The following is a 269,066-nucleotide window of genomic DNA, read 5'->3' as shown; positions in this document are numbered from 1 at the left end:
CTCTGTCACTCAGCAGCTGTGAGATCCAACCTCTGAGAACACCAGTTTTTTTCTGTAGCTATGAAGATGCAAATTATAATGCCCATTTCTTAGGGTTGTTTCCAGGATGTGCTAAGGTAACTCGGTTAACAGCTTCCTAGACAGAAGCCAGTACACATCAGGTCCCTTTGCCTTCACTGAAAAGCAGGATTGTCGCAGATACTATTCCTGCGACTTAGTGGATGGAACACAGGCTCCACAGTGACTGAGAAGTCACCGCCTTGGGGGTGTATTCCCCATTCACAGCCATTTCTAATCCCCTGGGGATTAGACCCACAGTGATGGAATCACAGCACAGGCCAATGACCCTCAGGCCACCACGGAGGGACAGGGTCAAATTCTTGTGCGAGGATTTGGAAATGAGGCCAGGAGAGAAGGTTAGCATCTGTATGTGGCTACAGCTGTGTCACACAGGTAGGGCCTGGATGCCACAACATTCTGGCACAGGGATGGAGAAGTGGAGAAAACTGGTTCTCAGCGGAGAAGAGGGAAGCAGATGTGCAGTGAGAAGCAGCGCAGGGAGCTGAGAGAAGACCCCGGTGGCTCTCCAGTTCCTGGTTCTGGCCCACACTTTTCTGCTTGGATTTCCTGGGACGCCCGCCTGCACGTTCCAGTGGATTCCCTCACGTTGCTTCTCAGAGTTTGGTGGACAAATTTTCAGACACTACAAACTCAAGCAGGCAAGCAATTGAATGGTATTTTCCTGTAACACAATTCAAGGTCTCTTTTGAGGCCTCATTCCACCTGCTCACAGAAAAACAATCAAATATGCTCCGAATAAACTTGGTCAGGGCAGCGTTTCGGGTGTCTCCCAATGTAGGCTATTCTCATATGTTCCTTTCTCTTTAGTGGGCATCCCTTGGCTTGCACAGGGAGATGTTGGGTGCGCCCTCGCCCCCGCAGAAAGGTGTCACCAAGATGTGAGGGGTGCCCTCTCACCCTGGGCCATCTTGTCCTCATGACCCCCTCCCCCTGTCTTAACCTGACAGACAACCTCTCAAGGTCTTTGGCCACTGTCAGAATTCTTGTGTCACATGTAAGAACTCACCAGCATCTAAATCATGTTTTTTCCTTAATAAGAAGATGTTTGAATAAAGTCTGGGCAATCTTTAATCTTCTATTTATTTATTTGATGGAGTTACAGAGAGAGTTAGAGACAGAGAGAGAGAGAGAGGTCTTCCATCTGCTGGTTCACCCCCCAGATGGTCGCAATGGCCAGAGCTGTGCCGATCCGAAACCAGGAGCCAGGAGCTTCCTCTGGGTCTCCCACGTGGGTGCAGGGGCCCAAGGATTTGGGCCATCTTATACTGCTATCGCAGGCTATAGCAGAAAGCTGTATTGGAAGAGGAGCAGCCGTGACTAGAACCGGTGCCCATTTGGGATGCCAGTGCTTCAGGCCAGGGCTTTAACCTGCTGTGCCACAGTGCCGGCCCCTAGGCAATCTTTAATCTGCAGGAAGTAGTCATCCTGCTAATTTGTGCTGACAACATAAACTTTGTGCTTTGACATATTCAGGGTATGAGACACAATGGAACCAGTCAAGCCCTTCCCCACCTGGCCATGAATCCATTGGCTGGGAGGTCAGCACAGGCCCCTCCATCCAACTCCCAGCCAATCCTAAACTCTTCTGGCAAAAGACCCTTCTCGGCTCTATTAGGGACTCCCCCAATCTGTAGGCGTGCCCAGTGCAGCCCCATACTACTGACAGACGACCTTCCCCGGCAGGCCACAGTGAGCAGCACCGCCATCCTGATTATGCTGCGTGCAAGAGGTGCCACAGCACTCGCACAGAGCACCGAGCTGGGTGCAAACCCAAGGGGGATGAGGGAGAGACCGAGGGGGCGTGGCCACATCTCCCCAACCCAACCCCAGTCAGGGGCACCTCTCTTGGCCATGTTGTCCCCATTGAGCTCAAGCTTAAGTCCCCTGTTACCCTTGTCTGGTTGAAGTTTGGCAGCTTCTCAATTTCTATTATGACTGTGTCATACAGCGTAGAATCGGTAACAGGTGCAAGCTTTTGAAACTTAAAATTCCTCTTTCTTTCATAAATCAGAGTTGAAAGTGTTGCATTTTAAAACTTTTGGTTTTGGCCGACGCCGTGGCTTAACAGGCTAATCCTCTGCCTTGCGGCGCCGGCACATCGGGTTCTAGTCCCGGTCGGGGTGCCGGATTCTGTCCCGGTTGCCCCTCTTCCAGGCCAGCTCTCTGCTGTGGCCCGGGAGTGCAGTGGAGGATGGCCCAGGTCCTTGGGCCCTGCACCCGCATGGGAGACCAGGAGAAGCACCTGGCTCCTGGCTTCGGATCAGCGAGATGCGCCAGCCGCAGTGGCCATTGGAGGGTGAACCAACGGCAAAAAGGAAGACCTTTCTCTCTGTCTCTCTCTCTCACTATCCACTCTGCCTGTCAAAAAAAAAAAAAACAAAAACAAAAACAAAAACAAAAACAAAAAAAAACAAAAAAACGATTGGTTTTACTACCAATTTTAAGCACCCAGCATGGGACTATTTTGAGTCTTAAGAGCCCAGCTCAGAACTCACAGAGCTGTAGCATGTCTGCCTTCACCGTGGAGGGCCGTGGGGTGACTTCTAGGAGATGCACATTCTTGCTTTGTTTCATCAGTGTGCATGGGTTTGGTGGATTTATTGATTACTGTGAGCTGAGAACCCCAGTCTCTCAAGAGCGCTTTTTCATTCTTCAGCCCTGCCTGCCTTCCTCTCACAGTTCCCAGTATTTTTCCCTCTCTAAAGTTCCATCTGCACTCCCCAATCATTGTGTCAGTTGGGGCGTGGATGTGGGAAGGCAGGGGGAAAGGCTGTGCTGAAGTGAGACCTACATGTGCAAGACCAAGTAAAACCATACGCTCACTCTTCTGAGGCCAGAGCACTCCCAGGAGGGAAGGGGAGTGCCACCAGCTCCGTCTGTCTGTCCGTCCATCACACTTCTCATTCCCCAGCCTTGGTATTAGAGCATCTTTATACACAGGCCTGTGGAGGGGTTTGCAGTTAAATACCACTGTCTTACAGCCCAAACTCGGCAACTGCCCTGCCTGGGGGACTATTTCTAACACCCCAAGCTTTACCAAGAGCAATTTTTAAAAACAATTTATTTGAAAGGCAAGAGTTATAGAGAGGCAGAGGCAGAGGAAGAGAGAGAGAAGTCTTCCATCCACTGGTTCACTCCCCAAATGGCTGCAATAGCCAGAGCTGGGCCGATACAAAACCAGGAGCCAGGAGCTTCTTCCAGGCCCAAACTCTTGGGCCATCTCCTTCTGCTTTCCTAGGCCATAGCAGGGAGCTGGATTGGAAGTGGAGCAGCTGGGACTTGAACCGGTGCCCATATTGGATGCCGGCACTGCAGGCGGTGGTTTTATCTGCTGTGCCTCAGCGCCGGCCCCTAGACTGGGGGAGTATCTAAGATTTAGCTGCAGAGAGTTAGAGACTGGAGTACAATCAAGTGACTCAGAATGGTCACTGGAATTCATGTCTGTGGGACAGATGAAGCATCTTAGTTTAAATGTGAGACATCTGTTAGTGGCACAAAGTTAGGATCACAGGACTTCTAGTGTAAGTAGTCCTTTTTTTTTTTTTAAGAAAAAATTTGTTTATTTGAAAGGCAGAGTGACAGAGAGAAGCAGAGAGAGAGAGGTCTTCCCTCTCTGGGTTCACTCTCCAAATGCCTGCAATGGCCAGGACTGGGCCAGGCTGAAGCCAGGAGCTCAGAACTCCACCCAGGTCTCCCATGTGGGTGGCAGGGATCCAAGTACTTGGGCCATCTTCCACTGCCTTTCCAAGCACATTAGCAGGAAGCTGGTTCAGAAGAGGAGAGGCCAGGATTCCAGCCAGCACTGCAGTGTGGGTGCTGGCAGCACAGCCAGCAGCCCGGCCTCTGAGCTACAGCGCTTGCCCCAGTGTTCTGTTTTTCATTTCTAGGCTGCAGGGTGCAGAACGTAAATGTGTAGAATGACCAGTCAAATGCACGCCTTTATTTATCCTTAAACTTCTTAAGACAGGAGTTTTTCTTTATTTGTTTTTAATGAATTTTTATGAAACATGAAAAATATAATACAATATAACAATACATCAAAAGTTTGTGGAAAATGGAATCAAAAGACAAATTGATATGGATGTGGGGCCAGCACTGTGGTGGAGCAGGTAAAGCCATTGCCTGCAGCGCTGGCATCCAATATGGCCGCCAGTTTGAGTCCTGGTTGTTCCACTTCCAATCCAGCTCTCTGCTATGGCCTGGGAAGCAGTGGAAGATGGCCCAAGTCTTTGGGCCCTTGCACTCGCATGAGAGACCCAGAAGAAATTCCTGGTTCCTGGCTTCGGACTGGCTTAATCCCAGCCATTGCAGCCAATTGGGGTCAAGCAGTGGATGGAAGACCTCTCTCTCTCTCTTTCTGCCTCTCCTCTTTCTGTGTGTAACTCTGACCTTCAAATAAATAAATAAATAAATCTTTTCTTTAAAAAAAAAGTTTATATGGATGCCAGAATTTTGCAATCCATGTATAGCACTGGTCTTCAAAAAGTTCACAGATATTCATATTATGAAAAAGCCATGCATGGATTGCAATTTTTTTGTGCTAGTACACATTTTACAATTCCATTTTCCATGAGCCTTTTGAAGTACCTTTCTATTAGGAGAAAATGATATGTATAAGCAGATAAACACACACAAATGCAGTTATATAGGACATATATACACACAGATGGTGTCAGTCTGATTGTGTCACTGTAACAGAATACTGGATGCTGGGGACTTTGTAGAGAAAGAGGTTTATATTTAGCCACAGTTCTACAGGCTCAAAAGCCTGCTGCCGGCTTTGGTGCAGCTCTGAGGGTGCTCTGGTGAGTCTTCTGGCTGCAACACGACGTGGCTTGATGGCATTGTGGTATGAGCACACACAGGAAGTAAGAGGGATTCAAAGCCAGGTTTGCTCTCAGGGGGATCAGTGGGGATCCCCAGAGGACTGTATTAACCCCTTCCAAGGGTGGTACGCACAGTCACCTAACAACTTTCCATCAGATCCCATCTCTTAAAGGTCCCACCACCCAGCAATGCCACATGGGACCAAGCGTCCAGCATGTGAACCTCTGGGGGACACACTCAAACCAGAGTGTGTGTGAGCAGGGGCCAGTGTTGTGGCTCAGCAGGGAAGCAGCCACTTGCAACCCTGGCGTTCCATGTCCCAGCATCTGTTTCAGTCATGGCTGCTCTGCTTCCGACCCAGCTTCCTGAATGCATTTTACCACCGGGGAAAGCAGTGGAAGATGGATCCAGTATTGGGCCCCACAAGGACACTCAGATGGAGTTCCAGGCTCCTGACTTTGGCCTGGTCCAGCGCTGGCCATGGAGGCCATGTGGGGAGTGGATGGAAGATTTCTCTTTCTCTCTCTTTATCAGTCACTCTGCCTTTCAAATAAATAAAACTTTATTAAAAATGTGAATAAATGGGGCTGGTGCTGTGGCACACTAGGTTAATCCTCCCCCTGCGGTGCCGGCATCCCATATGGACGCTGGGTTCTAGTCCCGGTTGCTCCTCTTCCAGTCCAGCTCTCTGCTGTGGCCTGGGAAGGCAGTGGAGGATGGCCCAAGTGCTTGGGCCCTGCACCTGCATGGGAGACTGGGAGGAGGCTCCTGGCTCCTGGCTTTGGATCGGGCAGCATGCGGTTGTGGCGGCCATTTGGGGAATGAACCAACGGAAGGAAGACCTTTCTCTCTGTCTCTCTGTCTGTAATTCTACCTGTCAAATAAATATTTTTTTTTAAATGTGAATAAATGTAGACACACATTGGATAAAAAGAAAAAAAAAGTAAACAATTTGTTTGCAGGCAGTGGCACCAGGAGAAGTTTGTAGCTTCCTCCCAATATTTTTATGCATGTTCTTAATTTAGCATTATACTTAAAATTTTTATTTTGATTTTAAAAAGTGAATGCATTTTATCTGAAAGGTGGAGACACAGAAGAAGAGACACAGAGAAACATCTTCCATCTTCAGCTTCACTTCACAAATGCCTGTGACAGCCAGGGTTGGGCTATGCAGAAGCCAGGAGCCTAGAAGTCAATCCAGGTCTCCCCCTGGGGTGGCAGGGACCTAAGTGCTTGGACCATTACCTGCTGCCTCCCCAGGTGCACCTGAGGAGGAAGCTGGAGTTGAAAGTGGAGCTGGGCCTGAAAGCAGGCACTCCACTACGGGATGGGGGGGTGACCAAGTGGCATCTTAATCACCACGCCACAACACTGTCCCAGTATCACACGCTTTTAAAGGGTGGAATGAGGTTTCTAATTCTCATAATAGGAGATGAGAGGAATGATCGTTGGAAAGTTCTCCTGCCACATTGCCTAGAAGTGTGTGACAAAATGCAGCAGAACTCATCCTGAATGCAAGGCTGAGCTGGCAGGGAGAACGGCAGCCCGCAGGTGTCAGCAGGAAGGAGAGGCAGGAGACACCGAGGCAGCTGGGGCTGCTTCCGAGCTGCGGCAGTTTGCAAAGGGCTGCGGCCACGCTCAAAGGGGAGATTCGGAAAACACCGACGCACTGGCACAGGGAGACAGACAGAACGCCTGCCTGTCTGCGCTGGGGGAAGTGCCCATCTGAGAAACACACTCTCTGGGTTTGTTTCTGCCTCAAACCCAGAGGTTCAAACTTCCAGATGGTCCGGGACCCATGAGGATAAAGGACCTCCGTGGTGATAAATAACAGAGAAAGTGGTCCAGGTGTGCTAATGGTGCTGCAGCAAGTGCAGAACAGCTCTTGAGGGACACGTCTATAATTCAGGCCACAGGGGATTCTCACAGCCAAACAGGCTTCTTCGAAGAGGAGCTCACAAACAAAAATGATGAAACACAACACCGAGTGCTGCTCAAGTATCAGCACGTGCAACAGGTGACAATGAAAGGTTCCCTGAAACTTCACATAATGAATTTAAAAGAGAAGGTAATCATGTTTCAATTAATAAAGCCCACAAATGCAATGAAAATACCAAGAAAAGAACATACCCCCACCAATGAGCATGGGAACTGGAGCCATACTGCTGGTTCAAATGCCAGCAGTGCCACCCGTGACCCTGATAGCCGAGGGGGACCTGTTCACGTTTCTGTGCCTCAGGTCCCTCGTCGTAAAGTGAGGACATTAAGGGCACCTACGGTGGTGGGTTGTGAGGATCACATGTGTTAACACATGTGGTGTTCAGAAGGCTGCCCATGTGCCTGGCCCTCAGTAGGTCTTAGCTATTACTGTACCAAAAAATAAGGGAGTAAAGATTTTAAAAAGAAACAATTCGGTATGTCTAGGGATCAGAACTAGAGTCATTGAAATGAAAAAGTTGGTGAGCTGATGACAAGTGTAAGAATCAGTTAATTAAAAGCCCCATTGGAGGAACGTATGCAAAATGCATCAAGAGAATACAGAGATGGAAAATATGAAAAGCAGCCTAAGGGACAAGTATGTATCAAATAGGAATTCCAGAAATAATTAAAATAACAGCGGAGGGCCTTCCAGACTTGAAGATAAAGAAGAATTCTCAGAATGGAGATACAGCGTAAGAAGTGAGAATAGGGGCTGGAGTTGTGGCGCAGCAGGTTAAGCCGCTGCCTGCAATGTCCGGTTTCAGAGCACCTATTCCAGTGCTGGCTGCTCTGCTTCTGATCCACCTCCTTGCTAACGAGCCTGAGAAAGCAGCGCAAGATGGCCCAACTGCCTGGGCCCCTACCACTGACTTGGGAGACCTGGATGGAGTTCCAGGCTCCTAGCTCTCACCTGGACTAGCCCTGGCCATTGTGGCCATATGGGGAGTGAACCAGTGGGTGAAAGATTTCTCTGTCTTTGTAATTCTACCTTTCAAATAAACAAATAAATCTTTTTATATATGTATATATTTTAAAAAGAAGTGAAAATAAGGAAACAACATACGGAAATCACAGAACACAAAATGAAGAGAAGACCTTAAATGTAACCAAAGATAAAAGACACACTACTTATAAAGCAACAGAAATTGAGTAGTCACAACAGAGGCCAGAAGACAACAGAAAAGTATCTTTAGGATGTAGAGGGATGGGGCTATGGAGTAGTAGGCCAAGCCTCCACCTGTGGTGCCAGCACCCCGTGTGGGCACTGGTTCGAGTCTCAGGTGCCCCACTTCTGATCCAGCTCTCTGCTATGGCCTGGGAGAGCAATAGAAGATGGCCCAAGTACTTGGGCTCCTGTACCCACGTGGGAGACCCAGAAGAAGCTCCTGGCTCCTGGTTTTGGATTGGCCCAGCTCCAGCTATTGTGGCCACTTGGAGAGTGAACCAGCAGATGGAAGACCTCTCTTTCTGTCTCCTCTTTTCTCTGTAACTCTGCCTCTCAAATAAATAATTTTTTTAAAAAAATATAGAGGGATAATAATTGACCATGTAGAATTTTATAACCAGCTAGACTGTAATTCAAAAGTGAGGTAGAAAAAAGACATTTTATGGGGCAGGCATTTTGGGTAGAGGTTGAGCCACAGCTTGGTACACCAGCATCCTCTGCCTGGTTTGAGTCACAGCTGCTCTGCTTCCGATCCAGCTTCCTGCTAATGTGCATCCCGGGAGGCAGCGATGGTGCCCCACCCACCACACGGGAGACCCAGCTGGAATTCCCGGCTCCTGGTTTTGGCCTGGCCCAGCCCTGGCTCCTGCAGCCATGTGGGGAACCAGTGGATGGAAGATTCTCTCTCTTCCCCTCCCTTCCTTTCCCCTCCCATTCTCTCTTTCAAATAAAAATAGATAACTGTTTTAAAAACAGACATTTTAAGGCAAACACTGAGAGCATTTGTCACTGTAGATTCTAACAGACAATATTACTATGAATGTACTTCAGGAAGGAGAAACTCAAAACCAGAAGAAAGAGGAGGCAAAAAATAATGATCTCTAAATAAAGGGCAAACGGGGTCAGCAAGAAGGGATGAGGCCGTGGTCACCTTCTCCCATCACTGAATCGAGAGTGGTGTCGGGGCCAGGCTGATGTGCTAGACCTGCACTGACTTTGCATTTCATGGAGAGTCACGGGCCCCTGGCCACGCTACCCTCTCTACAACAAGCACCAGGCTTAGCCTTGTCTGTGGGAGCCCAGCAGGGTGCTTGGCAAGAGCCGTCTGGATTTAAGGGCTCGCTGTTTATTGGGGCTGTTGAGAGAGCTAGATGCTGCAAGGCACAGGGAGGCTGCAGGTGCTCCTGCCAAAGCAAGGGAGGCACTGGTCCTGCCAAAGCTGAGCTTGGGTCAGCCTCTGCCGAAGGGGCAGTCCTAGCTGGTTTCTATCCAGAGTTAAGTCCTTAGGTTCACTTACGAACAGTTCAGTTAACACCATAATCCACATTGAAAATTAGATCTAGTGCACAATGACCTAGAAAGATATAATTTTTTAAAAGATTATTTATTTGACAGAGCTACAGACAGTGAGAGAGAGAGAGAGAGAGAGAGAGAGAGAGAGAGAGAGAGAGAGAGAGAGAGAAAGGTCTTCCTTCCACTGGTTCACTCCCCAAATGGCCAAAACAGCCAGAGCTACACCGATCCGAAGCCAGGAGCCAGGTGCCTCCTCCTGATCTCCCATGCAGGTGCAGGGACCCAAGCACTTGGGCCATCCTCCACTGCCCTCCCAGGCCACAGCAGAGAGCTGGACTGGAAGAGGAGCAGCTGGGACTAGAACCTGGTGCCCATATGGGATGCTGGCGCCACAGGCAGAGGATTAACCAAGTGAGCCATGGTGCCGGCCCCTTACAAGATTTACAACTTGAATTAAGAGTGTTAAAATCTGCTCCCACATCCCCTTGCCAAAAAAAAAAAAAAAAAAAAAAGAAGAAGAAGAAGAAGAAGAACAAGAAAAGAAAAGGCAACAACCACTAAGTCCACAAGGCTTTGCCAGCTGGACCCAAACTTCAAAAAAACAGATCATTGTTATTTTATAGAAACTGTTCCAGTTTGTTTATAAATGAGGAAACACTGCCTACCTCATTCTATGAAGCATAATAATTCTGATGGCAATTAGATAAGGATAGTATGAAAAAGGAAAATTGAAGGTTTCACTTCTGAATATAGATGCAAAAAAAGAAATTCCTGTTAAATACACCATTGTGGGGACCGCGCTTTGGCGTGGGAGGTTGCAGCATTGGCATTCCATATATGCACCGGTTCTAGTCCTGGCTGCTCCTCTTCCGATCTAGCTCTCTGCTGTGGCCTGGGAAAGCGGTAGAAGATGGGCCAAGTCCTTGGGCCCCTGCACTCACATTGGAGACCTGGAAGAAGATCCTGGCTCCTGGCTTCGGATCAGCTCAGCTCCAGCTGATGAGGCCATTTGGGAAGTGAACCAGTAGATGGAAGACCTTTCTGTCTCTCTCCCTCCCTGTAATCTACCTCTCAAAATAAATAAATTTATTTATTTGAAAGGAAGAGTTAGAGGGAGGGAGAGACAAAGATCTTCTATCCACTGGTTCACTCCCCAAATGGCTAGAACAGCTAGGGCTGGACCAGGCTGAAGCCAGGAGCTAGGAGCACATTCTGTGTCTCTAATGTGGGTACAGGGGCCCAAGCACTTGGGCGATGATCCACTGCTTTCCCCAGGTGCATCAGCAGGGACCTGGATTGGCAGTGGAGCATCCAGGTCTAGAACTGGTGCCCATATGGGATGCTGGTGGCACAGGCAGGTGGTTTTACCTGCTACACATGACGCAGGCCCCTAGTTCGTGTTTTTCAGTTGAGAGCATGAAACACCTGTGAACTTCTGTTTTCTGAGTTAGCTTTTCTTCCAGATTAGTTTCATCTGTATCTCCTTTGGCCCCTTTTTCTGGCCGCAGCATACTTACACAGGTGTTCTGTCATTTTATTTACATTTGCTCACGTTTGAGGTGGGGTAAAATCTGGGTATTCTCTGTCTACTTCCACCTTATTTGGCATCTACCTCTCTTCCCCCATGAGCTGTATTCCATATACTTTCTACATGGGTAACATTCAAAATACTTGGCAACCAGCATGACACAGCCATTGAACAAGTAGGCAGGGGTTGGCCAGAGCCATGGTCCTGAAGATTATTTGCTGGACCATCTGTTAACTCCTGTGGTTGCAGTGTGTGGGGTCGTCTGGAGTGGGGGTGGCCAGAACATCCTGAGACACCTACCTCCTGGTAGGGGATGTATTTTGATATCTTAACTACTAGCACAGCCACACTAGTGTGCACCACACATGTACACGAGTCCTGCCTGTCTGTGTCTGTGTCCTTATGGGAGAGAGAGGAGGAGCTGTGTAGACAGACTTCTGCTAGAGGCACTGGACCCTGTCTTTGAATATGCACAAAGTCCTGTACAAGGGTGAATTCCAAATGCAGAGGAGATAGATCTACTATATACAGCATAGGGAACGAACTAGTTTCTGTTGTTTGGTTCACTGTCTCTCCTCAGGAACTCTGATGCCCAACGACTCCCTGCAGAGGAAGGAGGAGTGAGGATTCCCATGCAGCCCCAGTTCACCAATCAACCTCTTCTAAGACCTGTGATTTTAATAAGGATTCTGATAATTTGCAAATTCCCCAGTGGGGATGCAATAAGGAATCGTACTTCTTGCCAGCAACCCTGGTCTTTTGCTTTGGTACAAGGTTGGGTGCCTCCCATTGCTTAATTACTGGTGACTTTTTAAAAAAACTGGTCTTTAGTTTTAAAATATTTCAGAGGCTGGTGCTGTGGTGTACTGGGTAAAGCTGCCCGCCTGCAGTGCCGACATCCCATATGGGCGTTGGTTTGAGTGTCGGCTGCTCCACTTCCAATCCAGCTCTCTGCTATGGCCTGGAAAAGCAGAAAAAGCAGAAGATGGCCCAAGTCCTTGGGCCCCTGCACCCACGTGGGAGACCTGGAGAAAGTTCCTGGCTCCTGGCTTCGGATCAGCACATCTCCGAGCATTGCGGCCATTGCGGCCATTTGGGGGGTGAACCATCAAATGGAAGACCTCTCTCTCTGCTTCTCCTCTCTCTGTGAAACTCTGACTTTCAAATAAATAAATAAATATTTTAAAAAAATTTTCAGTTGTTCATTTTGTCAGACTTTCAGGGGTGGAGTTTCTGTGACCTGGACATATTTGTCCTGAAAGACCTCATGGTACAATGGAAACAGCAGCTCTGGGTTGCACAGTAGAATCACTAGGGTGGTTTTTTTTTGTTTTTTTGTTTTTAAGAATTACTTTATTTATTTGAAAGAATTACAGAGAGAGGTAGAGTCAGAGAAAGAGAGAGAGAGAGAGAGAGAGGTCTTCCATCTGCTGGTTCACTCCCCAAATGACCACCATGGCCAGAGCTGAGCTGATCTGAAGCCAGGAGCCAAGAGCCTCCTCCAGGTCTCCCACACGGGTGCAGGGGCCCAAGGACTTGGGCCATCCTCCACTGCCTTCCCAGGCCACAGCAGAGAGCCGGATCAGAAGTGGAGTAGCCGGGTCTCGAACTGGCACCCATATGGGATGCCAGCACTGCAGGCCAGGGCATTAACCTGGTGTGCCACAATGCCGTCCCCCACTAGGGATTTTAAGGAGATCAGTGACACCACATTCCTGAGCTCAGCCACTAATGTTTGTTTTTCAAGTCTTGCCAGTGATTTTTTTGCCTTTTAATTCCATCTTTTTTTTTTAGAAAACTTTTATTTAATAAATTTCAAAAGTACAACTTTTGAATTGTAGCAGTTTTTACGCCCATAACCTCCCTCCCACCCGCAAACCACCCCATCTCCTACTCCCTCTCCCATTCCACTCTTCATTAAGATTCATTTTTAATTATCTTTATATATAGAAGATCAACTTAGTATATACTTAAGTAAAGATTTCAACAGATTGCACCCACACAGACACACAAAGTATAAAGTACTGTTTGAATATGAGTTTTACTGTTAATTCGCACAGTACAACACATTAAGGACAGAGATCCTACATGGGAAATAAATGCACAGTGACTCCCGTTGATTTAACAAATGACACTCTTATTTATGACATCAGCAATCACCTGAGGCTCTTGTCATGAGCTGCCAAGGCCATGGAAGCCTCTTGAGTTCACAAAGTCTGACCTTATTTAGACAAGGCCATAATCAAAGTGGAAGTTCTCTCCTCCCTTCAGAGAAAGGTACCTCCTTTTTTGATGGCCCATTCTTTCCACTGGAATCTCACTCACAGAGATCTTTCATTTATGTCATTTTTTGACACAATGTCTTGGCTTTCCTGCCTGAGAAACTCTCATGGGCTTTTTAGCCAGATCCGAATGCCTTAAGGGCTGATTCTGAGGCCACAGTACTGTTTAGGACAGCTGCCGTTCTATGAGTCTGCTGTGTATCCCACTTCCCATGTTGGATCATTCTCTCCTTTTTAATAGTTATTACTAGCAGACACTTGGTCTTATTTATGTGATCCCTTTGACACTCAATCCTATCTTTATGATCAGTTATGAACTTAAACTGATCACGTTAACTAGTAAGATGGCATTGGTACATGCCAACTTAATGGGATTTGGAGTCCCATGTCTTGCCAGTGATTGTAATGCACAAACAGGGCTGAGAAGCATGAGATTAAATTTGCCTTCTAACTTCATAATTTGACACACATAGCACCAGTGACACAAACATTTTATACAGACAGTAACAAAGGCAGAAAATAAAGACACAAACGTTATTTATACTCTGAGTGATCAGGCACTCAACATATTTCTTCCTTCCTTTTCAAAAGGCTTATTTATTTGTTTGAAAGGCAAAATGAGAGAGACAGAGAGATCTCCCATCAGCTGGTTCACTCTCCCAGTGCCTACAACTGGGACTAGGCCAGGTGGAAGCCAGGAGGAGCCCTCTAGCTCCTCGGGTCTCCCACTGGGTGGCAGGAACCCAAGTACTTGGACCATCATCCACTGCCTCCCAGGAGTGTTAGCAGGAAGCTGGATTGGAAGCCTGAAGTAGCCAGGACTTGAGCTCTGATACGGGATGTAGGCATCCCAAGCGGCAGCTTAACCTGCTAGATCACAACACCTGCCCTTCTTCCTTTTATAAAACTCTGAGATGCAGAGACACAGAGAAAGCGATCTCTTCTGCTGGTTCACTCCCCAAATGCCCACGATGGCCCCCCTCACTGAACTGAAGCTGGCAGCCAAGAACTCAATTCAGGAATCCAGTCTCTTGAACCATCAGCGCTGCCTCCCAGGAACTGCATTAGCAGGAACTGGAGTCAGGAGCCAGAGATGGGAACCCAGGCACTCTGATTATGGAGTGTGGGAATCTTAACCACCAGACCAAATACCTGCTCCTCACAGTACTTCTTAATCAGCCAAAGCAGCAGGGGGTAACAGAAAGAGATGGCAATTGATTTCTCTTCAAAAACATTTTTATCACTTTGGATAACAGAAGTAACGGAGCTGAGAGAATCAGGGAGCGTCCCTGGAGCTAACACACAACTTCTAAGACAGCTTTGGAATCCCATGAATAAGCAAAATACTGGCAGGTGCCGAAGTCCAGGATTTAATGACAGACGTGGCTCCTCCAGAACCAGGATACTGAACTTGTCCAATTACTTGGGAGTCACACTTCTTGTCTGTAAGCTCTAATCTCCATGGTATTACTTAGAAATACAGGGTGTGTTGGGGCCAGCGCCATGGCTCACTAGGTTAATCCTCTGCCTCCGGTGCTGGCATCCCATATGGGCGCTGGGTTCTAGTCCCAGTTGCTCCTCTTCCAGTCCAGCTCTCTGCTGTGGCCCGGGAAGGCAGTGGAGGATGGCCCAAGTGCTTGGGCACCTGCACCCGCGTCAGAGACCAGGAAGAAGTACCTGGCTCCTGGCTTCAGATCGGCGTAGTTTCGGCTGTGGTGGCCATTTGGGGGGTGAACCAACGGAGGGAAGACCTTTCTCTCTGTCTCTTTCACTAACTCTGTCAAAAAAAAAAAAAAAAAGAAAGAAAGAAAAGAAAGAAAAGAAAAAGAAATGCAAGGTGTGTTTAGAGGTGAAACTGATAGCCAGGATTTATCATGCCTGGAAAATCTTAGGACTCTCCAGGGATGGGCACACAGCAGTCCACATTCGGGAAGGGGCTTGAACATGGCAGAGTCCTGAGGGGGCATAGTCCTGAGGATAGAAGAAAGTCAAGTTGAAAGAGCTGAGAATTCGCAGATCGAGGCTGCGGTCTCAGCACTGGGAGAGTGGAAGCTGAGGCAGGCCTTGCTACAGAGTGGGTATGGAGAGGGAGTGAGCAGCGCTTAGGGTGTCCAAATGTCTCACCTGATGGACTAGAGTAACAACGGTGCACTGACATGAATGGGAAAGCTTGGGGGACAGCCAAGTTTGGACTTAGGGTTTCAGGTGCAGGTAAGACACTGACGGTAAGATGATCAGGAGGCAGGTGGTTCTGGACTGGATTGCCAAGGCCGCAGCCCACAAGAGTAACATAAAGCTGAAGTGTGATTTCAGGGCCGTCTGAAAGGAAGCTGCTATCTGAAGCCATGTGGCCATCCAGTCAACAAGTGTGCAGGGAGGACAGCAGGGAGCGCGCCCACCAGGAACCCAGGGGAGAACCTGCCGTCTTCCCAGTGATCCACAAACCTCGGCCAACCTGGGACAACCCATTCTCTGAGCGAGGAGAGGTGTTCACACAGCAGACTGCCCAGAATGAGACTCTCGGGGCTGATGGCAGACCGCTACTCCCATCAACTCTCCATCAACGGGAGCCACGCTGGTCCTCAGGTGGCATCTCCATCTTGTTGCCGAGGAGAGGATGAGGATGACAGAGGCTGGATGTGTGTGTATTAGCGCAACGTGTGCGCTCATTAAAAGGGTCTCTTCTACCCATGTGAATTAAGAACAAATGAAATTGCCAGTTCCTTCTTGTTCTTCTGCTTTCTCCATCGCTGCCGCTGAGCACAGGTCCTCCAGAAGTGTACAGGTTTCCACAGAACGACGACGGAGCTAACAGAAAGTGCGCCAGTACCTGCAGATTCTGCGAGGGCAGGCAGCGAATGCAGCCACACTCCCCTCAGCTGGTCCCTCGTGGGAGGTGCTGCGCCCCCTGCCTACCGAGGCGGGAGCAGATATGCAAACATGCTCTTCCTGAAGCCCACCTGTCCATCATCCAGAAAACTTGTGTTTTCATGGTTGCCAGGCATGCCCGGGGATGGGCTGACAGAGAGAAATAGATTGCTACCTGAGCACACGGTTCCACCAGGCTTTGCCAAAATAGATACCTGGTCACTACAAGGCCTGCTCTGGCAGTACTGAAGTTTAAGATTTACAGGGAAAAAGCCCCCATGGGAAGGCCCTGGGTTCAGGCGGAGAACCGCCTATAACTTAGAATACGCAAGCTCATGCCAACTGACTGCAGGTCCAGAAGGCGCTTCTAGTTTACAGAGCTGAGACAGCGGTGGTGATCTCTCATTGTTCCTCAGTTTGCTTTTTGTTTACGATCTGTCCATTCTCAGTGCAGAACGACACAAGAGCTGGTTTTTATGGCTAGAAGCCCATTAAAATCAGCGCAAGTGAAAATGTTCAGGGCAGTGTATTGTCAAGGTCTTCAAGAACCTCAAGTCCTTTAGGAATCCTTAAGTCAAGTTCCCCAAGAAAAGAAATTCACGGCAGGGAACAAGGCTGAGACCTGGAAGTAGGAAAGGGAAGCCAGCTCCCAGGGAGTCTTTGTTGTCCCTGGTGACTACACGATTCCTTATCTGTGCTCCTCCATGCCCCTGTGCCACCCTTTCTCCTCCTCTTCTTCCAACATGGCCACTCCAGCCCCAACTCCACAGGACCTTTTTGCTCAGGCACCAGCCACCCCATACTTCAGTTTCTTTTCTTTCTTAATCCCTGCTCCCCCAAGTCTACATGGCCCAGCTCCTGTGTTTAAAGAGATGGCTTAAGTGGGCATGGGCTGGAAGGTTCTCTGAGAAGGGGACAGAGTGGCACCTCAATGCCAGTCACACATATGTTTATCTGAGGTATCTTAACATCTACTAGCAAGTCACACATGAGAGAGAAAATCTGACAGTTTCAACCCAATTTTGGCATCAAGTGATTCAAGCAAAAAAGTATCTGCTACAGAATTCAAACTGATTAAGCACACAGCACTCAAATATTATGTTTAGCAAATTCATATACTCTCGTTCTATATTTATAGTTTCCCTGCAAACAGAACTGAGCCAGGAAAAGAAGAAAGCGGCCAGCTCTGAAGAGAGCTGGTCTTTCTAGAATGCTGAGAACACACTGGGCAACACCAATACAGAGGTTTTTTTGATGCTTCAAAGTTAACTTTGGTTAGATTTCAAAGACTTTGGAGCTAGACCACCTGGGTTTGTATCCTGGCTCCAGTCCTCATTAGCTGTGGGACCCTCAGCCAGGGGCCTCCCCAGTCTGTGCCTCACTTTTCTCAACTGTAACTTGAAGATGACAACAGTCCCTGCTGTAGAGTTATGGGCAGGATGAAATGCGTTGAGAACTGTCAGTCCCTGAGTGACTCCCACAAGTCACAGATGCTCCATACATGTTACCCATGATTGGCAGGTTCAACGAAGCATAGCCCCACACAGAAATCTTTAAGAGAAGCACTTGATGAAATACTTTAAAAATAGTTTATTGTAACTAATGAGTATAAAATCTGACAGATATTTTCAAACATTTTTGCAAAAGTAAAACCCTCCCCTCCCTGCCCCCACAAGATATAGAGTAAGAACTTAGACAGGAAAGAAAAAAAAAAAACACACCGACCTACACATGAAATGCTTATTCGTTGGTTGGTCCTAAAAGGCTCCAACACTAAGTTCTAAGTAAAGGTCCATTACATTAAGATGTCAACAAAGCATTTGACACTTTTGTAGTTAACTTGCTTTCTACTGTCATTACGATGCTCAAAGTGCTGAGACGAGCAGGTGACACAAGACTGCAGGGGACAGCCATTCAAAGTGCATGGATCTATGAAACCACAAACACTGATAAGAACACTGGATATGGAATTAAACATTGAATTAAAGTTAATCCAAGGATATCTTTATACAGTTTAGCCTTTGGCATACCGTCTAATTTGTTCTTTAAATAGGCATTACCTTGTTCAATCTATTAACCAGAATAAATTTATCTGAGCACATTTCTCATTTAACACAGATTGTCCACAGCCAATTTCACATGAGGTAGTTGGGCTGTTTAATGACATTCTAGTGAAAGTCTCATGGCACGTGGGAAATCATGTTAAACATGCCGTGAAACTGGCTCATGAGCCTCTCGGGAAGCAGAGTTCCTTCTAGACCACCCTTCTATCATCACGGACTCGTACCACGCAGGAGTCTGTGTCGACGAGATCAGCTTTGCGAGAGACACCACCCAGCTCAGGATGGTTTCTATGTGCGAGGTGCAGGAGGAAATACCGACTGCTCTTTAGTAAACATATGTACTATTTAAAACAGGTGTCATTCTTATGTTCTCACACACGTACCCAGAAAACATTTGCACTCTGAAAGAGAAATGATTGTAAGGATGACCAAAGGTACCTGAACATTTTTGCATTGCAGAGAAGTGGTACGTTTCTTCCTTTTAATTAAAGACTATCTAAAGACAGCAGAAGAAAAAGATCAACACATGTGTCAGCTTTATCAGGGCCGCACCATCATGAGTGTTTAGCCATGCCCAGGGTGTTCGGATACAGCAGTGCAACAAGACTTCATGCACATGGTCACTGTGTACAGGACCCCCGGCTGTCTGGGACAGGAAGGGAACTGGCAATGCTCACAGAGTCTGGGAGAAGTATGCTTACGCAATCATCCAAAGGACCCCAATGACCTTGTGATAGAGAATCAATGCTAAAATCCCATTAGACAGCGAGCGCATACTTTCTGATGTCACTACTATGAAACCCCTGCTTCGGCGACCGCAGATTATGAAGGGACACACGGAAGTCAAAGAGATGCCTGAATGAAGCCTTTCACAGGGTACACACCTGCCGTACACACTGAAGTTCATGTACAGACCGTACAGTAGCACAGGGAGCATCTGTGGTCAGGCCCTCAAAGAACAAACACATTAGCTCACCTAACAGAACAATGCTTAAAATAGATCCAACTTAATTATAAATTCTACATCTAAAAATGTTTTAATTAAAAAAAAGTTGACTATTTACCTCTAAAAAGACAGGAAACACGAAGGTGGGAGCTGAACAGTTGCAAAACTTATGACTAGAATCAGAAGAAACTGGTTTTAATGAATGATTCAGAAATGCACCATTATGTAACCAAGTTCTTGTAGGATGTGGTAGTTGAGTGGGAAAAGGCATAAAAATAGTTTTCTTCTAGAAAGTTTCCAAAATGCCTCCCATCTTCTATTGCTCAAAGCCCTCCGGTTCTATTGCCTTATCTGAGATTTCTTCATGTCACACTCAAACTATTTGCTTCATGAGAAATTTCTTACTTTAGCTTTTCCTTCACATCAAATTTAATAAAGAAAAATCTTTGTTTATTGGCCCCTACCAACTTTTTTAAATGAAAAACACTTTGCTGAAAATATGAAGTTGAAAGCATTAACTTTCTGGATACATACTTGTATAGGGAAGTAATAATCCAAGAAGAGCAGAGTGCGAACTTTCCCAGTGGTGCTCACCTACTGACAGACCCACACTCCCAGCGCCACGCAGCACGGCATTCACCTGCTCTAAGCTATGAAGGGATGCCTGACTTCTGTGGGAAGCGCCTGTCATCTGGTGAGGTTGGTGCCAGAAGCTCCATCCACGTTTGAAGCGGCTGCTCCAAGGAATGCAGCCGAGTGGCTAAAATAAATCTAGGGGCGCTGCTAGCAATTTTCAGGGGCAAATCAGGCTGAACGATGGAGTTCAGGTGTCCTTCATCATGAAACATGACACTGCGGGGACCACTGACGTCCACAATGACGTTCAGATAACGAGAAGGTGCCTCAAGCCAGTGCACAGAGCAATGGTCAGATCCCTGGGGCCCATAGGCTCAACATTCTGAGAGCACCTCTTCTGGAACTCCCTTCAGAGCTGGGTCGAGAGCTGATGAGACAACTGTCTCCTCCTCAGAGGTACAAATGGATTTAGTTCCCAAGAAATATCCCCCTCCAGTGTAGCATTTCTCACCCAGGGCTAGCCATAATTGACTTAGATTTGCTCCCAAAGGACAAAAGGCTTGCCACCACGGAAAGGACTGTTGTGTAGTTCCACAAATATACACAGGCCCTGCTAGAGTCAAGCAGAAACGCAGGCCTGAGGACTTAGGGGTGTGTGGGCGCTTCCTAAGGGCAGCCCCCGCTACTGCTTCTACTAATAACTAAAAGACACACTTCTTTTTCTTCAGGTTCTCTCTAAAGGTTGTGTTAAAAAAAGGAATCCGAAAACTTCTCAGCAAGAGGAGCACAAACATACCAGAGTTTTCTTAACTCCTCACAGCCAGCAACCTTGGAGAGCTTGGAGAGACAGTCTCTCCTCACTGTCCCTTTCTCAGAACATAGCAGAGATCTGCACAACTGACAACCTCCCAATGAAGACATACATGTCGGAAGTCCAGGAGGAAACTCCGACTGCCAAAGGCCCAGTCTAGTAGAATTTATGGTTTAGTATTAAGTTCAATTTCAAGTCATTTTATTTAAGGATCCCCAGTTTTGCCTATCCTGGCCAAGCTTCATATGCTCCAGTGAGGAAAACACCAAACTTTACCCTCTTTCTACAGGGTGGGACAAAGATGGCTGGAAAATATAACTTAGTTAGGTTACTTGAGCTGTTCTGTCTGATCTGGGTTCCCACTATGATCCCAGATCATATTAAGCCTCTTTTCTCCAGAAAACAGAGTTGTACATACCCAGGTTACGCCTGCATTAGTGTGACGCGGCCGGGCCCAGAGCTTTCCTCCTGCGTGGCCTCAGAGCCTTAGTGGCAAGCCTGATGTACGTTCAATACCCACTTCCTCTCAAGAGACCACAAGAGGTCACCTGCAGTGACAGGCAGCACCAGCAGATGCTACACATGGTCACGGCTGCATCCCCTCTGGATGGCGCTATTCACAAAGCATCTTTGTTCAAGTATAAGCAGACTAGCCGCTCTTCTTTATCTGTTTTGGGAAGCTATGTCCAGGGCACACAGTCTGAATTTTCCCATGGTCCCACCCTCATAGCCACACCAGCTAGAGGAGGAGGTTCACACCAACTGCTCACAAAAGTGGGACGAAAATAACACACCCCACAGCAGCTGCAGACAGCACATGCTAGGATGCAAAATAGCATTTGAGCACCCTTTTCTCCCCAGCCTTAAAAATCTGATGTTGTTTTTCTAAATATTCTCAGAGGTCCTCATGTGATTAAAATCCTGGCTTCATTAATTCAAAGAAAATGAATGCCATTTGTCTAAAGTCAGACCAAAGACAAAACCAGTGCCTCTCACTACATGAACCTCTGCCAGGAGAGGATTCCCTCTGCCCAAGGAGCCACAGGCTGCTCGATTCACCTGTGCTTCTCAAGGGAGCCGACTGTCTACCCAGCGGGACTGCGTTATGCTGGAGCTGCCCTTCCTGTTTCTAGAAGGAAGGAGCTGTAACAGGGAAGGCACTTGTGGGCTTCTCTCCTGCACACCCACTAAGCAGCCAACTAGGAGACCAGGATCCCAGTGTAGGCGCCGACTTTGTAGAAAGAACCCCACCCAAGGTTGTTTCATGGAGTACTTAAGTTTCATCTCTAAACTCTCGCATTGTCCCACAGTATTTCAGGCTGACAAGTAGCTGCATTTAGCTTGCTGTGCTCTCTTGGTAATTACGTTACACCGTGACTGATCAGAGTGCGGATCCAGGGCTGTGGCCCCTGCATGCAACATCAGGCCTGCTGACTGGTGCCAACTCTAGTTCAATGAGGAGTGCTGCTGAGTCAACTCACTTCACTTCTCACTCTCCACTCAACTGTTCATTTAAATCATGGCCTCTTCCTCTTTGAATAAAGGACAATCCTCATTTAGGTCTTATAGAAAACCGGGGCTTCTGTAAACTAGAATTTCATCAAGGCTGTGTATGCCTAAGAATGACTTGGGAGGTTTATCAAAACGGCTCTCCGAGCCCCACACTCAGATTTTTGTTCTTAGGTCTGGACAGGCCTGGAATCTGCCCTCTGAACAAGCATTCCCTGTGATCTGACATGCAGGCGGTTCAGGTCACAGCTGGAATCTCCTGGCTCCTCTCTGAGGGACTACCTAATGGTGAGCAGATCCCTCAACCTCTGACCGAAGTGGGGGCACTGATCTCTTTGGGTGTCATGGCTTCACTGTGATGTCCAGATTAGATCATGCACAGGAGAACATGCTGGCAAGTGTGGGCACCAGACAGGTGTCACCTCAACTGACCTGTCCCACCTCTTCCCCCTGTCCTCCAGCTGGCGGTCAGGACATGCCACTCATCTCAGGGCCGCAGTCCCACCTGTCAATAAGGATGCAGTCCTTGTCCAAGTCTTCTCCACTTGCCGCACCACGGGGTCATGCCAGTGCCCTGAAGAGCTTCATTACATAGGCTCTTCTCACCGACTGAGCCACGGAGAAGAGGGTCCACTGAAGAACGTCTAGGAACAGTAGACTCTACACTGTAATTGCTTCAGGAAAAGGGCTTACACGTCCCTCGAAGTGTTTAGTCCAGTTCTAACTGGGTTAAAACACTGGCTACAAATTATAGTCCTTGCTACAGAATTTGCTCATTTTTAGCTTGGGGCTGAGTGGTCCATTAAAACCAAAAACTAAAACAAAACATTATGATCACAACACCAACAAATTCATTTGTCAAATCTGCTCTTGGAACTTGCTGTTCATGTCTATAACAGCTATGATTTGGTTTCCAGTAGGTTCACTGAACTGAAATAGATAGCACCTTGATTTATAAACACACAAAACACATATGCCTTTTTAAAAGTTACATATAAAAACACTGGGTTTTGCTTCCTCCTCACCATCCCAAGGAAAGGGGTTGGAGAGGGCTAAAGCTGTTGCTGGAAATTAAGTAGAGCAACGCAACACGTTAGCAAACTTTATTCCCTGAAGTTAGGAGGTGCTGTCCTGCAGCTGTCATACCACCTCGTCAGACTCCAGCCCGTGGACCTCGTATAAAGTGTCCAGGATGGCCAGTTGCTTTTCCATGGCAGGGAGGTAGAGGCTGAGGTCCCTCTGCATCCCGATACTGAAAGCTTCCTTCTGGTGATCGCCCTCCTTTATGGTTAACGCAGCCACAAAATCTTCATAGGATGGAGCAGCCCTCAGAGCTAACTGCAAAAGAACCACTCGTGAGACTCTGCATCATGTATGTCTCTAGCACACTTAACCATGCACACAAGCACATGTGCATATGCACACACACACAAACCAAAGACAGCATGAGCAAAGAACTATGAATATCCTGATTTGTGGGGGTCTAAAATTATGTTTCAAGCACCAAATAACCTTTTCCTTTAATATTTACTTATTTATTTGAAAGGCAGCGTTACAGGGCGAGGGAAAGACAGAGAGACAGATCTTCCATTCATTGGCTCACTCCCCAGGTGGCTGTGACAGACAACACTGGGCCAGGCTGAAACCAGGAGCTTCTTCCAGGCCTCCCACATAAGTGGCAGGGACCCAAACTGCAGGGAGCTGGATCAAAAGTGGAGCAGCTGGGATGTGAACTGGCGCCCACATGGGATGCCAGCAATATAGATGGGGGCTTATCTGCTATACCACAACATCAGCCCCCAAATAACTTTTAAGGCTAGAAGAGGCAAGTATGCATTTGGGCCACATTAAGGATGACTAATGCCATCAAGTCAGGAACAGGCAAGAGAGGAATTTGAGAAAAGCTCCCTTCCCATGCACAGTGAGATCCAGGCCATTGCCCTCAGACCCTCAGAACTGACCTGTACACATGTTGCCATCAGTCTTTGCTCTCACACAGCCAGCCCTCCAGGGCACCCCCTCCTATTTTGTTTCTCATCTCCATATACATTTCTTTGCATAGCTCCTATTTTCTTCCACATGGATAATGCCACCTTTGTACCTCTGAATATTTTTTACAAGATTTATTTGAATATTGTCTAAAAGAAAGAGAGCTGCATTTGCTGCTTGCTTATGCACTGATGCTAATGCATTTTATCCCAGTTAATCTGTGCAGGAACCCTGCACAGTTTAGACCTCTGTTTTACAGATGAATGTCACATAGCCCATGAGAGTCAGGGTCTGGATTTGAATGTTGACTCAGGGCTGTGTTTTCAACCACACCACTTCCCTGATGGATGATTTCTGAGGCTCCTCCTCCCTCTGCAAGTCACTCTTTTCTTTCTCTTACTTTTTTTTTTTTTTTTAAGAATTATTTATTTATTTGAAAGGCAGAGGCAGAGAGAGAGAAAGAAGTCTTCCATCCGATGGTTCACTCCCCAAATGACTGCAATGGCTGGAGCTGAGCCGATCCGAAGCCAGAAGCCAGGAGCTTCTTCTGGGTCTCCTACAGGGGGCGAGGACACTCTTTTCCAAGCTTACTAAATCTGCTTTCTGACATCCACAAGGCTGACTGCTGAGATCAACAGATCAGTAGCTCTCAGAAGAAGATTTTTGGAGAATCTTAAAAATTATCATTCTACAGCTGCTCTCCTGATATTCCTATACTTTAAAAGTCTTGATAATCAGCCCTCTCCATTTTTGCAATAAGAGAGTGAGTGAGGGGCTGGTGCTGTGGCATAGCGGGTTAAGCTACCACCTGCAGTGCAAGGATCCCACATAGGCACTAGTTCTAGTCCCGGCTGGTCCACTTCTGATCCAGTTTCCTGCTAATGCACCTGGGAGAGCAATGGAAGATGGCCTGAGTGGTTGGGCTCTTGTACCCATGTGGGAGACCCAGAGGAATTCCTGGCTCCTGGCTTCAGTCTGGACCTGCCCTGGCCATTGTGGCCATCTGGGGAGTGAACCAGCAGATGGAAGAATTCTCTGTGCCTCTGCTTCTTCCTTTCTGTAACTCCACCTTTCAAATAAATAAATCTTAAAAAAAAAAAAGAGAGAGTGGTATCATGATGTAGTGGTTAAAACTCAACTTGGATGAAGCCGATGTGGACTTGACACTCAGATATTTTACATATTAGCTTGAGGAATTTAAGCCAGGTGCTTAGGGGCTGGCACTGTGGCATAGTGGGTAAAGCCTCTACCTGCCATGCCAGCATCCCGTATGGGCACCGGTTTGAGACCCGGCTGCTCCACTTCTGATTTAGCTCTCTGCTAATGCTCCTGGGAAAGCAGTGGAGGATGGCCCAAGTACTTGGGACCCTGTGCCCATCTGGGAGACCGGGAAGAAGCTCCTGGCACCTGGCTTTGGGCTGGCCCAGCTCTCCAGCCATTATAGCTATTTGAGGAGTGAGCCAGCAGATGAAAGATCTCTCTCTCTCCTTGTCACTCTCTCTCTCTCTCTGTAACCCTGCCTTCCAAATAAATAAATAAATCTTAAAAAAAAAAAAAAAGCCAAGTAGTTAACTTCCTGGAACCTCACTAAAAGGGCTGATGATGAAATTCCAGAAAGTGGGGGGAAAAGATTGTGAAAGCACCAGGAAGGGGGATGATATATCAAGCAGTAGCCATGGGAAATGGAGGACAATAGAGTATGGTGCCTTCAGCATTCTGCAGGAAAATGATTAATGTAAAATTCTATAGTCAGCCAATCCAGAAAGAACTAATGACAGGGGCCAGTGCTGTCCCACAGCAGGTAAAGCCACTGCCTGCAGTGCTGGCATCCCATATGAGTGCTGGTTCAAATCCCACTGCTCCACTTCTGATACAGCTCTCTGTTATAGAAGATGGCCCAAGTGCTTGGGCCACTGCACCTGCTTGGGAGACCCAGAACAAGCTCCTGGCTCCTGGCTTCAAACTGGTACAGCTGTGGCCATTGTGGCCATTTAGGGGGTGAACCAGCAGATGGAAGACCTTTCTCTCTCTCTCTCTCTCTCTCTCTCTCCCTCTCTCTAACTCTGCCTTTCAAATAAATAAATAAATATTAAAAAAAAAAACAATGATAGGGTCAAGTATCTAGTTTGACTGAAGAGGAAGCCAGAAAGGAAAAGGGTAGCCAGTTAGTGACCAAGCTAGAAGCAACAGTTTGGGAGATTATAACTGCTGGATGATAAAGTTCACTATTTGGCTGATAAATCAGTTGAATTCCTTGGATATAAAAAAGGATTCCTTGAGCAACTGTGATCAGTTATCATGAATCTGACTGCGGATTAGTACGTGTGGGAATACTCAACACGCCTCCAAAACACGGATGACTGGGAGTCTAACAGCAGAAAGGCTGAAAAAGCCGATCTGGGTACACATTCACCTCTTCTACTGACAAGGCTATTATCAAATGCTTGACATAATCTATTTTCTTAAAAGCCAGAAACTTAAAAACTACTGGCAATCCCTCCTTCTCTCTCCATCACTCTGACTTACACATTTGGGAAAAAAGGAAATTGGGGCTGGTGTTGTGGTGCAGCAGGTTAAGCTGCTGTTTGCGATGGCAGGATCCCATATTACCCTTGGTGCTGTTTCAAGTCCCAGCTGCTGTGTTAACCATCCAGCTCCCTGCTACTGTGCCTGGGCAAGCAGTGAATGACAGCCCAGGTGTTTGCAGCCCTCTGGGCAATGACCCCGGATGGACAATCTCACCCTGTTTCTCTGTCACTCTGCCTTTCAAATAAAAAATAAAAACAGGGGCTGGCACTGTGGCATAGTGGGCTAAGCTGCTGCCTGTGATACTAGTATCCTACATCAGCACTGGTTTGAGTCCCAGCTGCTCCACTTCAGATCCAGCTCCCTGCTAAAGTGCCTTGGGAAGCAGTGGAAGATGGCCGAAGTGCACTGGATGAAGCTCCTGGTTCCTGACTTTGGCCTGGCCCAGCCCCGGCTATTGCAGCCATTTGGGAAGTGAACCAGTGGATGGAAGATCTTTCTCTTTCCTTCTCTCTCTATAACTCTGCCTTTCAAATAAATACATAAATCTTTGAAAAATAAAATAAAAATAAAAATTATTGGCAATAAAATCTGAAGACTTCAAAATATTTATGAGCTATAATTTTGGGTATATTATCTCAGCTCCTTGCATCTTGGGTTTGTCTATAAGTGGGAAAAATCTGAGAGTTATGAGATTAACAACTGAATGTATGTTAAGTACTTGCGGGATGAGCGCTCAATGCTGTAAGCTGAGGTGCACTCTTGGAATCAGATACAATGATTCTACTTCTAGGAACTTATTTTGAGGAAACAGGAGCTTTAGTCAAAAATAAACAAACAGATGCTGTTTTATTTCTAAGAACAAACTTAGAAGCAGCTTAAATTTCCAACACAAGATTAGGCAAATAAATTATGATACTTCCTTATTATGGAAAGATAAAGTCACCAAAAATAGTGTTTTTCCCCCCCAAATAACTTCTTATTGCATTTAAAAATGGTCATGATGAAATCTATGGGGGGATGAGAATATAAAGTTATACTATAAGCTAAATGTAGAAAAATTTATATGCATAGACAAAGTATATAAAATTTTTGCACACATATAATGTATACAAGTATATAAACATCCATAGATACAGATGTATTTATATAGATAATACATCAATGACTGCTGAAGAGATTAGGAAAATAATGTAATTCTCAAATGTGGTTTTTCCTGAAGTCAACTGTAGATGTTGAGCTTTATTTCATTGGTTACGTTTTAGATGGAGAAAGCCAACATTATATCTTGATGAACTGTGCATGACTGTTCTTCCATTTTTGGAGTATCTGTTTGACTTATCATAGGGTTAACACGTTCATTACACATCATGCAAAAGGAAACAGCAGATTCCATCAGCATTGTAATGCCTATTCTTTCAAGGTAGTAACTATAGCTAGAAAAGCCTTTGTTATGAAGCTAAATACTCAAGTAAAATAAATCAGACATTTTGCTTAAGTAGCTTGACTCAGAATATAGATAGGGAGATATATAAAAAATACAGAAAAAGAAGACTGACTATTCAGATTCTTTGTTTATATCCTGAAAGTAACTAATAATAATCCCAAAGTAATGAAAACGTTGCCTTATTGGATCCTCTTGTCATTTATTTCACTGTATACTACTATATTGAAAAAGATTTCTAATTATTTTAATTTATGTAAGTTAAGCCCATGAAGCAATATTTCTACTCTTAATTTCTTGTTTACAAAACTTAATTTTTAAAAAAGATTTATTTATTTGAAAGACAGAGTTACAGAGAGAGGTAGAGACAGAGAGAGAGAGAGAGAGAGAGAGATAGAGAGAGAGATCTTCCATCTGCTGGTTCATTCTCCAAATGGCCACAATGGCTGGAGCTGGGCCAGGAGCCAGGAGCTTCTTCCAGGTCTCCCATGTGGGTGTAGGGGCCCAAGGACTTGGGCCATCCTCTGATGCTTTCCTTGGTGCATTAGCAGGGAGCTGGATCAGAAGTGGAGCAGCTGGGACTTGAACTAATACCCACATGGGATGACATACTGCAGGCTGGAGCTTTAAACCATTGTGTCATAGCGCCAGCCCCTTAAAAAAATGTTATGTTTTATAAAATCAAGCCTTAAATGACAATGATGAAATAAAGTTAAATGTGTATTTTTTTTAAAAGGAAATCTATGGAGGGGATGAGCATATAAAGTTGTACAGTAAGCTAAATGTAGAAAAAATTTATATGCATGTCCAAAATATAAAATAACTGTACATTTTAATATATACACATATATAAATATCCATATATACATTTATATAGACATAAAACTCAATAGATGAATATTTAAATATGAAAAATTATAAAATTTCTTAATAAAAATATAAGAACAGTTAAGAAGGCAAAGAAGGGTGGGCACTGTGGCACAGCAAGTTAAGCCACTGTCTGGGATGCCCACCTCCATACTGGAGTGTCTGTGCTATAGTCTCACCTCTGCTTCCAATCCAGCTTCCTGCTAATGCTCCTGGGAAGGCATCAGATGATGGTCGAACTGTTGGGCCCCTACCACCCAAGTGGGAGACCTGGATGGAGTTTCTAGCTCCTGGCTTTGGCCTGGCCCAGACCCGGCTGTTGTGGGCATTTGGGGATTTGTATATATAATAAAACATGTACTGAAAGAAGTGTGGGAATTTTGTAGCTATGGTTGGTCTGGCACCTATTCCAGTGAACAAGGGACACAGAGCTAGTCATCTCTATGCTTCCAAAATATATTTCACTTTCAGTAATACTTGACTTATTGAATAGTACATTTCCCTCACTTTTTTACCTGCCTTAAAAAATCATGATCTAAGTAGTTCTTATGTTAGGTGAATGATATATTCTTTTTTTTAAGATTCATTTTATTTATTTGAAAGACAGAGTTACAGAGAGAGGTAGAGATAAAGAGATAAAGGTCTTCCATCCGCTAGTTCACTCCCCAGATGGCCGCAATGGCCAGAGCTGCGCCAATCTGAAGCCAGGAGCCAGGAGCTTCCTCTGGGTCTCCCACGTGGGTGCAGGGGCCCAAGGACTCGAGCCATCCTCCACTGCTCTCCCAGGCCACAGCAGAGAGCTGGATCGGAAGAGGAGCAGCTGGGACTAGAACCGGCATCCATATGGGATGCCGGCGGTGCTTCAGGCCAGGGCTTTAACCCACTGCGCCATAGCACTGGCCCCCGATATATTCTTTAAATTAGAAAAAGACACTATCTGCAAGGGTATTTTAACACCCTGCCTTCCAACAAACACATCCTATGACATGTTCTAGTGTGCAGTGACATGAGATGCTGTGTTTTCATGGCTACGTCTGTGTGCTTCAGACTGGCCTTTCCCTGATGGGAAGAACTGCAGTGCTACTGCTGACCCAAAAAAGCCACTTACTCCTGCTATTTCACAAAGCAGGCTAAGTGACTGGCCCAGGGGACTATGATTCTCAGGTTGATGTTGTGCCTAGTTCAGTAGGGGAAGGTGGGGTGGTGCTAACAGGACAAAACATGTGATGCAAACACTTTCACAGTGTAAATACCTGAGAAGAGATTTCCATCCCTAGCCCTTAGCATATCCAATATAGTTAATATGAAAGATAAGATTCAACTAGAAAAGAAAAATCAAGACCTGGGATTGAATGCAATTGAATACAACGGGCAGCAGAGGGAGCCATTGGCTTGAGTGCATCATTCCCCCCAGTGTTTGCTTCCTGCCTACATCTGCATGGATATTGCAGCTCTCTACTATCTTGTCAGGAAGGCAACCACTCAGAAGTCAAACCGCACAAGCTCATTGGAACAAGACAAGGTAAGCATACTCTTCTATTCATAGTTCTTTAACAATCTTTGTTCTACCAGACACTGTTGCCAACATTTCCATACATGACAGGCCTATAAACCTACGTGAAATAAACAATTTTTTGTTCTTACTCTCAAAAATAAGGCATACAGAAATACCACACACAAAAACAACACAAAGCACCTTGCTTCTGACCAGCAGAACGTCAGGAGGCAGAAGGATTGCTTACCGCAAAAACCCCTCGGACGACCCAGCCGTGGTGCTGCCGGAGGGTTTTACCGTACGCGTTATCTGGAAAAGATGTGAAACAACTCCATGAGGAACAAGTTTGTCAAAGTTTGGTGTGCTATCTGTGCCATAAATTGTTTAATGTATGCGGCAGTACAACCCTACTTTCTAGGAGCTGATAGAAATCTAACTATAAGATCTTATACCCCAAAAGTCTAAAGTAGGAAAAAATAAAAGCTCATATGCTTTTTAACAAAAAAAACAAACAGATACTTGCACTCTTATTCCAAGTCAACATATCTGAACTTCAGCTTATTATCATGAGGGAACAAGCTCAACATATGTAAGCAAATAAAGTGGCAGAAAAGGATATTAAAAATCAAGAGTAAATACCACTACAAATACCTACTAAAAAAAGGAAAAAATTTTACGTTCTGTGCAATGCTGTGTGACTATGAGCCAGTTGCTGGGCAGCTGCTTCTCCCCATGCTGCCTCCTTCATCAAATGATCTCAAAGGTTCTTTCCAATTCTAACATTCTATTCCAGGATGCCAAATGTTGGTCCTATACCCTGGATATACAGTACGAAAGCAAGAAAACAGGGGTGGGCATCTGGCACAATGGTGAAGACATGGCTTGGAATGCCCACATCCTTTATCAGAGTGCCGGGCTCAAGTCCCAGTCCCTGTGCTTCCAGTCCAGCCTGGGAGGCACCAGATGATGGCTCAAGTACTTGGGTCCCTGCCATCCCCTTGGGAGAAGCAGATTGAGTTCTGGCTTTCTGGCTTCGGCCTGGCCCAGCCCTGGCCAATGTAGGCAGTTAGAGGATGGAAAAATCTCTGTCTCTGGCTCTCTACCTTTCAAATAAGATGAAAAAATACATTTTAAAAGGCTAGAAATATTTAAAATGTTAAGAAAAATGGCTTGAGATTATTTGTTTTAAGGATAACAATCGGTTATTTTTATCCTAAGGTGCTTTAAAACAAGATTTTTAAACTGACATATAATAATTTTAATTACAGCAACTCCCAAGAACAAGATGGCTACATTTTATGCAAGGGATGTGTTCCTAAAGACTTTGAATAATTCAATATAAGCAAAATTCAAAATTGATTTTCCCACTGGCCAGAGAGCATTCTCAGGAGGCAAAGACCTGTATCACCGCAGTATGTGTTCACTACTCTTACTTCCAAAATCAGCTCTGGTAGTTTACAGAGTGCTCCTAAACTCACAGTGCTGTGTATCACAGGGCTTGTGTGACCTTCATCACATTTCACCTGAAAACATTTAAATTCCACTTCAAATGCATTCATTTGCATGTGGTAGTTTCAGCACAAGTACTACCACATTTAATGAGGGCCCAGGTGACACCATAATAGGTTACAGAAATATTTTCAACTTAAGAGGAGCAGATATGAAAATAACAGGAGACATGAAAACCCAAATACAAGCTCCTATGCAATGAAAAGCAATGTGGCCCATGCCACTGCCAGAGAAAGTCTGGCCAAAGTGGGGCTGCCATGTGGCTGCAGCTCAAACACAGTCAACAGTTTACTCAAGCCCTCCAGCTCAGAAATTATGTAATTCTAGTCAACTTTTATTTCAAAAATTTGGATGAGGCTTCATTAATACTTTTAGTGCATCCTACTATTTCAATTTTATATAATTTGAATTTGCATAAAATATATTTTATACAAAATAATATATATCCAACCTAAACAGGAATATGTATGAACCAGAACCACAGAGCCCCTGCTATCTGAAGCACCAGGAGCAGGCAGAAATGCATTGTGGTGACGCTAAAGCAGAGAAATAACGGGTCTGTGAAAAGGCAGAGTTTGGAGAAGACTCTTGGGAACAGCCTAGGGGACTCAAGATCAAACATAACTTTCTTAGGAGAACAGTTAGCAGAGTGCTGTGTGATCAGAGACACACCTTCAACATGCACAACACTTAGAATCCAGCTGTTCTCTCTGCCAGGGGATACGTGGCGATTAGAGAAATGCCACTAGAGGTACATAAATTAAATGCCATTAAAATCTGCTAGTGGTGCACTACAGTCGACAGCTGCTCCGTTTAACAAAAAGTAAGTACATGTCTACTACACTCTGAGTACTGTGCAAGGCAGTGAGATCCTCGGCTGATTTAAACTCAGTGAATCCTTTGCCCTGCAGAAGCTGATGATCTTATAAGGAAGCTGCACATGTAAACTACAAGCTGCTATCATTGAGATTTAAGAAAAGAGAAAAAGGGGTACGTGGACACAGATTCCCTAGCAAGAGTCTTGAGGACTTGGTGGAATAGAGGAAGGGTGGTGGGCGGCACTGCAGATGGGAGGCACTGTGGAGCTGTAGGTCACAGCACACCAGGCAAGGTAAGCAATCCCCTGGGGTCAAACCGTGAGGCCCTTTATGCACTGTGGTGACAATTCTGAGCTGCTTCCATCGGAAGCACAGTGGCAGTTTTGAAAAATATCACATTCACTGTTGAAAGCTGTAATCATTTCTCCCAGAGAAAACCACAGTGGGCATTCTGGAGGAACATTCTTAGACTGTCCTAGGATCCCCTATGATTTTCTTCTGTTAACAAAGCCATGATCACTCTGACCTGGAATTGTGGTGGGAAGGCACAAGATGAGACTCTCATTGCTCTGCAGCGTGCAGCAGCTACACAGCCCGCGAGGCCAGAACTCCCTGTTTAAAAGGGCTCTGGATTTGGTGCCACACCAGCCTCAGAGACTTTTTACCTCCCTGACACTTGGGCATTCATATCAATCATCCAAAAGGGCTAAGAAACTGTTCTCTGTGCCCTCTTCTAAGAGCCACCAAGAAGACAAGGGCACTGTGAGTCCACATAGCCTGGGAAGCATGGCCTGAGGATCAGGGAGCATTATTTCACCCTGTAGCAAGGCCCGTGTCCTCCCATTTGGCCCTACAATAAGCAGCAGCTGCTCCTTGTGGGCCACACTGATGGAGAAGAGTTCCACCTGGCAAAATGTGGGCCAGATGGTGCCATGGGAGGAGACAGTCACAGAATGCAGGTCCTGACTCGGGCTCAGGAAGATCACTGCTGAAATTTAAAGCCAATAAATGAAACAAAATTCATTAAAAAAAAAAATAAGCCAGAAGACCTTAGCTGACTTCCAGGGCTGCAAACACCCCCACCACGTGAGGCTGCATTAAAATAAGATGAAGTCTAAGCCTGACCTATTTTGGTTACCTAGAGAAGATTAGGTAATGAAAGACATTAATCTTCACTGTAATGCCCATTCATTATCATAATGCATGTTCTATAATCTCAGAGTATTTGTGGCCTCTGAAAGACACAAATGATCCCTTTCTCTTCATTCTAAGATGCGTCAGTTGCTCCAAGGCTGAGCTGAAATTTCTGAGTAGGAAGAGCACGATTCTCCCTGCTTCATAAAGAAAGAAATGGAATAGGCGGGGAGGCAGTGACTTGCCCAACGTCACAAAACTAAGAGCAATGAGAACCCGGGCATTCTTGTTAGATCAAACCATTCTGTCAAAAACTAACATTTATTTTTCCTGAATCAAAATCAGGGAAATCAAAAGTATGCCTTTTCCAGCCATTTCCTGAAAGAAAGAGCACCTTATTCTGGTTATGAAAACAGCACAGATCTCACAAACATGTGCAAAAGGGAACATGCAAAATGGCAGCACTGTTTGTGGTGTAAGAATCTGGAATCGGCCAGTGCCGTGGCTTAACAGGCTAATCCTCCGCCTTGTGGCGCTGGCACACCGGGTTCTAGTCCCGGTTGGGGTGCCGGATTCTATCCCGGTTGCCCCTCTTCCAGGCCAGCTCTCTGCTATGGCCCGGGAAGGCAGTGGAGGATGGCCCAAGTGCTTGGGCCCTGCACCCCATGGGAGACCAGGAGAAGCACCTGGCTCCTGGCTTCGGATCAGCATGATGTGCCGGCCACAGCGGCCATTGGAGGGTGAACCAACGGCAAAAAGGAAGACCTTTCTCTCTGTCTCTCTCTCTCTCTCTCTCATTATCCATTCTGTCTGTCAAAAAAAGAAAAAAAAAAAAAAAGAATCTGGAATCAACCTCAGTGTCCATAAGTAGTACCTAAGTTTTTAAAAACTCTGGTCTAGTCACACGATGAAAGGCTAAACAGCAGAGAAAATTAATGAGTCAGGACTATAACACTGGATAAGTCTAAAGAACAATACCGTGTGTAAAAGGAAAAATGTGTCAATGTGACTCCATGTATATAAGCATAAAACACGCAGTCCAATACTGGACACTGCCTGTGAACACATAAATACAAGTAGGGAAATGAGCACTCTATAATAAGCAGCAATTCAGGATGAAGATCTCTGGAAATCGAGGAAAATAATAGGGTCTAGGGGCTATTAAGGGGCCCCTAATTGAATTGAACTTTTTTTTAAAAGAATTTTATTTTATTTATTTGAAAAACAGAGTTACAGAGGGAAGTAGAGACAGAGAGACAGAGAGACAGGTCTTCCATTCCACTGGTTCACTCCCCAAATGACCACAACGGCCAGAGCTGAGCTGATCCAAAGCCAGGAGCCAGGAACTTCTTCCAAGTCTCCCATGTGGGTGCAGGGGCCCAAGCACTTGGGCCATCTTCTACTGCTTTCTCAGGTGCATTAGCAGGGAGCTGGATCAGAAGTGGAGCAGCCGGGACTCAAACCAGTGCCCACATGGGATGCCGGTGCTGCAGGCTGGGGCTTTAACCGGCTGCACCACAGCACCACCCCTGAACTATTTTTATATATGTCAATTGCCAGCTATCTGTTAAATGTGTGAAATAGTTACCATTTCAAAAAAGCTAATCTACTAGAGAAGGCCCCTCTAATTTTTTCACAGGGACTAAGCTTCGAGTGTGGGGAAATGCTGACTGCAAAAGTAGAGAGAGAGGAGAGAAGTGCACAAAGATGCAGTTTTGTTATCTTCAGGCACTGTCAAAACTGAAGTGTGCACTGTGAACAGACCTGCTGGGAGGGCCCCAGGGAGTGCAGGACTTACTTCACATTCCACAGTGTTTATAAAACAACTAAGCTACAACTTGATGGCAATACCTGGTTGTGTGCTTTGTCTCACCTTGCTCTCCTTGTCTGTGAAAGCCCTTCATGTTACAAGACATGAACTGAGCACCTTTAAAAGTCCCCCAGGCCGGCGCCGCGGCTCAATAGGCTAATCCTCCGCCTTGCGGCGCTGGCACACCGGGTTCTAGTCCCGGTCGGGGAGCCGGATTCTGTCCTGGTTGCCCATCTTCCAGGCCAGCTCTCTGCTGTGGCCAGGGAAGGCAGTGGAGGATGGCCCAAGTGCTTGGGCCCTGCACCCCATGGGAGACCAGGAGAAGCACCTGGCTCCTGCCATCGGATCAGCGTGGTACGCCAGCCGCAGCGCGCCAGCCGCGGCGGCCATTGGAGGGTGAACCAATGGCAAAAGGAAGACCTTTCTCTCTGTCTCTCTCTCTCACTGTCCATTCTGCCTGTCAAAAAAAAAAAAATTAAAAAAAAAAAAGCGTCCCCCATTCTGTGCCAGAAATGGTGACTGGGTTAATTTTTACTTGACATTTCCGGAATCATTCTGCGGTGAGAGATCCGGCAATGCGCCATCCTGCAGAGTGAGCTGTGCAGAGCACCTCACAACATCTAGTACAGCGGTGCATGAAACGCCAGAGCTGCTTTTCTTTGTTCCCCTTAAAAGGATGCTGTCCAAAACTTCTTGTTGATAGGACAGCTGCAAGGGGAGAAGCTCAGTTCTGGGGCAGAGCATTGTGGACTCAAATCCTTCCTTAACATGACCTTTCGAGAATGTCACAGGACGCTGAAGTACAGCTCTCAGCATGAGGCCATCCAGAGCATTCCACTCTGAGCATCCCTGCAGGGCATTTGAGGGATGGCACAAGTGTGAGAAGGGGCAGTGCAGCGTCTAAGGGCTCCTTCCAGGTGCAGGAGGCATTCCAGGCCACAGAACTGCAGGAACACAGTGACTGCAGAAGCAGTTCCCAGTATGGAACAGGTAGCAAGGCTTCCACTGTGTCATTCAGAACTTTGACTCATAATCTCCCACCTCCAAGACATGAGACTTGTAACAGACTATACAAGTGTTATGAGGATCTACTTCAAAACCTTTCCTAGGCAGTGTTTTATTGGAAAGGTATCTAATTAGGATGAAAAAGAGGCAAGATTGACTGATGCTGTGACTTTTTCCAGTACTTGTAGTTCTCTTATTATCAATCCCTCAAAGGCAGTCAAAATCCCCAAATCAGATGTAGTGAAGTGACAGGTGAGCGTCAGTGGCCTCGGTGTAGACAAGAAGGTTCAAACTTCTGCATGGGTGAGAATCCCCTGAATGACTTGTTAAAGCACAGGCGCAGGCTCCACTCCTGGAGCTCCCGATTCAGCAGGTCTGGGTGGGGCCTGGCAGTCTGTATTTCTAGTAAGTTTCCAGGTGATGAGGATGCTACTGTCTTGAGAATACTTCCCCTCCCAAAGCAAAAGCAGCATGGGGCCTGTGGAGCCCAGCAGGCGCACAGTGCTGCCTTCCACATCTTCCACTTTTCCTACAGGTGTGACATTTCCATATTAAGAAGCTAGTCTGGAAAATGTTTCTGGCTTGGCACCTGAGCTTTATAAATAAGTCCCATTCTCTGGTGGGTGGTCAACTTCGTATGTCATAATGATGCTGATGAAGAAAAGTACCGACAACAAGAGAAGCTAACCTCTACTGAGTACTACAGTACTCAGTACAATAGCCAAATCCTTTGCTAATTTATTCACAGGCATGATCCCACTGAATCTTTCCAACACTGATATGGAAATAGCATCACTGTGCCCATTTGGTAGATGAGGAAACGGCCCGTGGAAGTTGGGTAACTTATTTAAGGAGACAACGCAGATCCACTCAACAGAAGCTGGCCAGGGGGCATGCACAGACATGCAGGATACACTTTCAGGATGGAGAATCAGGACTCATGGGGGTGAACATAACGGAGACTCCCCTGGAAACCCGGGAACATACAGGGGACTCAAACACCTGTTCTGGGAGAAATCAGGGCCTTCAAGGCAGGGCCTCCGACGCGACTCTGCTTCAGACCCTACGTGGACTTCCGCAAATGTTTTAATCTTTCAGAATTTCCATTTCTTAACATATAACAACGAATTGATGTGAAGTTTAAGTTGTCTAAATTCTTCACAAAGTGCTTCAGAAATGACAGCTCTTGTTTCACGGCACACCAGCAATCTCCAGGCAGGGTGGCCTGGGGAAATCATGCTGGGGTAGACTGACTCAGGACCCTTGGTCTCGAGGACTAAAAGGAGGCAGAACCCACCTGTGACACTGAATAAAGGCTGCAGAGAACATGGGCTCTGCCTCCCCACCAGAAGCATTTAATTAATTTCACTGTTTATAATCAAGGTTATTTATAGTTCACCTGTGTGTGCCTCTACATTACAAGGGTAGAGCGTTTCAAAATAACATGGACATTATTTCTTATTCCATATACTCAATGGAAGATTTTCCTTTAGGCCGGGGTGAGAGTTCAGCCAAGGTTAGAAGCACTGTGGGATGCTTCCAAGTCTTAATATTTTTCTAAAATAAGTCTCACAGATTCTGGCGTGATCAACTCACCCTCCTGTCCAGTGTTTATTAAGCACCTACAATGCTACAGTCCATGCATTGAGATGCTGGAATATAGCACAAACTCCTTTGGCCAAAGCCTTCATCCCAGACCCAGACGTCCACTACTACAAAGTGGGACACAGCACATTTGAGGAGTGCAGGACGATCACCAACCCTTAATCTCACTCCAGAGCAAATTCCTAGGATTCCCTACCCCCTTTTATGGTCTCCAAAGTTAGCTTCTCTTTGAACACTGATTTTTGAGAACTGCACTGTATTTGAAGATAAATTTAGAAAAGCCAACCTCACAGTAATACAAAGTCTTCCTATCAAGATTAATAGATGGTTTTCTATTCATCCTGTGTTTCTTTAAGCTAGGATTGTCACTAATTAGATCTAAGTTGTCAGGTCACTGGCTCAAAGGTCCTTTTTAAATGAAGCATATAGGAAACAATGAAACTGAAAGAAACAAAATCAAATTCTGAAGAGCAGAAATTTCCCCTATATCCTATCTTCTCCCCAAGGGGTCTCCATCCCCATCCTATTCATTTGATTGATCAAGCATACAGGAGACTTACTCAGGGCCGTCTGGATATCTTTTTCCCCATTTTTCACTTCTGTCAAAAATCCCTTCAAAAATTTGAGACCTCTACAACAAAAAAAGAAGAAAACATGATTTTCTTTAAAAATGTTTTAAATTAACTAATTTATTTGAAAGGCAGAGTGGAAGAGAGAGACCGGGAGGGATAGACAAAGAAACAATGATCTTCCATCTGCTGGTTCAGTCCCCAAATGGCCACAACAGCTGGAGGTGGGCCATGTTGAAGAAGGGCCACGGAACTCCATCAGGTCTCCCATGTGGGTGGCAGGGGCCCAAGCATCTGGGCATCCTCCATTGTTTCCCAGATACACTGGCAGAGAGCTGGATTGGAAGTGGAGCAGCCAGGACTCAAACCAGCACTCATATGGGATGCTGGTGTTGCAAGTGATGGCTTTTCCTGCTGCACCACAATGCTGGCTCCAGAAATATTATCTTCAAAGTCCATTTATGTTGAATGGGTATAAAGAAACAGCAGACATCGGCTTCCATTTTGGCCGTATTTTGGGCGTAGTGGTGAACAGATCAAATCTCAGGAGGGCCCTGCCTCAGTTTTTTCTCTGTTATTCCCCTTCAGGCTGCTCTGGACCTGCCCTTCATCCTGTGAGATTACATCCTAAAGCAGTAGTTTTCAAAATGTGGTCCCAGGACCAGTGGCTTCGGCATTCCCTGGGAAGTTGTTAGAAATACAAGCTCTGGGGTCCCATCCCGTACCCAGTGAATCAGCAACACTGGTTCAGAGTCTGGTATTCTTCACAAGCCCCCCAGGAGATTCTGCCACTGGATTAAAGAAGTAAGTTGACTCCATATTCTTCAGGTTTCCTACCTTACGTAGACCATTAACAATATTTATTAACATCAATAGGGAAGCAAAAAAAGAAAAAAAAAGTTGTTGTTCTACTCATTAGGCCTTCTAGAACAGGATACAGGATTCGGTTAGGTGCTTTACTCATCTGGGGAGCTAAACAGCAGATGGACAATCTCCGTCTGTCTCTGTCACTCTGTCTCTCTAATAAATAAACATTTTTTAAAAAGAAATAGTCTCATTTGCATAACCACATTTTGCCATAACATTTCAGTCGGGCTGGGTTTAGCTGCAGCCCCACCACTGCTGCCTCACCTCTTCAGCCACAAGAGGGCTTCAGTAGCTGAGTTCCTGACCTGAGCTACATCCGCCTCCACCTCATGCAGCACTATCTTCTGGAGGGTGGTAAACTCTTCCTTGTTGGTTATGTACTTCTGATTCACCTTCTGGAGAATAACAAAGAAGAGGTACGTTAACGCCAAAGTCAAGCAAATCAGTACAGTGTAAGTTTGGCAAGAAGGCCTCTAAGAAATAACAATAAATTAAGATTCTATCTTCTCTATGTTCTGAGGCTTAACCTGGAATTAAACAGTACCAGTTGTCTCCTCCCAGTTGTCTTTGGCAAATACTTTTTTATTTATTTATTTGAAAGGCAGAGTTACAGAGCGAAAGCAGAGGTAAGAGACAGAGAGGAAAGAGAGAGAGAGAGAGAGAGAGAGAGAGAGAAACTTTTCACCTGCTTGTTTACTCCCCAAATGGCCTCAAAGAGAAGCCAGGAGCCTGGAACTCCATCCAGGTCTCCCGTGTGTGCAGGGACCAAAGCACTTGGACCATTTTCTGCTGCTTTCCCAGGCGCATTAGCAGGGAGCTGGGTCAGAAGTGGATCAGCCAGGACTTGAATCAATCTCAAATGGGATGCTGGCATCACAGGCAATGGCTTAACCCACTGAGTCACACTTTGCATTGTGAATAGAAAATTTCACAAACATTTGTTCAAATTAGCTTTAATGCAACTATTCCATGAAGAAAGTCTTGCTTATGTAAATTCTTCACACAGCTTTCTCAAATACAGGGACAAAGAAGACATTTTCACTGGACATTGTTTTCTTAAGAAGGTAACATTCAATCTACATTTAAAAGGAGCTCCCAACTTTAAACTGTGGAAGTAATTTATCAACTCCCTCATTTTCCTGGGAAGAAACCGGCTGAGCTTGGGGAAGGTGTGGATAAGTCTACAGCTGCACAAGGAAGGTAGGTAGGCTTTTGGGGTTCCACACCAGGGACAGCTGTCTTTACCATCTAATATGCCTTTTTTTTTTTTTTTTTAAAGATTGATTTGTTTATTTAGAAGGCAGAGTTACAGAGAGGCAGAGAAAGAGAGACATGTCTTCCATCCACTAGTTCATTCCCCAAATGGACATAACGGCTGGAGCTGGGCCAGAAGCCAGGAGCTAGGAGCTTCCCCAAGGTCTCCCATTTGGGTACAGGGACCCAAGCACTTGGGCCATCTTCCACTGCTTTCCCAGGCTATAGCAGAGAGCTCTATTGGGAGTGGGATAGCCGGGTCTTGAACCGGCATACAAATGGGATGCCCGTGCTGCAGGCGGCGACTTTATCACTACGCCACATCTAATATGCTTTTTTGGGAAAATCTAACTTGTCACTGCTTAAATCTAAAAAAGCATGGAATCAGTTATGACATAGAGCGAAATTCTACTGATTTATGCTCTGTGCATGAAAAGAAAATTTCAGTTTCATTTTGAAAAGGAATATTCAACCTGAACAAAGCCTACTTCTAGCACACAACAAGGGTTTGGATAGTACTTTCCTTGCCCAGCACCCACAGGTGAGAAGGGAGACACTTGCTTTCTTACAGAGCTAAAATACATCTTTTTATGTCCAGATTTTTTCTTGCCAAACACAAAATAAACTGAAATTTTTTTAATTTTAATTTTTTTTTTTTTACAGGCAGAGTGGACAGTGAGAGAGAGAGACAGAGAGAGACAGAAAGAAAGGTCTTCCTTTGCCGTTGGTTCACCCTCCAATGGCCGCCGCGGCTGGCGCACTGCGGCTGGCGCACCGCGCTGATCCGATGGCAGGAGCCAGGTGCTTCTCCTGGTCTCCCATGGGGTGCAGGGCCCAAGGACTTGGGCCATCCTCCACTGCACTCCGGGCCATAGCAGAGAGCTGGCCTGGAAGAGGGGCAACCGGGACAGAATCAGTGCCCCGACCGGGACTAGAACCCGGTGTGCCAGTGCCGCAAGGTGGAGGATTAGCCTGTTGAGCCACGGCGCCGGCCGAAATGTCTTTCTTAATCTAAAGGTTTCCACAGAGACAAACCAGTACACTCACCTTAATATTTCCAACAAGATCCATTTTAACAGGAGCAAACACAGTAGGGCCAAGTTTGTCTAGGAGAACAAATCAAACACATTTTTGAAAAAGCAATTTTTTCAAGTGGAAAATGTTTAATATATATTTTTATTTACATTACTGTTGTTGCTTTTAAAAATTTAATTACTTATTTATTTGAGAAGTAGAAAGACGAGAGAGAGAGAGGTCTCATCTGCTGGTTCACTCCCAGTGACTACAGCTAAAGCCAGGAGCGAGGAACACTATCCAGGTCTCCCACAAGGGTGGCAGGAACTCAGTCACCTGAGCCATCCATCACCTGTGCCTCCCAGCATCTGCACTAGCAGGAAGCTGGAGTCAGAATCGAGCTGGGTATCAAATCCAGGAATTCCGATATGAGCCACTGGCATCTTAACTGCTAGGCTAAAAGCCTGCCTCTTTCTATATTTTAATTTCTAGTAGAAAATACCTTTTACAGTAATAATAAATTTAGCAGATCTTTTCTCCAACAATTTTAATGTCTCCATCAAAATTATTTTCTAAGTACAAGCTTCAAAAGCTTGATATTGTTATCTTTTTCTGTTATGCCGCTCTGATGAGTCTACACTGAGTTCCTAAGTGATGGGTGAAATGAAGATAATTTCATAAATTTTGAATACATGAGGGTGCTTCAAAAAGTTTGTGGAGGGAACAGGTGTTTAGCCTCGCAGTTAACGAAATCGCAGAATAACATTCACGTTTGGTGCAGTAGTTTAAGTTGCCCACCTTCCCTATCTGAATGCCTGGGTTCCAGTCCTAGCTCTGCTCCCCATGCCAGCTTCCTGCTAATGTACATCCTGAGAAGCAGCAGGTAATGGCGCAAGTACTTGGTTCTCTGCCACCCATACAAGGACCCAGACTGAGTTCTAGGCTCTAGTCTTCAGCCTAGCCCCTGCTCTGGTATGGAAACATACTAGGGTCATAAAATAGTCCACGTCTTAATACGCATGTGCATTACACAGGTAAAGTGTACCTGTCAAAACTCACTAAATTATACCATTTAAGTTCTATAAAGTTGCACATCAATTTAAAAGATGCATATGAGCCGGTGCCGTGGCTCAGTAGGCTAATCCTCCGCCTTGCGGCACCGGCACACCGGGTTCTAGTCCCGGTCGGGGCACCGATCCTGTCCCGGTTGCCCCTCTTCCAGGCCAGCTCTCTGCTGTGGCCAGGGAGTGCAGTGGAGGATGGCCCAAGTCCTTGGGCCCTGCACCCCATGGGAGACCAGGAGAAGCACCTGGCTCCTGCCATTGGAACAGCGCGGTGCGCCGGCCGCAGCGCGCCTACCGCGGTGGCCATTGGAGGGTGAACCAACGGCAAAGGAAGACCTTTCTCTCTGTCTCCCTCTACTGTCCACTCTGCCTGTCAAAAAAAAAAAAAAGATGCATATGTTCATTCAGCAAATTAGAAGACATTTGCAATCCCTGGTGTTTACTGATTTTATACTAAGTAAAAGTAAATTTTAATTTAAATAAGCTTATACATTCTTCAAGTATGTTGAAAAATAGAATGAAAAGATAAGTTTATTTTGGTATAAACATTTTTGAAACCTATGCATAATTTTTTACAATATGCAATTTCCATGGAAGCTTTAAGAACACCCTCTTAACATACTTTTTAATCTTTGAAAAAAACTTCAACTGTTTTTTTTTTTTTTATAGTACCAACAGATTGAAGACCCAATCCTCAACTACTTTCACTTTCACTTTATGTATGGTTTCTAGAAAGCAGAATACACTTTTCTCAGGTCACTTTTGATCATCATTAGAAATGAAATGGGAACATCTAATAACTCTTAAGATTGAACAGTTTTTTTAAAAAAAGATGTATTTATTTATTTGAAAGGCAAATGACAAAAAAGTGGAAGAGAGAGTGATCCATCTGCTATAAATGGCGACAGCCAGCACTGGGCCAGGTTAAAGCCAGGAGCCACGAAATCTACCCTGGTTTCCCACATGGACCCAAGAACTCCATCCTTGTTTCTCACATGAGTGGTAGGGATCCAAATACTTGGGCCATCATCCACTGCCTTCCCAGGCCCATTTGCAGGAAGCTAGACTGCAAGGAGAGCAGTCAGGACTTGAACCAGCACTCTATAGAATACCTGTATCACAAGTGGTGGCTTAACCGCTGCACCACAATGCCAGCCCCAAGGCTGAACAGTTCTAATAGCAGGTGGATAGAAGGAGGTTGGTAAGAAGGGTCAGTTCACTGTACACATAGTTCAGAATACTTCTCCTACCAAATACCTGCAGTGAGACAAATTCTATAGACTAATGAATGTAAGGCAACTACAGCAATCTTACCTAATACTGGAACCACAGCGTAACATGATGCCAAGAATGCTTCTGTGGGAATGCCACTATCTTCCAGAAGTTCAATGTCACTAAAGCTAAACAGTTTGGTGATACAGAGGAGGAAAGATTGAAAATACAAGGTCAGCACTCTGCAGTTCAGAGGCAGTCATAGGAAGAGCTGTCCAACTTCAGGGAAGATCATTTGCCCTTATTTCACAGATACGTCATAGTGACTTTTTCCTATTATAATACAGTCTAACGAAATAAATTCCCTAAGCAACTTAAAATTTGTTCATACAGTATACCCTTATGATCCAATTCCTTCTTATTGACTTTTCAGACAAGGTAAACAGGAAGCAGATACTTGGTATTCCATATTCTCTAATCTCATAGAAAATACCATCACCTATAAGGAACACCACAATTGAATTTTCCATAAAGCAGGCTGCTATCTGGCAGTGATTTCAGAGGGTCTAGAATACCTGGTATTCATGGTACTAAAGAAAGTTGGGATAACTTCTTGGCCTTCTTCCCAGGGGGATTCTGGAGAGCAAGCTGAGGAGTTGGATGCAGGCTGTGCCAGGTCACCGTCATGATTCCCCAGGTTCTCCTCTGCATCTTCCTTCATTATTTCACCTTGGACTGCAAAGTAGAAGATACCTATTACTAACCTTTTATATATTTACGTGTACCATAAAAACTAATACATATTCATTGTTAAGCATAATCTCTAACATGGAGAAAAACTGAGAAAGATTGTACACAAACACATATAGAAGGTGACTTCAAGATGTTCCTGGAAAATTCTGCATTATCTTTTAATTCCATTTTCCATGAACTTTTTATACACACACACACACACACACACACAAACCAGGCTCAAAGTATATGAAGGTCTGAATTCTGCTTGTTTTCATCAGAAAGAATACCACAAAAATTTCTACTATCATCCACTACTCTTCAAAAACCATGATTTTAATTACCATGCAATCAATATTACATCATACTCACGTTGTAGACATTTAGATAGTATACAGCATTTTACCACTATACATACAATCAGTCCTTATTATGAGCATATGTTGTATTTACAAATTTTGCTTCCTTTCTTTAGTTTATTTTCAACCCCAAAAACAAACACTTGCAGCCCTTTCGAAGTTATTTGTGGACATGTGCAGGGTGGTGAAAACCTACTCACCTGACATGCATATTCCCAGCTGAGGTGGAACCAGGTGACAATCTGCCTTCTTGTTTCAGTTCCCATACTATCAACAAATGCTCTGATTCAGTGTTACATGTTGTGAATGTCTATGTATTTGTTGTTGATTTTGCCATTTAAAAGGGCCACCAAGAGGGCCAGCATTGTGGCATATCAGGTTAAGCCTCTGCCGGCATCCCATATGGGCAACAGTTTGAGACCCCTCTGCTCCTGCTCCACTTCTGTCCCTGCACTCTGCTGATGCTCCTAGGAAAGCAGAAGATGGTGGCCTCTGCTCCCATATGGGAGACCAGAGGAAGTTCCTGGTCCCTACTTTGGCCTAGCCCAGCCGTTCTCTCCATTTGGTGAATGAACCAGCAGATGGAAGATCTCTCTCTGTCTCTCCCTCTCTCTAACTCTGACTTTCAAGGAAATAAAAAACTAAATCTTAAAAAAAAAAAAAAAGGAGGGGGCACAAGTGTAGGGCTGCTAGCATTCGAAAGCACAAGACTGCTGGAATATGAGTTATGCACAAAATAAGATACTTAAAAATTTGTGGAAAATGGAATTAAAAGATGCAGATGTGATCAGAAACTTTTGTATGATTTCTTCAAAACAAGTATTTTCCATGAACTTTCTGAAGACCCTTCATTATGAATGGACTTCAAGACATTTTCCACACCAAAATAAAGTTATTTTTTAACTCAATTTTCCAGAGACTTTTGGAAGTACCCTGTGTTAGATAAGCTTCCTTTAGGCATGAATTGTTGGCTGTAATCTCATGTTAATAAATCAACAGCATCTTTAGATAGAAACACACACAAAACAGCATTGTATATTGATCAGCTAACAAAACTGCTGTGACCAGAGGCTTGCAGAAACCTAACTCTGTGCTTCCCTAGGAGCAATAGCTCATTATTTGCTGATTTAGTGCTTGTGGTGACTTAAAAATAGTAACGGGGCCCGTGTTGTGGCACATAGGGTTAAGTTGCCACTTGTAACACAGGCATCCCGTACTGGAACATTGGTTCAAATCCTGGCTACTTCACTTCTAATCTGGCTCTCTGCTCACATGCCTGGAAAAGCAGTGGATAATGGCTCAAGTACTTGGGCCCCTACCACCCACATGGGAAACAAGATGGAATTCTTGGCTCCTTGCTTTAGCTTGGCCCTGCCTCAGCCATTAAGGCCATTTATGGAATAAACCAGTGGATGGAAGATCTCTCTCTCTCTCCTTTCCTCTGTCAGTCTGCCTTTCAAATAAATAAAATAAGCCTCAAAATAAAAAAGAAAAGTATTAACTACCACAAATAATGAGAATTGACAACAGAACCATAAAGAACACCCCTGTCCACGCATCTCTGTCCTTAAATCTGACCATTCACTAAAGACAAATCCCTAGAAATAAGACATCTAGGTCAAAGAAATGACAGCATGTCTAACAGAAATTCTACCATCTTTATCATTTACTCAAGAGACAACAACAAATGCATTGCTTGTCTCAGTTTACTAGCTAAGAAACTTATCTTCTTTTTCCTCATCTCATCTGGAAAAAGGGTCCTTTACTTCAGGGCAGATGAAGAGGAACTTTTTTTTTTTTTTAGGTTATTTTCAAGTTACTTATATTAAGTACTTATTACACAACTAAAAGCATTAACATGGTTGTCTCTGAAGAGTGGATTTTAGTGACTTATGGGACTTTGGCTTGCATAGAGAAGGCTGGGTCGTTTTGTGATTTCTGACATTCTCAGGTCTCACAAGCAGCCAGGGGAATAGAAAACTGAAGTGCCATAATTTGACATTAGAGTCTCAGACACAGTGTGCGAGGCCAGGGAAGAACTTACACTCTGAAATACTGCTTGCTACAGCCCAGGAACAACCCAGCAGACGAAGCTGAGCAGGAGACTTCCTCCTCCTTCTGCCTCCTTAAAGCCAGGCCCGATGGGATGACAGAATGCTATTCAGTCAAGCCATCGGTCTCACGGGTTAACAGGCTCTTAAGGAGATCACAGGTACACTGTCTGGATTTTAATTCCTATCAGTGCCAAATCACAGACACTAATCAAACTCCCACATTTTCCATTGTTCCATGGCTTGCTTCAGACTTGACTTCTGTTTTTACCTGTTATATTATCCTCTGTATTTTCTTTGCTTGACAGACTACAGTCTATCTCTGCAGATTTCAAACATAAGGAGCTCTTGTTTTTCAGTAGGATTTCTTCATCACCATTTATTTCCATATTTAAAGATCCATTTTCACAACTGTTCAACTCTGTTTGCCTGAGAAGTTGTTAAAAAGAAAAAAAAAAAAAAACAGAAAGCCCAGTTATTTGGTCACAGATTGCCCAAGTAGATATGATTCTGAGAAAGCACAATCACTAACTCCTTTTAATACCAGCTGTGAAAGAGAATTTCTACACCAGCCCGCATCTCCCACTTCCCGCACACACTTGAGAGAGTGTTTGTCTGTGAGGGGAGTATGCCGGCTTCACAGCGGCAGCTCAGGAGTCACAGAGTCAGTAATGGCTCTTCCTGCCCTCAGCTAACCCAATCTGCCTGCTCCCCACCAGCATCAGGAAGCAGTCATTGGCAGCTCTTTGGCTTGCAATCTGCTCTCTTCAGGTGCCACATTTAACACTTTTCTGACTTCCCACATCTTCTCCCTGGGAGGTTTTTCTCTGTCTACACCACTAGTCACTTCCATGTGTTTGCCTATCAGCTAACTATCAGGAAGCCACTTGCTGAGGCCAGCAGAAAATACTTTCTACAAAGTGTATCTGAGCACCCAGAGGAGCACAACGGAGGAGCACAACGTATCCTCAGGAACCTGCCAACTTCAGAATAGCTGAGAAAGCTATGTAGCATGCAAATGTTTGCTAAAGGGACAATGGTAATACTTTATTACAGGTGATCAGACTCAGACAAACTTAAACTATTTTCATCTAATAAAAATAAGGGAAAAGGGTCCAAGTACACAGTGACTTCAGGAAAAGCACTTGCTAGTTTCTAAAAAAAAAAAAAAAAAGCTATATTCAGCCTAGCAATTCAAAAGGTAGGAGTATACAGATAAAATACTACAAAAGAGAAAACTTCTACAAAGATGTCCCAACAGAAATATTTACAGGAGAGAACTGTAAACAATCAAATTAGTAATAAAGAAGCAAAGACCAGAATGCAAAGAAAGGAACTAATAAGTAATAATTTGAAAGGACAAAAATCTGGTCTATGTCAAACATGGGAATGCCTCAAGTTAATAAAGACCTCAGTGACTATGTAAATATATCTTTTGTTTTAATTGAAGGGACATTTAGAGAAATAGAAACAGTTCAGATTTTGATATGAAGTTATTTTTTTTTCAACATTTTCTTTTGTTCAAAACAAAATGGCCCTACTGTCTTTTCTGGATAAACGTACACGTAAGCCAACATTCAGCTCCTCTACAAGGCAAGTTCCAACACCAGTAACTGCAGAGAGATTAAGTTACTGGATGTGATGGCTGGAATCTCTGTCCCAGTACAAATGCAAATACCTTCCCCAAGCACAATGAACAAAAGGTCTGTGCAGCTTTAGGCTCACCCAAAAAAGGAAAGTTAGATGCTGTTTCTTTCTGGTATCAACTCAAATCATGAGAATCACCATGTAATCAAAAAAATTTAAGCAAAGAGTAACAGTATTTAAGTTTTATTTTTAGAGAGAAGAAAAAACAAAAAAGTACTCTACCTTTCCAATGAATTATGAATCGGTATAATAGGATGTTTCATCTTTAAAAAAAGCAAAGAAATGAAAGTTTACATGTTAAACCTCCGAGAGCACATTTAGAATTTTATCACATATGAAAATAGTAAATATGATCACGACATACACTGCCCCACTCCATAGGAACAATTTTCCTCTCAAAAGGAAGGCACTGATTCCAAGTGGCCCTTCTTATTTATTGAAATAAGGGTACCCAAGTTTGCAAGGAAAACAAAGGGTCTCTTGAAAGAGCTAATTAACACAGCCAAACTCTTGGTGTTTGGCAGTTGTAGTTTGTTACAATCACCAAACATTAATAAATAGCAAATGATGGTGTAACAATGTATAAACTTTAGAGGCATCAAGGTAAAACTTGATTATTTCAACACAGAATAGGGCTAAAATGGGGTTATATTTAGGAGCCAGAGCTCTTAGTCCAACTTAGGGAGCCTGAGAGAAGAGACAGTCTTGGAGGAGGAATGAGAGCTAAGTAGGGAAAGAGTACTTAGAAGGGCATTCCTGGAACTGGGAAATGACTAAGGTGTGGGAGGAGCCATAAGCAATTAATAAGTGTAGGTCAGAGAATGACAGGGAAGGAGCTAGGAGTTTGTGGCTTTAATTTATAGGCAATGAAGGAGTTACCAAAAGGTTTAGGGGAAGTGGTACACTTTTTTTTTTATACTGTGTTAGCTTCCTGAAGGGTCAGGGCGAAGGCTGCTGCAATTCGAGACAAGACTCACTGTACCAGGCTGAAAAGAAAAGGATACACTGGAGACAACATTAGGCAGTAAAACTGCCAAAAAGAACTGCCTGGATATGAGGGCAGATATAAAAGTGGACATAAAGCCATGTCCTCTTTAAAGTGTCTTTATCAGTCACCAAAAGGAGCTTCTCTTCCACTTGATCACATCCTGTGGAGGGAGACCGAGCAGGGCTTTACCTTGCTGGACTTGAGCACGGCCAGCTGAGGTGATCCTGGGGGAGTGCGACAGAGCAGCTCAGAGGTGAAGGCTGCATTTGCAATCTGCATGCACTCTTCCAAGGTCTTCAGAAAAGTATTGCAGGTTGACTTCAGCAGAGTTCCCACATCGACTCCCTCCTACAAAACACCCAGAGTAGAAGTCTCTCAAACCTTGCTAAAAAAAAAAAAAAAAAAAAAAAAAAAAAAAAAAAAAAAAAAAAAAAGCTCCTAACTGTGGAAAGTCCTTAGAGGTGTTTATCCACAAAATAATAACAAAGTGCCTACATATTTTGCTGGACAAGTACATATGATATTATACAAGAAAAACACAAGTCAGTCCAATTAATCCATTAACCATGGGACAGCATTGTGGTGTACTGGTTTAAGCTGCCACCTGAGATGCCGGCATCTCATATGGGCACTAGGTCAAGTCCTGGCTGTTCCACTTCTGATCCAGCTCCCTGCTAATGGCCTGGGAAAGCAGAAGGCTCCTGCTGCTTGGCCCCTGACACCCACATGGGAGACTCAGAAGTTGTTCCTGGCTCCTGGTTTCAGCTTGGCCCAGCCCTGGACGTCGCAGACATCTGGGGAGTCAACCAGCAGATAGATGATCTCTCTGTCTCCCTTTGAAATCAATCAATCAATCTTAACCACGCACAAGGCTTGCCCTCACTCCAACCATTCAGACTCAGCCACTGCCTCAGCTCAACTTCTTTCAGCTCAACAATACTGTGTAACTAGCACTGGCCAAATGTTGGGCACAGAGCTCTCATACAGCTTTCAGTCAATCACGCATCATTTGCTTTCAGTACAGATAAGCTTACAAGGTTTCGACAACAGGAATTGTTTTTGCTTTGTCCAAGTTACTTGTTCAGGGTGCTCTCTTTGGCTATTGGTATTGCTAAGTTGCACAGGAAACAGAGGTCACACCCTGACTACACAGTGAGGAGACCACATCTTAGTGGCTTCTCTCCTTCCTCAACATTCTTTTTCTAACAAACTCTCAAGCGACACCACTGGTCCTTGAACACACCTCTCATTAGGAGCATTTCTCTTTCTTGAATTAAAATTGTTGGTTTTAAGGCCAGTGTTGTGGCACAGTAAGTTAAGCTGCTGTTTGGGATGCTGGCATCCCTTATCAAAGTGCTGGTTGGAGTCCTGGTTTCTGCGCTTCCAATCAAGGCCCCTGCTAATGCACCTGGGAAAGCAGAAGATGGCCCAAGTGCTTGGGCCCCTGCACCAGTGTGGGAGACCCAGACAGAGCTCCAGGCTCCTGGCTTAAGCCTGGCCCAGCCCTGACTGTTGTGGCCATTTCGGGAGTAAACCAGTGGATAGAAGATCTTTCTCTTTCTCTGTTGCTCTTTCAAATCAAGCAATCGATACATTTTTTTAAAAGCTTTTCTTTTCAAAATAACCAGTGCTGTATTCACATTTTCCCTTTTTTCTAGACCATGGCTTCTCTAACTTGGCACTACTGACATTTTGGGCTGGTTGGTTTTTCAGGAGTGTGTGTGCATGGTAGGGGGCAGGGCTAGCTCTCCAGTCCATTCTAAGATGTCCTTATCCTCTATCCACTAAATGCAAGTGGCATTTCTTCAATGACAACCAAGAGTGTCTTCAGACGTTTTCAAATGTTTCCTGGGGCACACATTTATGCTGAGTTGAGAACTGCTGCTGTATACCATAAACTTTTGCAAGAGCAGGGCTGAAATACACTTCTGGCTCTCCGTGCCTTTGCTCCCCCTCTACACAGTACCTTATACACAATAGGCAGCTGTTGAATGGATAAGAGAGACCAAAAGGAAGTGACTAAAGTGAGTTAAACCACCTTTATCTAAAAAAAACAAAAAAACTCAAAGAACTATGCTATTGGCAGCATAGCTATGAAAATGAATTAATACTACTCACTATACCTGCAGATTTTCCAAGTTGCAGGCACTGTCTGTCGAACTTCTTTGGGAGCAGAGACCCTCTCTCATTAATGTGAGTCATGCAATACATAGCCTAACATCAGAGAGACCCTCTAACGTTTTATTTTTTAGAATAAATTAATAACAACTTTATTAATGTTAAAAACTAATCCTTGCCAATAATGAAGAGAACAAAAGTTGTATCTCCTTCTTTGCAAGCACAACAATTACTGTAGTGAAATAAGCCCAGGCTTATCAGAGGAGGCAGATATAGGACATCTTCAAGACTCAAGGTTGGCATTTTAGCAGCCACACCCATGGAAACCTGTAACACAAGCTCCATAACACAAGTGGGATTTTATTTTTAAAAAGTAATGCAAGGGGTCTGGCACTGTGGCTCAGCGGGTTAACACCCTGGCCTGAAGCACTGGCATCCCATATGGGCGCCGGTTCTAGTCCCGGCTGGTCCACTTCCAATCCAGCTCTCTACTGTGGCCTGGGAAGGCAATGGAGGATGGCCCAATTCCTTGGGCCCCTGCACCCATGTGGGAGACCTGGAGGAAGCTCCTGGCTCCCGGCTTTGAATTGGCGCAGCTCTGGCCATTGCGGACAATTGGGGAGTGAACCAGTGGATGGAAGACCTCTCTCTCTCTCGCTCTCCTTTCTCTGTGTAACTCTGACTTTCAAGTAAATAAATAAATCTTAAAAAAAAAAAAAAAAGTAATGCAGGGGCCAGCATTGTGGCATAGTGAGTAAAGTCACTGCCCACAATGCCAACATCTCATATAGGCATCGATTCATGTCCTGGCTGCTCCACTTTTAACAATCCAGCTCCCTGCTTATGATCTGGGAGAAGCAGCAGAAGACAGCCCAAGTACTTGGGCCCCTGCTACCCATGTGGGAGACCTGAAAGAAGCTCCTGGCTCCTGGCTTTGGCTTGGCCCAGCCCTGGCTACTGCAGCCATCTGGGGAGTGAACCAGCAGATGGAAGATGTCTTTCTCTGTCTCTACCTCTGTAACTATTTCAAATAACAAAGTAAATAAATAAATAGTGATGCAAACTGGAGAGAAACACACCTTAGCATGTCTGTTATCATTTAATTCCGAATCCATACAAAAAGGAAAACTACAGAATTTCATATGCTGAAATGCACCCATTTCTTTGTTGAGGTTTGTTACTTTTTTTCTCAACAAAAAATTCCAAGATAGGGATTATGTGACAATAGGCAACACCTGTTAGCAATCAGGTGTTACTTTTCATGGGTAATATTAATAATTTTTATTACTAAAATAGGATTTTACCTCAGAATTGGATACACCAGTTGTGGTCACTTCTTTTGTTTTATCTACTTGCTGAACAAGGAGGTCACAGTAGAGTCTTAGTTCTGACATTTTGGTTTTCAAGTTTTCAGTGTTTTCAGCAAATTCTAAATAATAAAAATGATGTTAATGTAGTTATAAGAATGAATAACCAATTTCCTAGTTAGTATTTGAGGCAGAAGTAGAATATAAGGAGGCTTCAAAAAGCTTATGAAAGCTGTGTATTATCTTTTAATTCCTCCTTCTATGAACATTTTGAAGTTGTCTCGTATATAATCTATGGCCAAAGTCAGATATTGATAGTATGGGCTACACATGTGATATAGGTGAAGCTATGAGAACAAGAAAAACAGAAAAAGGATATTTTCAGTCTTTTGAAGTCTTTTTAATTTTAAAAAATTTTTTGACATAAAAATTGTATACTTTTATGAGGTACAATTTATGTGATGTCTTGATGCATGTATACATTGTGTAATGTCCAATCAAGTAAATATATCGAACTCTTCAAACACTTAACCTTGCTTTATCACAAAAACACCCAAAATCCTATCTTATGGTTTTTTTTTTAAATAGAGAAGTACACAGTACATTTATGTTATCTATAGTCACCCCACTGGGCCACAGAACCCAGAACTTCCTACTCCTATCTAGCTACATCTTAATACTCATTAATCAACCATTCCCCAACTTGTCCCTCCCCTTCCCAACCTCTAATAACCACCATTCCATTTTTAATGCAGTAATATGTTTCCTGTAATCACCAGTAGGGAAGAAGCAAGTAACATTCCCTCTGACCCACTCCTGTCCACGCTGGGGGCAGAGTCAAAGGCTGTGTTTTGCTCTCTGGGGTCAGAACTATCTACCATTGCAGCACTCTGCTCAGACCCAGGAAATGGTATTCTGCAGTCGTCCAGGTACCTCCATGAGCACCCTTGTTATTTTGCTGAGAACTGAGTCAGCTGCTGTCAGTCCAGGAGAATGGAACCAGTCATCATCAGCAGGGCACTCCAGGCACCTTGGGACAGGGAGCTGTCACAATTATTACCACTTGTCTCCTTCCCCATGAGAATGCTGCACATTACCACCTGCTCTGAGTCAAAGCTGACAGCTTCCAGAACTTGTTTCTGATTTAACGTTAAAAACAGCCAATGAAGAGACCCTTTTCCCAGGTCTCCTTGAACAGTTAGGCACAACTGTTGTGAGAACACTCCCATCCACCACTACCCTCCAGCCCAGCCAATCTCTTCAGGTACAGGCAGGGCTGTGGGGCTGGGTCAGCAGCCACTAGGGCCAGCCCAGAGAGCAGTGGTGCAGTGGTTCTCAGGAGTCCTGATGGTTTTTTGAGCACTAAGTAGCAGCAAACCGATAATTACATATCCATCCCACCTTAGGGAAGGGAGGGGAGAGGAAGGCGGCACTGCAGAAAACACTGCCACTCAAGGCTTCTCTGCTCAGCTATTTACAACCAAGCTCAGGTCAATGTCGTGCCACACTGGGTACTAGACCGTTTCACATATCTAATCCTCACGGTGATCTCTCTAAGGGGTTTAAGATGAAGTAACTGAAGCTCAGAGAGGCAAAGTGACCTACGCCAGAGCTGCACAGCCAGTAAACAAAAAAGACATCATCTGAACCCAGTTGTGTCTGGCACCAGAGCCTGTACTCTTTCTACTGTGATAGGCTAAGAAAGCAGAGTTAGATATGGACTGTGTTTTAAATTCTGCTAAGATACACAGCACTGGCATGATATAAACAGCTGGCTAGGTGGTCACAAGCAAAATAACAAATAAGGGAACCTAGAGGTGCCAACTGGTGATTCCCAGGGTTCCAGATCAGAGGACATCAGTACTTGCCTTTCTCCTTCTGGGTCCTACTGTCTGTAAGGCAAGCCTTGGCTGACCCCAGGGCCACCAGCCACCGCTGTCTCTCAGCCACGCTTCTGGCCTTCAGGTAGAAATACTGTTCCCCAGGAATTATCAGGTCCATGCGCGTGTTATCTACAGAATGAACTGAGACAACACAAGAGGGAGGTCAGAGACCAGGAGAGGCCCTAGCTGAGTAGCTTCCAACCCACTCACAGTCTTGAGCTCAACTGAGCCAGCCACTGTGAGTTTCCACCCAGAGAAGAGAGAATACCAGCCCTAACCACCTCTCCTAGTTCACACAGATCTACGTGTGTTTATCTCTTCTTGGACACCTTTACTAACTGACAGGAGAAAAATTCTGCCATTGGCTCTAAGGCATCACCAAGACTGGCTCAAAGAATAACTACCACCAATTGAACTTTTGTGTGAAACTGATCTTTAATCAGAATAAAGAGGGACTCTTGGCCGGTGCCGCGGCTCACTAGGCTAATCCTCCGCCTGCGGCGCCGGCACACTGGGTTCTAGTCCCAGTTGGGGCGCCAGTTCTGTCCCGGTTGCTCCTCCTCCAGTCCAGCTCTCTGCTGTGGCCCAGGAAGCCAGTGGAGGATGGCTAAAGTGCTTAGGCCCTGCATCCGCATGGGAGACCAGGAGGAAGCACCTAGCTCCTGGCTTTGGATCAGCGCAGCGCGCCAGCTGTGGCGGCCATTTGGGGGATGAACCAATGGAAGGAAGACCTTTCTCTCTGTCTCTCTCACTGTCTAACTCTGCATGTCAAAAAAAAAAAAAAAAAAGAGGGACTCTTGTTTGGCTTTTGTGTGCAGGCAGTATGCTGCTCTGAGGCCATTAGGGTTTGCATGCTTCTAGAGCCTGGATGCAGTTTGTCCCTAAGGGTTCGTGTGTTGCAAACTTGTTCCTTGGTGTAGCGATGTGAAGAGGTAAGGGGGACTCAGCCATCTGTAAGAATTCATATAGTTTTTGTGGGATCCTGGTTAGTGCTTAGGAGAGGGCTATTTTAAAAGAGCGAGACTGGCCCCTCCCCAGTCTCTCTGGCTTCCTTTTCACCAGGCTCTCCGGACTCTCAGCGTCCAAAACTGTGAGCCAAATAAACCTCATTTCTTTCTAAGTACCCACACTCAGGCATTTTTTATGGTAAAAAACAAAAACAAAAACAAAAAAAAAACAGACAAATGTAACTCATGCCAATAAGCAAGGATATGTTCTTTATCTTGTTGGATTTATTAGGAAACAACCAAGAATACAGTATTTTCCTTCTTCTACTTCCCGTGACAAATCAGACCCAAAATGAAAGAATTCCCTCAGAGCCCTTTAGGGGAAGAAGCAAGCCAATCACACTCTGCCTCACTAACTGCCCACCGCAAAATTTAAATTCTCAGTGAATCTGTTTTGCTTTTGAGCCACATTGTTGCTTCATGTCTCTAGATTCCAAATAGGTTAAAGAACCAAGAAGTACTTCTATTTATAGCTCTGGTGGGTTTTGGCTTGTTGGTGGAAGCATACTGGGGTGTGTGTGTGTGTGTGTGTGTGTGATCTTAATTTTAAAAGCTGTGTTTGGTGTTGTAGTAAAAAGAATTAAGTAAGCTTTGCAAATAGCCACCGGCCCAATGAGCAGGTGACTAAGCCAAGCACTAGCAGAGTAGTGAAGCATACTGCTGTCATTTATTCTGTCCACCTCTTAAATAATCTCCTTGGAAAAGTTGGCTACAGTTTTAGGTTCTGTTTGCAAGGCTTTCTTTGTGAATATAATAGTAGTATCCTGATTTCTACTAGGGCAGCAGCAAAGAAAGGCTGCAGAGGCCAATGCTTTCTTATCTTTTAGGGAAACAGAAAAAAACATCTATAATCACTTGACTTCTCACCTTGAATTTCACAGACTGCCATTTGGATGCTCCCTTTGCAACCTTTCCAGGCATCTTCAGGAGAATCGTAGTAGGATAGGATCCCCCCACAGAGAAGGAACCAGCGAGGCTGCCAGCCTGGAAACAGAAGCAAGAGCACTGTCACCACAACTGCTGGCATGGCAGGTGCCGCCCAGGCCCAGCTCCACAGAGCTTTACATTGCAAGGGAGATTCTAAGAAAAAGCAGGTTAGAAAAGACTTGTGTATCGGTTCTCATTTCTGTGAAAGTAAAAACAAACACTGTTGAGGTGTTTTTTTGGTCACGTGAGGCATAGAGTAAGTCTGGATCAGCCGCAAGTATAGTGATGTTCTCTGGGCAACCAGATTGACAGGTGATTTTCATTCTCCTTTTCCCCTAATACAGTACTAGCCTTATGTGATTTCTAATTTTTCCAATCATTTGATTATTGCATCCTGAATGTTATTATTATGACACACTCACCTTTCTCTCTTCTGGTTAAGAAAAATCATCCAAGACTTATAAGTGCGGAAACAAAGATTACAAATAATGCTCACATGACCATTAGGGAACGGTCACTTTGTTGAACTTAGTAGTCAGTACTGATCCACTGAAATAGTCATCTTGATGCACCAAGGCTTCACGACATTCACTTCAGTGTTGGAGAACTTCAGGGGAAAAACCACAGACAGCAGAAACACACATTTTATCCAGTCCTCACATACCTGACCTCAGACCAAGCTCATTTTATGTATTTCTGCCTCTGGGCTTGTCCACACTGGCTCCTCTTCACGAGACTGACTGTTCCCTGCCCTGTCAGTTCTCCCCAGTGTCTCTGAAATGCCACAGCCTGCTGGATACATTTCCCTCAGGGGATTATGCTAGGCTGAAGCAGCCACAAAGAAGGTCACTGGGGGCCCTGGGCAGAGGCTGCTCAGGCACAGACATCTGATGGGCCCTTGGAAAATGAGTCACACAAACCAACTGGGTAAGATGTAGACTGATGTCAAATGGTATATATTTCTATTTACTACGTTATATATAGGAAACTACTGCATTTCCCAGAGCACCCCCCGCCCAAGGAAACTACATTTGGGATCAGAAGGCTGAATGGTCAGCACTAAAGCTAAGCAAAGGCGTTAGGTGGGCAGGTAAAGTTTCACTCATTTATTAAGATTCATTTATTTATTTGAAAGGCAGAGTTACAGAGAGAGGGAGGTAGAGGCAGAGAGAGATAGATCTTCCATCTGCTTGTTCACTCCCCAGATGACCACAACGGTTGGAGCTGTGCCAATCTGAAGCCAGGGACCAGGAGGCAGGAACCAGGAGCTTCTTTCAGGTCTCCCACATGGGTGCAGGGGCCCAAGGACTTGGGCCATCTTCTACTGCTTTCCCAGGCCATAGCAGAGGGCTGGATCAGAAGTAGAGCAGCTGGACTCAAACCGGCACCCATATGGGATGCCAGTACTGCAGGTGGCGGCTTTACCTGCTATACCACAGTGCTGGGCTCCTCATTTATTTTCTTCACTGGATTCAGTTCAGGCCTGCCAGGTACTGCCTTTCATTTCTTTAATCAAAACTGGATAAACACTATTTTCAACATTCACATTCCAATAATATCTGAACTAGAATGTCCTGCCAAACACCTCTTCTTCATCAAAGATAACTAGTCTTTTTCAAAACTACGGTTTATGTTCCTCGTATTACATTTTATATTGGTGACTTCCTTCCCAAGGTCCTACGCCCTTTATTGGATGTCAGGAGCCTTATGGCCCTAACTTCACCCCAGCACGAATCAATTCTTGGCTGGCAAACCCCTTGGAATGAAGATACAAAATTCTATTTCAGAAAGTGATGCTTCCCATGTAGGCTTCAAATTCTACAGAAACTCACAGTGAAGGCCACTTTTTTTTGCACACATCTTATAACCTGGGAAGCTCAACTGATCATCAGACTTTGTTGAGTTAGCACTCCTGGAATCAAACATTATTGAGGATGTTTTAGCCATCTGCATCTGATTATACCTATTACTGAACTTGAAGAAATCAGTTTCTGAGAAGTTGAGAAATAGAAGAGGTCTCTGACATCACTGAAGACCGACCAGCTCATTTTACAGAGAAGGAAGCCAACTCCAGACTCACAGACAGAAAACAGCAGAGCTGGGAAGAAAACCATGTCTTTTGATGCTGCTTCTTCTGGCACAAAATCTCCAAAAATTTTGGCTCCTGTTCTCAGAAAGACACCTTGGTCTAGAACAATAGCATCTTTTCACTTATAGCTCAAATCTCATGACTATGGCTGGTGTAAATACTCCCCAAATCCATCATGATTTTTATGCAGAAGGCATTTAAGTTATCTTTAGTTACTGCATTCCATCAAATTTAGGACACATCTCTTTAAGTCAGCATTCTCAAGAGAAAAACTAACAGTATGTGTGTGTGCGTGTGTGTGTGCGTGTGTGTGTGTGTATGTATCTTAGAGGTTCATTATAAAGAACTGGCTTATGTGATGAAGGAGGCTAAGTCCCAAGAACTGCGATCCTATCCATCTTCCTACTTGCCTATCTTAGATATTTGTTTTAAAGAATTAGATTATGCGATGATGGCCCATGTCCTGTGGTCAGCAAGCTAAAGACCGAGATGAGCCAATGGGATAAATTCCAAGGAAGGCCAATGGCCCAGGTCAAGGCAGTTGGGCAGGAAGTTCTCTCAGTTAACCTTTCTGTTTCAGGCAAGCCTTCCACAGACTGACTCAGGCTCCCCCAGCACCACCCCCATTCGGAAGGGCAATCCACTTGACTTGTTCTCCTAGGTCAAATGTATAGCTCATCTAGAAACTCTCCCATGAATCCACACAGAGTAACTAACATTTAACTAAATGTCTGGGTGCACTGTGGCTCAAATTAACCCATAAAATTAACCACCACATCACTGGGGCGGCACTGTGGTATAGTAGGCTAAGCCTCTGCCTGTGGTTCAGCATCCCAAATGGACGCCCCAGCTTCTCCTCTTCCAGTCCAGCTCTCTGCTATGGCCTGGGAAAGCAGAAGATGATCCAAGTGCTTGAGCCCCTGCACCCACATGGGAGACCACGAAGAAGCTTCTGGTTCCTGACTTCAGATCAGCCCAGCTCTGGCCATTGCATTCATTTGGGGAGTGAACCAGCAGATGGAAGAACTTTCTCTTTGTCTCTCCCTCTCTCTGTCTGTAACTCTGCCTTTCAATTAAAAAATAAAATCTTGAAAAAAAAAAAAAAAGACATGCTGCATTATGTAACACAAAAAAGAAAACAACAACAACAAAAACTCTGATGATTAATCAATGACATGGCACAGATTCTAAGATGCTTCCTGATTTCAAAGTTGTTACAGGCCGACGCCGCGGCTCAATAGGCTAATCCTCCACCTTGCGGCGCCGGCACACCGGGTTCTAGTCCCGGTCGGGGCACCGGATTCTGTCCCAGTTGCCCCTCTTCCAGGCCAGCTCTCTGCTGTGGCCAGGGAGTGCAGTGGAGGATGGCCCAAGTGCTTGGGCCCTGCACCCCATGGGAGACCAGGAGAAGCACCTGGCTCCTGCCTTCGGATCAGCGCAGTGCGCCGGCCATTGGAGGGTGAACCAACGGCAAAGGAAGACCTTTCTCTCTGTCTCTCTCTCACTGTCCACTCTGCCTGTCAAAAAATAGAAAAGAAAAAAAAAAAAAGCACTCAATTTAACACCCTTCCCTTAAAAAAAAAAAAAAAAAAAACCCTAACAACAGGAATAGAAAGGTAGTTCTGGCTGGCACCGTGGCTTACTAGGCTAATCTTCCACCTGTGGCACCGGCACACCAGGATCTAGTCCCGGTTGGGGCACCGGATTCTGTTCCAGTTGCTCCTCTTACAGTCCAGCTCTCTGCTGTGGCCCAGGAGTGCAGGGCCGGGGAGGATGGCCCAGGTCCTTGGGCCCTGCACCCGCATGGGAGACCAGGAGGAAGCACCTGGCTCCTGGCTTTGGATCGGCGCAACACACCGGCTGTAGCAGCCATTTGAGGGGTGAACCAACGGAAAAAGGAAGACCTTTCTCTCTCTCTCTCTCTCTCTCTCTCTCTCTGCAGTGCCGGCATCCCATATGGGTGCTGGTTCAAGTCCCGGCTGCTCCACTTCCAATCCAGCTCTCTGCTATGGCCTGGGAAAGCAGTGGAAGATGGCCCAAGCCCTTAGGGCCCTGAACCCACATGGTAGACCTGGAAGAAGTTCCTGGCTCCTGGCTTTAGATTGGCACAGCTCTGGCTGGTTGTTGTGGCCAGCTGGGGAGTGAACCAGCAGATGGAAGACCTCTCTCTCTCTGCCTCTGCCTCTCCTTCTCTCTCTGTGTAACTCCGACTTTCAAATAAATAAAAATAAATAAATCTTAAAAGAAAAAGAAAGAAAGAAAGGTACTTCTGGGGGTTTGTGCTGTGGTATAGCAGGTTAAGGCCCTGGTCTGCAGTGGCAGCATCCTATGTGGCCACCGGTTCTAGTCCTGGCTGCCCCTCTTCCAATCCAGCTCTCTGCTATGCCTGGAAAAGCAGGAGAAGATGGCCCAAATCCTTGAGCCTCTGCCCTCATGTGAGAGACCTGGAAGAAGCTCCTGGCTTCTGACTATGGATCAATGCAGCTGGATCCGGCCATTATGACCATCTGGGGAGTGAACCAGAGGACAGAAGACTTCTCTCTCTGCCTCTCTGTAACTCTGCATTTCAAATAAATAAAAATCTTTAAAAATTAAAAAAAATGTACTTCTCTACAAAAACCCACAACTAACCCAGAAGACAGTGATAGTGACAGCTACAACGCTTTCCCCCTAAAATCAGGAAAAGGCAAGGATGTCTGCTCTCACCACTTCTATTTCACAAGGGACTGGAGGTTTTGGCCAGGGCAATTAGACAAGAAAGTGAAATAAAAGACATCCAAATAGGAAAGGAAGAAGCAAATCTAGCTCTGTGCGCAAACATGCTCTTATATGTTAAAAACAAACAAAAAACAACCCAAGGAATCTACTTAAAAAGATAACATTAGAATAAATGAAGTCTGAGGGACAGTGGAGCATATAAGGTCGCCCGGACTGAGAAGGGATCCTGAGACCTAAGAAAGAAAGCAGATGCTCCATGTGAGAATAAAGAGTTTATTCGGGCAACCCAAGACACAGGATTCTAGAGCAGGACTGAGAGGCATCTGGTCAGAAGGTGCAGCAGGACTTTCTCTAGGCAGAATGGGAAAGATTTTATACATCTGCCAACTTATGGGATAGGTGCTTGTTTTGCAACATTTCTCTATGTATCCTTTATCCCCTCAGGGGTCCTGCTTGTCTTCCCTACCTTATCAGCAAGCCTGTGATAACACTTAAGCTTTTTATTATTATTATTATTATTTTTTAAACCTAGAAACCTTTTATTTAAGGTATGCAAACTGCATGCATTTCATATACACAAATTTAGGAACACAGCGATTCTTTCCACCCCTGTACTCCCATACTTCTTCCTCCTCCCTCTCCTATTCCCATTCTTATTTTTTACAAAGATCTATTTCCAATTAACTTTATACACATAAAATTAACCCTATACTAAGTAAAGAGTTCAACAAATAGTATGAAAAAAAAAAAAAAAATCTGTCCCCAACAGTCAAGACAAGAACTGATCAAAAGTCATTGTGTCTCAAAACACTTCAGCTTGTACAACAGGAGCGGCCATCCTCTGGAGCAGCAGCGCTAGTGTCCGGAGGTGGAGGGAAGGGTCAAGTGGGGGTCTAGGGTGGGGCTCGTGATGCTGTTACTACAGTATGCTGTCACACAAACGAGTTCAGCAAGCTGACAGGACATAAGACAAATATAATTCTTTTTCTTTTTTTTTTTTTTTTGACAGGCATAGTGGACAGTGAGAGAGAGAGAGACAGAGAGAAAAGTCTTCCTTTGCCATTGGTTCACCCTCCAACGACTGCTGCAGCCCGCATGCTGCATCCGGCGCACCGCGCTGACCTGAAGCCAGGAGCCAAGGTGCTTCTCCTGGTCTCCCATGGGGTGCAGGGCCCAAGCACTTGGGCCATCCTCCACTGCCTTCCCAGGCCACAGCAGAGAGCTGGCCTGGAAGAGGGGCAACCGGGACAGAATCCGGCGCCCCAATCGGGACTAGAACCTGGTGTGCCGGCGCCACAAGGTAGAGGATTAGCCTGTTGAGCCACGGCACCGGCCAAGACAAATATATTTCTGTATAGCTGCCATGAATAATCTAAAAATGAAATTGAAGAAAACAAATCCACTTAGTAACATAAAAAATACTTAGAAACAAATTCAAGAAAGTGTAAAACTTATACTCTGAAAATTACAAAACACTGTTAAAGAAATTAAAGATTTGGGGGCCGGCGCCATGGTGCAGTGGGTTAACACCCATATGGGTGCCAGTTCGAGACCTGGCTGCTCCACTTCCGATCCAGCTCTCTGCTGTGGCCTGGGAAAGCAGTAGAGGATGGTCCAAGTCCTTGGGCCCCTGCGCTTGCATGGGAGACCGGGAGGAAGCTCCTGGCTTCAGATCGGCACAGCTCTAGCTGTTGCGGCCAATTGGGGAGTGAACCAACAGATGGAAGAGCTCTCTCTCCCTGCCTCTCCTCTCTCTGTGTAACTCTGACTTGCAAATAAATAACTCTTTAAAAAAAAAAAAGAAATTAAAGATCTGAGGATTATTGTTCTAAAACTGTTAACAGCTTGCTTGTTTCTCACATTTTGCAAATGCCTTTCTGTACTCAACAAGCAACATTTGCAAAATTCACTTTCTCTTCTTTTTCCAAAAGACTTTTTTAGTTCAACTACTGTTTAACGATAAATATTTTTTCAGTGAGTGTAATTTTCTTCAAAATACATACTTTTGGAATGGGCACTTGGTGTAGTGGTTAAGATGCTACTTGGAGACTCTACATGCCACATCAGAGGGCATGGGTTTGAGTCCTGACTCTACCTCTAATTCCAGCTTCCTGTGAATGTGCACCCTGGGAGACAGCAGGTGATGGATCAAGGGTTTGGGTCCTTGCCATCCACATGGGAGACCTGGATAGAGTTCATGGTTTCTGGTTTTGACCTGACCTAGCCCTGGCTGTTGTGGGCATTTGGAGAGTGAACCAGTAGATGGAAGATACCTGCTGTCAGTCTGTCTACATCTCTGTCATTTAAATACATAAAAATAAATATTAAAATGCACTTACAGTTGGATCTAAACTGGCACAGTTTATGTATTTTTTACTAAAATTTATTCCTCTTTTTTATTATTATTTGAGAGATAGAGAAACAGCAAGAGAGCTCCCATCTGCTGGTTCACTCCCTGAATGCCAGCAACGGCTGGGCCAAAGCCAGTAGGAGCCAGAAACTCAACCTAGGTCTCCCACATGGGTGGCAGGAACTCAATTACCTGAGCCATCACCTGCTCACTCCCAGAGTCTGCATTACCAGAAAGCTGGAGTCAGGAGCTAAAGCCAGGTATTGAGCGCGGGCACTACCATGTGGAATACAGATGCGTTAACTATTAGGGCAAATACTTACCCCAAATTTCTTAAAAAAAAAAAAAAAGATTTATTTATTTATTTGAAAGTCAGAGTTAGAAGGAGAGAGAGAGAGGGAGGCAGGGAGGAAGGGAGAGAGAGAGGTCTTCCATCTAATGGTTCACTCCCCAATTGCCCGCAATGGCCCGAGCTGTGCCAATCTGAAGCCAGGAGCTTCTTCCAGGTCTCTCATGCAGGTGCGGGGACCCAAGGACTTGAGCCATCTTCTACTACTTTCCCAGGTCATAGCAGAGAGCTGGATCAAAAGTGGAGCAGCTGGGTTTCAAACCGCTGCACATATGGGATGCCGGCGCTTCAGGCCAGGGCGTTAACTCACTGTGCCACAGTGCTGGCCCCCAAATTTCTTCTTTTTATTCCCCAACAGTAACCACCATTTTAAAATAAAATCTCTAAATGGGAATTTTCTTATTCCTATAAAAATCCCAACCAAAAAAAGTGACTTGTGTGAGTCATACGCACTTAGAACTAAAAGATACTGTAGCTTCTCTTGTTTATCAGCAGCCTGGAGACAAGTAGTTCATTCAAACACCACAATACTATCAAAAAAAACCGGAAAACCAAAGTACTGCACTCCATTAAACACTTAAACAGATACTTTTTAAAAAATGATTTTTAAATTTACATAACATAAGGCCGGGACCGTGGCTTAACAGGCTAATCCTCCGCCTTGCGGCACCGGCACACCAGGTTCTAGTCCCAGTTGGGGCGCCGGATTCTATCCCGGTTGCCCCTCTTCCAGGCCAGCTCTCTGCTATGGCCCGGGAAGGCAGTGGAGGATGGCCCAGGTGCTTGGGCCCTGCACCCGCATGGGAGACCAGGAGAAGCACCTGCCTCCTGGCTTCGGATCAGCACAATGCGCTGGCCGCAGCGGCCATTGGAGGGTGAACCAACGGCAAAAAGGAAGACCTTTCTCTCTGTCTCTCTCTCTCACTATCCGCTCTGCCTGTCCAAAAACAAAAAAAATTACATAACATAAAATTCAACCTTTGGCAACATTTCTGAGATCTGGTAGGTGGACAGACCTTTACCATGCACCATAATAATTAAATACAGAAAAATTCCATTATCTTTCCCTCCAATTCCCTCATGCTGCTTTTGGCCAACCATTGTTATATTGTCAGTTTAAAATATTTTCTAATTTTTAGGAGACTTCTCCTTTGAGAAGATTATTCTAAGTGTATTCTTTAATTTCCTAATATTTGGAGACTTTCCACATTTTTCTGTTACTGATTTCTAGTTTACTTCTGTTAAAGACACAGAACATTTTTTAGATAAAGTTTTGCAACGTTTCTATTATGGCCCAGAGCACAGTCTTTCTTGGTGAATATTCCATATGCATTTGAAAAAAATGCAACACTTTGCTGCTAGGCTTTGTTGAGCTTTTTGTGTAATCAGTAAGAGAGATGGGCAATAGCAGGCTTACTCCATCTTGGCTCAGTAACAACACTCCTATGCAAGGGCCCAATAGAATGTCCACTAAGTGAAATTTCAACCCAATGGCTATAAACCCATCATAGTTTCTTTAGGACTTTGCCAATTAAGGTGTTATGGGAAACATATTAAAAAAAAAAAAAAAACATTCACATATTAAGAATTTTTTAAATTCTTAAGAAATGTTATTTATAGAGATGCAGAAAAAATGAAAAAGGGCTTTTAAAATGCTTTATTAAAAATTAAGCCAGAATTGGCCGGTGCCATGGCTTAACAGGCTAATCCTCCGCCTTGCAGCACCGGCACACCGGGTTCTAGTCCCGGTTGGGGCGCCGGATTCTATCCCGGTGGCCCCTCTTCCAGGCCAGCTCTCTGCTATGGCCCGGGAAGGCAGTGGAGGATGGCCCAAGTGCTTGGGCCCTGCACCCGCATGGGAGACCAGGAGAAGCACCTGCCTCCTGGCTTCGGATCAGCGAGATGCGCCGGCCGCAGCGGCCATTGGAGGGTGAACCAGCGGCAAAAAGGAAGACCTTTCTCTGTCTCTCTCTCTATCCACTCTGCCTGTCAAAAAAAAAAAAAAAAAAAAAAAAAAAATTAAGCCAGAAGCAAAGGAAAAAAGTGAAGGAAAAGTTTTTTCATCAGTCATAGGAGGAAAATCTTGTGATATAAGGAGGAGCAGAATGGGAAAGCAAAGGTTTGTCCCTTAACTTCCTTTCAGTTTACTTTTATACAGTGGTTCCTATGTGGTTTCCTATGCTTTCAACCCTGCAAATTTCTATCCTAATAAATTATTTTCCAAAATCCTTCTAAGAGAAAGTAAATAACATCAAGAAAATAAAATGAGATTAAGATTCTTGATGGGGCCCTGGTGTTGTAGCCCAGCAGATTAAGTTTTGTGATGCCATGTTAGAGCACAAGTTCCAGTCCTGGCTGCTCCACTTGGGATCCAGCCAAAGCTCCTAGAAGGCAGCAAATGATTTCTAGGTACTTAGACCCCTGTCACTCATGGTCTGAGAGATCAGGTTGGAGTTCCAGGCTCCTGGCTTTGACCTGGGCCAGGCCTAGCTGTTGAGGCCAAGTGGAGAATGAAACTGAGAATAGATTCTCTCTTTCTCTCTCTCTCTCTCTCTCCCTCCCTCCCTCCCTCCCTGTGTGCATGTCTTTCTCTGCCATTCTGCCTTTCAAATAAATAAATCTTGAGAAGATTCTTGATAGGATTGAAAATGTTTCTGAAGGAGTAAATTAAGGCTTAATTTATTCACTATTATTTCTTTGTTCATAACAAATATATAATGGTTGTAATAGGTTACATATTATGTATGTCATGTAGATATGTTAATAGTGACAAAACCTGCCATTTTACACGGAAAAAAACACAGTTATTGATCTAATATGACCCCTGACCTCCCCAGCTGTGCGCTTTCCAGTGTCCAACGTGGGTACTTGGCCACATCTCATGCCACCTGAGCCCTCCTCCATATGCAGCCTTCCTAGAGGAGCTCCAGGCAAAACTTTGGGTTCCTTTACCAAGTCAGTGATTAAGATTTTTGTTGTAGGGAGCCAACACTGTGGCATAGCAGGTAAAGCCACTGCCTGCAAGTGCTGGTATCCCATATGGGTGCCAGTTAGAGACCCAGCTGCTACACTTCCGATCCAGCTCTCTGCTATGATCTGGGAAAGCAGTAGAAGATGGCCCAAGTCCTTGGGCCCGGGCACCCACGTGGGAGATCTGAAGAAAGCTCCTGGCTCCTGGCTTTGGATCGGCCCAGCTCTGGCTGGCTGTTGTGACCATTTGGGGAGTGAACCAGTGGATGGAAGACCTCTCTCTCCCTCTCCCTCTCCCTCTCCCTCTCCCTCTTTCTGCCTCTCTCTCCCTCTCCCTCTTCTATCTTTCTGCCTCTTTGTTTAACTCTGCCTTTCAAATAAATAAATCTAAAAAATAAAAAAATTTTGTTGTAACTGGGGTATATGGAAAAGAGAGAAAAAACACCCCTCACCAGATAGACAATAACTGAGCTTAGATAAATTACAGGCTTCTTAATTAATCAGCAATTAATTCACAAAACATTTTCTGAGCAGCTGTATCTACCTTGGAGATTCACAGATACAAAGACCCCAGGCATGCTCATGGTGAGACCAACATCGGATTCTTCCTAGAACTTTCCATTAGAGGCTGCTGCTGTAAGTCACCTCTCCTGAATGCTCTGGGCTATCAAACTGGAAATTTGTTCTGAACAGTGCATCGTGAATGTCCTACCAGCATGTGACTTAAGAGAGAGGTCAGGAAAGTTTAGTTTCATAATATCCACGTGTGTCATCCTGAGCATGTCACTTAATTCCCCTGCACATTATTTTCCAATTTATAAATGGAAAGAGAAATTAAGCTGACTGTGGAAGGCTCCTTCTGGTCATAATACAGCAACTTCTCTCTAGCTACACTGTCTCTTGCAACACACCCTGCATTGTATCACCTGCTGACCTGCAAAACCTGAATGGTCACTTCCACCTCTATTCCTTCAAGTCAGCCATGACCTTCTTCCCAACACCCTATTTCCACTCCTGGCTTCAACATTCCACTGGGCAAGGAGTGTGAAGTCACAGAAAAGATGGTCAGCCAGGCTTGGCTCCAGACTTGTTAACTGTGTGACTCTGTTATTTAGCTTGTGTGCCTTGGTTTACCCATCTGTGACATGGAGGACAATGCCTCCCTCTCCCCCTTCCCTCCTCGTGCCCCTGCTGTGTTACAGCGTTCCCAACTCCCTGGTCCTATGTCAGTCATGTTACTCTTCATGAAACAGTTTTTACCTGTTCTTTCCTCTTATTCAGAAACCTGAAGTGACTCCTACTATGCCAATTCTAACCCCACCCTAACGCCACCCCCGTATTTCCTCCTGCTCCCAGAAAAGAACTGTTTAGTCCTATAACTTCTTCACTGAGGGTCACTTCTGCTTGCTAGTAGTTGCCTCATCTTGACCCTTCTGTCCATGCCAATTCGACCCACCCTTCGGCCCCACCTCTTCCATGAGTTTACAACTCCTAAGAAAGGGCTTCATATTTTGACACAGGTATGCCTATCTGATTTGGCTGTTTTGCATCTTTCTCTCTTTTTTGCTTCCCTCTTAGCTTCTGCCTGCTTGCTCTGGCCTCAGATGTTGAAGGGGCTAGTCCCCATCAGAATCACATATGTTAGCCAGCAATAGAGGAAGAAAGGCAACAAGATATCTGTATATCAGCCTGGGTGACCAAAGACTTTACATTCCAGCCTGTCAGTGGTGCCCAATTTGCTTTTAAAATCCTAGTGAAGACCTAGAAGAAGAAAAGGTAACACACACTAGCCTTAAAGACCAGCTAGATGCAAACAGGCCCTCTAGCTCTGTCAAGTCACAGCCTCAGGGCAACCATGCAAACATGCTGGGGGTCACTTCTAGCAGAAGGGCATTTTCATGGTTGAGAAGGATTACCACTAGAATACAATCTCCTTGAGAATAAAAATCCTGTCTCACTCAAAATGGAATCCCCAATACTCACATAGCGTCCGATAACAAGTTGGTGCTTCTAAGTGTTTCATGAGCAAATGAACAGGTGATTGAATGAATAAGGGCTACAGTGCTGAAAGTATTGAAACCATTCCCCTGGTCTTTGAAAACCAAGACAGAGGGCATGGTGTTGTGGCACAGCAGGTAAAGCTGTAGCCTGCAATACTGGCATTCCCATATGGCCACTAGTTCAAGTCCCAGCTGCTCCACTTCTGAGCCAGCTTCCTACTAATGGCTTGGGAGAAGCAGTGGAAGATGAACCAGTGTTTGGGCCTATGTGGGAGACCCAGAAGCTCATGGATCCCAGCTTTGGCCTGGTCCAGCCCTGGCTGTTGCAGTCAACTGGAGAGGGAACCAGAGGATGGAAGTTCATTCTGTCCATCTCTCCCTATCACTCTGTAACTCTGCCTTTCAAATAAATAAATAAATCTTTTTTTTTTTTTTTTTTTTTTTGACAGGCAGAGTGGATAGTGAGAGAGACAGAGAGAAAGGTCTTCCTTTTTGCCGTTGATTCACCCTCCAATGGCCGCTGCGGCCAGCGCATCGTGCTGCCAGGAGCCAGGTGCTTCTCCTGGTCTCCCATGTGGGAGACCCCTTCTTAGGCGCATGATAAATGAAGGGCTCTTTCACTGTTCCACGTCTGCTGGTGAAGCGTATGGACAATTAAGTGGCTTTGCATGTTTTTTTTTTTTAAAGAAATAAAAGTATGATGCAATATCCTATCTCTCTCTTTCTTAGCTAAACTTGTACTGTTGATATCTGAATAGTAATTCCAAAGCAATCACGAAAATATACTTTAATTAATTTAATATCATTTTTATTAGTTTTCCCTACAACATATTTAATTAGTTATAGTAGGGCCCAAAGATTTGGGCCATCCTCCACTGCCTTCCCGGGCCACAGCAGAGAGCTGGCCTGGAAGAGGGGCAACCAGGATAGAATCCGGCACCCCGACCGGGACTAGAACCCAGTGTGCCGGCGCCGCAAGGCGGAGGATTAACCTGTTAAGCCAAGGCGCCGGCCTAAATAAATCTTTTTTAAAAATAATAAAAATGAAGACAGAGCCATACTTATCTTCTACTACATAGGAACAATTCTATGTGAAGGAAATGGAGTGAACTCTCAAAGATAATTTGCTTCCTTTAATGGGATCAGAATATTAAGAGAGGTCAGCCGTCTATCTCGTGAGTACTCTGTAAAAATTACCCATTTTTCCATCTCTCCCATGGTACTGTCACATTCCACAGCCAACTAGAAAACAGATCCAGAGAGAACAGGCCTGAGCATTATGTATTTTGGACACGCCCTTTCTCGTCACGTTCATGTGTCTTTTGTGCAACTGTGCTGTAGCCTGTTTTACTGTCTGTCTCAAATCTATTTCAGTGCTCACTCCGAACAAGATGAGAGTAATAGAAACAGGAAGTGGTAAGGATGACACTGAATGTATAGTCTGAGCACAATGGTCCCCAGGCTTCTCCAGTTCACAGACCATTTCAGTGACATGAAAGATTCCATGATCACTCCCAACATCTCAATCACATCACACATCAGAACCCGTGGGAAGACTGTTGCCACTTTTGATGGGGTGCCAATGGCATGACATCTAAGTTCCTTAACAAATCGTTAATTTTTGCTGGAAGCAAAAGCACAGACCAGCGATATATGATCTGTAATTATCACTCATCTGAAAGTAGGTTCTATGACTATGAAGATTATGGAGGGGTTGGTGCTGTGGCATATTAGGCTAAGCCTCTGCCTTAGGCACCAGCATCCCATATGGGTGCCAGTCCGTGTCCCAGCTGCTCCTCTTCCAATCCAGCTCTCTGCTATGGCCTGGGAAGGCAGTGGAAGATGGCCTAAATGCTTGCGCCCCTGCACCCAAGTGGGAGATCTGAAGGAAGCCCCAGTTCCTGGCTTTGGATTAGCCCAGCTCCAGCCACTGTGACCATTTGGGGAGTGAACCAGCAGATGGACGACTTTTCTGTCTCTCCCTCTCTCTGTCTGTAACTCTGCTTTTCCAATAAATAAATGAAATCTTAAAAAAATTAAAAAGACTATGGAGTGAAATCCAAAATTCTGATGGTTTATTTGGGTCTTTCCCCTTATAATTTATACCTAACTTCCAAACGGAGGATTTAAGGGATTCACAATACACATTCTCAGAAGCCACAAAGAGCTACAGTTTGCACACAGAAAGCTGAATTTTCCAGGCATTATTAGCCAAAACAGCCAACCAATTAACCTACTTTTTGGGGAACTATGTACTGGCAGCTCATATACATTATCCATTTCATCTTCCGAACAAACCTTGGTATGCCTATTATTATTGCTGTCATTGTAAAACTGGGGCTCAGGGAGATTAACTTGTTCAAGGCATCAGCAGAATGTAGTGGAGTGGGGTTTGTACTCCGGCTTTCTAACTCCAGTATTTTACATAGAAGCATTCAAATTGAACAGACTGTGGTTGCCATTAAAACCCGGAATTCAGGGGACAAAGAATTAATCATTATAGATCCATGTGCAAAAGAATGAGGCTGTACCTCTACCAAATATCATATACAAATATTAATTCAAAATGCATCAGAAACCTAAATGTAAGAGTTAAAACTATGAGGTTTTGTTTTGTTTTGTTTTGTTTTAAGAAAAAGTGAGAGAATAAATCTTTATGATCTCAAGCTAGGCAACGGACTTTTTAAGATATGACACCACGGGCTGGCTTTGTGGCACAGCAGGTTAAACCACAGCCTGAGGTACCAGCATCCATATGAACAGTTTCCAGTCCTGGCTGCCCCACTTCCCATCCAGCTCCCTACTAATGAGCCTGGGAAAGCAACAGAAGATGACCCAAGTACATGGACCCCTGCCACCCACATTGGAGACTAGGCTGGAGGCTGGAGTTCCTGGCTCCTGGCTCCTGCAGTGCTGGCATCCCATATAGGCAATGGTTCAAGTCCCGGTTGGTCTACTTCCAATCACTGCTGTTGCCTGGGAAAGCAGCAGAAGAAGGCCCAAGTCCTTGGGCCCCTGTACTCATGTGAGAGACCCAGAAGAAGCTCCTGGCTTCAGATTGGCCCAGCTCTGGCCATTGTGACCATTTGGGGAGTGAACCAGCGGACGGAAAACCTTTTTCTTTCTCTGCCTCTGCCTCTCTGTAACTCTGCCTTTCAAATAAATAAATTAATAAAAAGAAAGAAAGGCTAAATAAAATGTGCTCTTTAAATGTAATGGGATACTATTTGGCCATAAAACAATGAAGTACTAAAACATACATTCTAAACCAAAAAACCAAAAAAATCCCCCTCTATACTAAGGGAAAGCCGCCAATCATAAAAGACTGCAGACTGTTTGATTCCATTTATGTGAAATTTCTAGAGCAGGAAAATCTATACATATTAGTGCCTGCCAACAGTGAGGGGCAGGTTTAGGAGTAACTATTAATTGGCACAAAGTTTCCTTTTGGGATAATGAAAATGATCCAAAATGGACTGTGTAATGGTTATACTCTGTATATATACTAAAACCAGTGACTTGTACAGTTAAGTGGACAAGTTTTATAGTACATGAAGTATTATCTCAACGAAGATGTTAAAACAACAACAAAGGTTGACCAATGGTTGTATGATCATGGATCTTGCTCTGGATCACTCACATTCCAGATGTCTTTCTAGCACTGGTCATACAGCACAAACACACAGGGGCAAGAGTCACCTTCTTCCATCTGAGAAGAAGCAACATTATTGCGCCTGCTCAATGACAACCATCTGGTCAGCATGAGTAACCTTTTGTTATTTTTGGAATGCAGTGCTGCAATGTGCTTGTATCCTGACTTGGAGATCCCAAAACCCCGTATCTGGCTTGGAGTTCATAGCAGCAGCCCTCCTGTCTGCTGACTGGGCAGAAATGGACCCAAAACTGCCAGATGGAGAGCACAGCTCCAAAAATTCCCTTGTGGCAAAACACAGGCACCATCCTGGGCATGCAAAGGCTTCCTTACTCCTGAACTCCTCTGCCTCCCCATCCCAGAGTCTGCAATTCTGGGTCAGACATACTTTAAATACAGGTCTGATATGAATCAGCTAGAATAACATAATGATCAAGCAGGGAGGCTCTTTCAAACTATTATGTAAGGAGCACTCGCTCTGGAGCCACTTATTATCTGTGTGACCTCGGTCCCACTCCACTTTTTCTGTTTCTCAATGTTTTCATGTGGAAAATGGAGATACTAAAGGTAAATGGTTCTGAAAACTGCGGCAAAGATTCCATGAGGGGCCAGCGTTGTGGTACAATGGGTTAAGCAGTTGCCTGCAATACCAGCATCCCACATGAGCACTGATTCAAGTCCCAGCTTTTTTAAATGGATTCTTTTTTTCTTTCTTTCTTTCTTTTTTTTTTTTTTAAGATTTATTTATTTACTTGAAAGAGAGATCTTCTATCTACTGGTTCACTCCCCAAATGGCTGCAATGGCCACAGCTGGGCCAGGCCAAAGCCAGGAGCTTCTTCCAGGTCTCCCACATGAGTGCAGGGGCCCAAGCACTTGGGTCAGTTTAGCTGCTTTCCCCAGGCAAACAGCAGGGAGTTGGATCAGAATTGGAGCAGCCAGGACTTGAACCAGAGTCCATGTGGGATGTTAGCACTACAGATGGAACCTTAATCTTCTACACCACAGCGCTGGCCCTGACTCCATTTCTAATCCAGCTCTCTGCTAATGTGCCTGGGAAAGCAGCAGAAGATGGACCAAGTGCTTGGGGCCCTGCCACCCAGGTGGGAAACCTGGTTGATCCTCCTAGCTTTGGCATGGCCCAACCCTGGCTGTTGTGGCCATTTGGGGAGTGAACCAGGGGATGGAAGATCTCTCTCTCTCTCTCCCTCTGCCTTTCGAATCAATAAATAAATCTTTAGAAACTAAGAAAAAAGGTTAAATGAATTAATCCATGTAAAATGTGTAGAATGGTGCCTGGCACAATATATAAGCACTGGTAAGTCTTACTTTTAAAGTGTTCTTAAAATTATCAACCGGCAAATGCTACTATTTCTATGGAGGTGATCTCGGGGTGGTCAATCTCCGAATGGTACTCAGACTTCAGGTCTCTGACTCCTGAACCAGTGTTCTAGGCAGGTACAGATGGCCTGCATGTAACATTCCTTGACTAAACCTCAGGTAATAAAAGATACACATGACACACACACAGTGCCTAGCATGTGTCACACAACATGGGTGTTTGTAAAATGTTTAATCTATGCCCCTTGCGTCCTAAATGTAACCTTCCAGTATCTGGAGAGAAGTTGTGACAGTAAATCCCAGAATGGCCAATCCTGCCCCTAATAGGAGATTCAGGATTGTTCAGGGAAAACACACAGAAGTTTTGGTTTTTTTTCTTTCATGTTTCACATGATATTTTATGCCTAGCAGTGGAGAGAAAAGAAACTTTCCTTCCTTTCACCTTTTGCATTCTACAGGTGGGCTCTGGCAAGCAATTTAGATACTATTCTCAAGGCTTCATGAAATTTCCAACTTTCAGTAACTGATTGCCACAAATTTAATTCAAGAGGCAAGAGAAGCTCACAGAATAACCAGAATATTTGGCAAAATACAATACATGCAGCAGGAGAGATACAAACATGTAAGAAGAAAACTTTTCTACACTGCAACCAGAGTAGGCTTGTTTAAATCTCATCATTTCTCTCCTCTCTTTCACTTCCACACACACACACTCACACAGTAAACTAGCCCATCAGCGCTGCACCACCAGGCCTCCCAGCCGTGCCTGTGTCTTTGCTGCAGCCTCCCCTTCTCAGCTCTCTAGTCAGACAGGTCCTTTCTCCTTTCCTCAAACTCACTGGTCTCTGCTCTGCCTTGGGCCTTCCCGTTGGCACTGTGCCTGAAAAGTTCTTCCTTATAGCTTCTGCCCATCTGCCCATCTGCCTCCCCACCTGCCTCATCTATTTAGCCTTCAGGCTCTGCTAATGCTTCCTCAAAACAGCCTTGCCTGACAATCCAGACCAGCCTCCCTGCCCCCACAATCACACATTTGGAACATGCTTCCAACCACTTATCAATAAATAACTTCCTTCTACAGCACACTATAGGCTCGGGGAAGGCAGGTGCTGTCTGCCTCGTTGAAAGTCGCTTTCCCGCGCCTGGCACAGTGCCCAGGACATACTAGGTGGTGAACAAAACTAGCAACATCCTGGAAGGAGTCAAAGGGTCAACTGATAAATTCACTTCCTAACTTCTTCACTCAAATTTGGCCCAAGGCATTCCACGTCAAGCTGTCAGAAATCCACAAACTACACAAAGGCATGGGTTCCACATGCCTTTTGGAGAAAAATTCAGAATGAACAAAAACTTGGATTGGGATATGTATGTTAAAATTATTATGTGGAAAACCACACACACAAAGTTACTTCTTAAAACACGCTTCAGAAAAAGGAAAAGCAGTGATGTCTCCACCAAAGCTTGTCATTAACCTCACAACTGCTCTTTTTAGGAGGCTGACTCAAACAGGAGACAGGAGGAAAAAAGAATGCATGGGATCCTCCTAGGTTACTGCTGCTCCTTCCAAAGGCGGACATCCCCCCATGAAAGAGGACGCGCTGGACCATAATTCTCAGTGCACCCAGAAAAGCACCCTGGGGGGTGATGGACAGCTGCCTCTGTTGATGGCTCCAGCACCCCTCTTCTTCAGGGCTTCCACCCTGGCACCACTCACAGCACTAACTTTTCTCACTTGGGGAGGAAAAAAAGGGAATTATTTCTACTAGAACAGGTGGAACAGGTATCGCATGACAGATTCCCAAAGCTCCTTCTAATTTGCTCTATGGAAGGATACACAAGCAGAGTCAGAGGAGAAAAAATATTTCACTAAATTACCAGGAAACAGGCACAAAACGCTCTGTATGGAAAGGAGACGGAAGAGAGAAGTGGGTGATAAAAAGAAGAGAGACATGGGGGTGGAGGTGGGGTGGGGGTGTTGAGCACCGAAGAAAAACACACACACACTAGAAAGAAAAAGAAGTGTGCAATGGAAAGAGGTGAACCAGCAACTAACTCTTCATCAGGAATGTAAGACCCACACCTCAGGGCTCAGAGACCTCCTGGCCAAGTCTCCAGGCTCTAGCTGGGCAGTGCGAACAGCCTCAGGCATTGACCACAGGAGGCCCAGCTTCCAGTTATCAGTCTGAACTAATTGTTGATTTCACTGAAAGTCGCCAAAACAAAGGCCAGGCCTTCTAAAGTAACCCCCTCCCCACACTCAGAACTCAGAGCCAACTGAGGGGGGAGAGACTCAGTAGCCCAACAGGTGCGCTGGGGGCCAGGCTGTGTGACATCCTCAAAGTCATTACGCAAACTGACCCTTCTAGATAAAACCATCTTTCACCCAAAGCATCACCACCCCACAACCTGGGAAAGACTGTCCCATGAAAGAAAGGATGGAACAACCCATTGCCGTTACTCATTTAAATGCTTCTATTTCCCATGGCCAAAAAAAAAAAAAAAAAAAATTAATTCCAAAAAACTTCCCAGCAGTTTTCTTGCATGTTGCAAGCTTTGATTAGATACTGATTGCCCCAAAGAAAATACTGTTGGTTTTGAATGATCTCAAGATGGGAAGAAGGTGCTCCCACGAAGTGCAAGGGCAGCGGGGTACCGTTTTTTAAGCCATTCTCCACGGCAGGTCAAGGAATGCGCTCTTAATGTTTGCACTCACTTTACGGTCATTTCTAAGTCTACAGAAACACAAAGGAAAACCTCGTGCCTGTGTGGGAGCTTGCGGAACTGCTGGGCCGCAACTCTGACAGCCAGGTCGGCCCGCAGATGTCTCCGCAGGTGACAGAGGGAGTGCTGGCGCCGCGCACGCCCACAGGGACCTCTCCCCCTCCGGGATTCCAGGTTGCCACCGGCATTCATTCGCGGGCGTCCAACCCAGCTGCGGGCCGGGCCCGGCCGGGCCAGTCTCCGAGAGGCTCCCGGGGGACCCCAGAACGGACACCGAGGGCATCATGTCTTTCAAGTCACCCCAAATCTCAGTCTCTCGTAACCGCCCGCCAAGAGAAAGGGCAGCGACTGCTCTCACCCAGCGCCGAATGGCAGGCGAGGGACACGGTCCTGGGAGAAAATCACTCTGGGATCTGCCCCCGCCCCGGGCCACCGCCCGCCGACGCAGGAGGGACCGCGACCCCGACCACCCCGGCGAGGGCCGGCCGGGACAAAGGGCCACTCACCGCTCAGATAGTTGGTCCACTTGTACAGCACCCCCTCCATGGCGCCCACGCCCGCCGGCGCCCTCACTGCCCCAGGGCCCGGGAGGCGACCAGCGGCGGCAGCAGGGCCATCGCCCGGCGCGGCCCACACGCCCACTGCCGGCGCCCGGGCCCGGTGCGGGGACGCCCGGGCCGCCTCACATCCTCGGCCCGGGGGCGGGGTCAGCGCGGCGGCCGGTCGCTGGGCCCGCGCGGCGGGGCCGGGCGCTCTCTCGGCAGGCAGGCCAGGCGCAGGGCTGGGCCCGAGCGGCGGCCGAAGCCTGCTGAGCTAGGCGAGTGAGGCGACCGCTCGCGGGCGGCGCCACGGCGCGCTACCTGAGCCCTAGAGCCGCCGGGCCGGGAGCGCGCTCGCGCATGCCCAGTGCGCCGCCCGCGCGCGCCTTCCCAAAATCCACCCCAGGCTTTCCCGGCGGCGGCGGGGCTGACGTAGCCTGAGCTGCCAGCCGGGAGGTTCAATCTCCGAAAGCGGGCTCGGGAGGAGGCGATGGGTGAGAAAGGATGGGAGGCCGCGGGACACAGCTCTGCTGTAAATGATGCCATGGGTCCTACCTCCCGAGGTTGGGGATCCAGGTACCGCTTTGGGGTGGCGCCTTGGTGTTAGGCCTCCAGGATCCCATGCTTAATTTCCAGGCTGATGGATCCCACAGTCTGGGGCGCCCCCTAAGCGGGATGGAATACCGCGAGGCCCGTGTCCATAGGTGTTGGCCAACTCAAAGCTCGCTACTGGCCGGCCGGCCCCTGGACAGGCAGAATTGACATCTCCTGGGAGCTTGTTAGAAACGGAGAATTTCGCCCTGAACACAGACCTCCAGAATCAATATTTGCATTTCAACAAGATCCTCAGGGGATTTCAAGGCACGTTAAAATGTGGGAATGCACCGTGCTAAGGATTTGTTTTGTTTTGTTTTGTTTTTACAGGCAGAGTGGATAGTGAGAGAGAGAGAGAGAGAAAGGTCTTCCTTTTTGCCGCTGGTTCACCCTCCAATGGCCGCTGCGGCCAGTGCATCGCGCTGATCCAAAGCCAGGAGCCAGGTGCTTCTCCTGGTCTCCCATGCGGGTGCAGGGCCCAAGGACTTGGGCCATCCTCCACTGCCTTCCCGGGCCATAGCAGAGAGCTGGCCTGGAAGAGGGGCAACCGGGATAGAATCCGGCGCCCCAACCAGGACTAGAACCCCGTGTGCCGGCGCCGCAAGGAGGATTAGCCTGTTGAGCCACGGCGCCGGCAGGATTTGTTTTTTTGTGGTAATTATTGGAAAGGCAGAGAGAGAGAGAGAGAGAGAGAGAGAGGGAGGAGATATCTTCCATCCACTGGTTCACTCCCTGCATAGCTACGAGGAAACCAGGAGCCTAGAACTTCATCCGGGTCTCCCAGGTGGGTGGCAGGGGCCCAAGAACTTGGGCCATCCAGGGGCATTGTCAGGGAGCAGGAGGAAGTGGAACAGCAGGGACTCCAACTGGCGCCCTGACTGGGAAGAGGGCCGGGCAGGCAGTGGCTTCACCTGCTACACCACAGCACTGGCCCCTGTACTAAGGCTGTTTGGCCAGGAAATATGTTAATTGTCGATTAAGTGGAGAGAAGGTGGAGAACTCTGTTGAGATTGAATTACCCCTGAAAAGCCTGCAAGGCCGTTCCAGACAAACACTTGTACGTCTCTGAGTCGTACCCTGCTTGGCCGTGGGACAGTGCGGCCTGTGACACCTGCATCCCATATCAGGGTGTGTGGTTCAAGTCTTGCCTCCACTCCCAGTCCAGCTTCCTGCTAGCAGGCACTGCTGATGGCTCACGTACTTGGGTCCCTGCCACTCAGGTAGGAGATGGAGATGAATTCCAGCCTCTGGTTCCCTGCTTCTGCCTGGCCCAGCCCTGGCTGTTGCAAGCATTTGGGGAATAAACCAGTGCATAAAAGAAATTTCTCTCTTTCTCTGTCTCTGCCTTTCAATTGGAAGTAAACATGAACGTAAAATTTAAGGCAGAGCTACCAGTCTTTCCCACCAGGTGAATTTGCCTTGGCTTCACCATCAGGAGCAACCTAGAGCAATCCTTTATTCTTTGCCCATACATTTCCAGCAAAGCCCCCTTACAATTAATCAGTAGCCTTTTTTTTTTTTTTCTGAGACAATACCCCCCCCCCCCGACTCTGAAAATGTTTTTAGCCTGTCATATTCTAACCTTCAATTAGTAAGAAATGTGGGCTGCTCCCTCCAGACTGTGGCCTCTCTGGGCTTAGGCTATGTGTATGCTCACTGTGCACACACATTTTCCCTGCTGGAATCTGACCACTTCAGAACACTGTTTGGAACTTGCCGGACTTGTGTCCCCCTGGCCTATGAGGTCACTCATATTCTGTCCTGACTTAACCTCACATTAGCCTTTTCACAGCTCTCACTTATTTCCATGGACAGTGCTCAGTGGGATCCAATTGCTTTTGATGTTAGGGAAATTGACATGCAGACATTAAGAGGATTCTGTGTGGATGGTGCCATTATAGACAACCCCTTTTTCCACTTCAGTGTAAAGATACCAGACTTAGTAGATAAAAACACGAAGCAATTATGTATCTAAAATTCAAATTCAATTCCACTCCTGCATTTTATCTGGAAGTCTTCAGTGCTTTCCACTTTGTTCCATACTTATTACAACGACCAAGGACTGACTTTAAAAACGAGATTTAAAATGAGATGAGGCCGTGTGCCTGTAGCCGTGGCTACCAGCTCTGAAGCAGGGGCCTGCACGGGCGCATCCGTTGTTTGCATTGAGTAAGGTGTTGTGGAAGGAACCAGACCTGGTGTGAAGGGGGAACTCACACGCTCTGGGGCCTAAAGACCCCGAACAGGAAGCTGAGCGTCTTTTAAATGGAGAACAAGATCACGCCTTACTGCTTTGCGAGCCGCTCATCCTTACCTAAGTCTACACCGCAGGTTAACCCGGCGGCAGCTCTCCAGCGGCGAGTGTAAACGAGGCTTTCCGGAAGCCTGCGCACTTTCACGGGGCCCCTACTCTCCCTGCCTCCCTCAGCCGGGGTTCTTTACAAGAGGGAGATCCGCCCCGGGAGTTTCCTGGCGGCTCCGCGCCCCACCTTGCTCCCCAAATCCCGGCCGGCCGCCTGCTCTAATCCGTCCGGCTCTAGGACCACCCGGGGTGGCTCGCCTCCCGCTGGCTGCTCGACTTAATCCCGTGGCCCTGTCACTGGCTGGAGAGGCATTTGATGGACAGCCCTGTAGCCAATGGGAGGCCGGCCTCCCCGGGAGGCAGCATCCAAGAGCCAGTCGGGCCCGGGTGTGGACTTAACCCCTTGGAGGCGAGCGCGCAGTGCGTGGGAAAGTTGTCGGCAGTGAAAGTGCCACGTCTTCCAAGCCCCGGGAGAGGCCCTTGTGCCCGAGTCTTGGACGCCCTTCTCAACACCCTGTGAGCTCCGGCCGCGGTCTCGGCTCCGCGGGGCACCTCTGCGCCAGCGACATGAGGTTTGTCTTGTGGAACGCGGTCTTGACGTTGTTAGCCACGGCCCTGAGCGGGGCTCTGATCCCCGAGCCAGAAGTGAAAATCGAAGTCCTGCAGAAACCGTTCATCTGCCATCGCAAGACCAAAGGGGGGGACTTGATGTTGCTGCACTACGAAGGCTACTTGGAGAAGGACGGCTCCTTGTTTCACTCCACGTGAGTAGTAAAGCGACACGGAACGCACCCACCTGTGCCAGCTTTGCAGCCGGGAAGTTAGCGTGGTGTTGCCTGACTTTAGCTCGCTCTTACAGAACTGGGCTAGCTGACTGCCTTCTCCGGGGAAAGCGACGTGTGGTCTGCAGGGCGCTGCTCATTTTTTAAAATTATGCAGTCAGACCTGGAGTCTTTGAAATGTTGCAGAAATATCTAGGTATATTAATTAGGCAATAAGTACAAAAAGCTTCAAAGAGTTCTCAGATCTCAAACTCCACTTCTTAGTGAGAAGGACTCGGTTCCATTTTTAAATTGGTGATGCACGCTCATTTATTTCCCTACTACTCAGGGTGCTGCACTGACCTACTTTGTTCTGACGGCTGAGATTTTGGGGCCAGGCCAGGACCATGATTGCAGTACTCTTTCTAGAAAGTCAGACCTCACGTGGCGGTGGGTGTGGTCATGGAAGTGTTCATGAAGGACTTCCAGGTGCTCCCACCACCACTGCTGTGCTCCAAACAAAGAAATCAGAGCGTGGAAGAGGATCGCAAGCATAATGACTTCCACTCAGCCTGCGGTTCCACTCATTCTATTCCAAAAGTACTTTGCGAGCTTGTCCTTTATGTTGGGCCCTGTGCTGGGTGCCAGGAAGATTCTCAAAGCTTGGCTTGTGATCATCTCCATCCATTCATTGTTCTGTCCATCTACCAAACTCTCACTGAACGGGAGCAGTACCGGGAGGAGCAAGGAAAGTCAATAGCACAGTGAGACAGAGCACAGAGAATTCCAAGCGCTAGCAAGGCATAACAGAGGCTGCCATTAGTGCTGCTCTGGGAGCTGGGAAAGAGGAGACTTCCCAGAGGCTGTGTATGAGCTGGGCCCTGTGATAGAGTACAGATTCCCAAGGGGAGAAGAGAGGGTGGGGGAGAGGGTATTGCAGGTACCAGAGACGGTGTGGACGGAGACAGTGCAGCATCATGGCCCCCTCTAGACCTTGTTTTCGGATAAACTGCCTTTCCTGGGCATTCAGGGCCTGCCTGTCATGGGATCTGGGGAGAGTGAATAGCACTCTTCTTTAAACCATTAGTCCTGGTAAAAAGTTCCAAAGAGGGAGCCTGCGCTGTGGCATAGCGGGTAAAGCTGCCACCTGCAGTGCTGGCATCCCGTGTGGGCACTGGTTCTAGTCCTGGTTGCTCCACTTCTGATCCAGCTCTCTGCTATGGCCTGGGGTAGCAGTAGAAGATGGCCCAAGTCCTTGGGCCCCTGCACCCATGTGGGAGACCTGGAAGAAGCTCCTGGATCCTGGCTTCAGATTGACGCAGCTCTGGCTGTTGCAGCCAATTGGGTAGTGAACCAGCAGATGGAAGACATCTCTCTCTCTCTCCCTCTCCCTCTCCCTACCCCCGCCTCTGCCTCTCTGTAACTCTTTCAAATAAATAAATGAATCTTAAAAAAAAAAAGTTCCAAAGAGAACTTGCCACAGAATTCTCAACAGCCCTTCTCTCTTGTCAACAAGGCTGGTACCAAAGGTGGACACTGAACAATACCATGGTTGGCACTTAAATCTTTTAATTACATTCTCAGTTTTAGTCTGATCTCTCACAGACCCAACCTTGATTTCTTTCAGGACTCAGAACCGGAAATCTGTGCCAGATTGGGTGGTAGCCGCCGGATCTTGTTGACCGGTTTGCCACTGACTTTCTAGTCCCTGAGGAGGGGCCTGTTGTCATTCAGCCTCCAAAGTGATGGTCAGGAGCTGCCAGCTCTGAGCATTATGGGGAAGCGGCATCAAAGGTTCATTTCTGGAACCATGGTCTATGCGGTCAATAGCTTAGTCATAACAAGAAACTGGCCAGACCTGTGGCCAGTGCTGGGTGGGTCATTATTTTTTACTATGTCCTTTTTAATTATTTTCTAGCCTTCTCAAAGGTGCTACAGTTAACCTTTTGCTACTTTGATCATGCAGGTAATGAAAGAAGAGAGGAAGAGCTGACATTTGCCTAGAGTGTCTAACCCTGGTACTCACAAAGCCTGATAGAGGGACTTTGTGTTGTCACCTTGGTAGGACACTGCCCCGATTGCAGTAAAGGGAGCTGACTGGAGCTGGGAAAGGGAGCTGACCCAGCCCTCAAGTGCCCCAGTGTCAGTAGGTTGGGTTTCTTAGGTTGGCCTCTCTAGCTCATGTATCAGGACATCTTTATTTTTTTTATTTGAGAGGTAGAGACAGACAGAGCTCCTATCCTTTGCTTTACTCTTTAAATATCTGCAACACCCAGGGTTGAACCAGGCCAAAGCTGAGAGCTGAGAACTCAATCCAAGTCTCCCATGTGAGTGTCAGGGACCCAGCTACTTGAACCATCTTCTGCTGCCTCCCAGGATGTGCGTTGGCAGGAAACTAAATTGGAAGTGGATCGGGGGCTTGAACCCAGGTGCTCTGCTATGGGATGCCAAATGTCTGCTTCATACCAGGGCACCTTAACTATTCCTTCTCCCCAGTCCATAAGGGACCATTTCTCCAGGCCCGTTATGTAGACCCCTGGGGAGAAAACTGGGCCTGACCTGAGTAGAGATTCAGGAGTGAAAAGTAGGTTTTTATGCCCACCAGAACCGTCATCAGCTGTCCTGGAAAACTTTGAGCAGTATGTTAGAAACCGTGCTCCTGACTTCATGTCCACCAGCATGCAGACTCATGGGTTGGCAGTGATCCTTGGCCTTCATCCTCCCTCCCAAAATCAGCTGTTGCCCATTGTTTTCTCTTTGCTGTGCAACTTCATGGCCCTCCTGGGACAGCATAACTTTGTGATTAAGGCTTGAACTTTGGAGTTAGGGACCAAATTTGAGGTCAAATACTGGTACATTTTAACCTCTGTTTCTTCATCTATACAATGGGTTGGTAATGATGGTCCTTATAGCATAGGACCAATGTTAGAGTTAAAAGAGGCAAAAAATTTAGGGTAGTACAATAAATGCTCAAATAATTGTTAATTGTCTTTGTAATTATTCCCTTTGCCCTTCTCAAGGTGAGTCAACTATGTAGAATTTGTATCAAAAATGATGGGCAGGGGCTGGCTTTGTGGTGTAGCAGGTTGAGCCACTGCCTGCAATGCTGCTGGTTCGAGTCTCAGCTGCTGTACTTCACATCCAGCTCCCTTCTGATGCACCTGGGAAAGCAGTGAGAAATGGCCCAACTGCTTGGGCCCCTGCTCCCCTGTGGGAGATCCAGATGAAGCTCCGGCTTCAGTGTGGCCCAGCTGTAGCTGTTGCAGTCATTTGGGGAGTAAACCAACTAATGGAAGACTCTCTCTCTCTCTCTCTCTCTCTCTCTCTCTCTCTCTCTCTCTATCTCTGTAACTCTGCCTTTCAAATGAATAATATTTTTGAAAAAAAAAATGATGGCAGTGAATCAAATTACTATAAAGTTGAATTGGTTGTGTGTGTGTGTTAAAGAAGAGCTATTTTCATTAATGTCCAAGTCTGTAAGTTCATCCACTTAATGAGATGAAAAAATGCCCTACAACAATTAAAGCAAAAAAAAAAAAAAAAGATGTCACTGAAGAGTTCTAACTTGTGTTCTTTCTGTTATAGTCACAAGCATAACAATGGGCAGCCCATTTGGTTTACTCTGGGCATCCTGGAGGCTCTCAAGGGCTGGGACCTGGGCCTAAAGGGGATGTGTGTCGGAGAGAAGAGAAAGCTCATCATCCCTCCTGCCCTGGGCTATGGAAAAGAAGGGAAAGGTAGGAACACATCAGCATTTCTCACAGTAGCACTAGAGAAGTTGGAGTACCTGCTATGTATCTGGATATACTCCTAGAATAAGGTAGAGGCTTGCATTCCTTTAGAAAATGTATGCTTCTGTCTTGATTATCAATGGAAATGTCCAGTTAAGCCCATAATATCTAAATGAGCAACTGGATCAAAAATGGAATAAGGTTCTGGAACCTTGAAGTCTATTAATTATGTTCACCCATATAGTTGTTTTAAAAAGTATGGTAAAATGTATATGATATAGTATTTACTATCTGAACCATTCTTTGGCAGACTGAGGAACCTCAGAAAGCTTATGGAAAATGGAATGAAAAGAAACTTATTGGCCGGCGCCGCAGCTCAATAGGCTAATCCTCCGCCTTGTGGCGCCGGCACACCGGGTTCTAGTCCCGGTCGGGGTGCCGGATTCTGTCCCGGTTGCCCCTCTTCCAGGCTCTCTGCTGTGGCCAGGGAGTGCAGTGGAGGATGGCCCAAGTGCTTGGGCCCTGCACCCCATGGGAGACCAGGAGAAGCACCTGGCTCCTGCCTTCAGATCAGCGTGGTGCGCTGGCTGCAGCGCGCCAGCCATGGCGGCCATTGGAGGGTGAACCAACAGCAAAAGGAAGACCTTTCTCTCTGTCTCTCTCTCTCACTGTCCACTCTGCCTGTCAAAAAAAAAAAAAAAAAGAAAGAAACTTATTTTGGTACCAAACACCTCTGAAATCCATGTGTGGGTTTTTCATGACACGTGTTTTCCATGAACTTTTTGAAGACCTCAGTACAGTTCGGTGGTGTTGGGTCCGTTCATGCTGCTGTGTGCCAGTCACTGCTATCTGCCTCTACAACTTTTTCCTCTTCCCAAACGGAAACTCACCAATTTTTGTGTTAACAATGCGGAAAGAAATATCATTCAACACAGGCGTTTTGATGAGCCGAACGTTTGGAGTATAGATTTTGAATGAGGTTATAGATGTGGGCTGTATGAGGTTTGTAATGATGGAGTCTCCCACAGGAAAGCTCTTATAGGGGTTCTTTCCATGAGTGTTTTAAAATGTGTTTATAAGGTTTTTAGCAATTTATTTAAGAAAAAATGGCATGTCATGAAATGAGTTTTATTCTTTCTCTTTTACAAAGTGGAAGCACACTGGCCACTGGTCCAGAGCGCTTTTCTTCCGGTCTGTTCCAGGGGAAGACACAGGCCCCTGGCTCAAGTGGGAACCTGTGCAGTTTCGCAGAGGCTATTTGGTGATTTATGTCAAGAGGACTGGAGATGTTTATATGTAATTACCCTGTAATCCCTTTATTGGAGTCTAGCCTAGGGGAATATGCAGGCATCTGGAAAAAGATTTGTGAAGAAGGACATATATATATAATGTTCTATATCAGGAGCGTTTCATAACTTTTTAAAATTAAAAATATTATTTTCATTTACTTTTCAAGACAAAAGGAGAGATAGAGATCTCCCACAACTGGGGCTGGGCCAGGCCAAAGCCAGGAGCCTGGAACTCTATCCAGGTCTCCCTTGTGAGTGGCATTTTGATTTTAATAGCAAAAAATTGGAACCAACCCATGTATATAATGATAAGGTTAATTATATAAAATATAGCCAGTTATTCAATATGGTACTTTCAAAGATTTTAAAAAATTATATCTAAAATGTATGTGATATAGTATATGAAGTAGAAGATAAAATAGGTAAGTATGATAGTAATTACAGGGAAAAAAAGTATGTGCACATAGAAAATGTATCACAAGGAAACAAATATAAATGTTGACAGTGAACCATGAAATTGTGAATTTTATTTGTATCTTGTTCTATCTTCCAACTTCTCTACAATGAGCATGTGTTACTTATATAGCACAGAAAACAGATTTTAAATTGCTCATCAGAATCATACGGAGTAGTGCTCTGATGTATTGTAAACATACACCTCCCAGCATCCTTAGTTCTCAGCTAAACCATTGACAAATTGGGGTTCAGCTTTCCAGGCCCCTGTTTGCTTAACAGGAAGAATACATCCCTGTGTGAAGCATTCCATCCTCTAACCTGGGACTCCCTATGTCAACCTCATTCATAGGATAGGATTAACCAACCAAATTCAATTCTTATTTTAATCATCACTCTCTTTAGAAAGGAAAATCAAATATCTAACACGTGCTTAAATGTGATCTCTAACTTTCTTGGATCTTTCTTATCTATAACATTTCTATATCTAGTAGTCCATTATTTTCGTTCACCCTTTATTAACTCCATTTTGCTTCGTAACCCATAGCGGTCTAAACTTGAGTGCCATGAAGCTGATCCTCCTCACATGTACTGACCACTTGTTTTGTAGTCTTTTAGTGCATGCTCGCATGCTTCCTTTGGAAGGGCTCCAGTTGACTCCACGCCCTAGTGCTGTCTAGATCTAGAAGCGTAAGATCCGCATACATGTAAGTGTTGTTCTCATTGGAACTCGCAGATGCTCTTTCTTGGAAATGCATGGGATGGGGGGATGACTAAGAAATCCTGAGCGTGTTGACCCAGACCTGAGTGTTAAACAGAGTTATAAGGAAACGAACTTGAAATAAAAGAGTTCCAGGCTCCCAGGAGGATAATTTTTAGGTCCTTGGGATTTTAACAAAGTCCTTTTCACTTGCATGGATTTTTAAAATCTCCCTTTTTGAAATTCATTTTAATTTCTCCTCTCTTATAAAATGTCTTCAACATATATATGTGTGTGTGTGTGTGTGTGTATATATATATATATATATATATATAATGTTCTATATCAGGAGTGTTTCGTAACTTTTTAAAATTAAAAAATATTTTCATTTACTTTTCAAGACAAAAGGAGAGATTGTGATCTCCCTACATTCCTGTAACAGCTGGGGCTGGGCCAGGCCAAAGCCAGGAGCCTGGAACTCTATCCAGGTCTCCCTTGTGAGTGGCAGAGACCTAAGTACTTGAGCCATCATCTACTGCGTCCCACAGTGTGCATTAGCAGGAAGCTGAGTTCAAGCATATGCTAAACTTTAACCCAGGCATTGTGATATGGGATGCAGGCGGCCCAAGCAGTGTCCTAACTGCGGTGCCAGAAACCTACCCCACTCTGAAAAGTTTGAAACTTTCTGCATTATCTTTAAAGCCTGTAAGAAAATTATATCTCAGTGACATGTATTGAGAACTTAACTATTTAGCCAAAATAATGCCAAGTTTTTATTTTGTGTGGATTTTCTACTTCATCTAAGAGACTCTTGAGGTAGGAAATACTATTGTGTACACTGTACATGTGAGGAAACTCAGGCTTGGAAATGAGCAGACATAAACATCAAAGTGGGACAGTGGGACACCAGACTCACTCCGTTATCTACAGCCTCCAGTGGTAGAGAGCTGTGACCTGGGTATGACTCCTAGGTCAGGACTGTGACCCTAAAGTTAATACATCATGTTTAATATAATTAACTGAATTATCTAAAGTCATTCTTTTTTTAAAAAAATATTTTATTTAGTTGAAAGTCAGAGTTGGCAGAGGAGAATGGGGAGAGAAAGAGAGAGAGGTCTTCCATCTGCTGGTTTATTCCCCAGATGGTCATAGTGGCCAGGGTTGGGCCAGGCTGAAGCCAGGAGCCAGAAGCTTTCTCTGGGTCACCCACATGTGTGGGAGGGACCCAAACACTTGGGCCATCCTCTGCTACTCCTTCCAGACCATTAGCAGGGAACTGGATCATAAGTGGAGCATCTGGGATTCAAACCCCGGCCCATAAGTGATACTGGCATCACAGATGGTGGCTTTACCTGTTACACAACATCATTAGCCCCTTTAGTCATGCTTGACATATCATATGTCTTATCTCAGTTATGTTTGAAATGTAATACTTAGGACTTTAGGTACATCTGCATGTGTGTATATATGTTTTGTTTTTAAACTGCTAAGCCAAAAAACAAAAAGCTTTTGCTAAAGTGGTTTGCATTTTTTCTTTTTTTACTCTATTTTCATAAGTAAATTATAATTATACTATAGGTAATGTCCATTGTGTGTGCAGTCTTAAGGAGGGTTTCATTTAATGTACTTAAAAGCATATTTTGTCCAGGACCATAGTTTTCTGTTTTAAAACTTTCAGGTCTTTTAAATAAAACTTTTCCTCTCTCCTCTTGTATCAGGTAAAATTCCTCCAGAGAGTACGCTGATATTCAACATCGATCTCCTAGAGATTCGAAATGGACCAAGATCTCATGAGTCATTCCAAGAAATGGATCTTAACGATGACTGGAAGCTCTCTAAAAATGAGGTGGCCTTTTTTCCCCTTCTTCCTGCTCCTTTTTCTTCTGTTTCTTTTTTACCTCCCCCCCCCCACCCCTTCCTCCTCTCAGTAGCTCACTTTTTTAGAAATATATATATATATATATATATATTTTTTTTTTTGACAGGCAGAGTGGACAGTGAGAGAGAGAGAGAGAGAGAAAGGTCTTCCTTTTGCCGTTGGTTCACCCTCCAATGGCCGCCGCGGTAGCACGCTGCGGCCGGCGCACCGCGCTGATCCGATGGCAGGAGCCAGGTGCTTCTCCTGGTCTCCCATGGGGTCCAGGGCCCAAGAACTTGGGCCATCCCCCACTGCACTCCCTGGCCACAGCAGAGAGCTGGCCTGGAAGAGGGGCAACCGGGACAGGATCGGTGCCCTGACCGGGACTAGAACCCGGTGTGCCGGCGCCACAAGGCGGAGGATTAGCCTGTTAAGCCACGGCGCCAGCCTAGAAATATATTTTTTTAAAGAAAATGCATATTTAGTTAGGTAAAATGTTCCTGATCTGTGAGTTTCCTTAAAATATTGGTGCTTTGGAAATTGGCTTTCTCATAGGGAATCATTGTTTTGGAGACAGACTTAGTTGAAACTTACAAAGTAGTCTTTTGCTTTTTTTTCTTTTTCTTCAATACTTAGGGTTCATTGTATCTTGCTCTTACCCTGGGGTCTTGGAAAGCTCCATTTTGCCAAGACAATTCCCATTTGGAGTTACTGTATAAGCAACGTAGATGTCCTGAGAACCAGCTCATGTGGATGGTTTCTGTTTAAGACTGTAGACTGGCGGTTAAGTGTACTTGGAAAGGATTGCCTAGCAGTTAGCAAACAACTAACACACTTAATTTCCTTAAGGTCAGCACTTGAAGAAAGAGACTCCAAGTTGGGTTTTCTTTCTTTTTAATAAGTTCTACTTATTTTTAAAAATTTTATTTGAAAGACAGATACAGAGCAAGCAAGCTAGCAAGATCTACAATCTGCTGGTTCTCTCCCCCAGATGTCTGCAACAACCAGGAGTGGGTGAGCAAAGCCAGGAGACTGGAACTTTACCTGGTCTCCCACATGGGTGGTAGAAACCCAAGTTCTTAAGCCATCATCTGCTGTCTCCTAGACAGATGGGATGGAAAGCACAGCTGGGACTCGAACCCAGGCACTGCATTATGGATGCAGGTGTCCCAAGCAGCTTCTTAGCCACTGTGCCAAACACCCATCCCACCAACTTGGGTTTTCCAGGACAGCAATTTCCCCAGTCCCCTCCAAGTCCTGGCTATGGGATAAGCAGAAAGGAAGGGGAGGCTTTTTCCTTTCGTCTAGGCTTTCACAGCTGTTGCTACCCACCCCTGTCTCAGCCTGGCTGCTCTAGGCAGATAGTTAACTCTATGGTTTCTATCTACCCACTCTCTCCTGTCTAGCTTGTGCTCAGATAGCAAGTCTCTTTGTATGCTTTGATCAATTTCATTCTAATGGCAAGGAAATGATTAAGTCTTTAATAACTGCAGGATTGTGATCTATGGCCTGTAAATGTATACCTCTTTATTGTGTTACAGATCATATGCCTTTTGTTCTATCCAAGATAAATATTAGTTCCTTTCATAAAAATTGGAATATACAACACATTCATACGGTTCAGAAATTAACCTAGGCTGAGTGTTGGGTGCAGTGGTTAACCTGCTGCTTGGGTTGCCCACATCCCCTACCAGAATGCCTGGTTCGAGTCTTAGTACTCCACTTCCAATCCAGCTTCCTACTTGTGCACCTGGGAGGCAGCAGATGATGGCTCAGGTACTTGGTTCCCTGCTACCCATGTGGGAGATCAGGATGGAGTTCTGGTTTCCTGGCTTCAGCCTGATCTAGTCCTAGTTGTTGTGGTCATTTGAGGGGTAACCAAGTGGATGGAGAATTCTCTCTGTTTCTCTTGTCTCTGTTTCTCTGCCTTTAAAATAAAATGTAAATAAATTTTAAAAAGAATCAACTCAATATAAAAAGATGTTTATTGAAAGGTCTTTCTCCTAAGCATGTCCCCTCCCACCCTGTGGTTCCCCCATCCAGTTTTATTAATTTAACATATCCTTCCAGTGTTGCTATGTGCAAACCCAAGCAAACATGAAACACTCGTATGGTTTATTTCCCCCTTTCCTACACAAAGTGCTGCACCCTGTACATACTTGTATCGATTAGTTTTATCGTGAGTAGAATGAAGTACCTGAAGCAGTTAACTCAGTGGAAAAAGGCTTCTGATTGAGCTCACAATTTTGGAGGTTCCAAGCCCAAGGCTTGGTGCAGGCTTTGGTGAAGGCAAGGGCAAGTGGAGGAGGATCACATGGTGAAAAGAAGCAGAGAGAGAGAGACTGGGCCCCAATCCAGCTTCTGTCAACCCTCTCTAGAGAAGTACTCTCCAAGGGGAGTGCCCCTAATGACCTAAGGCCCTCCCTCGAGGCCATCCCTCTCCCCCTAAAGGTTCTGTAACCTCTCAATAATACCACCTGGGGACTAAACCTTTAACTTATGGACCTTCAGGGAGTGCCCAAAGGAATTTGTCAACCAGAGCAGTATCGTTTGGCATCTTGCTTTATTCATACAGTATATCCTAGAGATAGAGTGTACATTTATCTGTAGTGTTTCATTGTCCTCTTTTTCTCTTTTTTTTACCAGCTACATTAAATTACTTTATCTTAAAAATAAACACATGCCATGTGTTTGCATGTTGGAAGTAAGGGGGAAGAGAGAATTTGAAATTGCTGCTGCTCTAAACAGAAAGAGGAGTTAGAGAAATGGTTGAAAATGAAAATACAGGCGAATGGACATTTGGCACAGAGGTTGAGCTGCTCTTGGGACACCTGCATCCCATGTTAGAGTACCTGGGGTTGAGTCCTGACTCTGTTCTCCATTCCAGCCTTCTGCTGAGATGCAGCCTGGGAAGCAGCAGATGGTGGCTCGATTAGTTGAGTCCTTGCCATCCACGTGAGAGATCTGGATTGAGTTATGCATTCTGGCTTTGGCCCGGCCTAGCCCCAGCTGCCATGGACACACGGGGGAGTGATCAATTAGCAGTTAGGAAAATGTATATTGAATTGTCTTAGGGCAAATCTAGTAGGAAATTGGGAACAGTATTTAAATTTTTTAAAAATTTTAATTTATTTAATTTATTTGAGATGGAGAGAGTGAGAAGACAGATAGAGCTAGCTCTCATACCCTCCCCCCACGGGGAGGGCTGCAGTAGCTGGGGAAGCGGAGAGCCAGGAACTCAGTCCAGGTCTCCCACGTGGATGGCAGGGACCCATCCACCTGAACCATCACTGCTGCTCCACCAGGGCCCACATCAGGAAGCTGGAGTTAGGCGCTACAGGCGGGCATTGAACCCAGGCACTCCTGTCCAAACACAGGTGTCCCAACATCAAACATCTTCCGTGATTTATATTTTTAAACATCTAATTAAAATGGAAACTTAGAGTCTAGGCACTCAAGCCAGGTTTGCTTTAATATTTGAGGTCAGGATGTCATGATTAGGCTCAATCAGTGTGGCATGACCGTAGCCAGGTCCACAGTACCACTACTCCCACACACCTATTCAAGTCAAAAATGGCCCTGTTTAGTCTGGTTTTAAGAGGAGTCTCTGGCCTTCAAAGATCTAATTCAACAGATTTAAAAATAGTAGTCTTTCAAATGCTTGGCTTTGTTTAGATGCAGATTTTTTTTAATTTTAGTTTTTATATGGATGCAGATTAAGAACAGCTTTTACTGGATATTTTTCAGATATTATAAGCCTTGTATTTGATGTGAGGATCATATGTGTTATAAAAGCTTTATTTATGCCTCTGAGCAATATTTTGTCTCTACCATAGCAGCACAGCAATGGTTTAAAAAAAAATCCTTATAATTATTTTACTGTCATCAGCAATATATCACTAAGTAATTGTTTAGTAGTTATTGTATTTGGTTAAAATGAACCACCAGTACATATTTGTGTTATTGGTTGGCTCAGTGTGGCTGTTTTATGAATCAGAGTCATTAACGGAATCTGTTATTTTGTAGGTTAAAGTGTATTTAAAGAAGGAGTTTGAAAAGCACGGTGCAGTGGTGAATGAAAGCCATCATGATGTTTTGGTGGAGGATATTTTTGATAAAGAAGATGAAGACAGAGATGGATTTATATCTGCTAGAGAATTTACATATGAACACGATGAGTTATAGAGACATCTGCCCAGAGAATTTACATACAAACACATGACTTAGAGAGCTCTCTGCCCATTCTCTACAGCAACCATCTTTAAACAGAGGGTAATTGCCCTTACAGTTTTATTTTTAAGTGTTCTGTTCTTGTTTTTTTTTTTTATATTTTTATATTTTTCTGACTATTATTTAAAAAAAACCCTGAAGTTTTCTAAGTATGTATTTCTTTCTGTTAAGTTATTGGGAAAAAACAATTTATCTTTGAATAGAAGACTTCTGGACCATTCTCTGCTTTTCACACGTGAAGCCTTGTTTTACTTGCTTACTTATTAATTTAAAAACACTGTAATGGAGGAGGGGGCTGGTGCTGTAGGGCAGAGGGTTAAGCCTCTGCTTGGAATGCCTACATCCCACATATGTGTTCTTGCTTTGCTACTCCATATGTGATCCAGCATCCTATAAATACAACTAGGATGCAGCAGATGATGGCCCAAGTGCTTGGGTTCCTGCCACCCATGTGGGAGATCAGGACAGAGTTCCTGACTCCTGGCTTTAGCCTGGTCCAGCCCTGGCTGTTGTGGGCATTTGGGTAGTAAACCAGCAGGTGACAAATCTCTCTCTCCTGCACACTTTGTCTCCATCACTCTGCTCTTCAAATACAATAAATCTTTTTATTTAAAACAAATAAACTTGAAACTGGGAGCATACTGCAATGTGAGACCAGGTTATAGTACAAATCAGCACCTTATGTTTCTGCTTTCCTCTATTTTTATCCAAGTTAAATACCGAGATACTTTAAAAGCCTTTTTGCAAGAGGCCAAGACTTGTGGTTTTCATGTTTTAATGAAGTGATTTTTAACTGCCTTTGAGAAAAGTGGTTGTTGGGCTTTACTTTTTAGCAGTTACTGCTTTACTAAGGAGTTGCACAATGCTGAAGCAAGGAGCAAAGTTAATATGTTATAAATAGTTATAAATACGTGTGCGTTGAAACAGTCAGCCTGAGACTGAAGCTACATGAAGTTTGACTCATAGAAACCAATGGATTCTTAAATAGGACAGGTTATTTACATACCTGTTTCTTTGTAATAAAATCTATCAAAATATTGTAGCAGACTTAATTCTATTTATACTCATTGTTTACTTTTTTTAATGCTAACAGACTAACCTAACATTGTTCTTTAATGAATTAAGTCTACAACTAGCTGATTGTATTACAATAACCTTGTATCATATGTGAAATCAGTGAGCCAACCCAACATTTCCCATTACTGCCTCATCCAAAAATGAGGCAGACCTACAGCAGCTACTGTTGAAGAGACACCTATCCCAAGTCAAAAAGTTTATTTGAGTGCTGGTTTGAGTCCAAGTTGCTCCACTTCTGATCCAGTTCCCTGCTATTGTGCCTGGGAAAGCAGCAGAAGATGGCCTGAGTAACTGGGTCCCTGCCACCCATGTGGAGACCAGGATGGAGTTCCTAGCTCCTAACTTTGGCCTGGAGCTACCCCAGTCATTGCGGTCATTTGGGGAGTAAACCAGCAGAATGAAGATGTTATTTCTGTCACTCCCCCTCTCTGTCATTACCCATTTCAAATAAATAAAACCTTTAAATATGTATATAATTTTACCTTAAATTGGCCTTTATCCTTAATACTTAAAAAATCTCTAAATCTCCACTTACTAAGAATAGTATAGTTTACAAAATGAGATGAAGTGCATCTTTGTCTTTGATTCTTATTGCTCTGAAACCCATGACAAAAGCTGGTAGATCTCGCTCTCTCTACTTTTCAGGTGAGAAAAATGTCAGTGAGATTGGTTATTAAGCCCAAGGTCAACAGCTAACCTGTGGAACCAATTTTTAGTCCCCAAGTTCATTATCTTCCTACTATCTTCTATTAATGAAAAATGAAAATTTGCTTTGAATCCCATGGGCCTAATTCCATCTTCTGTTTGCTCTTCTGTTGTCTTTGGGTCCTTATCCTATAAAGATGGTTTACTGGTTATCCCTGGCATGTGAGAATTCTCCCAGTGAGGGGTCGGTGTGGTGGCGTAGTGGTCAAGCTGCTGCCTTCCATGCTGGTATCCCGTATGAGCACCAGTTTGGGTCCCAGCTGCTCTGCTTCCAATCCAGCTCCCTGGTAATGTACTTGGGAAAGCAGCAGAAGATGGCCCAAGTCCTTGGGCCCCTGCACCCATGTGGGAGACTTGGAAGACGTTCCTGGCTCCTGGTTTCAGCCTGGCTCAGCCCTGGTCATTGCAGCCATCTGGGGATAGATCTTTCTGTCTCTCCCTCTCTCTCTCTGTCTCGCTCTGTAACTCTGCCTTTCAAATAAATCTTAATAAATTTAAAAAAATACAAAATCCCCTGTGATCCAGGAATGGCTTTGTTTTCACAGAATAATCTTAGGGTTAACCCTCAGCTGTCTCAGGAACAGCAAATAGTGAGATTCCAGGGATGTAGCATGGTTCTTTCATTCCTAAGAATTAGGAATGATTATTTCACTGTATTTATTATAGAACCCCAAACCTGGCTCCACTTACTCAGCATCCATTTAACCAATTGCTGGAACTTGGGTAATGGAAGAAAGTAGATATTTATTCTCAAAGTGCGCAGCAAGGAGTACAGGCTCTTATCACTTAATTCCTGGACCCCTTGGGGTGTTGAGGGTCAGGAGTCCTAGAGGTTGAAGCTGGGGTTGAGGGGTGCCCATGGCCCTTTGATTGGTCAGAGATAGGATGGCCATTGTGTTCTCTTTGAGCGTTTTGATGACGGCCAACTTGGCTCCAATCAGTGTGGGAGCTGTGTGCAGGTGGTAGTTACTTTTGCCCAGGGCCTGGGCTTCCTGAATAAGCCTTCAAGACAAGACCTGCTGTTAGGGTGTCATCTACAGAGGAGACTGAATGACCTCAGGAATCTTATGGTCTGGAACTCTGTGGGGACAGCCAGACCTAAGGCACCATGCTCTCAATTTAGAGAATTAATTCTATTAAAAGGTTGATCTGTAATCAATGAAGCCAAGGAGGGGAGCCCGAGAGACTGTGGGAGACCAGGGCCTGCTGGTATCCAGTACCTAGTGCCTACATCATGGGCACCCCACAGGCGTGGGCAGCCCTTGTTTCTGCCAAGGGCCTTTTGGGTATTTATAACGTAATTTGCAGGCCATACAAAATGATCAACTTAAAAATCAGCTTGCTATAGATTTATTGAATTTTTAGTCCCCTCTACAGCTGCCTTGGCAGGACCAGACCAAATGATTTCGAGAGCCTGATGCAGCCCACAGGCTGTACATTCTCCTGATAGGTCTGGTTTCACATACACTGATTTTGTACTGAATCATTCCTTACTTAAACATCCAGTTCTTGGGAAGGAGATGCGATGAAACCTTTCTTAGAGAAACCAGCTATCTCGTGAAAACTAAGAAGTTGCCATGGCTGCTTTCCTGATCGAAAGGGTTACAAGCCTGATAGAGAAGGCCTGATGCTCTGTGATGGGGAAGGCATGGTGCTCGTCCTCAGGTACGACTCTGCATGAACACAACCGGTGCTATCTATGGTACAGCAAGAAAAGTGAAAAGAATGTTGATTATTCAGCCACCATATTTCTTTATCTTGTGTGAATTTGTATTACTTTTCACCTAAATGTTTAGACCCAAGTATGTAATGAAAACAGTACAAAGATTATAGTTGCTTTTTAACATTTTCTGCACATTTTTGATTTAGCTATACCTTTTCAGCCTTCCATTAGTGGAAATAATCAGATATGAACTGTGACTTTATATGTCTACAATTTGATTTGATACTTCTTGATGTGTCATATTTATATAACTATGTTGTGATCCCTTTTTTTAAAAAAAAAGATTTATTTATTTATTTGAAAGACAGTTACAGAGAGGCAGAGAGAGAGACAGAGAGATGTCTTCCATCTGCTGGTTCACTCACCAGATGGCTGCAATGGCGATGGCTGGGCCAGGCCAAAACAAGGAGCCAAGAACTTACTCCAGGTCTCCCATGCAGGTGCAGGGGCCCAAGGACTTGGGCCATCTTCTGCTGCTTTCCCAGGCCATAGCAGAGAGCTGGTTTGGAAAAGAAGCCGCTGGGACTCGAACTGTTGCATTTTATGTTAGTATAACACAACCAGTTTTTCCTCTGGTTGGGACATTGTGACATCTGCCACCTATTGGTGTTGCTTTCCCATGATGATCACATCTCTTGGAATGGGATAGCTCTTCTGTGTAGAATACATTCTGTTGAAGACATTCCGGGCTTTTTAAGTGGTTTGTTTAGCAGCTAAATTGAATTAAGTGAGTAGTTAAATTTGTGGAAAGTAGCCAAGGAGTAGCAACATAAACACAAGGAGTTTTGCCTTTAAATAAGAGGCAGCCGGCCGGCTCTGTGGCTTAACAGGCTAATCCTCCGCCTTGCGGCGCCGGCACACCGGGTTCTAGTCCCGGTCGGGGCACCAGATTCTGTCCCAGTTGCCCCTCTTCCAGGCCAGCTCTCTGCTATGGCCAGGGAGTGCAGTGGAGGATGGCCAAAGTCCTTGGGCCCTGCACCCCATGGGAGACCAGGAGAAGCTCCTGGCTTCAGATCAGCGTGATGTGCTGGCCATGGCGGCCATTGGAGGGTAAACCAATGGCAAAAGGAAGACCTTTCTCTCTCTCTCACTGTCCACTCTGCCTGTTAAAAAAAAAAAAAAAAAAAAGAGGCAGCCTTTGACTTGTAGGAAAACAGGGACGAACATAAGAAGGTCCATGGCTCCTTGGGAATGGGCATTTAATTTTTCCTTATATTATTGTGGCTACATTTCATGAAGTATATACTCTTACAAGATTTCATGCATGCTTTTTTTTTCTTGCCACAGACAAGGCTTTCTGTTTTGTATCATAATCTTTTACGCAAATCAAGCAACCTACTAGAGTAAATTGATTCTTACATTAAGACTAAACAGCAAGTGTTCCCTGGGACTTTTTTCCTCACTTTATTACCATGGCAATCACGTCTAGCAAACTTTTAACTCTTTGCTGCTCACCTATTTCTTTTGACTTGAACAATGCTCAATGGTTTTCTAATATTTTGGGGGGACGGATATTTTATTTTTTATACGGATGAAGCACATTGGTTTTTCTTATAGTTCAGTACATTTTCATACATTCACAGAGTTGTGCAGCCATCAACACAATTAGTTTGAGAACAGTTCCCGTCATCTCACAAAGAACCGTTGTACCCATTAGTGGTTACTACCCAGTTCCCCCAACTCTCCTTGCTCTAAGCAACCACCAATCTGTTTCCTCTATGGTTTTGCCTGTTCTTGGTATTTTCTGATAATTCTTTAAAGTTGTTTATTTATTTGAAAGCCAGAGAGACAGATCTTCCATCCATTAGTTCATTCCCCAAATGCTCATAGTAGCCTGGGGTATGTTAGGCTGAAACCAGGAGCCTGGAACTCAATCCGGGTCTTTCATATGGATGACAAGGATCCAAGTATCTGAGCCATCATCTGCTGCCTCGTTAGATGTGCATTAGCAGGAAGTTGGAATCAGAAGTGGAGCTGAGGCTTGAACCCAGATACTCTGATATGAGATGCAGGTATCCCAAGTGGAGTGTTAAAAGCTGGGCCAAATGCCTGCCCCCCTCTGCTAACTTTAAAGCTTGATCCTTTCTTTGTATTCAGGGTAAACTAAAAGCTTGTCTGATACATTCATTGGATGGTAAAACAGTTCTCACTTTTAATTTTTATTTTAATATGATAGGTGCTGTTGGACATTGACCAATGAGCCAGAGGTGGGTCCTAGCCATAGGGTACAAGTCACCTCATTGTGCAGTCTGTCTCTTTGCACAGTAAGAGCCAGAACCAGGGTTGTCAGGGATATGGCAGTAATAAAAGCCCAGGCCTAGCTTTATGATTAAGGGTAGCAAGTCAATGAAAAGGAAAGTATAGAAAACTCAGGAAGTTAACTAAAACATTTCCATAGATTCCAAATTAGTTTCAGGTCTCTGAAGGGTAATTCATCTAACATGAAATAAAATGTTATCAGCTTATTTATTTTTTATACTTCCTGAAAATAAGACTGGGTTAAAAAAAGTGCTTTTTGTCTGGAGGCTGGGAAATCCACTGTCTCTCAAAAGGTGGTATCATGACTCCAGCACCCACAGCATGAGAGAAGTCTTCCCTTAACTGAACCCAAAATCCCTACAGCAATTTAGACAGTCTTCGGAACATGACGAACAGTAACCTCTATTTAAAGTCGTATGTAAAGGAAATAGTGGTGTTAAGATTGCAGATACCTGGGTGAGACTTCATCTATTAAAAAATGGTTTCAAGGGATGATGTGGTGGTGCAGCAGGTTAAGCCGCTGTTTGGGATGCCAGCATAACATATTTGAGTGCTTGTTTAAATCCTGGCTGCTCCACTTCTGAAATAGTTTCCTGCTAATGTGCCTGGGAAGGCAGCAGAAGATGGTGCAAGTACATGGATTCCTGCCACCCACTTGGGAGATGCGGATGGAGTTCTGGGCTCCTGGCTTCAGCCTGTCCTAGCCCTGGCTGTGGGGGCCATTTAGGGAAAGAACCACCAGATGGAAGCGCGCGCGCGCTCGCTCTCTCTCTCTCTCCCTCTCCCTGTATCACTCTGCCTTTCAAATAAATAAATAAATGAAGCTTTAAAGAAAGTGGCTTCAGATATCACTGGAGCCCTGTTTTAAAACTGCATAGGGGCAGGCGCCGTGGCTCACTTGGCTAATCCTCCGCCTGCCGCGCTGGCATCCCATATGGGCACTGGGTTCTAGTCCCGGCTGCTCCTCTTCCAGTCTAGCTCTCTGCTGTGGCCCGGGGGGGGGGGGGCAGTGGAGGATGGCCCGAGTGCTTGGGCTCTGTACCCGCATGGGAGACCAGGAGGAAGCACTTGGCTCCTGGCTTCAGATCAGCGCAGTGCTGGCCGTGGCGGCCATTTGAGGGGTGAACCAACGGAAGGAAGACCTTTCTCTCTGTCTCTCTCTCTCTCATTGTCTATAACTCTACCTGTCAAAAACAAACAAACAGACAAACAGAAAAAAAAACCAAACAAACAAACCCTGCATAGCGTGGGGTGTAAGATAGAAAAAATAGCAGCAAGGAAGGCTGAGGCTGGAACTCCCAAGTCTGGCCGTAGGGCCCTCCAGTCTGCTCCTTGATGATCACAAACCGTTATCAGCAGCTCCCCTTTCCATTTCAGTCCAATTAGCTAAACACACAAATGACTCACAGAGGTTTAGCTGCAAGTGTGAAGCATATGTAATGATTTGTTTTTATATCTATGTCCAGAACATTCACGAGCTTTATCTCATTTAAAAGTAATTAGGAACCATTCATTGAAATGACATATTTGAATAATTAAACTTATAAGCCCATCATCCAATGAAAAGGATTTTACAACTTCCTTTTGCTCAAAAACAATTGATGATTGTCTAAATTATACATCCAAAGGACTTGACAGATCATTTAAATTCTGAAAGTAACTTGAAACGAGGTTCCTACAACTTAAATTCTTTCTGTCTTGCCTACACTCAATATGGGCAGTAATTCTGTAAATGGATTTAAGGGTATTCTAAAGGTCTGTTACTATGGTAACAAATTCAGAAAACTAACCTCTTAAACATGGTTGTCGTACGATTAAGGCACGGAGATGACTCATGTTCAGTAGGGCTTTTCTTTCTCATCCATCCATGGCGTTCTTCTGGTGCCTTTCTTTGGTTCTTATAAGATTGTGACAAGCCTATTGTGCAGTGTTTCTTTCCCAAACGTAAGCGTCTCCGGTTCACCCTCGTGAGATTTGCCCAGTGACAGATCTTTTTTCCTCCTTCTACTATGGCACAGTAAAAGAAGCTTTAAATGGAACACACCTCTATGTGCTAAAAGCATTTCTCAATTACATACATGTACTCCAAGCTCCTCAAATCTAAGCATAGACTTTTTTAGACAACACCATTGATTAGAAAAGAAGGCAAAAATTGTCACCCATAATTGTTTTAAATATCTGAGTTCAGGTAACTTTCATTTATGGCCATTGTTTAAACTTGTTTACATTTCCTAATAACTAGATCAATGCATTTTATCTATGCATAACGCATACGGTACCCTGGCAGCAACATATGGTAAATGCATGTGTATACAGTCAGCCTGCTTATCAGAGGATTCTGCAACCTCAGATCCCACTAACCACAGATCGAAAGTAGTGGGAAAAAGTCACTGTGCCGAACATTTACAGATTTTTTCTTATTATCCCTTAACAACACTAAAAGCAAAGTAAAAACCATTTATATAACAATTACACTGTGTTATGTGTTATAAATAGTCTGGAGATGATTTAAGTATATGGGAGGATATTTACTGGTTATGTGCAAATGCCATACCATTTATATAAGGAATGTGAGCACGTGGGACTTTGGTATGGGAGGGGAAGCTCCCGGAAGCAGTCCCCAGTGGATATCTATGGATGACTGTCTTCTATACTTCATTTCCTTGCTTGCCTGTGAGTTCTGGAGCAGTGTGGCTTTGAGGTTTCTTTTTCATCCTATAGCAGTAGTGCCATTCCCAGCGCAGTGTTGGAGATACGTTTCTTGTTAAGATGGTATGAAGTTTTATAAGTATACTATGCATTTACAGTTCTTAAAATACTAGTTCATAAAAAAAAATAGTAGTTCTAGTTGAGTGTGTGTCAGGACACTGAGTTCCTTAGAGGCATTAAAGTTACTGTTCCATGGGGTGGGCCTTGTGGTGCAGCAGGTGAAGCCTCAGCTTGTGAGGCAGGCAAACAAGTTTGTCCCTGCTGCTCTGCTGTTCCTATCTAGCTCCCTGGGGAAGCAGTGGAGGATGGCCCAAAGTACCTGGGGAGCAGGACTGTGCTTCGGAATAGAAGGGAACAAGTAAGACAACCCAATAGTCACTCTGGGTTTTTGTTTCCAGGGAAGCAAAACAGCTTGAGAATTCACAGGAGGGCAAGGTAGCTAGAGTTTGCAGAGAGGAGAAACCTCTACAGAGACAGGATTCCACACAGATGGATGAGGGGCCCTTCACTCATGGACTGAACACCAACCTGTGCATTCCTGTGTGGGGGCTCCACCGGCCGGCATGGACAGCTCCTGAGGAGAGAACAGTTCGAGACAGTTCCCAGAGCTCAGGCAACCAACCAGAACCACCTTGGTGATTATAAGGAACATTTGTTAGAAACCCTAGGTCATAGCGCTAACGTAGTCACGTACTTAATGCCACTCTAGAGCTGTCCTAACAGTTTACAGTCAAAACTCAGATGGGTCAAGCTGATTCTTAAGTAACTGACTGCTAAAACAAAGCCCTACACCCTTTAAAGGAAAAAAAAAATTCATCACTCAACCACATAATATGCACTGTCTGGCAATCCAAATTACAAGATGGGAAAAGAAACAGGAAATGATCAGTAAAAATAGAAATTACAGAATTAGTCTGTAAAGAATTTTAAATGGCTATTAAATATAACTATGATCAGGGATTTAAAGAAAAATGCACATCTATGACAGGGATGGGTGCTATAAGAAAAATAAAGAGGTGAAAAGAGAGGGAAACAGAATACTGCTATAAATATTTTACTGATGATATTAATTGCGCATTAGAAACTGTGGACAAAAAGATAATTTGGACAAGGGGCCAGCACTGTGGCATAGCGGGTAAGACCACTGCCTGCAGTGCTAGCATCCCACACGGGCACCGGTTCGAGTCCTGGCTGCTCCACTTCCGATCCAGCTCTCTACTATGGCCTGGGAAAGCAGCAGAAGATGGCCCAAGTCCTTTGGCCCCTCCACCCACTTGGGAGACCTGGAGGAAGCTCCTGGTTCCTGGCTTTGTATAGGCATAGCTCCAGCCATTGCAGCCATCTGGGGAGTGAACCAGTGGATTGAAGCTCTCTCTCTCTCTCTCTCTCTCTCTCTCTCTCTCAGCCTCTGTATCTCTGTAACTCTGCCTTTCAAATAAATAAATAAATCTTTAAAAAAAACTTGGACAAATACCAAGAGAAAATATTCACAATGAAACATAGAAAGACTGAAAAAGAAAGAAGGGAGAAGAACAGCAACAGGACCCCCGGTGCCTGAGGAACAATATCACGTGGTCCAATATATGCGGAATTGGATCCCTGAACTTGGGAGGGTGACATTGCAATGGATAAAGTATTTAAAGAGATAATAGCCAGAAATATAAAAATTGTAAGCCTACAAATACAAGAAGCTCCATGAACCCAAAGTGGGATAAAAGGAGAGGAAAACATACAAAGATGCCTCACAATCTATTCCTCCAAACCTGAGACAAATAGACAAATCCTAAAAGCAGCCATAGAAAGAGAAGAGAGAAGAAAGATAATCAAACACAAACTTTTCTTCAGAAACTGTGCAAGTCGTCTCACAATGTATTATGAAAATGGAGGGGCCAGTGCTGTGGCATAGCGGGTGAAGCCACCGCCTGCAGGCTGGCATCCCATATGGGCGCTGGCTCAAGTCCCAGCTGCTCCACTTCTGATCCAGCTCTCTGCTGTGGTCTGGGAAAGCAATGGAAGATGGGCCAAGTCCTTGGGTTCCTACACCTGAGTAGGAGATCCGGAGGAAGCTCCTGGCTCCTGGCTCCTGGCTCCTGGCTTTGGATCAGTGCAGTTCTGGCTGTTGCGGCCATCTGAGGAATGAACCAGTGGATGGAAGACCTCCTCCCCCGCCCAGCCTCTGCCTCTGCCTCTCTGTAGCTCTGCCTTTCAAATACATAAATCTTTTTTAAAAAGAAAATGGAAAGTTACCTTTAAAATTTGGAAAGAATAAAGCTCTCAACCAAAAATTATGTGATCAGAAAAAATATCAAAAATAAAAATAATGACTTTGTAAAGATGAAAACAGAGTTCATCACCATTAAACTTGTACCTATAACAAATGATAGCAATATCAGTAAAGATGAGAGGGCAAAAAATGTGTACTATTGAAAATGTTTTGCATCATACTTTGAATTATTTAAAGACAGTGATTATATTTAAGATGTATAGTGTAGAGGCTAGTGTTCTGGCCCAGTGAATTAAGCTTCCATTGTCACACCAGCATCCCATATCACAGCACCAATTCAAGTCCCAGCTACTGTTTTCTATCCAGCTTCACGCTAACATGCCTGGGAAGGCAGTGGAAGATGGCCCAAGCACTTGAGGTCCTGCCACCCATGTGGGAGACCAGGATAAAGTTCCTGGCTCCTGGATTCAGCCTGGCCCAGACTTGGCTGTTGAGGCCATTTGGAGGAGTGAATCAGTAGATGGAAGATCTCTCTTCATCTCTTTTTCTTCCTCTCTCTCACTCTGCTTCTCAAAAAATAAAATATTTAAAAAATATTATACTGTAAATCCTAGGATAATTAATGAAATATATACTTGATCTTAGCCAGGACTGAAAACAATGATAAAAAATAAGAGGTATAGTTAATAAGCCAATAATGAATATAAAATAGAATATCAAAAAAAAGACTCCCTTCATTCTAAAGAAGGCAAGTAAAAAGAAAAAAAAAGTCACAAAGAACAGATTAGAAAGATTTTATATTTAAAATCCACTATACATGGGGCCGGTGCTGTGGTGTAGCAGGTAAAGCTGCCACCCACAGTGCTGGCATCCCATATGGTGCCAGTTCAAGTCCCGGCTGCTCCACTTCTGATCCAGCTCTCTGCTATTGCTTGGGAAAGCAGTAGAAAATGGCCTAAGTCCTTGGGCCCCTGCACCACATGGGAGACCCAGAAGAAGCTCCTGGCTCCTGGCTTCGGGTCAGCGCAGCTCCGGCCATTGTGGCCATCTAGGAAGTGAATCATCAGATGGAAGACTCTCTCTCTCTCTCTCTCTGCCTCTCCTCTCTTTGTAACCTCTGACTTTTAAATAAATAAATAAATCTTTAAAAAAAAGTCAAAGGCTGGGTGCAGGCATTGGTGTGGTGAAAAGATGCCACTTGGGATGCCTGCATTCCCACATGCAGAGTGCCTTTGTGTGAGTTCTGGCTCCCCTTACAACTCCAGCTTCCCCCTGATGAACGTTCTGGGCAGCCACAAATGGCGGCTCCAGTAGTTAGGTCCTTGTTACCCATATGGGAGCCCTGACTTCTGGATTTGGTTAGTCTCTGCCTTGGCCATTGCAGGCATTTGGAGGAGTAAACCTGCAGATGAAAGATCTCTGTTAGATGGTCTTTCTCTCTCAAATAAAAATAAATAAATAAAAATTAAAAAAAGAATTAAAAGGATTTTAAAAATATACCATGAAATCACTAATCAGTCTGCATAGGTATTAAACTAATAATCAGTACAATGATTATTACCAGAGATTAAAAATGGAGACATTTAAAAATACTTCATAATAACTCTAACTATGTATATACCCTCAAAATACAGCTTCAGAATATAAGAAGCAAAAACTGTCTGAACTGGAAGAAACAGGTCTGCAAAGATAATTCAAGATTGCAGGAATCCTCTCTTGGTAGCAGTAGAACAAATTGGAGAATAATCAGTGAAGACATGCAAAGCTTGAAAAATATTATCCACCGACTTAAAGTCATTGATTTTTATGAAACACTATACTCAGCATCAGCAGAACACATGGAACATTCACCAGGGTGGTCCAGAGCTGGGCCACAAGTCACTTGTCCATAAAATTTATTTATTTTTCATAAAATTTAAAGGACTGAAATAATACAGGGCATCTTCTGTGACTAAAGTAGGATTAAATGAGGAACTGTTAAGGAAGATATACCTAAAGGCTAAGACATTTGGAAATTAGATAAAATGTATATATTCACAGGGAATAAAAAACTCATATTCTATAAATAGTCATTCTATTTGAATAAAATATTCATGATGTCTTATAAGTTTCAATTTTAAATATAAATTGTATCATAATAGAATTATAAATTAATCACATTCTGTAAATTAAAAGTCATTCAATATACCCACTGGGAAAAGAAATATGAGAAATCAGAAAATATGAAAAGAAAATCATAATATGTGATAGGATGAAAATAGCTCCCTAGCAGAGATTTACTTCCTAATCCATGAAAGGGATGGATGTTGTTTTATATGACAATACAAAAGAGTTTATATATAATATGGCTAAATTAAACATCTTGGGGTTGTCCCATATTATCACAGGTATGCTTATGAGGGACATGTGACCACACAGACAGGGGAAAGCTATGAGAAGACAGAAGAGAGGGAGACTGGAGATGTGCACCCAGAAGGTTGAGTGTTGTAGCCAAGGAAGCTGGTAGCCAGCAGCTAAGACAAAATCAGATTCTGCTTTGCAGACCCTGGGGAAATGTGGTGATGGCTCTGACACCCATGTGGGACACCTTGAATGAGTTCCCAGATCCCAGCTTTGACCTGGTCCAGTACTAGCTATTGTGGGCATTTGGGGAGTGACCCACTAGATGGGAGGGCTTTCTCTTTCTCCCTCTCTCTCTTTCTCTCTCTCTCTTACCCCACTACCCCTCAAATAAATTAAAAAACTAAAACAAAGTCCTTGAATCTTATCTCCTCATACACAAGAATTAACTTGCTATGGATCATAGTCCTAAATACAAACACTAAAACTAAAGATTTCTGGATGCAAACGTAGGAGAAAACCATTGCCACCTTGAGGTAGGCCAAGATTTCTTAGGACACAAAAAGCAGTAATCATAAAAGAAACAAGTTGATAAATAGATATCATGCAATTGAAATCTCCTGTTCAAAAGACATTAATGAGATGAAAAGGAGAGATATGAACTGTAAAAATATATCCACAATGTATAAATATGACAAAGAACTTACATCCAGATACAAAGAATTATTATAATCTAAAAATAATACAAAATAAAAACACGAAATTTTAAAATTTTTTCCAAGACTTTCCAAAAGAAGATACAAAAGTCTAAGAAGTAAAGGAAAAGCAGAGGCTCACCATCAGTAGTCATCAGAAGAAAACAAATTAAAACCACCATGAGATACCACCACATTCACCAGAATGGGCAAAATTGAAAAAATTGACAGCAGCAAGGTTGCCAGAGATATAGAGCACCAGGAACTCTCACAGTGGTTGCCAGAATATAAAATGGTAAAAATCATTTGAGATAAGGTTTGCAGCTTCTTATAAATTTAATTATACATTTACTAAGTATTTACCCAAGAGAAGTAAACCTACACACACACAAAAACTCGTAGATGAATACTGGCAGCAATCTTATCCATAACTACTCCCGGTTGAAAACACTGCCATTGGTTTCTGGGGGAGTCGTCAAGCAGACTCCCCCACTGTGTTTGCAGCTGGCCTCCAGCATCAGCTCCTCCTGCCGCACCTAGAGAGTCACCCAGGTGGAAGCCGTGGCCAGGGCAGCTCACCTGCTGACCGCATGGATGGATAGGATGAGGGCCTGCCATATTGGCTCTGTGCAGGACATCCTGATGGACAATACTTGCTCTAGAATTCTCTGCCAGGTTGGCTGACTCCTTCCTCTGCTCAGTCCTGGTTCCACTACTTTTACAAGTGTTGATTCCTGTAAGTCCCTTATACTCAAAAACACCAGCTCACCGCCTGCCTCTACAAAGCCAGCTGGCACCACTTGGGATCTGCACATCCATCCTGGAGTGCCGGTGTTGGAGTCCTGGCCCTGCTTTTGCTTCCAGCTTCCTGCTAATTCACACCCTGGGAGTCAGCAGATGATGGCTCCAGCACTTGGGGCCCTGCTGCCCATATGGGAGGAGACCCTGATGGAGTCCTGGGGTCCTGGCTGTTGCAGGTGTTTAGGGAGTAAACCAATGGATAGAAGAGCTCTCTTTCTCTCTCTCTGCCTTCCAAATAATTTTTAAAAATTTTAAAATTCATCCAAAAGAATAAAAAATAGAAAACCCAGCTTATGATGAAGACCCAGACTGGCCCTCTGTTGGCTCGGTGACTGCTCACTGGAGTGGCATGTTCTTCTTCCAAAAACTCAGGCCAACCAATGACTCACGCTCAGAGTAAACTAAACACCTGTGAAATCACTTAGCAGTGATCCAGACTGGGGGAGCAGAGGTGATACATGAAGGAACACAATTCTGGCACTCCTCAGATCTGTCAGGATTGAATATTTTATAATCGAAGTAAAATTATTTTCATATTATAATTTGTAAACCAAGCCAGAACTGCTCTTCTTGGGCTGGGTCCCTAGGGGGATATTATGAGTATCTCCATGACACGGCACAAAAGCTGCAATCACCACCCTTCCACAGGCCTCCTCCCCCTTTTCCCAGCCTGGAAAAAAGAGGAATCTTTGCCCACTTCTATGGACTAAGAGGACATCTAGTGTATTGTTATTCATTAGCTCCTAAGTGTCTGCATGCGGCTGGCTGGAATATAAATGACCATGTAACAATTACGGGTTATTTAAGACCTTTTATTTTCCTTGCACGCCTGCTCATTCCTTGTGATTTATCTGCAGCTAAATCTCACTTGAGTGACAGCTACAACTCATGTGTTTGGTAGGGACCAGTGATTAAGGGCCCTTATGATATTTCTTGGTGTTCTCCATTTTTGTTGGAATGTTCTGTTCCCTTATCTCTATTTGCGTGGGTTGAATAGCAGCAGGGTCTGTCTCTGAGACAAAACGTATTGCTGCTGCTTAATAAATGTTAACAGTACCACGTGATAAGCTTCTCCATGGAGGCCCCGGGGAAAGCAGGTGCCTCTCCGTCCCCACCTGCTCCTGGGCTCCTTGCCTTGCAGCACCTGTGGCTAGGTACGGATGGCTCATCAGCAGGCTCTGAAGATTTCAAGCCGAGCAGGTAGGGAGACAGGCTCCCATATCCCCTGTGGAGGTCAAGGCTGCCACCACAGGGCGGCTTGGTGTGCAGTGCTGTCCTTATCACAAGCACTGACTCATGCTGGCTCCAGGAGGACACCGTGGCGCTTGCTTTCCTGGAGTGGTCACTTACTAGACATTCAAAACGCTGGCTCTGAGACGTCACTGTGCGAGAGGAACAACGAGAGGGCATGACACAGGGCGCCTGGCCTCAGCCCTGGAGACTGGATTTAGATGGTCCAGGCCGGGACGCAGCAGCAAGCCTGTTAGGGGTTTCTCACATTGATTATTTACACTCCCAGAGGGGAGATTCCTTGGCTGTTGTATCCTACACCAGTTCTCTCACCTGGCTATCCCGTGGCAGATGGCATCAGCATGGGCACACCATTCCAAAGAGAGCACAGCGACCCACATCCGGTCACCCACCTCTCCTCCCTGGAGGCATCTACTGTCCAGTTAGGGGGGCATTCTACACATCTCCAAGTGCGGGTACAAGCACACGCCTCGTGTTCTGCACCTAGGGTTTCTCCTTCTCTTTGACGGAGCATAGGTTGGCGGTCTTCTCTCAGTGCCTGGAGATTATCCCAGCATTTTCAGCAAGTGGAGTAGCATTCCATGACATCCATGTGCTGAAACTTATTTAAATGGTCCTCTGCTGGTGGGCATTGGCTTCCAATCTGCGCTGACACAAATAAGCTAGCAGTGGACGCCTCCCGCTCTTGTCATTACACATCCGAGTCAGGGTGCCTGTAGGATAAGTCCCAGAAGTGGCATTATTGGGCCAAAGCCTGTATCTATGCAATTGCTATTTTCACAGATATTACCAAATTGTCCTCCATGGAGGTTATAAAACTTTGGATGTTTGCTAGGGCTGACAGGTGGAAAATGCTGCCTCAATACCTGAGCTGCAGTTATGTGGGCTTGGGCATCTCTTCCTACGCCTGGGTAGCCTGGTATTGATTTATCAGGCGGGCTCTTATCTTTTCAGATGGTCTTTCCTTATTCATTTATAGAATGGAGAGTCTGTGTTCCAGCGACAGATGGACGGTCGCGGTCACGTCCGGGAGCAGTGACCTTGACATCCCCCCGCCACGCCCCTGGACGTAGATTTACTAACCTCGCTGTGGGTTTTGCTTTTGCTATTTGCTGTGGATGCTGGGCGGGCTGCTCTATTTGGGCCACAGACCGGGTACCCGGCCTGGAGTCCGCGCATCGGGCGACACGGCCCTTTAAACCCGGGGCGCGGACTCGGGCATCGCGGCCACCAAACAGCAGGCGAGGAAGCCGGGCCTGGCTCCTGAAAGCCAGGTTCTTTCTCCCTCTGGAGAGAGCCGCAGCCCGAGCGCAGAGGGAGCCCCGCGCGGCCCCGCGTTCCGCGCTCTCGGCAGCCGCGCCCGCCCGGGCCTCCCTCCCACCCCCCGAGCCCCCGCTGCTGGGCGGGGCGCGGCGCCCCCGGGGCGGTCACGTGGCCTGGGCCAGCTGTGGGCGGGGGGCGGCGGGCTGGAGCGCCCGGCGTCTGGGGAGGAGGCAGCGCCCGGCGGCCGCCTCCGCCACTGCAGCTGCAGCCGCTGATGTCGCCGCAGTAGCCCCGGGCGCCGCAGCACCCGCTCCGTCGGCGACCGCAGCGTCCTCACCGTAGCGCCCAGCCCGGACCCGCCGCCCGGCAGGTGAGCACCGCGGGTCCTTCCTGCCGCGTCGCTTCTCGCCGGGGATGCCCGCTCCACCGTCGCCGTCCCTCCCGAAGCCGAGTCTGGGCCCGGGGTGGCTTGGGCTCGGGGCTGCGGGTGCACCGCCGGGGTGGCGCCTGCCCCACTGCCCACACCCCGACCCCAGCCTCCCCCGAACTCTTAGAGCCCCGCACCCCCAGCCCTGCCCTGGGCCGCCTCTTCTGCGTCTCCTTTCCTTAGGCGCTGAGTTGCTGCCGGCTGCGGGGTGTGCCCGTGCGCCCGCACCCCGCGGCTTCTGGCTTTTGGGGTCCTCCCGCGCGCGCGCATACCTTCCCGGAGGCGCTCGCCTGACGCGCCGAGGGCTCGCGGCGGGCGCGGGGCTGCGTTCCCCGTGAGGCCGGCATCCGGGACTTGGCGCAACTTCCCCCTGGCCGCACGCGGGCGCTCTTCGGGGGTCTGCCCAGCCGCGCCTCGGGGCGCCCGCGTCTTCCCTGCCGCCGCCCACCGCGTGGCGACCTGGCCCGTGTGAGCTCCGCGAGGCGGGGGTCGGGGTCGGGGGGGGGGGTTGGGGAGAAACCCTGGAAGTTGAGACCTGTGGTCAGAACTCGGGTGGGTGTGGGGATGAACGAGGCCACGAGGCCCTCTGCGTCATTTGCCGACTCGACCTGGCACTGTCTTGGAATTTCTGTTGAATTCCAGCTTGCTAGTGCACGCCGGCTGCTAAGAGCTGTGTCCAGCTTTTTGGGGCGCGCGCGCGCGCGCGTGCCCGTGTTCACGGTGCTCTTGGCCGGCCGGGTAGAGCATCTGTGACAGAGAAAACCTGTGCTAATTCAAAATGGCAGCGTGGAAAATCGGGCCGGGCCCAAGCAGCGCAGCCTCCGCCCTCCGCCCTCCGCGGCTCCCGGCCTCGGTGGGAGTTCCTGAATGGACAGGGGGCATGCGGGAGACAGAGGCTGCTGGAGCTGGCCAGACTGTGGGGTGCTGCACGGTCCCGGCGGATGTTGGGGGGGAGCTGTGCTGATCAAAGGCTGATACAAACCGTGGTTAAAACTCTGGGAGTTTGGGCTGATTGTCTCCAGGCCAGCTAAAGAAGGCTGCGTGGCACTGAGGTCTGTCTGCTGGACGCCTGGGTGTAGCGGGCAAGCATCAGCGGGGAGCAGCCAGTGCACAGAGCCAATGCCAGGCCTGCAGAGCAGGTTTCCTTGGAAGGACAGGGGCAACACCGCAGGGAAGCGCCCAGGCACTGGGGAAATGGCACCTCTTTGAAAGGTGACTCATTTTAAGATTGCTTACCCTGCCTTGCTGCCAGCCATCTTGTCACTTAGGGAGGAGGAGGTTCGAGAGGAGGCAGGTGCTTGGGGGACCACCGGGAGAGGAATGTGAACCTTAAGGCTGGGAGGGGCAGGGCTGGCGGGCCCCCTGAGTCAGCGCGTGCTCTCATCCCCCTCCTCACTCCAGGCAGGTTGAATTTCCCAGCAGGGTAATGAACTACTAAGATCATACAGCTGGCTGGGAGTGAGGACCCAAACTCAGGTCCCTGAGCTCCCCAGTTCAGGACTCTCCCTGACACTTTTTTTTTTTTTTAAAGATTTATGTATTTATTTGAAAGGCAGAGATAGAGAAAGAGAGAGAGAGAGGTCTTGCATCCGCTGGTTCACTCCCCAGATGGCTGCAACAGCTAGGAGCTTCCTCCAGATCTCCCATGTGGGTTCAGGGGCCCAAGGACTTGGGCCATCTTCTGCTGCTTTCCCAGGCCATAGCAGAGAGCTAGATCGGAAGTGGAGCAGCCAGAACTTGAACCGGTGCCCATATGGGATGCCTATGTAGCAGGTAGTAGCTTAACCCTCTGTGCCACAACAGTGCCAGTTAACTTCTTAAGCCATGTCCACACTTTCAGGTGGTGAGGCTGCATTTATATATATATTTTTTTGACAGACAGAGTTAGTGAGCAGAGAGAGAGAGAGAAAGGTCCTCCCTTTTCTGTTGGTTCACCCCCAAAGTGGCCACCACGGCTGGCGTGTTGGGGCCGGTGTGCTGCACAGATCTGAAGCCAGGAGCCAAGTGTTCCCCCCCACCTCGCGGTCTCCCATGGGGTGCAGGGCCCAAGGACCCGGGCCATCCTCCACTGCACTCCCGGGCCACAGCAGAGAGTTGGACTGAAAGAGGAGCAACCAGGACAGAACCGGCACCCCGACCAGGACTAGAACCCTGGAGCGCGGTGCCGCAGGCGGAGAATTAGCCTAGTGAGCCACGGCGCCGGCCGAGGCTGCATCTATTTGTAAGAACCAAAAACCTAATCCCAGTCGGCGTCCTTGAGGCAAGAAGTGCATTCTTTGTAGCTGCTTGTGCTTGTGAGAAGCATTAGGCCAATTTCTGCCAATTTCTTTTGAAAAGAAACCAGAATGGGTCATGTACCTAATTTTTTAAATACTTCTGATTTTTAAGTAAAAGTAAATAAAGCTGTTTTAAAATAGCTTTGAAGCAAGCTGAATTCAGTGGTGTTTTAGAAAATTTGAATTTTTCGAGTCATGAGTCAGTGACCTGGGATCTGCTAAAACAGAACTTGAATTCATGCAGGAGAGGTAGATGTCTGGGGAGAAGTGGTGAGGGTATGGATGGTGTTTCCTCTGGGCATCTGTGCCTTCACAATCAGTAGGGTGCAGAGGGAGAAGGTGGTGGGAGGCAGGGAGAGGGAGGGTGACTTCAGAGAGTGGAGTGGTAGGAGATGTGTGTGTGTGTGTGTGTGAGTGTGTAAACTTGAGAGGGAGAGAGAGAACGCGCCAGATAAACAGAGTTCCCCCTCATATGTGGTTCATTCTCCAAATGCCCACAACAGCCAGGGCAGAGCCAGGCCGGAGCTGGGAGTCAGGAGCTCAATCCAGGTCTCCCTCGTGGGGTGGCAGGAACCCGCCTCCTTGAGCCATCACTGCTGCCTCTCAGGGTCTGCATGGCAGAAAGTGGCACTGAAACCTCAGCCAGGTGTTCTGATGTGGGACATGGGCTTCTTAGCTGCTAGACGGAACACCTGCTCTCGGATAGATTTTTGAATTGAAGATGGTTGTTGATGTAGCATACCATTGAAACATAATTTGCATAAGAGAATGTGTGTGAAAATAGGCCAGAGATATTTAAAATGACAAATTTTAAAATATATAACACATGTGATTTGTGTTTCTTGGCTTTCAATTAAAAAATAGAAGTAAGCAAAAATTATTTTTTTGAAAAGTCACCAATTTTTTTTTTTTTTTTGGAAGTTGAGTCCAGGTCTTTCCAGTTTGGCAGCCATTGAGCACCTGCAGTGTAGCCTGTCCAAAGAGAGATGTGTTGGAAATATAAAATACACACCACATTTCAAAAATTTAATATGAAAAAAGAATTTCAAATATTTTTTATATTAAAGTCCTGTTAGATATATTAGATTAAATACAATTTGAAAAATTAGTTTCACCAGTTTCTCTCTACTTTTTTTATTTTTTATTTTATTATTATTATTTTTTTTTGACAGGCAGAGTGGACAGTGAGAGAGAGAGAGAGACAGAGAGAAAGGTCTTCCTTTTGCTGTTGGTTCACCCTCCAATGGCCACCGTGGATGGCGTGCTGCGGCCGGCGCACTGCACTGATCCGATGGCAGGAGCCAGGTGCTTCTCCTGGTCTCCCATGGGGTCCAGGGCCCAAGCACTTGGGCCATCCTCCACTGCACTCCCTGGCCACAGCAGAGAGCTGGCCTGGAAGAGGGGCAACCAGAACAGAATCCGGCGCCCCGACCGAGACTAGAACCCCGTGTGCCGGCGCCGCAGGCAGAGGATTAGCCTGTTGAGCTGCGGCGCCGGCCTCTCTCTACTTTTTAAAACATAGCTACTAGAAACAGAAAACTGCATCTGTGGTTCACATCTGTCTTACATTATATTTCTGTTGGACAGTGTCAGTCTAGCTCATTAACAGGAAGTAGAGGGTGGGGAGGCTCCCAGTGCTGGCTGTGTGGAGCAGCTTGGACAAGCTGGACAGAGGGAGGCCTACAGTGAGCAGGTGATTAGGAACTCCTTGTAGACAGAGAGAGTGGGAGAGCAGGTGGCAGACTGGGATCGCTGAGTCGTGAGACTTTCTAAGGCAGAATGGGCAGTGTGATGATCCAGGGTGTGTGGTCATCAGAATCGGGCATGGCAGGGGTACTGTGTTGGGGCAGTGCTGATGTGAAAGTAACTCCCCGTTCTGACGTGTATATGTTACCACATCCAGATGAAATCAGTGCACCTAGCACAGGTGCACGTCAGGGGCCCTGGGTCCCAGCTGTGTCTGCTTCTCATTAGGAGTCTGGCCTAAGTGGCCTCTTTTTAAGATGAGATGAACAAGAGCTGCCCACCAGCCTCATCAGGTGATTTCCAGGGGCTGAGGTGTGGTGTTCCATAAAACACAGGGGTTGTTAGAATTCATAAGAATTTATTACAACACTACATTGTGAGATCATTTTTACTTCTACACTCCTGTGCAAGTGAACAGCAAACGGACCAGCCTTCCTCTGGTGCTGCAGCCATAAAGGGTCTTACTGATTTTGTCAATGTTGATAGTTCCATTTTTGTACTTGGAGGAAGTTCTTGCTGACCTGTTCTCAGTGAGCAGCCACATGCAAGGATGCACCTGCTCGTGTCTTCGTGTGAAAGTAACAAACATACATGCACATTTGAATGTAAAGGAGTGACATTTAGTTCCTTGTTTGTGATTTGCCTTGAAACTCTACAGAGGTTCCCACTTCCTCTCCTCTCATCTCCCACATGAGTAATCCAGGGTTTCATGGTAACAATGAATGAGTTTACAGACACTAAGTTTCAAGCACCATGCCTAAGACTTGTCTGATTTTTCCTTTCTCCCATAGACTGGTTTGTAGGGGAATTTAAAGGGAAGCACTGAGTAACTGAGTAAAGAATTTGCATTAGGGTCTGAATTGATAGCTTTAGTGACTTTGTCTCTAGAAAGTAGCTTAGTGGGGTGGGCATTTGGTGCAGTGGGTAAGCCCCTGCTAGGGACATCCATATCCCATAGCAGAGAGCCTGGTTGGAGTCCTGACCAGTCTGCTTCCCCTGTAGCTTCCTGCTCCTGTTCTCGCTGAGAGGCAGCCGCTGATGGCTCAAGTCCCTGGGTCTCTGCCACCCACGTGGGAGACTCCGATGGATTCTGGCTCTTCATCTCAGCCTGGCCTAGCCTCAGCTGTTGCAGGCATTTGGGGGAGTGAACCAATGGGTGGAAGATCTTTTTCTTTCTCTGCCTTCCAAATAAAATGAAAATGAATAAAAATATAAAAAGTAATACAAACCGTATTTCATTTATTAAATTTGGTCAAGTTGCCCCCAAAAGCTTTCCCTACACTCATATCTTTGTAAACCTTCCATGTTTAAATGGTAACTTATTTTATAGTACTTTCATTATGAATGAGACTGAATATCTTTTATCAAATATTTTGCCATTTTTGTGTTTCTTTTTGTTTGAACTGGCATTTATATACTTTGCATATTTTTCTTATTGATGTATAAGAGCTCTTTATATGTTAAAGAAATTATCTTTTTCTTGTAAATTGCAAATGCATTTGCCAGAGTTTCATTAAAATTTTTTTAACCACATAAGCCATTTTAGTTATTTTTAAAAAAGATTTATTTATGTATCCCAGGATGCACAAGAGCAGGAAGCTGGAATTGGGAGTGGAGCTGGAACTTGAGCTTGGGTGCTCTGACATGGGATGTAGGCATTCCAAGAGCTGTCTTAACAGCTACACCAAAGCCCATTGCCATGTTATTTTTATGGTTCCATATTTTGTAAAATTTAAAATTTTGGATTACAGTGATTTACTTTGGATTAGGAATGAGCTGAGGCTATGCATAGATTTCTTCCCTCCTTTCCCCATCTCATGCTGTCACTTATCCCAGCACCATTTATTGTCTAATACATATCCTTTCCCTCGGTTTCAAATTCATCCTTTTTTTTTTTTTTTTTGACAGACAGAGTTAGACAGGGAGAGAGAGAGAGAAAAAGGTCTTCCTTTTCCATTGGTTCATCCCCCAAATGGCTGCTACGGCCGGCGCATTGCGCCGATCCAAAGCCAGGAGCCAGGTGCTTCTTCCCTGTCTCCCTCCCATACGGGTGCAGGGCCCAAGCACTTGGGCCATCCTCCACTGCCTTCCTGGGCCACAGCAGAGAGCTGGACTGGAAGAGGAGCAACCAGGACAGAACCAGCACCCCAACCGGGACTAGAACCCGGGGTACCAGCGCCGCAGGTGGAGGATTAGCCTAGTGAGCTGCGGCGCCAGCCTCAAATTCATCCTTTATCATATACTTCCCTACATTATGTGGCTACATTGCAAGACTGTCAACTCTGCTGATCTATTTTTGCATCAGTATCGTGCCATCTTAATTCCAGAACATTGTAACAGAGTTTAATTCTGTGAAGAGCTGAATTTTTGCTCATTGGTCTTTGTTTCTGTAACTTCCTGGCTAATCCCACAAATCCTTTGCAAATGAACTTCAAGCATATGGTAAATGTCCTAACATAACATTTTATGATTGTGATTTCAGTTACCACTGTCAGGTCTATACATTTGTAGTAATTCTTTTTAAAAGGATTTCTTTATTTATTTGAAAACCAGAGTTAAAGAGAGGGAGAGGTAAGAGAGAGAGAGAGAGAGAGAGAGAAGTCCTCCCTCTGCTGGTTCACTCCCCAGAGGATTGCAATGGCCAGGGCTGGGCCAGGTTAAAGCCAGCAACCAGGAGCTTCATCCTGGTCTCCCATGTGGGTAGTTGGGGCCCAAGTACTTGGACCATCTTCTGCTGCTTTCCCAGGCTATTATTGGGAGCTGGATCAGAAGTGGAGCATCTGGGACATGAACTGGTGCCCATGTGGGATGTCAGCATCACAGGCAGAGGCTTTACCCTTTACACCACAATGCAGCCCCAAATTTGTAACAGTTCTAATCACAGGCCCTGACAATTCTGTAACACTTTGCCAATTTTTAGAAAGGTTTGATGATGGGGCCAGCGCTGTGGCTCAGCGGGTTAAGGCCCTGGCCTGAAGCGCCAGCATCCCATAGGGGCACCGGTTCTAGTCCCGGCTGCTCCACTTCCAGCTCTCTGCTATGGCCTGGGATGGTCCAATTCCTTGGGCCCTTGCACCCCCCTGGGAGACCCAGAGGAGGCTCCTGGCTCCTGGCTTTGGATTGGCGCAGCTCCGGCCGTTGTGGCCATCTGGGGAGTGAACCAGCAGATGGAAGACCTTTCTATCTCTACCTCTCTCTGTAACTCTGTCTTTCAAATAAATAAATCTTTTTTTTTTTTTTTAAAGAACAGTTTGATGAAGAAACAATCCAGTGGAAGAGCCGAGAAATGTAGATGCATGATTGGGGGTGTTACTTGCTTGATCTCTGCAGTAGATAAGCCACATCCTTTTTTTTTTTGACAGGCAGAGTGGACAGTAAGAGAGAGAGAGACAGAGAGAAAGGTCTTCCTTTGCCGTTGGTTCACCCCTCAGTGGCCGCCGCGGCCGGTGCGCTGCGGCCGGCACACTGCACTGATCCTAAAGGCCACATCCTGTGGCAGTTCCCGCTGACCTATACCTGGCCACAGGTGTGCCCTTTCCCACATTTTTCTGTGCATGTCTTCTTCCCCCCTCCCACACATCCCTGAGCCTTCCAGTGATTGTTCTCTGCAGCTTCAGGCGCTGTGGGGGAAGTTCCTGTTACTGTGACTGAGACCACGTGCTCCCATTCCCTTTGAGACTGGTGCAGTTCCTGAGCTCCAGGAAGGTTAAGCTGTGACTCGGGTGTGGTAGCCACATCTGTCCTAGAAGCTCCCCGAGTCATCACCTCCTACCCCTCAGCACCAGCCTGAGCCTTACCCATCCCAGGAGAAGGATGACGGCTTAGGGTCCCACTCTCCCCCGGAGCTGAGCTAGGCATGTTTGAAATCTGCCAGCATTGGAGTGACTCTTTTAGGTTGAGTGGCTACCCTTCTCTGGTGGTGTACGTGGGTGCCTCTGTCCCCAGGTGATAAGACCTTGAGGACATCTTCCTTGCTTCGTTTTCCGCTGGATTAAATGTGATGCGTGTAGGTGGTTAGAGACTCAAAACACAGGCTGATAATTCATCTCGTTTCTTTCTTTTTTCTTCTTTAGAAATTATTTATGTATATTTTTAAGGTTTATTAATTTATTTGAAAGTCAGAGTTACACAGAGAGAGGAGAGGCAGAGAGAGAGAGAGGTCTTCCATCCAATGGTTCACTCTCCAAATGGCTACACTGGCGGGAGCCGCGCCAATTCAAAGCCAGGAGCCAGGAGCTTCTTCTGGGTCTCCCATGCAGGTGCAGGGGCCCAAGGATTTGGGCCATCCTCCACTGCTTTCCCAGGCCATAGCAGAGATCTGGATCAGAAGTGGGGCAGCCGGGACTTGAACCGGCACTCATATGGGATGCTGGCGCTTCAGGTCAGGGTGTTAACCTGCTGTGCCACAGCGCTGGCTCCCACCTTGTTTCTTAAACCTCCTAATTAAGAGGATCTAGTGATCAAAAGTTCCCCTGAGTATCTTTTCCTCCTCTCAAAGTAAAGCGTGAGTATTTTTACTTATTTATTTTTATTATACTTAGCAGTGCCTTAGTGACCTGAAAGAACTAATCGAATCTCTTAAAGGGTCCTTTTTCAACACCAAAATAATCAATCTTAGACATAATTAGACAGCCAATAACATAAGGTGGAGTTGTTGCAAAATAAGTAAAGCTACATAAGTAGATGAAGTGAAATTTAAAGCTTCTGTTTCTGTATCATCATCTTTACTCCTACTGCCAACTCTCAGCTGGGTGTCAGTCCTTCCAAGTCCTTGTCTGTTGTTCACCTATCTACACATTGCATATACTTCTAATTATATACAGGTGTATGTATGCCCATGTATGAGGGGACTCACATTTGTGAAAAAGGGGGTTAAAGATAAGTTTTGTGCAAAACATTTTTAAATCCTTGTGTAGATTTTATATTATATCATCTTCATGAACTTTTTGAAGCCCCGTAGTATATAGGAATTTCAATTTTTTTGGCACCAAAATAAACTTACATTTTAATTCCATTTTCCATGAACTTTTTGAAGTCCCCTCATATACACTATGTATATTCATATGTATGTATATAGGCTCCTTTCTGATAATAAAATTTGCCAATGGTTAAAGCAGATAGTATTTAGTGGACATTGACAAAGTAGTTTTAAATTCTACTTTGCTAATAACCCTTTCTTGCTGGTTTTCACACCAGCAGGATTTAAATCTTATTTATTTCTCTGTAGGAAATTGAATGCTTAGCTGATTTTTTATAGTTGCAGAGTTAAATAGTCAGCTACCATTTTCAGAGTGATGGGGAGATTTTTAGGGGACCCCAGCTCCAGAGTAAACAGGTACATATCAAATCACATTAGTGGGAAGAGAGCCGAATAGACAATACCCTGTTGAGATGGAAAGCAGGACAGATGGTGGGAAGGGGGAGGTCAGAATTCAAAGCAACCTTGCCAAATGAGCGGACACAATGGCAGCAATGTCAGAACGGGCACAGAAGCAATTGAAAGGCCCCGGATATTTCCCAGAGAGAATGCTCCTGGCAGCCAACTGCATGCCTCCGATTCCAAACCCATTCTTCTTCCTCCGTGAGTATTTCCATTATTATTACAATCCCAGAGCTTTGTTCTTTAAGAAATTAAGGGAACAGCACTTTTTTGAATGTCTCTGTTCCAGACACTGAGCATGTATTATCTCACTTAATCTCCGTTACTGTGCATGGTTCACACCGCAGTCCATTTTGTAGATGGAGAGCTTAGTGAAAGAACAGCACCCAGAATCTAGGTCTATCTGTGTGACTTTCTTAGAAAGTTGTCATGTCCCTTCCTACAGTGATTATCATGGCTGCACAAAGCTAGCCTATACCATGGATGGGATATTAGAAATTTTCTTTCTTTATATTACTGGGAAAGATGGAAAACTGTCTTCTAGCCTGCTGTGTACAGGAAAACATCTTTACAATGAACTTGATCTAACTATATGAGGGGTCTTCAGAGACTTCATGGTAGATGCACATTCTGAACAAGTTATGCATGGGTTTCAATTTTTTTTGCACCAAAAACAAAATTATCTTTTAAATGCATTTTTTTTTTACCCACAGACTTTTTGTGGTGCCTTTGTATTTTCTAGTTTGGTATGCTTATGTCAAAAATGAATGTACTTAACATATGTACGCCTTCCTGAATTTAAAAAAAAATTAAATATACTTATTTGAGAGGTGGGAGAGAGAGAGAGAGAGAGAGATCTTGCATTTGTTGGCCCACCCTCCAAATGCTCACAACAGCCAGGGCTGGAACAGGCTGAAGCTAGGAGCCCAGAGCTCCATCTGGGCCTCCCTGGGGTGTGGCAGGGACCTAACTACTTGGATCTTCCCCTGCTGCCTCCCAGGGTGTGCATTAGCAGCAGGCTGGAATCAGAAGCAGAGCTGGAACTGGAACCCAGGCACTGTGATACAAGGTGTGGGCATCCCAACTGCCATGTTAACCCAGAGTGGAATGCCCACTCTGTGTACTTGGCTTTGTAAGTTACTTGTTACAGAGCATTTCGGGCATTGACAATGATGAAGAGAACAGTAGAGTCCGTGCTGTGTGCCCATCACCCAGCTGTGACCATTGTTATCTCCTCACTGCGTGACTTCCTTTCAGTCATTTCACATGGAACTATTCAGTATGTTTCTCTAGATGGTAGGGATTTTTTTTTTTTTTTATGACAGGCAGAGTTAGACAGTGAGAGAGAGAGACAGAGAGAAAGGTCTTCCTTCTATTGGTTCACCCCTCAAGTGGCTGCTATGGCCGGCACATCGTGGCCGGCGCGCTGTGCCGATCCGAAGCCAGGAGCTAGATGTTTTTCCTGGTCTCCCATGCGGGTGCAGGGGCCCAAGCACTTGGGCCATCCTCCACTGCACTCCTGGGCCACAGCAGAGAGCTGGACTGGAAGAGGAGCAGCTGAGACAGAATCCGGCGCCCCAACCAGGACTAGAACCTGGGGTTCCGGTGCCGCAGGTGGAGGATTAGCCTAGTGAGCCATGGCACCAGCCCCCTGGATTCTTTTTTTTTTTTTTTAATATAGACTGAACCATAGCATCGTGGTCATGGCTAAGACATGAGCAATCAGCCCTTTATAGCATCAACTATCTTATCAGTGGTCACATTTCCCTACTTGTCTCATAATGTTTTTGTCCAGTTTGTTGAAATTAGGATCCAAATAAGTTTCATTCCCACAATTGGTCAGTTGGTCGCTACATCTTCTAAGTAAATGTGTCTCTAATTTTATTTTTTTTTCCCTTGCACTTCATTGTTGTTGTTGAAGAAACTAGGTTTGCTCTGTAGCATTCCGGGTGGTCTGGGTTTGCTGATCACATCCCCATGGTGTCATTTGTATTTCTGTAGGCTGATGGTTACACCTAGAGATGTTTCTTGAAGTCCATTTTGGAACATGAGTGAACAAAAGGCCATTAGTGAGAGAGAGAAAGAGCCTAGTAGGATTTGCTGCAAATGTGGCAGACACATCACTGGTGAATTGTAGGAAGGAGGAAAGCAAACCTTTGTTGAGTGCCTGCTGTATACAGCCACAGTGCTAGGTGTTTTCTGTGTACTCTAGTAGACACCTGAGAACCGTGTTGGGTATGGGGATTGGTTCCCAGATCCACAAAATCTGGCTCAGCGTTTGTGGGTGGGGTCAGGATGGGACCCTGGGTCTGTGTGCCCTAACAGGGGTCTTTCTCTTGCCCCTGTGCAGGGGGGGCTTCAGGCCCAGGCAGGTGTTGTAAATGAGCACAGAGGAAGAGAGGTGGCTCTTTTACTGGCCTCCGGGTGAGGGCGTGGATGGGCCTGGGGGAGGAGCCTCGACCCAACTCCAATTCTTTCTGTCATGCAGTTAGTGACTTAGTGTTTCCAGATCTTTGAGTTGTCAGCAGAAGCTAAATACTGGAATGTCTGTGAGAAATCTCTAGGCCATAAAAGGTTAGCTGTCAATTCAGATTTTTAAAAAGCACTACCTAGGAGCAGGTGTTGTGGTGGAGTGGGTTAAGCCCAGCTTAGGATGCTCACATCTCACGTTGGAGGCTGTGGATTTGAGTCCCACTTCTGTTTCTGATCCAGCTTCCTGCTAATGTACACTCTGGGAGGCAGCAAGTGGTGCTCAAGATTTTGGGTGTCTGCCTCCCAGGTGGACGACCTGGAGTGAGTTCCTGGCTCCTGGTCTTGACTTGGCCCACCGTTAGCTGTTAGTGAACATTTAGGGAGTGAACCAGCAGACAGAAGATCGCTTTCCTTTTCTCACTCTACCTTTCAAATATGTATTTAAAAAATTAATTTAAAAACACTATTTGTGGCAACCCTGGGCCAAACCACACGAGCCTGCAGCCTGCCCCCTGTCCCACACAGTGCAGCGGGGAAATCATCAGCTGGAGACTGGCACTGTGGAACCGGGAGCCAGCTGCCTGTGGGAGCTGCTGCCCTTGAAGTTAGAGAAGGGGGATGCCGGCCTGCTCTGAGAAGGCCTCATCCAGGGACGGTGAAGCCAGTCTCCAGAAGGTGCAGAGCATTTAGACATGCCAAGGAAGACGCTCATCTCAGGGGTCTGGACAGGGCGAGTTGGCAGCCTGCGTCAGGTGACTGAGTCCTTGCTGTGTCCCAGGAGGTATTCTTTTATTTATTTATTTGAAAGGCAGCGTTACAGAGAGACACACATATACACACAGAGAGAGGTCTTTCATCCACTGGTTTGCTCTCTAAATGGCTGCAATGGCGGGAGCTGGGCTGATCTGAAGCCAGGAGCAAGGAGCTTCTTCCCGGTTTCCCATGTGGGTGCAGGGCCCCAAGCACTTGGGCCATCTTCTGCTGCTTTCCCAGGCCATAGCAGAGAGCTGGATCAGAAGAGGAGCAGCTAGGACTCAGAACCAGTGCCCATATGGGATGCCGGCACTGCTGGTGGTGGCCTTTACCTACTACGCCACAGCTCTGGTCCCCCCCGGAGGTATTCTGAGCATTTTGTACATTACTCCCAAGAGTGGTCTTTGTTCCATTAGGTAGTTTCTTATGTAAGATGTTGACTACTAGGAGCTGGAATTCACTGGCTATGGAATCCTAAGGCTGTGTGCTCAACTGTTTTGAGTTTTCAATGAAATGCTTAGTAGAATCTCTCTTCTAGGCAGTTTCATGAATTTGAGCTCATTTATATGAGAGTACTTAAACAGCTTCATGGGAAATGGAATTAAAAGACAAGTTTATATGGGTTCTACAGATGTTGAAATTCATGCACATGAAGGGTTTTGGAAAGAGGTCATGGAATGTGTATTACGAAAAACACTATACATGACTTTCACAACTTTTTTGTACCAAATTAAACTCGTCCTTTAAAAATTATTTCTTTTTATTTATTTGAGAGGCAGATAAAGAGACAGAGAAATAGCTTCCCTCTTCAGATTCACTCTCCAAATGCCCACAATAACCAAGGCTGGGCCAAGCTGAAGCTGGGACCCAGGGACTCCATCTAAGTTTCCCGCAAGGGTGGCAGGCACCCCACTTCTTGAGTCATCACCTACCATCTTCCAGGTTGTTCATTAGCAGGAAGCTAGAATTGGGAGCAGAGCCAAGACTGTAACCTAAGCAGGTGTCCCAAGGGGTATCCTCACTGCTGCCCCAAATGCCTGCTCTTAATCTTATCTTTTAACCCCACTGTCCATGAACTTCTTGAAGTACCCCCTCCCCTTTCTGTCAGCTGCATTTGCAATCACATTTTTACTTAGGTCATTCCTTCCCAAAACACTTAACTCCTTCTTATTTCAATGGCACATACACATCAGGAAAATACATTTGTAAATGAGTTCATGTCAGCGAGAATGTCATTGAATTCAAAGTGATTTAACCAGGAAATAAGATAATTTCTTCATTGCTTTTCTGGAAGGTGGCAGTTCCTAGGCCTTGACTTTAAACTTCGTCTGCTCTGTAAAGCTGGGAATGTGGACAGCGGGGAGGCCTTGCCGGAGGTCTGGGTTGTATTCTTTGTGTGAGTGAAGACAGCTTGTCACTGTTACTTTAAGATGGTTAGGAAGCCTGGAGCTCCTATTTCTTCCTTTCAAGCGCCTGCAGGCTTTCTTATTAGTGGGCAGGTGACCAGCGAGGGACGCTCTGGCTTCACTGAGATGGAGGGGGCAGGGCAGCTTGGTAATCGTGCAAAGAAAACCCCTGCCCGGGCGTTCAGGCCTTTGCTAGCTGCTCCCTGGACTTGAGGACAAAGCCCTTTTCTGCATTCAGCCTCCTCCCCACTTGTCTAGACGTCTGTAAGCCGTCTCCTAGATACGGGAGCACATCGCTGCAGTCCCACGGGCCTGGTCGCAAGCCTCCTGCAACCAGTCAGAGGAGCCGCAGCTCCTTGGCGGTCAACTCCAGGGAAGCACAGATAGCTTGTTCCCAAGAGGAAGTCATGAATCCTGAAGGGCCTCTGAGAAGAGGGGTGGACGATGGTGGGTAGAAGCTGAGCTTAGGGACACTTTACTGTCACTGAAGGCACAATGTAGAAGCTGCTGGCCCAGCACAGTAGCTCTACCCAAATGTGGCTGTGTAATATTTTGTTATGTTTATAAAGTTAAAAATTATTTTCATTTTATTTGAAAGGCAGACACATACAGAGAGAGAGAGAGAGAGAGCGAGCTTCCATCTGGGGGTTCACTCCTCAAATGCCTGCAACAGTTGGTACTGGCCATCTGCAAGCTGGGAACCTGGAATTCAATCCAGGTCTCCCATGTGGGTATTTGACCCTTCATCTGCTGCTTCCTGGGGTGTGCATTAGCAGGAAGCTGGACCTCAGAAGCCCAGCTGGGACTACAATGCAGGTTCTCTGATGTAGGATGTTGGCATCACAGGTGGCGTCTTAATAGCTGTGCCAAACGCCTACCCTGTTTTGTTATTTTTGTTGTGGTAAAATACACATCACATAACATTTATTATCTTCACCATTTCTGAGTGTGCAGTTCAGTAATGTTAAGTGTATTTACATTATTGTGCAACAGATCTCCAGGACTATTTTCATCTTGTGGGACTGAAACTCTAAAACTGTTAGACAGCTCCCTATTCCTGGGGTCTGCGTTGTGGTGCAGTGGCTTGAGCTGCTGCTTGCAACACCCGTCTCCCATATCAGAGTGCCAGTTCAAGTCCCAGCTGTTCCACTTCCCATCTAACTACCTGCTACTGTGCCTGGGTAGGCAGCAGGTGATGGTTCAAGATCTTGGGCCCCTGTCACCGAAGGAATTCCAGGTTCCTGGCTCTAGCATGGCCCAGCCCTGGCTGTGGTGGGCATTTGGGGGGCAGGGTGAAACAGTGGATGGAAGATCTCTCTCTGTCTCTGTGTTTCCCTGTTTCTTTGTCATTCTGCCTTTCAAATAAATAAAATATTTTTAAAAAGCCATGGTTTTCCTTTTTGTTTCGGAACTTGACTGTCCTTGGTACCTTTTACAAATGCAATCATGCAGGATTTGTGGGTTCTGTGACTGGCTTCACTTCGCGTCATATTGGCTGCTTACTTGTAGACTGATTAAAAATATGATTTCTCAGTTGTACTGGCTACATGTCCAGGATGCAGTAGCCCCATCTCAGCAGTGGCTGCCGTATTGGACCATTCTGATAGGATGTATGTCCATCATCTGGGACAGTTCTGATGGACAGCACTGGTCTAAGGGAAAACTCATCCTGAGAACTGATGGGAGGTGGGCACTGGGATATTTTTGCATTGCCTGCTAGCTAAGGAGTCTTCTGACTTCTTTTCTGCACCCCCAATGCACCACCAACTACCCTCTGTTTTGTATTCTCAATTGCATCTTTATGCCAGCCTTGAGGCTTATGACGTCCTCCCTCCGCCAGTAGCATGCAGCTCAGTTGCAGGACTTGGAGAACATAAATGTATTGCAAAGCTACAGATAACTGCACTTTGAAATATTCGTAACAACGGCTTCTTAGGAAATGCCTGCCAGCTTAACTATGGATGGGAGTTCAATTGGAGTGTTTGTTAATTAGAACTGTTAGTTCATTGCTAACCTGGCAAGAATCCTAATTGGTATTTGCCAGAAAGAAGCCTTATTCAGTAGCCCTACCCTTGAAGCTTATTGCCTTGAGAGCTTTCTCCTGGAGGCCTGCAGTGCGAGGGAGATGTTGTGTCTGAATTCAGTAGATACGCACACTTACATATGTGTGTGTATAGATCAAACGTAAAATTAGAGTTTCTGTTGCCAACACTTACCATTACTATGTGCGAGGCACATACTCTTATTTTTTTCAAAAATTTTTTTTTTTAAAAATTTATTTGAAACGCAGAGTTAGAGGGAGAGCGAGCGAGCTTCCATCTGCTGGCTCACTCCAGAAATAGCCACAACAGCTAGGGCTGAGCCAGATCGAAGCCAGGGGCTTCTTCCTGGTTTCCCATGTGGGTGCAAGGCTCCAAGGACTTGGGTCATCCTCTGCTGCTTTCCCAGGCACATTAGCAGGGATCAGAAGTGGATCAGCTGGGAGTTGAACCGACGCCCATGTGGGATGCTGGCTTTGCCTGTTACGCCACAACGCCAACCTTGACACATACTCTTTCTAAAAATGCTTTTTAAAAAATGTTCCTGGCCGGCGCCGCGGCTCAGTAGGCTAATCCTCCACCTGCGGTGCCGGATTCTGTCCTGGTTGCCCCTCTTCCAGGCCAGCTCTCTGCTGTGACCTGGGAGTGCAGTGGAGGATGGCCCAAGTGCTTGGGCCCTACACCCCATGGGAGAACAGAAGAAGCACCTGGCTCCCGCCATCGGATCAGCGCGGTGCACCGGCCTCAGCGGCTATTGGGGGATGAACCAACGGAAGGAAGACCTTTCTCTCTCTCTCTGTCTCTCACTGTCCACTCTGCCTGTCAAAAAAAAAAAAGTTCCTATCCATTCTATTAATTTTTATAACCCATGAGAGGGTCACAGCCTAGAGTTGAAGGAAACACTGCTTCGGACTCATCTGGATCCAGTTTCAAGCCTGCACCTAAGCACTCTAACCCCCACCCCCACCTCTGGGTCCCCAAGGTAAAGAAAACTTCAGAATTGTGCCTGAAAACAAGCAAATTGTTACAAAAGCCACCAATGTGGTTTTTATTTTGGAGTAAGCTCTGTTCACTTACTTTAATGCTGGCTTAAGTAGAATGTTCTTATAATAGAAAATCTAGTATTTAATGATTCTATGTCTTCTGTGCCAGCAAACCAGATACAATTGAGTTTCTTCATGCTACAAATCTCCATGTTAGCATGTGTGATTAGGAGTTAATTGAATTTTAGTTTTCTTAATGAGAGAGAATATCCATGTCACAGTTTCTTGTGTCATGCGTGCATAAGCAGTTTATACCAAGCCTGCGAATAGATTAAAAATGCATGCTTTATGCAGTATATAGCTGCGAGTGTTTATCAGATGTGTTTTTGTTCTGTAGTGTGCTGTCTGGAATGTCACTCAGTGTTGTGACAAATCATGGGCACAGGACTGAGTGTCCCTGCATGCCTTGCAGGAGGATGCCACCTCAACGTCACGAGAGAACTGACTTGTTGGTTGGTTTCTTGTTCCCTGAGTGGACAGCTGCAGGAGACCTGCTCACTGCCGTGTGAATCCTGGTCGTGAACTAGTGATGAACACGTGTGCACTGCTTGTGTAGCTCTCACATGGGGAGCCTGTAAACAAAAACAAGTTAACAGAAACTATGGGGGGCCGGCATAGTCTTTTTCTATGCAAATTTTTATGTGATTAAGATAATTTATTTTGGACAACCTCCTCGCCTCTTTGAACCAGTTCTCCTTGCAATTAAAAAACTCCATAAATGTGTATTTAATGGGTTGGTAATAGAGTACAGCATTCTTCTTAGAGATGAAGCATGCATTTTTAGCCATTTCTCTGATGCCAGACAAGTAAGTTTCTGTCAGTTTTTCTCCTGTATGAATACTGCTGTGATGAACACTTAAGCAATTTTTTTTTTCTTTATTTCAAAGACAGTGACAGAGAGAAGGAGAGCCACAGAGAGAAAGATACCCTGCATTTACTTGTTCACCCCAAAAGGCTGCTTTGGCTGGGTCTGGGCCAGGTCAAAGCCAGGATTCCAGAACTCCATCCAGGTCTCCCACACAGATGGCAGGGACCCAAGTACTTAGGCCATCATCTGCTGCCTCCCAGGTGCATTAGCCGGGGGCTGGATCTGAAGAGGAGCAGTTGGGACTGCAGCCGTCACTCCGATATGGGCTGTAGGCGTTGCAAGTGGCAGCTTCATGCACTGCCCCACAGCGCTGGCCCCACGTGATGAACACTTTAATACATACACCTTGCAGATTCATTTTGGAAATAGAGAAATTGACCAGAATGATACTCAAAGGACTTCTAGGTAGCAATGAGGGCCACCTTCATGACGTGTCCAGAGAGGAGGCTGGGATTGCTGGAAATGGTGCTGGGGTTCGGAGCTGCCATCACTTTTGGCTCTAGTGAAAAGAGCTTTCATAAACCAAGCCAGCCTGGTGAGCTGGTGAGTTCTGTAGTTGCTTTCTTTTATTTTTAAAGATTGATCCATTTACTTGAAAGACAGCTTTAAAGGGGAGGTGGGGAGAGAAAGAGAGAAAGAGAAAGAAAGAGAAAGAGAAAGAAAGAGAAAGAGAAAGAGAAAGAGAAAGAGAAAGAAATATCTTCCATCTGCTGATGCAGTCCCCAAGTGGCCGTAATGGCCAGAACTGGGCCAGGCTGAAGCCAGGAGCCTCTTCTGGGTCTCCCATGTGGGTGCAGGGGCCCAAGGACTTGGGCCATCTTCCAGTGCTTTCTCAGTTGCATTAGCAGGGAGCTTGGATAGAAAGTGAAGCAGCCAGGACTCGAATTGGCATGCACATGGGATGCCGGTACTGCAGATGGTGGCTTAACCCACTGGGCCACAGCATCGGCCCCTGGGGTTGCTTATGTTTTTTTTTTTTTTTTCCAGTCTTCCAGAAGTGTCCCACTTCCTCTGTGCTAATCCAGTTTATATGGATGCTAGCCCATTTTGTTCTTGGAATAAGTGGAGGACTTCTGAAATCAGAACTTCTAGGATCACTGAAGCCTTAATGTGAATAATTTTCATTTCTGGATTTTTTTTTTTTGGGAAGCTGTAGTATGGCCCTGACTCTTCAAGTTCTTACCTAGCTGATAAGGTAGAAATGGGGCTGGCACTGTGGCGTAGTGGGTAAAGCTGTCACCTGCAGTGCCGTCATCCCATATAGGCGCTGGCTCGAGTCCCTGCTGCTCCACTACTGATCCAGCTTCCTGTTAATGTGCCTGGGAAGGCAATTGAGGATGGCTGAACTCTTTGGGGCCTTGCCACCCATGTGGCAGAGGAAGCTGACCCAATCCTGGCCATTGCAGCCACCTGGGGTGTGAACCAGTAGATGGAAGGTTTCTCTCTCTCTTTTCTCTCTCTGTCTCTCCTCCTCTCTCTCTCTACCTGTGCCTTCCAAATAAATATACATCTTTTTTGAAAAAGATGGAAACTAACTGAAGTTTGGGATACAGTGGAAGCTTCAGTTCCTTAATAGTATCCACTACATTTTGATAGCCGCATGAGGCTCGTGGCCACCATGTTGGACAGTGGAGACAACATTGTAGACAGTTATCTTGGGTGGCACTGATCCAGAGAGCCGAAAAGAATCCAGCTGACGTCTCTTGAGGCTGGTCACTTGGTGCGTGGAATGGTGACTCAGGAAAAACAGATGAAACTAGCCTCAGCGAATTTGCTGCTGGTTGTGATGTTTGGTTTGCTTTTCTTTTCTTTTTTAATAGATGCTGACATTCTGCTGCCTTCTGGCATTTGTAGTCATTCACAAAATTCAGGGGAAAAGCCAGCCTTCCAGGGCCCGCGTACCCCTGGGCTTCTTTTGCCTGTTTCGTTGGCACCGTCAAATGACCTAGATGACTTTCTGACCGACAGACGCCCTGGCTGAGGAAATGGTGCTTGTCAGGGCCGTGAGACAGGTGGATCCCACCAGCAGAGTAAGGCTCTGTCCCTGGATGAAACCCCAGCACTCAGGACGTGGCCCAGCGCTGGGGCAGGAAGGGAAGTCGTAGTCCAGGTATCCTTTCCGTAGCTTTTTTTTTTTTTTAAGTTTTATTTATTTATTTGAAAGGCAGAGTTACAGAGAGACAGAGGCAGAGAGAGAGAGAGAGAGAGAGAGAGAGAGAGAGAGGTCTTCCATCTGCTGGTTCACTCTCCAAATGGCTGCAATGGCTGGAGCAGGGCCGATCAGGCCAGGAGCAAGGAGCTTCTTCTAGGTCTCCCATGTGGGGCTTGGGCCATCTTCTGCTGCTTTCCAAGGCCATAGCAGAGAGCCATATAGGAAGTGGAGCAGCCAGGACTTGAACCAGTGCTCATATGGGTGCCAGCACTGCAGGCGGCAGCTTTACCCGCTGTGCCACAGCACCAGCCCCATCCTTTCTCCAGCTTACCATCTCCTGGATCCACTGCACTGTAGTGGCTTCCGCCAGCCATTCCTCCTGCGCCCAAATTCCAGGGACCCACCATCAAGTCACTGTATTTTATAATTATTCAAGATCTTTCGTACATATTCAGATTTTTGGCTTATCTCTGCTTACCCCTCAAATCTGACAGGAAAATAGTTTTGTAAAAATGAGGAAGGTGATGAGAGGACAGAGCTGGTGTCTTTCTGTGCTTCTGGTTTTTCTTCCCCATAAAAGGGAGGTTTTTTTTTTTTTTTTTTTTTTGAGTTGGGAGAAAATTGTCCCAAGTTGAGGGAGCTCCCCTGTTTCTCTGAACCCCAGAAAGGGGCCTGCAATAAGCAGTGTGGGAAGAACTTTGTTGGGAGCAGGTGTTGAGGTGCAACAGGTTTAGACATTGCTTGGGATTGCCCCCATGTCCTGTATTGGAGCCCTGTTTGAGTTCCATCTGCTCTGCTTCTGATCCAGCTCCCTGCTAATGTTCCTGGAAGGCAGTGGATGATGGGCCAAGTGCCGGGGCCCCTGCCACCTACATGAGAGACCAGGATGGAGCTCCTGACTCCTGGTTTCGGCCTAGCCCAGCCCTGGCTGTTATGGCTATCAGGGGAGTGAACCAGTGGATGGATAATCTCTCTCTGTCTCTCTCTCTGTCACTCTGCCTTTCAGACAAATAAATGAAATCAATACAAAGAGAATTCTGTGCGCCCAGGGTGTGCATGCTGAGGCTGGCTTGGGGTAGACTGGGTATGGAAATAGCAAGATGGTGCCTCACTCACGAACACATCCCTGCACTTAGAATGTTGCTGATCCTGGGATTTCACACCTGCCGTGAGTGAGCCATGGTTATTTTGATTGCTCAACAGTCATTTTGAAATAGCCCTGTGTTTTAGTGAGTAAAACCCAAGTATGAGCATACATAGGTTTCATTTTTTTGCACCCAAATAAACTAACCTTTTAATTCCATCCTTCCACAAACTTTCCGGAGTATGCCTATCTTTATGTAACACCACAGTTCGCAAAATACATGCTCAAGCATTTTATTTAATTTGATACTCATGCTAGACCTGTGAGCTGGGCCAAGACATTTGCAGAGGAGGAAACTTGGGTTCAGAGAGGTGAAGTGGCTTGCTTAAGGTCACACAGCTAGTTGATGGCAGAGCTGAATTTTGAATCCCAGGCTAGAACATTTCTAGAACACTGCTTTACTTCTCACTTATGTGTTGGGCTCATAAAACAAAACACATGTAAGTTGGATAATGGGTGACAGAAATACAGGGGTTGGCTCAGTAGATAAGATCTGCTGAGTGCATGTAGTGTGGAGGGTTGAAGGGCATGGGCATGCCCTCAGGGAGTTTTCCCGAACACAGCTGGAGACTTACATCTAAGCATTAACAAATGCACGTTGTTTGGAAACAAACGGGAGGCTTCAATGCTCATGGGTGCTGAATAACTGGCAGGATCCTTCATGAAAGTCTTGTACAAGAAAGAGGTTCTGACCAGATCCTGAAGCTCAGAGCAGATCCTAAGGGAAGGGCATTCTGGCCAGGCGAGGGGCACGGTGCTGAAAGGAGGGGGTGTGGGGACTTAGCATCGGCTTGGTGGAATATTAAGACACAGGAACAGGGCACTTATCTATTATTTATTGGAAATCTACCCTGCAGACACTGTGAAGAGCTGGGGTTACAGTGGTGAGCACACAAGGCTCCCTCCCTGCTTTCATTTTGCTTGGACTTTGGGAGAGCCCAAATGTGGTTTGTTGGTAATAAAATAATTGCACAGACGGTCCAGACTGGCACTGTTGCCATGAAGAAAAAGGACAGGATGCTATGAGGGTATATACTAGAGCACGGTAATTTAGAATGATGTTTGAGCACGTGTGTGAAGGAGCAAGCGTTACCTAGGCAAATATTGTCAGTGTAGAACTGCTCAGGACAAGGGGTAGGGCATGTGCAAAGGCCTTGGGGGATTTGGAGGACCTAGATAAAGCCTGTGCAGTGGAGTTGGGAGAATGCAGCTGTGTGAGAGGAGGCTAGAAGGAGGCACACACCTGATCAGATTTTGAACTTCATTCTGAAAGCCCTCTGAAGCCTGCCGGGAGTATTACAAGAATAGGGGACACGATCAGACTTTTTTCCTAAGAAGGTCTTTTTGGTGGTGGGTGTTTTCGAGGGGGGTATTAGAGGTCTTGGAGCCACATCTTAGGAGCTGCTTCAGGGACCCAGGCTAGCTTGCTGCTGGGTGGGGGTGGTAGAGATGTGGATGAGGGAAAGGGGACAGTTCCCACTGGGATTTAGGAATATGAGTCTGTAGGACTCGGAGACCTGTTAGGTGGTGGAAGGGTAGGTGGTAAGAATGGTCCTTGAGTTCTGGATGCTCCAATGGGTTGCGTAGTGGAGCTGGCCTCTGAGACAGGGACACAGTTTGGAGAAGAAGATGATGAAATCAGCTTTGGATCCCAGGCAGGCAGTTGGGTCTGTGGGGTTGGGAGCTGAAGTTGAATTCAGTGTGTAGGTCACTGGTGTGTGACTGGTAAGGGAAGTTCTGGGTGCAGGTGTATGTTCATAAAGAGCATGAATTGAGGGATGAAGAACCAAGCAGCGAGGATGCTCCCTGGTCAGACGGAAGAGAAGGAGCTGCCCCAGAGGTGATGGTGGGGAGACCACACACAGGGTGCTTGAGTGTTAAGCCACTGTGTTGAGTAAACACGCGTTTTCAAGGGGAGTGGCGGTATCTTTCCATCCATCTCTACACCTATGTTGTTATCACACCCCCAAACCTGTTACAGGGCAGCTGTATATCTCTGGGACCCAGGGACTTGTGTAGTGCCTTGCTGCAGAGTACAGTCAGCCCACTGGATCCGCGAGCACCAAGTCTGCAGATTTAACCAGCCACAGATTGAAAAAGGATTGCATTTGTACCAAATGCAAGAAAGTACCGGGTGAGGAAGAAGTACCGGGTGAGGACTGTGCACGTAGCAGTCACGTGGTATGAGGTGTGCAAGGAAGCTAGAGATGATTTAGACTCTACAGCAGGATGGGGGGAGGGGAGGTTTTCTGCTCGTACGTTGACTGCCAAAGCTGCAGGCTTATTTCTTGTTATTGGTGAGACCGATCGCACCGTGTGTGTCTTCTGCTGGAAACGGCGACCTTTCCTTTCTCCTACACCACTGCACTTTTGGCCGCCGCTGTGGTTTGTTGCGAATCTGAGCTTGTTTCATCCCACAGAGTACTAAACAATATCTGGTCTCCGTGGCTCTCGGCCTGTTCCCGCTACCCCGCCCTCACTTGCCAGCTGGGATCTCTTCATGAGCCGACTGCCCCAGATGAGCAGCACAGCTCTTTGAGCCGGTGGCACAGGTTTGCAGAGCTGGCTGTTGGAATGTTCCCCGGCTGCCTCTCACGGGCATTCTCGTTTCAGGATGGCTGTAGCTCCTCCAAGTTACTGTTTTGTGGCCTTCCCACCGCGAGCTAAGGATGGTCTGGTGGTGTTTGGGAAAAACTCGGCGCGGCCCAGAGATGAAGTGCAGGAGGTGGTGTACTTCTCAGCCGCTGACCATGAACCCGAGAGCAAGGTCGAGGTAAGTGATGCATGGTAGCCGCCTCCCCGGCTTTGCCGCCGGCCCCTGTGACTGCCGTTCCTCCCCCTCTTCCTCCTTGTCCTTTTAAAGATTTATTTATTTGAATGGTAGAATGAGAGTGAGTGAGAGAGAGAGAGAGAGGAAGAGGAAGAGATCTTATCCACTGGTTCATTCCCCAAAAGGCTGCAACAGCTGGTGCTGCTGGGCCAGCCTGGGACTTGAACCCTGCACTCCCATATGGGATGCTGGTGTTATGGGCAGTGTCTAAACCTGCTGCACCGCAATGCTGACCCCATGCTGTGACTTCTTTCTTGAGAGCCTGCCTATCAGTCTTAATTATCTCATCATTTCTGCTGGTTCTTGTTTGTGTTCAAGTTCATAGTTTCTGTTTTTAAAGATTTATTGATTTATTTGAAAGACAGAGTTACAGAGGGAGAGAGAGAAACAGAGGCAAAGAGAGCTCTTCCATCTGCTGGTTTACTCCCCGAGTGGCTGCAATGGCCAGGGCTGGGCCAGGCCAAAGCCAAGGGCCAGCAGTCTCCCATACAGGTGGCAGGGACCCAATCTCTTGGGCCATCCTCCACTGCTTTCCCAGGTGCATTAATAAGGAACTGGATTGGAACCCAAGCAGCCTGGATATGAACAGGATGCTGGTGTTACAGGTGGCAGCTTAACCCACTAGGCCATGATGCCAGCTCCCTGTTCCTAGTTTTAAAAGTGAAGCCATGTGGAGAACTCCATGGTCACTGTTATGGCCCTTGTTTATACTTAAGTTAAATATTGACGTAGTTCCAAAGTCAAATCTACAAAATGGCATAATTTTTTTTTTTATTTTTTTATTTTTGATAGGCAGAGTGAACAGAGAGAGAGACAGAGAGAAAGGTCTTCCTTTGCCATTGGTTCACCCTCTAATGGCTGGTGCGCTGCAGCCAGCGCACCATGCTCATCTGAAGGCAGGAGCCAGGTGCTTCTCATAGTCTCCCATGGGGTGCAGGGCCCAAGCACTTGGGCCATCCTCCACTGCACTCCCGGGCCATAGCAGAGAGCTGGCCTGGAAGAGGGGCAACCGGGACAGAATCCGGCACCCCGACTGGGACTACAACCTGGTGTGCCAGCGCTGCAAGGCGGAGGATTAAAAATGGCATAAATTTTATAGAAATCTAGCTTCCACACCTGTCTCCTTTATTCCATTTTTTTTCTTCTCTCTTATAGGTAGCCACGTTTTGGAAATCTTTGGTTTATCCTCCTGTTAAAAAAAATTGCATGTGTATGTAATAAATTACACACACACACACATGCATGTTCACCCAAGTGCTTTTCCTCCTTTCTTATTCACGGTAGCCTTCCACATACTCTTTTCTCCACTTTGCTTTGTTTTTCTGAAGGTTTTTATTTAGTTTATTTTCACTTTACTTGAAAAAAACACACATGGTGGGGGTTGGGAGAGAGAGAAGGACACAGACAGACAGACAGACAAAGAGATCTTCCCATCTGCTGATTCACTTCCCGGATGTCCACAGCAGCAGTGACTGGGCCGGGCCAGAGTGGAGCTCCCATGTTGGGTGGTAGAAACTCAACCCTCGAGCTGTCACCTGCTGCCCAGGGTGCACGTTGGCAGGAAGCTGAATCAGAGCAGAGCAGAACTCAGTCCCTGGTACTCCCATGTGGGATATGGGTGTCCCAAGCAGCATCTTGACTGCTGAGCCAAATGCTCACCCCACAGTACATTTTTCATCTAAGAACGTATCTTGCAGATCACTGCATACAGTGTGTACAGGTACTTGTCATTCCTGTTGAGGGATGTGTAGTATTCCTTCTCTGGATGTGCCATAGTCTACCCAGTTCCTGTTGCTGGAGGGCATTTGGGTGGTTTCCCAGTCTTTTGCTGTTAGAAATGGTGCTGAAGGCAGTAATATCCTTGTGCATCGATCACAGTGTCTGGTCTTAGCTTATATATTTTTGTCATTTTAAAAGTTATTCATTGATTTCTATTTTAAGTACTTTAAAAAGAATATTTTTGGGGCTGGTGTGGTGCAGCCACCTGTGATGCCAGCATCGTATATGGGCTCTGGTTCAAGTCCCAGCTGCTCCATTTTCCAACCCAGTGCCCTGCTAATGTGCCTGGGAAAACAATGGAAGATGGCCCAAGTGCTTAGGCCCCTGCACTCATGTGGGAGACCTGGAGGAAAATCCTGGCTCCTGGCTTCAGCCTGGCCCAGCCCTGGGTGTAGCAACTATTTGGGGAGTGAACCAGTGGTTGGAAGACCCCTCTCTCTCTCTCTCTCTCTAAGTCTGCTTGTCAAATAAATAAATATATCTTTTTAAAAATGTTATATTTGTCAGTACTTCTTTGGGGTGGATGTCTTGGAATGGGATTGCTGGGTTCATCAGTATGTATTCTGGTAGACACTGCCAGTTTCCTTCCGTTGGGGGTGTCCTGTTTTGTAGTCTCATCAGCCATGTACAGTGCCTCTCTGTACCACCAGAGTGTTTTGTCCGATTTTCTTGATAGATATTTTATTTTATTTTTTGACAGGCAGAGTTAGTGAGAGAGACAGAGAAAATGGCCCTCCTTTTTCCGTTGGTTCACCCCCCAAATGGCTGCTGCGGCTGGTGCACTGCACCAATCCGAAGCCAGGAGCCAGGTGCTTCCTCCTGGTCTCCCATGGGGTGCAGGACCCAAGCACCTGGGCCATCCTCCACTGCCTTCCCGGGCCACAGCAGAGAGCTGGCCTGGAAGAGGGGCAACCGGGATAGAATCCGGCGCCCCAACCGGGACTAGAACCCAGGGTGCCGGCGCCACAGGCGGAGGACTAGCTAAGTGAGCTGCAGCGCCGGCCCTTGATAGATTTTTTTTTTTTTTTTTTTTTGACAGGCAGAGTGGATAGTGAGAGAGAGAGAGAGAGAGAGACAGAGAGAAAGGTCTTCCTTTTTGCCGTTGGTTCACCCTCCAATGGCCGGCGCACCGCGCTGATCCGATGGCAGGAGCCAGGTGCTTCTCCTGGTCTCCCATGGGGTGCAGGGCCCAAGCACTTGGGCCATCCTCCACTGCACTCCCGGGCCACAGCAGAGAGCTGGCCTGGGAGAGGGGCAACCGGGACAGAATCTGGCGCCCTGACCGGGACTAGAACCCGGTGTGCCGGCGCCGCAAGGCGGAGGATTAGCCTAGTGAGCCACGGTGCCGGCCCCTTGATAGATATTTTATATATTAATTTACATTCTGCTGAGTTGCTAAATTCTTTTTTTGATTGTGTTCACTTTTTTTTTTTTGAAGAGTTTATTTATGTGAGAGGCAAAGTTACAGAGAGAGGGGGAGACATAGAGAAAAGTCTTCCATCAGCTGGTTCATTCCCCAAATGGCCACAATGGCTGGAGCTGGGCTAATCTGAAGCAAGGAGCCAGGAGCAGTGGACATTCTAGGAGTGAATCAATAGGTAGGAGCGTTTTCTCTCTCCTCACTCTCTCTTTTAATTTATTTGAAAGTCAGAGTTACAGATTGGGGGCAGGGGGAGACAGAGAGCTCTTTCATCTGTTGGCTCACTCCCTAAATGGTTGCAACTGCTGGGGCAAGGCCAGGCTGAAGCCAGGAGCCAGGCGCTTCCTCTGGGTTTCCCACATGGGTGCAGGGACCCAAGCACTTGGCCATCTTCTGCTGCTTTCCCATGCCATTAGCAGAGAGCTGGATCAGAAGTGGAGCAACTGGGATGCCAGCATTACAAGTGGCAGCTTTTACTTGCCATGCCACAGCGCCGGCCCATGAGCTCGCTCTCTTACTCAAATAGATAAAGGAAAAGGTTTAAAAATTTATAAAAGCATATGCCTGAATCTCTGTTTTGAGCGTTTTAGGAAAACAACAACTCAGGAATGGGTATTAAATTTTGTTGAAGGCCTTGTCAGTGATTATAGAGATCATCACATAATTTTTCCTTTCTGTTTGGACAGTTAAACCCTTTGCTTTGTGAAATAACTTTCTCAGTTCAGTTATGATTTTTTTAAAGATTTATTATTTATTTGGAAGAGTTACACAGAGAGAAGGAGAGGCAGAGAGGTCTTCCATCCGCTGGTTCACTCCCCAGTTGGCTGCAACAGCTGGAGCTGTGCCAGTCCGAAGCCAGGAGCTTCTTCCTGGTCTCCCATGCAGATGCAGGGGCCCAAGGACTTGGGCCATCTTCTACTGCTTTCCCAGGCCACAGCAGAGAGCTGGATCAGAAGTACAGCAGCTGGGAGTTTAACCGGCACCCATATGGGATGCAGGCACTGTAGGCGGCAGCTTTACCCGCTACGCCACAGCACCGGCCCCGATATATTTATTTTTAAGGGTGGATGCGTGTTTAAATGGTAGTTGTTTGTTCAAGGATGAAGAATGTAGAGGAACAAAAGTTGGGGCTGATAAAAGAAGAAGCTCTTTACAATCAGCCGGTTTCTCTGGCGACCATGCTTTGGTTTGAAGCGAGTACTTCCTCAGGCATCCTTTATTTCCTTGTCGGACTCTTGAATCACTGGTTCTGTTTCAGTCCTTTAAATTCACTCATGAGCCCCAAAGGGCACCAGGGCCCTGGGAGGAGTGCTTGTTGCAGATGCACTTGACCCAGGTGGTGGAATGCACGGCAGAGCTGAGCTGAGCTTGGCCTCCACTGTGTGTGAGCTGGGCAGGGACCGACGTCTCCCACAGGGCATTTACCGTGAGTTCACCGTGAGCCTCTGACCTGGGCCAGACCCCGGCCTCGGAGGCCCTTTCCTGTCGTGTAGGTGAGGGAGAGGGCTGGGCTCGCCATTTCTCTCTCTCCCTAGAGCACAGTGGACTTGATGTGGATGGAGTTCCTCGGTCTGAGTTGCTCCCTTGATTCTCACATGGACAGAATTAAATTCCCAGAGGTGGCTACACACAGTGCCATACCACATGCACTTCTGCATAGCAAAGGGCAGCTCCTCCCATGGAGAAGGAGGAATGGGGCCCGAGTCCCACACCCTGGCTCTGAGGCTCTCCGAGGGCCTGTGGTTGCTCTGACCAGTGGAGCATGGCAGAAGCAGGGGAGTGTGACTTCCAGGGCTAGACGTAAAAGAGCAGAGCTTCTGCCTGTCCATCTGTCTGTCTGTCTCAACTCCCAAGAGCCCAGGTGTCCATCAGGCTGGGAGGAACTCAGACCACGTTCAGTGAGCACAGGGATCCGATTTCTTCTAAAGCAGGACTGGGATCCACCCCGGCCCAGAGCCAGTGTCAACTGCAGGTGCCTGCACGTCTGACCTTTAGGGTGGCCCCAGACTCAACACGGGAGTGTGGACTCCATCCCCTCTCCTGGCCATCCCCATGCCTGTTCCCTTGTGTTTGTGAGCATCACATTTGGTAGTTTCAAACCACCCAGCTTTTGAGTAGTTTGTTGAGTAGTGTATCTACAGCATCGCACAAAAGTCATTTGTAGATATGCCTGGAATGATGGTTTATAAATGTTGGCTGTCCTTTTTGGGGGTAGATGAAAGAACTCTTAATATTTTTTAAAAAAGATTTATTCATTTATTTGAAAGAGTTATGGGGAGAGAGAGAGAGAGAGAGAGAGAGAGAGAGAGAGAGAGAGAGAGGTCTTCCATCTGCTGGTTCACTCCCCAGTTGACTGCAACGGTGAAGCTGCACAGATCCGTAGCCAGGTCTCCCACGTGGGTGCAGGGGCCCGAGGACCTGGGCCATCTTCTACTGCTTTCCCAGGCCACAGCAGAGAGCTGAATCAGAAGTGAAGCAGCCTGGTCTTGAACTGGCGCCCATATGGGATGTCGACTCTGCAACTGGCGGCTTCACCTGCTACCCACAGCGCCGGCCCCAGAACTCTTAATATTTTACTCTCGTGGTTTCAATTGTGTTAAGAGATAGACTTTAGATTTCCTTTATGAGTAACACGTGGTGCATCATTACGCAGGTGCACACTGTGGGTTCACTTGTGTCCCTTTGCATAAAGAGGTGCTGTGTGACAGGTACCACAGTCGATTCCTCATTCGTCTTGTAGTTAGACCTGGCCTCTTCCCCAAGTTTCCACCTGTGCTCTGAGCTGCCTTTGTACATGTCCAACCTCAGGGGTCCAAGACCAAGTTCTTGTTCTCCGTCTCCTGTGCCCCTGTTGCTCTGACAGCACCCTCGCCTGCCACACGGTTGATGTGGGCTGGCCCCTGGTTTCCCACTCATTCCTGGAAATGCAGGCACAGAGGACCCCAAGCCGCACTGCTTCCTTTCCCAGGTCCCCTCTTCCATAGCCCTTGTCTCATCCAGACCAACCCCAGCACCCTTCTGCTGTCATCTCACTGGTCTGCAGATGCCTTATCCCTACAAGGTTGCCTGAATTTTCTTCCCAGAATGCATCGCTGCCACTCCCTTCTCAGAAGTTTTTGGGCTTTGTTTAGAGGGTGAGAGTCCAGGCTGCTGTGGAAGCACTCAGTGCTCTCCCCAGCTGGCGTCCTACTCCCTCCCTTCCTCCTCCTCTCTCTAAGTTATCAGACTTTTAAAAAGAGCAATTTTATATTTGCAGAAAAATAAACAGGAAACAGAGTTCTCATGTAGCCCTCACCTGGCCTCACTATTGTTAGCTTCTTGTGCATGTAAGATATGTTTGTTAGGATGGATGAGCCCATATTGATGCATATTTACCCACTGGAGTCCATGCTGTACACTGTTTGTATTGTGTGTTCTGTGGTCCTGACACGTGAACAGTAACCTGTGTCCACTGAACCTTGTGCTGTGTGCTCCCTGGTCTGATACCTAGACAGTGACCTGCACCCACATGCCTTGTGTTGTGTGCTCTGTGGTCTCATACGTGGACAGTGACCTGCACCCACACACCTTGTGTTGTGTGTTCTGTGGGTTTGAACTCGTGGAAAGTGATCTGCATCTTACATCCTGGGGTCTTAGAGGGTAGTCTCACTGCCCTACATTCCTGTGCTCTCCTGTGCAGTCTTTCCTCCCTCCTGGCTCTTGGCAGACATCCCTGATCCTGTCCCTGTCTACAGACTTCTGCATTTTCTAGAATGTCATGTGTTTGGAATCGTACGCACGTACCCTTTTTTAGACTGCCTTCATGGACTTTTCAGTGTGAGTGTACGTTTCCTCTGTGTCTTTCTGGGCTTGATGACACCTGTCTTTTTGTCAATGAATTTTCCAGTGTCTGAATGCAGCACAGTGTACTCATCCATTCACCCGCTGAAGGGCATCTTGGTTGCTTCCCAAAGTTTGGCCATTATGGGTAAAGCTGCTGCAAGCATTCCTGTGCAGACTTTTGTGTAGATAAGTTTCCAGCTCGTGGGTGAAGATGCTTGACAGTGTAATTTTATGTCTTTTTTTAAAAAGATTTATTTATTTATTTGAAAGGCAGAGTTTAAGAGATCGAGAGAGAGAGAGAGAGAGAGAGAGAGAGAGAGAGAGATCGATCTTCCATCCACTGATTCACTCCTCAAATGGTTGCAATGGCCAGGGCTGGACTAGGCTGGAGCCAGGAGCTTCTTCCAGGTCTCCCACAGGGGTGCAGGGGCTCAAGCACTTGGGTCAGTTTAGCTGCTTTCCCCAGGCAAATCAGCAGGGAGTTGGATCAGAAGTGGAGCAGCCAGGACTTGAACCAGAGTCCACGTGGGATGTTAGCACTACAGATGGAACCTTAATCTTCTACACCACAGCGCTGGCCCTGACTCCATTTCTAATCCAGCTCTCTGCTAATGTGTCTGGGAAAGCAGCAGCAGATGGACCAAGTGCTTGGGGCCCTGCCACCCAGGTGGGAAACCTGGTTGATCCTCCTAGCTTTGGCATGGCCCAACCCTGGCTGTTGTGGCCATTTGGGGAGTGAACCAGGGGATGGAAGATCTCTCTCTCTCTCTGCCTTTCGAATCAATAAATAAATCTTTAGAAACTAAGAAAAAAGATTAAATGAATTAATCCATGTAAAATGTGTAGAATGGTGCCTGGCACAATATATAAGCACTGGTAAGTCTTACTTTTAAAGTGTTCTTAAAATTATCAACCGGCAAATGCTACTATTTCTATGGAGGTGATCTCGGGATGGTAACTCTCCGAATGGTACTCAGACTTCAGGTCTCTGACTCCTGAACCAGTGTTCTAGGCAGGTACAGATGGCCTGCATGTAACACTCCTTGACTAAACCTCAGGTAATAAAAGATACACATGACACACACACAGTGCCTAGCATGTGTCACACAACGTGGGTGTTTGTAAAATGTTTAATCTATTCCCCTTGCGTCCTAAATGTAACCTCCCAGGATCTGGAGAGAAGTTGTGACAGTAAACTAAGTTCCTGCTTCTGGCTTCTGCCCTTGGTCAGCCTGGGCTATTTTGGGCATTTGGACAGTGAACCAGCAGATGGGAGCTTTCTCTGTTTCCTTCTCTCTCTTTCTGCCTCTCAAGTAAATTAATAACAATTACATTTTAAAAAGTTAGATTTGGAACTGGTGTGTATACTAAGAAAGATGCCACTTGGGAAGCCTGAATTCTGTTATTGGAGGGTAACTTTCCTGTTTGGGGCAGGCTTTTGAGAGACCATTTCTCTTTTTTCCACCAATGAAAATACTTGCAAGACTAGAATGCTACCAATCCGTGATGGCTGGTGGTGTTCTTAGTGACATCGTCTACGGGGAGGCCATGTTGGTGTAGTGTGTGTGTGTCTGTGTGTGGGAGGGTCTGAAGGTGGTTTCTTATCATTGGAAAGCACAGATCATTCTGGAATCAGAGAGAGCTGTGCAGAGCTCTCTGGCTCCTGGGCAGATTGTACGCTGTTCTTCTCTTCAGCCCTGGGGCCAGGGGCTTATGTAGAGTGAGAAGTGCCTCCCTGGCTTCTCTCTGTCACATCTGCTTCCAAGCCCAGGCCTCTGAAGTGCCCATCCCCAAAGATCCGAAAGTGTTCAGGAAATGTCACACTGTTTTTTTTTTTAAGATTTTATTTATTTGAGAGGTAGAGTTACAGACAGTGATAGGGAGAGACAGAGAGAGAGGTCTTCCATCTGCTGGTTCACTCCCCAAATAGCCACAACTGGAGCTGAGCTGATCCAAAGCCAGGAGGCAGGAGCTTCTTCTGGGTCTCCCACATGGGTGCATGGGCCCAAGCACTTGGGCCATCCTCCACTGCTTACCCAGGCCATAACAGAGAGCTGGACCGGAAGAGGAGCAGCCGGGACTAGAACCAGCACCCATATGGGAGGCCAGGGAGTTAGCCTGCTGTGCCATGGCGCTGGCCCCCATGCTTTCTTCTAAAATGTAGTGAGGGGTGATGCCCTCTGAGGTTCACCCCTCCTTGCCTCTTCATGAAGACACATGTGAACAGGAAGGACACATTTCCAAACACTGGTCAAATACAGGGCCAGCATTGTGGCTCACCAGGTGAAGCCACCTCCTCTGACACCAGCATCCCATATGAGCGCTGGTTCACGTCGCAGCTGCTCAGCTTCTGATCCAGCTCCCTGCTGATGTGCCTGGGAAAGCAATGGAAGATGGCCCAAGTGCTTGGGCCCCTAAACCACATGGGAGACCCAGAGGAAACTCTTGATTCTTGGCTTTGGCCTTGCCCATTCCGGACGTAGCCATCTAGGGGAATGAACCAGCAGATGGAAGATCTCTCGCTGTGTCACTCTGCCTTTCAAATAAAGTTAAAAAAATAAATCTTAAAGCCAGCCAGGTAGGAGGCAAGGCACTGATAAAGCAATTAAAACACGCAGGCAGCCCGTGCTCAGGGGTTATGCACAGTGATGCATTAGTGCGGCAGGTTTTCTGAAGCTAAAACTGTTTGCCCAAAGCATCTCCATTCCCCTGCCTGCCCCGCACCTCCCCTACTCAGAAGTGTGGCTGACTCATCAACTCGTCCCTCAGTGGTTTTCGCTGGTGGTGCCAGGGTTGTGCTTCCCAGCTGAATACAGTAGCGAAGGCACAATGGTTGCACTTCATCTTTTGAAATGTCTATTGTGCGTGTCTGTTCCTCCCCTCCCTGGGGTCCAGGAATAGCGTGTCCGGGAAGCCGAGCTTGCTTTGCATTTTGGACAGATACAAGGCTGCCTCTGCAGAAGCCTTATCTTTCTCTTTGTCTCCAGGACTCCTTTGCCACTCATCTCTGCTACCCCCCAGCCTGGCTGGGAGGCAGCCTCTGGAGAGCGTGGCAAGCCCAGGGCAGGCACTTCCTTTAAGGCCCGTGGCTGGCATTGGGCAGTGTGTCTCTCCATGCTGGCTGCTCTGGGCAGCCTCGTGTTGTTCTGTGGCTTTGGCACCGGGAGTCCCATCACTTGGCAGATTGGTTTTGCGAAAGGCTGATTGCGAGTGGCCGAGGGGTAGCCACACAGATGCTCCCCTCTGGCCATAGTCCATGCAAACAGCTTAAAACCAAAGCTGAGGGGCTGGCGCTGTGGTGCAGTGGGTTAAAGCCCTGGCCTGAAGTGCCGACATCCCATATGGGCACTGGTTCTAGTGAACCAGGAGGCTGCTTCTCTTTCGATCCAGATCTCTGCTGTAGCCTGGGAAAGCAGTAGAAGATGGCCCAAGTGTTTGGGCCCCTGCACCCTTGTGGGAGACCCAGAAGAAGCTCCTGGCTTCGGATTGGTGCATCTCTGGCCGTTGTGGCCATCTGGGGAGTGAACTAGTGGATGGAAGACCTCTCTCTGTCTCTACCTCTCTCTGTAACTCTGTCTTTCAAATAAATAAAATAAATCTTTAATTAAAAAAAAAAAAAAACACCAAAGCTGAGACCAGAACTGTCTCCAGGAGGATCCCTCTTTCAAAAACCTTTAAGAATTGATTAATTAATGAGAGAGATTGAGAATGAGCTCCCATCCACTGGTTACTTCCCAGTGGAGCTAGGAACTCAATCTGGGTCTCCCATGTGGGTGGCAGGAGCCCAGTTGCTCGAGTCATCACTGTTGCCTCCCAGGGTCTGCATGAGCAGGGAGTCGGTGTTAGGACTTGGAGCCGGGAATTGTACCAGAGGCTCGAGGTGGGATGCGGACGTCTTAACCTGTGTCTTAACTGCTCGGCCCAACACCTGGCCTCTGGTGCAGTGCTTCAGTGGCCAACACTGTGTTTATTTTGTAATAGGAATTTGGCTTGGAGAACAAGGTTGGTTTTGCCATGCTGAAAGGAGACTTCAGGGGTTTTCGGGTATTTTTCCCTGGTGACACCTCCTCCTCCCTGACCTCCGGTCCCTCTCATTCTCTGCCTCCTTAGTAATGCAGCCATTGCCAAGCTCAGTGAGTTTAAAAAAAAAGACAGCCTGTGGAGTTCATGTTCTAGCTGGCTGACTTTATGAAGCTTCGCTAATTATGTCTGGTGTGAATGTTCCTTGTTTTGTGAGATTTGTTCCCAAACAGGGATTTTAAATAAGCATGCTATGTGGGACCAGTGTGTTCTCCCTCCTCGCCCCGCCCCCACTCCCAGGCCGGGTGTGATCAGCCTGATTGAAGGCGCAGTGCAGGGGTGTGCATAGCTGCGTCAGGAGGGCCCTTGCTGGGCCCAGGCTTCTAGTGTCCCTGACAGAGGGCCACTGGGGGCTGTCACAGACTCCCGAGGCCCTCACTGGAGACCCCTTTACTTCCTCACCATTCTGGGTTTGGCCTCAAAAGTGCGTGCATGCTCCGGCCGTTGCAGCCAACTGGGGAGTGAACCAGGAGGTGGAAGGACCACCCCCCCCCCCCTTCTCTCTCTGTGTAACTCTCACTTTCAAATAAATAATAAATCTTAAAAAAAGTGCATGCATGTCCAGCATCTTCACAAGTCAGTTCTTCTTCTTATTTATTTTTTTTTTTTGACAGGCAGAGTGGATAGTGAGAGAGAGAGAGAGAGACAGAGAGAAAGGTCTTCCTTTTTGCCGTTGGTTCACCCTCCAATGGCCACTGCGGCCGGCGCATCTCGCTGATCCGAAACCAGGAGCCAGGTGCTTCTCCTGGTCTCCCATGGGGTGCAGGGCCCAAGGACTTGGGCCACCCTCCACTGCCTTCCCGGGCCATAGCAGAGAGCTGGCCTGGGAGAGGGGCAACCGGGACAGAATCCGGCGCCCCAACCGGGACTAGAACCCGGTGTGCCGGCGCCGCAAGGCGGAGGATTAGCCTGTTAAGCCACGACGCCGGCCATAAGTCAGTTCTCACAGGGCCCCTCAGTTCAATGTCTGCATGTCATCACAGTGCACATTGGGGGTGCCCCTGGACCAGGAACATACCTTTGGCACCCCCATTTCTCTTTTCTTAGGCTCGTAGCTCTGGAATCTCTAGCTGTCTGGAGGAGCAACTCCATTGCTGCCCATTGATAAAGCCTCTGGCTACCTGGATGTGGGCCTTTTCTCCTTTGGATCTTGATTTTGCTTCCTCAGAGCTTTGTGACGCATCCATCTGTCTTTCTGTCTGTTCAGACGTCCATCCAAAAAAGATTACTGATGCCTACTATGTTCCACACTTGGAATATGCCAGTGACCTAAACGACAAAAATGACCCCTTCTCTCATGGAGCTTCCGTTCTAGCTGGGAGATAGCACACATAAAGAGTGTGCATTGGGGCCGGCCTTGTGGAGCAGTGCCTGCGATGCCAGCACCCCTTATGATCACCACAATCCCTTATGATTGCTGGTTCGAGTCCTGGCTGCTGCACCTCCGGTGCAACTCCCAGCTAATGCACCTGGGAAAGCAGTGGAAGATGCTCCAAGTACTTGGGCCCCTGTACCCATATGGGAGACCCAGATGGAGTTCCAGGCTCCTGGTTTTGGCCTGGCCCAGGCTGAGCCATTGAAGCCGTTTGGGGAATGAACTAGCAGATGGAAGGCCTGTCTCTGTGTCTCTCCCCCTCTCATTGTAACTCTGCCTTTCAAATAAATAAATAAATCTTAAAAGAAACCAAATAAATGAGTCAGCTCTGTAGTATCTTGAAAGGGTGAGGGGACTGGGGTGGGAAGATGGAAAAATAGAGTAGGACAGAATGGTTCGGAAGGGAAGATGCCCTCCGTATCAAGTAGGTGTGCCCAGTGATGCTGAGGTTGTGGGGAGGCTCGGTGACGCCGTTAGCCTGGAGGTCCTGGTGATGCATGTGCGCCTTCTCTTTCCTCTGAGCAGGAAGCACAGGGACTGGGCAGCACCGACGTTCTGCCAGCTGCACGCAGCACAGAAAGCTTTGAGTGTGGTTGGTGCTCTCTGAGTAGTTGCTAAAATGGAAATATATAATGTAAAAATGAATTTAAGGACAAATCAATGAAACCATTTTCTATTTTTGCTCTTCTTGCCATTTAAAAAAAAAAAAACCTTTACTATAAATCCAAGCCCAAGTAGCTGAAACTCCTTCCTATGACTCATTCTTTTTTTTTTTTTTTAAGATTTATTGTATTTATTTGAAAGATAGAGTTATAGAGAGAGGTAGAGCCAGAGAGAGAGAGAGAGAAAGAGAAAGAGAGAGGAGAGAGAGGTCTTCTATCTGCTGGTTCACTTCCCAAATGACTGAAATGGCCGGAGCTATGTCAATCCGAAGCCAGGAGCCAGGAGCTTCTTCCAGGTCCCCCACATGCTGCAGGGGCCCAAGGACTTGGGCCATCCTCTGCTGCTTTCCCAGGCCATAGCAGAGAGCTGGATTGGAAGAAGAGCAGCCGGGACTAGAACCGGCACCCATATGGGATGCCGGCACTACAGGCAGTGGCTTTAGCCATTACGCCACAGCGCCGGGCCCTGTACTCATTATTTTCAAGACAGAATTTGTCACTGGTGCCTAGTGGGGATGGGGTTTTGGAAAACGTGGCCCAGTGTCTGCACTTACATTTTCTGTGGAAGTGTGCAATGTTAAGACAGAAACTTCAATTCCACTTAGAAAAACACAGAAGAGCACTATTGATTACCTCTTTGGGCAGCTTTGAGCTCTACAAGAATCATTTCTACAAATAAAGTAATCTGATCACCAAATAGGGGAAAACATTCCAAGAGTGTGTTTTGTTGTCTATTTACCATGAAGAACTCTGGGGTCTCTTGACCCCCTCTGGGCTTACTCAGCTTACAGTCTGTAAAGCTTTATCAAGGGAAATGACATGATCCCAGTGCAGAGCAGCTCCTGATGTCACCTGGGCAACGGGGCCGTGTGCTGCGTGCGTTTCAGCACTCACCGGAGCTTTGCAGCTTATGAGAAATCAATGCAGAAAAATGCAACCCAGAGGGCTGCCTTCAGTCGATACAGCTGGGTGTTGAGTGAAAAAAGAAATCTAAGCTGACGGTGCCTCCAGTGCTTTCCACTGCTCAGTTGGAAGTGCAGACAGTGGCTCAAGATGCTGAAAATCTCCTGGAGAGCTCAGGAGCTGTGCAATTTAGAGCCCTGAATTGCATCCTGCATCCACCGTACCCTGTCCCTGTCCTGGGCTCATGGCATGCCAGAGTCAGGAGGCTCCATCGATGTCTGCTGGAGTGATTTTCCAACTGGCCCTGCCCAGTACCTCACCATGGGCCTCCATGTAGGGAAGAAGAAAAGAGAAAGAGGCACGCGGGGCTGTGCATGGGCGTCTACCCTGGTCCTGTGCTGCCTGCTCCATGTCCCTGGATGCACTCTGACTACTCTCCTTGTGTGTGTGTTGCTGTATAAGAGCTTGTGTGAAGGAAGGGTTCTGAGCTCACAAACACTTTCGAAGAAATAGTTTGATCTAAATGAGCTCCCTCATCTTCCAGAGAAAGACCTAGAAGCCTGGAGAAGATCGGACACCCACCCCCCAGGGGCACGTGATGCAGTTCGGGCACATTTCTCTGTGACTGTCGCCTCCTGTGCCCACCTCGCTGGCCTAGTGTGGGAATCCGATGGGGCAGACAGGAAGGCACAGTGTATGTTGTCCTGCAGTAGGTCACTGTCAGTATTAGGGGCAGTGTTTGCTCAGGATGCCTGCATCCCGTATCAGAGTGTCTGGTTCAAGTCCCAGCTCTTCTGTTTCTGGTTAAGCTTCCTGTTAATGTGGACCCTGGGAGGTAGCAGGATGAAGGTTGCCAGATTGTGCTTCGGTAAGCCCTAGGGATCATTGCAAGGGGCTCAGGGACCTCCTTTATTTAAAGCCACTTTCCTTCTGTCTGCTTTCTGTGTTAGGCTTGTAGGTAAAATGTCTTTTGACGATGGGGATGGGTAACTTTAATAAAGTTTGCAAACCAATGATCTATCAGGATTTTTGCAAATGAGAAGAGCTAGCTGAGTTCTGTTGAAAGGCTGGCGGCCACCTGTGCCTGTTCAGATGAGTGGACACCGAATGTTCAGGGTGACGACCTGCTGAGTACCTGGTTCAAGGCGACTGCCAGAGTCCTGGGCGCTACGGATGGATTGGCTTGGGCCAGAGAGACTGCCGCTCCCATGGAGACCAGTGAGCTGCATTGAGCCTTGGGTGTCTTTTAAATCTGGTTATACTGAAGGGTTTTGTTGTTCCAGCTCTGTTTGTAACTGAGGTGATGGTTTGTGTGCATCCCAAGGTGGAAACTCAGCGGTGACGGCGCCTTCTTCCTGCCTCTGTTTTTCAGTGCACGTACATCTCAGTCGACCAAGTCCCCAGGACCCATGCCATAGTGATAAGCAGACCCGCCTGGCTTTGGGGGGCAGAAATGGGAGCCAATGAACATGGAGTGTGCATCGCCAATGAAGCCGTCAGTGCCCGAGAACCAGCTGCTGAGACGGAAGCCTTGCTGGGGATGGACCTGGTCAGGTACCACGTGGCCATTCTTTGGCACAGCTGCCCGAAGTAGGGGATGCAAATGGGGACAGGTTTTAAACCTCACGTTTTGTAAAAGATGATGTATGCCTTCGATGGAAACTTTGAGATAGCAGGAAGAGAGAATAGAGGAGGTTGAAATATTATTCAGCAGTAAATAACATGTTAATACCTGTTACAAGTGATCCTGAAAGTATTACACTAGGTGAAAGAAACAGACACAAAAGATCACATCCTGTATGAATGGCTTTTTTTTTTTTAAAGATTATTTATTTGAAAGGCAGAGTTACAGAGAAGTAGAGGCAGAGACGGGGAGAGAGAGAGATCGGGTTCAGTCCCAGTCTGAAGCCAGGTGCTAGGAACTTATTCCAGGTCTCCCACACAGGTGCAGGGGCCCAAGGACTTGGGCCATCTTCTACTGCTTTCCCGGGCCATAGCAGAGAGCTGGATTGGAAATGGAGCAGCCAGGACTCAAACTGGCGCCCATCACTGCAGGTGGCAGCTTTACCTTTTATGTCACAGTGCTGGCCTCCCTGTATGAATCTTCTGACGTGAAATACATAGAGGCAGAAGATAGATGCCGGTTGCCTGTGTTTTTAAGATTGGTTTTCAGTCATGTTGATGCTACGTGGCGAGCTTTGCCTTGCTTTTGGCCCACTGACCGCTGGGGCTGCCAGCGCCTTTCTCCCATGGAGGAGACACCCGAGCACTTAGACACCTGTTTGCTTGTTTCATGAGGTTCGTTCCAAGGAGCAGGCAGCTGGCAGGAGCTAACATAAACATGGGAATTTCTTTTCTGAATGCCAGGGTGTCTCTCCGTCTTTCCAGGTCTGTCTGTCCTCCTGAGGCCTCTGGGCCCAACAAGGAGGAGAGTTAGGTAGCTCTTGGAACCCGGCCGTCAGTGGCACGCCAGCACATGTTTAATGCCCAGCCTGGTGGGTGGAGGCAGCCCTGATTCGTGGCTGTTTCCAGTTTCCGTGGTGTAAATACTCCCACCGTGGCAGATGTTGAACTGCCGGCGCTTAAACAATTGGCTCAGGGTTCCTGAAATGTAGCCATCTGCTCTCCCGGCTGGCGTCGGCGCACCCCAGCCGATCACTGACTGCTTCCACGCTCCCTGCCTCTTTCCCTTCGTGTGACTGCCTTCTCCTTTGCCTGTGGGCAGCAGGCGGACTTGTGCTGCCTCTGTGTTTAACAGCAACATCAGAGACTCGATCAGTCTCCCACCCAGTATCTAGGGAGGGAAGCAGTTGGCAGGGAGACCCTGCGCAGTGAACCACGGGGAGACATGCTGGGCCTGCTTCTTCCATTTAACTCTCACAGCAGCCCAGTGCTGCAGGCCCGTTTGTTCCGCTTGGTAGCAGAAGAATCTGGAGCCAGAAGCAGGGGTGCTGAAGGACTTGCCCGGGGCCCCGGAGCTGGAAGGTGGCTGAACCCCGGATACCAGGGCCTGCAGGGGGAGGGTCACCCTAGTCTGTGTTAGATCATGCTTTCTCCTCCTCTGAGTGAGACACTGAGAGATGGGCATGAGTCAGAAAGCTTTGCAAACCTGCCTCCACGTCAGTGCAGCACGTAGCACCTCCACTCAGCACCCGTGTAGTCTGTTCTGGCTGCTGTCACAAATGCATCCAAAGGGGGGGTGTACATAAGCCCCTTGGGAGTCCAAGAGGCTTAAATAGCAAGCACTAGCAGGGAGCTACACTGGCAGTGGAGCATCTGGGACTCCAAATAGTGCCCATGTGTAATGCTGGTGTTGCAGGCGGTGGCTTAACCCATTGCCCCACTATGCAGGCTCCCTCATGTCTTATAAGGCAAGCGTGGGGAATGTCTGGCCCGCAGGCCATAAAGGGCCACAGAATCTTTTGCTCTGACCCCGTCAAGGCAACCACAGTTGAGACTTGGAATTTGATAAATCTATAGCACGCTGATCATTTTTGTGTGGCCTGTGAATGATGTCATAGATATTCCAGTGGTCCTTGGCAGAAGAAAGGTTCCCCACCCCTGTTCTGAGGGCTCTGACCCCGTCACGAGGACTCCGCCCTCATGGCCTGATGACCTGTCAGGGCCCCCCACCCTCACATGCCATCATCTTGGACATTAGGCCCCATCATGGCCCTGGGGGTACAAGGGGAACATTCAGTCCAGCAGGGCCTCCCGGCTCGCAGCATTCTGGCTGGAGGCTGGGACTCTCCCACGTCCACAAGGTCAGGAGCCCAGCGAGCCTTGGGCAGGAGGGACGGTCAGCCCTCAGTGGCTGCGTCCTGTTAGAGCCCCGGGCCCAGCTCTCTCTGAGGGGAGCAGTGTCCACTGCTCTCCTGAATTTGCCTGGAGCAGGGATCGTAGAGTACAGTAAATGTGCTCCGAGCTCGGTGTTGCTGTATTCGGGAGCCATGGATGCTGGACAGGCCGTCCTCATTCTCTCAGCCTGAGGTGCAGGCAGTGTGGTTTTACTTGACCAGTGAAAAAATCTCTTTTCTTCAGACGGTGCTGCCTGTGAGAAGAGAACCAGAGTCAGAAAGCACTGCAGGGGCCGGTGCTGTGACGCAGAGGGTTAACGCCCTGGCCTGAGGTGTCAGCATCCCACATGGGTGCCGGTTTGGAATCCAGCTGCTCCACTTCCGATCCAGCTCTCTGCTATGGCCTGGGAAAGCAGTAGAAGATGGCCCAAGTCCTTGGGCCCCTGCACCCATGTGGGAGACCTGGAAGAAGCCCCTGGCTCCTGGCTTTTAGATCGGCACAGCTCTGGCCATTGCGGCCAGTTGGGTAGTGAACCAATGGATGGAAAACCTCTCTCTCTCTCTCTCTCTCTCTCTCTCTCTCTGTGTGTGTGTGTAACTCTGACTTTCAAGTAAATAAATAAAAATCTTTCAAAAAAAAAAAAGAAAAGAAAAGAAAAGAAAGAAAGCACTGTGTCTCACAGTCATGTGTTTCTCTGCCATGGTGCTCTCCCTCCTGAAATTCACTCCTCACCTCCGCGGTTCTAGGCACTAACTCTCTGTATTTTCACGTTTGCGCCTCAGTGTTGCTGTATTCGGGAGGCATGGATTCTGGGGCCTCTCTCTCTCTCTTATTGTTATTATCACCATTATTATTTTATTTGAAAGGCAGATTACAGACACACACACACACACCCACACACACCCAGATATATCTTACTCCCACTGGTTCACTCTCCAAATCACTGTGATGACCAGGAGTGGAGCAGGCCAAAGCCAGGAGCCTGGCACTCCATCCAGGTCCCCTACGTGGGTGGCAGGGGCCCAAGTACTCGGGCCATCCTTTGCTGCCTTCCCAGGTACATTAGCAGGGAGCTGAATCAGAGTGAAGCAGCTGGGGCTAGCGCTGTGGTGTAGTGAGTAAAGCCGCTGCCTGCAGTGTCGACATCCCATGTGGGCACCGGTTTGAGTCCCGGCTGCTCCACTTCCAATCCAGCTCTCTGATATGGCCTGGGAAAGCAGTGGAGGATGGCCCAAGTCCTGGGCCCCTGTACCTTCATGGGAGACCCAGAGGAAGCTCCTGGCTTTGGATTGGCACAGCTCCAGCCATTGCAGCCAACTGGGGAGTGAACCAGTGGATGGGAGACCTCTCTCTCTGTCTCTGTCTCTGTCTTTGACTCTCCTTCTATCTGTGCAACTGTGACTTTCAGATAAATAAATAAATCTTTAAAAAAAAAGTGAAGCAGCTCGGACTCAGGCTGGGGCTCATACAGGATACTGGCATCACAGGTGGGGTCTCTTATAAGGACACTAAGGTGGCTACAAGTGCTCTGTCTTCTCTGTCTCATCACCTCCTATTGGCCCTGCTTGCCAATGTCATCACATCAGGGATTGATTTGTGGCCCTTGAATTATGGGGGGACACAAGCATTCAGGCCATGGCAGTAAGCAAAATACATGTGATAGAATACAAGAGATAGGGCCGGCTCCATGGCTCACTAGCCTAATCCTCTGCCTGCGGCACTGGCACCCCGGGTTCTAGTCCCAGTTGGGGCTCCAGATTCTGTCCCAGTTGCTCCTCTTCCAGTCCAGCTCTCTGCTGTGGCCTGGGAGTGCAGTGGAGGATGGCCTAAGTGCTTGGGCCCTGCATCCGCATGGGAGACCAGGAGGAAGCACATGGCTCCTGGCTTCAGATCGGCGCAGCATGCCGGCCGTAGCGGTCATTTGGGGGGTGAACCAACAGAAGAAAGACATTTCTCTTTGCCTCTCTCTCTCTCACTGTCTAACTCTGCCTGTCAAAAAAAAGAATACAAGAGGTAGCTCTGCACCCAGCAGACAGCAGATGCTTCTTTTTGTCCAGGCCGGGGGTAGGGGAAGCACAAGCCACAGAAAAGGAGCCTGGCTAAGGGCCAGAGCCGAGCTGGCCAGCTTGTGGGAGACAGAACCAGAGAAGAGGAAGGGGGAATGCAGAGCCTCCTCCTCAGAGAGAAGCCACTGGCTCTGGCTGCTTCTGCCTATGCGGAAGGGGGATGTCCCAGGACGTGAGCGGGGTCTGTGGCTTTGCGTGGCAGCCTGCACCTGTGGTGTGCTCTGACGACGCGGGCCAACATCTCGTGGTGGCGTGAATCAGCTGACATTTGTCTCTTGACTCCAGGCTTGGTTTAGAGAGAGGGACAACAGCTAAAGAGGCCTTAGATGCCATCGTCTCCTTGCTGCAAGAGCATGGCCAGGGCGGGAATTACTACGAAGATGCCAGCTCCTGCCACAGCTTCCAGAGCGCGTTCCTGATCGTGGATCGTGAGGAGGCCTGGGTGCTCGAGACCGTCGGGAAGTTCTGGGCTGCCGAGAGAGTCACAGGTAAGTGGGAGGGGGTGGTGAGGGGTGGTGAGGCTGGGTGTGGGCCGGGGGCGCAGCGTCGGGCCCTGGGCAGGCCTACTCTGCTGCTGCCTTTGTCTGTGCTGGACCCTGGTGTGGAGGCACGCCTCTCACTTCCGGAGAAGAACCTGGCACCTCCCAGACCTGGGTGAAGGGAAGTCAGCCCCGGGGAAGTTCGTGCCCAACATTCTGTAGGCTCTGGGCAGGCCTCAGAACAGCTCCCCGCTGTTCCATGCTGCCTTCACTGACTAAGGGGACAGGGAGTCTTCCTTCATAATAGGCCAACAGATCCCTTCCATGGGGAGCTGCCCTTTGTTGCCCCAACCCTGTGGCTCTTTGCGCTTCGGGGGTTCCTGTGACACAGGTGTCGAGTTCTGTGTGGGGGCTGTTGGGTGACTCTGGGCCAACCAGGCCGTTTCTCTGTGAGACAAGGTCCCTTGGAGGGCAGAGGACTCTGTGACCAACACAGAAGGATTAGATGTCTACTCTGTGGCCCCTGGAGGGCCTTGCTTCTGGGACAACTCTGGTTAAGGGGACATTTGGGGGTGGGGAGGGTGGTCTTTGTCACCACATCCCGCCACCTTCATATTCCAGACAAGGTGGAGTCCCAGAACGGGTCACAGGGCTCCTGAGAGGATTAAGGGGTCGTAAGAGAGAAGTGACTGATGGGATGATACATGCGTGGTGTGTACCCTGCCATTCTCACTGCCCATGCCCATGCCAGACATAACTAGTAGATCACAGCATTCTTCCCCTATCAAACCTATGCTGGCCTATGTATATTTCTCAACTAACTTGACCAGGCAGTCTCTTCTGTTAATCATAATCGATGTTAGGGATTAAACCTGTTAGCCATCCCTGCCATGGGATATTGGAACCAAATCCAACCTGGGTTAGGAGTACATCTGTTGCAGTCATTAGGAATCCAGTCTCTTGTTTTCTGTGCACCGTCCTGTGATCAGGGCTTCTCTGTACCATGTACAAAGTGACCCTGCTGAGGCTGAAAAATCTAGACAGTGGTTATCTGAACAATCTGTGTGAAGGCCGGGTCTGCCCGGAAGAGGAGCCATCTGCTTCTGATTCTCAGAGAATGGGTGAGCAGTGCCCATAAGGAGCCACAGAACAGTCCTGGCAGTCTCTACCCCGTGTACCTGGTATGCACTGCCAGGGTGTGTGCCTGCCTGTCCAGCTCTTGCAGCATTTGTAGAAGGAAGATAGCCAGAGTGGCCCTCCAGGTCTCCAACTCATCCACAGCCAGAAACGTCAAGCTCCTTTATAAAACAAGTCTCCCGAGATGAAGTCTAGCAAGAGGGCTCGCGGTCCATGCTTAGCAGCTGTCACGTTGCTTTGAAATAGAACCTAAGACTATTGATCGAAACTGCATTTCAGAAGCCGCGCTGCCCTTCAAACATAGCTTAAAAATCAATCTCCACAAAATGAATACCGTCTCTCACTAAATATTTAATAACCTCCCTCCCGCCCCCAGCGCTTTCTTGGGCTCCTTGATTTCCTGCCCTCTGAGCCCACAGCCATGTGATGGATTGCAGTAGCATTGAACACACTCTGTCCTCCCCATCTAAAATGCCCGGGAGCGAGCGTGTGCTGAGTCAGCCCTCTAGGAAAACAGCTGCTACGGGGTTGTTCGCAGGAGGTCATTGTTTTCTTCATTGCCAAGTATGAGTGATGTAGAATCACTTTAGGGCAGACTTGCTTATTTTTTAATTGCTTGTCATTTTACTTTCATGATGCCCTTGGAAAAGACAGTGCCAAGGGGCCAATGCCCATAGCCAGGAATGCGGATTTTGGAAGTGAGAGTCTGTGAAGCAGCTCCTATGGGAGTCCCGAGTGTGGCACTGACCCCGTCTCTAGGAGCAAGGCACGGCTTGGTTGCACTTGTAGTTTAGGCTTCCACTCTCTTGTCATCCTTCAAGGATGGGGAAGATCCAGGTGCTTCCTGGAAGGAGCTGACATGAATGGCCCTTTTGAGCTGCTACAGGGACTTCTTAGTGTTTGCTCCCTGGCAGCACCTTCGAGCAAGGCATGGCTTGGTTGCACTTGTAGTTTAGGCTTCCACTCTCTTGTCATCCTTCAAGGATGGGGAAGATCCAGGTGCTTCCTGGAAGGAGCTGACATGAATGGCCCTTTTGAGCTGCTACAGGGACTTCTTAGTGTTTGCTCCCTGGCAGCACCTTCGAGCCAGGTCCCCCTCTGTGTGCTCGAAGCTCTGACTTTGCAGAAGACGCCAGCTGTGAGCGGAGCAGAAATCCTGACCTGAATCCTCGTTTATCCAGGTGGAGTGCGTGCGGGACGCAGGCGTTCCTGCTCCTAGGTTATGTAGCTGCGCTTCTGTGTTTCTGAGAAAAAATCCTGGATATTTCTCTCTCTCTCTCTTCACACATACACCCCGGAAAGTTGTCTCTCTACACACACACACACACACACACACCCTACCCCACCCCCGTATTCCCCAGGATATTCCAGGTGATCGCCACCATGTTTTTCTAAATGTTGAGAACTGAAATAAAGTCGAATGGAGCAGTATGGGTATTTTTTTAATCATGTACATTTGGGCAGGGAGTGGTGGTATGAAGAGGTTTTCCAGCTGGTGGGGGCGGGGGCGGGGGAATCTCTACAGATGCCTCTGAGCACCGCTGTGGAGGGATCTCTGGTGGATTTCTAAGTCTTGTTGACACAGTGCCTTTTTCAAAGACCCTTTTGCTTATCTTGTAAGTAGTGAATGCTGGGGTTTATTTCCCTAGTATGAAGGGCCTCCTATATTTCCTTTTGATTGCAAATTTAGGATTAGTAAAGTGACTATTGCCCATTTAAAATGCAGTAATCTGCCACTTGGCATCTGCAGCCCAACCCCAGGGTGCCTGGGTTCAAGGCCCAGCTCCACTTCCAATTCCAGCTTCCTGCTGATGAACCCTGGGATGCATTAATGCAGCAGGTGAAGCTCACGTACTTGAGTCCCTGCGCTGATTGAGTTCTGGGCTCCAGACAACCCTGGTTCAGCTCTGGCTCGTGCAGGCATTTCTGGAGTGAACCAGCAGATAGAAGCATGTTTTCTCTCTCTCTGTCCAATAAATACTAAGAAAAATTTAAATGTGATAGTTCCCAGTCCAGACAGGCTGTGTGTTTTTTTTTTTTTTTTTTTTTTTTGACAGGCAGAGTGGACAGTGAGAGAGAGAGACAGAGAGAAAGGTCTTCCTTTTGCCGCTGGTTCACCCTCCAATGGCCGCTGCGGCCGGCACGCTGCGGCTGGCGCACCGCGCCTATCCAAAGGCAGGAGCCAGGTGCTTCTCCTGGTCTCCCATGGGGTGCAGGGCCCAAGCACTTGGGCCATCCTCCACTGCACTCCCAGGCCACAGCAGAGAGCTGGCCTGGAAGAGGGGCAACTGGGACAGAATACAGCGCCCCGACCGGGACTAGAACCCGATGTGCCGGCGCCGCAAGGCGGAGGATTAGCCTGTTAAGCCACGGCGCCGGCCCAGACAGGCTGTTTTTAAAGTATTGATTTGAAAGGCAGAGTGACACACACACACAGGGAGGGAGAGAGCGAGCGAGCGAGCGAGCAGTTAAGTTCTTCCATCCATTGGTTCTCTCCCTAGATGTCTACAGAAGCTGGAGCTAAGGCAGGATCTTCCATGTGGGTGGCAGGAAACCAAGTACTTGGGCCTTCATGTGCTACCCCGAGGTGATGAGCAGGAAAGTGGGTTGGAAGTGGAGGCAGGCTGGATCCCAGGCACTCAGATATGTGACGCAGGATCCCACATGGTGACTGAACCCACTGCACCCAACGTCAGGCATTTTAGGAAGTGTCCTGGCAGAAGGACCAAGTGTTCTCTCTCAAAAAATGGAATCTGTAGTTCAAGTCAGAGATCCAGGGAAGGCGTCCTGGTCCATTTCCATTTTTTGGTTAATAAGCGTGTGTGTTGAACTGACTGGGCTTTGTTCTCTGTGCAGAGGGAGTGAAGTGCATTTCCAACCAGCTGTCGCTCACCACCAAGGTGGATGAAGAGCACCCTGAGCTCAGGAGTTATGCTCAGAGTCAAGGCTGGTGGACCGGAGAGGACGAGTTCAATTTTTCCCAAGTGTTTTCTCCAGCTGATGACCACCTAGACTGCTGTGCGGGCAAAGACAGCTTAGACAAACAAGAAGGTGAGTTCACGTGGCCGGGCTGGTTCTGTCTCGCATACCTTTGTACGTGGCAGGGCTTTCAGAGGATTTGTCTGCACCTGTGAGGGGCAGCAGAAAAGAGGAGGGGAGAGTACACCTTGGGTGTGAACGCCGACTAGCGCCCAGAGTCCCTGGTTGCAGGCCGGAAGACACCTTGTGCTTATTGTTACACGGTGCGTCCTCATCCATGGCGGTTTCCTGCCCCGGTCGGTGTTGTTTCTCCTTTGAACACAGATGTCGTTGTATAGCCTTCCTTGCTCCTGTTTCTGTGTGTGACTTCTCTGTTAGCTTGTGGGGCACTGAGGGCAGGCACGCTGTCTTCGGCTCATCCTTGGGTCCCCCTGTGATGCCTGTGTTGTCCTTTGTTCCATGGACCTTGGTTGAGTTGAATTATTGAATTCTCCTTGCAAGCTCTCTATCACCCAGTGGCTGACTTGAGCAGAATGCATGGTTAGGTAAATGTGGTGCCTGGATGACTTGTTACCTTTGTGGGAGTGCAGACCCTTCCAAGAAACCCACCATGGTCACACTCTGTGTTTGCCAGTATAGTGTGTGAAGTCAGACTTTCGACCCTTTACAACAGAGGTCAGCAAGCTGGGACCTGTTGACTGTTGCCTGTGTTGTAAATAAAACTTTATTGGAACACAGCCACCTCCACTTACTCATGTATTTATGGCTGCTTTTGTGCTTTCATGGCAGAGGTGAGCGGTTGGCACAGGGGAAATTGCAGTGGAGACTTAGGGACCCGTAAGCCTGAAACATTTACTGTCTGGCTCGTTAAGAAACAGTTTCCTGACCTTGATCTACAAGAACACTTTAGGACTTTTTCTGTAGGATTCAAATACTATGTTTTGGGTACAATGGTGAGAAAGTATTAATTTTCAAATGGAAACTTTTGAAAAAACTCTTAATGGTTTTTAGTAAAAAAAAAAAAAAACTAGTCAGATGAAAATTATTAAATAGTCTTGCCAAAACAATAGCACTCAATGATGAAACTGCCAGGTTTGGGTGCTTGTTCAGAGGAAATACGGAGGGTGGAGGAACGTTTGAGATGGCACCTGGAGGACGCCATCTGCCAGTGCAGACTGTGGGAGACTCTGCAGGACAGTGACCCAGTTTCTCTGACAAATAAGATGCAGGAAGGAAACATAGGAGAGGGAGATTTAAAGAAATTCAAGAGGCATCGCCAGTCTGTTGGATTCTGATTTAAATTAATAACTTCCCTCTGAGACAAGACATTGCAACCTGGGATAATTGAAGAAATCAAGGGCTTGTTGTTAATAGTTTCAGGCATGACATGTCATGGAGATTGACAGAGGCTGTGAGTTGTGTGAGCAACCTTCTCCTGTGTGATGCCCAGTGTCCGTCTTCGAGCGAGGACTGAGATAGTGTTCTAATGGTTTGTAGCCAGAGGGGAGCGTGTAGCGTGGGGAGCTGTGCGGTCAGGGCCCCGTTTTCCTGTTTCTCCGGAGCTGGACCCAGTCCTGCTGATGGCTCTGAGCATTCTGAGTGTCGTTCTCCAAGTGCAGCACTGAGCACGCCCGGCGACAGCGTGGGAGAGTGAGCCCGGGTGCCGTGCGCAGACGGCTCCTGCTTTCTCATGGCTGCCTGCTGAGTACTGCGCTTGCTGAGTACCTGCACTGACGAAGAGACCCCACACTAATGTGGCTTAGAGACAATGCACGTTCCCTTCTCTCTCATGTTATGTTGAGCTAATGGGTTACTCTGCTTCGACATTGACTTCCATTTGTGGAAGACATCTCCCAGCCAGCAGGAAGGGGGAAGAGGGAAGCAAAGGACAGAGTTCCTTTTCATGGCGTCACCAGGAACTTGTACATCCCAGGTCTGCTCGCCACTGATTGGTCAGAATTTACCACATGACCACAGCTCAGCACAAGGGAAGCTGGGAACTATATATTCTATCATTGGGTCGTTCTGTTGCTCGCCGTAACATCAGGGGATGGATTTGGTTGGTAGCTTGGTTGTTAGAATGGATTTGGTTGGTAGCTTGGTTGTTAGAATGGATTTGGTTGGTAGCTTGGTTGTTAGAATGGATTTGGTTGGTAGCTTGGTTGTTCTCTCTCTTAACCTTTCTCTCTCTCTCTTTCACAGAAAGCATCACCGTGCAGACTATGATCGATGTCTTACGGGACAAAGCCAGTGGGGTCTGCATAGACTCGGAATCCTTCCTCACCACGGCCAGTGTAGCGTCTGTCCTGCCTCAGAATAGGAGCCTGCCGTGCATCCACTACTTCACCGGGACCCCAGACCCTTCCAGGTTTGCCCGACGTGCAGTCTCGCAGGCAGCCATCATGGGCTTCCACTGATAGCTCCTTGGCCACAACCTCCCCTTGGAGAGCAAAGCCCCAGTTTTCAACCGGCCTCGGTGTGGGCGGTGTAGCACAGAGAGTTTGATTAATACCAGGGGTGGGGAACGTTTTTTTCCTGCCAAGGGCCATTTGGATATTTATAACATCGTTTGTGGACCATCAAAATGATCAATTTAAAAACGAGCCTGCTACAGACTTACTGAATTTTGAGTCCCACCTGTGGACACCTTGGGAGGGCCAGAGCAAAGGATTGCACAGGCTTCACATGCAGGCTGGGTGGTACCCACTCCTGGATTAAGTCAAGTTCTTGGCTTTCATCTCATAGGATTTGTCACTATCATGGAGTCCAGTTGTTTTAAATGCATCAGATATTTACTGAGTGTGAATCGCGCACTAAATGCTGTGCTTTAGGCGAGGATCACAAAGATAAACACAGTGCGGCAGAGAGACCTGGAGCGCCCAGGAGTTAGCCTGTTTCCCCGAGGTTCTAGGACGGCAGAGTGCAGGCTGAAGTGGCTGCACGTGCGCTGACTGCTGCTTTAAGGCTTTGCTTTCTGACCACACCCTTCAGCAGAGGCGCAGTCTTGCACAATCTGGCTAGGAACAGAGCTCCTGGAACGAATTGTCAGGATCTAAGTCCCACCTCCGTCACCCAGTGACTGGATAAGTTCACCTGGATGCTTAGCCTGTCTAAGCTCCAGTTTCTGGGAGTGTGCAGTGGGGACAGCACTGGCCCCTACCTTTAAATGAGCTAGCCCGAGTCAGTGCACCGCAGGTGAGCCCGGGCTTACGCAGGCCATCTCTGATGGAGCCGGCAGAGAGCATTCCGTCACGTGTACCCACGTCACGTGTACCCCACGTCACGTGTCAGTGGCTCAGAGCTAGCCGCCCACCCGGGGTTGCTAAATCTGTTCACTGTGAGGATCGCTGCTTTAGGTGGACCAAGATTCCGTCAGGTAATTCTGGACCTCAGTCTGGAAAACTCTAGAAGATTGCCTGTGTCGGTGGGTTCTCTGGTGCTGTTCCCGTGTTCCGCCAGCTGAAAGCTATTGAATGTCCCCTGTTACACCTCTGAATCTGCTGTCAGGGAATTTGTGCTCCTTAATTTCATTTCCTTTGCAGCTAAACATATATGTTCTGCCCACACGCTTCAGCCAAGAGACAGCTCCTCTTGTTTCAGGAATGTAAGACAACGGTTGCATCTAACTCTTTCTTAGGTGACTCGAGATAAGCCAGGCACCTGACCTCTAAAACAGCTGCCTGTATCAGTAGGTCCTCAGCAAGACTTGATAAGCTGAGCTCATGATAAGCTATTCGTTTTTCATTCATTTAGCCATTCAGCAAACACTTATTAAACACCTACTGTGTTCTGTGCACATTGGGCACCAGAGATGATGTGTACATAAAGAAAGAGGAGACCTACATGGGACAGTGGAAGGGATAATCCACAAAGGCAGGAACTTGGGAGCTTTGGGCGTGGTGGGAAAGTGGATGTATTAGGTGCAAAAAGCAGGAATAGCGTTGGGCAGAGAGAACAGTGTGTGCGAAGGCACAGGGGCGCCGGGTAGCATGGCACACCGTTACTGTGGCTCATCCTCCCGGGAGGAGGCTGGTCTTTAGGTTCTGCCCTCCTCTACCCCCAACCCCTTTGCTAAACCAGCCCAGCTGCCCTCACTGGGTGAGCCTCTGCCACTTGGCCATGTTCCCAGCCACCTCTTGGAGACTTCTCCAGCTGCTTTCTCTTGATTCTGTCTCCCAGTTCTGAGCCCTCGGTTCCGTGGCCCCACCGTCCACTCGCTTTTTGGGTCTGGTAGAATTGGGGCTCCCAGCCCTCTGTGGTGTCTTTGACCTTGCTTGCAGCCTCCTGGGAGACTCTGATGACTGTGGACATCTGGAGTTCTGTTTGAAGCGTGTGGAACGTTCAGTAAAGTATCTGGACGATGTTCTTTGGGAAACAGCAGTTTTTCAAGGATCGGGTTGGACTGACCCAACCCTGTTGGCCCTAACTATGTAGGAGACAGGGCTTTGTGGTGCTCTGGCACTAATGTAAAGCAATTGTGTTTTCTAGACTGCAGGACATGGCTTAATGCGATTATAGAAATGAGTTGGGAAATGGCCTTCTAATATTTAAGATGGAAAACTTCAAGTCATGTTAAAAGAAAATCCTTTCTTGTTAAATTAATTGCAAAGCCCTTGTAGACGATTAAGGCCCTTCTGGAAGACGTCCCTTTTTATATTCCATGGTTTTATGAGTTTTGCTTCTAAGTGTGGCCGTAGAGCTGTTACAGGTCTTTTTTTTTTTCCCCCCTGTATTCAATATTTCATTGTCTCTGTACTGGGGGCATGTTCAGCTGTTAGTGTTTTCTCAGCAGGAAGGGTGTTTACCTACTCTGAGGTTTTTAGGTCGTAGAATTAGGGGATTTGAGCTGGCCTCTGCTGATGTTTAATGATTAGAAAGACACTTTCTGGAGGTAGTGTCAGGGCAGTGAACTGACAGGAGATGGTCACAGAGCTGGCCCAGGTGTGCCATCAACACCGCCCGGTTCGTGTTGGAACTGAAGGCTGTGCTCTCGCTGCGGCTCTGTCCGCCTGGACCCTCCACTGTCCTCTGCTCACTGTAGTAGTTCCAGATCTGCTCTCATGTCCTCGTCCTCCCTCCCTTCCTCCCACGTGCCTGGCACTGTGTAAGTTTGAGAGCTGGAATGATCGAGAGAGAAGCAAACGTCATTCCGCTGATTTCACTGAGATGCTAAATCCCATCATGCCCCTCTTCTGCTGAGTCAGCAGGGACCTCAGTCATTCCTGCAAATGGGCTTCAGCGTCCTGGCTCCCGCCTTGGGAAACCAGCTTTGGTTAAGCTCCACTGATGTGAAGAGTTGAACAGGACACAACAGAGAGGCACCTTAGCACTTTAAGACGGGATAAAATTCGGTCTCAGAGTGTGCTGCCGCCGGGGAGGGGTTGCCCACCTCCACATTGGGTGATGTTGGTGGCTGAGAGGTGTCACGGTGGGAGTGTTCATACCACAGAGACCAGCAAACACTGTCAGTCTGGGCGTATTGTTGGCAGAGATGTGGTTGTCAGTCTAGCACAACCCTGGCAGCTGCCCACATCTGGGGAAATACACAGATTCTCAAGGTACTGGAAGGGTGGACCACGATGGTGAATAAACAGAGGACTTTCCAGCAAAGCAGGGTGTTTGACCTGTTTTAGCTGGTGGCAGGGAGCTGAGGGGGAGATAGAAGGGACTGTGTGTGTGTGCGTCTGTGTGCGTGTGTGCGTCTGTGTGCATGTGTGTGTCTCTGTGTGTGTGTGTGTGGAGAGAGAGAGAGAGGGAGAGAATTTTCTTTGCTTCCTCTCTTCTTCACACTGTGTTAATTTTGGGAGCCTCTGTTGGATTGGTCCAGACACTATCTTTGCATAATTTGAATGTTAGCAACAGGTGACAGCTTTTGTTTTTTTAACTGGAGAAATCATTATGAGCTTTGGACACCATAACTTATACAGGCTTTGGAGCCTTGTAGGGCATGGACAGGCAGAGCTGAGGGCCCCAGGGAAAGCAGCACCCCCACTTCCAGTCTTCTGGATCCTTCCAACGCCGTCGCTCTGCTCTCTGTAGCCTGCTCTTGGGACTTTCGGCACCCTCCAGCGCTCCTGGATCTGCTCACCGTGCCGAAGGTGTCCCATGCTCCTAACGTACTGGTGCTCTTTCTCCCTGAAGTGGAAGCTGCCCTCGCGGACTGGCTCTGCTCTCAGCCGCCTGTGACTTTGACCTTGTGATTAAAGCGAGGCACAGGGAAGTGGGAGTGACCCGGGGTGAACGGCTCAGAGGGACACCTGCATGTCTGGAGGCACCAGTGTTTCCAGGCACCTCTCAGATCAGGCACCCTGAGCACAGACTTCTGGGTAAGGGTTTCAGGCTGCCCCTTCCTGTGCCAGGGACTCTGGGTGACAACACAAGTCTGGCTTAGTCACTGGGGGAGCTTCTGTGCCTTCAGCAACAACACAGCCATGTCTGAGGCCGACCTATTTCCTGGATACTGAAAGTAAAATTCTCACTGATAGTGAAATGCTGTAGCGCCCACCTGAACAGTGCAGCAGAAGGATATGAGGGTGAGGGGTGGTGGGGGAATCTGACTCCGGATTTAGGAGATCTGAATTTAGTTCTAAATTCCAGTTAGTAGGAATGTGACTCTGGACAAAGCACTTTGTGCGCCTCTGAGCCTCAGTCATCTCATCGGTAAAATGGGCCAGAACTTTTTGCCCTGCCTTGCTCTCTGCTATATCCCTAGTATCTGGAACAGCATCTGGTATTCAGTTGGCGCTCCACACATACTGAATGAACGAATAAGAATCCATGAGAGTTGAATGCGAACGTTTTGAAAATGGTGCTACACTCTGTGAAGTTAGAGATTTGCATTGTTTTGCTTTCCTGCCAGATGAGAAGACAAATGATCGGAAACAGATTTTTTACCCTGACTTGGTGCATTGGTTCCAAGGAATGGCCTGGAAAGGGCACGTTTCTTGGCTGTGGCTCATACGTCACTCAAGGCTACAGCTCTGCAGAGAGCTATGAGTCAGAGCCCGGGAGCTGGCGCTGTGCTCCGCGTCACGCCTCGGCCTGATGAGAACAGCACTCCCACTCGGGCTTTTGGGTGGCGTGGTGTGGGGGCACTGTGTCAGGTGGCAGTGTGGCCTGGGGCAGGCTGGAAATGGGGAGGGGGAGCTCTTCTCCCAAAGGGTCTCCTCTCCAGCCTGGGCTCTGCAGCTGCGGGGCAGTCGCCCAGCCCCAAGGGGGCTCAGCACGGAGCTCTGGAGCAGAGAGGGTGTGGCCTGTGCAGGTGCAGGTCCCTGCTACAGAGGGAGCTTGTGCCAACCGAGGAGGCTCCAAGTGCTGCTGCATGGCCTTGCAAGAGAGTGTGGGTGCCTCCCCCTTGAGTGCAGCTGTGTTGTCAGAGACCAGAGGGGCCCGGAGCAGTGTACCCTCCACCTGTCTCTCTGGGATGGGCGTGCATGCGTCCCCCCCCACCCCCGCTCTTGCCCTGTCTGCTCCTCTCCCCTCCCCATTACTGCCCTTCAGTAAACCCTCAAACCACAGCCCTTAGAGGAGTCATCTCCATGTAATCAGAATTGCTTTAGACAGGTTTCAGTTTCGCATTGATTCCTTTGTCACGCCCAGCCATCATAGGAGGGAGGAGGGGTGATCGCCTACAGGGGCCTGTGGGAAGCCCAGGTGTGTGTTCCTCCTGTGCAAGGGCAGCTCCTCTGGGGGACGTCCTCTGGTGACAGGCAGGGTGGGGCCTTGGCATGACCCAGCTTGCATTCTGTTGGATTCCCAGCAGATGGGACCAGGACGCTTCATAAAGTTCATGGAAATTGGGGTTGAAAGATTTTGGTTAAAAGATTTTGGTTTCTTTTGGTGGAAACATTTTTAAAATTTATGCATACAAAGGGTATCTAAAAAGTTCATGGAAAATGCATATAAAAGAAAAGCTACTCATCGATTTCAAAAATTTTCCCACCAAAATAAACTTTTCCATTTCTGCATGATCTTCCGGAAATGCCCTCCTGTGTTTGCCTCACTTCAGAGAACAGCAGAGCTCCTGACACCGGTCCTTAAAGAGTACCAGGTGCAGAGCCTGGGCTGCTTTTGACATTCAAATGAAATGAGTCTGCCCCCAGTTTTGCATATTGTGTGTCTTTATTTTCTTTGTCTTTTTTTTTTTAAACATTTATTTTATTTGTTTGTAAGACAGAGTTTCAGAGAAGGATAGACAAAGAGAGAGAGAGAGAGAGAAAGGTCTTCCATCTACTGGTTCATTCCCCGGATGGCCGCAATGACTGGAGCTGCGCCAAAGAGGAGCCAGGAGCTTCTTCTGGGTCTCCCATGTGGGTGCAGGGACCCAAGGACTCGGGCCATCTTCTGCTGTGTTCCCAGGCCATAGCAGAGAGCTGGATCGGAAGTGGAGCAGCTGGGGCTAGAACCGGCACCCATATGGGATGCTGGCACTTCAGGCCAGGGCATTAACCTGCTACACCACAGCACTGGCCCCGAGTATCTTTATTTTCTATCTTTTGAGAGAAAAAGAGAGTGCTCCGTCTTTTTGATTCATTCCTTAAATGCCCACACTAGCCAGGGTTGGGCCAGGATGAAGCTGGGAGCCAGGAACTCAATGCAGGTCTCCCATGTGGATGTCAGGGACCCAATTCCTTGAGCCATCATTGCTGTCTCCCAGGGTCTGCATTGGCAGGAAGCTGGATCCGGAGCTGGGCTGGGACTTGAACCCCAGTACTCTGATGTGGGATACAGATGTCTCAGCTAGTGTCTCAATTGCTAAGCCAAACACCCACCCCTTTCCTCTCTTGGTCACCACAGGGAACCAGTGTAAGGGCTATTTCTCATGACCTTGTGGCAGTGCTTCTCAGACAAGGGTCCTCTGGGACCCCCCCACCCCCCCACCCCCCCACCTTCCCCCCCCCCCCCGGATTTGTTCTCATGCAGATTCCGGTCCAGCAGGAAGGGGTGGGGTCTGAGTTCCTGCAGGTGAAGCTAATGCTGCAACTCCAAGATCACAGTCTGGGGAACAAACGGCCATTGGTTCTCAGGCCTGTTCACATCTCGGTGCGTAGGAAGATGTTCGCATGGCACACTGGCAAGGCTGCTCTGGCCGCCTCAGGAATCAGACCCCAGCCCCCTCTAACCCATTCGGGGCACCTTGGAGCAGGCCGAGGTGCACCTGTTGAGAGAAGATGCCTGACTCTGACCACCCCAACCTGCCGACAGCTGGTGTGTGTGGTGCGTCCTCTCCTCTGGTTACTGCAGGCACTGCCCGTGGCGTGGCTAAGAACAGGACACCCCTGGGGCCGGAGGGACCTGTGCCTACTGCAAGCACCCTGTGAGCCAGCAGGGTTTCTTCTGGGTGTAGAGAGAGGGGGCGATACAGTTGTGTCCCTGGTGTTACAGTGTCAGCCTGGGTTCTCAGGCCACCGCACTTCGCATGCATGGCCCTTTTGGGGTGTGTGTGTGTGTATATATATGTGAGTGTGTGTGGTGTGTGTGACCTGATGTGTGTCTGGGCTGCATAAGTCATGTGTACACCTGCACATGGTTGTGCATGTTCACCCCACACACGCACACCTGCAAGCACACGGGTGCACCTGCTGCCGTCTCCCCAAGGTGCATCCACCCTACCAAATAGGAAAGAGCAAGGCAGCAGCCACCGCCTCTGACCGGCATGAGCTCTGTCCCACAGCCACACCTCCATTTCTCTGCGGCACCGCCCCCTTGGGGCCTCGGGGGTCCTATCTTGTCATCTGTCTTACTCTGTCCCCTTCTCGACTCTGTCTGGGATCTTCCAAGAGTTGGCAGCAGGTAGAACCTCAGAAAACCCAGACCCAAACCCAGAAAACTAAAGACCCTTCCTTTAAAGGATGCCACTTCCCAGGGAGCCAGGGGAGAGGCCCCCAGGTGCCTGTTCTCCGACTCCTCAGAACGCCGTGTGTCTGTTAGCCTTCCTGTGTGCAGCTCAAAGGGACCTCTCACCCGGCCGCTCCAGAACAAGCAGCGTCTGTTTAGATGACTCGCTGCTGTAAATGGAAGAATTTTGCAGCTTTTCAATGGCTGTTAGTTTTACTAAAATAGATGCTAAAACTCGCAGCTGTGTCCCTCCTGGCACGCATCCGCCCACCACCACCCGCCACCCACTGCTAGTTGGCTCAGGAAATGGTTTTTGTTTTTAAAGACTGACTTTATTTACTTGAAAGGTAGAGAGCGCGGGGTGGGGGGAATCTTCCATCCCCTGATTTATTCGCCAAATCCCCAAACAGTTGGGGCTAGGCAGGCTGAAACCAGGAGCCTGGAATTCCATCTGGGTGGCAGGGATCCAAGCACTTGGGCCGTCTTCTGTTGTCTTCCCAGGTGCATTAGCAGGGAGCTGAATCGGAAGCAGAGCAGCCCAGGACTCAAACTGGCGCTCAGATGAGATCCAGCATTGCAGGCAGCAGTGTAACCCACAGCGCCACAACGCGGGCCACAGGCAATGTGTGCCGAATAAAAGGGCAGCCTTTATCCCCAGGCCCCGGGCTCAGTGCCTGATGTGCCTCTGCCGTCTCTCTGCAGGTCCATATTCAAGCCTTTCATCTTTGTCGATGATGTGAAACTCGTCCCTAAAACGCGGTCTCCCTGTTTTGGGGACGACGACCCTGCCAAAAAGGAGCCTCGATTCCAGGAGAAACCTGACCGCCGGCACGAGCTGTACAGGGCCCACGAGTGGGCCCGCTCCATCCTCGAGAGTGACCAGGTGAGCGGGGCAGGCCGTGGCGGGAGGGAGTGGTGGCTGTGGTCATGGCCCTTCGCTCCAGCACGAACAGGTCCTTCCTAGGATGCTGCTGTTGCTTTCCCTGCCCAGTGAAACAGCCTGTGCCTCTGAGCTTATTCTGGAGCCCGGCAGGCTGAGACGGTTCACGCAGGATAATGGAGTCCTGAAGTTGTAGTAGAGGCAGCTGTTGATGGGCTGAAGTTCTTCATGTACTTTAGGAAGTAAAACATTGTACTTGATAACAATGCTTTGTTTAAAAAGTTTTATTTATTTGAAAGGTAGAGTAACAGAGAGAGGGAGAAAGAGAGCTCTTCCACCTGTTGGTTCACTTCCCAAGTGAATGCATTGGCTGGGACTGGGCCAGGCTGAAGTCAGGAGACTGGAACTCCATCCGGGTCTCCCATGTGGGTAGCAGAGGCTCAAACACCAGGGCCGTCTTCCGCTGCTTTCCCAGGTGCATTGGGAGGGAGCTGAATTGGAAGTGGTGCAGCCAGGACTCAACCCAGGCTTCCATGTGGGATGTGGTGTTGCAAATGGTGGCTTAACCCTCTGGGCCACAATGCTGGCCTCCCGACGCTTTATTTAAAGATGCCGTCGTATGTTGCTTCAAAGGAGTATTTCTCAGAAAAGCCCTGGAGGTGGGTGGTGGAGAGAGCTGCACACCCGTGAGAACGGACTGCTTGGCAGTGAACCATACGTTGACGGGCAGGTAGAAAGGTGAACCTTAAAGTTCCTGGCTCCTGGCTTCGGCTCAGTGCAGCTCTGACCGTTGCTGCCCATTGGGGAGTGAACCATCAGATGGAAGACTCTCTCTCCCTCTCTCTCTCTCTCTCTGTGTAACTCTGACTTTCAAATAAATAAATAAATCTTTCTTTAAAAAAAGGTAAACTTTATCATAATACATAGTTTAGAAAAAGGTTCTTGAGTTCCTGATGGAAAGAAAAAAGTCATTCTTCAACACGCAGCTCCGCTGCCCCCACGCCCCACGAGCTTTGGTCAGTGAAGTTCCAGGACATCAGCTCAAGCGAGGGAAGCAGCCAGGCGGCTCCTGCACTCATGGAGCCCACGGCAGCCAGTCGTGCTGGGCTTCCAGGTGCTCACATTTGCTGCAGGAAGGAGGACAGCATGAGGGGGTTGGTTGCGCAGTCATTGCGCCCAAGCCTTATGTCACCACCTTTAGTGGGTCCAGTCTGTCCCGAAGAGAAGGGACATGGGTTAGGGAGATGGCAGCACGAATCGGGTGAGCTTGTTTTCCTCGTTTGGCGTGGTGGGCCATCTGGAAGGGACCGAGCCCAGCAGCGAACGCAGGCGGATCCAGGAGACGTCTCTGAGCAGGGCGGCCTTACTCTTCGTAGGACTCCCGCCGTGTCCACAGACGCGGCCCTGCAGACGCTTCCCCAGAGCCGAGGACGCTGCCACCACACTGAGCCAGGCTTTCCCCAGGGCTGTCCAGTTAGCTCCCGCTGCTGCCCCTTATGGGGGGAGGGGGAGACAGTTATCCCCACGTAGGCTGAAAAGGCCCTTTCTGGTGAATGATCTGGATATTTGTCAGTGAGAATGCAGAGGGAGAAAGGGCCTTGTGTTCAAAGAGGGGTGAGGCGAGTGGGCTTTGGCATTGAGAAATGACTCTTGGTTTGAGTCAAGGCGGCATTAGGAGGAAGGGGTGGGTGGGGAGCCGCCTCTCTGTTCTGGGACTCACTGGGCAGGTGAAGGCTTTAGTCATCGCCTGTTCATGAATGACTCCTGCCAGGGAGAAGGGCTCCCAGCGTCTCGGAAGAATATGGACATGGCAGGTGTTTATTATCCATTCTTTCCTTCCCTTAACAAGCATCTCTGGACAGTGTTTCATGGAGGACAGACGGGCCCGTTCCCTCCGCCCAGGTCCGATGGCGGTCACCGCCGCGTGGGAAAAACAGCACATGATGGGGAGATAGTGACATGGCGGGAGTTAAGGCAGTGCACTGGGGGTCCAAGGAAGCCTGCACAACATAGGCACAAGGTGACCAAGTGTGGAGGGAGGGCGGCACTACTGTGCAGTGGTTGGAGCAAGTGCGTGGGTTGGAGGAAGGTGATAGTTAACTCGGCTGAAGAGGAGGGGGTTCCACAGCAAGAGGTCAGGTGAGTGAGGGACTCCTGTGACACCAGGGCCTCCCCTGCATGTCCCACAGGAGTCTGGATGTGCCAGGAGTGTGCAGGTGTCCTGAGCAGGAATGTGACAGTGCACTGGCATTCCAGAACAGCCCCCATGGCAGTTGTGTGGGGCAGGAGGCCAGGGGACCCCGGAGGCCTTTGGTGTGCAGGGCGACAGCGCCCAGCGTCTTGCTTACGTGTACAGTGGCCGTGTCCTTCCCCCCCAGGAGCAGGGTCAGCAGCTGAGGAAGACCATGCTGGAGCTGGAGAAGCAAGGCCTGGAGGCCATGGAGGAGATCCTGAGCAGCTCCGCGCCCCTGGACCCCGCCGAAGTGGGAGACCTTTTCTATGACTGTGTTGACACGGAGATCAAGTTCTTTAAGTGAAGTAAGCGTCCCCCTCCCCTTCTTATTTAAAACTTCCCACCTTACTAAGTTACCAGCAAAACACGCCCCTCTGCTGTTTGAGCAAACCAAGAACGTACAGATGTGGCCTCCCTCTCAAGCCGGACGGACCTGCTCCCTGGCGGCCTGCCTTCAACCTGCCGTGTCCCTCCCGCCCCGGTCTGCAGCGTGGCTGCCCTCCTTTGCCGGGTCCCTTGTCTCCTGCTGGCCTGTCATTGGTCCGTGTGACCCACTGTGGACCTGAGGCTGCTGTCATTGTGTTTCAGCGACAGTAGGCTCAGTAGCCTTCCCCTCGGTGGCAGAGTGCCTCGTACCTGGGGGGGGAAGGCTCCGCAGGGCCGGGCTGGCGGGAGGAGCGGCCTCTCTGCGGGATCTCACTCTTCCTCTGCGTAACGGGTCCTGCAGGTTAACAAAAGGCACTTGTCTGCACGCACAGGGCTCTTGTGTGTGGAGTTGAGGGGGTGGCTCTCCGGCTCCCCTTCACTGGAGTGCATGTCAGTGGCCCTGCACGTGTCTCCTGGGGGACAAGACCAACAGGGAGAACCTTCCTGGTCCTCGGTCCCCACCTTGTTCCCGTGATCTGGAAGAACCCGTCTTCCCATGTACCGTGCTCCTATGCGGTGGGCCCCAGAAGTGTCCTGTGCAGGAGACCTGGTCACCTGTCGGCCACCATGTGGGTCTCCCCACAGGCACTCCTGCCACTTGGATGCAGCCCTGGGTAGACATGGTTCCGGATCGGGTCATCAGCGTCTCGTCTAGGACCTTTTCAACAGCCCACAAAGCTGTGCATCTCAGGAGGGGAGGGAGAGGACAAACTATCGACTCTCTAGATTTCAGGTGGCGTAGCTGGCCTCTGAGCAGTCACTCCATTATCTCTGCACAGAGGCTTGGATTAAATGGATCTGTTTCAACCTGGTGTCCACATAAAGGATCTGGCTCACCAGCACAGCATAGAAAGTGCAGGGCAGAGCAGATGGGCTTAGCCTTGGGAAGACAGAGGGCAGGCAGGTGGCAGATGGATGGAGACGCATTCTCTGCGGGTTAACCGTCCCACCCCCGCCCTGCCTGGCCAGCCTGGAAAGCCTACAAATGTGTGTGTGAAGTGGCCAGCTTCCAACTCCTCCCCACCAAGTCCTCACACCCCACATGTCCTGGTAGTTGTCTTCAAAGCAGCAGGGAAAGTGAGGGGATGGTGGTGGGGAGAGGGGCCTCTCCATCTGCTGAAACTCTCGACTCCTCTGGAAGTGGCATGGGGCTAGCGATGGTTAGGGGAAGCGATTGCTAAGAAAGCAGCCAGTGGGAGAGCGCCATCCGGGCAGGAAGTGGCAGATGGGACCATTGTGAGAGCTTGTCGTCTCGGAGGTGGCCTGAGTGAATGCCTCCCCACAGGAGTGTCCCAGGCCACGTGGGAGACCACGCCCCTCGTCACATAGATGCCACCTGGGCAGCAGCGGCTGCAAAACGACCTCTTTTTCCACCGATCCTCCCTTAAGTGTGGGCTTTGCGCTCGGCCGTTTTGTAAATTCCGAGTGAGAGGGGGAAGAGCATTTCAGCTGGCCGATGATGGCGTCAGTAGTGGTGGCTTCTGTGCCTTTGAGCTTTGTGCAGGTTTGACTCGGGCTTTCCCCTTAGGTAGAGCGGCCACTCTGAGAGCGTCTGTCCACAAGTGCTAAGGGGAGGGGTGAGGTGCAAGGAGAATGCAGGTACTTGTCCTCCCCCAAGTCCACCTGCCAAGTGGTTACTGAAAGCAAGATGATGCAGTCACTCTGAATTTCATGGTGTGGTCTCGTCGCCACCACCCAGTGTGGGAGCAGATCATCAGGTCTGACATGGCTGAGACAGCTGCACTGATTCAGGGTTTGAGCCAAAGCAGTGTAGGGAGACCACATCCCTCTTATGGGTCACACGGAGGTCGCGGCTAGCCTTGCCAGCCTCATGCATTACCCAGCAACGTGGTGGGAAACCCAGAGGCTGCTTCTGAGAGGGGATGTAGACTGTGGTCAAGTGGTCCTGACGGTGATGTATTAGACTGATCACTAGAGGGCGCTACAGCCAACTGGGGGCATAGCCTGGCTGAGGGTAACCTGGCCTTGGTTTGGATCATCAAGCACCGAGGTGGCCCACAGGTGGCTTCTTTGTGCTTTGGGATGGATGGTGAAACACAAGACAACAGCAAAGAACCTGCTGTTGTGCTTAGACTCATGTTGAGTGACTGTTATCTACTAAATGAACAGTTGCAAAGTTGTTGGATTTTCAGCAGGCTGTTCATGGTGGCAGTGGTGGGGTGTTTGCTTTTAAATGGAAAAAATGCTTATTACATGGATCATTACTTGGCCAGAATTATCAGCTCTTCTGAAGGTAAGACAGGCGAGAATATTCACAATGAAATATGGAAGTGATGTTTGAAGGGCGCAGTGTGAAACAGCCTCTTAGAATACCCTTTGTGTACCTAGTAAGACTGGGGTGGCAGCGGCTGTGCGTGCTTTGTGCAGGGAGAAGACGTGGCGCACGTCAAGGACGGCCCTGACGGTGTCATGTCATTCCCCACTCTCGTGGCCCTCACCAGGGGATGGGATTCAGCACAGGTAAAGCCCACCTTCACCCACAAGGGTGCAGGCTCCAGGAGGAATGGATTAGGGGAACAGAACTAGTACTTGGTCAGTGTTGGAGAGGTGTGTGACTCCAGTTAGAATAAGTACATAATCAAGATGATGGCGACTCTGAGGTCCCGGTCACCGCGGTAAACCCCTGTATTACTACTATCAGGAGCCCTAATCCTACAAGCTCACAGAGCAGGCAGGTCCTAGAGCACCTCGGCAGTAACTTCCTTTACTACTGGGCAAATCGTTAGATCTGAACACTGGATGATCAGCCAGGCAAGTTTGCTTCCTCACCGATCATCCCACGGTGGCCCTGGTGTCAAATACCCTATGGCTGGCCCAACGGGGAAGCCAGATAAGACCGGTGCGCTCCTGACTGAAGAGCCATCTGCCCTTGGAGGAAGCTCTTCCACTGAGCTCAGCTCTAGGAGGGAAGCAGGGAGGTTGGGGGGAGCACCCGCCTCGCTGAGAGTGGCAGGTGGCGAGTACGGCGGTCCCATTCCAGCACTCCCTTACGCTTCCCTATAGCCGTAGCTGTGGCGTTTCATCCCACAGTCCAAGTCCCAGCTCCCCTCCTGTGGTTGTGTCCCAGTGTGCTGTGTCTGGTTGACTCCAAACACCCTGCAATGTCCCATGCAGATTTCTCGTGGGAACCAATATGTACACGTTTGCAATCATGTTGTGAGAATTTAAATGTGTTGCCTGAAAAACACTATTAGCAGGGAATAATAAAAAAAATCTTCCTGTTTCCTGCAGGGGGAACTGACCTTGTAGTCTTAACAGTCTTTTGTACAAATACCTACAGACCAGATAACGTCCTTAGTCATGCTTGCCCTTGGAAATGTCTCTAAATGCATTGAGCCTACAATAAAAAAAAAAAAAAAAAACAAAAAACAAAAAACTGAAGTGAATGCCCAGTCTTCTGTCTTGTGTCTCATGAATAAATGTGCTCACAAAGTCACAAAGAAAATTATGAAAGCGGATATGGTTTTCTGATTGGCATCTTCAGAACACTCAGTTCAACAGTGTCCTGCATTGTGTACTACTATGTTTAAAATTTATTTATTTTTAACAGGCAGCGTGGACAATGAGAGAGAGACAGAGAGAAAGGTCTTCCTTTTCTGTTGGTTCACCCTCCAATGGCCACTGCAGCTGGCGCACCACGCTGATCTGAAGCCAGGAGCCAGGTACTTCTCCTGGTCCCCCATGGGGGTGCAGGGCCCAAGGTATTGGGCCATCCTCCACTGCACTCCCGGGCCACAGCAGAGAGTTGGACTGGAAGAGGAGCGACCGGGACAGAATCCGGCGCCCCAACCAGGACTAGAACCCGGTGTGCCAGCGCCGCAGGCAGAGGATTAGCCTATTGAGCCACAGCACCGGCCTAAATATATTTATTTACAAGGGAGAAAGAGGAGAGATTGAGATCTTCCATCTGTTGGTTCATTCCTGCCTGCAAAATCTGGGGCTGGGCCAAGCTGAAGCCAAGAGTCTGGAACCCTGTCCAGGTCTCCCCTTAGATGGCAGCGACTTGAGCCATCAACTGCTGCCTCCCAGGGTGTGCATTCGCAGGAAGCTGCATTGGAAGCAGAGCCAGGACTCCCATCTAGGCACTCTGATAGAGGATGTGGGCGCCCCAAGCGGCAGCTCGGCCACTGTGCCCAGTTCCCACCTCCGCTGTGTACATTCTGTGGATGAATTCAGTGGTTAAAAACTAAACACAGAGTCACTATCAGGATAGAGAGCAACATGGCAGGTGCTGCTAAGGCTGTGAGCAGGTGGAACATTGGTGCAGGGTTGGTGGCCATGCGAGTGTGCTGTCAGCTGTAGAAAACAGCTCAGAGATGGAAAACAATTACCATAGGCCCCAGCAATCCCACGGACAAGCAGGTTCTGGAAGATATGCTGTTCACAGCTGCACTCGTGGGAGCTGAAATGTGGACACGGCTGAAGCACCCGGCGACAGGTGAACGGATGAGCAGCACGTGGCATAGCCACACAAGGGCAGGGCATCCTGGCCCATGCTACAGCACGGTGGAACTCTAGGACACTGCGCTAAGTGAAACAAACCAGTTACAAGAGGACAAACAGAGCAGAATTACATGTATCTAAGGGAGTTAGAGTCGAGATTCATAGAGACAGAAAGTAGAAGGGGACATGCCGGGGGGAGGGAACTAGGGAGTTGCTGGTTAACGGGTCTGGGGTCTCCGCTTTGCAGGACAAGTGTTCTGGAGGTGGACGGTGTACAGGTGGATGTGCTTACCATCACTGAACACTAGCCACGGTAAGTGGCTAATTATATTTGAAGTGTACCTTAGCACAATTTTACCACACTTTACCACAAAGCAGCATACCAGAACCTCAAGTCCAGGTCTTCAGCATGGCTGGGGAATCCATGGAGGCCTCTTTATTCTAAAGTGTCACAGCACTCCCATGACAGGAGAGGGGCCACGGGAGAAAAGAGCCAGGAATGCCAGATGCCTGTGTGGGTCCTTCTCTGCAGCTGGCTGGCTGTGCATTAAAATCAGACCTAGGCCCTGCAACAGCGACCCGTGCCAGGGTCAGGAGAGGACAAGGCGCCGCTCGTTCTAACCCAATCTCCAGCTCGCTCTCCGTAAGCAGCACACTCCTGTGGAGTGCAGCCGGTGACACAGCACGGGCTAGCGCTGCTGTGACAGCACCCGACCCGGGCAACGGCACCAGGAGAAACTGTCTCACAGTCCTGGAGCCTACGAATCGAAGATCAAGGGTGTTTCCTGAGGGCTCTGAGAACCTGTTCAGTGGCTCTTGTCCCAATCTTTAGTATTTCTTGGCCTGTAGAAGCTTCATCTCACTCTCTTGCCTGTCACATGGCTTTCTTTGCTCTGAGCGTGGCTATGTCTAAATCTCCACTTCTTCTAAGGACATCTCACACTGGACAAAGGAACCACCCTATGCCAGTACAACTTCATTGTAAGAATTATGTCTGCAATGACTCTATTTCTGAACAAGGTCACATTTGGGGGTCCTGGGGACCAGAACGTCAACCTATGCATTTTGGTAGGGGAAGGACACAGTGTAACCCACAACAGAACGGGTTCATGAAAGATGCTAAAGCCTCCTGGGGTATGGCCCAAGAATTGGGAACTTGCTTCTTGGGTCTACAGCCCTTCCATTGGGCTGCTCTGCTGACCCCTCCAGAAACCACCTCCCCAGAAGGAACACCTGCATGCCCAGCTCCCGCCACACTGTCTGCAGTGACTCGGGGCCATCTTCTATTCTGTGGATTATCTTAAGTCCTTATTGTCCTCACCCAGCCTTGCCCTTTCGTCGTTAAAGAGTTAAATTAGCCCCTTAACTAATTCTGATGCAAAGCATTGGAATTAGTGACTAGATGAGAGAGATTTCAGGACCATCTATGACTTTTCTAATCACTGCTCCCTTCTGTTCCCCAGCCTCAGCCGGTGAAGCTGCTCTGAACAGCTCACCCAGCTGCTCTGTGGGAGGCCTGTCAAGCCAGCCAGCAGAGCGGGGCCACGATCGAGCGTGTGCTTCGCCAACAGGTGGCTCCCAGAGTGTGGGCTGTGCTCTCCCCTGGTTCTGCTGTGACCAAGGGTTAAGGGCTTGTTCACGTGTCAAGTCCTGGAGTCTTCCCCACCACAGGCTGAGGACCGTAGTTATGTCTCCATTTGACAGATGAGGAAACTGAGGCACGGACCAGTTAAATAATTGGCTTTTCCAAAACTTGCAAGAGGCAAAATGGAGAGTCAGACCCTTGTCTGCCTTCTGAGCTTTAACTCTGAGCCACCTCGCCACTAGATAAACCTTTCCCTTGCACTGTATTCCAAAGGGTCCCCTGCCCTCCAAGGCCCCCCCCCCGAGATCCCCTCTTCCATACTGAGCCCCGGAAAGGTTAACAACACCGTACAGGAGATGGAGATGACCCTGTCACTCAACAAGCTCCTTTCAGTAGCCAGTGGAGGGGGTGGGGGTCGTGGTCTCGGCACAGAGCAGCCTGGAAGTTGCTGCAGCCTACTCTGCCCATTCGGCATTAATAGGACTAACTGTAGAGTTACCTACTTTTTAAAAACATTCCCCTGAAAAGTACTGCCCCCCCCCCCCACCTTGGTTTTGGCAAATACCCATGACAGCCATCAGCCTGGACACAAAGGCCTGCTCCTAACAGTTGTCTCAGCTCTGAGGGGTCCATGCAAATGTCCATCTTGCTCTCTGGTTCTAGAAGCCCCCCAATCCTTGTTTGGCTCGGACTGGGACGGGTGACCATTGATGGGTTTTAACAAGGGAACGGGAGCATTTCCACTTATAACAGTTTATTAGGTACAAAGAAATGGATCTGCAGAGGGAGACTCAATAAATACACAACAGGTGAAACAGCAGGGGCGGCACAGACTATGGTGGATGGTGGGGATGTTGTGACTCACATGCCCTGATGTGAGTTCACAGTCGAGGGCGAACCCCAACACTGCCAGAGGGAACCCTGCGCACCTGCACGGCTCCAGTGCCACGTGACTCGGCCCGAGTCAAGGACAGATGGGATACCAAATTCCTGAGATTTCTCCTTCATTGCCGTTTTTGGTTTCTGCTCATTCCTTCCCTCTGTCCTTGAACAGCTTTATTTTTAGTTTTGATCCCAGCGGTCTGAACTCCGAATGTGCAACTGCCTTATGGGGACAGGGGGCGGGGGGCAGTCTGTTCTGAAGATGCACCTGCCTAGGGCCTTGTTAACCATGGTCACGAACTCCTTAGATCATTTTACACAACTGGGAAGGGAGCTGGAGTGGATATAGAGTAAGGAGATTCTGACCTTTCGGAAACGTTCCAGAACCAATACCTCACATCAGTTGGGCACAGAGCTGGTGACCTGCAGGGGCGCCTATTCTGCTGATTGAGCTGTTACTGTTCGGCCCGAGTCAGTCCCTAGAGGTAGAAACTTGACCTTGGCTTGGCTGCCTCTGTGTGGAACGAGAGCACAGCGCTGGTGCAAGGCAGAAACTTAGTCTCCCCCTGACGATGGCTGCATGGACACAGCCACGTCAGCCAAGCCCTCCCAACCGGCTGTCTTTTCTGCAGGGCAGGCTCTGGGCCTGATACCCTTCAGCTGGGGGCACTCCAAAGAGGATTTTATTATTCTTCCTTCTCCCCCCACTCCCTCTTCAATTTCATCCCTGGAAAGGTATCTTGGGCACAGCCCAAAGGTCAGTCTGTTTCCTTTCATTCCCTTGGACTCAACCTCAGCGTCTCCCCTTCCCCCACCCACCTGGGACAGGCAGAATTTGGGGTCAGGCACCCAGCAAAACCACGCTGCCACTCCCTTGCTGGCAGTCCCGGCCCACCTGACTCTTCCACGTTCAGGCGCCCTGGCCTGCCTGGGAACAGGGCGCCGCCAGCCGGTGACAGCCACCTTTTGTGGAAGGGAGCTAGGTTTCGCCTGACGGATCCTTGAGGCAGCTGTTCCCTCTGTGCTTTCTGGGGTCCTACCTGCCGTGGTCATTTCGCCCTCTGGTTGGGGGCAGCGGGGGCTGGGCTGAGATGGACTCTGTGGGTTACTAGGACAATGAGCTGTGTATGTTTTTTCACTGGCAGGGCAGAAAAAAACCATTCACCAGCCTCTCCTAAAGCAGACCCTACCCTGGCGACCAGGCTGGGGAAATGACAGAGGAAAGTGACAGAGACGTGGGCACTAGGGACACTGTAAACAGTAGGAGCATTGGCTACCGTAGGACTATTCAGTTACAAAAGGGGCCCTGCAGCCGGCATCGGAGGGGCCCAGGCCTCTCGAGCCTGGACGCTGCGATCTATTTACACGAGACAGCAACAATCTCCCCTGTTCTGCACAATGGACGTGAGACGGGGCGGGGGGCGTGCAGCGCCGCCTGGGCGCCACGCTCCTTCCTCTGAGCTGCATCGTTTGTAAGGCATTGTTTGGTTTGGTTTTGCAGTGGGTGCAATGCGAACATGAGGGCATGCTGATAGGAAGCTGTTGCAGATGCTAGGACTTCGGGACTACCTGCAAATGACATTCCGAAATGGGTTCCGAAGCCAGGAGGGGCCAGCCTCAAGCACACTATGGGGGCGACAGGGCTCCATCTGCACTCACAGATGAATGCCAAGATACATTTTTAAAAATGGGGACATGGATTTTTTAAAAAAAATATTACTCAAATAAAACTCGGCTAAAATGCTGCTTTAAAGCTCGTGCAAACCACGTATTTACAGTAAACAGAAGCTCCATCTGCAGCCTGGGTGTCGACTGGACTGTGGCTGGAGTACAGCGGGGTCTGCCATGTTCTGGGGACGCCCATCGGCGATGTACAAGCCCGGGACCTTGGCTGCATCCGCCTTCTCACCGCAGTGTCTTTAGCGAGAGCTGTGGGGAGGACAGAACGTTACTGGGCGGGGCTGGGAGGACCCACCCGAGGGTGCATTGAGGCCCTTCCTCATTCACCCAAGGCTGCTTCCGTCACAGGCGAGGAGCGGGGTTCTCATTCGTTCAAAGGCAGAGCATCAGAGAGAGATCTTCCAAATAGCCCCAACAGCCAGGGTGATGGCCAAGTGCACGGGCCCATGTGGGGCACCAGGATGGATGTCTTGGCTTCTGGCTTCAGCCTGGCCCAGCCCTGGCCATTGCGGTCATTTGGAGAATGAACCAGCAGATAGAAGCTCTCTCTTCCCCCACCTCCCACTCCCCCTGTAACTCTGCCTTTTAAATAAACAATTCCTTAAACAGAAAGGGGAGGGAGTGTCTCAGCGGGGCTGAGTTGCTCAGGTTGCTTCTGTACATGGCGGGGCCCCCTGGGATGCCCAGCTTTCCCCCTCCAGATTGGAAAGTCACGGGTGTTTATTCTAGCTTGGAACAAAGGGATTGGCTCAGTGTTACGGGGCCGCCCACCTCCTTCCTCTGTGCTCCCTGGGAAGGCTGAGACCGGACGGGTAAGTCACCTGAGAGTTCCTGCCTTTGATGTCGTCGGAGCTCTGCGTGGCTGCCTCGGCCGGGAGCCAGGGACCAGGTGTGCGGCCTGAAAGAGACAAGAACCACCTGCCCATCTTCCGGCCCAGCATCGGGTTGTGTGGGGAGCTTCTGCAAACCAGCCTCAGCCCGAGAAACGAGGGTCACGTGAGCACCTCAACCTCAGCCCTGCAGGCTGCCAGCCCAGTCCCGTGTTTCCATGCCACAGATGCGGGCAAGCTGCACTGACACACAGCGAGGAGGACACAGCATGAAGGTCTATCAGCCAAGAGCTCGCTGGAACTTCTTGACTCAGAACACCCTGCCAGCTCCAGACCACTCATCAGTCCATCACCGGCGAGGTGCAGGTGCTGTGCTCGGGTTGGTTAGCAAGAGTAAAAGATAAGGATCTTCCAGGGCTGGTGCCATGGCCCAGGTTAATCATCTGCCTGCAGTGCTGGCATCCCAAATGGGCACCGGGTCGAGTCTTGGCTGCTCCTCTTCTGTTCTAACTCTCTGCTATGGCCTGGGAAAGCAGTAGAAGATGGCCCAAGTGCTTGGGCCCCTGCACCTGCATGGGAAGACCTGAAAGAAGCTCCTGGCTTCAGATTGGTGCAACGCAGTTGTGGCCATTTGGAGAGTCAACCAGTGGATGGAAGACCTTTCTGTCTCACTGTAAATCTACCTAGCAAATGAATTTTAAAAAAATTAAAAAGATAAGGATCTTCTGAACCATGGAGATCCAACTCATTGTCCAGAATACACTGTGTTAAAGGAGGACACAAATCCCACAGGGACACACTCTCCTGGCTAAGAATTCAAAGAGCAGGGAAGAAGATAATGGGAAAAACCCTCAAGATCATCTCCCTGCCTGCCCCTCTCTGGGCTCTCGGCTTCCTTTTCCAAAGTCATCATGGGTAAAAATTATGGTTTATTCCTCCTTCTGGGAGGCAGAATTACTGTTTTGTTTTTTTTAAACTTTCTTGAAAGAACTTCTCTGGATCTACAGCATATGTTTCATAGTTTTCTACCTCTGTAGGTCACTGTGGGAACCTTTAAAGGTAAGACAGGTTTTAAAGTGAACTGTCATGTAGAAGGCTCTCTACGGGAGAGATCAGATGGACATTGTGATTTGCATTTAAAAAATTCTAACATTGGTGCATTTGCTCTAGCATAAAGATAGCTGGGGGCAGAATACATAGGGAATGCTGGACCTTTAGCCAATTATCGGGTAAAAATTAACAAAGCACTGCCACACAGGCTGCCCACCATGTGCGCCCGTGGGAGAGGGTGGCCGCTGCAGTGGCTGCTCTTAGGTTAAGAAACTCCTGTTCACTGCAAAAGAGGCTGCTCTCCGGCCAGGGCCTGACAGCCTCCGCTTTGGTTACGTCTTGGGCTGGTTTATCCACTGGTTGTCATGGGGCGGTCCTGCGTGTTGTAAGATGGGTAGCAACATCCCTATTCTCTGCCCACCAGATGCCAGCAGCCCCCACGTCCCGTGCCATGCCCACGTGTCACAACCACATGACAACTCTGGACATTGTCGAACGTCCCTAGTGGGCAAAGGTGTCACCTCTTGAGAACCACTGGACAGTAAGAGGTTCCCAGCAGCTGTCAATGAGTGACAGGACCCCACAGCAGTGGCTGCAGGAGACTCTCTTCCTGAAACAGAAGGGTACGCTGTGTGTCTCACTGGAGAAGGAACCCACTGCTGCCCAAGTGCATGGCAGGGGACAGTCAAGGTCAAGGTGCACTTAATCCCACAGCCCTTAAGGGGACTGTCCCTTAGGAGGTGCCACTGGAGTCTGTCAGAATAGTCCTGGACTAGTCCTTTCACTGGCTGTGTTCCCACAAAAGGGCATTTCAGAATCACCAAGATTAAGCTGCCACCTGCCTGGGAAAGCAGTGGAAGATGGCCCAAGCACTTGGGTCCCTGCCACCCATGTGGGAGACCCTGATGGAGTCCCAGGCTCCTGGCTTTACCCTGGCTCAGCCCTGGCTGTTGTGGTCATCTGGAGAGTGTGCCAGTAGATGGAAGATGTCTCTCTCTGCTCTCACTCTCTCTTCCTCTCCACCTGCTACCTTTCAATAAACGAAACAGAACTTTTTAAAAGTTATAGAAGAATGGAATTAAAAGATACACTTAGGAGCAGGTGTTGTGGATGCAGGTTAAGCTGCTGCCTGCATCCCAGTACCAAAGTGCTGGTTCAAGTCCTGGCTGCTCTGCTTCTGCTCAAGCTCCCTGCTAACACATCCTGGAAGGTCGCAGATGAGGGGTCAGGTGCTTGAGTCCCTGTCACCCACATGGGAGACAGGGATGGAATTCCCAGCTCCTGGTTTCAGTTGGGCCCAATCTTGGCTGATTGCTGGTGTTTGGGAAGTAGACCAGCAGATGGAAGATTTCTTTCTCTCTCTGCCGCTCTGTCAGATAAATAAATACATCTTACGAAAGGAGAACAGAGCACACAAGGTCACTTCTCTGTAAAAGTGCAGTCCCACAGTCAGCAGGGGAAACTCTGCCAGGCTGGGCCAGAGCGGGGAGCAGGGTTTCAGCAAGGTCCCCCTGGAGGCACGGGGTCACAGAGCCTGGCTCCAGATTCCTGGTCGCGGCCTCACCCCGGACATAGTCCTTAGGTCCATGGATGTCTGGGATCCAGCAGCTTCCTGAGGCTGTGGGGCGAGGACACTGGTGAGCTCCACCCCATGTTGCTGTCTACGGCACCACCTGCTGGCTCCTGCCAACCTGCCTGGTCCAGCACCACGTGAGAACTGGGTCACGCTGACGACCGGTTCACATCCCACCCTTGCCTTTCGGGGACCTTCCTGAAACTCTGGCCCCAGGCAGAGAGCCTCCTCCTCTCCCACTGTGAGGACTACCAGGGAAGCCAAGCAAAGACCTCGCTGGGAGCCTGCTGGGGCAGTGAGAGCAGGCGGGGCAGGCTGTCTCTGGGCCATGATGCCCAGCCCTGGCCGTACACGGGAGTCAGCCAGGTCCCACCTGGGCCTTTGGGTGAGCTGAGCTAGATGCAGCCTGGCCTTCAGGATTTTCAAAGCTCCTAAGGTGATTCTAATGTGGAGTCCACGTGGAGAACCACGGACCTAAGGACATTCTCTTCCTGATATTTTCCAGAACCTGGAGTTGGGAGCATTTAGCTTCTTCCCCAACACCTTCATCCCATTCTACTGGGATCTGGTGCTCTGTTCCCTAGTCAAAAGCCTCAGGGAGAGAGAGATGAATGGGAAATGCAGGACCCAGATGTGATGCCCACCCTTGGCCCTGGTGTTCTGCAGAAAATGAAACCTTGAGTCTTGGGACACAGGAACAGAAGGCTGCACGATCCTGCAGCCTTGTAGCGCAGTGCGAGTGCAGTGGCATCCTCCCACCAGTCTGTGGCCACCTGGGACACACTGAGCACCAGGTTCTGGAGGCTCAGGGGCAGCCAGGAGTCTTGTCGAGGTGGTACTCACTTCGGGGGATCTTGCTGGGGTAGACCTTCTGGCTTGCTTTGTACTCATCCGGAGGGGGAAAGTCCTCCACAGAATGGAACGTGAACTTGGACTCGAAGTCGTCTGCACACAGGAGAAATGGAGAGTTTACTCTGGTTACTCTAAGAACCCCAGGCTCTGACCATTCCCAAGGGCATGTGGGAGTCTCTGGTTCCCTCTGCCTGCTCAGTGCAAGGATCCTAATGGAAGGGCTGGTGCCCTAATACACCCATCCACCTTGCAAGTTTTCTTGCTTGGATAAAAACAAGGAGAAGCAAGAAAGTCCAGACCCACAGTCCCCATACCCCTTTCTCCCACCCCCACTGAGGCTAATCAACATCTAAAGGAAGCTGCTTAAGGGGAAGAAGTAGTTCAGGGCTCTATGGGGTACAGGGTCAGAGGTCAAGTCCCAGTAGCCTGAACACCTGCTGAGCTCCTATGCAGGGATGGGAGAGTAAACGGGAAAAAAAAGAGTCCTTGGCGTGGCTGTTGGGCAGCCTGACCTTGTCCAGTGTGGGACCCAGGCTCCCCAAGCAAATGGGTTCTGTCATGAGCTCCTGATGGCTGGAGGAGAGGGGTCTTGGGGCCCTTTCATGGGCTGAGGCCCTGCTTTGTGATCTGGGCTTGTGTCTGAGAGAAACCCAGTACATGGAAGGGATGCAATGGTACTGTGGTCCCCTCTGACCCCAGGGGACTTTCCTTCCTACCTTCCGGCTATTGCTCTAAGAGCCTTCCATCCATTCCTCCCCCTTATCCAAATCAATGTGGTCCTACAGGCTGATGCACTGTTTTCTCCATGGACACACACACACACAGTTTAAAGGTTGGTTTTCGGGCTGGTGCTGTGGCGTAGCAGGTAAAGCCACCACCTGCAGTGCCAGCATCCCATATGGACACTGGTTCAAGTCCTAGCTGCTCCACTTACGATCCAGCTCTCTGCTATGGCCTGGGAAAGCAGTGGAAGATGGCCCAAGTCCTTGGGCCCCTGCACCCACGTGGGAGACCCTGAAGAAGCTCCTGGCTTCGGATCAGCTCAGCATTGCAACTATTTGGGGGGTGAACCAGAGGATGGAAGATCTTTCTCTCTCTCTCTTTGCCTCTCTGTAACTCTGCCTTTTAAATAATATTTTTAAAAGTTGCTTTTCCCTTCTTTGAGTTGGAAGGTGGGAGGGACTTCCCTGGAACTATGATAGAAACCCCTTCTCACAGACTACAGGGGCTGCTCGGTGCAGGAGGGTCCCCTGTTCACAGAGGAGCACACTCCCAAGATGACAGCAAACGGTCCCCAGGGGCCTGAAGAAGTCACTCCCCGCCCCCAGGCGCCAGCCTGGCGATGGTGCACCCCACTCACCGAGGACGGGCAGGCTCCCGTTTCGTAGCTGCCCTCCAGGCTGCGGGGTCGGGGTCCAGGCTGGGGCCTGCTGCTGGCTCTTGCTTGAAAGCTCCGTGGTGGGGGATCTCGCGGGAGGTGCCGGAGGCGGGTTCAGCTTCCCCCCGCCGGCCCCTTACAGAGAAGATGAAGGTGCATTCAGACACAGGAATGGGGTGGTGGAAGCTCTTACATGCAAGCTTAGCTGTTTACATCTGCAGCTGTAACAGGACACGGTGAGGAAGAGAGTCACCTCTGGGGCCCGTTTGCTTGGGAAGCAATGGCCATTCTCTTGCTGCGATAAGCACCAGGGCCCCATCTGTGGCTCAGTTTCCTCACCTGCAAAATGGGAGTAATGATAGTCCCTACTCCTCCTGAGGCTGCGGGGGGACTGAATGAGCATGGAGCACCTGCTCAGTAAATGATCCCAGGTGCTGTGATAATATTAATTCATATTAGTGCTGGTGACGGCACTTGTTAGCAGATGGTACAGCCCAAACAAGGGAGCCTCTGCAGACCCTTAACTGTGGGAAGGGCTCTCTGTAGGGCCAGGCGAGGCGGCAACCAGGAGAACCAGTAGCCAGGGGCTGGTTCCTGTCCATGGGTGCTGCTCACAAGGGTTCTTCTGCATCGCAAAACCCACTCTCTCCTTCCACCCAATCCTTCCTGGGCACCAGGTCCCACCTCAGATGCCAGCCACTTTCTCAAACCTTCCCTGATCATGGTGGCAAAGGCCCCCTCTGTTCTTTGCCAACCTGTTTCCGTGGGACGCATTGGGAAATGGCTAAGCAAACATCACTCTACCCTCAAAATGATGACAATGATATCACTACTATCTACGCCAAGGTCGTCACAATCACCACCTTCTTCTCTTCCCACCACGCTGGGCTGAAGCAGAAAACACCTCCAGTTTGTATCCATGGAGTAAGCAAGTTTCACATCCAAGGACACACAGAGCAGCACCCGTTCCTGTCCTGGGGCTCCCTGCTTGGATCTCCATCCCCAGCAGCCAGCACCCCCCTCCCTCAGCGGTGCCTTCCTTCTGCCTTCTCCCTCCCTCCACACCAGGATCCACTAGGGATTCCCCGGCTCCCAGGAGCGGATGAAAGGGGCGGAGTGCTCCAGGGGCTGCTTGCCCTTCTGTGTAAGAACAGCCTCGCATCCCCAGGCCCTTCAGCACATCCTCTCATTCCGTACTGCTATTATTCCCACTGGCCAATGAAACAAAAAAATCAACAAGGTTAAAGAAAAATCCCAACTGATCTCAGGAATAGGTAGGGGATTCAGGATGTGAACTCAGACCCCTCAGAATCCAAAGCCTTGTTTGTCACCATTCCATGAATGTTTGGAGATCCCAAATGTCAGACAGGGCTCACCAGGGCAAGCGCTGGCCCTTGGGGGCACAGCCAGCTGAGAGGTCACCTCATCTCTGGTGATCAAGGGTCTTAAACATACTCTTTGCCAGGATTCCCCTTTTGGAAACTTATCCTCAAAACTGAAATCCAAAATGTAGACTAAAATCTCTGGAAGAAATTTTCTGCACCCACAGACTTAGAGAAAGACCAAGGTACACGAGCGTGTGGAAGTGTGTGTGCACATGTGTGTTTGCGTGTGTGGATATCTGTTTACGTGTGTACCTATGGGTATTTATAAAGGTGCTTGGGCATCTGGATCTGTGCGTGGGGCATGCATTTCTGAGTGTGGGTGTGTGTGATGTGTGTTTATAGGCGAGTGTGTATGTAAGAGTGTGTTTACATGCATGGATGTTGTGTGGGTGCAGGTGTGTGTAGCCATGTAGGGTACTTTCCCAACAAAGGGCTACAGTGGATAAAGCCTCACCATTCTAGAGACCTGGGCCCTCAGTCCTGGGGCTGGGGCACTTAAGTCAACTGTGTTGGAACTATTTGGCTCCAAACACAGGCCCTTAGTTGGATTCGCAATAGCAAATCCAACCAACCGAGAACTGGGAAAGAGTCAGGTGGGCCGACCAGCAGGACACCTGCTTGGGCACCCCACCGAGCTGGGATACTGAGAATCAAGCAGGCCTCTCCGGCTCAGTGGCCAGGCAGGCCCAGCTCCCAGCACCTCACATGCCAAGAGCTCGCTTCACCTTGCCAAGTGCCAGACTCGCGCAGCTCTGTAGGACCAGGATCCGCAGGGCATGACAAGGCTCCCAGCCTCCCTGCCCCCCCCCCCCCCCATCCCATTTCTGAAACCTCCAGCGCACGGGTCCCTCCGCCGGGCAGTGCCGCGAGCCCACGGGGCGGCTCACCTGGGCCCCTGCCGGGCCTCTTCTTCTGCAGGAAGGGCTGCGAACCCGGAGGAGCGCCGGCCTTTGGCAACGGGCTGGGGCAGCCGGGGGACTTGGGGGGCAGCGGGGGTGGGGTTTCGTTACCGCGATTTGCGCCCGACAGAGGGGGCGGAGGGGGTGCAGGTGCCCTTGGTGAGCAAGCGGCATACAGGGGTGGCGGGGGTGGTGGCCCAGCAGGCTCCCGCGCATCCTGGGCGGGGCTGGCAGGCTCTGGGTGGAGACCCGGATACCCACAAGGTGGGAGGAGAGGGAGCGGGGGCGGTAGGGGCGGCAGGGGCAGGGGGGCGAGCTGAGGCTTCACGGTCTTGTCACTGGGTCCAGAGGTTGGGGGTAGCGGGGGCGGGGGAGGAGGCGGGGGTGGAGGCGCGCAAGGGGCTGGGGGCGCGACCCCCAAGACATTCCCTTTGGGGGGCGGCCCTGCTGGGGACACCGGCAGGGCCTTGACTGGGGAGGCAGGGGGCAGCGGAGGGGGTAAGGGCGGGGGAGGTGGGGGCGGGGTGGGGGGCGGCGGGGCGGGCACGGTGGGGCGAGGAGGGACTGTCCTGGCTGTGCCATGCGCCTCGGAGGCGATGCCGAGCCTGGGGGAGGCTGGGGGGTTGAGCGGGCCGCTGATGGTTTTGATGGGCAGCCTGGGGGAAGGTGCTCGGGAGCCAGGGGCCTGCCCCGCCTTGCCACCTGGAAGGGAAACACAGTGAGGTTAGCTGGGCGATGGAGCACGGAGCGAGTCCAGGCTCCAGGCGGAGGTCAGAAGGGCCAGCCCAGTAGCCCAGTCGGCCACCGGCCTTCCTGGTCCGTGCTGCCTGAGCCGGCATCTGCCAGGGCCCCGGAACAGGTCCTGGCGCTGCCTGGCCTCCTTGCCCTTCCGCATCTCAAGGGACGACATTCTTCTGCCTTCAGCTGCCGCTGGGTAGACCAGCCCTGGAATTCTAGCTGGGTCCTCGGGTGGACCCACTCGAAGTGCCGGCCGGGGCGGCTTCCTCACTCCTAGTATTTTTCGAGCCAAGACTTGATTTCTATACTGAACACAGAAGATGCAAGATGCCCTGACTATATGATATCGGTCAGTAGGGAGACGCCTGCGTGGGACAGTCCATCCAGTGACCTTGAACCTCCCAATTCCACGCCCCTGGAAGTTCAGAGTCTGCTTTCCCAAAGACCTGGGCTAATTTCCAAGGGGCTGCTGCGTCCTGGTCCCTGGCTTCTCACCCTACACCTAGACCCCTCCCTATATCTGTCTGCACTTGAAATTCGGAGCCTCCCTTGGTTTCTGACACTGAGCATCCGTGTTCCGGGGACTTGATGGCAGGCTGGGGTGGTGGGTGAGCACAGCCTTGTACCATCCTGCCCCAACCCTTCCCGTTCTGTCGCTCTCTAAAGAGAAAGAAGTTCGGCTCTCTGTTCGCTGCATAGGAATTCTGCAGTCTGCCTGCACATGTCCAGTGTATCACTGTCCACTCAGGAGGCATATTGAATTATTTCTTCCAAACACAGTTCTCTCCCTAAAAGGAATTCTGGAGAATACATTTTGCCCTAGTTCAGCAGCCCTGTATTTTTTATTTTATTTTTAACTTTTATTTAATGAATATAAATTTCCAGTGTACAGCTTATGGATTACAATGGCTTCCCCCTCCCATAACTTCCCTCCCACCCGCAACCCTCCCCTCTCCCGCTCCCTCTCCCCTTCCATTCACATCAAGATTCATTTTCAATTCTCTTTATATACAGAAGATCAATTTAGTATAAAGATTTCAACAGTTTGCACCCACATAGAAACACAAAGTGAAACATACTGTTTGAGTACTAGTTATAGCATTAAATCAAAATGTACAGCACATTAAGGACAGCGATCCCACATGAGGAGCAAGTGCACAGTGGCTCTTGTTGTTGACCCAACACATTGACACTCCAGTTTATGGTGCCAGTAATCACCCTAGGCTGTCGTCATGAGTTGCCAAGGCTATGGAAGCCTTCCAAGTTTGCCGACTCTGATCATATTTAGACAAGGTCATAAAAGACAGAGTGAGGATAGTAACCAATGATCCTAAGAGTGGCATTTACCAGGTTTGAACAATTATACAGCATTAAGTGGGGAAGAGGACCATCAGTACACACAGGTTGGGAGTAGAGCCATTGGTGGTAGAGTAGAGGTTATGATTACAAAGGAATGAGGCCCAAGTGTGCTAGACAGGGTCTAGAACAAAGGACAGAGTCATTATTAGATGTGCTAAGAAAGGTACTGTCTAAGCTACAATTAAGTTTTTCTGATTGAGAGGCAAATAGAACCTGATAGAAGGGGCTTGATAATAATCTGTTGGGCTTTAGGCCTTGTAAGTTAAGAGGCCCAGACCTATCTATCTCTTCACATGGGGTATACCCTAAGGGAGGTGTGAACCTCCTAGGGGAAGGCACTCTGTTGACTTTCATTACTTGGCTGGGCTGGGAGGAGAGCTGGCCAGGTAAAGGCAGGAGGCATCTCTAACAAGAAATTTACAGTTCTGCCTGCAATGTTGCTGACCCTACTTGACCATCCCCTCAGCTGCAGTGGTCACTTTGGAAGTTTGGCTGAGTGAAGGGCTTTTCAGCTTAGAGCCAATAAGATCTGTGGCTCTGACCTGGGCATCCTTCGACTCCAGGGCATGTCCATTTCCAGTGATCCAACTCTTGGCAGAGCTGCCAGGGCTCTTCACAAGCTGACTTCTGCTGAAGCCCAGGCTTACCACATTGAAAGCCACTGCAGTGGACTGGCCTGTTGGGTCTCCTTGAGGGCAGATCACTGTACAGATCAGCCATTAATAGGCCTGCCACCCATTGCTTCTGATGCCGAGCTTTCTTTTCCTCCTGGTTTGTGTTAAAGCAGACCAGAGGATGCAAGTCAAGGGAGTGCCCGTATCCCATCTCTAATCTTCGGTGGCCTGAACTACAAGTCTATAGTCACAGGCATGTTCTGTAGTAGTTTTTCTAAGGTAGACAATGCCCATGAGGAAAATTATATTCTCACTTTAAAACTTTCTTTCCCTTTGGTCTGAAAGGGAGGTTTTTTCTACTTACTGTATACTTCGCTGATGGCGAAGTGAATCTAGCTATGAGATTATTATTTAAATTCTTATTTTGGCTATGCTATTACAGAAAAATGTTAGCCATCTCTTTTATAAGGTCTAAAGATTAAATTGTGTGTCCTACAGATTCCTTTATAGTAGAATTAGTTTCCTACCTTGAAGAGAATAGAGAAATGAAAGAACAAGTTGTGCTTAGAATAGAGAAATGAGGGAGCAAGTCCTAGATCGCTTGCTGACAATAGCAATATTACATGAATACTTAGCAAACCGTTTCAACCATTAGATAACAACTTAAGAAAACATTTACCAGAAGGTCCAATGCCTTCTATAAATTTTAAGAATCATGTATTTGAAAACACCTCTTAAATATCTAACATGGTGTAGATTGTTCCTGTATTTTATAATTACCATGACCACATGTGGAGAACTCTTGAGAAAACTGTTGCTTCTCACACCTACGGCTACCTAGGTGTCCTGGCACAGGAAAGTTTCAGTTGCTAATCCTTAGCCTCTGCTGGGGAGAGGGTGTGTGTGTCGGGGTGCCTCTGAGCTCTTCAGCACATCCATCTCCAGTGTGTTTGCCCATTCAAGTGCTAAATCAGATCCTCAAAGAACTTGATGTCAAAAGTCAGGCATATAAAGATAATCAAAAATGAATCTTGATGTGAATGGAATGGGAGAGGGAGATGGGAGGGTTGTGGGTGGGTGGGGAGCCATTGTAATCCATAAACTGTACTTTGGAAATTTATATCTACTAAATAAAAGTTAAAAAAAAAAAAGGCCAGACCCCCTGCACCCACATGGGAGACCAGGAGGAGGCTCCTGGCTCCTGGCTTCGGATCGGCGCAGCTCTGGATCGGCGCAGCTCTGGCCTTTGCGGCCATCTGGGGAGTGAACCAGCGGATGGAAGACCTCTCTCTCCCTCTGCCTCTCCTCTCTCTGTGCAATTCTGACTTTCAAATAAATAAATCAATCTTTTTTTTAAAGCTTCCATTTAAAACAAAACAAGTCAGGCCAGTCCAAGCAAGGTACAGGGCAGGTGTCAGTGGGAGCTGAAGCCGGCAGGCAGCAGCACGGGGTCTGACTTCTGAACGGGTGCCCTTGGCTCTGCTGGGGCAGTCACGTGGAGAACACCCCCGGGGGACGGCTGCTCTCAGGCACGTGGCAACGCCACTGTTCCTCTCTGCGCTGATTCCAGGAGAACTTGCATCTTTGCAGCGCTGCGTCCTCCGCTGACTTCACCCCCTGGGGCTTGGGCGCAGGTGCTGCCAGAAGAGCTGGCAGACCAGGGAGAGCATCTCCGATGTTAGACTTTTTCTTTCTTAAATTTATTCATTTATTTGAAAGTCAGAGAAAGAGGGGGAGGGGAGGGGAGGAGAGAGGAGGAGGGGGAGTTAGGGGGAGGGGGAAGGGGAGCAGAAGGGGGAGGAGAGGGAGATCTTCCATCTGCTGGTTCACTTCCCAGATGGCTGCAATGGCCAGGGTTGGGCCAGGCTAGAGCAAGGAGCTTCTTCCAGATCTCCTACATGGGTGGCAGGGGCCCAGAGGCACGGGACATCCTCTGCTGCTTTCCCCAGGCCATTAGTAGAGCGCTGGATGGGAAATGGAACAGCCAAGACACAAACCAGCGCCCATCTGGGAAGCTGGCATTGGAGGCGGCAGCTTAACCCACTTTGCCACAATGCCAGACCAAAATGTTGGACTTTTTATAAGATGTATAAGGCAGAGCTCAGCCTAGGGCTTCCTGCCTGCAAGGTCCCAAATCTGTTGCTATAATACACAGAGACGGTGACAGAGAACCCAGGCGGCTCCCAGCTGCTGAGCAAAATTTAAAGGAAGAATAAGCTTGGAAAATAGAACAGAGTCTAGATATGGTGTATCCAAGACTCCCAGACCCTTCAAGGGAGGCAGTCCAGAGCCCAGGATCTGCTCTAAGCAGCACTAAATGAGAAATGTGGGAAAACCGCAGAAGCAAGGGCAGCCCTATGCCTTGCTCAGTATTTGTGTGCACCTGCCCGAGGATGAGGGTGAGACCCCAGGAGGGAAAGGAACTGAGGGCAGGCATAGAGGGCCCCAGCCAAGGCGAGGGGCAGCGGCAGGGCAGGGCAGCTGCCCTTGCTAGTACTACCTCGTCCCCAGGAAACAGAGGCTCCCCCAGCAGGAGCCAAGGGCAGTTTTAGGGTGTCTGGGAGACTCTGCTGATACGAACAGGTGGAAGACCTATCAAGAGGTGAAGTACTGAGGCCGGAGCTGTGGCTCACTTGGTTAATCCTCCGCCTGCGGCGCTGACATCCCATATGGGTGCTGGGTTCTAGTCCCAGTTGCTCCTCTTCCAGGCCAGCTCTCTGCTGTGGCCCGGCAGGGCAGTGGAGGATGGCCCAAGTGCTTGGGCCCTGCACCCGCATGGGAGACCAAGAGGAAGCACCTGGCTCCTGGCTTCGGATCGGTGCAGCGGCCATTTGGGGGAGTGAATTAACAGAAGGAAGACCTTTCTCTTACTGTCTAGATCTTTACCTGTCAAATAATAATAATAATAATAAAAAAAAGAGGCGAAGTACTGCTTCTTCTTAAGTCTGTGTCTTCCAGAGCCCCCGGGCTGCTGCAGGTGTCCTTACACACTGCCCCCAGTGGTGGTGCCGAGTCCTGCATCTCACTCGGTCTCCCCCTCAGGGTGCCCAGCCAGGGCTGCCTGTGACTTCCAGCAACCCTGGGCACTTTGGCTTTTGTGGGCTCTTTCCTCAGTAAAAAAACAGCCTTACATTTACACCTGCTTCGGAATTCAATGTAAGTATAATTGCTATCCTCAAAGGTTACATTAAAGGTCTTTGTGGACCCACAGAACTGTGAGTCCTGGGCACTGTCCTTACATACCTAAAGGGTGCGTCAGCAACCACACATCCGTCCACACATGCCACTCAGCAAGCATTTACTGAGCACCTGCTGTATGCCAGGTAACTGATCTTACTTTTTAATATTTGTTTGCGAGGCAGAGAGACAAAGAGACAAAAAGGGGAGGGGAGGGGAGGGAAGAAAAGGGGAGGGGAGGGAAAGGGAGAGATCCCATCCACTGCTTCACTCCCCAGACGCCCACAGCAGCTGCGACTGGGCCAGGGCCGAAGCTGGGAGCTGGGAGCTCAATCCAGACCTCCCACATGAGTGGCAGAAACTGAATTCCTTGAGCCATCACTGCTGCTTCCCAGGGTCTGCAGCAGCAGGAAGCTGGAATCGGGAACTTGGATCTGGGATGCAGGTGTCTTAACTGCTGTGCTAAACATTTACTCCTTTGCCAGGCACTTGTAAGAAAGTGAACAAAAATTGTGCCTGCCTTCCTAGAGCTTATATTTACAGGAATAAGACATACAAGAAACGAATAAACATATAGTATATAAAACATGTAAAGCAAAACCTGCTGTGTCAGAGGGTGGAAATTAACCGTGCACGCTCTGGGAGGCAGCCGTGATGCTGCCAGTGCTCGGGCTCCTGACACCCATGTAGAAGACTGGATTAGGTTCCCTGCTCCCAGCTGTGGTCTCAGATCTGAGGGTATTGTGGGCATTTTGGGGACTAGGCTGGTAGGTGGGAACACTCTGCCTCACAAAGAAGTAAATAAAAATGAAAAGATTTACTGCCTAATCAAATTCTCTAAAAAAAGAAAGAAACAATAAAAGTCTCATGGTGGGAGACCCAGGTGTGCTAGGGGCTTGATATCCCAAGGGCGAGTAACCTCCCTGGAGTCTATTCAGCTTGATTAAAGAGCACAGTGATAGGGCAAGCACTTTCTGTTTTGCTCACATAAATACGTATTGGCCCAATTTTAATGTAATACTTCCAAAATATCAATGCCCACTAAAACACAAAACAGTGCAAAAATGGCCACTACCCAGTCCTGCCTGCCTGCCATCTCTGAATGTGGGTTGGCAGCTCTTCTCACCAAGAGGCCCGGCTGTCTCTGCCTGACCTTCTGTCTTGCTCTGGACAAGAGGATGTGGATGTGGTAGGAAGTCAGACCTCCTACCCTTCCCAGGCACCTCCCAGTAACACTCTCAAGGACTTGATAAACTCATCTTCTCTCTTAGAACTCTGCCAATGCCATGGACAGCAGCCCTGGAGAGGCTGCTAGAGTCCACGTGGATCAGAAGTGAGTTGGCGAGGGAGGGGGGGGGACCTGGGACTTGCGTTGTGGCATAGTGGGTTAAGTCACTGCCTGCAATGCCGGCATCCCACATGGGCACTGGTTCGAGTCCCGTCTGTTCCACTTATGATCCAGTTCCCCACTAATGCACCTTGGAAAGCAGCAGAAGACAATTCCAAATGCTTGGGCCCCTGTATACATGTAGAGGCCCAGAAGCTCCTGGCTTCTGGCTTTAGGCTAGGCCAGTGCTGGCTATTGTGGCCATCTGGGTAGTGAACCAGCAGATAGAAAATCTCTGTTTCTCCCTCTTTCTCTGTAACTGTTTCAAAATAAATAAATCCTTAAAAAAAAAAGAAGTGAGCTGGGCCAGTTGTTCCAGCTGAGTCCCCAGAGATAGCAGAAATATGATAAAAATTAGAATTGCAAAGCCACCTGCCCAACCTGCCGTTGTATGCAGACACTAGAGGGGCCCAGCAGAGACCACCCTAAGGTGCTAGGCCACAGCACTGCAGGTGAAATCAATGAAAGGCTCTTAAGTTTTAGGGTGTTTTGTTATAGAACAACACCTGATGGATCATACGGGATCGACACCCATCACAACTCACACATTGTCAGCGAGTCTCCAGCGGAGCCATATGACCTTCCGTCATGGTTGCACCGGCCGCCTGTAGTTTGCCATCTGAATCCCCCTCATGTTGTTGCTAGGAACTACACACCACAGCAAACCATTCTTCAACAATTACAGTGGCATCACTTCAACAGGATAATGACTGTGCCTTGGAAACTTCCCATGCTTAAGCTCCCAAATCCATGGTCTCCTACTCCATGACTGGTCACTAAGATGTGTTACTCCGGGCAGGTTCTACACGTCACAGTGAAAAACACAAGGCAGCTGGTCTGAACCCTTCCTTACCTGCCGCATCCCTCTGGCCTGCCGGTCGCAACACAGGAAAGCCCCCAGCAAACAGGTCTCCCAGAGCCGGGGGTGTGCTGCCGCCGCGGGAGTTCGCAGCAACTCCTCCCTCCTTGTTGGTTCCTTTAGGGCCTTTGGAGAGAAGAAGCAAAGAGCTGAGATCTGTGCACAGTGCAGAGCCGCCCGTTCTCACTCGGGCTCTCTCCCAACGCTGCCCTTGGCACCTTCCTCCTCTTCCCCCTTCCACGCAGCGCCTTCTCCAGGGCCCCTCTGCCTGACACCCAGCAGATTCCCCTCCCTAGGCCTGTCTGGCGCCCTCTCCAGTCCGATCAAAGAACTGACTTTTTGTGGCCAATCACCCTGTATTCCGTGGCTCCATTTCTATGAATTATCCAGAAGGGCAAATCCGTGGACAGCAGGGCAGCTGGCACCAGGGGTGGGCATTGAAGGGCTGGGGAGTCACGCTAACGGGTATGGGCTTTCCTTCGGGGGTGACAGGAATATTCTGGAACTAGACAGAGGTGATGGTTGCAACACTGTGAAGGCACTAAAATGCCCCTGAATGGGATACTTTAAGTGATACAGTGAGCTGCCACAATAAAGAGAAGTTACCCTACTGTGGAGTTCTTTTTCCTTTTTTCATCTGCAAAGTGATGGAAGAGAGCCTAAGCCTCTGGGGCGGGGCGGGGGGGAGCCCAATTCCCTCGCCCTGCTGGGCTGCCCCGGCCCGGCCTGCCCCTGCTCACGCTCACTCACTCTCGATCTGGGGCGCACTGCGGTCGTTGATCTGCGTGACCTTCCGCAGGCGAGTCCCTTGTTGGATATCGGCCAGCAGCGCGCTCCGACCTCGCGGGTCTGCCTTTCTCAAGCCGGCAGCGTCTGAGCTGATCTGTAGGGGAAGAAGAGCAGAGTGACCATGTCCGCATGGCACACTGTCTGCTGCAGGTGTCTCTCCTGCGCCTCTCCCTTCCCGGTCTGATCATTCCACAGGTGCGCTCACCTGCAGGTCTCGGTGGAGCCAGCCCTCAGCCCTGCTCACAGCTTGCTCCCTGTCTCCCTGGGGACCTAGAATGGCCTCTTCCAGGCCCAAGTGCCTATCCTGTGTTCCCGTTTCTGCAGGTGTCCGGGAGTGCTGATTGACAGCCCGTCTTCCCCCCCTCCTAGGGAAGCCCTATCACAACCTGGGCTTCCTTTGTGTGCACCTGGCCCCTGCTCCCCTCCGGACCAAATCCTTAGCTGACCTGCACCTTGATGATGGCAGCTGCTCCCTCCCGTGCCCTGCCTTGCCTCGGCCTATTCTGAGCAGTACTGAAGCCTCACTCAGGCCCCAGGACCCACATCTTCCCTGCTGGGGGAACTCAGGGGGCCCCCCACAGGCCCATCCTCTCCCAGCTGCAGCAGACTCAGGCTCCAGGAGCTGAGGGAGAGATGGTGGCTTTCATGTGACCAGGGGCAGAGGGGAGGACTGGGGAGCACCAAGGGGGTCGGGAAGCCAGGAAGAAGTGGGAAGTGATCATGGGGAGCCTGAACGTGCCACACTAATCATCCTACCACCTTGCGGGCTCAAAGTGAGCTTGCCCTCCTCTTATAGATGGGAAAGCGACCCTGTCTGGGCGTGGGTATCTGGCCTGGCGGTCAAGGCGCCACATTCTGCATACCCAGCTCCGCTCCTGACTCTAGCGAGCTTCCTGCTAGGGCCGCAGCAATGGCTCACGTGATCAGGTTCCACTCATACAGGAGACCTGGGCTGAGGTCCTGGCTCCCAAGCTTTAGCCCTGGCCCAGTCCTGGTTATTGTGGTCATCTGGGATGAAGCAGTGGATGGGAGGTCTGTCTCTCTCTCTTAGGTAATAAAATAAATAAAAAATAAGACTTGAAGGGATCTGTGTGAGGTCACTTGGTGGGGCTCCAGCCCAAAGGCCAAGTGCATTTCACACAGCAACACTGCAGCTGTCAAGGGCATGTGCTACTTTTAGCACTAGTGTCCTCTGCATTGCTAAAATGCTTCGTAAATATATTAGCGAGACCAACGGTTGTGCTAACTCAGAGAGTCGCCCTGAGGTTGAGCTGCTTCACTTCCACCGTAGCTTAAGCTGGCACGACCGGGGCTCCCCTGGGTTACCGAGAACCCGGGGGCACAGAGGAACCTCTGGGAGGGGAAGGGCTGTGCTGGAACACACGGCCAGGAGGAGTCTCTGTGGTTGGGAGGTTTATACTGTGCGAGCTTGGAGATGGTGACACATTCCTCAACGTACAAAACCCATCTTAGCCCCTACGCCGCACATGGAATATCGCGCATCTTTGGGTTTCAGTGTAAATATCAGCACTTCAAAAACCTTTTCTGGCCCCAAAGCTAAGTGAGGCCGCCCACCGTTCTTTCTCAGTGCCCCATCCCCCATCACCCCCATCATGATTATTGCAGGATGTAAGTCTCATTTATCTCACTGTGGTTCTACGATTAGTGCTCGTCACACACAGGATTCCTTATCAGGGACGAGATCCTGTCTGTGTGCTCACCAACCTCTCCCCAGGAGTAGCGCGGCTCCTGGCCCGAGACAGACTCAGGACCTCCTTCCTGGATGCACAAACAAGGGAACGCGCGCTGAGTAAATGAAGAGCCTGAGTCAGGGGTCAGGACACCCTGCGCTGCTCTCAGCCACCAGGATGTGGCACGGGACTCGGCATCCTCATGAGTCCACAGAGGGGAGGCCACCGAGGGTGCAGAGCAGCCACCTGTCCCAGGCTGAGCAGGCGCCAAGGGACAGTCCCTGGAGGATAATCGGGCTCTCCAGACTCTGGCTACAGCTGCTTTCTGTTCAGAAGAGGACACACCAGGTTTACTGACTAGGAAGTCTTGGGCTCCCCAGCATCGGGGTAGAAACAAGGGCAACTGCGGTTTTGGCTGAAATGTGCCCAGTCTGCACTGTCGCGGGCTGACGCCACCGCACAGTTCACACGTGCTTCAGAGGCTGGTCCTTGTTGCCTGGACATGGGCTATCTCTACACTTCCGAGGGCTTGTGGATGGTCAGCCAGGGGCTGGGAGCAAAGAGTCCTTTCTCTACTCTGTTGAGAACACACACACACACACATACACACTCCTCTCTCTCTTCAAAAAGTTCATGGAAAATGGACTTAAAACATCAGCCTATCTTGGTGCAAAAATTTTTGAAATCCATGCAGTTTTTTTTTTTCAATATGCATTTCCATGATCCATTTGAGGGATCTTCCAAAAGCTCATGAAAAACAGGTGTTAGGAAAAAACTATATGTTTTTCAACAATTCTTTTTGCATCATGATACTCTTTTAATTCTATTCTCCATGAAATTTTTGAACTACTCTTGGGTATATGTATGTATTTATTTTGAACTTTTATTTATTTATTTGAGAAGCAGAATCACAGAGAAAGAGAGAGCACAATCTTCCATCCATTGGTTCATGCCCCAAATGGCCACAACAGCCAGGGCTGGGGCAGGCCAAAACCAAGAGCCTGGAACTCTGTCCTGATCTCCCACAGGGTAGCAAGGGCCGAACTACTTGGCCATATGCTGCTGCTTTTCCAGGTGCAGAGGCAGGAAGTTGGATCAGAAGTGGAGCAGCCAGGACTTGAACTAGTGTTCATATGGGATGCCAACATTGCTAGCCAGCAGCTCAACACACTGTACCACAATGCTGGCCCAGTATGTGTTTATTTTTAAGAATATACATCTATGTGTGCAAATATAGTAGAATATTTCCTACACAACATGTTTTCTTAAAAACTCACATAAACCACAAGTTAAACTGCAAAGTTTAAACCCCCCTCTCATTTTACTTATAAATTAATCAATGAGAAGGAATAAGGGATCAATGGGACTCTCATGGCTGCAACCAAGAGGCTCTGAACATCTTTGTATAAAGTTGGCATTACCGTCTCAGGTGCAGTCAGGAATTCCAAAGAGGGAGTGCTTTGTAATGTCCTCCCTGGGTGTATGGAAACAGCACCAACTAGAACCACATTCATAGCCCAACTCACACGACAGCCCTGGGGAAGGCGAGGGTTAGGGCGGTGTGTGCTGCTGTTAGAAGACATGGAATGATGAGAAAAGTCTATCCCTCACTCCCCTCCAGGTGCCAGGCCCTTTCACCCAATTTGAACTTGATTTTCTACTGCTTACCAAAATGGACAGTTCCCTGAACTTGCCAACGCAGGCTTCACACTGAGGGCTATGAAGAACACACATGCCCTTGCAATAATCACTTTAATTTTAGAACCTACTTAGCGTGCCCCGCTGTAAGTTCTTGACCATCTCCAATGACAGATTTGTTAATGAACATCCTCTGTATCAGCAGGAGGAAGCGACGAGCCACACGGTGTTCACACCATGCACTCCAACTCGCTGGGACTCCTCTGCGCCTTCCCACTCTGCTGTCCGCTAGAGGGCTCTCGCTCACCTGCTGTGACAGCGGCACTCCAAGCCACTCCAGCAAGGCAGAAAGGGATAACTTCATGGCTGAAGTGAGCAGACATATTCACACTTGATGGGTTTTGTACAAGAGGACACATTCATTCACAAGCTGAAGTTCATGACACAGACCTTTCTAGTGCACCTGCCATCTTTATTCATGATTCAACCATAATTTCTTTTCTTTAAAAAAAATCCACACCCTAAGAAAACCTTGTTACTGTGGTTTCAGGATGAAGACACAGGAACGAGCTTTCCAAATGTTACCTGGGTGGTTTTGCTCTGTGCTGACCCTGATGACTGATCACTGGCAATTTTACTAAAAATACAACTAAGGGAGATGAAGCCACCCCTGAACACTTCTCCCATGGCAAATACACACACCAAGAATTAAAGACACCAAACAAACAAACAAAAAAATGCAGAGAGCACATCTTGGAAGTCGACTCCTGTACTTTCCTGCTAACATTGCTCCTGAGGGTGAGAACTTCTTGGGTTCCACCCAGGCTTTCTTTTTCACCCGGTTCTCCTACAGCAAGCTTCAAAACAGGCAGCCCAGGCGCCTCAAAAGATGCAAAACAGCAGAGTAGTAACACACACTTGCTAGTGCTCTGGGCTGTGAAGGCTGACAAGCTAAAATGAGCCAATAGGGGTAGAAACACAAACATTGCAGAGCATCCTAACGGAGTCGAGGTAGGAGGAAAAACCGTGAGGTGCCTTTGCTCTTGATACATTCTAAAAGCTTTTCTGCATCTTCCGTCATTCTGACAAATGAGGCAACCACGTTCCAGTGTGGTGTGGGGGAGGGGAATGACATCCAGCCCCCACCAAAACCGTGACTGGCACATCCTCCCGCGAGCCGACACCCTGCCACCTTGTGCCAGTCCTGCATCTGACACCAGTGTGTGAAAAACGCTAATAAAAATCTCGCCAGCCAACCCAAATCCAGCAGACCGTTCTTCCACCCACAGATAATCTCAACCGAGTCATGCTAACACAGTTCCAGTCTTGCAGTCTCTAAAAGGTCGCTTCTCCATCACGACCGTTCATCCTAAAGGAGTACCCAGGTTTCCAGGCACAGGAGCTTGCTCATCTCCCCAGCCCTCAGCCATCAGCCATCCCCTGCCTCCTCAAAACTGGAAGAGGGTCTGGGCAGCCAGGGTACGTGCAGTTCACCCCAGGTCTGAATACCAACGGCAGCCAGCACAGCATCGTCTCCCTCCACCTGCTGCTTCCATCTTTCCGCTGGAGAACACAGAGAGCCCGGGGTCCCACAGAGAAACACAGAATCATTTCAGAAAGAGCTAACTTTCCCCCGTCGGGCCTGACACAATGTTCCCTGCGCTCCAAATGTGCATAAATCAAACTGTTCCAGAAGGAGGCATGCTGGGATCCAACAGTTTTGCATCTCATTTTTAGAAATCCAAATATGCAATTTAAATCCACGAGCCAAATGAATGGGTCCTCCAACCTCCTTTTGAAAGCCTGCTGTCTCCAACAAACCTGTACTCAGAGCCGTGGCTGTTACAGCTTGATCAGAAATCCTTCCAAATCTGCGACTTTCCGAGCACGGATGTGACGCCACGAGTGGAAAATTCCATACCTGGCCTCCTGGAACAGGTGACCATCAAACTGCAGGTGTATTAAAGATAGTGTATAAAATTATCTCTGAGCTACATGCCTTGGACATATATGAAACATAAATGAATTTTGTGTGTAGGTTTGGGACCTGCCCCCGAGACGGCTTATTGTGTATGTACAAACACAGCAACGTCTGAAACAGTCTGACATCTGAAACACAGAGACAAGGGAGACTCAGGCTGCAGCGAGAGGACAGAGCTGCGTGGAGTTTGGTGCCTTCCCCCCTACAGCACAGGTTGCAGGTCGATCTGGCCCTGTTCTTCACACCCAGGAGTCCAGCCCTCAGTGCTATCTCACGCGCTGGCGAGATTGGCTTCTCCACGTGGCGCCCACCTCCTTGCCCATTCCCAACAGCCCGTCCATCCCAAACTCCTGCTGGCTTTTCCTGAGTGATTCCTCTGCACCTTGGCTCCTCTTCTCCAGCCCCTTGTGGGCCACCTCTGGATTCCACCGTGTGGCTCTCCTGCCTCCTGTCTCGCCCTTGTCCACACAGCAGCCAAGCCGTAGAACACATCACCCCGTCGCCACCAAACTCTTAACTGGCTCTCCACGGCTCTCAAGGTGCACTTGGAATCCCATTGGGTTGCACAGGGCCCTTAGGGCCCAACCCCGACTTTCCAGTCCTGAGGCACCCCCAACCTGGGCTCACCTTGGGAATGTGGCTGGAGTTACTCTCTTTGTTCTAGTCCGCTTGTCTCCTGGCCATCTTTCAAGTTACTTCCGACCCTGGAAGGCCAGAGGAAGAGCCTTGTCGGTGTTCCCAGAGCTGCATGCTTCCCCGAGCGGTGCACCTGCCACCCAGATCATGTCACTCCCCTGGCAACCCGTGACGGTTTCCCAGCTCACTCAAGATTAAAAATGCAAAGTCCACATTCATACTGCCTGCGAGACGTGACCACACGTGCATGCACTACCCTGGGTTTCTCTCAACGCCAGCGTCTTCCTACCCAAAGTTCTACTGTGTGACAATCCCCCCACCCCTCGACCATAAATTGCACTCCTGGTGACACACTGCACTACTTATTTCTAGCAATGATGAGATTTTTTTTTATTTGAATGTGAATTCTGAGTCCCATCAGTAAAGAATTATTAGGAATCTAGGAGAATGAAGATCGGGGGTGGGAAGAGTAGAATGGAAGAAATATGGCAGAAAGAAGGGCCTGGCATGGATGTAAGCAGAGCTGAGAGCCGGGGTGCAGAGCAGCTATAGGAGACTCAGCTACTCCAGAGCCAGAGATCCAACAAGAGAGTGAGCACGCAGACGGCTGAGCAGACACTGGACAAAAACACGCCTTCAAAGGCACGCTCATGATCATTTAAACGGACAAAATGGATTTGTAGGGAGTTCCCCAGAACCACTGGGAGAAGGGGCTTTAGGTGGAACATAGCAGTCGGTGGAGTAACCCCTGCATGTCTCAGAGTTGAAGGCTGATGTGGTGCCAGGCATCGTGTTAGGACGGGGGCCATGGGTCACAGGGCCAGGCCCTTGTGCTCAGCGAGTACACGAAAGGTCTGTGGAGAACTGAACTAAAAGATAAGCTTATTTTTGCAGAAAAAACATTGAAACCATGCAGAGCTTTTTCATAATGTACATTTTTCCACAAATTTTCTGAGACCCCTCTCAGATGCATGGATTTTGAATTTCTTTTTTTATACCAAAGTAAACAAATTTATTTATTTATGTAATGAATTTGAAAGGCAGAGCGAGATCACTCATCCACTGGTTCATTCCCCAAATGCCTGCCACAGCTGGGTCAGGGTCAGGCTGAACCAGGAGCCCAGAACTCCATCTGGGTCTCCCACATGCATGGCAGGAACCCAAGTGCATGGCCCTCACCTGCTGCCTGCCAGGGTGCACATTAGCAGGAGGCTGGGATTGAGAGTGGAGCTGGGGCCTGAACCCAGGCATTCCAACATGAAATACGGGCATCCTATCAGCAGCTTAACCTCTGGGCCAAACACCTGCTCCTAAGCTCATCTTTCAATTCACTCCTTCAAGAACGTTTCTAAGTTTGTGTGTGCGTGTGTGTGTGTGTGTATACATGAATGCAAGTGTGCATATATACCTGCGTATTATGTGCATATGTATAACTTTTTCCCCTCATTTTTTAATTTTGCAGGCCTGAGCTTCCCAGTGGGTCTCCAAAACTAGGATTCTAATCTATGTTTTAGATCCCTTCTGACAGCTTCTCTGGAAAAATTATTTATCTTTACCTGAGAGAGAGAGAGACAGAGAGAGAGAGAGAGAGACAGAGACAGAGACAGAGACTCTCCACTCTTCTCCAAATGCCCACAAAAGCCAAGACTGGGTCAGGCTGAAGCCAGGAGCCCTTCTGAATCTCTCGGAGGGTGGCAGTGGTGTGGGCAAGGTACGTGAGCTGTCACCTGCTGCCTCCCAGGATGCTGCATCAGAGTAGAGAAGCTGGGATTTGACCCAGGCAGTCTGACACGGGGTATGGGTGTCCCAAGGCCATCCTGACCACTGAGCCAAACAGCCCATCCACCTCCCATGACAATTTTTTTAAAAGCACTAATTGTCTAACTCCTGTGAATATGCCTGGGCAGCCCTCCGCCGGACGGGGGACAGCCACGCCGCCCACGCCAGCGTACCTGTGTTTTACATTCTTGATTAGCTCCAGGCCTCGTTTGCCCTGCCCGGGGCGCAAGTCCCCATGGTTCTTCTTTTCCACTTCCAAGCTGCTACTCAGCCTCCCCCTACCCTGCCCCAGCCCTGCCACACCCGCTGAGCCTTTCACCTCCCTGGGAGCTGTGCAGCAGATACGCGTTCTGTTACAGAACCCATTTCTCCTAAGCCTCCTCAGCCAGACCCTTCCTTGTATGACCTCCCAAGCACAGCACTGGCCGCCTCTACTGCGGCTACCCGTACCCTGCCCAACATCAGAGCTTTTATGACATGGAGTGCAGAAACGAAGCCACTCCTCGTTCTGTAACCGTGCATTCAGGTTTGAAAAAGCGGCCTGAGCCATCTATCAGTGTTTTGCTGCCATGCACCCCACAGAATCCTTAGCTCCTCAACTCCGGCTCCTCTGCTCCTGACATCTCTCTGCTTGTACAGCACACGCAGGCTGTGGGGAGAAGCTCCTGTGGCCTCTGGTCATGCACAGCCCTGGTCCCTGCACGCTGGCCGCATGCATGCTGTTAGTCCTTGGGTCACTCTGTCCCTAGACATGTGAATTCCTTTCAGCATCCCTCTTTTTTTCCCAAAGATGCCAGCATTCCCAGGTTTCAAGAATAAATTTTAAATTAGGAGAAAGTATATTTTAAAAACCTATGTTGTATCTGGAAAAAAACAAAACAAAACAATGTCATGAACACAACACAGAAAACAGTAAAAGCAGGCCAGAGCCAGAGTCAAGGGCAGCAAGGCTGGGTAACTAATCACGGTTTGAACAATGTCTCGGAAACTGGCCATGTTTCCTATCTCTTCTTGCTCTTAGACAAAAAATGTTACCAAAATGAAACACGCCTGCCTCCTGGCAGAACATCTGCAGACAAAGAAAGAACATCACTGTCCCCTGTCCAGCGCTTGCTGGGCGTTCTTGTTTCTGATGGCGGCACCCCTCCCCCCAGTGCATCCAAGCTCGGAACCTCAAAGACACCTGTGGCTCCGTCTGCCCTTTTATTTGAAACAGCCAATAATTCACCTGGCTCCTTCTCTCTAGTGTGCACAGAGAGGTGACTCTGTCTAGGAAGGAATGTGTCAACAGGGCTGCACCATGCAAGCAGCAACAGTGACAACAACAAATACAAATGGGAAGGGGTGTGGTAGGGGCAGGCGCTGTCCCAAGTCCTTTGCAAGCACCAACGCCCTTCAAGGGCCCTCGCGGAGCCCTCTCCTGCGGGTCCCAGTTATGAGCATTAGGTTCAGTTTACAGATGAAGCTCGGAAATGAAGCCAACTACCACCAGCGAGTGCAGGGCTCAGCGGGGAGACCAGGCAAGTGTGACTTTCTTCTCTTTCAACATGACATCACCCAGGAAGATGCGCAAGTCAAATCACCCAGAAATCCACAGCAGACCTGCAGCTAGGCAGGGCCAGTGGCCATTTGTCCTCTGGCCTGGGAGCAGGGGAGATATTACTTCCCAAGGGGCGTGAGAGCCAGAACAAGAAGGAGAAGGCAAGGCAGCCCGGGGAGGAGAGCCAGGGAGGCTGCTGAAAAGGCTGGGGCCAGAGGAGCCAAGTGCAAGGCCATTGCCAGGGCCAGCAAGGCCAGCCTGGCTGGGTGATGGACCCTGAGAGCAGCTGGGTGGGTGCATTACCTGTGAGCCAGCAGCTGCTGCCTTGGCCCGGGGAGCACTGACAATGGAAACTGTGCAGAGTAACCCTATGCCGTTGGCTGATACCCTCAACTGCAAATAACCCACACCCGAAACTCCCCTGGCAGGGGCCACCAAGCCGCCTCCGGGCCAGCCCTGCTGGCCAGCGCTGGGCTCCTGGCCTCCTTTCGAATCTTCCTGCTGGCTAAGGCAGGGTTTTTTACCCCGGGGCCTCCCTCACTGGCCCTGACATTATGGGGCCTGTGAGCATCACTCACCAGGAAGACGAGACAAAGGTAACACAGATAACTGAGGAGGGGGGCAGTTCCAAAACTACCAGACGGTTCCAGCTTTTGAAGTGCTGTGCCTGGAACTGATGAGGCGCTAAGTGGACGCAGACCTTCCTTCCCCAGTCACCTCCTAGGTCCTCTGCACCGAGTCTACCAGCAGCCTCTGGGTCCACACTTGGATGGAGGACCCCAGAAAGGCTCCAGGCCAAGGCTACCCGGTGGCCTCCCCACACACCCAGGCCAGCCTCCCAACCTCTCTCACCAGACCCGGGCCCATCCTCAGCATAGCTGCCCCCTAACTCTGTCCTCACTCCGCAGTGAGATCATTCTCAAAACCAGGACCCACAGCATGGCCCAGTAAGTTCACCCCCACACAGTGCTTGGGCAGTGCCTGGCACACCCCGAGGTCTGCTGGTGAGGAGCGCAGCCTCTTCCTTCCCCCTCCAGCACCCGGAATCCTCCCGCTGCCCTCGGGTGGCCGTCCACGGCCCACCCGCTGTCTCCATGGTCCATGTCCTGGCACCCTTGCTCTTCCCTGAACCAAGCCCTCTGGTGCTGGAGGAGGGGCCGGAGGCCCCCCCCCGGAGCCTGCTGCTAAGAAGGCAGTGATGGCGCAGGGAAGGGCTGGGACTGGGGCTCAGCTCCTCCATCTACCCCCGTTCTCATTACGCCTTCACTTAGGGAGTGTGCTCCGTCTGCCGGCACAGTGTTCTTGGTAGTCTAAGAGCCTGCAGCCTGCATCTGGACACGGCCCTCCCTTACATTACGGTCAAGGGCTCCGTCATGTCGCCCTCCCCCACGGGGACCCTGGATCCATTTATTTGTGGCACAGCTTAGGCCACTTAGCTGACCTCTTCAGAATATAACGTCCTCATCTGAGAAGTCGGGACGAGGATGACAACAAGAACCTACGTTGTGGTGAGGATTAAATGAGATGAACCCCATGATGAGCTTAACATGGGGTCGACGCCTGGTGATGATTCGATCCACGTTAGTTATTAACATCAGCTCCTGCTAACACTTTCAGACAGACATGCACCTTTTCCCGTTTCGAGGTTTACATTCCCTGGAATAAAGCCAGGAGACCAATAAAAAGAAATCCCAGACGACAGCTGAGGAGCAGGCCTAGAAAACAGCCAGTTCAAATCGGAAAAGAACGGGATGGGGTCCAAGTGAGAGCAGGGATAAAGAGCCGGCTGATGCTGGGGATCCAGGGAGGAAGGGGCAGGTCTCCGCTCCCTGGCCCCTGCTGAAGATGAAGCCTCCGAGACTCTGGGAGAAAGAACACCATCCATGACGCTGCCTTTGACCAGCTTAGCAGGGGAAGGAAGGAGTCGCCCTAACATCGAGTACACTGGTATGAGACGTGCAATCAAGACCCACTCAGTTCTGGATGAACAGTATTTACACTTCATAATTCTGAAAGTATTGCTTTTCAGAATTTTCAGCTTTAAAGACATTTTTAGAGATAGAGCAAGGAAAACTTTACTATGGAAACACAACAGAAGGCAAATTCTATGAAGAATTTGATAGAACCCAGCAATATATGAATATAAAAAATAATAAACTATAACCAAGTAGGATTTATTCTGGGAAGGCAATATAGGAAAATATGGCTCAATATTGGAAAATTAATAAAATCACCATTTTAATAGTCTAAAGAAGAAAAATCACATCAATTGATGTAGAAAAAGCTGACAAAATCTGACACCTATTCATGATAAAAACTCTGAACTAGGAACTTCATCAGCTTGGTAAAGAGCATAGAATAAAATTATAAATAACATCATACTCAGTGGCAGAATAGTTTCCCTCTACAGTTAGGAACGAAGCAAGGGTGGTCCCTCTCACCACTCTAAATCGACATGATAAAGGAAATCCTAGAAAGTGCAATAAGACAAAAAATCAACAGCACATGGATTGCAAAGGTAATTAAAAATGTCCCTGTTTGTATGTAACGTGGTTTATTTATGTTGAAAACGCCCAGAACAAGTAAGTGAATTAGCAGGTCATAGGATTCAAGGTTATGGGTTGGTGTTGTGGCGTAGCAGGTAAAGCTGCTGCCGGTGGCATTGGCATCCTGTACGGGTGCCATTTCCTATCCCAGCTGCTCTACTTCCACATCAGCTCCCTGCTAATGGCCTGAGAAAAGCAAAAGATGGCCCAAGTGTTTGGCCTCCTGCCACCCACATGGGAGACCCAGAGGGGGTTCCTGGCTTCTGGCTTTGGCCAGGCCCAGGTCTGGCTGTTGCAGCCATCTGGGGAATGAACCAGCAGATAAAAGATATCTCCCTCTCTTTGTCTCTCTTGCCCTTTCCCTCTTCCTCTAACTCTGACTTTCAAATAAATAAATAAACCTTTACAAATAAATCAAAAGGATTCAAAGTCAGCACACAAAAATCAACAATATTTCTACATACTAGCAAACAACTGGACATTGAAATAGAGAAATAACAATACCTTAAAATACCTTAAAAGATTGTACCCCTTTCTAGTCCCGGTTGGGGCGCTGGATTCTATCCCGGTTGCCCCTCTTCCAGGCCAGCTCTCTGCTATGGCCCGGGAAGGCAGTGGAGGATGGCCCAAGTCCTTGGGCCCTGCACCCACATGGGAGACCAGGAGAAGCACCTGGCTCCTGGCTTCGGATCAGCGCGATGCGCTAGCCGCAGCGGCCATTGGAGGGTGAACCAACGGCAAAAAGGAAGACCTTTCTCTATGTCTCTCTCTCTCACTATCCACTCTGCCTGTAAATATATATATATATATATATATATATATATATATATATATATACACACACACACACATATGTATATATATATAGTACCCTTAAGTACAAAAGAAAATCTTATAAATAAACCCATCTAACAAAACATGTATAGGATATAGATTCTGAAAACCACAACATGATGATGAAAGGAAGGAGCCCTAAATAACTGAAGAGACATACCATGTTCATGAATTGGAGGACTCAATGCACCGAATGCCAATCCTCTCCAAGCTGATCTATGAGTTCAATGCAATTGTAATCAATAAAATATTTACAGACATTCTGGCTCTAAGATTTATATGGAAAGGGGAAGGAATGAGAACACTCAAAAAGCACTTTATGAAAGAAGAGTACAGTTGGAGGACTCACTCTACTGGGTTTTAGGACTTTGTATAAATGACAGTAATCAGAATGGTGGAGAACTGTCACCATGGCATGTAGGTCAATGGAACAGAAGAAAGTTCAGAGCTAGATCTACACCAATATGTTCAATCGATGTTTGACAAAGGTACAAAGGCAATTTAACAGAAAAAGGACAGTCTTTACAAAAAATTCTGTTGGAACAACTGGACATCTATATGCAAAACAAAAGCAAAAAAAAAAAACTGAACTCACCCTAAGCCTCATGCCTTATATATAAACTAGTTCAAAATGGTTCACAATATAAATGTGAATGGTAAAACTATAGTATTTTTAGAAGAAAACATGGTGAAGTCTTTGTGATCCAAGCAAAGAGAGCTTAACATAAGATACTCAAAGCACAACTCATTAAAGAAAAAATTACTAAATATGACATAAAAATCTAAAACTTTTGTTTTTAGAAAGACACTGTGAAGAATATAAAAAGACAAGTACAGATTCAGAGAAAATATTTTCAGACTGCATGTACAACTAAGGACTTGTACCTAGAATAGGTTTTTTTTTTTTTAAAACTATTAAAATTCAGCAGTAAGAAAAAAAATGTTATTTTTTTAAAAAAAGAGTGAAAGACTCATACAGATATCTCACTAAAAGAGACATACTGTATAAGAACATCAAGAGATGTTCAATTCCATTAGCCATCAAGGAAATGCTATTTGCAAGCACACTGGGATAGCACTACACACCATCAGAACAGCGAAACAAAGGAAAACATAAGGCTGACACTGCCAGGTGCAGATAGGAATCCAGCATGACAGGAGCCCTCAAATGTGGGATGTGAAACAGCACAGGCTCTCTGGCCAACACTCTGACAGTTTATAAAGTTAAAGACACACTCAACACATGGCCCAGCACTCTCACTCCTAGACCTTTCTCTAGAGAAATGAAGATTTAGGTTCATGGAGAAATCCAGAACAAATGTTTACATCAGCCTTATTCATAAGCAGCCCTAACTGAAGCACTCAAGTGCTGCTTTAATGGTGAATAGATTAATAAACTGTAGAATACCACCCGGCAACAGTGGAACAAAACTAAGCTAATAAACAGGAAGTTCAGAGGCGGCCAGCCATGGAAGGAGGGTGTGGCTACAAAGGGGTAGCATGCAGGGGTTTGTGAAGGCGATGGACCCTTACTGTATCCTGATGATGGTTACACAAAGCTACGGGTGCACTGTAATTCACAGGCCTGTCACCCTCCTCTGCAAAAGTCAGTCTCACTTTTTGCTAATTTGAAATATAAAAGCAAAATTCAAAGTACGGCTGAGAGAATTTGGGACGTGGTAGACAGAAAAGAAGTGGAGCGAAGCGTGGGGCACCCTGATCTCATTTCACAGGAGCCGGCAGGAGCACACTGCCCAACACGGAGCAGGACATCGAGGTTGGCGTTGACTAAGGGACCAAGGTAACCACAGAAGGAAGTCTAACCAGTGCACTAAGGACCAAAAATAGGAGGAAGGTGGTGAGGAGGCAGTGAGGGGTGATGTAAGAGAGCGAAACCCTTCTCTCTCCTGGGAGTTCGTCAGCCAAGGAGGTCTCAGTGTGATACAGAACGAACAGTCCTGGTATATTATTTAGAGATGGCAGCCGAACCTCAATACACCCCAACAGATTTATCATCTCCCCTGCTGCAAAAAAAAAGCCACAAAAAGGGAACGCGATCGACTACTCAAACCCCACCTGCACACGTGCTGCTGCTGCTCTTTCATTCCCGACTTTGTGTACTGGCCCCTCCTTCAGGTGGGCGCTGCTACAGTTTGAGATGCTTTGTGCCTCCAACCCTCATGCTGGAGTTTAATCCTCATTGTGTGTTACTGAGCAGGTAGAGGCTTAATCTGACTATGGGATTAGGACTATGGGACTGACTATGGTAATCTGACTATGGGACTATGTAGAAGTGGGGTCTCTGGGAGGTAATTAGGGTTGATAAATCCTCAGGATGGGGACCCCTGATTGAATACAGGTGGCTTTGTAAGACACAGAGACCAGAGGAGAGACTTTCCCCACCCCCACACACATGGGCTTCCTGTCTCTTGGCCATGTTTCCCTGAGCCACCTCGGGACTCTGCCAACAAAAAAGGCATCCTCAGATGTGGCCCCCTGACCTTGGACTAGTCTGTGGTATTGTGTTATTAAGCAGCTGAGATCAGACTAATGCAGTAATTATGTGATATACTTACTGGGCCACTTGCTAAATTCTCACTTCTGTTCATTTGCAGAATAACATAGACTGAGCAGCCCTTATCCTAAATGCTTGGGACTGGAAATGTCTTTGCCTTCAGGGTTTTCACATTTTGAAATGACTGCAGCAACATCATCAGGGGAGCACCCCTAACCTGAAGGTCAAGTCCAAAATGCTCCAAATCTGAAACTTCCCGAGTGTCATGTCGTAATGCCTGCAGCATTCTGGAGTTCAGACTGGGGTGCTCAGCCTATGTGTCTTTAGGCCAACAACTGGCATGTGACCACTCCTGGCTGCTGGCCCGGGTCTCTCTGACCCATTATCATTGTATGGCCCTCGAGTATCTTTCACAATAGGAGAAAGTCTAAACACCCAGAAACAACCATGTCTGAGAGTTTCCCTAAGAAAAGGAGGGGCACCTTCCCTAGCCTCCTCTTGAACTCTAACAATCTAGTTCATGTGTGTGTGTGTATGTGACCTTCAGGGAACAAGGCCAGTGGGCCAGGAGGTACTGCTGGCCAAGAAGTTAATATGAACATGTCTGGGAAGGGTAGAGCACCCTGATTTACACCAGGTGACTGACGGGTACCGTAGAGAGTCAGAAAGACACCCCCTTCCCATATCAGTGACCTCAGAACACTTCTGGATGGATCTGACCCAACCACCACCAGTACGGCGGCTCTGTCTGGCTCAGATCCACCGACTGCATGGGGTACTTTCTGGAAACTGGGTTTTCTCTCACCTATCTTCTCTTTCCCCCAACACCAACACTGAGAGCACACAAGTCCTTTGCATGTGCATCCCCGCCTGGGTGTCTCACAGCAGCCCTGGGGCATGAACGTCAGGTCCTTCATCTGGTGCCCTATCAGTCCAGGAGCCCTGCACACCAGCAATCCCATCTGTATCTGACTTTCCTGGTCGACTGAAGCACAACATTGCAGTCTAAAGTTCTCTGCAAAGACAGTGCCAAGCTGCTGCTCTTGGTGGGGGGCGGACAATAGACGTGACAAACAGAAGGTAGCAGAAACTATTATGCTAATGGTCAGAACAGAGGCAAATAGGAAAGGCAGGAAGGTGTGATTGGGACTGGGCAGAAAACTCCCACTCCTTTTCCCTCTGCTTTTTGTAAACCTCTTTGGTAGTTACTTTTCTTTACCTAGGAAAATGTCTGTTATACTACGTGCCCATGGACAAAGATGAAAGACAAGAGAATACAGATAATTGAGTACTTCCACACCATCATTTGCAAGGAAAGTTAAATCCTGCTCTTTCTCCTTGCACTGCCACACTGGGGCAGCTGCTCTCATTCATTCTCATGACAATGCATCTACTATGGGCAGGGACAAAGCCGGAGCTTCCACATTCTACTTCCTACATAGGTTCAGACAGGTGCCAGCTGGAGTCTACACAGTGTACCTGTGGGACGTGCTGGCATTTATACCACATGCACAGGTCCTTTTAGAATCAACAGAGTGTATGGCCCTGGCTTATGTGAGATCACAGAAGCTGAACATGTAAAAATATCTTAAACTAGCCTTTTATAATCAATACATTCCATTAAACTGATCATATGCATATCACCGCAAATATGCACGCACACACACATACACACATGTGCACACACACCCCTGCACGCCTGTTAGTTCCTCTTGTGAAACAGACCTCAGCTACACCCTTCCAGTCAAGCAGACTCAAAACAACTCCCTGTATCAGTCATTTGTCAATTTCACCTCCTATCAACTCTGCCTTCAAAATGGCTCTCTAACACCGCCAGCCTTTCCAGTCCCCCGCTCTGCTCCTGTATGCACCCACACACTCTCCACCTCTCACCCACACCACCTAAACCATGATGCCCACCCGAGCGTGGAGAACAGATCTTCCCTCGGGGTGGACGTGGGGGTGGGAAGCTTGAGTCGGGGACTCTTGCTTTTAAAACATTTGTTCTCCGGTGTTCTTCTCCAGATCTGGACCAGGCATCATAGAGTTAGGACGAACTTTCGAGGCACAGCTTCTGCCATCTTCCAGAATCCGACCCCAGCCCCAGCTTCCACCTACCACCTGCTCTCACAGCAAACCAGCTGCACGTGCCTGGTTCCCCACTCCCTGCACAAGTAGTGCAGTGCACATGCTTGGTGTCTCAAGTCGATGCTTGTGCACACCCTCTGGCTGATGGGACCTCTCGCCCAGCTCTGCCTACTGAAACCACATGTCTCTTCCAAGGCTTACTCAGGGAACCTGAAATGACTCAGAGAGCCAGAGCCAACTATTCCCTTCTTGGCACATCCATTCTTACGTATTGTGTATATTGTATACATTTTATGAGTTTAACCCAGACAAGCTGAAATCTGCTAGGGATTCTTGAGCCCTGCGGGTCTAGGGTAGATGGGCCCAGGCAGCCCTAAGCCTCCCCGAGATTTCTACAGTTTCAGGGGAGTTTATGTTTCATGGACACATTTGCTTCCAGGTTCCTCCTTCCATCACTTTGTCTCTGATCTGCTCCTCAAGGCCATGAAGCTGCAGCTCAAAGCCTTCTGTGACAAGCACCAGCCAGAAAACCACCCCAGGCATTACACCACGTGTTCATGGGGCCATCAGCCTTTGGAATGTGGGTGGAGAGCAGGAAGGCTTCCTCCCAAGCATCATCCACAACCTCACGGTGAGCACTGGGCCTGCTGACCTCCAGGGGCCTCTGACAATCCTGACACGGAGGGAGTCCACCTGGCCCACATCCCTTAGGGACCCACCTCACACCCGGGGCTTGGGCTGCTCTGTGTCATCTCTCTTAACTATCCTCTCCCTCTGCCCAGCGTCTCACACACCACCTCCAGCTTATCCATTCTCCTGTTGCATCCGTCCCAGCCTTAAGTTCCAACCCCCTCTCCCCCCTCCTGCAGTTTATCAAGGACAGGTTCTTCCCCAGGAGGAGACCCACTGCCAGCTGCAGAGATCACATGCTGTCCATTGTGATATGCACCTGTTGTCCCCGAGTAAATGACTTGGGGCAGACAATACGTCTCCATCAAGCCTTCCGGTACTCTACACAATGTCTTATGTATAATAAACATGCCAAAAATCCACTGCAGTAAAACGGGCTCTTCAATGTGAAGACTGTGAGCATTAAGAAGAAAACTAAACATTATTTTTTTCATGAGAACTGCAGGGTCCCAGAGAACGATCCACACGAAGAACTCCCACTAACGAATGTACTCCTTTAACGATGCACCTTGTATATTTTTAATAAAACGGGGCCCCCCTAACCCTCCCTGACAGCTATGCTGGCATCTGTTTCTCTGGACACCAGCGGTTCTGGAAGGGAATAGAATTAATGTGAGGGTCATGGCACTTGCAATGGATCAACAGAAAATGCAGGCTTTCCTGGCTCTTGAAAACCATCACAACGTCTTCATGACCATTGTGACGGGGAGAGCATCCGGCTTAAATGGAACAGAACATTATCTGAGGAAGTGATAACAGGATAAGAAGGGGGCGCTATTTTTAGCTCACAGTATTTTTGCCTTACACCTCCTGAACTTAGGCTGGCTGTTTGAGGCTCTCTAACCAGACAGGGACAGGCTGACACAACCATCACTTCTGAAAACCAAGATGTGGCCCCGGCCCCGGCCCTGGCCCCAACCCCAGCCCCTCCTTGGTGCTGATGGGCCTCTGCCTCCCAGGCACCTGTGTGAAGCTCACGCTGCACCTGAAGGGGCTACGGCCCTGCTAAGGGAAAGGCCACTTAGAGACCTGGACGTCCTAAGGCTCTGTAAGGACCAGGATTTCCACAGTGAGGCACCGAGGGCTCCTGCTGTGCCGACTGCCAGTATATTTAATTCCACCGTCAGCACCCAAGATACCCGTACTGGCAGAAAACATGACGAGGTCCTATGATTAGCAAACATTTAACAGAAATCACATTTAAGATTCTCAACGATCTTTGGCAGTTATTATATTCATTATGTCATCAAAGGTATGGTTTTATTTATTTATTTGAAAGGCAGCATCAGTGAGACAGACAGACACCTTCCATTCACTGGTTCTCACCCTAAATGCCTGCAACAGCCAGGGCTGGGCCAGGACGAGGCTGGGAGCCGAGAACTCCATCCTGTTCTCTCAAGTACTTGAGCCATCACCTGCTGCCTCCCAGTGTGGGAGCAGGAAGCTGGAGTCTGAGCAGAGCCAGGACTCAAACCCAGGCACTCTGATTTGCAATGTGGGTGTCCCAAGCAGTGTCTTAGCTCCTGTGCCAAATGCCTGCTTGAAATGGATGGTTTTAGTGATGAATCTTTAATAAAATACAGAATTTTTTGATTAATGTTTTGTGTAAATTAGTCTGCAGGTGGGGGTGATTTCTAGGAACTCTCTGTACTTTCTGCTCAATTGTTCTGTGAACCTAAAAGTGCTATAAAAGATAAAGTCCTGTAAAAGAAAAATGCTCCTAGGAGGTAGCTCTTGGGCTCCTGCTACACACATAAGAGACCTGGATGTAATTCCCAGCTCCTGGCTTTGACCTGGTCCCTGTTGCAGGCATTTAGGGAGTGAATCAGCAGATGGAAGATTCTGTGTTGCTATGCTTTTCAAAATCATTAATTAAAAATTAAATCACAGATACACTGCAGTGTTTATATGGGAAAATCCTAAAGATTAAGTCATGGTATTGAAGCACTCTTATAACTGAAGTTACTGGGTGAGGCAGGAGAATGGTGGAAACCCCAGAGCACACCGATGGCCAAGCACTGGTCCAGGAGAACCAGACGCCTGCAGTGTTTCTTAGCACTGAGTTGGCAAACACCCGACAGAGCTTTTAGATGTATTTTGTTAAAACATTAACTAGATGCCTTAGAAGTCGGGTGGGGGGGAGGGTCTCTGGATGTCAGGGACTATAGAAAGAAAGGGCTTAGGAGAGCTTTGTGGGAGAATTTTCAAAACTAGTGTGTCAACTTTCTGTGGAATGAGTTGGGGCATGATGAAATAAAAAACAAGAAATTAAATCTGTTTATTCCTATTTTCCTACAGGAATTTGAAAAATGTTGCCACAATTCCTATTAAAAGAGAGAAATGATTTTGTTTAGTGTCTAGGAAGCCACATTATGGGGGGGGGGGAGTTAACTGCACTGTGTCGTTTGGCTGGGTCCAAGGGGAGCTGAGGGAGGTCCTTAGGGTGCAAGAACCAGGGGGTGAGACCCACAGAGGGCGCCCCAGTGCCTCCCTGCTGGGCCCTCGTGCTGGGGAGCAGGCAGCTGCTCTGGCCTCACAGTGCACAGCCTAGCTGTTAGCCCCAGTTCCTCCTCCTTGACCCTACATGCCTCATCCTTGGCTGTCATGCGTTAAGTTTTCCTTAGGATTCTGATTTTTCTTACATCTTATCTGAGAGTAGAGATCAAGTGGCTTCACTGATTTGGGTCTTCCATTGACTGGCATAGTCATTTGCACAAACACAGATGTTAGTAATTTGTGCCAGCTGTCTGGTTGACTTGCAGATTTACTAATGAAATGTGATCCAAGAGAAAAACAATTACTGTTCAAACTTCTGACACTGCCCATGACATATCCTACCCCTCTACCTGTGGTCCAAGGATGGGACCCAGTGCTTTAAGGGGAGTCACAGATCTGATAATTGCAGAATAAACATGAACAAATAAATAACACTGCTGAAAGACAGGTGATGGAGCTATGCTGTCTCTCTAGCTGTATCTACACACACATACACACGTGAGAAACACAAATAGCTCAGTGAGAGACAGACGTAGGGTGGCCAGATGATATTCAGTATGTCCAGTAAGTGTGAATTTCAGGTACACAAGAAATTTTCAGTATAACGGCCCATAGTTGCTACGTGTTTATACTAAAACCATTAGTTGGTCATTGAAGTTCAAGGTTAACTGGGCATCCTGTGTTGTTGTTTGTTACATAGTCAGAGACAAAGAAAGAAAGGGATGGCAGAGCGAGAAAAGGTGAGGGAGATAAAGATGGGAAGGAGCGGATGATTTGTAAAGAGTGGATTAACTTTCCCTTCTTGGGGCTTCTCTGGTATGGGTTGTACTTTTGCAACTCCAGGTCTAGGCTAAGATCTCCTCCTAGGCTCACCCTGGGTCTGTCTGTCCACTTTAACCTTACGCAAGCCCCACCATCCCAGCAAGAATCAATCAGGAACAAGGAGGTCCCTGAAGGGAGGGGTCACGGGCTGCTCTGAGAGCAGCGTCAATTGCTCTGATTGCTGAGAGACCGTCCCATAATGGATGCTAAAACGATCCAAGGGTGCAAGGAATCGACACAACTCTCCTTAGAAGCTTCCAGAAATAGTGTTCTGAGCATTGATTCTGAAATGCATTCCTCCTGCACACACTCAGCAAATTTATGTCATTAGAAGCAAAAGCCTAAATGAGGTTTTGGAGTCAAAAGCTCCATCTAATCAGAGATTCTGAGTTTTCTGAACAGTCGACAAAACAGAGAACAAAGCAGTACAAAAAGTTGGGGCAAAGGATGTGCACACACAGCAGTCCGAGGAGGGAGGACGCAAGATGCAGAATCTGTCTGCTGAAGGCTGGATCCAGCCTCTGGAAGTACATCTGCCCCCAAGGCCCGGGAGCAGAGACTCCGTGGGGCTGCTGGAGCCAGCCAGGGATGTGCACAGCCTGCTAATAAGGGCAACGCCTCTCAGGTCACCATAACAGAGCACCACTGCTCGGGGAGGCTACAAGTGCAGGATCAATGGGTCAGCAGAGTTCATTTCTGAAGACAGCCTCTCTCCTTGGCTTGAGCAGGGTCATCACAGGGGCCTCCCTGGGTGTGCTTCTGCACAGAAAAGAGAAGGGCCTGTCTTCAGGACCTTCCGTTACCATAATTACCCCTGTAAAGGCCCTGTTTCCAAAGACAGTCATGCTTCAGGGTGAGGATTCCAACACATAGGTTCTGGGGAGGGAGGCCCAAGTTCCTACGCTGGTGGGGAGGGCAGCCCACAATGCATTGGGTCTGGGACTTAGTACTGAGGCTGCACCTGCCACTGCCCGCTCCTGGCTGTTTCTGACACGTACCAAGAAGAACCCGGTAAACATGAACACGCAACCTGCACGGGTCAGCTCTGCTGTGGGGCTCTCAGCCCACCTCCATGGGTCTGGCTTCCCTGTGTGTAAAACGAGACCCCTCCATTGGTGAGTGTGTGTCAAGGTGAAGCCGATATTAAAATCAGTCCATCTGTTAGCACTTAACGTCACCCACAGTGAAGCACTAATACCAGTTCATGGCAGATGTTCCCAGCGCACCTGGCAAAGCCACACTCCACATGGCAGACCCCCATTTCATCTCACTTGGGATTAAAGAATTGAGTCACAGTTGAAAATTCTCTGGAAGGCCTCAGAATAGTGTTCTATAAATAGAGAAAATTCTGGAAGGACTGCATCTCTAGTGCAATCATTCATATTCTTTATATGCCAATGCCACTAGCAGCAGGTGGCTTGGCTGAGTAACTTTAGGTTCGGTGTCACTGATGAACACAAGGGACAGTTGCCCTCATTCATCAAACACGTGAGTCCCACACTGCACCCATGGCTGAGCACCACGCTGATGTACGCTGCCAATGCCCTGGAGGGCAGGGAAAGCACAGCCACGTTCCTTAGGGACCCTGGCCACGTGCAGGGAAGGCAGGGATGAGCAAATCACTTGAAGGGCCCTGGTGGTTAATCTTGGTGGGGCATCCACCAGACACGAAAGCTGCAATGAGACGTGAGCTTCTGTTTCATAGCATGTTCGTTCTAATGTCGGGAAAATGTTAGTGAAAGGGAAACTCTCTAAGCACTTTGCACGGAACAACTCACTAAAGCTTCACGGTGACCCTAAAGAAACAGACAACACTTTCTTAAGGAATGAAACCAAGGCACAGAACATGGAGTCATTTGCCCAATCAAGACCATGCAACATCCAGGAGAGCACGCAGGAGGTCTGGCTCAGGAGTCTTAGCCACCAGGCTCAAAGACAGGGTTCACGGGCCAAGCAAAGGTCCCTGCGGGAGGAGTATCATCAGAGAAGGCCACTGGCCACCCTGGTTTTAGGGGATGCTCCAGCCATCTCTGCCCCAACCACAGCCTGGACAGGAGGACAGGGTGCAGGGGATGAAATCCAAAGCTCCACCAGCCGTGCCACTCTGGGCACTTCATCTCGCTGTGTCTCAGCTTCTCCCTTCTGAATCACTCAGTGGTCAGTAGGACTATGGCAGATGCCATGGGTGCCCATGCATGCCTGCTCAGCCTGGCTTAGCTCAGACAGCTCCCCTCTGGACACTGCGGGCTCTGCCAGGGGAGCTGCCCAGACAGGAAGATGCTTCCTTTCTGGATGGACGAGTGAAGGGGTGGAGTGTGCCCAGAGGTGGTGGACAAGGCCAGGCAAGCTCCACCTGGTCTCTCGGGTCTTCAGCAGGGAGGACCCTGGTGGTCCCCAGGTCCTTAATTGGTTTTCCTCATCCTCTACTTTACTTCCTCCCTCGCTTGTGAGTGCTCCGGGAATCACCTTCCCAATGAACCACCTGCACCCAAAGCCACGTTCAGAGCCTGAACACAGCCATGGCCTCCACTCGGCCGGTGGGGAACACACGGACGGACACATGGACGTGGCCTCTGCGTGGCCATCAGGGAACACACGGATGCAGCTTCCATGTAGCTGGCAGGGGACACACGGACACATGGATGTGGCCTCCCATGAGCTGGCGGCACATGAAGGCATTTCCTGGGAAGTACTACATTGCCAAGCATTTGTTAAACCTCAAGGCACAGCCTTCCCACAGATAAGTAAAACAACCTCCAAAACAAATGGCTCCGAAGAAAATTCTCTGCTGATTCTTAGCTCTCAAATAATCACAAAACCACCTACACTTTTCTAGAGAATTCCATCACCTGAGATGCCTATGTTCTAGAACACACATCAACTTAAGCTAGGATCCTCCACCAACGGGACTGGGGACCTCCTTTTGCTTTGTGATTGTCTCCTAATAGTTCAAGTGATACTCTTTTTTGACAATTATATATTATATACACCTGCATAGCTATATTATACAGTCATAGATGAGTAAATACATATAATTTCATATAGATGCATAATTATATAGAAAATACATAATTTTAAAATAGCTTTAATTATATAAAAATACTTGCATAATTTTATTATGTCAATGTATTATAAGTACATAATTTCAATATGTAAGATATACTATATAATAACACATATTATATACATATGAGGTTACTTCAAGAACTGTATGAGGGGACAAGCATTTAGTCTAGCAGGTAAGACACTGGTTGAGAACACCTGCGTCCTACATCACAGCTTCCGACTACGATTTCCTGCCAATGCAGACACTAGGAGGCAACAGTGAGAGCTCAGGAACTTAGGCTCCTGTCACACGTGGGAGACCCAGACTGTTTCAACTCCCAGCTCAGGCACCCGCCAAGGACCAGGGAAGTGAACCAGTAGACAGCAGTGTGTGCGTGCTTGCTTGCTCGCTCTCCCTGTGCCTCTCAAATAAAAGAAATAATTTTTAAATTTCACCAGAAATGGAATTAAAAGTGAGTTTATTTTGGTGCAAAAACTTTTAAAACTCATGCTTATGAGGAGTCTGCTTATGGGGGCATAGTGGGAAAAGCCACCACTTGCAATGCCAGCATTTATATGGGCACCAGTTTGAGCATTCCACTTCCAATCCAACTCTCTTCTCTGGCCTGGGAATGCAGTAGAAGATGGCCCAGGGTCTCGAGTCCCTGCACCTTGCCAACTGGGAGACACTAGGGAAGCTCCTGGCTCTGGATCAGCCCAATTCTGGCTGTTGTGGCCATCTGGGGAGTGAACCAGCAGGTGGAAGATGTCTCTCTCCCTCTCTCTGCCTCTGCCTCTGCCTTTCCAAGAAATAAATAAGTCTTAAAATGCATATTTTGAAAATACTATGCATCGATTTCTCCACAAACTTTTTATAGACTTCTTTATTTATATGAATGGGGAGAGAGAGATCAAGAGATCGAGAGACAGATCCATTTTCCATCTGGTTAACTTCTCAGATGGGTGCAGCAGCCAGGGCTGGGCAGGTTGAAGCCAGGTCCATCCAGTTCTCCAAATGCAGAAGGCAGAGGCTCAAGCACTTGGGCCATCCGCTGCTGCTTTCCCAGGCATAACAGCAGGGAGCTGGGTGGGAAGTGAGCAGCAAGGACTCCAACTGGTGCTCCTACATGGGACGCTGGTGCTGCAGGTGGCAGCTCAGCTCCATGCTCATGACACCCGCCCCTCCGCAAACTTTTTGAAGTACTCTCAGAAAGATGAGCGAGCGAGAGAGACCATATAGATAGATGGGGCATCCGAGTTGGCCGCAAAGCTCTTCCCATCCAGCAGTCTCTGAATCCCCAACACTCGAGCCACAGGAGGCATTCAGTCCCAGAGAATGCTGACGGTGAGAATTCCTCCATATCTGGGTGACCTTGGCTTTGAGGAGAGTTGCCAACTGGGAGAAGTTTGTTTTAATAATTATCCCCAATGTCCCCTACGCTTTATCTGAGGAGAAAACACAAACTGGTTCAGATGTCCTTGGACCAGGGTAGAGAACATAAGTGCAACAGTTTCCCAAAACATTGTTTGCTATCTTCCCTCTTATACTTGCTCTCAAGGCTTATTTGAATTAAAAAGTAGCAAGCAACGCTCTGCCTGTCCAAAAAAAAAAAAGTAGCAAGAGCCACTGCAGCCCGGAGCCCACGGCTTCTCTGACACTGATCAGAGTGGCTGCTATCAATACTCACTCTTGTAAGAAGTAAACCAGACAACCCCATGTATCAATTTAATGATTAGAGACCATACTGTAGCTGCAGGGCAGGGGAGCTGGACAAAAACAGCAATCCCTAGAAAAACAGGAGCCACAGTGTTTGGTGCACTTGGGACAAATCATAGCCATAGACAGAATTTCAACCAAACAGCTCATGCCTATGTGGGTCTTATTTTTGAAAAATTAAAAAGGATAGAGCACTTGGTTTCAAACATCCATCTAAATTAATAAAAGCAGACTACGTAACTCCCTCCTTAGTTCTGTCAGATCATCTGTATTTTCCACTAAATGTGAGTTTGTTGCTGCCCATTAAAGTTGTTTTATTATTTTTATGGAAAACTGCTGATACATACAGTCAGTAGTATAATGAGACCTCAGATACCGAAACTCAGCTTCAATAGAACTCACGGCAATCTTGTCCCACCTCCAGTCCAGTTCACTCTGTTTCTCCAAATTATTAACAACATATGCAACACTATATGATATCATCCACAAGGATTTCAGTGTATACCTATACAGGGGCCCTTAAAAATTCAAGTATAATACTAGATGAAACTCACCAGAGATGGTGCTGTGCTGCTCATTGTGTTAACGGTGGGTCAAGCCGTTGCTGGAGATGCCAGCATCCCATACGGGAGCACCTGTTCAAATTATGGCTACTCTGCTTCCAATACAGCTCCCTGCTAATGCACCCGGGAAAGCAGAAGATGATGGCAGGTACTTGGACCCTTGTCACCCAAGTGGGAGATGTGGATGGAGTTCCAGGTCCCTGGCATTAGCCTGGCCCAGCCTCAGTTGTAGCCATTTGGGGAATGAACCAATAGAATGAAGATACCTCTCTCTCTCTGCCAAATAAATCTTTAATAAGTAAACACATAAAATTAACTAAAATTAGTCACAAACGTAACAATAATTTCTTTATATCAACCAATAGAAAGAAAATGCTCTATCAATTACCATGGTCAGTAAAGTGTTCAATCAATGTTTGACTCAAGCAGCAAAAGAGCAAGGCAGACCATCTGCGTCTCAGCATCCCAGAACCACGAAAGACCCAGAGCACTGCTTTCTCCCCTTCAGAGAGGCGCTGGGAGCCAGGAGGTCTCGAATTTCTGCACCAGTATTCGCATCAAACCCTCCAGGGAAACGGGTGTCAGTCCTGGTAGCAGCCTCTTGATCTGCTGCCGCAGAAGCTGCTTGTGAGTGAGCAACAACCCGCAGCTGAGGAAACAAAGCCTCCTGCAGATGTCTGAAATATTTGACCAGCTGCCATCTCACCCAGATGCATGGCGAAGGCCGCCCCCGGGCCTCCACGCGTGCATCTGTCACTCTCGTGGTGGCAGCTCAGACAGCTCCTAGCGAAGGTCATGCAGCTCTAACCTGGGCCTGACTGCAGGTACCTCCTGCTACACCATGCACCAAGGTACACTCAGTGCACAAAAGAGGAAGGGAGAGGCAACCATCACTCCTAAGAATCAAGCTACCGATGCCTCAGAACTCCAGGAAAACCTGGAAGGGAGCCTTCTGCCCATGTGTCTTTGGTCTATTTTCAGACTACTGGCCTGACTCCCCACGTTGGATAACTCAGGCTACCAAACTTAATCTTGACCTTTGGTGTCTGACCTCCTGCCCTGCACTGACCATGGGGACCTTTGACCTGAATCTGTCAGTGCAAGATTTTCCCAGTTGTTTCCTGGTCTCCAAAATAGTAGCAGATGCCATTTAGTCAGTAAGTACTTGATAACCAACAGCTGCTACTGTTACCTTATTGGGTCCCCACAATAACCCCAGGATGCCTTCACTCAACACCAAGCGCCCACTATGTGCCAGCACTGCCCACATGTCCAAGATGCACCTTGAGCAAAACTGACACAAATCCATCCCTTCTGGAAGCTTCCATTCTAGGGGCACTCCACCCCAGGAAGTGGCGACGATTCTTCCCCCAGCAGGCAAGGAAACTGAGGCTCAGAGGTACTAAGTACTTTGCTTGACATCACCTTGCTAGGGGATGGTAGAGCTGCAGTTCAGCTTGGCATCTGCAGGCCTCTCAATCCCGCCTGTTTGGTTTCTAATACACCAGGCTCTATTGCAGGATCCCTGCTGAACCTGACAGCTGAGCAGAAGACTGGGAGACACAAACATGTTTTTACACCTTGTGTTTTAAATACTGTGCAGTGCAGGTTGAATTCTGCTTTTACCAGCTTGAAAACACATTTGAACTCCTCTATTGTGAACAGACCTGATTAAAATGGAAATCTATCACTGCCATATATAAAACGGGCACACCATGCTGCTTCCTGCCAGGATTGAAATGTCTGTATGTAAAGCAAAGGTACAGGGCCTATTCTCACAAACAATAAGAAACTGGAATGGGAAAGTTTGCACTGGGGATAATTTATGGCTTTTAATGTAATACTCAGGGCAGGAATGTAGTGCAGTGGTTGAGACCCTGCTTGGCATGCCCACATCACCTATCAGAGGGCCTGGGTTCAAGTCTTAGCTCCACTTCCAATCCAGCTTCCTGTTAATGTGCAGGCGATGGCCCAAGTACTTGGATCCCTGCCATCCATGTGGGAGACATGGATGGAGTTCTAGGCTCTTGGCTTTAGACTGGCCCAGTCCTGGTTGCTGTTGGCATTTGTGGAGTGAATGAGCAGAGGGAAGTTCTCTGTGTCTCTCTCTGCCTTTTAAATAAGTTACAAATCACTAAGTTCAATAACACCTAAGGGGCAGGCATTTATCTAGTGGCCGAGATGCCTGTGTCCCACATCAGACTGCCTGGGTTCAGTTCCCAGCTCTGACTCCAGCTCCCTGCTAATGCAGACCCCGGGGGGTGGGGGTGGCAGAAGGTGGTGAATAATTGTGTTCCTGCCACCCACATAGGAGGCCTGGATTGAGTTCCTAGATCCTGGTTTCAGCCTTGGCCCAGCCCCAGCGGTTGCAGGCATTTAGGGAAGTGAATTAATGGATGGGAGTTCTTTCTCTCTCTGCCTTACAAATAGATTCAACCACTTTTAATATAATACCCAAGTGTTAAATGTTGCTGTCCCTTTGTTTGATACTGCTGATAGAACTGCAATTGTTTTATAAACTAGTCTTACTAAAATGTGAATGTGTCGCTATATTCTGGCTTTCAAGGTGTAGGCACCTGGAAGAAGAGGAGTAGTCACCAAGCTCCTAGCAGGTCTCCCTGGAGAATTACATTCCCTTCACTAAAGCCCAGATCTCAGGAAGTAACGCTACGTACCGAGGGCCTGCTACGTGCCTGGTACTGACCTAGGCACAGGCCCTCTGTCTCAGACTCTCCCCGTGGCTGTTCTGTGACCGCTGGCCCCAAGCCCTCCCTCATCTCTTACTGACTGCTCTACTCAGGAGAGAGCCCAGCACCTCAGCTAGACACAGGTGGTGCCTGGTGACCAGAGAGAAGCAAGCAGAGGAAGACGAAGGTCACTAATTCAGAGAACAGGAGGTCTCTTTCAAGCTGGGGCTTCAAGGATCCCATACGCAGGAAATACTTAACAAAGAGGTGACTTACAGCACAAAGCTGTGGTCTAAGAGCCTGGTTCTACTCTGAGCACCTCCATTCCTGGTCGTGGGCAACAGCACATCCAGGCCTCTCTGCATACTTGCATCATGGAGTGGGTTAAGGACACAGTCAGCTGCTATTCAGTCAAGAAGCATATACTGTCCCCAGCGTGCACCCGACACTGCTAGAGGAAGAGCCCCATCTTTCTGAGCTTATCAGAAGCCAGCCAGCACGGCAGGACACAGCTGAGCTCCTCTGCATCACATCCCTCCTTTAATTCTGACTCTCTGCTGCTAAACCATGAGTTTGATTCAGAGGGCGATTTAATTGGAGGGGGGCAGGAAACATCCTAGAGACAGACAGAGCTCCCATCCCCCACATGCCTGCAATGACCTAGGCTGAAGCTAGGAGCCTAGAACTCAATGTGGGTGGCAGGGACCCAATTATTTGAGCCATCACCTGCTGCCTCCTAGGATGTGCAACAGCCGAAAGCTGGAACGGGGAGCACAGCCAGAACTCAAACACAGGCACTCTGGGTATCAGGTGCAGTGTCCCAACTAGTCCAAACATCGCCCACTCTATCATCTTTCTCTCTCTCTCTCTCTCTCTCTCTCTCTCTCTGTGTGTGTGTGTGTGTGTGTGTTTAATTCAAAGGGTGAAGGAAAGCAAAAGCTCATGGAAAAAATAATGAAACCACAAAGAAAAAAGACAAAGGGCAAGCTTGGGGACACAGGAAGAAATCTGGAAGCTCTAAGTTTCAGGAAACAGGATCCAGTCAGAAACTTCCTGGCTTTTAGATTCAACGGAGTAGACACAGTCCCCGAGCACTGCTCTCCTGAGACTCCCAATGGGTGCCACAGCCTCTGAGTCCATATCACAGAGCAGCTGGGTTAGGGGTTCAGGGCAGGGACTGGGGCAGTTCAAACTGCAGCCCTGCACAGTCACCAGCTGTGGTCCTGGGTGAGTCACCCCCCGCCTGGGCCTCCATGGGCTCATCCATTAAATGGGAACAGCAACTGCTGTTCAGTGAAGAGTAACTCGGTTATGACATGCTGGGCACCCAAGTCGGTGCAAAGCCCAGGGTAAGCGCTAGTCCACACTGCTGGATGTGGATGCACAGCTGGGGGCAGCGGAGCAGATGGTGGCCAGGGTCTGCAGTCAGAGCGCCCAGGGTCTGCAGTGGAGGTGGACCCCAGCCTCTACTTAGAGGCAGTGGGATGCTCGGCACCTGGCTCACCTGTCTGTGTCTTGGCTCTGCCATCTGTAAGATAGCACTGTCAGTGCCCACCTCGCTGCACTGCTGCAGATGCGAGTTTAGACAATCACGTTAAGTGCCTGGCACAGCACCTGGTGCACAACAGCTAGTCCGCGGACATCTGTTATTATTATTCATTATTATATGGCCTAAGTCAACCAGCAAGTGATCATCACTCTTTTTGCTTAATTAAAAAAACCTTATCTTCTAATTACAAAAGTGATAAATGCTCCTACAGAAATTTGAGAAGATGTAGAATCATGAAAAAAGAAAACAAAAATCATCCAACACTGTCTTTCCACGCCAAGACACCTAGTGACGGTATCTGTACTCTGTGTCCTTAGGGCTCTTTTGTTACATTTTAAAAAAAGTTATTTTCATTTTATTTGAAAGGCAGAGAGAGATGGTGGGAGAGAGGGAGAGATAGGAGAAGATAGGGAGATAGGGGAAGATCTTCCATCCACTTGCTCATTTTCTGAATGCCCACAACAGCCAGGGCCGGGCCAGGCTAAAGCCAGAAACTCCATCTAGGTCTCCCACATGGGTGGCAGCGACCCCAAGTATTGAGCTGTGACATGTTTTCTCCCACTGGGTGGGTCAGCAGGAACTGGAGTTAGGAGCTGGAGCTGGAAGCTGAGTCCAGGCGCTTTGCTATGGGACGCAGGCATCCCGAGTGGTGCCGTAACTACTGCCCCAAACACCCCGCCCCTCCTTATGGGGTCTCGAGCTTGCACACACTCAGCTTTATGTAACTGGGACCACAGGGCCTGCATGTGTCCTGCTTTCTTCACTTCATGTTACCTGTCCTCTGTCACACATCTGAGGTGACACCGCTGCAGAGGTGCCCTGGGGGGACCCAGCACCCTCCCCCTGCCTCGCTGCAGCTTGCTCTACGTGGCCAGGGCTGGGGTGTGTGTGTGCCTCCTACAACCTGACGTTAATAGGGTGTTTCCCTCTCTTCTGACAAGGAAGATGAAGGATGAAGGCAGACGGGGTACACGACCCCAAAGACCCCAGGCTGCAAACCACAGTCGCCCACTAAAGCACAACACGGGGGACTCGTGCAGTGATGCCTGGGGCGGGCGGCAGGGGCCCCTGAGCTTTTCTGGGAATGGTAGTGACTCTGGGATTTCAAGGCTGGGAGCCAGGAGCCTGGGGACATAGGACAAAGCTGCCACCAGGGATCCTGGGCCCAGAAACATACTGGGGGTTTCACACCCCACATCCCCTCCCTCTGGAGCCCTGGCTGAGCTCAGGTGCTGCGTGGGAGCTGCTTCCGCTACTGGGCTCCTGGGCCACTTGATAAAGGCTTCACTAAGCACTGGAGGAGGCTTTTCTTGCCAAGTCCCAGGCATTACAGGTGCACAATCGCTGCCTCCCGTGCGCCCCTGCACACCTCCTCCTCTTTGTTCCTGCCGCCCCTCCCACCTCCCAGTGCAGAAAAAAGAAACACATTGAAATGTGTCCCAACGCCCTTAGGAAGTCTGAGTGGCAACTCCTGCATACATCTCTCTCTCTTACCCAGGAAATCTGCCCCTAGGATGGCCCCTTTTCCCTGCGGCTGCTCCCAGTGAAAATCAGCAAAGGAGAGGGAGCACCATGTTTTTCACATAACCTGAAGACAGAGGCGTAGTTTTGCAAACGGGTTAAGCAGAAACCAAAGGTCAAGTGTATACCAGCTTCACAGCTCAGCCGAACACAGAAGCCTCGTTACTCCAGCGGCCCCTCTCCGTCCAGGGTAAACGCCCTATCCCTTCTCTAGTGACACTAATCAGAACCTACATAACAGTGCTTGAGAATTTTTAAGCCTCTTGTTACTGCAAATGCACCGCTAACCATGCAAATGCCCTCTCCAGACGTGATGTACAATGCAGTCCTGCTAAGCGTCCTTCCACCTAGCGCTCCACACTCCAGCTTTTGTTTCTCCACAACAGCAAACACAGAAACTCCCATAAAGCCCTCTAGGGACCGCACTGAGCACTCTGGTTCCCCCGCTTTCTTTCACACCTGGCGGCAGGAGCCCTGGCCTGCTGTAGGAGGAGGTACAATCTCCCGTCGGGCATCGGGATCACGCCTCCCAGCACTGTGAGTCTCCCTGGCCCAAGAATCACACAGCCCCTAGACTATGGGGAGAAAAACCACAAAGGAGGACCTGGCAACAGGAGTGAGGGCACGGAGCAGCCAGGGAAAGCAACTCGCTGCTCACTGTCGCCTTCCGTCAGCATCATTATTAAACTTGACCCCGGGGTCTGGCAGCAAACACGGCACCATGGTGTCCTCCGGCCTGGAGCGCTACTTTTCTGGGTAAATAATCGGCGAGCCTGGGCGTTTAAATGATAAGACCCACCTGCTCTCAGAAAACTGCTTCCTTCTTAGGACACTTTAGTTAATGGCAGCATTGAAAAGGAATGCTGCCAAAAATCCACAAATCCGTCATACACACACACCCGTGTTACAGCCGTGAGCCTGGCTGGCAGGCTCTGCCTGGGCAACCCAGCTCCAAAACTGGTCAGCTGCTCCGTGACACTGGCACTTGCATGGAGTCCAGCACGTGTGACAAGGGCTCAGAACTCACAGCCCCCGCAGAAGCTCGTGGATCCAAGGACTCGAAACAAAAGCTCTGTAAAATTCTGCTGCATTTCAAAAATCAAACTCATTACATTTTCTTTAGGTATCTTTAAACGTTCCATTCTGTAAGCAAAGCACCAATGATGATGTAATGCTAGGTGGCCGGTGCACCGCGGGCAGTTTTGATGTTGCTCCCTTTGGGATTTTAAAGAGATGAGACAAAGGAGTTCCAAAGGCCGGGGAGGCAGAGGCCTGCTCCAAAGTGTCGGCTGCCCCCTCGGCCCTTTCTCCTTGTTCTAGGCCGCAGTGTTGGGAAGAGGCAGCCAGCACAGCAGAGAGCAGGAGAGGACGGAGATGGATGGGAACGGGCAGGTTCAGCACGGAGAAACCCAAAATCTCTGACCTGAGCCCCCCCAGCCTAAGCCCCAGATCTGCCGGTACTGAAGCAAAGTCTGATTGGCTGCATGGGACCACAGGGAACCAGGGCAGTTGTCCCAATTGCTCCCTCCTTATAGAGGGCATTTAACAAAACCTGCCACGCTGCTCTGCGTGCGCTCAGGCAGGTTCTCTGCTTGACCAAATGTTCCCCAGGCTGCTGAGCCTTCCCCCAGGCCCAGCTGCGGCCTTCCATGTAACAGCCAGTTTCAGCAGGTCCCCTGCTACATCCGCTTAGCCAGAACCTTCAGCAGTGACACCTGCTTGGGTTCCTCCTCCTCCACCACCCCCAGGCGACGTCTGATCACCCAGGGCTGCCTGCACCTGCCCAGGCCGTATTTGGAGATGAACTCATTCTCCCTAGGCCAGTGTAAAACCCCACTGCAGTGGTCCCACCTGTACCTATTGCGATGGTCCTGAACAAAGTCTTCTGTACCGTGCTCTAAAAAGGGCCTTTAATAAAGTTTCTTTAACAGCATAGATGTTCAGAGTCCTGGGCACTGGCTAAAGAAGTTTTAGCTCCATCTGTTGACCCTGTTCATAATCACTCATTGAAAGCTGAGTGTCTAATTTGAGCCAGACATGAGGGACACAGAAGATCACAAAATATCAAACACAGACTCCAATCACTGCTTGTAATGCCAACGTCTCACACGAACAAAGGCTGGAGTCCTGGCTGCTTCACTTCCAAATCCAGCTCCCTGCTAATGCTCCTGGGGAAGCAGTGGAAGATGGCCCAAATGTTTGGGCCCCTGCCATCCAAGTGGTAAGTCAGGATGGAGTTAGTTCCTGGCTCCTGCCTTCAGCCTGGCCCAGCCCTAGCTATTAAGGTCATCTGAGGAGTGAACCAGTGGATGGAAGATTCCTCTCTCCCTGTAGCTCTGTCTTTAAAATAAATAAATATTTTTAAAATAAAAAACAAAACAAAATATAAAATATATACAAAAGCAGTGTGGAGTAGGAGGAAGCAAGTGTGAGCTATGACAGCAGAAACAGCCTTCCGGGCAGACGGGAGAGCTGCGTAGAGACAGCAGGAGGAGGCCCAGCGTGGGGGTGGACAGGCAGGCAAGGGTGAGGGGGCCACAGCCCCCCTGAGGTGAAGCAGAGGAGGGACAAGACCTGATGCTGGGGACCGAGCTCCTGGGCTGCTGGTAATGAAAGGCGGGCTGAGCGAGGCCAGCTGGCTGCGGGACAGGTGTTGGCAAACTTCCTGTCAGGGCCAGGCAGTAAATATTTTGGGCATGATGGGCCAGGCAGAAATACAAAGATAATATCCTTGATTTGCAATCACAAAAGAGAAGAGAATTCCACAAAGTATTTATTGACAAATTTCAAAAGATAGCAATCATAGCTGAGCATGTTTTTTAAAAACACAGATCTACTAATGAAAAGAACGGAATTCATTTTGCTGATTTGGTGTTCTGCCACCATATCCTAAACGCAGCCAGGCACACGACGGAAATGACCGTGACTGTGTTCCAGGACACTTCATCTGTGGGCTGAAACCAGAATCCACGCCCTCTTCCTGGGTCGTGACATGTTACCTCTGATTACTCGTCCCAAGTCTTTGGAGATGAAGCAGCACTCCCAGACAGGGGCAGTCGGCCAGCAGCGAGGGGCTCGGCGGGGCTGCTGTGGGTGTGCCGGGGTCTGCTCCAGAGCAGCCTGGCGTTGGCAGATTGCTGCTGCGTGAGGCTGTGCGTTTCTCCCGGGGCACAACCAAAGCCCTGGGACATTCGGTCATCCTCCCCTCTGCGACAGGGAATAATGTACACGTCCCTCAGGATCCCTGAGAGAGCCCATGCCCCTCCAACGTGGATCCCAGCTTTCACCATGGCAGATCCTTGCCTCAGTTACTATGCTGCAAGTTATAAAATAATTTTGATATTTTTTTAATGGTGCGTCCATGCCACTTTGTGGATTATCTCATCATTTATTTATTGAATTTCCTGGTATTACACGTGTAGGGTGTTTCTTCTTCCTTTTGGGGATGCCATTTTAAGTAATGCTTTCCTCAATATGTATGGCTAAGTAGTCCTGTTCATCCACAATTAGTGACTTAAAGAAAAACTGCTTCAGTGCCAGGAGGTCACTAAGTGTGTCCGTCTTCCAGAAGGTTTGATCTGCGCTGACACGTTGTGTCTCGGAGAATTAGACCAATGCTTGTCTCCACCAAGAGTGAGAAGGGGCCGGTTCCTGTGGTTGTGACAAACACTCTTTTGAAAAGCACCATCAAGTTGCTAGATGAAAAGGGTTTCTCATTCTTTTATTCTGTGTTTACTGCAATGAGGCCGAAACATTTGTATTTCTCCCACTTGATCATATCCTGTGTCACTTTTCTACTCTTTCCATAGTAAGAGTATATACTTTATACATTTCCTGAATAAGGTAATTAGTTGTCCTTTAATATGTAAATATTTTCCCAGTTTGTGGAAAAATGTTTTAAAAAATTGCATACTTTACATGGCCGTTTTCTTCCTAAATTGACCTATTCCTCCAAAAGACAGCCAAAAAGGAAAAAAAATGAAGACATTCACATAATTAACCACATACAAATTGTTTTATTAACTGAAGCATCTTTAAAGAAATAAAAAGAATTCCCTAATAAAATGCTGAATTTTGTAATCAGCATTATCACCTTCTAATCTGTACTGTATTTATTACACAGCTGATTTTAACAAACTGAGAGAGGGAGAGTGCACCTCTGCCAGTTCATGCCCAAAATGCCCACAACAGCCCACTGGGGCCTGGCTGAGGGGCCGAAGCCAGGAGCAGGGAACACAGTCCCCATCTCCCACTGCTGTGGCAGGGGCCCAGCTGCTTGAGCCATCACCTGCTGTCTGTCAGGGCCTCTATCAGCAGGAAGCTGGAGGCAGGAGCCAGAGCTGGGTGTGGGATACTGGATGTGGGTGTCTTCACCTGTGCCCGAACACTAAGGCCAGTCCATAGCCAATTTTATCACACACAAAGCATGTTGTTTTAAAACCCATCATTTCACATCTACTTTTCCATAATCAGCATAGATGTAATTTCTAATTAACACCATGGCAAAATGGAATTTTTAATCAACAGTATGACCTCACACATTTCATTTAGTTCTCATAAGCCACTTAATACATATTTCACTAGAATAAATATCACTGCTGTGCATAATGGTGGATGTTTTCTTTTTGGCTCCTTTAAAGTCTTATTAAATCAATCTCTGAAATAAAACTATCTCATTATCAGGGGGAAACTCTGGTTGGCACAGGCTTATTGTTTTGTAACAGAGAACATTCTAGAAACACATGCTCAACACTTATTGAGCCCCAGATATTTATATATCATAGCAATGTTTGAAAGGGGTTATTTCCCAAATTCCCAGTCACATGGCTTCTGCTATGTTTATTCTGGCTAACTTTATGGTTTATGGGTATAGAATGGAATCTGAAGCTGTAAGTCATACTTCGCGAGCTTCCCATGAGAGTTCTGCGTATGTACCTTTCACTTAGAGCCATGGCGATGACCATGAAGTTGAGCTGGCGAGGTCCAACTCAGCAGTGGAACTCCCATCTGTATTCTTGCTCTGTCTTCCGGCTAGAGCTCTTTGGTTTGTTTCGTGCTTTCGCTGCACGCTTTGGTGCTTGCTTCTTCACGCGATATGCCTTCCTCCCATCCTCTGCAAGTGCAGGTTTCAGGTTTCAGGCAGGTGCGTGCCCTTGGCACAAAGCTCAGGTCACGGGGGCGATGCCGTGGGCACACTCTGGGCCCCGTGGCTGTGCAGCTAGCTCTCCCCAAGGGCAAGTCTGACTAAGGGGACGTGACTGGGAGGTGCTGTTCCTGGTGGCTGCTCACTCAGCTCCTCCCCAGGCAGCCCGGTGTCTCTGTGTCACGTCATCACATTGCCCATCTTCCATAGAAAATAGAAGCTGCGGATCTGGTGCCACACACACCTCACGGGAGCCGCACACAGAATGAGCATACGACTGAGATGGGTTCTGGGGTTTCGTTAGAGGGAAGGTTCACTGCCAGCATTGAGCAGGACCCTTCTTCTTCTTCAAGACTGACTGATTGATTTAAAAGTCAGAATTAGAGAGAGAGAGGGAGATGCAGAGAGAGAGAGAGAAAGAGAGAGAGGGAGGTCTTCCATCCACTGGTTCACTCCCCAAATGGCCACAACGGCCAAAGCTGGGCCAGGCTGAAGTCAGGAGCTTCTTCTGGGTCTGCTACATGGGTGCAGGGGCCCATGCATTTGGGCCATCCTCCGCTGCTTTCCCAAGCTCATTAGCAGGGAGCTGGATCAGGAGTGGAGCAGTCGGGACTTGAATCAGCACCCATTTGGGATGACAGCACTACAGGACAGGTCTTTAGCCCATGGAGTCACAGTGCCAGCCCCAGGAACCTTCTTCTAAAACTGGGTGTGGAGGGACACTGGGCAATATCTGGGCCCGATTTTACTTGCTACAACTGGGGGATGCTCCTGATGTCCAGTGGGTAGGGGCCAGGGATGATGCTAGAGGTTCTACAATGTATCCCACGACAAAAAATGATGTGTCCCAAATGTGAATGGTGAAGAGGCTGGGAATCCCCATTCTTAAACAGTATGAGCAGCTGCTGTGGCTGCCCCTTAAGCCCAACCCAACCACTAAACCAAGAGAGAGTACCCAGCAACACTTGCTCCAGCATACCAGATCCAGTCCTAAGTTGACACCTTCATTCCATATGACAGTTAGTGTAGCTGAGAGCCCAGGAGCTGAAGCCAAGCTATCACCCTCACCAACCACATGGCACGGCAGGACGCAACTTTGCAGTGTCTCAGGGAATGCACACCGGGTGTGGCCTCTCACACCAGGACAAGATTCAGGAGGCTGTGCCAAGCAGCAGGAATTATAGGAGAACTGATACAGCCACCAGGGGCCTGATGAGATGGAGGTGGGAGCTGCCAGGAATGGGGCACAGCAGCCAGGCCGGTTTGGAGTCAGAGCCTGAAGCTGTCAGGCCCAGCTCCCCGAGATGCCACCCACAGGAGGGGCGCCAGGCAGGGGCTGCCTCTGCACATTCAGAACTTCTGCTCTTGCAGAGCCCGGAGGCTCCTATTCCACAATGAAGCAGACAAAAATGCACAGGTCTTACCAGGGGTGCAGACGGTGGGGGAGGAGGAGGAGCCCCCAGGGGTGGAGGAGGTGGAGGCAAAGGAGGTGGTGGCGGCGGTGGCACTGGCATGAGTCACGGTGTTGGTGTCTCTTGCTTATGAATGGATCAAGGGAGCGGGTTCCACTCTGAAAAAGAGAAAAGGGAAAGTCTTCACTCGTACGCAGGTAACACGTCTCGCGGATGCAGGCATGGAACAGCTTCATCCTTTGGCATGTTCACTTGTTCATTCATTCATTCATTTCTCAGAGTGTCCACCTGTGAGGCAAGCCTTGTGCTACATGCTGGAAACTGACAAAGTAGTCAGTTTCCAGAGTTAAACAGGTGACAAAATTGACAATATTTTGTGATTTGTATCTCAATATGAATTTGTATCTCAAAATAATAGCAACATCTCATTCCACAGCGATTTTTCCAAATAATTAATTCTACCTAGCTAGCACTGAATGTTTAGTTTTATGATCTTTAATACATGCTGCACAGCCTCCCATTTTTCCTAAGCAAACAGAACAAAATGTAACCTTTTCTGAATGTCACAGGCTCAACGTCACTCGTGACGCCTGCCTCGAGCTAGGCCTGGGAAGGACGTCAGTCACTCCCCCGCCTCCTGTCCTGTCAGCTCCATCCCTGCTCCTCCTGGGCTGGCACCTGGGGGGTGGGGAGTTACTGGCTCTCCTCTGCAGACTCTCTGCTATTTGCAACACAGACAGCTTTCCGACATGGCTCTGCAAACACAGCTCTGTTTCAGATACTTAATGTTGCAAGACGCCTGCATCCTACATGATGCTTTTCTCCGAGAGGCATGTGTGTGTGGGCATGTCTGTGTTCACACATGTGGAGGTGGATGTGCGTCTTAGAATCCACTTCAAGATTAAAATCTGTATTAAGGGGCTGGGCGTTTGGTGCAGCAGTTACAGCTCAGCTTGGGATACTCGCATCCCACATCAGGGCCTGGGTTGAGTCGCGGCTCTACTTCCGATCCCAGCTTCCTGCTAACGTGCGCCCTGGGAGCAGCAGGGGAGGGCTCAAGTACTTCGGTCCCTGCCACCAACCCTGAAGACCTGGACTGAGTGCCAGGCTCCTGGCTTTAGTCTGTCCCAGCCCTGGCTATTGGGGAGTGAGAGAGCAGATGAAGTTCATTCTCTTTTCCTCTTTCTGCCTTTCAAATATTAATAAGTTTAAAAACCTGTATGAAAAAAATCCCCCCAGTTTGTAAGAATTACAAAAACCCACATGAAAACTCAGAAACTTAAGCAGAAACTGAACTAAACCTCAGACTGGGGCATGGGTGGGTTTGTGTTCCTGCTGTCCCTTTAGTCCTAGGGGAACAGTAAGGCCTGTCCCTCTGTTTCTCCAACCCAAAGATCCCATGGAATCTATTTCACCTCACGTGAACACTCTTATCTCCAGAGAGCCAAAGAGCAATGGGCCACAGATGTGCAGCCGATTTTCCCTCTTGACTATGTCAGCTGCCTTTACCTTCGTCTGGAATGCTGCCAAGGGGCAGGCTCATCGCATTAACCTCTTCCACAGTCCCACAGGGCAGTTGCAGTCTCCCCAGTTTTACAGGTGACAAAAAGGACACTTGGGGACATGAAGTCTTTTGCCCAAAGCCACACACACCTAGGAACTGGGAGACCTAGGATTGGGCTCCAGACTTAACAGGCTCCAAGTCCAGGCTCTTTCCAATATAATTTTTATTTATTGTGGCAAAAAAAGCCTATAATTTATCACTTTAAAGCTCCAAAAAGTTCATGAAGAGGGGGATTAAAAGGCAAGTTTACTGGCGGAACAAAACATTGAGAGGAGTCTTCATAATTCTTCATGCATACAAGGGATCTCCAGAATATGCACGGAAAATGTACATTATAAAAAACTATGCACATGCTTATGTTTTCTTGCACAAAAATACACATATTTTATTTCAATTTCCATGTGTTTTTTGAGGCACCTTGTATAATGAACATTAAGTGCATTCACAGTGTTATGTAACCATGACCACTTCTGCTTCCGGAGTTTTCTCATCATCCCAGAAACCCTGTACCCATGAAATAGTGACTTCTTTGTCACCTGCCCCAGCCCTGGTAGCCTGTATTCCATCTTCTGTCTCTATGATTTGCCTCTTCTAGGCACTCAAATATGTAGAACCACATGCTATCTGTCCATTTGAGTCTGGCTTGTTTCAGTGAGCATGCATTTCCAGCATTCGTGTATGATGTAGTGAGTATCAGAAATGCATTCCTGCTGCTCCATTGTGTGCGTAACCACGGCTGTTTAACCACCGACCTGCTGATGGACGCCTGGTTTGCTGACACTTTGAGGGTGTTGTGGAAAATGCGGCTATGGACTTTTGTGCACAAAGATCTCTTAAAGACATTGCTTTTAATTCTTTCAGGTGCATGTGCAAGAATTGCTGGGTTATATGGTACCAGCTTCTTTTCAGTAGGGTTAAGAATCACCCTAAAATTGTGTGAAAAGTGTAGATGATATAAAATATATGCAGAAGTGCAACTTTTGGGGGAAACAGTCCATGATGGTTTCTATACATTCCAAAGAGGTGCAGGAGCTTGTCAATGAACAAGAACACACTTTCTTATAAAGTATTTCCCAGGAAGAAGGATCCTGCTATGTACTGTGATACTTTATCCTTGATATTAATACAAGAACAGAAAGCGAGAAGCAAAAATACCCCTCATCAGAATTCGAAGCAAAAGCCCTGGTAAGACCGAGCAGAGACCTCAGAATACAGCAGACGCTGCCTCTAGACAGCATCAGCCAAACACACACCTTACCCTGAGGTCAGACACAGGCAGCATTTACAGGCTGAATGCTACAGCACATTGCGCGCAAGCTCACCATTTGGTTGGAACAAGCGTCAGCCATCAGCCATTTGTATTTGGACGATTTCTTTCACAGAAGACCCTGTGTGCGGTCTTCATAGGATCTTTTATTCCGTGGCAAAAATACTTGGAGCTGAAATCTACGGCAGGGATTAAAGGGCTGGCTGACGTATTAATAGAACAGGAGGATACAGACCGGCCTCATTATGTAAGGATCTCGTCTTTTAACTAAGACAAATGTGAGGGGACAGACCTGCTTCTCCTGCGCAAGAACTGAAAAGGCTTTGAAGAAATGACCTTAAAGAAGGTAAATGCCGCTTACCTAACCATTTGCCCCAGGAAACATGAGCATAGGAAGTAACTTCGCAGTGCACTGTGGCACACAGACTACATTTCCCAGCACACCGCTGGACTACATCTCCCAGCCTCCCTTGTGGTTACGCGTGACCATGAGACAGAGCTCCAGACGATGGCATGAAGGCAGAAGCAATGTGCTCTGCTCCTCGGCTGGCTCAGGGAGGCCTTCTACCCACAGCTTTTCTTTCTCCATTTACTGCTCAGAAGCAAAGGTCCTATGTGTTGGCAGAGCCACAAGATGGAAGGCATTTGGGTCCTTGACTCACCCTTCATAAGATCACCTGCCAAATATCTGATTAGACTTTACACATATGAAACAGTTCATTTCCATTGAGTGAAGTCACGGAGATGTTGGTGTTAATTTGCTATAGCTACTAATTTAACCTGCACACTACAGGAACTACAGAGAACATGGTAAATTCTCATTACTCACTGTGGCTATCTTCTATCAAGTGGCTGTGGACACTGAGTGTGCCGGTTAATTTTATGTGCCCACTTAACTAGGTAAAGAGGTGCCCAGATAGCTGAGAGGACATTACCTGTGGGTGTGTCGGGGGGGGGGGTTTCAGAAAGAGATCATTACTTGAACCCCCAGACCGAGTAAAGAGCTCACTGACCGAGTAAAGAGCTTGCTGACCAACGTGGGTGGACATCACGCAGGCTGCTGAAGACCTCAACAGAGCAACAGAACTCACGGCCAAAGACACTACACCGACTCACACATTTCCTCCGTAAGAAATACCGCAGCCTCTGTGGGCTTAGGAACATGACAGCACGTCAAACCTATGACTGGGGGCCAGTTTAGTTTATTTTTAAATTTATTTGTGAGGGTGAGGGCGAGGGCGAGGGCGAGGGCGAGGGCGAGACCGACCAACCCTACAAGGTGGGCACAGTCCTTCTCTTGCTGCTCCGTAAGCACGTGCTCCCATCAAGATTTATCCTTAGGAATCTGAGACCCGTGGGGTGGCACTGGAACTCTGCCTTGCTAAAATCGCAGGTGAGGATCTTTCGATGGCTAGGGATTGCAGGCTATTTTTATATGCAGTTCCTGATGGCTGTGAAGGCTTTTTCTTGACAGGTATAATAATTAAGCAATTATCTAGAGAGGTATTTGTTAAAATCTGACAGCTAGCGATCCAGAGCTCCCGGAAGTCACAGGCTGCGCACCCAGGAGCTCCTTGATGCTTTGTGTTCTTCCAACCCATTTAAAAATGTATTTAAGATGTCTTCAATATAAGGCTTTTATACTTTCCCCGAAGTCATGAAATAACTGAAAAACCGCGTGGAAATGCACATTAGCTGCCTAAGCAGCACCAGAGGCTGGTGAGGGGATCAGAACTGGCTGGGCTTCCCCGTGAGACCTGAGTCAGGCGACAGTGCCGGTCTTGGCGTCCCCTTTGCTTTTTCTCAGCTGCGCGACCTTGGTCAAATCACTTCACCATCATGGGCCTCTTTTTCTCTATTTGCAAAGTAGAAGCCATAATATTTAATTGTTAATTATCAAGGTGTTTTTCAAAAATGTTGTAAATGAGGGGGCTATCGCTGTGGCATAGTAGGCTGAAACTCCACTGGCATCACATATAGACACTGGTTTGTGTCCGGGCTGTTCCTCTTCTAATTCAGCTCTCTAATGGCCTGGAAAGCAGTGGAAGATGGCCCAAGTGTTCAGGCCCCTGTACCCACATGGGAGACCTGGAAGAAGCTCCTGGCTCTTGGCTTCAGCCTGGCCCAGCCACAACCGTTGCGACCATTAGAGAAGTGAACCAGTGGATGGAAGACCTTTCTATCTATCTCCCTCTATCTGTAACTCTACCTCTCAAATAAATAAATAAATAAAATCTTTAGAAAAAAAACGTTGTATATAAGGAATGCAGTACAAGTCCTGACACAATCAATTGGAAGCTACATGTATCATCCTCACCAACAATAATCATAATAAGAGGAGGAGTAGGAGACAGGCATGTGGCACCCGGCAGTTAAAAGACACTACTTGGGGTGTCTGCATCCCATATCAGACGGAGAGTCCTGTTCAAGTCCCAGCTCCTCTACTTCTGATACCACTTCCTGCTAATGCACACCCTGGGACGCAGCAGGTGATGGCTCAACTACTTGGGTTCCTGCCACCCATGTGGGAGACCTGGATTGAGTTCTGGGCTCGTGGCTTTGGCCTGGCCTAGGCCTGGCTGTTGTGGGCATTTGGGGAGTGAACCAGCAGATAGGAGGTCTCTCTTCTTTTAAAATAGGGCCAATGCCCTCACAGAGGTAGCAACTGCTGAGGAATGCTCATCTCAAACTCAAGAGGGGGCACAATAACTGAGGGCTTGGTAGGAGCTGTCGCCTTCTTTACAGGCACAAGGTGGCTACCAGGGTGTGTGTGCTGAGTAGCAGGACAGTCATGAGCAAGCAGCCCAGGAGGCTCAGCAGGGGTGGAGGAGGGAGGGCTGGGGCCCCAGAGGACACCTGCCCACTCAGAAATGTCTTCTTCCTCGGATAGGGTGAACACTCGTTTTGTGGCCACCTCTTGAACATTCTCTCCATTACTGAGAAATTGTTCCCATTATGAGTCTGCTTCCCCCAGCCATAGGCCAGGAACTCCTCTCCAGAGTCCTTTGCAGGCAGGCAGTAGCCTGGGATGCTGATTCAGGGGTGGGGAGATGACAGGTGAACCAGCCTGGGAGAGAGAGGCCTGGATTTGGAGCAGGGGTCACCGTCAGTTTGGGCTGATTGGAATGCCATGGGAATGTGAGCCCAGTATTGGCCAGAGCCTCCGATTTTTTTTCCAAGAAAAGCTTCATATCTAGATATTTGCGTGAAATACAATTTTGAAATGCTAGTAAGTATTGTATTTGTGGGGATAATGGCTCCAGGACCCCCTGAGGATTCCAAAACCACATGGATACTCAAATCTCACTCTCTCTCTCTCTCTCTCACACACACACACACATACATACACACAAAATGGTGTAATCTTTGCATATAACCTATTTGATTCTCCTATATACTTTAAGTCATTTCTAGATTACTTATAATACCTAACATAATGTAACTATTATACAAACACTGGCATATTCTGGGGAATAGTGACAAGAAAATAAGTCTACATGTTCAGTACAGACACAGGTATTTTTTCTAAGTGTTTTCTATCTGTGGTTGGTTGAATCCTCAGATACAGGACCCAAAGAGGGCTAGCATAACTCAAGGCATTTTTACCCCCGCCCCCCTTCCCAGGCAAGTGTGAGCACTTAGTACCTGAGTTCAATTTCTGGCTCCAGCTCCACTTCCTGATTCTACCTTCTTTTTTTTTTTTTTAATATTTTATGTATTTGAGAGGTAGAGTGACAGAGAACGGGTGGGGGAAGATCTTCCATCTGCTGGTTTACTTCGCAAATGGCTGCAATGGCTGGATCTGGGCTGATTCAAAGCCAGGATCTTCTTCCGGGTCTCCCATGTAGGTGCAGGGGCCCAGGCACCTGGGCCATCTTCCACTGCTTTCCCAGGCCATAGGAGAGAGCTGGATTGGAAGGGGAGCAGCAAGGATATAAACTGGTGCCCATTTGGGATGCCAGAGCTGCAGGTAGAGGCTTAGCCTGCTATGCCACAGCATCGGCCCCTCCAGCTTCCTTCTAATGCAGACCCTGAGAGGCAGCAGGGATGGCTCAAGTAGTTGAGGTCCTGTCACCCATGTGGGACACTTGAACACCCAACTCCAGACTTCAGCCACGATGGGCATCTGTGGACAAGTGAGTGGGAGCTCTGCCTCTCAATTTAATTATTAATTAATAATAAAAATGGTGGGCCAACAGAGCATGCCTGCCAGTCACACAGGACCCTGGGCTGTCACAGCACAACCTCTTCATCAGATCTATTCCAGGGTGGGGTAATGGGGGGCGGAGGAAGATGGCCTAAGTGCTTGGGTCCCTGCCACCCACGTGGGAGATCCAGATGCGGTTCCTGGCTCCTGGCTTTGGCCTGGCCCAGCCCTGGCCATTGGGGGCATTTGGTAATGAACAAGCAAATTGCAGAGATCTCTCTGTCTCTGTTTTGTTGTCTCTCCCTCTCAGTCATTCTGCTTTTCGAATCAACTGATCAATCGATCCCAAAAAAGGGAAGAAAAGAAAGGTCCCCCATCCCAGACCTACTCATCAGAATCCTGGGGAGCATCTGAACGCCAGGGAACGTTGTGGAATATCCAGGGTGGTGAACACTCTGTCCCATACAGCGGGAAGCTGTTCACCAAGAAAAAGACCCATTTGTGTGTGGATTTATTTAACTTCAACAGGCTGGGCCCAGGAAAACAGCAGACCATGTGCCACACAAAAGTGAAAGGGAGACACGGCACAGTGCCCATGCACCGCCCACACAGGTAACTGCCGACACCTGAGAGACGCCAGCCCAGGCATCCGCTTCTGCAGCCCAGACGGCTGAGCCCTGACTGGATGTTACAGTTAATTATCTGCTGCAACGCTTAAAGGATTAGTGTGGCCTTGTCTACAGGAATTCTAAAATGATGGCACGCTTCAACTGGAGTCTAAGATGAAACCTAGTACAGCATGCCTACAGTGAGCACATAGGCTGGTTTCCTTTCAATAAGACATTGAAATGCAAATATGTCCCCAGATCATTCATCAAAATCACTGTAATATTTGAACAGCATTTGGTGAAGGGGAAAATACTGATATCGATAATATTTACCATTGACCCAGGCACATAAATTATGGCTGAATGCCATGAAAACCATTGCATGTGTGGTCCCCCAGGGTGAAAGGAGAAAATATTGGTTTCCTGTCCTTTTTTTTCCCCTGCCCTTGAATTCACTAAAATAAGAAATGGTTTATTAAAAATGCATGACAGCAGGGTGGGTGCCTGCCCTAGTGATTAAAACACTGGTTACGACACCTGCTTCTGAGGAGTGAGCCAGGGAACTGGAGCCCTCTATCTCTCTCTCTCTCTCTCTCTGTCTCTTGAATACATTTTTAAAAACACATTAACCACACATTTTTAAAAGTACTCTTCATTTTTACATAACAATTATACTTCTAAAAATTGGCATCTCTAGTTTTGGAAAATTGAGGTATGACAAGTATAAAAAAATGGAGTTGATTATTCAATGGAAACTTGCAATCAGTATTATAAAAGAATGAGATCTTTTTTTAAAAAAAAAAAAACCTCTGTGATTAGTTTATGATGCTAGATTTGATAAGGAGGACGCTCCTTCCGAAGCACTCAGTGAAGTGTGAGTGCTCCTGAAATGCTCTTCTGAAAATCATCCAGTGTAGGAGGAAGGTGACGTGAGGCATAAGCGAAGACAAACCCTTTCATCCCAAGCTGTACTGTGAGCCTGAAGATTAGCACAAGCACTTTCCCATCATTCCTAGTGTTCTAGCGCCTGCCCAGAGAAGAACCACATACATGCTTGTACCTGGGTCCTTCATCCAGTTTGAAGTTGCTTTAGGACCTCAGGTAGCCAGCTGCACAGAACCCCTCTCATCTCCGCCACCAGCAGTCTCCTTTGCCATCACAGCTCAAGGCAGCCAAGCCTGATGCACCGACTGACAAGTGTCACCTCTCAGACACCAAGACATCACTCCTGGAGGTAACGCGTCCTCCTGAGGAGTCCAGTTCTACATCTCATCCTGCACTCTTTTCCGTGCCTGCTCTACCAGACACCATCACATCACTTGGCACTCTTTTTTTTTTTATTTGACAGGTAGGTTATAGACAGTGAGAGAGAGAGAGAGAGAAAAGTCTTCCTTCTGTTGGTTCACTCCCCTGATGGCCGCTATGGCCAGCGCTGCGCCGATCCGAAGCCAGGAGCTGGGTACTTCCTCTTGGTCTCCCATGCGGGTGCAGGGCCCAAGCACTTGGGCCATCCTCCACTGCCCTCCCAGGCCACAGCAGAGAGCTGGACTGGAATAGGAGCAACCAGGATTAGTACCCGGCACCCCAACCGGGACTAGAACCCGGGGTGCCAGCGCTGCAGGCGGAGGATTAACCAAGTGAGCCATGGCGCTGGCCCTTGGCACTTTCTTACACGCTGCTATGGCCGCGATACAATTTGTCTCCCAATGGTTCATGCGATGTAACGGCTTTGAGAGGCAGTGGACTCTAAAGAGGTGGGGCCCACTGGGAGGTAACCCGATCTTGGGGCACCTGTCAGGATTAGTGCCTGTCTCAGAGGCAGGTTAGGTCTGCCAGGACTGGCAGTTACCATAAGGGCAGGTTATCATGAAGTGGATCAGTCTCCCCTGTCCACCTGCTCTCATCCTGTGATGCTAGACCAAGAAACAACATAGCATGAGGCCCTTGCCAGGCACTGCCACCTGCTTCCACCTCTAGAACCATGAACAAAACAGATCTGTTTTCAATATGCCTGGCCTTGGAGAGTTTGTTGGCAGCAGAAAATGGACCAAGACCCATGCCTTCTATTTATATCACTATGTCTTCATGTCTGCTCTTCGGATTGCATGTTACGGCCTTTACCACCCAGAACATTCCTACTAACACTCGAAAGTGTCATCCAGACACCAGCTTCTCTGCACAGGTGTTCTCCCACTTCGGCTGAGCCAATGGCACCTGTAGTGCTTTGGTTACACTGTGTATCATGGCACCAGGCACTGGACAACTGTCTTTTCATAGATCAACGTGTCTCCCTTCATTGGATCAAGGATTCCTCAGGGGTTCAAACATGAGGACTATGTCTTAGGTATCCTGGTACGACCTAGGCCAAAGGTGATGCCAAAATGCCAAAAGCCATTGCCTTGACATTGAGATCTCTCTGTATTAAAGCAATGGCGTGCTCACTGGGGACCAGGCCAACTCCTCAAGCAGAAGCTGGAACTCTACGTTGGCAGCAGCATGGCATGGAAGCCTAATTTAATCTGTGAGATTAAATAATCATCCTAATGACCATTAAGGAAATATATTAGAAACTGAAGAAAGGGGCAAGGGGAGTGCAGGAGGAGTTCCTGACCATGGGCAGACCTCTCGATCAGTGTGGGGATAAAACAGCCTGAACTTCGGGCTCTCTGGGCTCAGCGCTCCCACTAGAAAAGCCCTCCCTGTATGCAGGAGGATGCCAGAATCCATGGGAATGGTTTGATGGTTGGAGAACAGGTCTCTCGTTTTGGATTTAATGCCCACCTATAAAAAGACAAGTCAGTTTTCTTTTTTTTCCTAATTTGCTTATGTGTAAGAAGGAAATGGAAGAGGGCCGGCGCCGTAGCCCACTAGGCTAATCCTCCGCCTGAGGCACCGGCACCCCGGGTTCTAGTCCTGGTCGGGGTGCCGGTTCTAGTCCCTGTTGCCCCTCTTCCAGTCCAGCTCTCTGCTGTGGCCCAGGAGTGCAGTGGAGGATGGCCCAGGTCCTTGGGCCCTACACCCGCATGGGAGACCAGGAGGAAGCACCTGGCTCCTGGGTTCGGATCGGCGCAGCGCCTGCCACAGCGGCCATTTGGGGGGTGAACCAACAGAAGGAAGACCTTTCTCTCTGTCTCTCTCTCACTGTCTATAACTCTACCTGTCAAATAAAAAAAAAAAAAAAGGAAATGGAAGAAAGGACAGCTCAGAGGAGATGGTTTGCCTTAGTCTTTTTTTTTTAATTTTTAAATTTTTTATTTTTTTTTTAACAGGCAGAGTGGACAGTGAGAGGGAGAGACAGAGAGAAAGGTCTTCCTTTGCCGTTGGTTCACCCTCCAACGGCCGCCGTGGCTGGCGCGCTGCGGCCGGCGCACCACGCTGATCCGAAGGCAGGAGCCAGGTGCTTCTCCTGGTCTCCCATGGGGTGCAGGGCCCAAGCACTTGGGCCATCCTCCACTGCCTTCCTGGGCCATAGCAGAGAGCTGGCCTGGAAGATGGGCAACTGCGACTAGAACCAGCACCCTGACCGGGACTAGAACCCGGTGTGCCGACGCCACAGGCAGAGGATTAGCCTATTGAGCCGCGGCACTGGCGCCTTATTTAGTCTTAAAGAGTCTACTTTTCAAAATAAAGTTCAGTTCACAAAGGTCCTCTGGTTTTAAGATGGTGGACTGGAAAAAAAATATCTTTCTTGGAAATCATTTCAAAATAATGAAAGAAAGGGGAAATCAGAACAAAGAACTTTGATAAATGAGCCAGGACTGCTCACTGTCCGGGATGATGCTGGAAGGCACAGCCCACACAGCCCCAGTCGTCAAGGTAGCGGCACTGGCTCCGTGGTGAGGAAAGCCCCTCAGGTCCTGCAGAATAAGGGGAAAGGATACGTGGGCAGGCAGGAGGGTGGCCCCAGACCCTCGATCCACCCGTTGGCACAGCAGGTGGCACAGGGGAGCCTTTCAGGAGGTGCACTGGAGAAGCAGGGCAGACAAAGGAGAGAAGGCATCGTGAGCGGCCCTAAGGCCATCAGCTCTGAAGGCTGGGGATGGAGGGTCTTGAACGACTTGTACATGCACACAGTGTGCGTTTCAGTAAGGATCTCGTCACAGACACCTCCTCCCTTCCCTCTGTCATAGGAGCACCTTCTTGAGTCAAGGAGAATTCTTGAATTCTTGCTGGTCTAGAACCTGCAAAGAGTTGGACTAAGAATTCAACTCATTGCAAGATGCTTAATAAAAGGAGGAACCAATACGGAACCCATACAAAGAAACTTGGAACAAAGCAAGGAGAGGAACAGGAAAAAGAACAGATGAGACATGAAAAACTTAACAGAAAAATACTGCTGTGAAGTAGGTAAAACAGATGGTAAGACCTGTAATTATTAACCCAAAGAAATTAATGAAATAACCCTCAAAAACCAGAACACAATGAAAGGAAAAATTCTTAGAAGATACAACAATATTAGAAGATAAAATGAGGCAGAAGTAGAAGAGGAAAATAAAGACCAAACTAGGCAAAGTCCCAAGAAAACAGGTATTGCTGAGAATATACCATGGAAGACTGAGAAAAGTGAAAATGGACAAGGAGTTTAAAAGAGAGAAAATGATATGGAAGATAAAAGATAATGGTTTTCCTGAATAAAAGACATGGAAGAGAACAACTGTTAAAACACATAATTCCAAATATATTATTTAAGAAAAATTGTCAAAACTATGATACAAATCTTTTCACTGAAAAGGCACAAAATATCTGAAGAAAAAGTCATATTAGCCAAACTGCTGATGTAGGCAACAGGCTAGTGATAAATATTTTTAAACATGCAAAATTTACGTCTCCTATGTTTTTATTAAAGATACTATTACAGGAAGAATGTTCAGCCAATCAGGAGTTGAAGAGAGAAAGCAGAGCCAAAGAAATGGCAGTGCGTATGCAACCAAAACAGCAGAACCAAGAGCAAGTACCTGCGGGACTGCGGAAACAGAAAGGAATGTAACTACTGTTCATCACAAAAACAGAGCGACACAGCCAGCAAGAGCCAGCAAGTATAAAATAACGTGGAAGATGTGGGTATATTGATTCCCTAACTATCTTTGTTACATTCATGTGGTCAGAATCAACTTAAGGGTTACAGAGTCGTGAATATTTAAGGGTGTAAGAGTGGGACAGGCACTGTGGCATGTGAGTTAAGCCACCCCTTGGGATGCCCACATCCCACAGCGAAGTGCCAGTTCAAATCCCAGCTACTCAGGGCTTCCAATCCAGCTTCCTGTTAATGTGCCTGGGAGACAGCAGGTGACAGCCCTGCTGTAGGAACTTAGGTTCTTACCACCTACATGAGAGACCCAGATGGAGTTCCTGGCTCCTGGTTTTGGCCAGGCTTAAGTCCTGGCTGTGGGCATTTGGGGAGTCAACAGCAGATGGAAGATAACTCCATCTCAATCTCTCTCTCTCCCCCCATTTTTCAAGTAAGTAAGTTTTACGGAGAGTATAAGTCATATACACTAAGAGGTACCAGTGTAAATACCAGAAAGACTGAGGAGAGTGGTCAATCAACCAAGACTGGAGGTGAAAGTGCACTTTGGAAAGGAACGGAATGCAGGTGGGAGGGAGTAAACGCTTGGTACTAAGGTGAGGAATCAGTAGACACTCTCTAAATTTTAAAACTCCCATAGAATTATAGAAGTTACCATTAAGCAGGTAACTACCAGAAAACCTAGAGTACACCCCTGGTGCAATACAAGGAAATAAAGAAAAAAAGTCAAAGAAACAAAGACAAAAACAGCCACTAAAAAAATAGAAAACAGAACATATGATAGAAATAACAACATATCTGTCATAGCAATACAAGTAAATAGGTGAAACTCACACATTAAAAGAAAAAAATCCCCTCGGATTGGATCAAAATGACTGTGAAAAATACACACCTAATTCAGTCAGAAAAGTTAAAACCAGTACAAAAACCATTTCACAAGGCAGAGTCTTTACAATGGAAATTAGTGCAATACACAGGATTTGAGTTAGCAGCCATGAATAGCTAGGTGCCAAGTAGCAGTAATCAAATTATTAAAACAAAACTACAGAACATTTGCAGTAAGGCAGATAAAACCATATTCAAAGTGAGACTCTTACTGTGTTTCTTGCCTATGTCAGTTTTTTTTTTCTGACAACAAAAAATAAAGCTGTAAAAGACATAAATAAATAATTATAAGGCAGGGGAACACCCTATGTGGGGATGTCAAGTTGTTCATGGCAAGGCTGGCACTATGGCATAGGGAGTTAAACAGCAGTCTGCTACACCAGCATCCCATATGGGCACAGGTTCAAGTCCCGGCTGCTCCATTCACGATCCAAATCCCTCCTAATGTGCATGGGAAAGCAGAAGAAGATGGCTCATGTACCACATCAGAAACCCAGATGTAGCTCCTGGCTCCAGCCTGGCCCAGCCCTGGCTGTTGTAGCCATTTGGAGCGTGACCCAGTGGATGGAAGAGCTCTCTCTGTCTCTTCTTCTCTAACTCTGCCTTTCAAATAAACAAATACATCTTTAAAGAACAAGAAAGAGAAGTTCATGGCAACTTTGCATTATCTTTTAATCCAATTTTTCCACGAGCTCTTGGAATCCAATAGCAGATCCTAAAAATAGAGACTTCATGTTCTTTGGAAGTGTTTGTAAATGAAAATACTAACTCTTTGCTTTTTATAACAAGACAAGGTGCTTCTAAAATTCATATGGAAAACTACAATCAATGGATAATAAACAAATCATGAAGCTACACTCATTAAAACAAGCTGGTGCTGCTACATGGAGACTCTGTGCAGTAGCAGAACTCAGGGCCCAGAAGTAGGCCTAAATAGTTTTGGAAATTTTTGCCATGATAAAAAAACAGACAGACACACACACACACACACTCTGAATATGATGGGGAAAAGAGTGAAAATTACTGAAAAACTTGGCAACAAACTGGAAAAACAAAGTGAGATACAATGTAAGGATCTCATGTCTAACATTAATTCCAAGGGGTCATTTTAAATTTTTGTTAAAAAGGGAAACTATAATCATAGTAAAAGAAAATGCAGGAGAAATTTTTTTTAAATCTCAAAGTCAGAAAGACTCTTCCAAGTCATAAACAATTTTTGCAAAACAAGTACAGACGCCCATAGAACTACAATAACCAAAGCCACAGACAGGCTACACATGGGAGAAAAATCATTAAAACAAATCATGTTACACACTGGGGTAAATCCACAGTAAAGAAAAAATGACGGTAAAATGGCTCTTTTCTCCTATTGCTTATATTTCATATACCTGTGCAAAGTATTCCTGCAAACTCAGAGAACAACAGGATAGAAAAGTGCACAGTGGGCCTACAGAGTTGAGATACAGGAAACAAAAGGCATTTACACACACACAAAGGTGCTCCACCTTATTCATAATAAGCAAGTACAAGTCAGAGCTACAAGAAGATACCGTTCTTCACCCACCAGATTTGACTCAAAGGTCAAAAATTTGATAAATACAGCTGAGCAGAGTGCAGAGTCAATCATTCTCATCACTAATGGTGAAGCAAGAATCAGTGCAGCTTCTGTCAATGGCAATGGACGAGTGCACTGCAATTTTAAAGTGGACTGTCCCATTCTAGGAACTCATGGTAAGAAATAACATGGCCAGGCTGGCGCCGTGGCTCAACAGGCTAATCCTCTGCCTTGCGGCGCCGGCACACAGGGTTCTAGTCCCGGTTGGGGCGCTGGATTCTATCCCGGCTGCCCCTCTTCCAGGCCAGCTCTCTGCTATGGTCCGGGAAGGCAGTGGAGGATGGCCCAAGTCCTTGGGCCTTGCACCCGCATGGGAGACCAGGAGAAGCACCTGGCTCCTGGCTTCGAATCAGCGCGATGCGCCAGCCGCTGCGGCCATTGGAGGGTGAACCAGCGGCAAAAAGGAAGACCTTTCTCTCTGTCTCTGTCTCTCTCTCACTATCAAAAAAAAAAAAAAAAAAAGAAAAAGAAAAAGAAAAAGAAAGAACGTGGCCAGTGACATTTGTTGCAGCACTTAATATTAAAAGACTGGAAATAACCTATATGTCCATTAATTGGGAACTGCTTATCAACTATGATTCGTACCCTAAAATCGCAGATCAGGTGGCTGTTAAAAAATACGGCTGCCCTGTTTAATCCAATGTGGGATGAGTTCCAGGTTATAGTAAGTGAAACAAGCAGGTGGTAAGAAACGTGCATAGAATAAGCATGCCACTATTTGTGTCGTGTGTGTACACACATACATGCTTATGCGTACATATGTATGAAGCATCTAGAAGAATGTATAGCTAGGCAGCCTGAGAAGGGAGTATGAGAAAGACTTACTTCTTTTTTGAAAATTTTAAAGCATATATTATGTGTGGTATTACCTGTTCCAAAAATTAAGTAAAAATACAAAAGTTTGGGACTTCCCATTCTGAGAACCAGCTTCTTTATCTGGGACAACTGCTAAGGTTTTTTGTTGTTGTTGTTATTTTTAATGCTTTGAGCTATCTGAATTAGGAGGTCTCTCTACACCTAAAAAGTATACACAAATGAATAAAGAAAACAATCAAAATTCTTTTGACAATTTGGTCCAAACAGTTGCTAGAGCCGTCAAGAACAGGACCAAGGGCACTATGGCACAGTGGGCTAACCCCCTGGCCTGAAGCGCCGCCAACCCATATGGCTCCGGTTCTAGTCCCAGCTGCTCCACTTCCAGTCCAGCTCTCTGCTGTGGCCTGGGAAAGCAGTAGAGGATGGCCCAAGTCCTTGGGCCCCTGCACCTGTCTGGGAGACCTGGAAAAAGCTCCTGGCTCCTGGCTTTGGATAGGCACAGCTCCGGCTGTTGTGGCCATTTGGGGAGTGAACCATCAATGGAAGACCTCTCTCTCTCTCTGCCTCGCTCTGTGTAGCTCTTTCAAATAAATAAATGAATCTTTAAAAAAAAAAAAAAGAACAGTACCAAGAATTGAGGTTGGACATCCCTGTTCTGGCCCTGCCTACCAGCAGCCACAACAGTGGAAAACTCCACCACAGCCATCCACTAGAGTCCGAGGCATCTGACCACTACACAGGAAAACAGGCATGAGTACAATAAAATAAGTCCCCAAAGCAGCCACAGCCCATGAGGTTTAGCTCTTCTGTTATCACACGGCCACCACACGGTGAGTTACAGTCTGAACACACGAACCCGCAGTAGGCACAGGTCATCTGCAACTTGGTTCACTTAAAGCAGTAACACAAGCTCGGGGCAAGGTTTCCTGGGGCATGAGAGGGCTGGAGGGAAGCCAAGGTCACAGGTCTGTCATAACAATGGGTGGCTTTGGTCCCCCGCGACAGAACACTGCACACCTGGGCCCCACAGACTGGTATCCTAGGCTGTCAGCTCCATGCCTTAGAAATTTATACGAGTAACGTCAGACAGCAGCACCTAAACCCACCGAGTGCCAGCAGGCAGGCACACGACCAGGCACACATCCGGTATGCACTGAATTTTCCTTCCAGAAGTCTGCAGGTCAATTTCCAAACCTCCATATTTTGGGTGAGCACCAAAATAACAACAAAAGAATCACGCCAGAGTCATTAGGATGTGGGAAAGTGCATTTTAAGCTCCGGAAAGATGTTCGCTTGCTCATCGTGGTAGGCAATTATCTCACCTATTTTTGCTGCTACTTTTATTTCTCTTCTGAGCTGCTGGAGAGTTGCATGATTAAAACAAAAGCATTTCTTTCCGAAGTGTGACTGTGTTAGAAAACCAACAGCTGCCAGGACATTGCAGACTTACAATCTATTTCTGTATCATCAAAAAAGAAGTGGAAGGGACACCGTTGGTTCCTTCCCTTGGTTCTACCCTGTGAGGGTAAGAACGTCCCACCTTCCGATAGCACGGCAAGAATCCATGGCAAATGCACGGGAAAGGGGCTAGTTACACGGTTCAGTACAGCTTCGTTTCCTGGCAGACACAGTTGGTGTTTAATACTGAGGTTCATGGTTGGAAGTACATGCCCTACCCTGCCCGTTCCGATTGTAACTGATGTATCTTTTCTATCACCCCCATTTCTTTTTTTTTTCTAACAGGTAGAGTTACAGAGAGAGAGAGAGAGAGAGAGAGAGAGAGAAAGGTCTTCCTTCCGTTGGTTCACTCCCTTAATGGCAGCTACGGTCGGCGCTGCGCCGATCCAAAGGCAGGAGCTAGGTGCTTCTCCTGGTCTCCCATGGGGGTGCAGGGCCCAAGCACTTGGGCCATCCTCCACTTACCTCCCGGGCCACAGCAAAGAACTGGCCTGGAAGAGGAGCAACCGGGACTAGAACCGGCATCTATTTGGGATGTTGGCGCTGCAGGTGGAGGATTAACCAAGTGAACCATGGCACCGGCCCCAACCCCCATTTCACAGATCAGAGAATGAAGGCTCAAAGATGCAAAGTGATTACCCCAAGATCAAGTAGCTGGGATGTGACAAGAGCAGACCAAGTGCAAGCACATCTGAGCCCACCACCCAGGCACCTTCTGTCTTCCCCTCCAGCTTTTGCCAAGCACCTGTCTCTGCACAGCTGGTACAAGGCAGCCTATGGTTACTGAACTTGGCACAGTGCCAAGTGAAAACCATACACAGGTAATCCATAAATATTTGATCAATCAATCTATGGATATATGGCTCCTATCCACAAGTGATAGCTTATAATAATAGCTCATAGCTCCTTTTTGAGGTTACTGTGTGCCAGGCTGTTTTCTAGGAAACAGCAGGAAAGGGGAGAGGCAAGCATTGCGGCGCAAAGGGTTAAGCTGCTGACTGCAGCACTGGCATCCCAAATGGGTGCCCGTTTCCGTCCTGGCTGCTCCACTTCCAGTCCAGCTCCATGCTGACAGCCTGGGACAGCAGTGGAAGATGCCCGAGTGCTTGGGCCCCTGCACCTGTGTGGGAGACCTGGAAGAAGCTCCTATGTGGATGCAGGGGTCCAAGCACTTGACCACCTTCTACTGCTTTCCCAGGCCATAGCAGAGAGCTGGATCGGAAGTGGAGCAGCCGAGATTTAACTGGCACCACAGGCGGAAGCTTAGCCTAGTAGCCTAGTACACCACAGTGTGGGGCCCTATTTATTTATTTGAAAGGCTGAATGACAGAAGGAGGGAGAGAGAGAATGAAACAGAAAGAGATCTTCTCTCTACTGGTTCACTCCCCAAATTCTCACAACAGCTCGGATAGGCTAGGCTGAAGCCAGGAGCTGGGAACTCCATCCGGTCTCTCCCATGGGTGGTGAAGACCAAAGTACTGAGCTGCCACTCAGTCACTGAAATGTAGAAGCACATCGGCAGGCAGCTGGATCAGACACAGAGGAGCTGGGACTCACAAACCAGGCATGCTGACGTGGGTGCAGGCATCCCAAGACGAGGACTTAATCCGCCGTTCCACAACATCCACCCCATATTTTTATATGTGTGTTTATCAGCTATCCTGTCTACCAAAAACACAGCTACATCAAAATGATGCTTTAATGTTGAAAATAAAAGAATGAAAAATACCCAAGGCAGACACTCAAAACTGGGGCAGAATGCTCATTGCTGATGGAAGGTAAAACAGCGTGGCCACTTGGAAAAGACTGGCAGTTCCTCGAAGCCTCAAACACAGAGTTATCTGAGACCCAGCAGCTGCACGCCTAGATACCTACTCAGGAGAAGCGAAAACATATGAGGGTTCTTACAAACATTCATGAAAAAAATGGAATTAAAAGTATGAATTAATTTTGATGCAAAAATGCATGTTACCAAAAAAAAAAAAAAAACCTATTGCATGGGTCTCAAAACTTTGTGCACCAAAATAAAATCACATTTTAATTCCACTTTCCCATGAATTCTTCAAGGTACCTTCCTACGTCCAGACAAAAATGTGCACAAGAATATTCACAGCAGCATTCCTTATAATACCCGAGATATAGAAACAATCACGTGTCCATCCACTCCCGAACACATAAACAATGTGCACTATGGCCGTTCAACAGCATGCCATTCCACAAAAAAGGAATGAAGCACTGACATATACAACAAAACTGGCAAACCTTAAAATGATTATGCCAGTGAAAGAAGCCAGGCACAAGAACCCCACCTGTGTGAGTCCACTTATCGAAGTGTCCAGGACAGACAAATCCACAGACAGAAAAGGACCAGTGGTTGTCGGGCACTGAGGGGAGGGTGCATGGGGAATGAATGCTGATGGCCTTCATTTTGGAGTAAGCAATGTCTGAAACTGAATGACGGTGACGGTCATATGACTTGGTGAACATTCTAGAAACACTGAAATCATATGCCTAAACAGGTGACTATCTCACTAAAGCTGTTATTTGGTTAAAAACTGGTGCAGCAAGACAGGCATCAAGGGCAATCCAAAGCTCTTCCGAAACATGCGTGAAAGGGTCTTCCGTTGCTTCCGTGGGTCGTGGAAAGTAGGACGGCTAAGCAAGTGGCCCCTGAGCCAGACTTCAGGGCTGAAGGGGACCGGGATGGGTGCAGGGCTCTGCCATGCCCAGCTGTGCCAGGTGGGTGGCCGAGAGCTCCCGGAGCCAGACTGTCAGGGCGCTGGGTTTTGGGCTTTATTTTGTAGGTTTTTAAAGAAAAGAAAGATGCTGGACATCTATGCTATAAAAACAGCAGCTGGGAGGCCACATATGGGAAATGAATCGTAGGGCAAAGAGCGAGCACGCCAAGCAAGGTGGGGATCCACACAGTGAGGATGGGGCTTTATCTGAATTGAGTAACAACAATGGTGGGAAGGAGCCCGGGAGGAAATTAGATTGGCTGTTCGGGTCAAGGAAGAAGGGAGAGCCCAGGATAACCCCAGGCCTTCTTGCTCAGACAATTTAATATTAAATTAGGAGAAGCAGGAAATGGGGTGGGGGTGAATGGACAGAAAGCCCTGAGTTTAACCTGAAACACATCAAATTTGAGTTGCTTTTGGCAAACAGAGATTTAGACCTGAAATGTAGACAAAGCAGCAGGGCTGGCCACAGGGATTTAGGAATCTTGACATGGGCAGCCAGGTGTCTTCCATTCTGTAAGGCTGATCCTATGAAGATCTAGAAAAGTCTAACACTGAGTCACCTTCCATACTTTCTAATTAGGTCGGGGACACAGCTAATAATGGAAGTCAGTGGGGCTGCTCCTAGTGCCGTTGCCTACTCAGTTACCATTCCCTCTTTTCCTCATGGCAGATCGGCTACGGTGGGGGTGGGGGTGGGGCTGCAATTTGCCCAGCTAAAAATATTTGATTTCTCAGCCTCTTCTATTTAGAGGAGCCACGTGACACCCTTCTGGCCGACGAGATGCAATTCCAGTCCCAGGGAGGGCATCGCCTTCTGAATGAAAAGGCTAGCCCTTCCCCACAGAAGGATCTCCACGCGCTAGCTACTTGCGCTTTGCTTTCCTCCTTGCCTAGACTGCAGATACAAGGCCGCAGACACAGTAGCCATCTTGTGCCCGTGAGACACTCAGATTCAGGATGAGGTCCCACAGGCTAAGGATGGGGGAATTGGACGGTGCAGCGAGGCCGGCCTCCGACACGCCGCTTCTGCTCCTGCACCAGTTCCAGAACGCCCTTGGGAGTCCAGTTCCACTGGGCAAAAAGCCCTTTTCTGTTTAAGTCCGATGTAGGTGTGTGTGCTGTTTATTTGCTTTGGCAGCCGAAGGCAAACTTATTGGATACGAGTCATAGCTGAACATACAAAGAAACCACAACCACACACACACACACACACAGAGGGCACGGAGAGGCTGAAGATAGGACCATCATTATCATTATTTCAATGACAAAAAGTGTCTAGAAATAAACATCACTTATTCTTACTAGCTCTGAATTTTTCTCTTTTCAATTAGGGTTATAAACATTTGCAGCTCAAGGGAAATTATGAACTTGAGATATTAAGAAAATTCATGAATACACAATCGTCTATTACTGAGTAAAATGTACAATGACACCCTTCGGACTTTTCCTGGATGAAGTCGACAGACAGGGCTCATTTGAATGGCTTCAGTCATTAAGTGTTCCTAAAGATGGGAGCGTTCACCTGAGCGGTCACCTGGCTCGCACAAGCCTGATTGCCATTGGGAAGATGACCGGTCCCCTTCTCCCAGCACTCGGGGCACAAGATAAGGATGTGGCCGATCCTGAAGCTGGCGCTCTGGCTCCTTACAGATGTACAGGGCTGTGCTCTAGAGATTCTGGCTCCAGAGCTGGAGTTACTATAGTGCTAGGAAACGCTCAGTGGCATCATCTCCCACAAAACCACCACTGTCTTCGCGGCAGGAATGATGTGAAAGACGGAGGTATCCATGGCCACCGGGACGGCTCCAGGCCTGAAGGAGAAAGCTATCCCCCGCTGCAGGAGCAGGGGGAGCTGTGTAACTGATCTGCGTTTATCTCCTGGTTGCTGTGGGTCGGGTAACTACTTGTGTTTTCCTTTTCGTTTTGGCTGCTGGGAACCTCTGACAAATTTGTCATCTCAGGGGCCAGCTCTGTGGCACCGCGGGTTAAAGCTCTGGCCTGCATCCCATATAGGCAGCAGTTCATGTCCTGGCTGTTCCACTTCCAATCCAGCTCCCTGCTAACGTGCCTAGGAAAGCAACAGAAGATGGCCCAGGTCCTTGGGCCTCTGCACTCATGTGGGAGACAAGGAGGCAGCTCCTGGCACATGGCTTTGGATCGGCCCAGCTCTGGCTGTTGCAGCCATTTGGGGAGTGAACCAGCAGATGGAAGATCTCGAGCTCAATCTCTTCCTTCCCAACCCCCCCAACCCCCTCCCTCCGCGTCTCTACCTCTCTGCAACTCTTTCAAATAAATAAATCTTAAAAAAAATTTTTCATCTCACCTCTGGAAACTATCCACACCTTAGGGTATCTTCCAGTTTTTTAAGTTACTTCTGATTTTATCTTGTTCTCTATTTCGTTTCCTGATCTATTAACTTTATCATTAACTGCCGATTTTTGAAAGCTCCTCAGATACTTTATGGAACAGAAAACACTTAAAGCAAATTTTAAAAAGCACCAAATCAATAATTGAACACAGCTATGAGGAAGGCACGGTCCTAACCACTGAACCTGTCTTACTCTATGAGATAAATACCATTATTTTCCCCATTTTATAGATGAGAAAACTTGGCAGAGAGAAGTTATCTGTGATCACACGGCAAATAAGTGAGGAATGTGGACTCAAACTCAGGTGTTCTGAATTATATCAATTACACAAAAGAAAAACTCATTTCTTACAGAGCAGAGTCCTTCTGATTTTATAGGTCAATTTTAACTCTAAAGGACACCTTTTCCATATCAAGCCACACAGGCAGGCCAGGTGACCTGTATCAACAGAGGAATGAGACGGTGAAAGTCAGAACAACAGGTAATTTAAAAATCATCGGCTTTTCATCTTGGGACATTGTTAAAGATATTCATTCACTGATTCAACAGCCCTAAGAGAGTACACCTCGTGTGCCAGGCATGTGCAGGTGCCAGCCACAGAGACGACTGGACACAGTACCTGCCCTCCAGGAGCTCAGCTCAGGTGCAACAAGGGAGAGTCAGGTGGGCGGGGGCAGCACGGGGCTACGAGGGGACTGAGCGCACGATGGGATGTGGTCGCCCTGACAGCAGCATCGCCTTTGGCCTCTGCCCCACTCTGGAACAGAAGGAAGCAGCAGCAGCTTCCTTTGGCGCTGCTGTGATGAGTTCACACACAGAAAGCTCTTAGCCTGGCCCTGGCACGGGCTAGCCGTCAGCTCTTAAGGAACAGGCAGCCTGGGAGCCTTGCTCCGACACACACGTGTGCGTACACAGACGTACATCCTTGGAAACTAAAGCTCTGAGGCTGGCTCCCACCTGCTCGCAGCCAGTCCCAGGAGCAGACTGTCACTGCCAGTCCCTAGGCAGCCCTGGCACTCCCTCTCTCCTGGATGTCGCCCTTCTAAGAGTCAGCATCTTGCTGGAATCCATCACCCACACAGGATGAATGTTCCTTCAAGGCACACTGAACAGCTTCCTCCCCAATGCCCACATAATGCCCGCCCAGCATCTTCTCTGCTTCCCTTTCCGTCCCTGGCGCTGGGACACCGCAGCCCCTACACAACCCCTGCTGCACCAGGGCTCCCCGCTGGAGCCCCACCTAGATGTGCAAAGTGGGTGGGTGGGGGGCTCAGGTGCATCCTTGGCTGAGGCCAGCAAGAAAACGCACGGCACCTGCTCTGTGTCCACGGGGGATGCCCAAGAAGTAATGAATCCTTTGCTCACCAACCTTCCCTCTTTTGTAGAGTTCCCTCTTGAAGTTTGTTTTATCATGCCATCAGCAAAGTCAGTCAAACGTGACAAGACGATCCCCCTCTAAATACGCCAGCAGCCAGACGGGGGAAGCAGTGCTGAGGCAACGAGGCAAGTTTCGCCACAAGATAACTGCTGAGGCGTAATCACACTTGATGGCACCCAGCTGACGGGCTGCACCCAGCAGGACCCCAGAGCGGCCCCAGGTTCATGACATCAAAACCTCTGACTTCCAGGACTAGGATCCTCAACTCTAAGTGTGAAACCTGCTGGGAAGGAAACACACTTAAGCTCTGATTTGGAGGCCAATGAAGACTACACATTAGGATAAATTTCTCCCTGGATGTCATGCTATTGCACCAAAGTCAATGCATGTTTATAAGATGTTTGCTAGTACACAAATTGCCTGCCTCTGCTCAGTTGTCTTTGTAGGTTTTTCTTTAAAAAACACTTCAGCACTATTAGACATCCATTTGTACATTCTAGGGTGTAAGAAAAGTTGAGTGCAAATTCTACTTGTTCTCTCCTATTAATCAAACTTGGGCTTCTCAGGCCTCATGCAGGATGCACTGCTAATTGTGTGTGTGTGCGTGTGTGTGTGTGTGTGTTGGAGAGCCTGCAGAACCAGTCTGTACCACAAGGCTTCTGAACAATAGATCTACACGCACCGTTCCCAGGCTGAGCCAGCTGGTTTTCTGCCGTCCCTAAAACTGTATGTTCTTAGACACACACGCACACCCGCCCTCCATCCCTTCTGCTGCTGGCTAACTTCAGGCTGTGATACAGCGTACCACTCCCAATTACGTGACAACAGATCTCCTGGAAGGAGAGAAAAGGGGGCATGGAAGGAAGCCAGTCTACCAGTCTGTGTCCCCCTGGCTGCTCTGTCCCGCTCCAGGTGGCCCCAAATCTCCTGTGCATGGTTACAGGCAGAGAACCTGAAGTCCGTTAGCTAAACTCTTATCCTGGGCTTCCCCAGTGAGCCCTCCACCCTCGCAGCCTCTCTATTCTCTTGTCAGCCAAAAAGGCACACAGCAGCTCCCCTGAAAGAACTGTAGGGACTCACGGCAAGGGTGCACAAAGGGCATTTGGTCAAGCACCCTGCAGTGAATGCGTCACTTCACAGCTATTCCCTAACTTGCTCCAGCTCCCTTCCCTGCCTCCTCTTTTCTTGGCTTTGTGGTTTTTAAAGGAACCCCTGAAACACATTCACTCTCCGTGTGCTACCGCAGCGAGTGGCTTTTCCCACACTACATTTTCACTTACTTTTTTATCCAGGTAAAACTTTCCTATTCAGATGCGCAAGTGTCAAGGTTACAGCTTCCTGCGTTTTCCTGTGTGGACACTTGTGTGACCACCACTGAGGTCAAGGCGGGGGCCATTTCCAGCGCCCCAGGGACCTCCTTCATGTCCTGTCCAGGCCAGCACAAGGCCCAAAGGTCACCCCTCTGCTAACCTCCATGGCCACGAATTGGCCTTGCGGAAAGTTTAACAGAAGGCTGGAGTCCCGGGGGGACCAGCGCTGACCACACGCGCGCGCTCCCCAGCCTCCCCTCGCGGGGCTGCAGGATCTGGAAGGGAGGAGACGCCGGAGCACAGACTTCGCCAAGCACTCGGGCAGCGCGGACGAGGCCCTCATTCAGCAGCGAGGGGCAGCCCAGCGTCCTGCCGATGGAGGTAGGCTCCCGTCCCAGCGCGCCTGCAGGGGCTCTCGGAGTTCCCCCATGCACGTCCCCGAGGTCCCCACGCCGCCCCTGTCGCCCTCCCTGGTTGCCGTTCCCGCGAGCAGCGCCTGCCGAGTGCCTGCGTGCAGGCAGGGGCTAGTGGCGCCCAGGAGGCTCAGCCACCTGCCGGCGACCCCTCCAGCGGGCTCCAAAGCCCGTCTGTGGCCGGATGTAAACTGCCACTCAGTCCGACTCCAGACCTCGGAGCTGGCAGCGGGACGGGGCCCGAGCCCCGCGCTCTGGTTGCAGCGCCCGCAGCACGCGACGTGCGACCTTGGCCAAGTCACTTCTCGCCTCCGGAGCTGGCTTCCTCCCCGGGGGCCGCCTCCGGATCCCCACAGCCACCCCCAGCGCCGCAATTTCCTAGCTCTTCCTTACTCCGCCCCAGTCCTCCCATCCACAGTCCCCTCCCCAGCGAGACCCCAGCCTTTTGTTCCGGGGGTGAAGCCGGGAAGAGAAAAAGAGCCTCTGGAAGCACAGGCCCCAGCGGCCCTGGCGTCCCGGGCTGCTCGCCGGAGTCGGGGCCCGGGAGTCCCCGGGGCCGCCCCCGCGGTGACCTCGTTCCCCGCCGCGGTCGCGGCCGGGCGCAAGCAGCGGTGGCCGGCGCTAGGGCAGCGCCCGGACCCCGGCCAGGACCCGGGGCTGCGGCCGGGTTGGGGTCCCCGGGGCACCCTCGCCTGAGCAGGGGGCCCGTCCGCACCGGGACCGGCCCGAGCGGCTGCCGCGACACCGCCCGTTTCCCCCTCGTTCACGACCCGGACGCGCGCGCGCGCGGAGCCGCTACCTGCCGCTGGTCGTGCCGGGCGCCGTCCCCGCCGCCGCCGCCTCTGGGCTCCGTCCCGCAGCGCCCGTGCTCCCGGCGCCAGCCGCCGCCGCGCTGTGCTCGGTGCGCCCCGCTCGCTCCGCGGCCGCCGGCTCTGGCGCTGCCGGGACGCGGAGGCGGGGCCGCCGCCCCCACCTGCTCCCCGGCTCCTGCCCGGGAGCAGCCGCCGCCGCCCCACGCGCGGGGACGCGGCCTGGGCGGGCGGGGTCGCTCGGGGAGCCGGGAGGCGGGTCCCAGGCGCCGGGCGCGCCTCCCCGGGGCAGAGTCCTAAGTCCGAGCTGCGGGGCGAGTGGGTCCCCCAGAGAGCGGCTGGTGGGCGGCAGCCACGTCCCAGCCCCGCCGCTCCTATTTATTCGAAAAACGTTTCAAGCTCGAGGCTCCGTTCACCATGGGACAAAAGAGGGAACAAGACAGCCCCCCCCCCCGGAAAGTTCGCGATCGGGGAGGGAAACCAGAGGAGGGGCAATTACACAGCCCAGGACCAGGCAGGGGTGGTCGGAGGCGCACCTGACCCGGGCCGGGCCGAGGAGAAGCCGTGGCCCAGCACCAATTGTGCAGGTGCCCCGGGAAGGCCGAGGGGCGGGAGAACACACTGGGTAAAGACCAATACAAGCTGGGGGAGGCAGCAGAGGTTGGCATGGCAGGCAGATCCCCCTCACCCTCAGGTTCAGCCCTTGGAGGGTGCAGAAGGCGTGGGTCTGCGCCTGGACGTACTGTGTCGCTGAAGGTGCGCTGGCTGTCATGTCATCAGGAGCGTTCTTGCTCACTCCGTGTGGGGGGGGGGGAGGGGGCGTCCCACACGAGAAGTACGGTCTTTCTCCAGGTTCCGAGTGGGCAGCAGGTGCTGTCCATGTGCCCCAGGCAGCCCTTAGCTACTTTTTAATTACTGATGTTTATAGCCTGACAAGGTGTAGGCTTGTGCTTATAGCAAGAAAAAATACTCGTGTCTCTCACTGCTGTGTTGTTAGGAACTATGTTCTTCTCCCTGTCTTTTTAAGATGTATGTATTTGAAAGGCAGTTAAAGAGGTGGGGGCAGAGAGAATCTTCCATCTGCTGGGTCACTCCCCAAATGGCCCCACCCAGGCGGGAGCCAGGACCCTGGAGGTTTTGCTAGGTCTCCCAACCAGTGTCTCAGGGAATTGGGTTGGAAGCAGCCAGAACTAGAACCTGGCTTCATAAGGGACGTTTAGCCAGCTGCACCACAACACCGGCCTGTGGTTTCCTCTTGATTTAGGTGAAGAAAGGTGTGTGCCTGTGTAACCAGTGGAAGCCAATGAGGTTCTTGCGTCCTACCTCCTCTTTAGCCTGTGGTCCTCCTGCCTTTTATGACTTTGGAACCATGATAAATGACCATGGACAGGAAACCTCATGACTTTGACTCCCATCTCACACTTGTAAGCTATTTTGCAAGAGTGATCAATACTGAAAAGGACCTGAGGTGTTACCCAGAAAGGGCAAAGCCTTCTCTGGACTCCCAGTGCTCATTCCTGTTAAATACATAGCTACTAATGTTCCATTCAAAAAGGAAGAAAAGATTGACATGCAGAAAAGACACTTCCATGGACCTGGGGAGGTCCCCTCTGGCCTCCTACTGAGTAGCCTGAGCATGAGCTAGTTGGACGGAGAGGCTGTTATTTGAGAGATGGCTAGGTGCTGGCTTGGATCAGATAATTTGTTTTTAAATGCCTGGTTTGAGGGAGTGGGGTAGTGGTGAATGAAGAATTGATTTAGCAAGTAGGGACACCTGGGGCTGAGAGCTAGGCCATGTCTCAGATCCACGTGCAGCATCTCTGCTATTAGCATCTTGTTTCTATGGACATTAGAGAAGGGTTTGTTCCCCTGTGGCAGACCTTGGAGTCATCTTCCCAATAGCCAAGCCATTCTTCCCTTCTTCCCTGTTAACTGAACCCAGGATCGGGGGACCAAGACCATGACAATCCCATCCTTGACTTTCCAGGCTCCCCTCCCCCCAACAAGTTGAATGAGGCAGGTGGCTGGAGGGCATGTGAAAAAAATCTTCTGCTGGCTTTGCCTTTCCATCTCCCCTCTCTTTATGCCTTAAATATAAATGGAATGCCTAGCACAGCTGCAGGCAGATTGCAATCAAGAGGCAATGTCTTTGAGGCCAAAAAACCAATTTAATCAGAACAACAGAATGGAAAATAAAAGTTGATGTGGCACTGCTAGGTGCATGAACCAAAGCCAGCAGCTGTCCACCTCTGGATGATTTTTTAAAAATATTTATTTTATTGATTTGATGGAGTGATAGAGATCTTCCATCTGCTGGTTCACTCCCCCAGACAGCCACAACAGCTGAGCCTGGTCCCAGCTTAAGCCAGGAGCCAGAAGTTCCATCCAGATCTCCCATGTGGCTGGTAGGGGCACAGGCACTTGAGCCATTTTCTACTGTTTTCTCAGGTGCATTAGCAGGGAGCTGAATTAGAAGTGGAGTGGCCAAATCTTATCCCCGTATGGGATGCCAGCATTGCAGGCAGCAGCTTAACCTACTGCACCACAATGCTGGCCTCTTTGGGTGATTTCTTTTGTGAGAAAAATACCTGCTGTTCGTTTAAGCTGCTGAGATTGGATTTGCTAACCTTACAGTCGACTGCATGCCTAACTGATACCGAAACTGGTGAAAGGCAAAATCTTTCCCCGCTGCTCACCAAGTGCCGGTGAGAGCTTGCACACCTTTCACACCGTCTACTTGCAAACATATATTCACATCTGCTCTGTAGCTTCTTGAGCTCTCCAAGAGAAAGACACTATAGGAATCTTCAATGTGTCGTCCACGCATTCACTTCAATTCCTCAGATATTTCTAGGTGGGGACCTCACACTTGTGCTGCCGAGGGTGCAAAGATGAATTCACAGCTCTGTCCCCACGGAAGTCACAGCTTAGTAGAGGACAAGAGCCTGTAAATAGAGTCTCGCACTTCCCTGGAATGGAGGTGTTTGTCCTGGAGAGAGTGCCAAGGCAGGAGAAGAAACTATGATCTCTCTGTGTGCTATGTGGAAGGAAGGTGACACCTGACCTGGGCTTCCAGGGGTGAACCAGCGGCTCAGCTTTCAGAAGCTGGGGAAGGGAGCACACTGCAGAGAGAGCTTGGTGGTCCAGGAGCCTCCAATGCTATCTGACTGGGATGGAACCCCCAAACCTGACCCCCTCAAAGTGCTGGCCATCTCTCCCGCTCTCCAGACTTGACATGGCAGACTTCGCCAGGTGAATCTTCATCCGCCTGCACCACCACCACCCAAGATCACAACCTGTCCTCTCTCTCCAGGGCTTCTACAGCCACCTCTTGCCTGATCCCTCTGTGACATGCTGCATCTCTTCCAAACCATCTCCACAATATGGCCAGAGAGGTTACCTGGACACTAAACGCTCATCTGATGGCCCCTGTAGTGTGGTGACTTCCCATGGATGATAACCGAGATTCTGAGCTTGTTGGGAGGCCCCCAGGGTCTAGCTTTGACCTTCTCTCTGACACATCTCCCCTGGTCCTCGCTGTCCTTCTCTGTCCTGCAGCCACTTTGACTTGTTTTCAGGTAGCATCCCTTCTTTCCCCAGGTCTTTTGAACATGCTTTTCCAGTTTTGCAGAGAACACTTCAAGAAAGAACTCCCATTTTTCAGATCTCAGCTAAGATCAGTCAATACTTCCTGGATCTCCTGTGTCAAGTTCCTATAAGTTAGCACACCCCTGTGTGGTAGCCCATCTGTCCTCCAGATATGGTCTTCTATAGTATCTCTGAGCACAGAGCAGGCACACAATACAGATTTGATGAGTTATTGAAGAAATGAACAAGTCAGGCTTGGAAACTTGACCAGTATATTAGAGAGGCTATGGCATCTTTCTTTTAACTTTTAAAATTTTATTTTACAGGCAGAGTGGACAGTGAGAAAGAGAGACAGAGAGAAAGGTCTTCCTTTTCCATTGGTTCACTCCCCAATGGCTGCTGCGGCTGGCGTGCTGCGCCGATCTGAAGCCAGGAGCCAGGTGCCTCTCCTGGTCTCCCATGTGGGTGCAAGGCCCAAGGACCTGGGTCATCCTCCACTGCCCTCCTGGGCAACAGCAGAGAGCTGGCCTGGAAGAAGAGCAACTGGGACAGAATCCGGTGCCCCGACCAGGACTAGAACCCGGTGTGCCGGCGCCGCAGGTGGAGGATTAGCCTATTGAGCCATGGCGCCGGCCTCTTTTAACATAACGTTATTGAGGGGTGATTAGCATGTAACTAATTTTAAATGGAGTTTCATGAGTACTGCCCAATGCACACTCTGATGGAACTACCACTTGGGTTCAGATCTCGGTTCTGTTTCCATTGCTTAAGAAAGTTCCCTTGTTCTTTTGGCCACCAGTCACTGCCCCAGCTCCAGGCAACCACAGAGCTGTTACTGATGATTACTTGTGTGTTTTCTAGAGCTTTGGACGCTAGAATCATACATGATGATCTGAAATTCATTCATGTGCTGTGGGTAGTTTTTTGTTTCCTTTTGCTACTGATTGTCATTCATTGTATGAATATGCCAGTACTTGTTTCTCCATTCACTTGTTGGTGGACATTTGGAGAACACCTTAGAGCTTCTCCATGCTTTCTTATTTAAATCAGATGGTTCTTCTGTGTGAACCTTTGTGTCTACCTACAAATTGCTGGGCTGAGTTTTTTTTTTTTTTTTTTTTAAGATTTTTTATTTATTTATTTATTTGATAGGTAGAGTTACAGACAGTGAGAGAGAGAGACAGAGAGAAAGGTCTTCCTTTGCCATTGGTTCACCCTCCAATGGCTGCCGCGGCCAGCGCGCTGCAGCTGGCGCACCACGCTGATCCGAAGGCAGGAGCCAGGTGCTTCTCCTGGTCTCCCATGGGGTGCAGGGCCCAAGCACTTGGGCCATCCTCCTCTGCACTCCCGGGCCACAGCAGAGAGCTAGCCTGGAAGAGGGGCAACTGGGACAGAATCCGGTGCCCTGACCAGGACTAGAACCCGGTGTGCCAGCACCGCAAGGCGG

The 269,066-nt window shown here is 48.2% G+C and overlaps 4 protein-coding genes across 5 annotated transcripts; 2 read left to right on the top strand and 2 right to left on the bottom strand.

The window, feature by feature from the left end:
* Positions 1-21,308: 21,308 nt before the first annotated feature.
* Positions 21,309-77,932, bottom strand: PLEKHA8 (pleckstrin homology domain containing A8). The gene is made up of 14 exons (XM_062178251.1): positions 77,822-77,932; positions 57,071-57,187; positions 55,182-55,337; positions 53,311-53,435; positions 50,078-50,236; positions 49,123-49,163; positions 47,525-47,682; positions 44,687-44,846; positions 44,214-44,299; positions 41,869-41,927; positions 39,832-39,962; positions 38,692-38,762; positions 30,498-30,559; positions 21,309-23,267 (listed from the first exon to the last, which is right to left on the bottom strand). The coding sequence occupies exons 1-14, from the start codon at positions 77,859-77,861 to the stop codon at positions 23,070-23,072; spliced, it is 1,563 nt and encodes a 520-aa protein (XP_062034235.1). The 5' UTR covers positions 77,862-77,932; the 3' UTR covers positions 21,309-23,069.
* A 3,213-nt stretch (positions 77,933-81,145) lies between these two features.
* On the top strand, positions 81,146-95,329 carry FKBP14 (FKBP prolyl isomerase 14). The gene is made up of 4 exons (XM_062178991.1): positions 81,146-81,514; positions 85,097-85,248; positions 89,403-89,530; positions 93,569-95,329. Exons 1-4 carry the CDS (start codon positions 81,318-81,320, stop codon positions 93,725-93,727), a joined length of 636 nt encoding a protein of 211 aa, XP_062034975.1. The 5' UTR covers positions 81,146-81,317; the 3' UTR covers positions 93,728-95,329.
* A 15,766-nt stretch (positions 95,330-111,095) lies between these two features.
* Positions 111,096-176,628, top strand: SCRN1 (secernin 1). Its single transcript, XM_062178595.1, has 8 exons — positions 111,096-111,189; positions 135,139-135,298; positions 150,769-150,950; positions 155,546-155,748; positions 159,733-159,927; positions 162,058-162,223; positions 170,395-170,575; positions 172,951-176,628. Exons 2-8 carry the CDS (start codon positions 135,140-135,142, stop codon positions 173,107-173,109), a joined length of 1,245 nt encoding a protein of 414 aa, XP_062034579.1. The 5' UTR covers positions 111,096-111,189; position 135,139; the 3' UTR covers positions 173,110-176,628.
* A 5,208-nt stretch (positions 176,629-181,836) lies between these two features.
* WIPF3 (WAS/WASL interacting protein family member 3) lies at positions 181,837-264,054 on the bottom strand. Of its 2 annotated transcripts, none has more exons than XM_062178359.1 (9): positions 264,022-264,054; positions 237,638-237,783; positions 198,694-198,826; positions 197,938-198,069; positions 189,798-190,511; positions 187,508-187,660; positions 186,139-186,240; positions 182,614-182,740; positions 181,837-182,091 (listed from the first exon to the last, which is right to left on the bottom strand). In XM_062178359.1, the coding sequence occupies exons 2-9, from the start codon at positions 237,725-237,727 to the stop codon at positions 182,082-182,084; spliced, it is 1,461 nt and encodes a 486-aa protein (XP_062034343.1). In that variant the 5' UTR covers positions 237,728-237,783; positions 264,022-264,054; the 3' UTR covers positions 181,837-182,081. The 2 variants fall into 2 exon arrangements, with proteins under 2 accessions (XP_062034343.1, XP_062034344.1); XM_062178360.1 differs by having other exon boundaries at positions 182,664-182,740.
* Between the last annotated feature and the right edge of the window lie 5,012 nt (positions 264,055-269,066).

Source organism: Lepus europaeus, chromosome 20 (genome assembly GCF_033115175.1).
Source record: "Lepus europaeus isolate LE1 chromosome 20, mLepTim1.pri, whole genome shotgun sequence".
In the NCBI taxonomy this organism is placed as follows: domain Eukaryota; kingdom Metazoa; phylum Chordata; class Mammalia; order Lagomorpha; family Leporidae; genus Lepus; species Lepus europaeus.
This window is presented reverse-complemented; position numbering and strand designations above follow the sequence as displayed.

What these genes read in the sequence shown, in the direction of transcription:
- PLEKHA8 (XM_062178251.1), bottom strand. Translation starts at nt 77,861, where the DNA reads ATGGAGGGGGTGCTGTACAAGTGGACCAACTATCTGAGCG. An exon ending in CTGGTGTATCCAATTCTGAG is followed by an intron (nt 50,237 to 53,310) that starts GTAAAATCCTAT and finishes GGTGTTTTGTAG; the next exon opens with GAGGGAGTCGATGTGGGAAC. An exon ending in ATCTTGTTGGAAATATTAAG is followed by an intron (nt 39,963 to 41,868) that starts GTGAGTGTACTG and finishes GTTATTCTCCAG; the next exon opens with AAGGTGAATCAGAAGTACAT.
- FKBP14 (XM_062178991.1), top strand. Translation starts at nt 81,318, where the DNA reads ATGAGGTTTGTCTTGTGGAACGCGGTCTTGACGTTGTTAGCCACGGCC. An exon ending in CTATGGAAAAGAAGGGAAAG is followed by an intron (nt 85,249 to 89,402) that starts GTAGGAACACAT and finishes CTCTTGTATCAG; the next exon opens with GTAAAATTCCTCCAGAGAGT. An exon ending in GGAAGCTCTCTAAAAATGAG is followed by an intron (nt 89,531 to 93,568) that starts GTGGCCTTTTTT and finishes GTTATTTTGTAG; the next exon opens with GTTAAAGTGTATTTAAAGAA.
- SCRN1 (XM_062178595.1), top strand. Translation starts at nt 135,140, where the DNA reads ATGGCTGTAGCTCCTCCAAGTTACTGTTTTGTGGCCTTCCCACCGCGA. An exon ending in GGCTGCCGAGAGAGTCACAG is followed by an intron (nt 155,749 to 159,732) that starts GTAAGTGGGAGG and finishes TTCTCTGTGCAG; the next exon opens with AGGGAGTGAAGTGCATTTCC. An exon ending in CCATCCTCGAGAGTGACCAG is followed by an intron (nt 170,576 to 172,950) that starts GTGAGCGGGGCA and finishes CTTCCCCCCCAG; the next exon opens with GAGCAGGGTCAGCAGCTGAG.
- WIPF3 (XM_062178359.1), bottom strand. Translation starts at nt 237,727, where the DNA reads ATGCCAGTGCCACCGCCGCCACCACCTCCTTTGCCTCCACCTCCTCCA. An exon ending in CGGGAGCCTGCCCGTCCTCG is followed by an intron (nt 186,241 to 187,507) that starts GTGAGTGGGGTG and finishes TCCTGTGTGCAG; the next exon opens with ACGACTTCGAGTCCAAGTTC. An exon ending in CCCCAGCAAGATCCCCCGAA is followed by an intron (nt 182,741 to 186,138) that starts GTGAGTACCACC and finishes TGTCTCTTTCAG; the next exon opens with GCCGCACACCTGGTCCCTGG.